Raw genomic sequence first — 288,358 nt, forward strand, 5'->3', positions numbered from 1 at the left:
TGACGGTCTATACTTAGCAATGGGAAAACGTTTCCATGAAACATAGTTCAGATAAAAAGCCAGTTGCCAAGAAGCACAAGGTCTAATTTTGTGATCGGTCTATATCCCTGTCTAGATATTTCATTGTACATAGGAAACAGCCAAAAAGAACATAAAAAAGTGAAATGTTCACAGGGTTGTATGTGGGTTTCAGGGCGTGGGGATATCTTTACTTTCTTTTTCATAACTTTCTCTATTTTTTGAACACACAATAAACCTACATTAGTTTTATACACAGAAACAGCAGGTCTTTTAAATGGAAATAAGTGTTTAAATATTATTAGAAAGTGTGGGAGCAAGAAGATACCCTCAGATGGCATTTTATCCGGAAACAGAGCAGTGAACATTCTGGAAGCACCATTTCTTATAAGCCGTGCTGTATTTTCCTTCAGCCCAAGTATTGAAGTTGTTTTCCATAAAGCTCTCTGTCACACAGAGGGATGTTTTCTCTAAGTACATCTGCCACTTTTCAGCACCTGTCAGCTCCGATATAGGAATCAACACCAACCTTTTCTGGTCCACGGAAGTCTCATTAGCACTGCTTTTACAGCTGACTAATCCAGGAATGGCATCTCCCCCTTGCCTATGGACGTAGTGGCATTGGAAGCCAGAAAGAGTAGAATCCTTATAGCTCTTTGGAGCAAAATTCCTTTCTCAGAGAATGGCTGGGGTGTCTGCCTACTGTCTTCCCCGCTCATTTACGATGCCAAGCCGAAGGCACAGCAGGTGGCTGGTGTGAGCTCCATGCATCTGTCTCTCTTCGTGAGAAGTCAGCTCAGATTCAGCAAGCTACTTGGGAATCAGTAATATCTGTTTCAGAGAAAGAGAGAGAGAGGGAGAGAGAGAGAGAGAGAGACTCTATCTTTCTGTGGCAACTGAAGCAGCAGCTTAAATCAGAGGGGAGCAGATTCTGAAGCAAGAAATCTATTACCTAAATTAAGCCCTTTTACACCATTTTTAATGGTGATAAATTGAGAAAGCTGCTAAATGAGACTGAGACCATAACTCATGTTTGGTGATATGAAGAAGAATTTAACTGTATCCTCTTAGAAAAATCCCAGGAAAAAATATCACAAATGGAAAACAGTGGTTTCTTGAGAGAATGTTTTTCAGAATCGGAGAATTAACTGCCTCGAGACAATGGTGAGTGCTTAAGCTCCCCCTGAAGTCGCAGCAATAAATCATGTAAAGGCAAAGGGAAATTTTCTCCAGTGGGTATACTTAACGACCGACAAACTTAAAATTCTCTATCCTGGGCTGTGCAGGAAGCTTGACGATGTTTATTTATTAAGGAGGATTGAACTGGCTTAATTCTACTTGAATTTATGTAATGTTGAATTTTTAAACTTTTCATCAGTTTACTTTTCCAACACCTCTAGATCAAATGTAAGCCTCACTTAATAGACTGGAAGATTAGAGACACTTAGTGCTGGCGTAAAACCACATGGCTGGACTCCGTCAAGTGTCTATCAGAGAATTGTCCACACATACACCACTGCCTGGGAGTCTGGTCATAGGAGGGATAAAGGGAGGTTTTTCTCTCTGTACTTGCACACTTCACGTCTGGGCACACCAGATGCATGGGGCTTTTCCGTTACCAACAACCAATTCTCTGACACCGGCTGGGAGTCCTATGGTTCACTTCAACCCTGGCACTGACGAGAGCTCGTGCAGATCTTGCAGAGAAAAGGCTCAGTCCCACAAGACAGCCCCAGCTTCAGTCACCAACCAGCTGTCACCAGGACCCCCACAGCCCCCTGCTCAGGCTTGATGACTTGCTGGTCTGGTTCACAGAACTCAGGAGGACTCTTAGTTTATCTGTTTGTTGTAGAATAAAGGATGTGGCAAAGGCCTCAGAGGAATGTCCAGATGAAGAGGTATGTGGGGTGGGGTCCAGAGGGGTCCCTGCAGACTTGGGGTGCACAACCCTCCTTGCACAGGGGTGTGTTCGCCAACCTGAAAGCTCTCTGACCCTATAGTGCAGGGATTTTTATGGCGGTTTCATCACATAAGCATGTTCCATTATCCACTGGCTCGCTGGCCCCTCCCCTTCCCAGAGGATGGGGGATGGGGCTGACAGTTCCAGGCTTCTAATCATGGCTTGGTCTTTCTAGTGACCAGACCCCACCCAGAAGCCCACTAAGAATCTCCTTGTTAGAACAAGAGGCACTCCTGTCACCCAGGACAGTCCAAGGGATTAGGCACTCGGTGTCAGGAACTGAAGGCAAAGACCAAATATTAGAGCAAAAGAAGCACCTAGCGTCCTTGTCACTTGGGAGGGTACAAGGGTTTTAGGAGCTTTGTGCGAGGAACCAGAGATAAAGAACCAAAGTATCCATATCTTACCATAAGTCACAATGCCGCCTCCCCTGGGAGGTCCTTCTGTGCACTGAAGCTCGGGGAGATGGACTGGTGGATGCAAGGGTCTCCCCTCCTTCTCCCACAGCAGGGGTTCTTGTACTTTTCCTGCAAAGGATTAATTAATAAAAATTTTAGGCTTCAATGTCCACGTAGTCCCTTTTGCAGTTACTGAACTCTGCTGTGTTAGTGTGAAGGTAGAGAAATATGCAAACTAATGGGTATGGATGTGAGATAATTACATTTTATTCACAAAGAGAGAAAGTGGGCCAGTTGGGCCTGTGGGCCATAGTTTGCCAACCTTTGCTCTGTAGGCAGACTCCGTGAACTTGAGCCTTGTATCATCATCATCATCACCGTTATCTTCATCACCATCATTATCTTCATCACCACCATCACCATCATCATCATCACCACCACCATCACCACCATCATCACCATCACCATCATCAATCACCATCATCACCACCACCACCACCACTACCACCATCACTACCATCATCATCACCACCATCATCACCATCACCATCACTACCTTCATCACCACCATCATCACCATCATCATCACCACCATCATCACCATCACCATCACTACCTTCATCATCATCACCATCACCACCATCATCATCATCACCATCACCATCACCACCACCACCACCATCAATCTTCATCATCATCACCATCACCACCACCATCATTATCACCATCACCATCACTACCTTCATCATCACCGCCATCATCACTATCACCACCATAATCATCACCACCACTACCACCATCATTATCACTACCTTCATCATCATCACCATCACCACCGTCATCACCATCACCACCATCAGCATCATCACCATCACTACCATGATCATCACCACCACCATCACTACCTTCATCATCATCACCATCACCACCATCATCATCATCACCATCACGATTATCATCACTGTGCTCAGTGACGGTCACAATGGCAGGTAGAGTTAGCATGTTCTCAGAGCCCAATGCTACTCTTCTCACTTGGGAAACTCCTTCAGCTCTTTTGGAATGTTGTTCCTTCTTTTTTATAGTATTTGATAGTTGGGCCTTCCTTACTAATCCTACTTAGCTGCTATGGGCAGTTGAGAATATCCTTTTCAAGACTGTGAAATTTAATTTCTAGGTCTGACACAAAAATTGTAAGGAAATTGTATTCACGCCATTATGTGGTGAATTCTCTAGGACTAGATGACGAAGTCCTTCTAACTATGTGGTTTGGAGGGGCTTCCTGAGTCTGGGCATCCTGGCCCCCATTTATAAACTCTCACCGGAGTCCCAATCCCATGCCAGAAGTAGCTTTTGAATAAACAAGTGAAAGTTTAACTCAGCAGTCTACTAATTTTTGAAGTAGCACATTTAGTACTTCCACAGAGCTGAGCTACCCACGTCCCCATCTCAGAAGCCACGTGTGAAGTATTTTCACGTCACCTGCCAGCAAGTGGCCAGGAAGAAACATCCCTCAGCCCAGATGATGCACAATCCATGTTGGAGCTTTTCAGAGGGTTTCCCTCCCAGGCACAACCTTTGAGGGCTAGAAGGCTTTGGTATCTCCAGCTGGAAAATGGAAATCTCAAAGCATCACTGAAGATGTCACGAGCATTAAATGGGGCCTCCTTCATGACGATGACAATACAATGACAACCCAGCACTGAACTTTGGACTGCCCTTCAGTATTGTGGCTGTTCCAACAGAATTATTACCTTCCCCAAATGTGCTCTTTTACATACTCACCAGGCAAACTTTTCCATGTTGTAGTCATTTCCATGATTTTCCTGTGAGTTCTGCTTAACTGTTCTCTTGCAATTATCACTTGCTCACAGCAATTTGAGAACCACTCTGCAGGTGTAGCCTGACCCTTCAGCTCAATGCTGCTCCCACGGGTATTGCTCCAACAAAGTGCACCTGCTTAATTTTTCATATTCACCAAAGTTTGCTGGTGCATCTCTGGAGGGGGCCGTGAGACTCTAGATTGCCATGGCAACTGGATGAGAATCAATGATCAAGGGACCATGGGGTCTGTGTTCCCATGAGATTTCACACACGATTTTGGGAATAAGAGCTAGTCAGACATTTTTTAATGGATCCGGTCCCTTAACGTTAAATAAAAATGTAAATTAAATTAAATAGATTATCTGGAAGCTCAGCAGGGAAAAGAAAGGGATGCTTCTGGACTAGACACCGTGCCTGAAATTTTATAGATCTTTTCGCCTATGATGTCATGAAATGCACACTACAGTTCTGTGCAGAGGATGTTATTATTATTATTATTATTGTTCCTCCTAATTTGTGCAGGCTGATAGGGGTTAGGACGTCACACAGCCAGTCGGGTGGATCCGGGGGTCTCCTGTGCTTCCTTCTCCTGGAGCCCCAGCCCCCAGAACCCCAGCCTGCCCTTTCCTCACCACATCTGGGGCGGGGGGATCCCAGATCATAGGAAGGGCTGGACCAGTAAGCTCTAGAACCCTACTGAGTGTATACTCTTGCAGTATCCTGAGAAATCTATAGTATTGTTTAAGCCGTTATTGAGTCCTTCTCTCTAATCCAACTCTTGGCCAGCCAAGAAAGGTGACAATTGATAAGAATAGAAGGGAGAAACAACTGACAGGTGTGGCACATCCCCTACCATCCCCTCTCCCATGTCCTTAACAGATGCTCCTAGAGTGTTCTCGCCTCATTGGTTCCCAAGGCTCCGTATTGGCCCTTTGACCCAGGTGAGGCACACTCTGGAGATGGAGGGACAGGCCTCGGGGACACCCCTGGATGCAGCCTCCCCCGACTGAGTACAGGGTCTCCCAAACCCTGCGCTGGGGACCGCCAGGACCTATCGCAGCTGTGCAGCACCAGGGGAGTGGGAGAGGTGAAGGGTCTGGAGAGAGGCTGACTTAGATCTGAGTCCAGATTCTGCCCCTTGCTATGCAACCCCGAGCAAGTGATCCACTCCTCTCCAGCCTCAGTTTCCTTGACTGTGAAGGGGTGGTAGTGGTGATGATGCTGAGAGGGCTCAGGGCCAGGTGCAGAAGTGGGTAGGGAAGGGTTCAGCATGGAGTCAGGGCTCACAACACACAGTGGTATTGGTGCATTTATTGATTGAATTATCATGAGTTTTGATCTTTTGGGGGAGGTGGGTGGAGGATATGTATGAGTTTTCTGCTGCTGTAACAAATGAGCACAAACTAGGTGGCTTTAAGCAACAGAAATTTATTCTCTCGTGGCTCTAGAGGCCAGGAGTCTGCAATCACAGTGTGGGCAGGACCACGCTCCCTCCAGAGGCTCCGGGGAGGATCCCTCCTGCCTCTCCCATCATCTGGTGGCTCCAGGTGTTCCCTGGCTTGTGTCTGCATCACTGCAAGCCCCGCCTCCATCTGCACATTGTCCCCTCTTCTGTGTGTCTGTCTTACAGGGACGCGCATGATTCTACTAGGGGCCCACCCATATGATTCCTCTAACACCCCTCACCTAGTCACATATTTTGCTATACGTAGTAATTCTCACAAGTTTTAGGGATTAGGGTGTGGACATATCTTTTTGAGGGCCATCATCCAATCCACTGCAGATGGTAGTGAAAAACAGAGGGAGGCCGCTGTGAGGCTATAGCTCTATGCTCTGCAAAAGATTTAAGATAATCTGAAATGAAGAGCTGCATGTCTTTGACCACATAAATGCTGAGTAGGGCTGACTCTGGGCCTGCCCTGATTCTGTGGAGATAGGTTGGGAGGGGCTGGAAAGCAAGGAATCCCTAAAGTCCTGGTCTCAGGGGCCACATTTAGAGCAAGTCCACCACGAAGGGGAACACACGAGTCATTTCCTGCAAGCCTCTATCCTGCATTACTCTGCTCAGCTTCTCATTTTCTCCCTGAGTCTCTCTGCATCCCAGCATCTGGGTGAGTGTAAATTGCATAGTTCTCTTCTGGGGGTTGGACTGGAAAATGAGGAATATGATAGATCTTCCGAAGTTGGGTTGATTTTTGCTTATGGAAGCACATTTCCCACCTGAGGCTTACTAAGGGTCCCTGGAGGGCTATCAGTTTCTTCTTAAGCTCGGAGACATATTTACAGTTGGTGCAAATGGTCCCACCTCATCAGAGGATCTTCCCTGCTGCCTCCCTGGATGCTCATTAGTTTGGTATATCAGAAACTCTCCCACCCTTTGCAGAAACGAACAGTTCAGCAGAAACCAAACTAATTTAATTCAAATTTAATTAAAGTTGGAGCAATGTTTCTTACTCTTCGGTCCTAATTATAATAATGTTGCCGCATACAATAACACAGAAAACATGTGGTTAGTTTTAGAGGAAGGAATTTATGGGATGGCATTGGCTGATACAGATGGACTGTACAGACCGATTTCTAAGTTTCAAGAAGTCCTGGTGATCCAGGGTTTTCTAATAAGGCATCCATCTAAAATGGAAACCGCTCTTTAGGCAAACAGATCCCACAGAATGAAGTTAAGAAAAGTGCATGTGTAAAAAAAATAAAAATAAAGAGCTACAAACAGTACAAAGAAGCATGGAAGAGTGACAGTTCTAGTCAGGATAGACTGTGTTCCATAGTATACACCAATGCTCAGTATCTTAATCCAAAAAGGTGATTTCTTCCCATGCAGGCATTTGGAAGGTAAAATTCCACATGGTGACTCAGGCGTCCAGTATCCTTCCAGCTTAGGGCTCCACCTCCTATAGGGGAGGAATTGGAAACCATGACCTGCTGGCCAAATCTGGCCCATAGTTTGCTTTTTGTAAATAAAGTTTTATCGGCCCACAGCCATGCACATTCATTCATGTATTGCCTATGGCTGCTTCCGTGCTACAGCAGGAGAGTTGAATAGTTGCAACAGAGGCTGAATGCCTGCAAAGCCTAAAATGTTCACTATTTGGCCCTTTACAGAAATAAATGACAAACACAAAAACACAGAAAAACGCTGACCCCTGCTGTGGGGCCTCAGATTCTTCAGTGGGAAAGGAGAAAAAACCGTCTCCTACTGCAGGTTGTTTGGGGTCAGGTTTGGAAGAGTTTGCTATCGATCCTGCCTACACTCTGAGGCCAGGTGCCGAGGGAGGTCGAGGAGGAAGGGAAGGAGGGGAGATGGAGGGCAGGGAGAGGGCAGGGAGGGAAAGACGGATGATAGGAAAGTTGACGTGACTTGCTTGAGACCTCACAGAGCAAAGCACTCAGCACAGAAAGCAAACTAGTCCTTATCCCCAGCAACGCACTCGACTGCCACCAAGATGAGAAGCACCAGGCTTTTCCCTGAAGGACATGTCCGTCCCCAGTTCACCCGAAGGGCTCGGGGACTCAGAGTTTCTTTGTGCTAACTTGCACAGGGTACAGGCCCTTCGGAACAGCCGAGTTCGAGCTTTTGGGATACAGATGTGAAAAAGAAGGTTCTTGTCCTTTTTTCGATCACCCAGTTGGCCCCGGGCACTTGCTGGCCTCCCCGCTCCACTCCCGATCTTTTGTTCACACTCAGGCGCCAGATGCCTTTGAGAGCAGAGCCCTGGAGTTAAGCACGTGGCTTAGGAATCAGGAACATTTGGACTCACACCCAGGCTCCAGCCTTCACTAATGCATGACCTTGGGCCATTTGCTTACCTTGCCTGGCTTTTCTTCCTCTTTTTCAGGGTGCTGAGAGTGAGGATTGATTCAGACATGCATGGCGAGGGCGTGACGTCTGGTCTGTAGTTACCGCTCTGTAAGCATTAGTTGCTTTTATTATTCTCAGCAAACCCCAGTGCTGGAAGAAGTCAGGAGAGATACGAGACCCTTTTAGTATGGAGAAGACCAGGACACTGGGCGAGAAGACTGCCCCAGTTACATAGGCTGCCCTGACAGCTTGTGCCTTCTAACGTGGTGGCGATCACCCTGATGGATACTGTACAATGCATTTCTTCATTCATTCATTCAGCGTGCACAAAGTGCCTTGTTTGTGCCAAGTCCTGTGTTAGGAATTACAGATCCAGCCCTAAAGACAAAGGCATCTTCTGCCCCTGTGGAGCTCAAAATCTTTGCAAAAAAATGGCAGTTGTGAGAAAGACATATGACATGCCATGGGAGTGTGAGGTAGGGCCATGTGCTTGGGCTTGGAACACGGGGGGACTCTGGAATGGGCTGCGGCTGTGGCTGCATGGAGACAGCCTGTGCTCCGTATATCTCAGCCACTTGGGACTTCTTGCTTCTTGAACTTTCCAAGCTGGTTCCCACCTCAGGGCCTTTGCACTTGCTGTCTGCTCTGCCTGAATCCACTTTCCCCATGTTTGTGTGTGTCTGGATTTTCATCATCTTTCAACTCCCAGTTCAAACAGCCCTTGCTGAGGATGGCCTGCCTGCCTGCAAATCACAAATATCTTCCCGTCATCCATCCTTCTCCTCTCCCCAGCTGCCGCTGCTGGCCATGTGGCGTTCTTTACTCTGTCCATGGCATGTATTACTAAGGCCGACTATCTCGTTCATTAATTTGTTTGTTTCTGTCTTGTCTCTCCTCCAGTAGAAGGTAGATTCTGTGAGAGCGGAGCCCTGGGTGGCTTCTTTGTTAGCTGAGAGCTGGCTCCACTCAGAGCAGGAACTCAGCACATCTTTGTTCAAGGACTTGGTCAGTCATGACTCTGAGCTGGCAAGGGGGGTGAGGCAGGCAGAAGGAAGGGCACTTGGGTTCAAGGTCAGAGGCTGAACAGAGGCAGGTTGTGGAGCCATTGGGCACATGGGGCAAGAATGCAGGACTTGGTGGCCATTACCCTGTTCTTGGTCAGAGGAGAGAACTGTGGGCTGCGCAGTGCTGGCCAGGATCTCTGCATTTTCTTCTTCAAATTGATTCAGCATATGTGTTCATGGGGCCCCTCCTCAGGTGCCCTGAGTTGTTTAGAGCAGAAATGTTCTCATTCCCTGTCAGAGCTGCATAAAGAGTGAATTATTGGGCAATTTCAGAGAGGACATTTAGGGAGAAGACATCACATTTAAGAGGTTGCAATGAATGTTCAGAGGTCAAAAGAATTGGGGAAATGACTTCATGATTTTTCTTGTATGAAGGCAACACAGACAATGAAATAACAAATGTGTGAGGCCCAGGCCCTTCTTCTCCTCTGCGTATTTTATGCAGCATAAAAACATGTCTTTGGAGCGTTCTTTGAGTGATTTAAAAACCAGATGGAAGCCAGCAAACAGACTGCATCTGTCCCAGTAAAGCTGTCATTTATTTCCTGGGTAAGTGAGTAGAAATGGTGGCCGTGTGCTTCTTGCCGAATGCTGAGTGCAGAGCATTTGGCCTCCAGCTAAGGAACAAATAATTTCTATGCATGATGAATCTTTCCAATAACAAAGTCCTGCAAAGGCAGGACCAAATCACAGCCATTAGTTCCTGGTCCTCTTTCCAAATGGGTGTCTCAGAGTCTTTGCAGCAAGCACCCAGACATAAGCTGGGGAAGCTACTTGCAATTTAATCTGCCATCTATTATGCCTTTTGGTTCCTTTGGAAACAGAGGAGGTTAAGTCCAAACTCCAAATGTGATCTTTGAGAAAAGCAGAACAATGTTAATTGAGTAGCATTAATCCCCAGAAACATGCAGTGGATTGGGTCCCCCCAAAGCACTGGGTTTTAGCAGCTCGAGGCCAGGAAGGATGCAACATATTTATATCAAATATTTATCTCCTTCCCCTTGATCCTAGGTGTGCAGAGCTAGAGTGAGTATAGTCTTCACTTTAGAGCACAATATTGCCATCTATTCTATTTATTTTTATTTCTTTATTTCCCACCTTCAATTTCAGCTTTCCTCCCAAGAGGCTCCCCCTCTTATGTGTTTAAATACCATAAAAATGTATCTTGTCATGTATTTCATTCTGTTTCTCCTATTTTCATTTAAAGTGTCCTTGAGATACATTGTATCAAGTCATACTTCTTACTCATGCCTTTTAACGGATACAGAGTGTCCAATAATTTGTGTATTCCACACTTATCCTGTCCTTTCTTAATGCTCAGTTAGATTATTTCTAACTCTATTATCAAACTAACACTGTGATCAACATCCTCGTGTCTATTTATTTGTGTTTGTATCTTTGACAGTTTCTTTTTCTGTGAAAGCAAACATGAAACTGAAATTCTAGGTTCTTCGTGTCACCAGATGTTCCCCAGTTGCTCTCTTCTGGACTTTGGCCTAGGCAAAGAATTTATGACTAAGATCCCAAAAGCAGATATACAAAAACAAAAATTAAAAAATGGGACTTCATTAAACTAAAAAGTTTCTGCACAACAAAAGAAATAATCAGCAGAGTAAATAGACAACCTACAGAATGAGAGAAAATATTCGTAAACTGTATATCTGACAAAGGACTACTATCCTTTGAATCTATAAGGAACTCAAACATATCAGCAAGTAAAAAACAAATAACCCCATTAAAAAGTAGGCAAAAGACATGAGCAGATTTTTATTGAAAGAAGGTATACAAGTAGCCAATAAATGTATAAAAAAATACTCAGCATCACCAATCATCAGGGAAATACAAATTAAATCCACAATAATTTTCATTCCCATCAGGAGTGGAAAAGTTTCTTCCACAGCCCTTATCATAACATGACTTTTAAATTTCTGCCAATTGTGTATTAAATTTTACCTCATGCTTTTTCAATATTTATTTCTGTAGTAGTGAGTCTGCAGCTCTTCAATTCTTATTAGCCAGGACTTATTCTTCATTACAATGTCTATTCCTAACTTTTATCCATTTCTTTATTGGCTGCTTTTCCTTTTTCTTGCTGATTTGCTAAATATTCTAGCTATTAATACGTTGTAATTTATTTACATTATAAATTTCAAGGTCAGGTATTTATTTATAGGGGTTCCTCCACTTCCAATGGAGATGCATCCCAATAAACCCATTGTAAGTTCTAAGTATCGTAAGTAGAACCATAGTGAGTCAGGAACTATATATATTCATCAAGTGGTCAAATAAAAGTCACTTAGAGGCAAGACCCGAAGGCCAGGTAGTCTTAGGTTTCATCGTCTGAGTGTGCAATGCAGAACACACACTCCATACACCTTTCCTTCAGTGAACAAACCCAGTGAAGTACTGTAATCAGTGGAGAAGCAGAGTAGATTCATAGTGAAAGAGGGTTTGGAAGGCAAATGAGCCGTTTTATTTTTCAATCAACTTGAGCTCAGCCACTGCCCAGTGGTGGGACTCAGGGCAGGGCACCCAGCTTTCACATCCATCCCCCAGGGTGCGTGCGGGAGGTGGGTCAGTAAATAACTGATCCGACAGGCGGGTGGGAGCTCTGAACAGGAGGCAGGAACTCTCTCCTTTACCTCTAGCCCTTGCTAGAAGAGAATTGATATTTAAAATAAAAATCCTGGAGCCTGTAAGAATTTAAATAGATGGAGCAAAGGGGCTACTGCCTAATCACTCATTCATTTATTTATTTTGTTTTTCCCTCATAGAAATGGAATTAAATATGGCCATTAAACAAAATCAACACTTAATGGCATTTTAATAAGATGGAGATAGTGTAGGGCTTATGACTCCACTTTGTATAGTACATCCATGCGGGGGTGGGGGGTTGCCCGCGTCCACATCTGTGGATGTGTTTGCATCTGTGCATTAGCTCTTCTACGTACACTGAATGAATGCATGCATGAACGAACGACAATAGTGCTTATTTTAAGTGTTGAGATCGTAACTCAATTTTATTTTTCCTTTCACTTAACATTTTTTCCTACTTTCCCTAGAGTTAATATGCAATTATAGGCATAATAATGAAAAAATAGAATGTATTAAAATACTACTTATGGAGCATAACAATTTGCAATATGTTAATGGAAGTAACCTGTTGCAAAGCTATCTATCTGCTCTGATTGCAGCTGTGGTTAAGCCAAACCAAACACGCATCCATAAACAGAAATAGCCTGGAAGGGGAATGCCCGCTCACAGGTCACTCTTAGGGCTGCGTGCCGCTAGCCGCAAACTTCTCCTTTCATTGTCTTTCTTCATCTTTCATTCTTCCTTCTCGTCTCCTTCATTCTTCTCTTCTTCATTTTCTTTTTCCCTTCTGAAATGTGTTTATTAACCTGAGGGTCCCCGAGATTCCATTTTCCTAGAGACACCCGAGTAGAGAAACCTGGAAGTCGGTGGAAATACAGCTGTTATCATTTGTACTTTATTTTTTGTTTCTGTTTAAAAGAAATGAGATTGACTCACCATTTGCCCTTTGCATGTTTATGTTTTTGTTCCATTTGGAGAAGGATTTCCTGATGCTCAAGCTGTTTAACGACGGTGAGGGCCTTGAGGGGGGCTGAGGGTCTCACCCCACCTGAAAGGAGGGGCGCTCTGGCATGCACGGTCACAGCCACTCGTCCCCATGTCCTTGTTGGACGTCCCCCTGCAGTTGGACAGATGTGGTCCTCCTGGCCCGGGGCTCCTGGGCCTGAACTCTGCAGGTCCTCAACAGCCACCTTTGTTAGCGAAGCTACTTTCCCTAAAGCAGGGATGTGGCTGCTTTTTACGGCATCACAGACACCTCCCTGCCTTTCACTATGAGTTGGGTCCCTGGAATTTCACTGCTCCATGTAAGAGTCCCACTGCTTCACATCCACACAGCCTCTGGAAGCCACGCCGTTGCGTGGGCTTGTGCTCTTCAGTGGAGGAACGTGTGTGGGTTTCCCAAGTCCCGTGGGCACAGCCTTCCCTCTAACCTGTGTGCACGTAGGACAGGAAGGCTCATCCTCTGAGCTGGGCAGGGCAGGGGGCCACCGAGTCCAAGATGGGTGGGTTAACTTCTGGGTAACCTGAACTATGTCATGGTTATAGGCTACATTTGCTCTAACCATACAAAGTGTTGAAGATACAAAGATACAGGTAGCAAAGATTGCCCAAGGAAGGAGGGGAAGCAACCCGAATTATTCCCTGTGGTTAGAGACGCCATAGGCGGGGTCAGTCGCAACAGCCTGGGAACAGTATTTCATATTCCTCCTCTGTAGGGTGGTGCCTTCCCCCACAACCTGCTCATTGCTCGAGAAAAGTCCCAAGTGATTGGACAAGACACCCTGAGGTGCTCACAGGGGACAAAGCACGGCTGGTGCTTTGTCATCAAAGACATCTCGGCTGGTTCTATGTCAGTCTCCAGGAGAACTCAGTGGGCCCAGTGCGGGCGTTCTGGTTTTGCCATAATTCCTTCCAAGATCTTAAACATCCAGCTCTGTCTCTCTATGTTGTCATCTACATTAGGAAACCTTGCAGTGGTGTTTACGAGTCAGGCCTCAAAACATTTCTCCAGTTCCAAATGCGTGTCTCTTTTCCTTCTTTTCCATTAGCTCAATCGATTAATAACATTTCTGCTCCTGTGTAAATGCTGCGCTTCACTGTATACACCAGGCATCCTGATGAAAGGGGGAGAAGCAAGAGGTGGGGCCACGAAGGCCTCGGTCAGCTCACCCAGCTCTGGACACAGAGTCGCTGCAATGGTGGCAGCTTTGCCCCGCCTGTGTCCCTTAGGAGACCTTTGGTTGCCTTCACACCATCCAATTTAAAATGATTCCCTTTGACACCCGAGCTCAGAGAGCGTTCACTGCCACTGAAATAAGAAATTAAATATTTTAAATCATAAAAGTTCATTGAAAACATTTGAATCTAAGTCAATCAAGTGGTTCTTTGGAGGCATCCCTGAGTGACAGCCTCGTTTTGGGTAAGATGCCGTCCTTGGTTAGGGGGTCTGGTCCTGCCCCGACCTCCCGGTGGGCTGTTCTGCGGTACACGGGCTACCGTGTTGGAAACTTGGACGGCGAGGCTGAAATAGCTTGTAAACATCATTTATCTTAATGGCTACAGGACCCATCGCAGCTGTTGGATCTGCCAGGAAAGATCTGCCTCTGCTTCCCTGTGTCCACAGAGTCGGCTCTGCAAACCAGACCCCCTCTCACCCGGGCGGGAGGCCAGGAGGGGAAGGGAGCGTGAGCTTTTTATCTCGGGCTCTGAACTTGTGCTCGGAGGTTCAGATTTAACTCAGATTCTCACATGTCGAGGAATCAATCATTTGAAAAGAGCGTTTGTCAGCATCAGTGCAACTCCCAGAAAAAGGAGACTCAGCACCTTCGGCTGCTTGGCAGCGGCCCCTCCGAGGTGAAGCACCTGCACCTGTTTCCCGGGGAGACTCGGGCTGAAAGAAGACCCGCTTTGATTTCTATCTCTAATACGTTGTGTCAATTTCCCAGGGGGGATGTCTTCACTTCTCTGCAGCCCTAGTATTTTCAGATACCTCAGGCCAAGGGCTTGTCAAAAACATGCCAGTCTGTGTGTGTCCTGAATATGAATTTTACTCGCAGTCAGAAAACTTTGTAAAACGTGGGTGTGCAAAAGTGTCACTTCGTTACGTTTACCCTAACTCGATTCATGCCTGTCAAAAGCCCGCATTTTCCTCTAATAACAGAAAATTAGTGAAGTCACTTTTAAGTGGTTCTATCCAGTACTGTGATGTCTCAGTTAATTCAGGTTGAAAATTTAGTCACTGTCAAGGTTATTATCACCCTCCTCCTTTAAGCTGTTCTCTCTCCCTCCCCTCTGGGGTTAATTTATTTTCCTGGGGAGTGTAGAATGCCCCCCCCCCCAGTGGACTCCACATGGCTTCTTGGGCTTGTTCTGTGTTTGCTCCTTCCAAATGTGGCCCATCCTGTGATAGTCCTTAGCTTCTGGCCTCGGTCCCTTCCGCTGCATTGCACCTGGCTCTGCAGCAGGCCCAGCGGTGACTGTGCGGCCTCCTCGTGGAAACCGCCAGCCAGCAGCGGCTCTGTCAGCACTCCTACCCACCCCCCGCACCGGGACTCTCTGTGACCTTCTCATGGGCAGTGGGAACTTGAGCCTTCCTGAACCCCAAGGAGAACACGGGCTGTGTTAGTTCATTTACTGCAATGGGGACAACAAATAGTCCCCATCAATGGCTATGTGATTTCCCTAAGTACACGTGGGGGATGGTGGTTTGGCCGTGGCTCGCAGCTGCACGCTTTCTCATTCTGAGACCAGGCTGACGTCGTGGCTCCCACGGGGTCACTGAGCTGGCCAGCACGGGGCACAGAAGGGGAATTAAGGCATTGCTGTTGAGCTCGGGGCACAGAAGGGGGATTAGGGCATTGCTGTTGACATCCAGGTGCATGCGCTGTGACGTGGACACGAGCTATTGATCCACACGTGTGCACACTTACCCGCTGTAGCACAGCGAGATGCGATGCGTGTCGTTGCCACACTCACAGCCTGCTACCCAGACGGTGAGGGGGAACGGCGGGTTGGGAAGGCCTGGCACGGCGGTCAGGGTTCTAACCACGGGACGCCCGGCACGCTGCCTAGCCTCACCCACGTGATGGTCCGCCAGGAAGAACAAAGCCCGCAGAGCCTGCCACAGCCCCGGCAAGCGAGCGGCGTCGGGAGCGCAGGCGCGTGCTGGGCGGGGAGGCTGCAGGGGCTGCTGGCACTCCACGCGAGGGGGATTATGTCTCCCACAGCTCGGTACCGCGGGGATTAGCGCGGCCGCGCGGCCGTGGGAAGGGAAGACGCGTCCGCGAGCGCCGTCCTTCTGCTGTGCGAAGCCGACACGTCGTAACAGAATCAGGCTTGAGAAGGGGCGAAAGCGGCTGGTATAAATAGACTGAATCGTGGAGGCGAGGAGAAGGTGGGAAGGGGGTGTGGGGAGGCTGGGGCCGGTGGGGCCTCCCCTCTCCTGATCCTCAGAGCGAGGCAGGTCTGAGAAGCAGCAGCAGCTGCTGCCGCATCCCGGCGCTGGTGCAGGCGCAGAGGCCGGGCTCGCCCGACACCCCGGAGCAGACTCTGCGTGAGAGAGAGCCCTCACGTGACTCTCTCGGCCGTTAAAATCGAGGCAGCGCGGCCCTTCTCCGTCAGTGCTGCGCCCACCCTGCTCTGCGCCGAAGCAGCCACCTGGGAGCTTATTAGAAATAAACATCCTCAGGCCGGCGTTAGACCCACCAGTGCGGAGTTTCTGAGCTTGAGGCCCAAGAATCTGTTTTTTAATGAGCTTTGCAGGTGATTCTCATGCACAGGAAGGCACAGGCCTACCCAGAGATGCCGGGGCCGGAGGTGGCTTCCAGTGAATGGAGAGGGAGACGTTGGCAGGAGCTGCAGAGGGCGTGTACGATGCCCCTGAGCTGGGGTTGGCAGCGTGATCATAGCAGGACAGCACCTGGCTCTGTTACGTCAGGTTCTCCCATGGCAGCAGAGCACCCAGGGCCAGGGTCAGGGGAGGAAGAGGTGGGCTTTACCTAGCCTGCAGAGGGCTGGCTGCGGGGGGTGCAGGTCGGGGGGGACAAAGGCAGGGGGTGTGGTGGCACAGGGAGGGAGCGTGCAGCTGGCCCAGGCCCGGCTGTGAGGGGGACACGTGGACTGAGAGCTGGCAGGCACAGGACAGGGGAGGTCACTGCTGACCGGCTGAGAAAGAGGTGGCAGGTGCAGGGCCCCGGTCTACCAAGGAGTCGTTTTCTTCCTCGCAGAATGAGGGTCAGCAGGCAGGTCACAGGACAGGCCCATCCCACCCTATTTAGTTTCATTGTTAAAATATTTCAACTGGCTTTTTAAATATATGTCTTCGATTTGGAGACTCGTTTTCAGAAACAGTGAAAAGTGTTCACATGGTGAAACTGGAGAACACTCTCAGTCTTAGAAAAGTCATTGTGAAGATTAGAAGCAGTCACGTCTTGTTGTGCACAGATCCTGCTTCTAAAAATCAGCCAGGGAGGGTATAAATGGATCTACCAGCTCCCGGGAGGGCTTGCTGGCATCACACCCCCAAGCCCTGCCTCGTAGCAAGTCCTCAGACTGGAGTCAGGGCCACAATGCTCATCCATGCCGGTGGCCCCCACCCCCGCGGCCCCCGCCCCTCAGGCCTGACTGCTACGACTTCGAACTGAAGCAGCTGGACACAATTGCACGTCAGAATTCCTACTGCCAAAGCATCATTTAAAATTAATATTTTAATGGAGTTATGCAAGTGATACTGGTTAGTTAGAATTTGTATTGAGTCAGCAATATTTTTAACAATGTTTCATTGTGGGACTCTTAGAAATCTAAGGTCTGTTAAAATTTTTTGAATGTCTATCTTGAAAAATTGAAAATCATCCTCACTCTTTTTCACACTCTCAGAATTAAACAGCTGAATTTTTTATGGAATCTTCAGGGCTTGGGGATATTGACAAACTCCATTTTAATGACTTAAATGCAAATTCTCTAGTGACACAAAATATGGTCTTTATTTAATCCTTACGAAGCTGTAACAACGCATTCTCATAAAGAAAAGAAAGTTTAAAAAAGAACAAGCGCCCGGAACTGTTTTATTATTGTTTTCTCCATCCACAATGAACTAAACAATAATTCCAACTAGAAACACTGAACAATATGCTTAAGTATAAAAGCAATAAAATACCCAAAACAATCATGGGAAGTGAACACAAAAGAAGCTCCTTAAGTCACAATAAGTGTTATAAAAATATTTTAAAAAGAGAGAGAGAGACATTTAGTGAGATCAGGAGTGAAAATTATTGCAAGTGCTTACAGAGCAGCAGCCATGTCAAGTGAATTTATTTCCATGGCAACTAGCATGATCTCTGGCTCTAGAATTTATTTAATAAATGTTTGTTTAGTGACTAAGTGGCTGGCTGGCCTGCTGAAGCGTGCACAGGTGTGCTCAGCACCTTCCCCAAACAGTGCGGAGGCTCTGCCTACAGTGCCGGGGTTGCAGAGCACAGAGCTGGGGAGGGTTGCGTGGCAGTTCCACAGTGCCAGAGAGTGGCGGGGCTCCACCGGCCGCCGTCTACTTCTGGGGCAGAGGCCGCGTGTGGGAAGCTGCTGACCGCGCACCAGGCAGGTTTGTAAGGATGAGGTCTTGCCGAGGTTACTGAGCAGAGGGCTCCCTTGTGCAAATGTCCCTTCTTGCCCTCTTCTGTCCCTGTCCTTCCGCCCCCTCCCTGTCTGCCCCATGGACACGTCTGTGTTCCCCCCTGCCAGTCGCTGCAGAACGTCAGGGTGTCTGCCGTGGCCTCCCGCGGCCTCGCTGGGCTTCCCACGATGGCTTCACCGGGACAGGACTTCGCTTCGTGTGTTCTAGAACCTTTGAACTGTGCCCTCAGACTGTGCACTCACAACACGGAGGTTGCACAGAGGTTCCCAGCTCTCAAGGGAAGGGCTGGGGGACTTACAGTCCTAGCCGCGCGGCAGCCCCTGGTCACACGTTGCCGAGTTCAGCGTCACACCGTGATAGTGCGCGAGCAGCCGTGGGCCTAGTCCAGGCGTGTAAATTGGAAATTCGAGTCTACACACACGGACGGACTTCACACGAAGAAGCCAGGCTGTGCCACCCGTGCTCCTGGGGCCTGGCGTGGCGGGGTCCTCGCGCAAAGCCTGCGGGAGGCTGCAGGCCCTGTCCGGGGCTCTCCCGACTTCTGGGCCCAGTGGTTACCATGCAGAACACGAGGATTTTTCTTAGCTTGCAGCACCAGGAGCTCCAAGGTCACATAAGTTCTGACGATAAACACGCAGAAGGCGAAACACACGCCAGAGCCTCCGTGCCACACACAGAGACCGCACGATGCCCTGTGGGAGGCAGGGGGATGGACCCGGGCATCCCTGTCCTGACTCCTGCGGCTGTGAGTGTGTGACCTTGCATAGCCAAAGGGACTTTGCAGAGGTCATTGAGTTAAGGTCCTTGAGATGGAGACGTGACCCAGGGTCACTCAGGGGCCCCCTGCAATTGCAGGGTCCTGATAAGCAGTGGAGGGGCAGAGTGAGTCAGTGTCTACACTCCAGAGTGGTGGGCAATGGATTGGTGTTCAGTTTGCTACAGCAGCCACAGGACAGGAACGCACACCCTAAGAAAGAAGGGGTGCCGGGTGTCTGTGGTCTCGTGGGTGTGTGGAGGACAGTACTGTGGTGGGCTCCAAGAGAAGGGCAGGGACCACCTCAAGGATGTTTGGGGTCTCCTCTAAAGGCACCCCGATGACACTTGAGAACCTGGCCTTGTCAGCCTCCCTAAGACATTTAATTGACCTTATTAACCAATAGGGATTAGTAAGGGGCCCGTCGACAGGCCACTTGTTATTTATAGGAACGTCTTCGAGCCTCAGGGGAACAGAGCTATCCCGATGGAGACGCCGGCGCAGGGGCTGCGATTTCTGAAGAGTCTGTGGACCTCAGGTTATGCTGGGCCGTTCTGCTCCCTGCTGTGGGCGCTCGGCTTCTTAGATTAAGGAATGCCTCGTCTAGGAAACAATTTTTATGTTCATCATATTTTTCAGACCAAGCGTGAGAACACCTGGCCCTGCGATGGCAGGGCATATTTCAGCCCAGAGCTGCCCTTACAATCTGTAGCTCGCAGTGGCTTTGCATAAATTTGAGGCTGATAAAATTTATCTTCAGTGCTCCCCACTGACTGTGCCCTGCTTACTTTCAGGGCCATCCTGGCACCACGATGTCCCCAGGCTTTGGTGTCAAGGGCACCTGGCTCAAACTCCTTGGCCCAGAACCTGAATCTCTCTGAGCCTCCACGTCCTTATCTAGCAATAGCAGATAGTATCAGGGCCAGCTGTGGGCGTGCGCCTGCCCGCGGGCGTGCAGATTAGGGGAGCTACAGAATGCCCAGCGCCAGCGCAGCGCTGCTGAGCAGCGAGAGGGGCTCGCACGGATGGCGGTAGCTCTCCTGGTGTTCCGGGGGCTCGGTGATCCTGACGCGGGGCTGCAGATTAGCCGCCCTGCATGGACCTGACGACTGTCTTCTACAGCTGCTCCCGACAAGCTTTCCTTCCGCAGGGCCTGGCTTTCTGTGACTGTGACAATAAACTCGGGATGTTTGCCGGGAACTATGTGTGGTTCTCACCAGGAGTCATCAGGCTCCCTAACAGGCCCCCGGGGAGAAGGTTTGTGCAGGTGGAGCTGGCGGGAGGTCCTGTCTCCTCTTCCTTCGTCGGCCTCGCCCTCCCTCTGTGTCTCTAGAAGCTGCTATTCCCGAGGAAACCAACCTGGGCTTCTACCCACGGGCTAGTCTACGAATACAAGAGCCCAGTTGAGGAGGAAAAATAAAGTGACTGTCCATGCTGTGAAAATCCTTTGGAGTGACTCTTTCCTGAGGTTTCTATAGCGACCTCTCTAGAGCAAATGAGCTCCTGCCCGGCGCACAAAGCGAGGATTGGCATGGGGGCGTCCAGGTTAAACACACAGGTTCTGGTGTTCGTATGCAGAGATGTTAGGAGGGAAAAATGGAATGTATATCTTTTAAAAGGCCCAGCGACAGTAGCCTGCCAGCCTGCCCATCAGAGCCTTCCCTCAGCCGTCGGCCGCTGGCATCGGTGTTTAGGAATGTAACGTGCACGGGAAAACATAAAGCTGCCACCAGGCCCCTCCCGGGCACTGGGCTCTGTCTCTCCTGCTTGCCCGCACACGAGGGAGACAAAAGCTGGTCCTGGAGACTGTGGGCGTCATGCAAGCGTCCTGCGTCTGTTTCCACCTCCCGTCTCCTTCGCAGAAGGAGAGAAGCTTTATATGAGAGAAGCTTCCAGATAGGGGTCTGCATCACAGCTTCAGAATCTTCACCAGGACAGATTTCACACCTGCTCTCCAAACTTGGGCCTTTGCCAATCCCAGGAGACATCTCCATCAGGGACAGTGACAGAGGAGTGTCTCTAGTCTCCAGCAGAGGAGAACACTGATGTTATTGGAGATCAGGTTGAGGCCCGCATGGGGTACGTCTGTTCTCCAGGAAGATACTGTCTTCGTTGAAAATGTCTTCACGTGTTGGGGCAAGGCTGGTGGGGCACAGGTGAGAGGCACATTCCACCCACCTGTCCGGGAAGGGCTCGGCCCCGCCTGCCACTCAAGGGGTCTCAGAGCATGTCGGCTGAATCGGAATGGAAGTTCGCCTGTCGACAGACACCGGCCTCGGTGCAGCCTGTTCCTGCAGATCCGGGCTCTGTCAGATGGCTGTCACTCAGCCTGCGGTGGTGGCCTCAGGCCAGGGATGCGGGACAAATGCAATGAGTCCCCGCGAGGCACAGACTCTTTCAGAGGCCAAGAGAAGAGAGTGAATAATTTACCTCCAATTTTGTTGCCTTGTGTTCTATGTGACCAAAGGGGAGGCTCCCAGGGAACGTGGCATGCATGTTGCCAACTTCCTCGTCAGCACGAGCAGAAGTTCAGAATGGCTGGCGCGGAAGTCCTGGCCTGGGGTGATCCTTCAGGCGCTTCCTCTCCCCTGCCGCAGGGGTGTGGAGTCGCCTGTGCATCCAGACGCAGGGCTGCACTTGGGCTGCACGTCACCAAGGTGATGGGGCCAAACAGAGCAGGACGGCCACTGCAGGACCAGGTGGTGCAGGTTGGCCCGTAGCCGGGGAGAGATTCAGGAAGAAATGTCCGGGGAGGCCGTAGCTGTGCCGGGGCCAGGCCAGACCTCCAGGACAGTGCTGGTTCAAAGTTCAAAGACTTCAGGATGACTTTTCTCCCATGCATCGCCCACAGTCGGGGGCCACACCGCTCACTTCGCCACCACCTCTCGGCTGCTGAAACTTGCCTTCTCCTCCATCCTATGCCAGTCACAAGAGAACACGATTAGCCGTCCTTGCCCCAAGCCCTGAGGCTGGTGGTCCAGCCCGGTTTCCCGGCAGGTGTCCAGGAGGTGGTGGCGGCTGCTGTCTCCGGGCTGCCCTGGACTTGTCCCCCAAGGCCCCTCCCATGGCCTTTCCCCTCTGACCTGGCTCTGAGGTCCCCAGCTCTCCTGCAGCACCGACACGCGCTCTCGCGTGGGCATCCTGGCATCACGCCGAGGCTCTAACTTCTTTCTCCTCCGTGTTACAAACTGTCCCCTGGCGCTATGCCTAGTGTACTTTAATTAACAGATTAATTAAATCGAGCTCATTCTTCTGTCTACTGACTTGACCCGTGGTGTAGGCGTCAATAGCGTCTGCTGGCCTGGGCAGTTCTCTGACCCTGCGGTTCAGCCCGGTCACTTCTCTGCCCAGCATTCTCCTGACAGGCAGAAGGAGACAACTGGACCTGCGTTTTCCTCTGAGGAAGGACACAGTTGATAACCTGCCCTTCACGCGCCCCTGGCAGGTGCTGAGCACTGGGTTGGGTTCCAGTGGTTCTAAAACTCAGGTGAACAAATCCGCTCCCAGCCCAGAGCAGCCCGAAAATCGGACTGGCCAGGTGTACGGCGTATGTCAGGTTTGCCAAGAAGGCAGCAGGTGTGCACGGCGCTTCAGAGGCAGCTTTGTGGGTTTAGGTAAATGGCTGGAAGCTGGTGTTTGTTCTCTCAGAATTATGTTCTCCTCATTTGCGGCGTGTATCAGAGTCGGAGTTTCGTTTTCTGTGGTTTTCTGATGCTGTTTATGTTCCAGTAGTCCGCACGGCCCTCCAGGGTGTGCCTACCCGACAGCGGCATTCCTGCTGCCAGGGAGCGCCGGGCACAGAATAGGTGGCGAGTAACGCTCCCTGGAGGAATGTCTGTTGTGAACGTCTCCATCAGCAGAAGCTTCTGAGCACCGCGAACGTTCCCGCCGCCGCTGTCCAGCCGCACATTTGGGGCCTCCGCCGCGGGACAGCGGTGAGGAGCATCGCCCTGTTTGTGAGGCTGGGCGAGGTTTATTTCTGACACTCACTTCTTCAAAAGGACGTTGAGATGGCTGCATTTTTCCTTCAGGTTATGAAGACATTTTACTTCGCAAGGTGAAGCTCACGACTCAGAATAATTTTAACACTCATTTTTGCCCTAATCTAGTCTCTTTAAAAGTATTTTTGCCTGATTATAGATGCAATGTTATTTTAGAAATTTGGGGGGGAAAAGCAAGATTATTTAAATGAAAACGATATTATCTATAAGTCTACAACTCAAAAATAACCACAGTTGAAATTTTGTCATTTTCCCAGTGCGTGTGTGTGTGTGTGCGCATCTGTGTCTGTCTGTGTGTATCTGTGTGTGTGTCTGTGTGCCAGTGTGTCCATGTGTCTCCATGTGTGTCTGTGTGTATCTGTGTGTGTGTCAGTGTTTGTCCGTGTGTATCCATGTGTCTGTGTATCTGTGTGTGTGTGTGCGTCAGTGTGTGTCTGTGTATCTGTGTGTCTTTGTGTGTCTGTGTGTGTATCTGTGTGTGTGTCAGTGTTTGTCCGTGTGTATCCATGTGTCTGTGTATCTGTGTGTGTCTGCGTGTGTCAGTGTGTGTCTGTGTATCTGTGTGTCTTTGTGTGTCTGTGTGTGTATCTGTGTGTGTCAGTGTTTGTCCGTGTGTATCCATGTGTCTGTGTATCTGTGTGTCTTTGTGTGTCTGTGTGTGTATCTGTGTGTGTGTCCGTGTGTATTTTGTATACTGATTTTGTACTTTCCAGTTCCACGATATTGCGGGAATTTGCCAATATGGCTAAATCTTCTTTAATAATAATGTTTTTTAAAAGAAGCACAACATTCCACCAAATATGTATACCACAATTTATTGAATAATCAAGTTTTGAGACATTTCAGTTGCTTCCAATTTTGAAATTCAGGTTGACGTTGAAATAATTATCTATCTAAAGCCTGTGAGAACCTTTTCCCGTGTCCCGATGAGGGTTACGCGGTTTCCCCCTTTTCCTCTGTGCATTGAGGTGTGTGCCTAATACATACACAAACCGATCAATACTCACCTGCAATTTTTGTTGGTGAAACTTTCAACCGAAGTGCACAAACTTTACATTTGCAGTTTGATGGATGTGTGCAAATGAACACAGCTGTGCCAGCACTCAGACCAGAGCGTGAGCTGCTGCTGTCACCCCGGAGGCCTGTCTCGTGTCCCTGGAGGCAGCCCCTCGGCCGGCCGCCGCCACAGACCGCGTGGCTGCTCACGTCACATAAGTGGAGTCGTGCGTGCACTCTCTCGCTCCGACGTCTGTCCCTGGAGCGTGCCTGTGCCGCTCATCGGGCTGCCGTGCGTAACAGCAGCTGTTCTTTTTCGTTCTTAGGCAGCCGGGTTTGGCAAAACTGGGGGGCAAAGGTGGCCCACCACTGTCTCTGTGCAGCCTCACGAGCTAACTGGTGGTTTTTACACTGTTAAATGGTTACATTGGACCCTATGTAATTTCCTTGGTTTTGCCCCTGTATTTACAAAACTTAAAATATTGACGCTCTGGTCATTATAGAAGCAGTTTGTTGGCCCTGCCCCATAGCATTCTGAGTGTGACTAGACTACACTGTATTGCATGATGGTCATTTCGAAGGTTTCCATATTTGACTATCATGCATAGTGCTAACTTGAGCATCCTTACTTGTAGCTGCTGTTGTATGAACACTTATCGTGCTGGTTGGGCACCCAGACTGATTTGCCTACGTTCAGCCTTGGTGGACACGGCCAGTTTTCAAGGTGGCTGTACCAGTTCGTGCTCATTCCTTACTGTACCACTAGAACCCTCAGTACAGTGTGAATAATAATGCTATTAGTGGATGTATTTATCTTGTTCATGATTTTGGTATGTCATCACCAAATATAAATTTTCTGTGCTTTTAAAGAAGATACCTTTGATCAGGTTAAGGAATTCACCCCTCTTCCTAGTTTACTGAAAGTTTCATTATAAATGGGTAATGAATTTTTTTGAACAATGTAGTTCTCCCACCCGGCCCGCCCATATTCTACTAGTGCAGGTAATGATTTTTGTATGATAAACTGATCTTTTCATTTCTGAAATAAACCCTGGATTCAATTGCTAATGATTTGTTAATGATTTGTTTAGTGTTGCCTTTATGTTCATAAAATTAACTAGTCTTGTCATTTTTCTTTGTGGTAACCCCTACAGATTTGCAGTTACCTTCTCAAGTAAGATTTGTAGGTATTGTAGTGTCTATTCATGTGCTGTCTGCATACTATACGATTCGCCTTGTGTGAGTATCAACTGCTGCGATCACCGTAGGTTTGTAATGTATAATCCAATCGCATCTGTTATTTCAGACATCTATTAATACGAAGTGCTAGGCTTCTCATGGATAGTATTTCCAATTTTCACATGGAGTTCATATTATTTTTTTAAAAAAACAAATTAGAAAAGCACGACTCAGGGAGGCTACATAACTCGCCCAGGTCACCTGGCAGGGAAGTCACAGCAGGTGCAGGAGCAGCTGCGACAGGTGTGAGCTCAAGACCCTACCCATTAAATCCTAATTATGAAATAGATCCTAACCATTATGTCCCAACCATTATGTCTGCTCTTTCCTCTTCATCGTCATTAACCAGAATTGGGGCACTTTAGGTCTAAAGCGTGTCTTATCAGTGCAGCTTTAACTTTCCTAAACGGGCCAGTGCTGCCACTCACAGCTGGTCCCAGTGGCTCAGTGGAAATAGTGACTGAGGCCCAGGCAAGCTGAGACACCTGACCCTAGGGATGCGTCATCAGGCAGAAGAAGCTTGTATTTAAGATGTTGACTCAGTTCTCAAACCCTGACTTGATCATTGCATGATCTATGCATGCAACACAGTATTACATGTGCCCCATAAATATGTGCAGCTATGAATCAATAAAAAATTAATGTGTATAGTAATCGCCCAGTGAGCTTCTTTCTTAACAGTGAGCATCCCTGAATATCTCCCCTAGAGACCCCGCCTAGGAAGTCAGGTGGAGCCCAGGAACCTGCATGTCCACCAGCAGCCCAGGTGATGCCCACTGAGGCGGCCACAGGACTGTGTGGGCAGCACACCTGTTCCTGTGTCCTGTGCGAGCCCCGAAGACTGTGGTTCGAATACGGGTCATAAAGACATACTGGTTTGCTAGCACTGCTATATCAGAACACTATGTGGCACTGTCTATGGGGGCTTAAGCCACAGACATTTATGTTCTCACAGTTTAGAGGCCAGAAGTCCAAGACCAGGGTGTTGTCAGGGCCAGTTTCTCCTGCGTCCTCTCTCGTCGGCATGCAGGGCCCCTGTGTCTGGGTCCTCACGTGGTGTTTCCTTTGCGCCCACAGCCCTGGCGTCTCTGTGTGTGTCCTAACGTCTTCTTACGAGGATGCCAGTCGTGGAGGGAGGATCAGGGCCTGCCATAAGGGCTCATCTTACCTTGTTCACCCCTTGCAAGGCACCGTCTCCAAACACAATCACATTTTGAGGTGCTGGCCATCAGGACTTCACCCCATGAATTAGGGGTGGGATGCAGTTCAGCCCACAGCAAAGGGTTAGGGCTGAGGCAACAAATGACAAGATGGTATTTTGTAGTTCAGAATCTCTTGCTGCCCAGAGCAGAGCTTGGTGCTGCGGTAGCTGTGGAGGTGGACAGATGCACCAGGTAACCTGGAGTGAGGGAGGAACACGGGACGCCCCAAGGCCGGCTAACAGTGAGCCCAGGGGAGGGGTCACAGGGGGCTTTGGGATCTGTGGTCTCAACCTGCTAATGCTTGTGGTAAGCACAGGTGCAGTTGAGGCTGTGATTCACTTACTTTGTTTCCCAGGTGACCATGACTCTCCATTCTCTCTGTCAACATGCGATGGGGACCCCCATACCCTGAATCCCGCTGCCTGCAGCCCACACACCAGCTTCCCAGGCAGTTCTGATGCCTCCAGCGAGCGCGCCTGCCTAAAGAGATTCGGTTGTGTTTGTTCCCAAATCAATTTATGCAATCGTACATCTTATCATAATTATGCAATTTGACTAAATACCAATGAAATGTATAAACCAATGAAACGGGAGTGCAAAAAGAGGGTTCCTTTTATGGAAGCTAAGCGAAATGTCTTGGAAGGTGAGTTGCCAAAAAGAAGGTGCTGTCAGATCAGGCATGGGAGCAAAAACTGCCAAAGATCGGGGGTGCACGTCCCCGAAGAGGATTGTGCGCTCTGGCTGGTTTGCATATGGTTTCAGGTCGTGGTTCTGGTATAAAGTAGAGACCGGAACTGGGACACGTTAGCAAGGCATGGCCATGGTGGCCAGAGGTTTATGAAAGAAACACACGCAGAACTATAACCAGGGGTGCCATACTTACAGAAAGGGCTTGGGTACAATTCTAAAATATTGGCTAGTAAATGCATTCGCATGTTTCAGATTTTTAGATTGTATGTGTAACTCTTAATGATTTCCCATTGTAAGTGACTTTTTCAATTAACCTACTGGCAGCTGTTCCTTACGGAGCCCGGTAAGAGGACTGGAGCGGGGTAATGCCCCTGTCTCTGCGCTGTAGGGACCATTAAATAAGATAATGTAGAGAAGCACTTAGCCCAGCGCCCGGCAGACAGCGAGCACTTAAGGGTCTGCGATGTCGCTGTTATCCACAGACGCCTGTGTGTTTACGGCAGGCTCCTTCACGGCCTTTCTGAAAGCGACGGGGCTTCCTTGGAAGGGAGCTCGGGCCGTGGGGTTGCTGCTTCCTTGGTAACTGAGAGCAGCCTCTGAGTCTGAATTCAGACCTGTCACCCACGATCAATTTCTCCCTAATAGTGTTGCAATTGGGGTTCACACACATGCTGCTCATAATACAGACCATGCACCTAATAAGCCAAAAGCTTAACACCAGATAAAAAGTAAAACCTAAGTAGGAAAAGGCACACGACCACAGGAATGAAGTGATAAATCGTGCGGCGTGCACTGTGAGCTTTCAAAGATGAACTTGGAAATTTTTTTCCCCCGTAAGATTTTGTTTGTATGTACTTTCTTCTTAGAAGCAAAACCTGGGGACATTTATATCATGAGCACTCTGAGTTTCTTGCTGGAGCAGTTGCACCCACTCCCACAGCTCTAGGGGAGATGGATGGGGGTGGGGGGGTGTCCCCGGACATAGAAGGTTCCAGTCAGTACTTCTGTGTCTCGCAAACTCACACAAAGCACCTGCCCCTGCAAGGCCATCCTGATGTCAGTTGACTGGACCCTGCAATTCTCTGTTGGAAAGGGGTGCAGGTCAGTCTTTCTTCCTCTTGTTTCCATGGAATTGAGGTGAGATTTTAAGATTTCAACTTCACAGGAGAATAAAGGAAGTGTCATCCTTCAATGCTAGATCTGTCATCTGCAGACAGCAGGACGCTCCTTTTGCAGAAATGCTCCTCTTTCCTGCATTCCTGGCCTCGGCTTCAAAGTGACCGCCTGGCTGGCAGCCTTGACTTTGCAAATGAGACTGTGCATCTCTGAATCACACCGATATGTGCTGATATTCTTTAAAACATCATAATGCTCTTTGCAATATTTCACTTTCAATCTTTCCCAGAATTAATTTGAAAAAAAAAATCACCCAATCTCTCATAACAATATTGCAGAAAATCCAAAGTGTTTCATTTCATGGTTAATTTATTTTGTAATTATAGATCTGTTGGTAAACAGTACAATAATTTTTTCTTCATTTTGCTTATTTATGGCATTGCTGCTCTGAATGTTTCACTATGGTGTGATAGCTGTTCTCGAAAGAAGCTCCCTAACTACATTAATTCAAATAAAATTATCTCCTCCTCACATGTACACACATACTAATACAATGCTTGTGCACAATCTGAACCCCTAGGAAGACTTTCCTTTTAAGAGGGAAGAAAATGCATATAATCTATTTTTTTAAATTTTTAATTAAAAATGCAAGTTAAAAAAGCAATATTAAATCCCTATTCCCAATTTGAAAAAAATTACATTAGCACAAATATTTTCATTTCCAATCTTGGTATTTATGTGCATGCATATTCAAAATTATAAATAGGAATCAAAATTTTATCATGGCAGCTTATTTTAGATAATATTTTTTTAAATTATGGGCTTGATTCAGAGATAATTGAACACAGAAAATAACAGACACACACAACACACACACACATGAAAAAAAGGAAAGTATCCAACAAGATGTTAACAATTCTTGTCTCTGGGACTTTGGAGCACCAGTGTGTGTGTGTGTGTGTGTGTGTGTGTGTGTTTCATTGGTGCTATGTCACGAAGCAATTGCCCTGCAAATCAGTACTGTTACGTGGTTCTCACAGGTGGCCTGGTTGCCCATCCAGTGGGTGGAACTTCATTCTCTGAACCGGGCCTCTGTTGTTGGACACTTTGCTTCCGATTCCAACTCTGTTGCACACCGTGAATGCAGGCTTTTCGCACTGTAGTTTTCATGGGCATGTCATCTTGCATTTTTACCTTTTTCTTGGAGCTTTTATAACCATCATGTTAATGAGTAGATAACATTCTTTCATTTTGATGTACATAATTTCCAAAGGTATTTCCCTAATCATTCCAGATATTTATAATGTTTACTTTTAAGGACAATGCTGCAGTCAACAATTTTGTGTAGGTTATCTTTTTCCGTTGCTCTGTCGAACTGTTTATGGAGCTTGATCGTCAAGGAGTGGAGCTTCTGCGTCTCAGGTTCTGATAATCCCGACGACGGTCCTTGGTTTGGAGCATCCGTCTCTCTCCGAAGGGCTCTTCTTATGTCTGCAGTGATGGGCTAAACTGCTTTCCATGAAACCTGTGTAGGATTGGGTGGTATCGCTTTATTTTTTACATGTAATCTATTTTAAAAACTAATGGCTTTAAATTCCATCGTTTAGAATTAAAATGACTTCAATGCAGAATGGGATGGAAAGCTTCACGCGTGACCGTGAGTCGTGGGAACCCACCCGGGACTCAGCTCCCTGGAATGTAAGCGGAGGTTGTTTGCGACGAGCTCTACGTTTCTGCACAGCCTGGAGGGGCTGTCGACAAATGTTGCTTTAAAGATAGTTTTAGTTTAAGGGAGGCACTTACTCCGTGTAGAGTTACCCGGAAAGAGTGGGAGTTGCCTGTGCTGGGCTGGCATTTCAGGCAGGAAGTCAAGAAATCCTGCTGTCTTCCCCCGGGGATGCCCCCCGGGCCATGCTGCAGCCGTGGGAGCTGTGGACCACGGCGGCAGGCAGAGTTCACGCGCCGCCTCTGCTCGGCCGGGGCTCCCAGCTCAGGGCTGTCCGAAGAAGGACGCTGGGGTCCGGAGGCCTGGGAGTGATGCGGTCAAGAGAAAAACAACACCATAGCAGTTCAGGATGTGCTGGTGTCAGAAACAGGCCCTACTGTAAACAAAGTCATCTGAAGAAGTGGTAAAAGTACAAGGTGAGGTGTCGTTTGTTCTGTAGGAACTCAAGTCTCTGACTTTTCCTTTTCATCCCGGAGACACTAAAAACAAAGTCGAACTCCTGTCCTGTCGAACTCTGGCTCTTGTCAGCTGAACTGTCTCCCTAAGTCTAGGAAAAGGATTGTCAGTGGTCTCTTTTTGCTTGTTTTTATGGGGAATTTTTTTTTGCGGGAGAGTGTGAGATGTGACAAAACAACTTTTTAATGAAGAATCATGTATCAATTATAATGTGTATTACAAAAAGTTACTTATTATTACTCAATTGGTGATTTAATGTGTGTTATTAAACAAGACAAAGCTATATTTTCAAAAAATAGTCAATGTGAGATTGACTTGAAGACATAGTATCAGTAGGCAAGCATGCGTCTGGCATGGGCATGGGCACTGTGACGTGGGTGTGCACAGCTGGGAAGACTGTCTGGCAGAGATGTCATGCCATCCGGGCCCTCCACCTGCCCTCTCTACTGTTAGAGGTCAGCATTTGCAGATAAACTCTAAGCCATCGATTAGGTCTCATGAAACAGACTGTGCTGTGAAGCGCCAGGTTACAGGGTTCTGAATGACCTTTGAACTCTGACCCACTCAGTGACCCAGCCTCCACTTGCACTTTGCACTCCCCGGACATCTTTCTTCTGCTCCCTCGGGCTGTCCCCCTTCCGTCCCATCAGGGGCTTTGGTCAGGAGCTCTATGTGATGGCTTCAGTACCTGGCTTCCTCGTGGCCTCCCTGCCTCCTGAGCTCCCTGCTTCCCGCCCCTCCTGCCTGCTCAGCGCCTCCTCTCTGAGCCCAAGAGCTCTCCGTGGCTTCTCATGAGCTGAGGATTAATCTGCACTTGCTAACTAGGAGAGAGACAAGGAAGTGAAACGGCTGTTGGCTTCAGACTCAACTCTGCCCCCTTCCTGTCCAGTCCCGGACAGGCAAGTCCCCGTCCCATTTGTGAGCTGGGACCCTCCATCTCTGCATGCCCCTCCCAGAGGGTTGGAGTGAAATTGTGCCGGAGTTGATCTTTGCCGGTGCACACAGATGCTTCTGAAAGTTGGGTCCACTCTGCAGGGGAGGGGGCTGCTTTCTCTGCAGCCCACCTGTGATGGGCTCCGGGATGCAGAAGTCCACAGGAAAGTGACCAGCCCCAGAAGAACTTGTAGCCTTGGGGCTGCCCTCATGCCTCCTCCACCAGCTGCAAGGTGCTTTTCCAACCTGGCTCTTCTCAGTTGGCCTCGTTCCCTCCCTGCCTGTGCCCGTCTACGAGCTCCGTCGCAAGTGCCCTTCTTACTCCTCTCCATGAATTTCAGATGAATTCTCCCCCTTCCGATTCTCAGGTGCTTTAGGTTCTCTGGCCTTCACCACCCTCCCCTGCCTTAACCTCCGTGCGAACGTCACCGGCATCTTGCCCTCGGCACCTGTTCATAACCTCCTCATGCCATCGCCGTGTTTTGTTACGCTGTCTTCTGCCAAAAATGTTTTTTTCATGTTTTCAGAAGTGGGAGGCGGTGCCACACGTCTCTGTGATTTCCTTGTGCTGATTTTAGGTCTGGCACCTGGCAACAAATCAGGTGGCACGTGCATGAAGGAACAGAAGAGCCGTAATAACAACAGTGACAGAACGATGCGGTGTTGTTATCGGGAAGTTGCTAGGAGATGGGCTTCACACGGCTCCACTCTAGAGGCTAAGGCCAGAGGTCACATGCGCACCTGGGCGGCGGTCAGGATTAGAATTCTGGTGCACGTGACTGCAAAGGGTCAGACTTCACCTCGGCAACGGACGATCCTCTGGAAAATTGTGGTCTTAAATGAAGACTTTGCTGAAACTTCCCTTTTTGCCCTTGGGCAACATTCCCGATCTTATTTGTTGGCAAATAACTTGCAAGAATCATAGTGGCGAGGGTGTCCCGTTCCCAGCTCCGCGTCCTGTGCGGTTTGCATGCCTCTTTTTTTCTTCCATCCCAGCCCAGGGTCACCACGTCTCAGGGGGACCCCCAGAAGTGCACCCCCCTCCCGCCCAGGTACGCCTCCCCGGGTGGGTGTGAAGTCAGAGGGAACAGCGCCATCTACTGGGACTCCGCCTGCATACTGGTCCCCGTTTGCCCTCTAGCCTGGGAACACGTGCTGCCTCATCCTGGGTAGCTCCCTTAGGGGACAGGTGACACCGCCAGGTGACAACAGAATGTGGCACATGGTGGAGCACAAAGCCACAGCACCTCCTGGAGCAGCCACCACCAACCTCCCTGCCTCAGAAGACCCAGTCCTCAAATGCGAGCCAAAGAACGGAAGACACCTGTTTGCTTTTAAAGGGATACACTTTCTTCTTTAAATGAACAGCTAAGTGCCGCTCCCCTAGCTGACGGAAACCTCTTTCGAAAGAAAGAATGAAAGATGTGAGATACTTTGAGAGCACCAGTTTAAGTGAAGATAGGGATTTGCCTCTTGTCTTACAAGCAAACTGTATTCCTTATGAGCCGTAAGCTCGTTACATGTTTTATTAATGGTTGCACACTCACACGGCCTACGTAAACAAGACAGAGTCGGCATGAAGGACTGAGATGTGTATTCAAGCCTTCTATTAAAATAGCAAACAACCTTTTACCAACGTTCATCTCCTCTCATATTGTCCAAGTAAAACATGAAACAACAGCCACATTGTAATTACTAACTCGGTGGCTTCTGAACAGGTACTTCAGCTTCTTAGTCTTAATGATGAATCGGTTTTATAGAAAAAGAGGCACTGAACTTTCTGACCCAGACATGGCCTCTGATCTTGTCTGTGCAGAGAATGGAAGACAGCTAAAGCTCTTTCACCCGATCTGGTGTCTCGGCAAGGCTAAGTGAGCTCGGAAAACACGCTATCTACAGCAGGCTAAGTGGGGTTTCTGAATTGAAAGGTGCCGACATCTGACAACAAGAGTCCCCACCCGTAGGGCGCCGGTGACCTGGGAGGGGCTTCAGTCACCAGCCTCATGCACAGAGAAGGCAGGACTGCTCCCATCAGTGGGAAAGACCAGTTAGGGTTATTTGCGCAAATAAAACTCCAAACTTGCATGTTTTATTAATAGGTCATTTGGGTTGTTTTGTTTTGCTCTGCTTATTTTTGAGATCTGGAATGTCTTTTTTTTTTGTATTAAATCATGAATATCCACATTGGAAATGATATGCAGAACCTTCCGAGATGCACGCCAGCGAGTCGCCCTTGTGCAGGCTGGTCACCGAGGTCACTCAGCCCACCCTCCTTTCCTCGTGTCGGGGCGGATTTGGGCCACAGGAATGGGGTGGCTTGAGTTCCAAAGAGCCCCTGCAGTTGGAAAGCCCCTGCATCCTGAGAAAGCTCATTCCCCGCTGGCGTTTCCTACCACGTTAGGGAGTGATAACTTCCTGCCCTGACGCTGCCTTCCCACTCAGATGGCTGCACTTTGCCAAGCATGTCTTTAAAATCCTTGATTCGGGCAATGATAACGACCACTGTCAATTATTGGACACCCACTGTGTGCTAGGCATTGTGGGCAACGTTTTATTTCTAAACCTCTAAGCTGCCCTACAAAGTAGGTGTTTTCTTTAGGGTAACTGGCTGCTAAGTTGTGTTCTGTGTGAGTTGTTGGACCAACTTTCTCTTGGTTGATGGCTGAGACGGCATCTCATGGTGACTGAGAGTGTGGCCCACTGCAGAATTTTAGCTGAAACTTAAGGATTCTTCTGAGGGTGTTTTAGCAGAGCTGGAACAGGCAGAGGTCCGTGGGAAATGAATGTGTTCATTATATTTGACTGAAGGTGCCCTGAACATATGTCATGTGCCACGCTTGCTGCTAGTGTAGACAACATAGCTTGGAATAAGAGGCCTGCACCTGACCCCCTGGGGTTTCCAACCTAAATGGGAGAATAACTACTGACCAAGTAAATAGACAGGCAGGTCTTGGTGCCATAGTAAAAATGAAAAACTTTTGGAGAAACCATTAGGGGATTTTTAGGGCAATTTTTTTTATCAGATGGATGATTATAAAAGATGGTTCTAGTTAGAAGAGAAAGAATGGGTTGGAAAACCCCAAATGGTGCACAGAACCCAGTCAGGCTCCGCTGCAGAGCTGCCAGTGGGTCAGGTTGGAGATGAGGGAGGCAGCAGTGGGCAAGGCTGGTGGCCTGGCATGCAGGGGCCTCGGTGCAGAAAAAGTGGACTGTTCCAAGAGGCATTCTCAGGAGGGAGGGAACTTGAGGTTCTCTGGCATTGATAGCTCATGGGTAGGGAGCAGGCGTGGATGATGAGAGAAAGCTATTTGTGTTTTCTGTAAATGCTGAAAACCATCAAACTACGCTGGTGTTTTTCTCTCTTGCAAACATCGCTGGGAGGAAAGCTAACTTGGAAGTTGACGTTGCGATATTGACCCAGGACTTCTACACGATACCTGTGTGCTCAAAAATACCGAACTCCTCCCCTAGTCGGGAAGGAAGGCAAGCCCCAGAGCAGCGTGTGCATGTGGTGTGTGATGTGCTGTCGGTACAGACTCGGGCCTGCAGGGTGCCTGACCGAGGGGACAGGCCACTGAGGGTGCTCGGAGGTTGCCCCAGGCATCAGGGGAGCTGGCAGGGGTCAGGGGAGTGGAGGTCACGCTGCCTTGGGTGGGATCTCAATCCTGTTACCTACGAATTGAAAACCGAGAGTGTGAGAGAAAGAGCTTGGAGAGGAAAATGGCAAACCCATCTGCATCCACACATCTCATTTTGGAGATCTGGAGGGTCTGTCTTCTGGGGATAAGTTTCCTTTGAAGTAAAGGGGGAAAACACTGATTTGGGGTTTCCCAAGAGACGTCGTGAAGCACAGTCCACAGTGGCGCCTCGACATGCGGGGAGCTGCGTTCCCTGCGGCCGGGGCTCACCCACAACACCCTCTAGCTGGGGGTCTAATGCTCCGCTTTGCACCGTAAAGGTTGATGGTAGAAGCCGCCAGACTCCTTGGATCTTTGGATTAGACACAGAAAGTGCTACTAACCGACAGTTACTGCAACTGGATAATCCTGGCAGACTTCTAAAAATAGGTTCCAAATCCCCAATAGCCAAAGAATATGCCTATTATCCATTCGAGACTCTTTAAAGAGGATGAATCTAAAGCTACAGTTTTCCCCTTCTGCGCTTTGATGAACGAAGTTTCAGACTATGCAGGTAAAAAAAACGGGGTATGGGGTATGAGCCTGCGGTTTGTAGTTCAGTATTGCTGCCACCCAACACCGACGCCCAGAGCAAACAAATTATGGCCCCTCCGGCCAGAGCCGTGAGGACACGATTGATATTTCATTACGTGGTGCTCTTCAGACGTGTGAATGGCTCACCTGTCCTATTTATGCCAGTTAAAATGAATACAACCTATCAGGGCCAAATGCATTTTTAATGTTCCCCGTTACCTGGTGGGGAAGTGCCTGAAAAGGTCTGTCTCCCTCCCGGCCAGACCCTTCATTCCGTGGCACCTGCACATACACTGTTTCCGTGGACGTGACCCTTCTTTATTGAAAACAAAACGACTGTGTGTTAAAGAACAAATGCGCAAAAGGGCCTGTGAAGATCAGGCTGGCGGGCCTGGAAGGGGTATGTTTTGTTTTGAGGTCTCGCTTAGGAATGGAAGCTGGTGTTTTCTGGCAAAGTAAATCCTCCTAAATCTTGGTGGGCTCCAGTACAGGAAAAAGTGTCAAAGGGCACTGAGAGTGACAACTAACACCCACTGAGCCCAGTGATTTACACGCATTTCTTAGCTCAGCCCCGAGGTGACCCCATCACTCCGAATGAATATGATCCTGAATTTCCCAACAAGGAAGCTGAGGTCAGCAAAGGTCACGTAATATGCTCACGTCCCTGCCAGTCGGTGCAGAGAGGGGGAATGAACACAGCCCTGTGACCGCAGTGTTTGCCTGATTCGCCAGGAATCCTTTGAAGGATGGTTATTTGCAGAGAGTTTGCAATCCCTGATTGTTTCCTGCCAGCAATGGCAGGTCCTGGGAGATACACTTCCTCGGAGAGCGTTTGTCATGTGGGAATGATCTGAAGGCTGGGAAGGATGGAACTGAGCAGGGCTCCTCCTGCACCCACCGTGGCTGTGTTACCGCCCTGCCAGGGTCATTTGTCAGCTGCCCAAAAAGGAGCCAGTATGCCGAGTCAGCAGGTTTGCCAGCAAACAAAGAGTCTTTATTCCACATAGCGCTGAGAAATTCCTCAAATCCACCTCCCGGAGAATTTGGGAGATAGGGTTCTTAAAGAAATTCTGGAGGCAATTGAGTCTGCTCATTAGCTGAGTTCAAGGAGGAACCACAGGGTTGTACAGGTTGTCTTTTCTGGGGACGGTTCTTGGTCGGGGTCCCAAGACCAGTTGAGTTTGTTTCTTGGGATGGGCCACAGGTCCAGGTGCGTCAGCCATGCCGCTGGAATGCAGGACCTGGGAGATAGCTCAGAAACTACCCCTAGGTTTCAAGAAGGTGATATTATCTATGTAGAAAGAATCTTTATGGACACCGGCTATGGGGAGAAGTCGAGGATCTTTATGGATACCCGCTGCGTGGCTCCAGTGGCAATTATAGAGAAGCAAGCAAGGGGACAGTGACTAATTATTGTCGTTATTTTTAGCTAGGCCTTTGCCATAGTTCTCACCTTGTACTTGTTATTGACGGGTGGTTTCAGCAGCAGCCCAGTGGCGGAGGGAGCAGGAAGGCGGCATCCTGGAGCCTTTCCCTCTTTGGAAAACACACTCACTCCCTGGCGGCATGAGGCCTGTTTCTGGTGCTTTCTCTCTGGCAGAGCAGGCGCCATCCCGTTACTTCTGATGCTCACGTGTCTAGGGCTGGGTGCTCTGTAAGCAAATTTGGGGGATTTCAGAACTTTGTGTGCAGATTGCAGAAACATAGTTACTTATTGATGTTTTTTCTTTATCATTAATGGAAAAGGGACTCAGAAATGCAGGTGGCAGATGGAGGGAAAGGGGATCTATCTCACATGGAAATTTCCCTACATTCCTCCGAGCTAAAAATGCACATGCAAATGGCCCTGCTGTTTTGCCTATTCATACCTGAGAGGGATTGATTCCCCACACACTGTGGGAAATTAAGGCTTTGCATTGCACGCCATTGTTCCAGGTGTGCCCTTCCTTATTCTGGAGGCTGATTGCAGTTTGTCAATACAGAGAGGTGATTTGGCAGATAAGACTTAAAATTGTTGCATATCATGCTCAAAATAAATCTTAGATTATTCACCCTTTCAGCAAACATCTGAAAGGCAGTTATTTTGACGAGTAAGGAGCAACAAAATGTTTCTTTAGCGTGTAAATAAAAGTGTGATAACAAATGTGTCACCTTTAATAGAACATTTGCCAGAGCCTTGAAATGTGCAGCACCGGATCCCAGAAGAGTCCCGGTGGCTGCAGACAAATGGCTTTTGGTTATATTTAGCAGAAGCTCTTACCCTTGAGGGCCGTGGTGTCTTTGAGCCGACACGTGCCTACCAATGAGGTCTCAAGTGACTGCGGTTTGGGCTCCGCGAAAGAGGCTGGGCTGCCGTGGTAAGATCTAGAGGAAGAACAGATCTCATCCTATCCAGGCCGTATTTAGTACCAAATGTCACTACTGTGTTGAAATACAGGGGACCTGATAGATATTTGGGTATCTGGGCATGTCTTATGTGCCATAATGAAGGACGGCAGTGTTCTGGGATAGGCTCTGTGCTGATTCTTTTAAAATTAATGAAAGGGAGTTTCATAGCTCAAGACCAGTGTGGGATGTTACTGGCTCTTAATTTCCTAAACAACATCATGCTTAATGGCATTCAATATCCCTTCCAAAGTAGGAATCTGAGCTGGCATGGCTCTCCACCGACCAGCCCCTTATGGAACTGGAGCGGTGGTTTCCCAGCCAGAAGCACGTGCCCTCCTCCGGTGGAGAGGGCAGGAGGCTGGGCATGTGGAAATCGGCACCACGTCAGTTAACAGCTGGGGAAACGGGTCGTAAAAAAAGTGACTCGCTCACACTCACACGTATTCATAGGCTTTGGAGCCAGAACGTGAACGTGGGTGTGTCTGAGCCCAAAGATCTGCCTGCTGTAACTCAGATAAAGCTACTCCCAGTTCGGCAGGGGCATTCAAGGAACCTGCAGTTTTGACATGCGTGTGTTGCCCCAGAGCGAGGACTCGGCCTTCAGGCCCCAGCCCTGCCCCATTCCCAGCAGCTCTGAAACCTGGCCAGAGCCTAGGTCGGTCGGTCAATCTTGTCCACGCGTGGGCTGCCCACTGCCTCCTGTCTCGCTCTGCCCCGTGGTGCTGGCACTGGCCCTCCATGGCATGCGAGTGTCGGCTTACTCAGGTGCGTGCAAAGAGACTTTCCATCAGGGAGGGGATATTCCTACAGGTTTTCTTTTCTCTTGGCCAAATATACAGTATTTTCACCACTGAAAATAATGACTGCAATGCTGTTGTTCCATTCCAAAAGCAATATCTCTTTAATGCTCTAATGACACAGCAATCGTATTAATAATAGCAGAGGGAGAAGGTGGACAGATTGCCAGGCCGTGTTCCTGAGACCCTAAATAAACTGCTCTCCGATTCACAAGTACCGCAGCCCCTGTTGGGAACGTCACAAAGAATAATTCCTGGCATGTTTGCCTGACTATGTCAGGAAGGAGCCATGAACAGACCCCCTCGGATTGAGCTGTTTCCTCTAATAAACCCGAACGTGGAAAATAATGGAGAGGGCATTCCTTATAGGTAAAAAATAAGAAAAAAAGGAAAGAAAAAAAGAACACATTTGAGAACACATAATTTTTGCTAAGGGGGAAGACCGTTGATTCTTTAAGAGGAAAACATTTAAAGAGGTTCCTCACCTGGCACTTTTCATGTTCAATTATTAATTTAGAAATACATATATATTAGGAAATGGATAAAACCAGGAAAATAAAATCAAGACACAAAATCAAGAAAAGGGACACCTTGGAGATGCGTTTCTCCTTTTTCCTCCTGGTTGTTCTCCCCAGTTCAAATTTCTCTTTTGCATTATTTGTTTCTTTAAACTCAGAGCCTTTGGAAGGGCCCACATGTGATGAAGCAGCAGCATACCCCAACTTTGGGAATCCCTTTTCCTGACCGTATTCTATTCCGAGTTATTTTCACTGGATATTATTAACTTTCTGTGTTATGAGTACTTAGTTGACAATGTCATTTTCAGCTCAAACTTCCAAATGGCTCAAACCTAACGTGACACTGGTAGGCCGAGTCCTGCTCACAAGCCAAAGGGGGCTCGCTGGGCGGGTTCCCGCCTGGTCGTCCGCAGGTGCACCACACGGGGAGGGCGTCGGCAGTTGCCAGCACCCAACTCGGGCAGGTGCCGTGCTGGGGTTAACAGCCGGAGGAGGAAATTCTGGGGGTAGCTGCTGGATTCAAACATCTTGTTTATCTCTAAGACCTGTTTTCTACGCGTGTCCTGTCCCTGATGTGTTATCTTCACGTCGCGTAGCCAACGTCCTTGCATTCCTTATTAAAGAACGAGAACCGGTGTGTCGCGTGCTGGAGCTGGCAAGTTCCCAGCAGTCCCGCCCTGGTCTTCACACGGCACTGGTCTGCAGCCAGGCAGGAGAGCACAGTTGGCCACAGGCACTTTGTCCCCTCGGACACCCCGTCTCCCCCATCTCGGAGGAGGGATTCATCGGGACTGGGCGCGGACGCTCTCGCTGCTGGGGACACTGAGGCCTGCTGCTTCTTCCGTTTAGTGAGCCCCCAACGCCTCCTCACTCACAGAAAGGGAGAGCATCTCCTCTTCCTCCCTTGGTGGGTTCCAGGCGTCTTCTCTGTACGAGGAGCTCGGCCGCCTCCTGGAATTGGTGTTCTGAGCACGGATGCCGGTCCCGCCCTGTTCTGGAGCAGGCCAGAGGGCCTTATTTCCTGCTTTACTTATCACCTAAGACGCTTGGCCCGAGAGGACTCTCCCGCTTGCTCGGTGGTCCTCCCATCTGCACTGTGGAGGGGCCAGGCCTGACGGGGACCCGTCCTCGGTCTGTGGGATTTGCAGACGAAGTGGCCTCTGGCTGTGCAGCTCAGAGGGGCCTCCCTGCTCCCCCGTGGAGCAGCCCCTTGCTCCTTCCACCTTGTTCACATTCACACCAAAGCCACACACAAACCAGGGGCAACCTGGAGGTCCCCTGAGCTTTCCTCCTGAAAGGGTCCGCATTAATTGCAAACAAACCCCTGTCAGAGCGGGAATGAGAGGGGGAATGAAATGCACCTGAGTCAGGCAGTGGGGACGCCAGGGGGAGACGAGGCGAGAGGCAGAGATTGCGGGAGTGCTTGCCCCACAGCTCCTGCCGGGAGACCCCCTTGCTTCTGCCCTCCTATCTCTAGCACATGGAGAATTCTTGGTCTTGACACCTTCCTCTCTCACCTCTCCCTCTGCCTGTTATCCCTGGGCCTCTGCCTTTGCTGTCTCACCTTCCTAGTGGCCAGAAATAAAGGTGAGCCCATGAGCTGCTGTTTGCTCTAAGAAGGAGGATTTCGGCTGCCCCGAACCCTTGAGGTCCAGCCCCGCCTGACTCTCTGGGCCACAGTTCACACTGCAGCATGGTACACACAGGCCACCAGGGTCTTGTTAAAATGCAGACTCTGACTCAGCTTGGCTGGGGGCTGGGGGGACTCCTGCCCCCGTCCCCCACATCTCCGCATTTCTTACTGGCACACAGGTGGTGCCAAGGCTGCGTCCTCGGAATTGTCTAATATTTTGAATCCACTAACCTCATTGTGCTGATGCCAGCTAAGAACAGCCTGGGACCCTCGCCGTGAGCACGGCCTCCTTCCTACGTTTGTTGCCGTCCTGCCACAGTGCTCTGGGAAAGAGCCACCTGCCCACCCAACGGGGTGCTCCCTGTGTGTGGGGTAGCAGGTCATGATGGCCCCCCGCCATATGCTGGGCCTAGTTCCTGATTCCAGGTGCCTGGTGCCTGTGCACGGCTCTGAGAGGGAGGCTCCATGAGCATCTCCTTAACAGGTGTGGAAACTGAGGCTCAGAGTAGGCAAGGATCTTACAGGCTCACAGCACAGCTGATCTTTGGCCTGAGTATTCCTGGCTGCACCGCCTCCCTGACTTGCTAAAGCACAGTCAGCAGGGTGGAGGACACAGGCTGATCCTCATTCCTCCTGCTAAATTCTGTAAAAACCCTGGGAGATATATAAATACACACACATGCATCATATATATCAGATAGTGTATGTATGTAGATCATATACTGTATATACACACATACATAGTTATATATTATATGTACAGTATATATATTTATATAGTATGTGTGTTATATATGATACAATAATATATACTATAGTGATTTATATCATACAGTACATCTGAGATATAGATACTATGTACACATACACATATATACACACTTATATGTAACAAGCACAAGAGGACTCTGAAAAGCAGGAAACAGAGGCAGACCACCTTGGGCTCTCAGGAACCCTAAAACAGCGAGGCCATGGAGAGTACTTTGGGTCTCGTATGGGCCTCATATATCAGATCAGGTGTGGAGAAGTCAGCAACTTGGAAAGACCAACAGGTGCAAACAGGAGCATCCCCCAAAGCCTGGTCCCTCCAGCCAGAGACTCAGGTAAGAGCAAGTCTAGCAAGACAGGAAACTTTCAGAAAATAGCTGTTCCACGGCAGGCCACAGAAAAGGCTGACTGCCCCTCTGCCTTTGCTGGGGAAGGCTGCATGGCGGTGCCCAGACTTTTGTCCTCAGTGGGCTGTGATGAGGCTGCCCGAGTCCCCCGGCAGAGCAGAGTCAGAGAAAGCCCAGCAGGGAGCTGGCATTTCTACCCCTGGGCATTAACTGCCCCCACACATGTGCAGTGCCAGTGGAGACCCATGGAGCTGCGTCCCCCACCTATCCCAGTGACAGGTTTCCCTCCTCTCAGTGCTCAGGGGTGTCAGGAGAGGTTAGTGGGGTGTCAGGGCCTTTACCACTTCCCAGTGGTGATGAAGTCCCCCCAGAGTCAGTGGGGTGATGAGGCCATGGTGCAGTGGTGGGCAGTGAGGAGGCCTGCTGGCCCTCTCAGCCAGGGAGGCACCTGGGCACACCTAGTAGGAGCTCTCCCCCCCACATTATCAGTGGAGGCCAACTAGGGAATCTGGGCTTTTATTCCAACCTGCCGGAATAAGGCAGTGCCCCATCTTCCCTGCATCAGTGGTGTCATAGAAAGCCACTTAACACAGAAGGTTTAACTGAGACTACAGTCTCATAATGTCATAGGCAGAAGGCCCAGGTTTCAACAGAAAATCTTGTCATACCAGGAATCAGGAAGATAGAAAGATCTCAAACTGCATGATAAAAGGGAATCGATAAAAGCCTTCACTGAGATGACAAAGGGTTAAGGCCATCTGACAAAGGCTTTAAAGAAGATGTGATATAATGCTTCAGTGACCAAATACAAGCATGCTTGGAACATGGAAAAAACAGAGTGCTTTGAAAAGAAATAAAATGTCTCATCAAAGAAATAGAAAATATAAATAGGGATCAATTGGAAATTTTAGAATTGAAAAATAAAATAATCCAAATAAAAACCTCAATGTATGGTCTAAAGAACAGATTGGAGGGGACAGAGGAGAAAAAAATCAGTACAAAAGAACAACGGGAGAAAATAAATTGGAAAACAAAACAAAACAAAACAAAAGAACAGCAGAGCCTCAGGCACCTGTGCAACTATTAAAAAAATAGATCTAACATTTGTGTCATTGGAGTCATCGAAGGACAGGAGAGGAGAGAGACAGCAGAGCTGAAAATGTGCTTAGGGAAATAATGACCAAAACCCCCCTAGTCTGGCAAGAGACATAAACCTATAGATTTGAGAAGCTGAGTGAGCCCTAAATAGGATAAATCTGAAGAAAATTATGTCAACACTAAACTTTTGGGAACTAAACACAAGGAGGAACATTGAAAGCAGTCAGAGGAAAAACAGCAGCTGAGCCCTCAGGGAAGGAACTATTAGAACGACAGCAGATTTTTCATCTGAACCCATGGAGGCCACGAGGAAGTGGCACAATATTTTTCAAGTGCTGAACAGGAAGGGCAGTCCATCCAAAAATCATATATCTGCAGGAAATATCTTTCAGGAATAAAGGGAGCCTAAAAGAATTTGTCACCAACAGATCAACTATAAAAGAATGATGACAAGAAGCTTTCCAAACAGAAAAGAAACAAAGAAATGAGGAATCTTGAAACATCAGAAAGACAGAAAACATTAAGTAAAAATAGACTTAGGTCTTAGTCCATAATGTGTTGCTGTAACAGAATACCACGGGCTGGGAGATTTATACACAAAAGTTTATTTGGGCTCACACTTCTGGAGGCTGAAATGTCCAAGAGCCCTGTCGTAAGGTGGCAGACATTGTCACATGGTGAGACAAGAAGTAAGAGGAGCCAAAGAAGCCAAACTTGCTGCTTAAAACAACCCAGTCTCGCTCCCACCCAGGAGACAATTATTACTACCATGTTTCCCCGAAAATAAGACAGGGTCTTATATTTATTTTTCCTCAAGAAGGCACCCTAGAGCTTATTTTCAGGGGATGTGTTATTTTTTTTTTTAAGTACGGTACAACAATCTACATTGATTCAAATATAGTTAAGTCGTCTTCTTCTGGAACATCATCCTAACTCTGCAAACCCCGAATTCCATCTTGAATTTCTTGAGACTCTATTTCCTTTAGAACCATTGGCCCCAATCTCTATGGTCGTGCCATAGAGCTCTCATGGGGCAGATGAGAAGGGCTGCTCGTCTTCTTTACCACTCTGAGATGACATGCACAGGTTGTGCAGATACACTGTGTAGCCACGCCCATCACTAGGTCTTATTTTCGGGGTAGGGCTTCTATTGCGCAAATGCTTAGAAATCCTGCTAGGGCTTATTTTATGGGTAGGTTTTATTTTCAGGGAAACCCAGTACCTCTGTGAGGGCAGAGCTCACGTGACCCAAATGCCTCCGGACGGTACCACCGCCTCTCAATACCATCACACTGGCAACCAGCTTTCAACATGAGCCTCGGTGGGGGCCAACCACATCCACATCCTAGCACTCGACTTTCCTTATCCTCTTATCTGTTCTAAATGTCTGACAATTAAAACAAAAATTATAACACTACAGGCTCGAGCGGTTTCCTTGGAGAAATCTATCAAACCTTTAAAGGAGAATTAACACCAATTCTACAAATCTCTTCCAGAAAATGGAAGAGGAGAAAACACTTTCCCATTCATTTTATGAAGATATTCATACTCTGATTCCAAAACCAGACAGACAAAAATCCCAACCAACCAAATAAACAGAAAATCTACATTTTTCATGAGATGGAAAAATCATTAATGTTAGCAAATAGCATTCAGAAACATAAAAATATTTACACATGAGCAATTAGGGTTTATTAAGGGATTCAAGGCTGGTTCAACATTTGAAAATCACTCAATGTAATCCACTGTACTGACAGGCTAAAGGAGAAAAATCATATGATAATAATTATTGATATAGAGAAAGCATTTGACAAAATCCAACACCCATTCATGATAACAACATACCTTAAAAATAGGAATAGAGGTGAACATGATAAAGATCATGTAAAGAAACAAAACCAAGAAAAAAACAAAAACCCCAGAACAAACATGATATTCGATTGTAAAGAACTGAATGCTTTTTACCTAACATTTGGAACAAGACAAACATATCTAGTCTAGCCATTCTCCTCTTCAACACATTGCTGGAGCGTATAGCCAGTGTAATAAGGCAAGAAAAAGAAATAAAATGCATGCAAATATGAAGCAAAGAAATCAAACTGCATCTAATTGCAGAAGACATGATTGTCTACTTAGAAAATCCTAAAGCAATCTATAAAAAAAATTCCTGAAACTTTAAGTGAGTTAATCAAGGTTGCAGGATACATGTCACATATATAAAAATTAATTTCATTTCTTTATATCACAGAGAATTCAATATAGGCAGTGCATATGTGGACATCAAAATTAACACATAATATCATTTGCAATTGCTAAAATAAATAGGTATAAATAAATAATACACACACAAAATTTGTATGAACATTGTAAAACACTGATGAAAGAAATCAAAGATCTGAAAAGTGGAGAGACATACCATATTCATGGACTGGAAGACTCAACATGGTAAAGAGCTAAATTCTCTCCTAATTGAGACATAGGTTTACCACAATCCCTATAACATTATAGCAAGATTTCTGTCCATATAAACAATATTCACTAAAAAGTTTATGTTGAAAGGCAAAGGAAATAGAATAACTAAACAATTTTAAAAACATAGTGGAAGGAATCAGTCTACCCAGTTTAAGCAAAATGATGCAGTATCCATGGAAAAACAGATACACAGGTCACACTAGAGACCCCAGAAATAGACCCTCACGAATATACTCAATGGATTTTTTGATTTAGGTACAAAAGCAATTTGAAGGAGAAAAGACAGTTTTCAGAGCAACTGAACACCTATAGGTAAAAAAACCAAGTCTCAACATGAGTCTGACACCTTTTAAATTTAACCATTTTAAATTGAAACTATTTAAAAACTAATTTTAAATCTGATACAATTTAACTAAAAATGGGCCAAGAACTTAAAGGTATAGCACAAAACTATAAAACTTTCATAAAAACATCACAGGAGAAAATCTTCAAATTTAGGGGTAAGCATAAATTTCTTAGACTTGACGCCACAAGTATGTTTCATAAAAGGAAAAATATGTTAAACTGGACTTCTTCTAAGTAAAATGTTTTGCTGGGAAGAAGTTTGCCTGTAAAGGAAATGAAAAGACACGTTACAGAGCGAGAGAAAGTGTTTGCAAATCACCTATCTGATGAAAGACTACATAAATATATAAAAACCTCTCAAAACTCAACCGTAAAAAACAAAGAAATAAAAAATCAAAATGCAATAGAAAATGGACAAGACATGAAGAGAGATGTTTAGACAAAGAGAACTTACAGAAGTCAAAGAAACACATGAAAAGATGTTCAACATCCTTGGCTATTAGGAAAATGCAAAATATTAAATGAAACCACAATGAGATTTCATCACACACCTATTAGAAGAGTTGAATTAAAAAACAGCAGCAGCACCAGTTCCAGCGAGGGTACGGGGAAACTGGATCACTCCTACACTGCCAGTGGGAAAATAAAATGACCCACACAGGTTGGAAAACCGTTGGCAGTTTCTGACAGCACTGTATGTGCAAGTGCTGCATGACTCAGCAATTGCACTCTTAAGCATTTATCCCAGAGAAATGGAAACTTATGTTCATGCACAAACCCGTGTATGATCATTCATAAGAGCGTTATTCATGATAATGAAAAACTGAATAAAAAAACATGTAATAGGTGAACGGTTAAACAAACTATAGTGCATCCATAGCATGGAACACTATTTAACAATAAAAATGAACTTTGATCCACTTAGTAACAGGTGAATCTCCAGAGAATTATGCTGAGTCAAAGAAACTTAGCCCTAAAGTTTGCATATCAAATGATTCTATTTATAACCGGTTCTTGTATTGTCAGGTTCTCCAGAGAGCAGAACAGAGGCGGGGCAGGGGATGGGCGGAGAGGATATTACAAGGAGTTGGCTGTGCAGTTACGGAGGCTGGGGCGTCCCACGCGCTGCCTGTGCAAGCAAGCTGGAGGTCGAGGAGGCTCACGGTGCAATGGCAGCCTGAGATCTGAGGCAGGTGCACCAGGAAAAAGGAGGGTGTAAGTTGTTGTCCCAGTTTAAAGGCCTGAGACCCGGGAGAGCCAAAGGGTGGGTTCCAGGCTGAGTGTGGAGGCCTGAGAACCAGTAGAGCCCAAATCCAAGGCCTGGGGCCCGGGAGAAATGACTCCAAACCCCAGCCCAAGGCAGGGAGGACCACGTTCCAGCTCATGGAGTCAGGAAAAGAGTGTATTGTCCCTTCCTTTTCATTTTTGTTCTATTCGGTCTGTCCTGGGGCTGGATGAGGCCACCATACTGCGGTGCAATCTGCTTTGCTCCGTCTGCAATTCAGATGCTGTTTTCACTTGAAACTCTCACAGACACACCGAGAAGTGACGTTTAACCAATTACCAGGGCACTTAGTGGCCCAGCTGGGTGGACACATAAAGTTCACCTTCATAGTTCTTGAAATAACAAATAACTCTAGAAATGGAGAATTGACTAGTGGTTGTAAGGGGTCAAGGCGGGATTGGGGGGAGGAAGATGGTCTGTCCATAAAGGGCAACACGAGGGATCCTTGCCGTGATGGGGACAATCCTAGTTTTGACTGTACCAACGTCAGTATCCTGCTTACGGTATTGTATATTGTATTTTTGGAAGACATTTCTATCGGCAGGAACCAAGAGTCCAGAGGACCTCTCTGTGTTATTTTTTTTTTTTTACAATTGCATGTGAATTTATAATTGTGTCAAAATAAAACACTTAATTTTTAAGAACATTCACTGAGAATGGGTATTTATATAGCAGATATTAAGAACATTTTTGAACTCCAACCCCATTCGGATTGAGTGTAGGCAGAGCTTTTTCAGTAACAGAACCCAAGAAGGAATCAAATTTGTTTTTTTCATGTGACCAATCAACATCTGAAATTTGCACTACTTGCTAGACTAAAATAAATATATCTTCAGTGAACTGGAGAATGCAAATTCTGCCTTTGCACTGGCTCTGGGGCTTACAAAGAGAAGAAAAAAAAAGTAAAAGGAAATGCAAGAAAGTGGAAAGGGTTGTCTACCAAATGAGAATAAAAATGAAAGTAAAAATATCTTATGGAAAGAGCCCTGCAGGGATGTGTTGACTCAGATGCATTTGAACGAGATGAATAAACCCAATTTGTCTTGCTCGTGTCAAGGAAGTTTGACTTAAAACATTCTTCTTCAAATCACCCGGACCAGGCTCTCTCATTGGTTGTGAAAATGGTGCTGAGGATTCTGAGACAAAGCTCTTCTGTTAACTAAGGCATTATGGTGTTTACGTATTTTGGGGGGGGGGGATGAATTTTCTCTAATCAATCAACGAGGAGGTTTTTGTAATAACCATATCAGAGTATTTACTCTACACCCAAGGGCTTTTCCTAAATCCGTGCATTCCGCAAGTACGTGTGACGTGACGTTGTCTGCCCTCCTGGGGCTCCCAGGCTATCCGGGGCAGCTTACATCATCTAATTTTTGTAACAAAGAGCTCCTCTGATTATCTGTATGTTACAGTCCAGTGGTTCTCAACCCGAGGAGATGTGGCCAAGTCCATGGATGGTTCCGATTGCCCGGCTGCAATGTGCTACTGGGATCTGCAGGGACAAGGCCAGGAATGTGGCCACACGGCCCACCACGCACAGGACAGCCCCGAAGCCGGGGATTGTCCAGCTCACAATGCCAACAGTGCCAAGGCTGAGAAACCTGTTACAGGAGAAAAATCAGCTGTTGGGCAATCAGGTTATTATTTTTCTAGAGGATGCATCATAATTTATTTTATTTTGGCCAATGTATGCATTGCAAAATCAAGCTATTTGCTAGAGGTGAGGTAGCTAGTCTGTGGCGTGGCAGAGACGTGAACCCAGGTCTGTCCGACCTCACGGTCTCACTCTGTCCTACTAAGTGGGACCCAGAGCAACAGCAGCGACTTTAGTACCTTGCACGACAACCTTCAGCAGTTAGCTACCTCGATGGCACCTGTTGGCCACTCGCAGAGCCCCTGAGTATCAGGGGGGCGGGGCCAGTTGCTGTTACTGTGAGCATCAGCATCCCAGGGCTTCCAGTAGACTACAGGAGGACGCTCTTGTGCAATCTCACATTATTTATGCTTTTCTAGGCTTTTCCCAGCTCCTGACGCTGTTGTCATTGACTTGCTGGCCACTGACTCTTCCATGTGACCCTTCGGACAGGCGTGGGCTCTTCCCTGGGAGACCTTGGGGACAGAAGTGAGGGTTGACTTCATTCTGGTGCCGAGGAAGGGCGCGGCGCGGCCACAGCCCATGTCATTTCCCCTCCTCTTTCGACCTGACGCCATCACCCCACATTTTCTTCCTGCAGAGGAGCAAAAAGGCAAGACCAAGAGTATGAACTTAAAACTAATCTAATCACAAAAAACAAAGGTCACCACACCTCCTCTCAGAGCAGACAGCACTTTATTGCTTTTGTCTGTGTCTGTTATTGAACCTTAAATTAGTTCAAAGGAGGCAGAGGACGCGTCCCTACTTCTTTCCCTCTTGCTTAAACAAATAGTAGCATTCTCAGAAGAGAACCTGGATACAGGGAGTGACGCTATTTCCAATAAATTCCAACAGTGCTGCTATAGTAACTGTCTTAACCATGATTAATGTAGGAAACACTAGGAAAGCATGTTATTATTATTCTAAATTAGGTTTTGCTCGAATTAATTTTTATGCATGGTTACTAAGATGTAAAAGAGTTTCTGAATTGCTAATTGTAACACTCCTTCTGTGGAGATAAGATGAGATTGGGAATACAAGGGCGCCCTGCTGAAGGAGTTTTAGTTTGAATATTTGCCTAGGGGCCAACATATTATCTAGTCGGGAGGCTGCTTGACACCCTCAGAGTCTTTAGTCAGAGACGTTCTCTCAGCTTCACCCACCTGAACCCACTTTGTGAATATCCTGCAGTCGTCTTGGGGCGTGGGCGAGGAGGAAGGAGGCAGCCCCTGCAGAGCCAATGGCAGTCTTTTCTTCTCGTTTCCTGGATCTTCTTTTTGCCAGGGATGACGGGAATAACGACAATGACAATATTAGGAAACACCGAGTGAACGCACGCCACGAGCTGGGCATCGCACAGAGGTGACTGAGGGTCCACCCCGTGCCAGGCATGGCAGGTGCGGCTGTTGCATTAGGGAGTGGGAGGAGCTCACGGTGCTCACCTGTAGGGAGGCAGAGGACGGGGGCTAGGATGAAGGGGAAGTGGGTGGAGGTGCGTCAGAGGTAGGGGAGCGGGGGGCGAGGTCAGACGGTGTGGCGGGCCCGTGGGACCGTGAAGGGCACCCGGCTTTCCCTCCGTGGACACTTGGAGAGCCTGGAGGTTCAGGCAAAGGTAGGGTTGGCCTGAGTGTTGTCCTAACAGGACCGCTCTGCTGTGGGATGGGCGGGGTGGACGCAGGTGGCCTGTCCATGGACATGTGCTGTCCGCGGTGAGTGTGTTGTGGAGATGCAGACCCTGGCGGCAGCAGACAGGCGGAGAGACCCGTGGGACTCTGGACTCGTAGGGAGGCGGCTGACATTGCTGACGGCTGCAGAAAGGAAGGTGCGGGACACCTGGTTCTCGGCCTGGGCTCTGGAAGAAGGGATTTCCGTTTCCTGAGGTGGGAGAGAGGACAAGGGCCACAGGTAAGGGGCAAGTCGGGAATCCGATCTGGGGCATGGTGGGCTCTACATGCTGATCAGCCTTCAAGGGAAGAGAGGAAGTCGATTCTCAGATGTCAGACCACGGAGTCGGGGAGCAGGCCCCGCCGGTAATGAAAGTCTGGGGTCATCGTGGTACTGGTGGTATTTAAGGCCACTTGACGGGATGTTCACTGGGCAGTCGGTGTAGACGGAGAGGAGAGCCGATCCCTGCCATGCCTAGGTGAGAGGTGTGGACACTGGGGGAGAAGGACGGGGAGGTACAAGGATAGCCAAGTCAGCCACATCCTGGGGCAGCACGTGAGAGCTCACGCGGCGGGGCCCACGAGCCCGCGCGGCTGAGAGTGCCCGGCAGCCCAGGGCCGCCTTGGTCCCGTGCTGACTTGGCGCGGTGTGCAGAGGCAGGTGTTCTTAGAATCCATAACAGACGTGTCAGGCCTCTCACAGGCGTGGGCTCCTTGCAAGGCCCTGGGAGGGCCCTACTGCCATGCTCACACGTTTTGTTCTATTTGCAAAAGGGAGATATTTTAAGCACAATTAGTGAAGACTTCAGCTTCTTCCCGTTTGACTCTGTTGGGGGTATTTGAGCAGGGCCAGGAGGCTACAGGGAGGGAGACTTGGGAACACACTTAGCTGCAGCTGAGTGGAATATAGTCGCGTGATCAAGTCACTCTGTGTGCAGTCAGGTTCTTGCTGGGGCTCCCGGGCAGCTGTGTTATTCCAGAATGTTCTCCCACCGTGCCCGCTTACTTGGTGTCTTGTCCAAGGGGCTGGACAAGAAGTCATCTCATGGCACAAACATCTCCTATGGTGCCCACACAGAGGCACGTGGGTAGTGGAGGAGGAAAAGGATTTATCTATGGACAAGTCTTCCAAATCTCAGAGTATATATATGATATGAGCTTGTTACAGGCTTTCCCAAATGTGATAATCATCCTAAAAATTTACATGATCTTACCCACAAAATGTTGTGAACTGAAAAGACACTTCTCTAGACTCTTAATAATTAAAAGTAGATTTTGATTAGTCAAGATAGATGAAAGACTGAATTTCCTTCCTATTCTCTCCGAAGAAAATTCTATTAAAATACCCATGTCCTGTGAAGTGGTAATCCAAGATCACGCAATGAAAAGATGCAGCGATAAAAGCATTACAGGGTGTCTGGCCAGTAAATAATAAAACTGAATGTTATTTTTCTGGATTTTGTGACGATTATGGTATTTGCCAGCATTTCAATATTTGTAAGTTATGAATTATTTTCTTATTTAAAATATTTACTTTGACACCTAATTTTAATTTTATATTTATAATTTTTATATTGTTGATTTAAGAAAGCACTTCTCCCCAAACCATAAAAGCTTCAAGTCCCACAAAACCTGGATTAGCTCCCGGTGATGGGGGCGTTTGGGGTGGGAAGAGGGGAGCCGGGGACGGCGTTCACTGTCCCGGCTGTTACCTAAAGAGAAACAAGGACGGGAGGTCCCCAGGAGGGACAGGGGATGGAAGGAATGTCTTTAATCTCAAAAATAATGGGAATAATTTCACAGAGAAGGAAACTGTCACAGGAAGGGCCGATGCTGGAATCGTGGCCTTGGGTGGGCCGAAAAGTACGAGGCTGGTGCTTTGTCTCGAGACTGGCCTTGGACGGGGGTGTTGGTGGTGGCACCTGCAGCGGGGGCAGAGTGCCAGGACCAGGTGGCCAATTAGGTCGCTGGGGAGACGTGGTGGACAAGGCGAAAACGTTCTTCTGATTCCTTGCAACAGCCTGGGAATTCCTCATCCCCTTTGCGCAGGCCACGAAGCAGGAGGTCAGAAAGGTAATCGTGCCTACGAAGGTCCTCAGGTGGGGTGTGGCCACTGTCTCTCATGTCTGTAGGACCCAGACTAGTGCCTGGAAAATAGAAGCTACTCAATATTTAAAAAAAAAAAAAAATAATTAATACAAATGAATGAAAAAGTAAATATGTTCCTGTGCATTTGTTCTCAAAGTTCCAAGTGGTCCCCTAAGCGTTTTCAGCCTTTGGCCCTACTGTGCGTGCCAGCCAAGAGCAATATTCTACGATTTTTCGTAGAATATTTACCCCTCTTCTTCCCCCCCCACCCCCCCGCTGGAGCAGGTGCCATCCACTCTACCCTTTGGTTGTTGACTTAAAAATCTTCAAGGAACACAAGACTTCCCTGCCCCCTGAACTGGGTTGAGTCCCCTCCTCAGTAGCATCCATTCCCACAATGCATTCCTTTCATGGCTATGTCTTTCTTCCATAATCATATAATTATCGTGTAATTATTTTTAAATATCTGTCTCTCCTCTCTTAGATCTATCGGCACGCCAGAGATTCTTTGTGCTGTTATCGAATCCCTTGTACTAAACCCCTAGAAGGTTCTTTATGTGTTTTTACTGCTGGGACAATGAGCTGTTTGAATAAAGAAAAAAACAATGAGAATTTGATCATTTTTCTTCTTCTGAGCAGCTTAAGTAAAAGGCTTTAAAAGGTCAGAGAGTCGAAGCCGGGAGAGCTAACCTGACTCTCCACGGATGCCAATCCTCAAGCCAGTCCCTGAACCTCATCAGCACATTCGAAGGGAAGCTTATTAGCTGGTCCCTCTGCGTCACCACTGACGAGCACTCCCCCCACCCCTCCGATTTTCCAAAATCTAGGTGAGGAGGGGCAGTAGATCTCACCCTTAGCTATCAGAATCTATTTTCTTAAAACTTATCTGATATTATTGGCCATACGCTTTACTTAAAATAGAACATTTTGATAAATACAGGTTTAAAATCTCAGAAAGAATAAGATGAGATTTGTTTTACGAACTGGCAACTTACTTTTAATATTTGCTATGAAATGCTGACTTCTACTGTGTGTGGTGTGTGTGCTGTATTTGCATTTTTCTGGTGTCCCAAGAAAATATTTAAATGCCCTAGTTGTTTGCCCTCCAGAGCACAGCCATTTCTGGGGCTTTCCTTGGGGCTGTGGGATCCACCCCTAGGGTTCAGGGAGAATTCGCAGGGCAGCAGAGGCGGAAATGGTCTGGTTTAAACTTTGCTGAGGTCTGCTCCATTCGTCGGTCCCATCTGGCCAGTCTTAGCTTTGCAGTGTCTCCAGTCTGGGGCAGAGGAGGCAGGATCCTCCGTGCACTGCTGGCTTATTTGTCTCTGTTGGTTAATTGCTTTTTATTATCTGCTGAATGGTATAATTGGGTGCACAATCCACCATATTCTGTTTTTTATTAACAATTTGTTTAGAAATGTTCTGCATTGAATGGATTTTACGTGTGTGTGTGTGTGTGTGTGTGTGTGTGTGTATGTGTATGCTTTGTATCCAGCAGTAATTGACCCACTGGAAACAATGAAGCATTTGTAAATCTGGGCTTTGAAGCATATATTTTTCCAGTTCCAAACCCAACAGCCTTCAGTATACTTCCAGATTTATTATGTTTTCTTATAACATTACCTTTACATGTCTTCGGGGCAATTTTGTCACTTTAAAAAGACATTTTAAATTGAGTGATATATTGGCAGCATATAAACTATGTCTTACATATTAATTATGCATCTTCCGTTTAATGCATATTTTACTGAGAACGAGGTGGAATCTCTGGTGACCTAGAGTTCATCCCTGAAGACAAATTTGGGGATGGATGTTTTCTCTGCATTTATAACTGACATGATCTTGTTAGCATTCCTCCAAAAGACAGAGCCAGCTAATGGCTCTTTAACACTTCTCAATAAAAAAAAAAATACAGTTCTCACCCAATTGTATTTATTGAGTTTCTTTATCACTTCTAACCCTGGAAGCAGATAGCTAACATATTAATGGTTTAGGTCTTGGGTGTTAAAATAACTCTGTGTTACAGTTTAAAAGACCTGAGTTAGGGAAGGGAGAGTTTCCCAGTGTAAGCATGTTGCAACCACCCTCCCAGGCATTAAATTTAAAACTCAGTAAGAAGTTCACATAGCTACCACCCAAGGATCTAAGCATAACTAGTAGCAGACTGACTCTTCTTTTAAGGGGAGGGAAGGCAAACTGTGAAAAACCACCATGCTGCTCACCATTCCTGTTTTACCTCCCAGTGTTGGCTCCAGGGTGGCCCCTGGTGCCCAGCCACACAACAGAGGAGGCGCCAAACTCTCCAAGTGAAACCCCATAGTGCTGGCCAAGCAAAGATATGAGAAGGTCTTTCTCCTGCTCTGCTGCCTCCTCCTCTTTCTCTTCCTCCTCCTCTTCTTCCTCTTCCTTTTCCTCCTTCCTCTGTCTTTCTCTCCTCCTCCTCCTATTTCTCTCCTCCTCCTCTTCCTCCTCCTCTTCCTCCTGCTCTTCCTCCTCTATCTCCCCAGCTCTGCTTCAAGGATCGCCACGGTCATGGAATTGTGTGTTAGAAGCACAGAAAGTTAAAACATTGAACGCTGACCACCAGCACTGACACCACTGTTTTTAGCAGAGAACCGGGAAAAGGATCTATTGGAGGCTGGCGAGTAGAGGAGGAATCCTGGAGAGAAAAGGACTGGAGAAGATTTGTGAATCTGAAATTAACCAACACATGTCCCTGGCTGATTCTCAAGAAGCACATACGCAGCCAACATCCAAAGCCACATAGCAAAGAACTTATCTCTGCTATAAACGAGTGGCATAGATTGTACGCTAGACTAGCCCCAAAGTGGAGTACACGGGATACACACACACACACACACACACACACACACGCACACGCACACGCACACACACACACACACACACACAGTAAGATAACATTTGGTTTAATCCTATGGATGCAAAGCTAGTTCAATCTTTAAGAACTAAGGACTTCAGAAGCTTCCCGTTTCAGCAGGAAAGCAGAGTTCATCACATGATTACAAAATACTTTCCATTTTCTGCCACCATCAAGGCTGCATGTAAGAGAATTGAAGCTGAAAGAGATGCAAGGTGCAGATTCTCTCTAAGCACCAGTACAGAGGGAAGACTGAGTCACCAGCAGAGACAAAAACAAGGGGATTTGAAGAATGTGACACCTCTGGCATCTACAGCTATAGAAACAACTGAAAACTCAAAGACATTATTAAAAAGGAAATTCTAGGAATCAAAGTCACTATAAGAGAAGTAAAGAATGTTTTTGAAGGGCTCATCAGTATCCTGGGCAAGGCCAAGGTAAGAATCAAAGAGTCTGAAATCAATCAATAAATCAATACAAACTTTTTTTTAATATATATTTTTTAAATTTGAGACAGAGTATTACTCTGTTGCCCTGGGGAGAGTGCGGTGGCATCAGCCTAGCTCACAACATTCTCAAACTCCTGGGCTCATGAGATTCTCCTGCCTCAGCCTCCCATGTAGCTGGGACTACAGGTGTGCACCACCACACCTGGCTAATTTTTCTGTCTTTTGCAGAAGTGGGGTCTTGCTCTTGCTCAGGCTGGTCTCAAACTCCTGAGCTCTAGTGATCCTCCTGCCTCAGCCTCCCAGAGTGCTAGGATTGCAGGTGTGAGCCACCACGACTGGTCCCAAACTCAGATTTATATAAAGAAAGGAAGAGTATCAGGGAAGAAAGAAATACAATTAAAATATTTATTTTTCTTCTTAATTGATCTAAAAGATATGTGTTTGTTTAAAGTAGTAATAGCATTCATGTCCTTAGCAATTAAATTACAGCACATGGGTAACTGACATGAGGGGTGAGGGTTTCCTAAGGGAAGGAGGCAGGCATTGGAGTGTGCTGTTGTGCTCCCTGTGCTCCCTGTGCAGCATTGTAGTTTTATTTGAAGGAGAACTTAGGTTACATAAATATATGTATCTCAGACTTAGGGTAACTACTAGAATATTTTAAGCATATATGTATATATATAATTGATATGTTAAAAGAATATCTAAAATTGACAGCTTGAAGCTCTTACTTGAGGGGGGAGGGGGGCTTGGGAAATATAAGTAACCTTAACACTTGTACCCCCATAATATGCTAAAATAAAAGAAAAAGAAGGCACATGTCAAAAAAAAAAGTTCTCAGTTAAAACCAGAAAAGGGAGAAAAAATGGGGAAAAATAAACAAATAAAATAACAAATTCAGTGAATAAAAACCAATTATAAACTTTTTAGATATTAATTCAACTATATCCATAATCACTTTAAATATGCATGGTATAAATGCACCAATTAAAAGACAAAGATTTTCTGAGTTGATAAAAAAATAGGACACAACTCTATGTTGTCTGTGAAGTAGGTTAAAATTAAAGGGGTGGAGAAAGATACACCATGCTAACGTTAAGAAAAAAGAAGGAGGGTACCTGTATTATTTTCAGACAAATCAGACTTAAGAGCAAGGAAGGCAATCAGGTAAAAAGAGGGCCATTGCATCAATATAAAGGAATTAATCCTCCAAGAAGATATAATGACCCTAAACATGTATGCACCAATGGCAGAGCATAAAAATGCCAGAGACAAAGATTGATGGACTAAAAAAGAAATAGACAACCCCATTGTTACCACTGGAGACTTTAACACCTTCTTGTAGAAACGGATAGATCAAGCAGGTGGAAAATCAGCAAGGATGTGGTTGCTTTGACCAGGAACACCAATCCACTTGATCTAGCTGGCAGTGAAGGGGTGTTTTCTCTGCCTATCCAACATCAGGATACCCATTCTTCTCAAGCTCAAGTCTAAGATTCACCAAGATATATCACATTCGAGGCCTTAATAAAACAAACCTTAATCAATTTAAATGAATAGAAATCACACAAAATACATCCTCAGGTCATAATAGATTAAACTGGAAATTATTAACATAAAGAGTGGGAAAGTCCCCCAATATTTGGAGGTTAAACAATACATGTCTAAATAACACACGGGGCAAAGAAATCTCAGGAGAAATTGAAAATTACTAAATAAAAATGAAAATGTGGTGAGTAAAAACACTGGGAAGCAGTGTTTAGAGCTAAAATTTTAGCATTAAATGCACACATCAAGAAAGAGATCTACAATCAACAACCTAAGATTTACCTAAGGAAAGTAGAGAAAGAAGAGCAGTTTGAGCCTCTGGCAGGTGTAAGAAAAGAAATAAAAATTGGGGCAGAAATTGATGACATTTAAACAGGAAAACAACAGAGAAAATCAACAAATCCAAAAGCCAGTTCTTTGGAAATATCAAAAAATTGATAAACTTTTGGCCACACTAACCAAGAAAAAAAGAGAGAAGACACAAATTGCCAATATCCGAGTGGAAGGGGGTGACTGCTAGTGATCACAGGAACATTAATTGGATAGTGAATCAGTTGGTAACTTAGACAAAAGTGAAAACTCCTTGGGAGACACACTGACCAGATTCACACAAGGAGAAAGACAGAATTTCAATTAACATCACCTAAAAAGAAATCACATCGATAACTAATAACTTTCCAAAAAGGAAATCTCTATGCTCACATCTTTCAGTGTTAAATTTCACCCAACTTTTTGAAAACACGTTGCCAATTTTCCACAATCTCTTCCAGAAAATAGAATTGGAGGAAATGCTACAAGGCCTGTGCACATTACAAGAAAGGAAAGCTACAGAGCAATACTTCTGACAAATGTAGATGCAGAAATCCTCCACAAACTGTTCGCACTTCGAATCCAACAAGGTATAAAAAGGTTAACCACCACACCGCGTGGGATTTGTTCCTGGTATGCAGGATTGGTTCACCATTTGAAAGTTAATCGATGTAATCCACCACGTAGCTAGAGAAGGAAAACCATATGATCACATAAACTGATGTCGAAAAAGCATATGACAAAATCCAAGACACAATGCTGATAAGAACTGGGAATAGAGGAACATGTCTTCAAATTGGTAAAGACCACGTGCAAACAACCTATAGCTGACGTCGTACTTAACAATAAGAAACTGGAAGCTTTCTCTACAAGATTATGAACAGGAAAAGGATGTCCACTCTCACCACTTCTGTTCAACATCACACTGAAAATCCTATCCAGTGTGATAAGGGAAGAAAAGGAAATAAAATATGCAGAGAATGAAAAAGAAGAAGCAAAACTTTTTTTTCACAGATGCCACAATTTTCTATGTGGAAAATCCTTTAAAATGAACAAAAACACAAAACGAAGCAACAACCCTGCAACTTGTAAGGGAGTACAGAAAGGTCACAGAGTGTACGGTTAAAGCACAAAAAGCAAATTTATTTCCTATGTACCAGCAAGAAACACTGGTATTTAAATTACTAGTATTTGAAATGTAAAAAGCAACACTATTCACTATAGCGACAAAATGAAGTACTTCAGCATAAATGTCACAAAATATGAACAGAATCTATATGTGGGATATAACAAAGTTCTAATGAAATGAATCAAAGATCTAAATAAATGGAGAGATGGTCTCTATTCTTGGATTGGAAGATTCAATATTATTAAGATGTCAATTCTTCCCAACTTGATCTATTGATTTGGTGCATTCCTTATCAAAATCTTGTCCAGCTATTTTGTAGATACTGAAAAATTGATTTAAAAGTTTATATGAAAAGGTCAAAGAACTAAAATAGCCAACATAACTCAAGAAGAAGAAGAAGATTGGAAGAGTCACTGAACCCAATTTCAAAATTTATTATAAATCTGCAGTAATCAGGACAGCCTGGCATTGGAGATAGGACAGACACACAGATCAGTGGAACAGAACAGAAGCCCAGCAGTAACCCAAATAAATATAATCCACTGCTTTATGGAAAAACAATAGTCTTCTCAAGGAAAAATGCTGGAACAATTGGGCATTCATAGGCAAAACAGTGAATCTAGATATAGCCTTCACACCTTTCATAAAAATGAACTGAAAATGGATCATAGAATTAAATGTACAACACAAAACTGTAAAACGTCTCTTCTGGAGGAAAGCATAAGAGAAAATTTAAATTATCTTGTAATTGGTGATGAGTCTTTAGCTATAAGACCAAAAGTACCATCCTTGAGAGAAAACTAGGCCTTATTAAACCTAAAAGCTTCTGCTCTGAGAGAGATACTGTTAAAAGCCACAGACCGGGAGAAAATATTTTCAAAATGTATATGTAATAAGGGACTCATTGGCAGAATATAAAAAAAAAATTCTTAAAACTCAATAATAAGAAAATAACCAACCCAATTAAAACATAGGCCAAAAATCTGAATAGCTACTTCACAAAAGAATGTATACAGGTGGCAAACAAGCATATGGAAAGATGCTCAGCATCATTAGGAAACAGAGACACACAAAGTAATATCACAAGGGGGGCACCATGGCATACTTATCGGAGTAGTCAAAATGAAGAAAAAGAAGAAGAAGAAAAAACAATCCAGCAATACCAAATGCTGTGAGATGAAGTGCAGAGATGCTTGTGGTATTAATAATATAAAATGGCACAGCCTCTGTGGAAACAGGTTGGCAGTTCTGTATAACGTTAAACCTACACTTGCCATACCACCCAGCAGCCTTCCAGGTGTTTGCCTGAGTGAATTGGAAATGTATATTCACTCACAAGTCTTCACACAAGTATGTATAGTGTATTCATTAATAATTACTCCAAACTGGAAACAGCCAAGATTTCCTTTAACAGCAGAATGGATAAACAGACAGTGGCATAGGTGCAAACTATTAATTTGCACAGCATGGATGAAACGCAAATGCCTTTTGCAAAATGAAAGAAGCAAGCCCCAAAGGCTCCATGCTGTATTTACGTGATTGTATAGAAAAGGGAAAGCCATAGGGGCAAAGAGCAAATTAGTGGTTGCCAGGGGTTGGGGCAAGTGTGAGTGGTTGATGCCAAAAGATCACTTTAAAGGAATGTTGAGAATAGTGGGAGTACTCAGTATGGAATAGTGATGATGGACACACGACCTTAAGCTCTTGCCAAAATCAGTAGACTTGTACATCACAGAGAGTGATCAATACTCAATGAAAATATAAAGTATTTTTTAATAACTTAAAAAAATATTCACCCAGGATGTTGGAATTCCCAGGATGTGGTGTTGATTGTGCCAACAAACATAACCATATTACAAAAGTATGGCAAATCCTCACTGCGGAGGGTAGAGAAAAAAGGAGCTGACCTAAATAATTTTGGAAAATATATTTTTTCCCCCAGGTGCTGTAAGACTAAAGGCAAAATGTGCATATATACACTGCGCTCTAGATGGTGAACTTTTTCCTCATGGGGATAACAATTCTGAAACTACTTCATAAGTATGTTAGAGTTGAACAGATAAGTAAATAAATTCTAGATAATGAGAGTCAGGTGTTTAACTGCCAGTGGAAGAAGTTACATATGAGTAAGGGGCAGTCTAAACTGGACCCTCAATTGTAGGATTACAGTTGGGAATGTCAGCATGAAGCTATGTTTATTTTACTCTATATACGGAGTATATAGACAGACACCAAAAATATACACGTTTGTGTATGAGTGGCTTTGGTGGCTATAGATATAGATGTATAGACATAAATACAGATATCTTTCCTCTCTCCTTCAGCAGAGTGGTTGCAACCCAGAAGTGATGGGTACACCTAGCACCTGTGTCTTGGGTTCTGAGCTTCATTCTACAATAAAAAGAACCAGGGCTTCTTGAAAAAATGGCTGATTCGAAGGATTGGGTCAGGGAAAATATTAATATAAGATGAGCCTGGAGCATCTCATAGTGCCAGAAAATTAAGACAGTTTTGGAAAAGGAGAAGAAGGGGCATGTCACAAGGTCACAGGAGAACCTGATCCAGCTCCCATTGGCCCAAGCTGGACTAATTGGAGCCACAAAATGAATCAAGACACCATGAAATTATAACCCAAAGAATAAAATTTATATTCATCATTCCACACTGGTGTAAATAGCGGATCGAATAAATAAACACATGGGGAAGATGAGACAAATCCAGAATGCAGCTGGCGTGAGGGAAATAGACGATGACCACTGATGAATGCCAAAGTCAGCGGCAGCAGAAACTTTGAGGGGAACCAGGTATTTACATAGCTGCAAAGTTTTCCCCTGAAACTATTATTATTATTATTTGCCTTGGTGGCTTTAACAAATTCTTTGTTACTCCTCCTTCCAGGAGATGGAGGGTAGCGCCCCATCCCCGCGTGCAGGTGGGACTTGATGACTCTCTCTGCAGGAATGGAGCACGGGTTGGCAAAGTTTGTTCTCTTGGACCAAAGCCAACCGCTTTCTACTGCCTGCAACCTAAGATTTTGTTTTTCAACATTTTCAAATGGTTACATTTTATCTGGTATATAAATGCCTGCGTATTAGTCTCAATGTTGCCTCTTGGTCCACAAAGTCTGGTGTGTCTACTATCCCCCACTTTGAGAAAATGTTTGCAGAGCCCTAGAATAGAGTTTGGAGAAGGAATGCTAGGAACTTGACGGAAGGAACTGCATGAACATCACCCAATCAGGTGGTGAGCTTAGTGACTTCAGGGACACCATGGACCCCTGATATGAGGTAATGAGAAAGAAGGATGCTTCATCTCTGGGCTCTTCTCCCCCCAAATCCATTACTCCATTGCCATCATGGGAAAACATCAGATAAGCCCAATTTTGGGTACATAAAAAATAAGAAATGTCTGAGAAAGTATCACAGACCAGGGCTGACTAAGGAGACACAATGACTAAATATGACACAAGGACACAAGCATATCTTGAATGGAATTCTGGTACAGGAAGAGAGAATTAACGGGAAAACTGGTGAGACTGAATGGCCTGTGGTTTAGTTAATAGCATGGTGCTGTTCGGTGTTAATTCTTAGTTGGGATAAACCCACCACGGTTGTCAGAAGTCTCCATTAATGGAAGCTGATTATGCATGTTTGGTAAAGGGTGCACTCTGTAATGTCTTTGCAACTGTTGTGTAAATCTAAAATGATTCAAACTAAAAAGTTAACAACAATAGAAACTCAGCCTTTTTCGGAGGCTGGCCTAAGGAATGATGGATGGGGCGTGGGATTGCTGATCTCATGATTCTTATCATTTATTCTTAGTTACTCTGAGTAAATTAATAATAGTAATAGTCTTTGATATGTAAATGATATTTTTTAATCTTATGTAGAATGCAAATAGAAGCATCTTTAGCCACACTGCTATCCTAACAAATGTGCAGCTCAGATCTTGCAAAGTAAATAATACGTTTCCTCTGTGGTGGCCACTTTCAGGCAAACCCTCCTCCTCACTCCTTCCCTCCATTCCTCCAGATCCTCACCCCAAATTATTGCATAGAAATCCCAGAGCCATTTGCAAGAGCTTTGCTGTTTTATTTTATTTAAGTCTCACAACTGCATGAGGTAGATATTATTATTCCCATCAAGGCCACTTTTTAAGGCAGCCAAGGCCACTAAATAAGGCAGCCAAGGCTACTTTTTAAGGTTCCAGTTATCTAAGGACTTGGGAGGCTATACAATTTGGGAAGAGTCACATGGGATTGGCGTGCTCTGGGTGGGCGAGGTGGGAACAGACAAAGCACCCATCCCCACTGCCTGCACTGGCCACCGAGAAGTTCCCCCAAAAGAAGGTCAGTGCTTGATGCAGGAGTCAATCTGTTCAGCCCAGAGTAGCGGCAGCCCCGGATTTGGGGCAAGAGAAGGAGGACAGGCATGCACAATTTCCGTCTGACCGATCAGACTCTCGGCCATCCGTGGAGATAAAAACCAGATAGAGCCTGATTCTCAACCCTCCCAAGCGGTCCATGAATTAAAAAAAAAATGAAAACCTTGGCATCCTAAGCAATCAGAAGTCGGTTTGCTCATTTTTATCACACCCAGGGGAGAGATTAAATTTGGCGATGTCCTTGGCATGTGGTGCTTTTATAAACGGACCTCCAAGGCAAATATGTCTGGGTGTTTAATCTTCTCTTTTCCCCACTGCGGGCCAAGGAGCCACGTTGGGCCCAGGAAAGGGAAAAATAAAAGAGGTTTCTATCCAAGAAGAGCCCCAAGCACGGGGCGACGGCTCTGTCTGGATGCACGCAACACCCTCAGCAAACATCCTCGACGTTTAGCGCCCGCAGAGCCTCCTCGACAGCAGCAAGGGCTGAGGCGATCTCAGGAGGAACAAGCACATTTTCATCAAACAGAGAAGCCTGAGGAAGGAAAGGGAAAGGAAAGGAAATGCTTTGGGATGATATTTCTGTTCAAAGATCTTGGGTGGTTTTAGCTCCGTTTCCTTAAATTACCTGGTGCACATTAGTAATTGCTATTTCAAAGGAAGCCTTACTGGAACAAAGTGCTGCATCACTTGAGCTAGCTTAGCTTTTACCCTTTGCAGACAGGGGCTTTTATCTGGAGGATGCTGATGGAAACAGCACATACCTGCAGGAGAAGGCGGGCGCGGGATGGGCTGGGCATCTGGGCTGTGCAGATCGAAGCTCGCTGAGAAGTTCAGCCCAAATCTCTGTGTGGCCAATGCCTGTTAAGCCGTAATTGCTGCTAAAGGTTCAGGGTGGCATTTTGCTGATATGCCTAAAATAGTCTTCTTGGGGCTGTTGGATACAATTTGACAGCAGTTAAGGTACAAGGGCCAATGATCCAGCCGGAATCTTGTCCAAGTCATTTTGATAAGTGAACTGCCTTGCAAGAGCTCTTTAATTGCTCTCACATTCTTCAATTTCCCCATGTAGCAGGGTCCTTTAAAAGGTCATTAATCAATCACTAAAGATGTGACGGTTTTACATTTTGCTTGCTTAACAAAACACAGCCTTAACAGAATATCTCCCACTTAATTTCAGATTAGCTGATACCAGGGTGCCTTCTACTAATAGCCAATCTCTTTAATTGTACTTGGGCACATGCGTCTGCTTGGCTCTGCATCAGTGGGCAGGGCACCTGGAGTTTAGGGGCGAGGGAGGGGAGAGGGCTTTTGTAAGGACACTGCAAGAGTTGTAAGTTGCACATCGAAACTAAACTTTAAAGTGTGAGGGTACAAATAGCCGATTTGCTCGTTTGACCTTGAGTTTGAGAGGGAAAGATGTTATGCAAAACAGGAAAGACCAAGCAGGTCCAGTCAATTTTAAGTTACAGCATAGAGGTGTATTTGCAGCTCGGTTCAGTTCTGTTGTGTTGTGATCGCCACCCCAAAATGCACAAGCAAGATGCTTATCTGGTTTAGATGTAGGTCTGAAGCACAGTTTCTAGACCTCAGCACTACTGGTGTGTGGGCTGGATAATTCTTTGCTGTGTGGGGCCTGCTCCAGGCTTTGCAGGATGTTTGGCAGCACCTTGGTGTCTGTTCCCTATGTGCCCCCGAACTCCAGCCCACCCTACTCCTAGTAATGACAACTGAAAATGTCTAGAGTCGTTGACAAATGTCCCCTGGGACAAAGTTCCCTTCCACTGAGAACCACGGGTCTGAGGTCACAGAATTATGCTTTGTCTGGATGCTACTGCAGCAAATAGTTAATTTATAAAGATAAACACATAAAACATAGTGAAACGATTGCGTCTGCCACACTCTTACGTTGTAAATGCAGTCTTATGTGCAGCAGTGGGGTTTCCCCCTCTTTAGAGCTTCGCACCCACATTTAAGGGTGTGCACGTTTACGTCTGTGGATTCACAACAGTCTGTCTCATGGTAGGCAATTTCATGGTTGTTTTTATACAGGCATCTTCAAACTACGGCCCGAAGGCCACATGCAGCCCCCTGAGGACATTTATCCAGCCCACCGGGTGTTTTTGCTGCTGCTGTCTGTCCTGCTTAGCAGCCAACTTGTCCCGGGCCCGCAGTGCGCAAGTGTGGAATGTGCACCGCGCTCTCCAACAGCCCTCCAATGGGCTGAGGGACAGTGAACTGGCCCCCTGTTTAAAAAGTTTGAGGACCCCTGATTTAGAAAAAGGTAAAAGGGCAACGTGGCTAATTGAGATGAAATTGTAAATCAAGAAGGGTTGAAAGTCCTTGTTTCCTCATGTTTCCCCCAGAGCAGTGTGGGTCGCAGGCAGGCCAGTCCAGGGTCAAGTCTGGGCTCTAAAATTAGGCGGATCAGGTTTCAAGATTGGGCTCTCCTGCCTGGTCCTTTGGGTGAATTTGGGGAAGCCTCTTCATTTGGGAAAGTCCCTGCCCCTGTCTCTGAGCGTCCTCCTGGGGTTGCTGTGGATCCAGGTGAATTAATACAGGTGAAGCTCCTCCAGTCAAGCCGGGCATGCAGGAAGTGCTCAGTGCGCAATGGCGGCTGTTGTTATGGTGACCATCATTCCTACAAGGGGCTCTACGTTTCGATTCCTGCCTACCCATCTGTGCGTCTCTGGAGAGCAAGGCCCGTGTTTCATGTCCCCTTGCGTGTCCAGGGCCCAGCTCCATCCCTGGCACGGGGGAGACGCTAACAGATGCTTATGGAATAAATGCCAAGTGACTAGAACCAGGAGCGGGAACAGGGGAGGGAATGAAATCACAGTTCGGGCGGCAGACAGGGTCTAGGTGACCCGAAGATGCCTGCAAACCTCTCTGGGCATCTGAACCCAGGTGGCAGGACTCACATTCCCGACAAGGGACAGTTTGGGTCATCCGGTACAGCTGCGAAGCCCTCCCTCTCTTCCTGGTCACACATTTCCTGGACTAGAATCCCCTCTGCAAATGCGAAAAATTTAATTAGCCACCAAGGGTGACCACCTGCTTGTACTGCAGACCTTCCCTTAGGGAGTGCTGACGATTCCTGGAAACATATGGGAAACTTTCACAAGTTTGCTCTAAAAATAATAAATAGTAGGTTGATATTCTAGGGGGATATTGGAAGAGAAAAGTGACTTCCTTTTGGATTAACAAGCACATAGGGAGAGCGGTGAATGTTTTCTGTAAATGTATCTTTAAAAGACAGAGATAGATTTGAGTAAGATGTTGTATTTTGTTTTCTTTTGTTCCTCTCACAAGTGGAAATTATATAATAGTTATGGGGATTTTGCATGCACTGTTTTGTATCCTGTAACATTGCAAAGAGCATGAGGAATGCCAGTGAGATACCACGCATGTCCTCTGTTCTCCTGGAATCAAACACTAAACAGAATTTTTGATGTTGAGGCTCAGCCAGGAGGGGGGCGGGAGGCAGGAGGGAAGGGAAGTGCGGCCTCCGGTAGACGCTGGGAAAAGAGGCTCCTCTGTAGCTCTGATCCAAGCAGGTAGCTCTACGCCACAGTTCTCCCCTCCAAAGCGGCCCGACTGCTTTCTTGCTCTGAGGGGAAGGTGGGTCACGTCCCAGGGTCTTCAAGAGTCTTGAGGTTATCTCTGACAACATAAATATTCTAGCAAGTTCGTGCCTCTTCCTCTCTCCTGCTTTCATCCCAGCTCACTGCCGCGGAGAGGAGACACCCGTGCTGTGCATTGGGTCTCTTGCAACTCTTGAAAACAAGCAACCGTTTGGGAGAGGGACTCCCTCACCTGATGTTTGATCATGAATAAATGAAAAGTCTCAGGATCACAGAGGAAGAAGGCAGTGGCTTCTGCCTGGAAACAGGAGGAGATCTGGATCCTTTATCTGCCCTTTGGAGTGTAGGTGTGTGGCAAAGACTGCACGTTAGTGGTGTGTTGCCTTCTCTGCTTTCAGTTTAAGACCTGTTACCGTCCACAATCAGGTCTGGGTTTAGGGGTAGTTAACTTGAAGTGAATGATCGCTACTGGCAGCATGAGACTATTTCTAAAGCCTAACGGGGGATCAGACAGTCTCATTTTCCAAACAGACCTAGGCACCATGCATCAAAGACATGCAGAATTAAAGCGGGTGGCGTGCTTAACTTAGGCAAGGCCAGTTCTTAGGCCACAGGCCACAGGCAGCCTCCAACATGCTGGTAAGGCTCACCATCAGTTTTCAGGAATAAATATTAGAAATCTTTTGTGCTGTGAAGCAATGTTAACTAGATATTAACCTTTTAGGATCCGGAGAGAAGTACTGATTTTCTTATCATTATTTTTAATGTTTCAAGTAGTTACTCTGAGAATGTAATAAAACAGTTTTTCATGTGACTCAATAAACACATTTTCATTCTACGTTAAACAGTAGCAAGTCTATTTTGGTCCATGTGTTAAAAACAATAAGTTGTTCTGTACTTATTTAACAAAAATTCAAACAGTTAAGTGACTTGCTTAAGGCCAAACAGCTATTTAGAAATAGAACCAGGCTTAGAATTCAGGTCTCCTGAGACAGTGTCTAATTAATTTTCTCATGATGAAGAGGAGAATTTTATATTCATGATGACAACAGGAAAATGAAAACTACTCTGTTTTTGTTTTTTTCATTTCTATATTACCTCCCAGGTAGTAATAACTTTACATATAAATTAAACCTTTGCACATTGAAACTACACATACACGTATATGTTTAAAATAAACATACATTTTCTTGTAAAAAAAAATCTCCATGTTTTCCCCAGCTGCAGTGAATTTCTTTGTTTTCCTGAGTGTTGCTTCTGAGTCGTGTATTCCCGGGAGCGACATGACCCGACGCAGAGAAGAAGAGCATTTTCATACGGCTGAGGACCACGAGACCAGATAATTTGATCTTCGGAGGCCACTGTTTTTCTTCCCAGCAAACTTTAAGGAAGAATGACATGAATGAGCCAGAATTTGATTTTGTTAATCATTCCCTGAAGGTTTCACCTGATGCATGGGTTCTTTATTGCACAGCCCGAGGTAGACTAATAATGAGTTTATCTTGCTCCTGTTTGAGCTATGATGCATGGACAGAAGAATACCAAAGTCTCTCTCCAACCTCTGTTTGTTGATTCTCCTGCATTGGAAGCAGCGACAGTCTGCTGGGAGACGCAATGAATCATTCAAGAAGACCTAGGAAAAACAGCGGCTGGTCAGGCGCGGTGTTGGAAGATCCCAGCGAACACGGGGAGAGTTTGGGTTTCTACCCAGAAATGCAGTGCAGCAGCCTAGCGCCTCATGTGATGCTGAGCACAGCCGGAATCAGCAATTAATTCATGAGGATTGATGGACTTCCTTGAACCTGGTTATTTTCCCCTCTTGGTCGTGCATTCTGCTCTAGAAAGAAAAACCAGAACGGTCACAAGCGTTAGCTTTCCCTGCAGCCACACAGTCCAAACGCACCTGCGGTGCACCTGCAGCAGGGGCGGGTTCGCCGTGACTCATTTCCCCGCAGACTTAGCGTGTCCACACCCAGCTGTGCTCCGGGCCTGGCGTGTGCTAAGGCCTGAAGCAGGCTGTTGTCAGGGGTGGAGATGTTCCCCAAGTGACCAGACCCACGTCTAAAATCCAACCTACATGGGTGCCGAGAGGGGAGGGCGTGGCCCTGTGTAAACTTGCCGTGTCGGGATTGCAGCCCGCCCCGTCATCCAGGCACGGCTTCCCCAGTGCAGTGGAAGTTCAAGCCCTGGGGAGTATTTCTAGGTGAGGGGGGAAGGGAGGCCCTCTGGGGCACAGAAAATGCAAACACTGTTGGAGCAGGGGTCATGGATTTTACCACATGTCAATAGCTTCAAAGACCATGTTTTTATTAATTCGTGCATTTGCTGGGTCAGAGAATTCGACCACAGGAAGTAGCACGGCCGGGACACTTGACTCGGTTGCAGGGCAGATCTGGGCTTTCCCAGGTCTGTGCCGGAGCGGCTGCTCTGCCTTCCCAGGAAGACTGGTCAAGCCATGAAAGCCTCCTCCATTCCAGTGTTTGCGAGTGTCTCAGAGGAACACGAGCGAATCCGCCAGGACCCTGGCCCTCGTGGCGGTTTACGGACAGGAAGGCGAGCGTCGTCGTTGACAAGGTGCCCACAAAGGCACCGTAATACAGACCACGGTGGCACGTCCTGCGAGGCAGACGTCCCTGGTGTGCTGAGAGAGGGTTACAGGAGGTCGTGTCCAGAGGCAGCGAGGCTAGAGCGGAGGGGAGGACGAGCAGGGGGTCCCTGGTCTGGGGGTGCAGAGCCCTCCAAACGGGGAACACGATCCAGGAGAGTCCGACAAGGTGAGGGTACAGCAGCTCCGCTGGAGCAGAAAGGTGGTCGGGCAGAAGGCTGGGCTGGCCTGACTTGTAAAACTGGGGTGACGAGAAAGTGCCCCTCTGCCTTACCTGCTCACAGGCCACCTGGGCTAATGAAAGGGGAAACGGTCAGGAAATGAGGAGCCCCCCAACCCGGATGCTCCCCACAGGTGCTGTGTCATAAAAACCAGGAGGAGGAGAGTTTGCTGTGTCCTTCGTACATGCAGCCTCTGGTGTGCACTGTCCGGCTCACTCTCGGCGGCAACGCGAACGGCAGCTGTTATATAAGGGGCTCGTTGTGCTTTTATTCCACAGGTGAGAAAACCAAGGTCCTGGTGCAGGTCTGACCCGGGAGTGGGGCAGTCACATGCCACAGAGGCTGAGACATGGGGAGACCACCTGGCCCCTCGGACTAGGGCTGGGCTGAGCCGGCCGGGAGGGCTGACATCCTGGGACGGAGGTGGCGGTGGGACAGAGACCAGAGTGCAGGGCAGGACGGGGTGCTCACAGAGCTTGGAGGCTCGGGGGCTGGGAGGTGGGGGCGGGCACCAGCGTGACCTGGGCTTGCTGGTTTGCTCGTCACCCGGGGGTCCCCAGCGTGTGAGCAGGAACGGCTTCTTCTTTATTCCACTGTCCCTTTTAAACCTGGTGGGTGCCCCTGGGAGGAGGGCCCAACACTTGCTTCTGATGTTCTCCGATAACAGGACTCCCTAGTGTCACTTTCAGTCTGGTTCACACTCTCAGTCCCGTCCACTTAAAAAACCAGAGCCTCAAGCGTAAAACGGTGCAGCCACAGCCTGGCAGTTCCTCAACAAATTAAAAATAGAATTGCCGTGTGATCCAGCAATCCCACTTCTGGGTGTACATCCAAAGGAATCGAAAGCAGGGACGTGAGAAGATGTTGGCAGGCTCATGTGCACAGCAGCGATATTCACAGGTGGAAACAGCCCAAGTGTGCACTGATGGAGGGATGGATCCACACAGGTGGCATAAATACACAAGGGAATACTATTCCGCCGTAAAAAGGAAGGAAACTCTGACACATGCTACAACATGGGTGAACCTCGAGGATGCTATACTATTAGTAAGTGAAATAAGCCAGACGCAAAAAAGATGAATACTATGTGATTCCACCTGTTAGGGTAGCTGGGGTAGTTAATTCCGTAGAGAAAGAGAGTAGAATGGTGGTTGCCAGGGGCTGGGGCAGCGGGAATGGATGCAGAGTTTCAGTTTGGGAAGATAACATATTCTGGATATTAGTTGGGCAACAATGTGAGCATACTTAACACTACTGAAGGGTACACTTAGAAATAATTAAGATGATAAATTTTATATTATATGTATTTTATTGCACGTGAAAAAAACCTTTCAGCAATGTCTTATAAATTCATTATACAAGTCTTTCATGTCTTTGGTTAATTCATAAGTATTTTATTATTTTTGCTGCTATTGTAAGTGGAATTGGTTTTGTCATTTCTTTTCATGTTGTTCACTGTTAGTATATAGCAGTGCAACTGATTTTTGTGTGTTGACTTTGCATTCTGATACTCTTTTGAATTTATTTCTTAGCTCTAATGGATTTCTGGTGTGTGGGCTCTTTAGGGCTTTCCGCATACGGTAGGATCGTATCACCTGTGAACACAGACCATTTTACTTCTTCCTTTCCAGTGTAGGCACTCTTTCTTTACTTTTATTTTTTTGCCTAATTGTTCTGGCTAGTACTTCAAGGTGGTGGAGTAGCCATCCTTGTCTTGTTCTAGGTCTCGGAGGAAAAGCTTTTCCACCTTTGGGTACGATGCTTGCTGTGGCTTTTTCCTGTACAGCTTTGTTGTGTTGAGGCAGTTGACCGCTGTTCCTAGTTTGAGTGTATTTTTTTCTTTATCGTGCATGAGTGTCAAATTCTGCCAAATGCTTACTGAATCCACTGAGATGATTGTGTGTTTTTCTCCTTCATTCTGTGAATGTGATGGGCTGCCCTGATGCATTTTTGTATGTGGAACCATCTTGCGCCCATTATTTGGTTTGCTGTGTGTTTGTTATCGATTGCCCCCATAAAGACCATCATGGTTTCAGGGTTTCACAAAGCATGGGTGGTGTTTGTGCTGATGCGGGGACAGGGAACTGGCCAGCACTATCTAACTGGAGGACAGAGGGGCCTCTTGGCCACATGTCTGCTGCAGAGTTAGGGAGAAAGAAAGCCTCACGGCAACCCTCACCTGCCGTTAGCGACGCTCTGGTCTCACTGAGCTCCCGAAAGAACCAGCGGAGGGCCGCAGGCTTGGGTCTCCAAAAGGCTTCAGTACCAAGCGAGACTGTAGGAACATTTCTTTGTCTTCCCTGTTTTTATTCATATGGTAACCTTATTATGAGTGGTATTGGTTTTTCACTTACAGGAGATATAAAGGCTTCTTTTGAAGCAAATTTTATAAGTGATGAAGGCAACTGTAACAATTGGAAAGAGTTAATTAAATAATATGTTTTGTGGCTATGATGGGCAAATATCTAATGTAGACGCCACTGTTCCATCATTTCCAGTTTTGTTTCGGTCCTTATTCCAGGCTCGGCACTGGAGACAGGTGTCCCAACTCAGGCTTTGAGGGAATGATTCCAGGTGTCTGTGTGGCTCCATCCACAGGGGAACGGCAGCTTTGGCCCAGGGCTGGTCGCCTGAGGCCAAGGTGGGCAGGGCGCTGCAAGGTGAGGGCGACACAGCCCACAGAGGACCACGCGGCGGTGGGGGAGCAGTGCCGCCTCCCCTCAAAAACAAAGCAGGCGGAGACCTGAATGCGGGTGGCCAAGGAGAGGCCAGGAGGCTGCAGGGGACTGTTCACTGAGAACCACCTGTCCCAGGTGCAGGCAGCCCCTGCTTCCTAGTGGCAGTCTCCAAACTGAAAGTCAAGCCCTTGCAATACCTCATTAGTAATATAAATATCAGCTTTCTCTTATTTTGAATGACAGATATCGAACTATCAAACACAGCATTATTATCTAAACTGAAAATTTGCACACAGCTCTCTCTCGGGGGTAGAAAGGGAGGGAGGGGAAACAGGGAGACACACATACACACACACACACACACACACACACACACAGAGGGGTATGTCCAAGGGAGAGGGGTGAGCCAGAGAGACTGAGACACAGAGGACGTGAAGACCGGATGGGAAGGGACCCTGGGCAGGGAGCACAGGCTCACGTGGGCTGTGTGTTTCTCCCGGTGCAAAACCTTCATGGCTTTTCACTTCCACGGTTCAGATAGTTTCTAAAAAGGCAGAGCCGCTCTCCTCCTGTACACGACTGGGGACGGGCACACCGGCACAAGCTCCGATTCCAGCTGGACGGTTTTTGTCATCATGTATCAACAGCTTTAAAACATTCCAGCCATGCAACATTTTCATTTCTAGGAATTTTACTCTTGGGAAATAGTCAAGTCAACATACGAAAGCATATGTAGGAAGATGTTACAGCGTTTTTATACCAGAAATAAATGAAGGAAATTATCAATGAGTGTGTTAGGAGAGAAATAAATGGTTAAATGAATCAGGTCTCAGAATTCTAAGCTTTTATCATTTGAGGTGCCATCTTTATCATTTTTGTCAAATATAAGAACTTCTCGAATTGTTATTTACTTAGGAGTTTTTTTTTTCCTTCTTTTTTTAAAACTTAAATAGTACTTAGGCCTAATCCTTAAAAAAAATCTGGATTTATATGCTATGTATGTAATTTTTTAAGGGCAAAGTAAAATACATTATGACTAAGGTAAAGACATTTTTATCCATGTACTACCCTCAGATTCTCAGTAGCACGATGTCACGATTTGGGAAGTATTGAATTATGACATCCAGTGTGCCACTGCACCATCACCGACAGGATGCTGCCATTCCAAGTCCATTAACACAGGCAGGTTGTTCTATAGACACCACCGAGGACCTGCTCCATGGCAATGTCATGCTTTTCCCTGGAAGTGCAACAACAGGTAAGACACAGTCTTTATTCAGAAAAGTTCCTGTCAAATAAGAAAAATAAGAGGTTACAAAACGCTGTACAGGTTATTACCCCATTATTCTAAAAATATGTCCTCTCTCTCTCTCTCTCTCTCTCTCTGTCTACACACACACACACACACACACACACAAACACAAGCAAGAGAAAGGTTTTGAAGGGAGAGATTGCAAGTGCTTGCCTGAATATCTCCACACAGTAGGATTGCAAGTGATTTTTATTTTCTTTTTTGCATAAATGTTCTCCTTTATCTAAAATAAAGATGGATGACCTCTACTATCATAACAAAAATTAAAAAAAAAATAAGCACAGTAAAACAGAACAGTGCATCTCTTCTTCTTGGCTATTTTCAAAGGGAAAAGGGAAGCAGCTGGCAGGGTTCCTGCCTTGGGGTTTCCGTTTGTGATTGTGCAGTGGGTTGCATGGGACCCACCATGGTGGGAGCCAGTGTCTGCCACGGATTAGTGGCAGGACTAGTTGAGGCTACTGGTGTCGGCGGTCGCCAGAATTCTCCCACATGTGGAGTGTCGTAAGAGAAACACTTTAATTGAGGATTAACTCAATGAGTTATTGAGTTATTGGCTGCCACAGTTTCAGCCTAAACGCTCTCACTCTGTTATCAGGAGAGAGGTCTGGGTACAGAAGTCGCCTCCCTTCTCTGATCAACCGGATTGTAAGTGGTCTCTTCATTCCACCGTCTGATAACAGCACGAAACTGCCCGGGCCCCTTAAATGGCTTTCCTTGCTTAAGAGCACAAAGAGGGAAAACAGAACCTCAGCAAGGCCTCCTTTTAGACTCCCACCAGGACGTCTGAAAACTGTCAAGAGACTCTAATATGCATTCTGTGTTCAAAAAGGGGGGGGAAATTACAAAGCAAAGTCTAGAAGCCAAAGCACCTGGAGAGAATGTGACTTAATGAATTTCCTTCTTGTTCCTGGAGAGCCGTCCTCCCTGCCCGAGTGTGCTCTCAGCCCATTAACAACTCGGACGGCTGCATGGTGAAGAACGGAGCCCCGTAGCGGCCCCATTTGTAAAACTCCACGCGCGAATCACTGCGGTCCTCCTCCTTAGGTAATAGCGGCGCTATTTGTGCTTTCTCTCAAGAAATGAATATTTATGCTTTTAGCAGCAGCCTTAGAAGCTGGTCTTGCGTCGGGAGCTGTTGCGGCAGACCTCCACGATGGTGGCTGTGATTCCTAGCCCTGGCGGACACGCCCTGGGTGGTGCCTTGTGTTGCGTGAGGGTGGGGCCTGTGAATGTGCTGAGATGTCGCTCCTGGGGTGAAGTTGTTTTAAGCAGCAAAGGTGAAGGGATTTTTCAGATGATGGAGTAAAAGCTGCTAATCAAGGAATGTGGAGCTAATCAAAGACAGCTTATCCCAGAAAGGCCTGATCGCATCAGAGGGACCTGTTAAAAAGGTGCAGAGACCAGAGACGGACAAAAATCAAAGAGCTTCACCCGTCAGAGGTTTTTCCTCCTGCTGCTCTCGAAGAAGCAAACAGCCGTGACTCCCACAGCCGCGAGGAGATGACCCTCCTGACAAGGCCCGAGCCTGGAGCTGGGTCCTGAGCCCCAGGTGAGACAGCCCAGCCCACATAGAGATTCCTGCCTCATGTGACCCTAAGCAGGAGACCCAGGTAAGCTGCGCTTGAAACTGTGACCCACAGGAGCTGCGGGGGATTGCATAGGTGTTGTTTTAAGCCACGGACTTTGTGGCCACTTGTCCTGCAGTGTGGAGAGCCGACACGGTGGTGCCGCTGTTCTCTGTTGGAAAGTGCGAGCAGGGTGAGGGCCATCTCATCTCTGCTGCTCAGAACTTTATTCCTGTCTTGCTGGGCTCTAGGTTCGAGTCTCCTGTAGGAAACCTGCATCCCTGGCTTTGCTGCAAAGGACTCAGCTTTCGGGTTGTCTAGACTAGGGGCCTGTAAGCTCTCCCCCTGAGAAACCTACATCATAGGAACTGAATATAAAAAGGAATAAGTGTTTAGTTAAGGCTTTTCCATCCAAGCTGATCAGCTATCAGTTCCGCCACCTTGCCCCATCACGTCTGGAAGGACTAGCACAGAAATCCATCGTTATTTACCACGTATGGGTGGCTTGTTTCTGTGTTGATCTTCCAAGTGTGGAGGTTTTGCAATCCTGGTTGAGGCTACACACCTCACAGCTCATGCAATTGCCGTATCTATTCCAGTGAAGAACACCTGACGTTCCTGCTTGGTGTGTTTTATCTCTGTCTTCTCCATTTTTGTTGTATCTTCTTCCTCTTTGTCTATTTCCCTTTCTCAATTCTAAATTTTTCCTTCAAAATGCGCAAACCACAGAAAAACAACGATGAACTATCTTCCATTGTCTTAAAAATAATCCCCAAAGGTGTATGTGCCGCCAGGGAAGCTATTTGTACAAACGGAGTGTGTGCTCCCTTCCCTCGGCAAGTCCAGGGCCCCTTTGCTCTTTTATTTCAACAGAGGCAGCGAAGAAAGAAATAGCTCCATTTCGTGAGAAATGAGATACTCCAAGGCACGAGTTAGCCGTTTTCCCCACAACACGTCATTAGGCACCTTCTCCCTCAGCCTGTGGTTGACGGCGTGGTTCAGGGGAACATCCTGCCCCCTCGTGGTGTAAGTTGATGACAAAGCACCTGTGCAGAGCGGTCTGTGAGTAAGAGACCCAGCCACCCAGGTGAGGAGCCCTACCTGCGTGGAGCATGCAGTCCTCATGTCCAAGCAAGGAGTCCAGGAAAGTCGGAGCCTCTGTACGAGCACGAGGGCTGTCCGGAAGGTCCCCAGCTGTTACTAATACATCGTTGGTGTTGCGTGGCTGGATACTTTCTGGACAGCCCTCCTAGTAGGACTTCAGGGATGTTTTGAAACTCTTAGTGTTTTTTTTTTTTGTTTGTTTGAGTTGAAACAGCTAAGCTCACACAAAGGTGTTGTTAGAATATCTTCCAAGTGAAAGATTAAGACCAGCCTCTTCTCTCAGGAGGAGATGGACCTATTTTTAAACCACCACGTCTCACCTTTCTCTTGAACAACACCTCTGAGTTCAGAACGTAGGTGGTTTGGGGTGTGAATTGAATTATCCTTCAGGGCCTCATTTAGGGCTAATGTAAATGACTCTGATCCAGCCTCTCTGAATATAAAGTACCAACCCCCTGTTGGCAGTTGAGTTCATTTAACTGAACATGGGGGGAAAAAAGAGTAGAAATCAAGTGAGGGCTTCTTCTGCAGGGTCCATTGTCCCAGCAGCCAGGAAGGTCTGCAGGGAGAAAGGTAGAATGACCGCACAGTAAGTGATGGTGACAGCTCTTACTGTGATGTAGTGTCTTCAAAGAGCATACCCATCGTAGGCTAAGTGGCGTGCCCAAGTATGCGTAAGATCATGGTAACCAGGTTAACCAGCGCTGGGTGTTGATCACTGACCTTCACCACCACCTGCAAACTGCAGCGACCAGCGGCACCCGTGGTCACACCAGCACGGTGGAGGCTCTGATGCGTGTCCCCATACTGTGCTGAGGTCCCCATCCCAGCAGACTGCAAGTGCAGCCGTGAGTGGAAGCCACAGAGCGGACATCTAGATTGTCGGGGGCAGAGATCAAACCACTGTACACATTCCGTCTGTCGCCTGGGTGTAGCGAGAGTGCCGACTTCCTAAACTTCAGTGAGAATCAGCCCAAATACTGTATGGTCCAGAGGCTGGAGAGCGGGAGGTTTTTCCCAGAATAAAGCACAACTTGGATTCTAATATCATTCTCCAAACACTTCTACTGCTATTCTCTGGGGGTGCTTGGAGAAATGTCTGATTCTGGGACTGGGGCAAGGAATAAACAAGATGAGCCTGCCTGGAGCACCTTGCAGGGTTTGCAAGTTAAAATACACTCAAAACAGTGAAATAACAACCACAAGACCTTCCATTTCAATGATGGGGTCATGGCAAAGGTCACAGGAGCCAACTGAAAGATTGCCCAACGGCTGAATAATTGCAACAACAAAATAAGTGAAATGGTCTTGGATTATAACCCCGAATATAAAATGGATATCCACCTGTCCATACCGATGTAAATAAATACTGGGTCAACAAATGAGTGTGGAGGTAGGTAAATCTCTTGTGCATAAGAATTCCAAGGGATTTATTTATATAACCCACTCTCAAAGAGGTGCAGCGCAGCTTGCAGCTCTAACTGCGGGCAAAGTGTAAGGTACGGAAAAGGGAAAAAGCGCGTATGCTCCGTGGAGAGCTCGGTGAGCATCCCCTTACGGCGGTGGGCAAGGCCAACGTAGACAGCGCTAAGTCAGACTGACGCCGCGTGCGCTGGATATGGTGTGATGGGAAGACGCCTCGCCTCTGTGGTTCCCCTCGCCTAAACCAATAACTCAGCCAAACCATGACAAAAACACAAGACAAATCCCACTTGGGGGACAGTCCACGAAATACCTGACCAGTATTTCTCAAAACTGTCAAAGTCATCAGAATCAAGGAAAGTCTGAGAAATTTCCCACAGCCAAGAAGAGCCTAAGGAAACATGACAACTAATGTTTAGTAACCTGGCTGGAACCCTGGAAAAGACAAGATAAATTAGGTAACACTAAGGAAATTTGAATAAAGTATGGGCTTCAGTTAGTAACAATGTATCAATATTGGTTTATTGGTCGGTTTATTGACTGATGCACCATCCTAATGTAAAGATGTCAATGATAGAGGTAACAGGGTGTATGGTTTATGGGGATTCTTTGTATTTCACTATCTTCACAATGTCTAAACCTAAAACCATTCTAAAATAGCTCATTAAAAAAACACAACATAGTAAGTTTTGAGCAATGTTATTAGATTATCCTAAGAGAAATGCATTTATGTTAGATGACTGAATTTTATTTTGAGATCATGCCCATTCCGAGGCGAGGGGAGCTGGGAAGATGACTTTCGTGGGCACTCATGGCTAGGTCTTCCTAGCCATTCTTCTTGGAATTTTTTTTATTCTCCTGCTCTCCTCAGGACAGAGGTCAGAGCCGGGGCTCGCAGAGGTAAGGTGACCTGCTCAAAGCCACCTGTGCTAGCTGAGAAAGCTGGGGCCGGTTCCACTCCCACTGTTGGCTCCAAGATCATAGAAATAGTCATCTCTGCCGAAGGAGGCGGAGAGGCATCCTACATCCTACACGGGCAAGGAGCACGCCTCTCCTCGTCACGTGTGTTCCCGTGTGTGCCAGGCGGCATGTCTCAGCCCCTTCAGCCGCAGCGGGCGAGATTGGAAATCACGCTATGCCGTGTGGCAACGAGCCAATTAGCAAGCATGGTGGGGCCGATCGCATGATTGCGGGAATTGGACATTGTTCTTTATGTCCGTGTCTTTCTTACTGAGCTATTAAAAAAACAGATTCAACATCTGGGGATGACAGTGTGGGACGATGACGTAGATTACCTGTGCACCGTAGCTGTGTGCACGAGGGAAGGCCGTTTGGAGGGGCGCATCTGAGCACGCCCTGCGTGCATGCTAGCAGACGCCCGTCCTTGCTGCAGGTGTTGCCTGGGGCTGCGGCGAGGAAGAGGCGGGACGACCCCTGCCACGTCTTCAGCCAGCACCAGCTCGGACCCGGCGGCACGTCTCGCTGTCTGTTTCAGCCCAGAGCCGTCTCCTGCTGTCTGCATCTTCGCTCGCTGAGAAATGAACCGGCAGAGTTGATATTATCCGACTTTCTGCAAAGCAAATTTGCAGTTCCGAGTGCCGTGGGGAATTTCAATGTCCAATGATGTATGGTGGGAGATGCCACCTGGGATAAGTTTCGGGATGTTCACCCAGGTCTCCCCCAGCGACGGTTTATTAATACATGCTCTGGTCTCTGGGATCACAATTATAAATCAGATTCTATTTAGCTCTGTTCAAATTGTGCTCCTGCGTCTGCTCCTATCTTTGCACGGTTTCTGAATCCGCTAAGAAACTTGTTGAAAAATATATAGAAAATGGAGTTTCCATGGCAATGTGATTTGTTTTACCCCCAGAAAACTACAAAAGAAATAGAAGCCGTCCTTAGACCATCCTCCTCCTCTATGCGTTTTCCCTCCCGGTGTGGCGCGTCTGCTCGGCTCAGCGGCGGGGCGGGAGGGAGGCAGAGCCGCAGTCCAGGGAGGGGTGCAGGCGGCTCTCGGTAGTGGGCACAGGCGCGTCTCTTAGCTTTCAAAATGAATGACCACTCGTCTCGGAGCCATACAGAGCTCCAAGCTTCAATTGTTTAAATCCGTCCATCTTTAACACTCCACCCCCAAAAGGCACCACGCGGCGTTTCCTGATGCCGGAGAGGTGTCCCCGTTGTCCGCGGGTCTGTCCCCCAAACCCCAACCCCCGTCTGCGCACAGCCCTCTCCCCGCCCGCTCCCCGGGGCGCTGAGTCCGGCACACCGTGGCCCCGTTCCTCAGCGCCCACTTCTGAATCCGGAGCCCACGTTGTCCTCACGCGGGGGGCGGGGCGCAGAGGGCTGAGCGGGCGCCCGGCAACGGGGTCTATCGATCTTGTCCTGTTCAAGGTTCTGGGGCGGCCTCTGCCACGGGCAGTTGACCGGGGCGCGGCAGTGGACCAGGACGTGCAAGCGCAAAACCAGCTTTCGGGCCCAGGGGTGCGGCGACAAATCCCGGCAGATGGGCCGTCTGTTCCCGTTAGGCAGAGGGGAGGCCCGGCCTGGAGTTTCGCGCCTCCGCTGTCTCTCCTCCAGCTATCACGCAAATTAGCCAGCGGCCGTGCGCCTTCCCAGGAATAGTTTGTCCTCGGCGTTTGTCCTGACTTGGGATGGGGTGAGTTTATCTCTGCCGGGCGACTCCCCGCTGCTGCTGGGAAGGGAAGTCCCGGCGAGTCCACCGGAAGCCCAGATGAAGCCCGGGGACAGGAGGACTTGACCATCCCGCAGCACAGCCGGGGGGTCCCTCCTGCACCCTCTGTCGATGGAAAAGCCGTATTTTGGGAAGTTGCCGCTTAACAGAAATGACCCTCTTTCTTCCTGACCCCCGCATGGGCCTCCGGGGGCCAGGGAGGACGGGGTGGGTGAAGACACCAAAACACAGCTGGACGACTGAGTCGCAGTCCCACCTTCGGGAATTGTTAGCGTGGAGCGAGAGGCAACGGGATCCTCTCGGAGCCCGAGAAGAAATAAGCGCCTGTGAGCAGGAACTCGTGTTGGGGGCGGAAAGAAGCTGCTCCGTGGAGAACAGCGAGAGGAGAAACGTCCCCGCGGGCCAGCCACCCGCCCAGAGTCCCGGCTGTGCTGTCTCCGGGCACTTGGGTCTCGAGAAGCTCGCTAAATCCTCACAGCAAATCCTTTAGGCGGCCGCCCACGGGCTCCGCTCCCCAGGAGCCCTCTCAGAGCAGCTTCTCCGTTTGGGGGTTCCGCCGGCAACCACGTAGCGCAGCTTGCGGGTAAGGGCGGCGTCTCCCGCAGCGGCAGGGCTGGTGGGCGAAGGCGAGGTTGGCCCGTGGTGGGCCCGGAGGGGTTGGGAACCTGCGAGAGTCCCCTGTGGCCCTTTCACCCTGAGGCCTGTCCCACCAGCTCTGCCTGGGCCGGGTTCAGGGTGTGGGACGCCGAGACGCTGGGACGCTAGGAGGCCGGCGCTGTTCCAAACCGGCAAAAGGACGAAGTAGGGAGCGGCGTGCCTGCCTGCCTTCCACGCCTCCCTCGGTGCCGCCACCGCCACTGCCACCATCCGTGACCAGCGCCACACGCGCTGTGGAGTCTGCGCCTGACTCAGTGAACGTCCTCTTGTTCCGCAAAGAGCCCTGAGGGCCCCAGGGTGCAGGCCCCGCACCCTCACCCCTGCGCTGGTGACAACGATCGTCACCAGCAGTTCCCGCGCACTTCCTGGGAGCCAACCTCTGCTCTCAGTCTTTGTGTTGTTAACTCATTTAATCCTCAAGCAACCGGAAGCGGTGGTCGCCGTGACTGCCCTAATTTTACATGCCGGACAACTGAGACTCGAAGCGATTGGTCCCAGGCCTGGCAGAAAACAAGCGGCAGCACAAGTTAAGCACAGATTCACCAACAGGAAGGGCTGGTTTTAAAAGCGATACTTTGGCCCTCACATGGAAGCTGTCATGACAAATAACTAGGTCTTACACGGGACACGGCCTCACCCAGCCCTGAGTCCTCCCCACGCCAGGCTCCAGGGTCCCTGAGCACTGTGGATCCCGAACAGAAAATAATCTCTGAGCATCACACAAACGCCTGGGCTCAGCGTAACCCACAGTGTGGTCACCCGGCGGTGTCTTCTGCCACACGGAAGAGATGGTGGGGCCTTTCCCCTGCAGCCTGGGCTGGACACTGCCCCTGGAGTTTTAACAGCTGTTCAAAAAAAATATATAGAAATGAAGAATGTCTTCATGCTCTTTGTAGTTATTCTGGTCGGTGATGGCAGACAGAGGACCAGAGAGGTTATCAGGCCAATGAAAATAATTGATCTGCTCCCAAAATAATCTCTCCTTTGTTCATCTACTCCTCCATCTGTCAGGCATTTATTGGGTTTCTATGGTGTATACTAGGCAGTGTTCCGGATTTTTTTCGGGAACGCAAAGGTGACTCGGGATAGCACTGAAACCCTGTTCTCAAGAAGATCACAGCCCAGCGGGGAAGAAGAAAGCATCGACCTGAACACACGCAAGACAGAGGATGGCTAACGGCGCTGTGAGAAAGGAGGCGGCGGACTCTTCCGGAATGGAGCAGGGCCTCATGCCAGAGGAGTGAGGTTGGGGCAGGCGGCTAGTGGGTGAGAAGGAATGGGGCAGCTTGGAGAGACAGAAGTATTTCTCTTTCCGTTTTGGTGGGATCACACACGGTACGGAAGGAGGAGGAGTCACCAGATCCCGAGATATTTTACTCAGTAGCTGTAATCCTCATCGGACTTTGTTTTTTGTGAAAATAACCTGAGTGTTTCTGCAGGTTAATTAGTTATATAAATATTTAGGAGCTTAATAGAGTGAAACGGGCCAGGAGCGTGTCAGCGAGCTGAAGTCCATGCTGCAGACCGGGAGGGCCCTGGGTCTCTGACCCGGGCCTGCCTGTAGTAGACACAACACGCATCTTTCCTGAACGTCAGGAGGGCGCAGGAGCTCTGCAATGAAGGACAGAGGAGCAATGCAAAAGAAATAGATCATGTGGTCTAGAAAATTCCAATCTGAGATTCTAATATTGGAACAAGTACATGAGGCATAAAGGACTTAGAAAAAAAATGAAGAAGCTTGAGGTAACATTGTGGTATGACAACTAGGGTCACAGCGTTCAAGGCCCCAGCAAGGAGCTGTGCACTCCCAGGACCTCTGTGTCACCGTGGCACCACCAAGGTGAACATGGAGGCCTCGAAGAAATTTCTACCGGGAAACAATCCACACCAAAAACATATCGGGGGTCAGAGTTCTGTGATCCTGCTACGAGAGCTCGTAGATCTCTGGAGAAGAGAGCTGTCAAATCACTGGCTCAGTCTCACCGAAGAAGCAAGTATCTACTGTGATCCTAGCACTGTGGGAGGCCTAGGTGAGAGGATCACTTGAGGCCAGAAGTTCAAGACCAGCCTGGGCAACACAGCAAGATCCTATCTCTGCAAAAAAATATAAAAATTAGCCCAGCATGTGGTGGTGCACAAGTGGTGCCTGCCAATAGTCCCAGCTACTTGGGGGGCTGAGGCAGGAGGACCACTTGAGCCCAGGAGTCCAGGTTACAGTGAGCTATGGTTGCACCACTGCCCTCCAGTGTGGGGGATACAGCAAGACCCTGCCTCAAAAAAAAAAAAATGTCTAGATGTACTAAATGGTGGAAGGACTTATTACTTTCAGTGGAGTTATCCATGTCTTTTTAAGCTGTATTTAAACCCCCTGGCAAAATCAGATTTTTTATATATATCTTTTATTATAGCCTAGAATCTATATTTTAATAAACTTTCTATTTTACGACAGTTTTAGATTTGTAAAACTGTATTATACAAACTCTTTGTATTATGAAGATAATACAAAGAGTTCCCTCATCCTCCAAGCTGTGTCCCCAATTATTAACATCCTGTATTAAATAAGGTTTATTTGTCATAATCAATAATCAATATAGACAAATTATTTTAACTAAAGTCCATGCTTTTTCAGATTTTTTAAGTTCTTATATAACGTTCTTTTTTCTGTCTCTGATTCTTGCCCAGGATGACACGTCACATGCAGATACTGCCTTAGTCATCTCAGGCTGCCGTGACAGAATAGCACGAATTGCGTGGCTTGGACAACAAAAGTTCAATTTCTCCTGGTTCTGGAGGCTCGAAGGCCCAAATCAGGTCTGGCACGGTCTGTTTCTGGTGAGGGCTCTCTTCCCGGCTTGGAGGTGACACCTTCTTTCTGTGTCCTCACGTGGCAAGCCCTCTGTGTCTTCCGTAAGGATGTCGATCCTCTCTGAGCAGGGCCCTAGCCTCCTGCCCACGTTTGGCTGCAAGTGCTTCTGCACGCACCTGTCACTAAATAGTCACGCTGGGGATTAGGCTCCAGCGTGTGCATCTTGGGGAGGACACGTTTCAAGTCACAGCCAATGTCAGGACTCCTTAGGCCCCTTCTGGCCATGGCAGTGTCTGGGACTTTCCTTGTTCTTGGTGACTTTGACAGTTTCGGGAAGACAGTCTTGGTGGCCTAGAATGTCCCTCAACTGGGATTTGTCTCTTTTTCTGTTTGTTTTGTTTCATTTCGTTTTGTTTTTTGTGATTAGACTGTGGTCCTGGGTTTGGGGGAGGCGGATCACAGAGGTAGAGTGCCATTTTCGTCACATCTTATCAAGAATGCTCACTCCCAACCTGACTTGTCCCTGTTGGTGCTGACCTGCATCTCGTGGCTGCGGCGGTGTTTGCTAGTTCTCTGCACTGCAGTGTTTTTCTTTTTCCTCCCTCTTGATGACCTGTACCCTTTGTTGGGCAGCCCGTACTTAAGGAGTAGGAAGTTATGTCCCACAGTCTTAAGGATGGAGTATCCACGTGAATTATTTGGAATTTTTCCACATAGGCAATTTGTGTATTCTCCTCTGTTTATTATCTAATCCTTTTTGGGGGAATGATATTAGAAATCAAGGTCCAGGTCCCAAGTGTGCTCATTCTACTGGAGTATTGTGCTTCCAGGCCCTCTTGACTGACAGTCGGGAAACGTGTGTGTACGCTAACCCCGTGTATACACATATATACAGATCTTTTTATAAATAACCATCTTTATTTATATTAACCTCAACATGAGTTCATAGTGATGTCTGCAACTCTAATTCATTACCATGTGGATCATTCTAGCCTCCTTCACTTGCTTTCCTATAATTTTTCAATGCAACAATGAGAAATTATTAAATAAGAAGTTATTCAACTCCGGTGTACAGGTTCGGCAGTGTCAGAATTGTCAACCCACACCCCAGAGAGAAAGGACCTTAACAACGGAGGTACAGTGCTATGTGCAATCCCTGTCACCTCCAATATGCCACACTATACACGTTTCCAAGTCACTTAGGTCTCATTTCCCTGCATCTTCAGTGTGGTTGTGTCACACATTTGTAGTGTAGTCACATTCTTTTGTCACATTCTGCATTCTATCCCGATATCCTTCAATCTCCTATATTATTTTAAATTTGTATACAGTAAGGTGCACTTCGGTTCTGTAAAGTAATGTGGGTTTTGACAGATGCATGGTGTCGTTATCATATGGTTGGTTTCACTGTTCTAAAATAATTTCCCCAGGTTTACCAATTTCACCATTCCCACCTCAACCCCTGGCAATCACAGATCTGTTCCTCACCTCTGTACTTTCGCCTTTTCCAGAATGTCATGTAATTGGAATAATATGGTTTATAGCCGTTGGTAATTTTTCCACTTAGCAACATGCGTTCAAAATCCATCCAAGTGTTTGTGTGGCCCGATTTCTCGTTCTTTATCACAGTGTAGTGTTCCATTTAGTGGATGTGCCACACTTTGTCTACCCGTTCACGTATTGGTGGACGTTTTGGCTGCTTCCAGACGGTGGCATGAATAAAGTTGCTATAAGCACTGACCTGCAGGTTTTTATGTGGACATAAGTTTCACATCAGTTGTGCAGATACCTAAGAGCATGGTTGCTGGATCTGATGGCAAGGCCACATTACCTTTGTGGGGAATTGTCAAATGCTCTTTCAATGTGGCTGGACCATTTTGCGTCCCCACCAGCAAGGAATGAGTGTTCCTGTTGTTCCACATCCTCACCAACAATTGATATTGTGTTTTTTATTTTTTATGGTAGTCATTCAAAGAGGTGGGTAAAGCAAATCTATTTTAAAATGAGTTCCTTTGGTATATTCATTGCAGATCTAGTTCTATTTACTTTGATTAAGAGTAACTATGTATTTAGTTTAGCATTTGGTCCTCAAAATCCTTCTATAATCCAGCGTTATTACGAATATACTTTAAAGTCTCGAGGACCCATGGAAGTACATGTCTTCCTCCGATGGGGGGTACACAAGCTAAGCGGAGAGAAGAGATAGGGATTAAGATAATGAACACATAGCTACGTGAGCTCTGGATATTTCTTTAAGATGTGACTAGGTTTTCAATTTAATCATAGGCTTAATTGCAATAACTAGAGGGAAACGTGATCTAAGATTATGATTCCAGAATCCTTTTGATGATTCAAACCACGATATTTTATTATGGGTGGGCAAGGGGTTTCCTTCTGTCGCTCCAAGTGCCCCTGAAACTTTTATGGTTGACATCAAAAATAATTTGCTGTTGGGAAGCACCGGGCCAGCCATGCTCTGGGTTAGGGAAGCTCCCTAGAAAGGGAGGAACCCCACAGCCGAAGGGGACCCGCAGAGCACGGCTGGGGGTCGAGGCTGGACTCCCACAGTAACTGGGAGTGAGAAGGAGGAGTCCACAGCCCATCTGGCCCCCAACCCTTCCTCTCTGGCCTGTGTGGCATGGGTCCTGTGGGCAATCCCTGAATTCCCATGTCATGCAGTTGTCCCCTTGTGAAATCCAACTTCCGGAACTTTCTCAGGGACTGACCCACTGTCTCTGATCCTGTCTTGATCAGATCCCACGCTGATACGTTTCACTCCCTTTGCTGCTTTCGGTCCCCATGACATCCCTGCCCACTGTTGGCTAATTATCATTCTCCCTTCAGTTGCCCTTGGCAAATGCTCCTCTGGTTCCGATCTGGGCCAGACTCTGAACATGGGCACTGGGGTCTGAGGACAACCTTCCCGCCAAGTCCCTCCTCTCCCTGGGCAGCTCCGGGCACTGGGTCTACTCCACGGGAGCCACTTGTTTGGAGAAGAAGGTCACAGTGAGGAATTGCTGTCCTGAAGTCCAGGGGCACACTCTGATGTGCAACCTATAATGGCGCGTTACCTGGAAGACCTGGCCGGAGGGTCTCGTCTCAGACCCTGTGGTGGAACAGTGCCCCTGGGAGCCATCAGCGAGGTGATGCGTAGATCAGCCAGGAACGGAAGTTGCCAGGGGTCAGCCCTGGGGGACAGGGATAAAGAAGGTGGGATGCCAGAACCCGATCCAAGAAATGAGCTTGGGGACAGAGCCAGGGATGAAAGCCTGAGCATGGGGAAGTGGGGACTGCGGACAAGGGCTGGATCTGAGGGCAGAGCATGCGAAGTCGCCAGCTGAGGTCTAGATTCACGCCGGGGGCCGGCGTGGTGGGCTGTCCTTTCAGGGCCCACGCTTTTCCTGCAGGAGACTGATGCCCACTCTCATAAAGGCACACGCTGAGAACTCGGTACAACCATATGAAGATCTGGAGGAGTCCTCAGAAACTCAGACTCTCTTAGCTGTCACCTGTGCTGGCCAACAGAGCCCGAGCGCTGGAGAGGAAGAGTTGGCACTGTGGAGAATGGAAGACAGCGTGTGTGTCCTGGGGCTGCCCTGACAATGTGCCATCACTTGGTGGGGGGGTCAACCCACAGAGCTAAATTATCTCACAGTTCCGGAGGCCAGAGGTCGGAGATGAAGGTGTCACAGGTCTGCACTCCCTCTGAGAGTGTGAGGGAAGGACCCGTCCCCACCCCGCCCAGCCTCTCCCAGGGTGCTGGCCATCTTCAGCATGCTCCGCTCCCCGACATGCTGCCCTGCTCTGCGCCTTCACCTGCACAAGGCGTCTCCCTGCGCGTGCACCTGTGTCCGCCTTTCCTGTTTTTGTAAGGACCCCAGCCATTGGATTAGAGGCCCGTTTCAAGTCTGCGTGAGTAACTACACCTGCAAGGACCCTATCTCCAAATAAGGTCGCATTCTGAGGCACTGAGGGTATGAATTTGGGTGGGACACGCTCAGCCCAGAATAGGAAACAGGCTTGGAGTCTACCAGTGACAGCCGTGTTGACCTTGACCTTGCTGGGGGTCAGACTTGACATGCAGCTGGGCAGACGAGCTACATGATTCATGGCCCCCTGCAGAGTGGCATGTGAAGTCCTTTGCCTAAGAATTAGTAAACATTGCAAGCTGGTGACAGGAAAGCACCTGACCTAGTGTAGACCCTCTGGGTTTGGGGCCTGTGACCGCCCAGGTCACTCACCTGAGAGGAGGAAAGGGAGTGAGCAATGTGCTTGAGCTCGCCACCATCAAGAAGAACCCAGTGCAAGGAGGGAAACTGAGGATGGATTGCAAAGTCCCCATCTACTTGCTCCCACATAGCTTCTAGGGCAAACACACAGATGAGGGGCTCTCCAGGTGTGCTTCGGGGTTTCATGTTACGCCGGGTGCCGGGCATGGACATTCACCACGTCGATCTTCCTGCTCTTACTGTGCCTGGACTGTCTCATGCTGTGTTTGCAGCTGACACGCTGGCACACGCAGCCCTGAGTCGCTCTTTTCCACGCCTTATCTCTTCGCGCAACTTCCCAGTCCTCGAGCCGAGCCCCGCTCGGTGGACACACATATGGCTCTGTTGTTGTTGCTGTCGTCTCACTGTTTTCCACCCTTGGCCCTGGGGGTTTCTGTCTCTGACGTGCGTGTGGTCTCGCCTCTCTTCCCCCTCAGCGGATGCTCCCTCGCTGTCTTCTAATAAATGAATCACGCTCGCCTCCCTCTCCGAGCACAGCGGTCCTCCCACCCGGAGCAGCTGCTCCAGGGCTCTGGTGAGCTACGAGGCCCTATCGTTTTGTGGGGGGCAATTTTCAACGCCCCCGTGGATATTTCCTCCCTCGGGAATTTGGATACGTAGCAGAGTGAGAAGGGCGTTCTCTGAGCCTGACTATGGCGCCATGTAGCAAGCAAAACCGCGGTTACTAGGAGACTGACCCAGCAGAGCAGAGACAGCCCTGGCATGTCCCACGTCCTTGGGGTGTGGGGTGCACGTCCCTTCCCCGTCAGCACCCTCGGGAGAAGGCCAGGACGCTGGAGTAGCCTTCTGGGTGGCCGTGGCGTTTGCGTGGACCCCATCACACAGCGAGCTGTGCACACGGCCTCTTCTCTAACTGATAATCACACACCAACCAGCTCGCTCCTGAGGGCATGCTCAAATGCTAGCAGCGTTCCTTCCTGTCTCTAGAGGACCAAACTCTCGGCAGAATTGCCGAACCTCGTCCTGGTCTCTCCTGGAACTCTCTGGCAGCTGTTCTACGAAGGATGAACGGGGCGCCCGTTTCCTCAGCAGCCCCGATGCCAGCTGAGTGTTGGTGACTCAGGAGCCCGTCCCTGCTGCCCGGAGCTCCCCTGAGTCACCACGGGGATGCCCGGCTATTCTGGGATTTCCATCGCCCGCTTCACTCACCACGTCCCAAGCTGAACTCTCCGTCTTCCCAAACACACCCCTGCTGCTTTCTCTAAGCTGGCGGATGACCCAGCCCTGTGAAGGTCACTGCAGCCGGAAGCATCTTGCCCCAGCCCGCTTGCAACCAGCCCCCGGCCCTGCCAACCTAACCCTCTGGCCCCCCTCCCCTGCCTCCGCCTGCCTCTCACTGCCCTTCCCTTTGTCGTCAGATCTATGGCATTTTCCCAGAGGTGAGTTACGATCTCATGACTGCATGTCACTCCATGCTCTCTCCTCACCAGGTCTGTCTCCACCCTGCGGCCAGGACCTTCTGAAATATCCCTGCGCACCCCTGCCTAAGAGCCTCTGGGCAGTGTAACCTTCTCGCGCAGGGAAACATACGTGTAGCACACGACTCAGCCTCCTTGGGGCCAGCAGAAACAGAAGGCGCATGCGTGTCCGTGCACAGACCGGTGTACAAACATCCACCACCCTCGCTCGTTGCAGCCCCAGACAGAAGCAACCTGCATGAGCACGGATGGGTGGTGGATCGATATCCGTGGCACATCTACAGGGCAGTGAAACTCGGCAGATGCCACAGTGACAGGGCTGAGTCTGACTACAAGGTGGAGGGAACCCAGCCTGTCACAAGGCGTGCGCGCTGTGTTCCCTGCCTTTGAAGTTCTAGAAATGCCAGATCCGATCTCTGGGGACAGGAGCAGACCAGTGGTTGGACCTGGGGGGTGGGCGGCATGGGAAGGGGAGCCCAGGGACTTTTGGGGGCGGTGGACACGTCTGTGGTTAGGGTTGTGCTGGTGGTCACACAAGTGTGTGCGTTTGACAAAATTTAGTGAAATGCACAATTCCAATACATGCATTTTTACTGCATGTGAGAAAAACAGAGCTCTGGGCTCCCCTTCCCCTTAGAATAGGAGAGCAGATCCTTCCCCTCGTCCGCACGGCTCCCGCACTGCCCCGCCCCGACATCCAGGCGTTTCTCCTGCATCTCCCAGCTCCTCCTAAACAGACAGCTCCCAGGACAACCCAGCTCAGTCCCCCTTTTGGCTGTTGAAAGGGTGTTTTGCCTCCGCCTGGAACAGTCTTATGTCTTCTCCTTGTCTGGCTGTCCCAGAGTCGGCCTCGGGTTTCTGCCCCGACACCCCCTCCTCTGGGAAGCCGACCGTCACCCGAGCCCACACCTGGGCCAGGTGGTTCTGCTGCACTGCGCCCTGGGGCGTGAGCCACATCGCCTGCCGGAGCCTTGACAGAAGGGGGGCTGTGTGTGTCCTCCTCGCTCTTGCGCCCCTGGAGCGCGGCCCAGCGCACGACCCGAAGCCAGGGTCCCCGGCTATCTGCTCCGTGAGCGAGTGCAATGACAGGAAGGCTGTGAACCCTCCAGCGGAAGGGTAAGCTGCGTGCACACAACTGTGAGGCTGTCACCGCCGTGACCCGGGTGCTGCCACTCTCGGGGCCCGCCTCGCTCCCCTTTCCAGGGCGCCCTGACTTTGAGGCACCAGCCGGCCGTGCCCGCGGTCTCCGCCAGCGCATCTCAAAGACCGTCCTGCTAAAGCCCCGCTGGATTGCTGTCAGTGCAGCCTGTTCATGTGGAACCAACACCGTGACTGGCCTTGAGCCTGACACGGGCCGCCTGGCTCCCAGGTGAGGGCTCCGGCCAGCCTTCCGTCTGCAGAGTGTGACCGAGCCGGCCCTGGACGTGGGGGTTGTGGCAGCACAGAGGAGGGGGAGGAGCGCCCTCCTGGAGGTAGAATCAGAACCCCCAGCCCAGCAAGGCCGGTTAGGGCAGCACACAGAGCAGCCCCTCGCCTGTCCCGGGCGGGGCCGGTGGTGGAGCGAGCACGCGCGCGCCGTGGCCCTCCCAGCAGGACGGCGTGGGGCAGCGCGCCTGCAGGCAGACGCTGTGGCGCAGAGAGCAACAGGACAAGGCTGGGCTCTCGAGGCTGGACAGGGCTGGTCCTTGATCTTCTGAATTTCTTTAATGTGACCCCCTAATACAAAGTTTTTAAATTTTTCATGAAGAAAAGCATAAAAAATTTAAATTCGAACCATTAAGGAGTGACCTTCTGATAAACAAACGCCTGGCCCCGGGAGCCCCCATGCGGGGGACGAGCGTGCCTGACCCCTGACGCACCCCGCTTGGCTGGCCGGAGCTCGGCTGGCTCCAATTAGGGCCGAGGCAATTGCGGGGGTGGACGCGGGCAGCGGTGGGCCGGCTCGAGAGGCAGGTGTCGGGGCCTGCTGGTGCCCGGGATGCTTGCTCCCTTCGGGTTGTATTAGCTTGAATTTTTTATGTTTGCCCTCATGAAAAATTAACTCGGAACGTTCTTACCCTTTAGCGACGCTCTTTATCATGGGGATTGATGGAGAAACTGAGTTCCAAGGAGTCGGGAGGCACTTACAGTGTGCGCGGACGTGTCGGGCGCTGGAGGCAGGAGGAAGCTGGCTCCCTCTCTGCGCTGGCCGGAGCGAGGGACTGACGTCGGGGCAGGCGCTGGCGCCACACGCCGGAGGTGTCACTGGTGCGTGGAGTCCACGAGGATGGCTCAGCCGTGGTCCTCTGCATGCCTCGAGCCGGGAAGGTCCGGGTTCTTTCCCAACACGAGCTTCCTGCGCTGCAGCCTCATTGCGTCTGCGTGCCGGCTCCAAATCAGCGTGGGGCCATTCTCTACTCCAACACAAGAGGACGGCTGTTGTCCTTGAGTGGACGACAGACTGGTGGCCCTCTGTGGTAGGAGGAATAACGGTCCCCAAGGATATGACACTCTAATCCCCAGAACCGGTGAATACGTCACCTTCCGTGGCAAAAGGGCCTTTGCAGATGAGATTAAAGCAGGTATCTTGAGACGAGGAGCGTCGCGGAGGCTATCCAAGCGGGTCCCCGGCTGTCCCGGGGTCCCCGGGAGAGGGCGGCAGGAGGGCCAGCGTCAGGGACGCTGCGTGAGCGAGGCCCACCTGCTGCTGCAGCTCTGAGGGGGAAGGGGCCGTGAGCCCAGGGACGTGGCGGCTTCGGGAAGCTGGACAAGGACAGGGAAGGGATTCTGTCCCCGTGCTTGCAGGAGGAGTGTAGCCCTGCCGACGCCGAGACTTTTAGCCCAGTAAGACCCACTTTGGACTTCTGACCTCTAGAACTACGAGATAACGAATTTGTGTTGTCTGAAGCCACTAAGTTTGGGGCCATTTGTTTCACACTCTCGGTGACGTTCCATGCTCTTGGTCTCACCTTCTGGCTCTCAGCAACCTCCTTCTGCACTTCCGGTGCCGCCCTTTCTGTGCGCTCAGAAACAGCCTTGCACGCTTGCAGTACCACCTGCCCGTCAGCTCAGCAGCACCGCTGCTATGGGGTCACCCCGTCCCTCACTCTCCGTCTACATCGGCCGGTGAAGTTTAACCCACGCCCAGCTCGGAACAGGGACCCTGGCTCGGGCCTGCCTTACCGGGCCACCGTCCTCTTGGCCCTAGGGTCGGCCAAGCCTGGCCGGCGCGAGCCTCACCTGGAACCTCTGCTGGAACAGTTGGTTGAGCCGCTTGTTCCAGGGGCGTGTGGAGGTCTTGGGGTTCACCTTGGCGCTGTTGGCACCCACCCTGTGACAACACCCGAAAGCGAAGCCGACCCTGAGGGCCGCAGAGCTCGAACATGAGTAGAGACGGATTCCGACCTGCATCCTTCAGACACCTGGGTTCTGCCAGGGATGGGAGCAGCACTCGGTTTCCTCCACAAGCCGGGAGAGCTGGTTTCCGTGGCTCGCAGCACGGAGGTCTAGCGGGAGCAAGGCACTGTCACTCGGGGTGCCGTCTGCAGGCCGTCCTCCCCCAGGCCCTGCAGAGCTCAGCTCCCCGCGTCATCTCCCCAAAGGGGCTTCAGTGAAGTTGCCACTCGGGGAAAACCACCCAGGGCTCCTCAGCGCTCACAGCAGTGGGCTTGATTCCTTCCCGGGGAGTCAGGTCCCCCTCGCTGGCCAGAGACAGATGTTCCGGTTTTAGCTTCCACCACCCCTTGCACCTAGACCAATGGGCCCATGGCAGGATTCTATATTCCATGCATACTGTTATAATGAATTATAACGTCTGTTCATCACATCAAAAATAAATGGACGGAAGAGAGTAATCGCAACAGTGTTGGTGTAGCCGTGCAGGGCGGGAGAGCTGACTCGGAATCCTGGAGAACGCACCCCCCAGGGGGCTGGGCCTGTGCCCCGGGAATATGTGGGCTCCCCCAAGGCACCCAGATGATGATGTGAAGATGAGGCGTTGGCACATGAAGAGCTGGAGGCATTAGGTTCCTCTGATGGTGTCTGTCGTGAAACGCTCAGACGTGTTGTCACTCACACAGCTCAGGTGGATACGAGGCTCCTTCTTTTCCCAGAGGGACTGGAGTCTCCAGGGCTTTGAAAGACGAGGTAACAGTGAGGCATACCGACGTGTCACGAATAGTGGTTTTTTTTTTTTTTTTTTTTTAATGTGGAGGAAAGAAGAAACCAAAAGGAAGGAAAAACCAGCGAATGGAGAAGAGTCAGTTAATTCTGATTCCAGTCACCTGAAATCCGTGCAGGATCAGGCGCAGGTCAGTGGGAAGGTTTCTTTTTTCTTGTTAGAGATTGTTGAGCAGATGAACTGTGAGTCCGAGACGGCTGCAGAAAACCTGTGTTGACTTCTGGAGGAGAGCGGATTGCTTTAAGGTCGCCGTGTTCACGCACGGACAAGTTGCAGCAGACGGGTACGGCTGCTGTTTCAGCTCCGTTCCTTAGTCGCCGTGTAAGTCTGACATACTCAAAAAAAAAAAAAATAGCATGCATCTAAAAAGCCTCTTATTATCTGGAGTTTTTGCCAATTAACACTGATGGTCTCCTAATTTCATGAAGTTTTATCACATGGACACTTTTCTTCAAACAATTCTGTAATTTTAGACTTGCGGTGGCGGCATGATTCTGGAAAAAGCCCAGACAGTTGTCACGAGCATGACTCATGTGCAGATGAACTTTGAGCTCTCAGAAGGTTTTAGGGAGGAAGAGGAGGAGAAGGGAGGAAGAACACAGTGAGGATTGCCAGTAGGTTCTGCCAGACGTGGGTGAGGATCTCAGCCCCACCGCTGGCGCTTGAGCTTGGTCCCGTCTCCTAAGCACTGTCACCGGTTGAGCTTGGAGGAGGAGATGCTGATGAGTTTGGCGCATGGTGGGGTGGTGATTAGGGTGTGCTCTTGGGATCCGCACCTGCACACGAGGAGGAGGAGGAGGAGGAAGAGGAGTCCTGCTGTCACGCTGCACTGGAGGCCTGACCAGCAGCTCCCGCTGCTAGCAGGTGCTCTAAAGCCAAAGCAGCCCATTAGAGTCCCCCGCAGGGCTGAGAGGGTGGGGCCTTCACACCTCTGCATGCACCTGCCGCTAGTTTGGGCTGCCCAGGAAGGCGTGAGGCCCAGGAAGCTGTCTCTGTCTGCGGCAGTCCTTGCAGGGCTGACGGCCCACCCGCCACAGTGCCCACAGCTCTCGGAAAGGTGAGCCGGCAGCTGCTCTGCTCGTGCCCACCCAGCCCCCCACAGCTCCCGACCTTTACCCTGCAAGCCCAAGATGGCATTTCAGTCTCTCAGGGGCCACGTGGGATTGAACGAGAGATTCCAGATAAAGCACTTCGCACAATGCCGGGCACACACGGTAAACGTTGGTGGCTGTGAATAAAAGTGATAACTATTATTGTTTATTATTATTACTAGTTATAAGTACTCTCATTATTATGGAATGCTTTGCAAATGTGTAAGCATGCACATCTCATGAACCACTGGGGCCGGAGAATTAGCTGTGTGTCCAGTTTGCAGGTGAGAGTCAGAGACTCATTGAGGTTGAGCACATGTGGCCACAGTCCGGGATGACGCTGGAAGCCAAGAGTTGGGATCACAAGTCTGTTTTGGAAATTTCGCCGTGGTCCTGTCTTACTGGCATTGTTTGAGATGGTTTTGAGTGGTCTCCTGATTTTCCCTGGTCCTGCCGGCAGGACATCTGCTGGGTAGGGCAGATGATGCCAGAGACCCCTCCTTCATCTTGAGGACACACTGGGTGTCGCGGAGCGCCCTCCCTGTGGGGGGCGCTGGCCCCACCAGCTGCAGTATGACCCGAGACTGCTTATGCATGGGGTGTACACAACCATTCGTGATCGTGCGGAAATTCAAATGTTTCCAGGTTCAGCGTAGGACAAACCGCGTTTCAGTGGTTGCTTTTCATGCTCCCAGTGCCAGTGTTAGAAACCCATACATAATTTAAAAACTATATATTTTCAATTATTGTGAGCTTCCCAAATAAGAGACTTCTTTTTTTTTGGTGAATGTTAAATGTAACCAGGTGATCATTAAAATCTTTTTTGTGTTGACATTTCCTTCAGCTCTGAAACTAAGTTAAATTTTCTTAGTAGTAAATGAGATCTCTTGGGGAAAAGTGTTTCCAAAAAAAAAAAAAAAAAACTGAAAAAAAAATAATAAGATTTAAGCAGATTTTCCAGCAAAGAAAAAATAAAGAATATAAGGTGGGGAGGGAAGAGAAATAGGTTTCAATTTTACTACTTGTTTTGGAATCAAAGTCCTGGCCAATATCCCACTGAGATGAAAATTATTCCAAGCTGGAGGATCAGGACGGAGAATGTGTGTTTCTGTGAAATGTAGCCATATTATGGTCTCACTAATGCGTGCTAATATCTAGCCCCAATACATAACCACAAGCACTGGGCAGTGTTATCTAAGGTATCAGACGTATATTCTGATATGATCTCATTATTACAAAATTAATTCAGATCCTTGTAGACTGTTTTGAAATGCCTTCCAGAAATAACAAAACTGACAGCCTGATAAATCATATTTCAGTAGCACCTCAGTGAAAAGTCAGAAGAAATCAGTTTGATCTTTGTAGATGAATAGTTCAACGTTCAAACTGCTTCCAGCCTTTAGATTGGATGTCTGTAAAAACATCACATAACAATCGGGGATGCCGAGACGTGTCAGGACTCACAGTTCCCTGGTTAGAATCATTGATTTCTCATTAAACTCCTGTAGGGACGATTTTTGTTTCTTTCAAGTCAAATTTCAACCCCTGCACCTGACTTTCCAAAACTCTTCTTAAAATGTCTATAAAACTGAGAAAGTTTAATTCACGTTCAACCTAGAAAACTAACAACCACCTTAAACATTACGAATGATATCTAAGGGCACGTCCTAACTGTCCCCAGGGTGACTGGCCTTGGCAAGTTGGTCCAGATGAGAAGGGGGGGCTCATGGATCTCTCCCTGTGGGAGCTGCATCCCCACAGCACCTGGCCGCCACGCACACCTGCACCAAATGCAGGTGTCGGGATGGACATCAATGCGCGTCCAGGTGGCAGGCCTTCACCCCTTTTGTCCCCTTTTTATCCAGGTGTTTTGGTGATCAAAATAGCTGCCTAGCTTTATCCAGACAACTTTTCCACTCTCAATATAACTGTGTTTTCATCTATGCCATGCTAGAAATCTCTGACACATTCTGTCGTATAATGGCCGAGGAGCCAGCCTGCCTCCGTTTGAATTTCCTCATCTGTCAAGTGCAGTTATGAATGGAATCCACCTCTCTGGGCTACGAAGGAGATGAAATGAATGCATGCCTACAAATGGCCTAGACCTGTGCCTGGCCCACCGTAGGTGTTTAATATGAAAAGGCTCTTTGTTGTTGTTTTTGTAATCATTAGAGTATGCAGTTCATTTTTTTAAAAGTATTATGGGTACATAATAGTTGAATATCTTTATAGGCCACATGTGATGTTTTGATACAGGCATACAATGTGAATTAATCAAATCAGGGTAACTGGAATATCCATTACCTCGGGCATTTATCATTGCTTTGTGTTAGGATCATTCCAATTCCACTTTTCTACTTACTGTAAAGTCTACCCTAATTTATTGTTGATTATAGTCACTTTGTTGTGCTGTCAAATATTGTTCATTTTCTCTAATTATCCAACTATTTTTGCACCCATTGGCCATCCCCAGCTCATCCCCCAGACCCTACTACCCCTCCCAGCCTTTGGAAACTGTCATTCTACTCTCTGTCCCCATGAGATCAATTGTTTCAATATTTAGCTTCCACATATGAATGAGGACATGTGAGATTTGTCTTTCTGTGCTTGGCTTATTTCACTTAATGGAATGTTCTCCAGTTCCATCCATGTTGTTGCAAATGGCAGGACTTCATGTTTTGTGGCTATATATACTCCACTGTTTATATGTACCACAATTTCTTTACCCGTTCATCCATGGATAGACACTTACGTTGATTCCACTGTGAATAGTGCTGCAATAAACATGTGCATGCAGATAACTTTTCAATATACTGATTTCCCCTCCTTTGGATATATACATAGCAGTAGGATTGCTGGGTCATATGGTAGCTCTATTTTCAGTTTTATGAGGAACCTCCATCCTGTTCTCCATGGTGGCTGCACTAATTTATGTTCCCACCAACAGTGTACTAGCATTCCCCTTTCTCCACATCCTCATCAGCATTCATTACTGCCTGTCCTTTTGATAAAAACCATTTTAACTGGGGTGAGATGACATCTCATTGTAGTTTTGATTTGCATCAGATGACTAAGGATGTTGAGCACTTTATCATATACTTGTTGGCCATTTGTATGTCTTCCTTTGAGAAATGTCCATTCAGATCATTTGCCCTTTTTTAAATTGGATTATTTGATTTTTTCGTATTGAGTTGTTGGAGCTCCTTATATATTCTAGTTATTAATCCCTCGTCAGGTGGGTAATTTGCAAATATTTTCTCCCTTTCTGTGGGTTGTCTCTTCACTTTGTTGATAGTTTCTTTGTTGTGCTGAAGCTTGTTAGCTTGATGTGATCCCATGTGACTAATTCTGCTTTGGTTTCTTATGCTTTGGGGGCTATTACTCAAAAAATTATTGCCTAGACCAATGTCCTAAAGCATTTCCTCAATGTTTTCTTTTAGTTTCATAATTTCAGGTCTCAGATTCATGTCTTAGATTTATTTTTATTTTATTTTTGCATATGGCAGAGATAAGGGGCTAGTTTCATTCTTCTGCACATGGATATTTGGTTTTTCCAGCACCATTTATTATTGGAGATACTGTTGTTTCCCCACTGTATATTTGTGGCTCCTTTGTCAAAGATAAATTCACCATAGATCTATGGATTTATTTCTGAATACTCTAATCTGTTCTATTGGTCTGTGTGTCTGTTTTCATGCCTGTACCATGTTGTTTTGATTACTACAGCTCTGTAGTATAGTTTTATAATTTGGAATCAGGTAATGTGATTCCTCCAGTTTTTTCTTTTTGCTAAGAATGGCTTTGGCTATTCTGGGTATTTTGTGATTCCATATAAATTTTAGGATTGTTTTTTCTATTTCTGTGAAGAATGTCATTGGTATTTTGATGGGGATTGCATTGAATCTGTAGATTGCTTTGGGTAGTATGGACATTTAAACAATATTGATTATTCTAATCCATGAGCATTGAATATCTTTCCATTTTTTTGTGTCCTCTTCAATTTCTTTCATCAATGTTTTATAGTTTTCATTATAGAGATCTTTCACTTCTTTGGTTAAGTTTATTCTTATTTATTTTATTTTATTTGTAGCTATTGTAAATGAGATTACTTTTTTCATTTCTTTTTCAGATTGTTTACTGTTGGCATATAGAAATGCTAGTGATTTTTGTATGTTGATTTTGTATCCTACAACTTTTACAGAATTTGTCCATTCTAATAGTTGTTGTGTTTTTTTTTTTTTTTTTTTTGTGGAGTGTTTAGGGTTCTCTAGATATAAGATCATATTGTCTGTAAACAAGGATAATTTGACTTCTTCCTTTCCAATCTGGATGCCTTTTATTTCTTTCTGTTGTCTGATTTCTGTAGTTAGAATTTCCAGTAGAATTTGGAACAACAATGGTGAAAGTGGACATCCTTGTCTTGTTCCAGATATTAGGGGAAAGGTTTCAGTTTTTCCCCATTCAGTATGATAGTGGCTGTGGGCCGGTCATAAATGGCTTTTATTGTGTTGAGGTAAATTCCTGTATAGTCAGTTTCTTGAGAGTTTTTATCATGAAGGGATGTTGAATTGTATTAATTGAAATGATCATATGGTTTTTATCCTTCATTCTGTTGATAGATATGATGTAACACATTAATTTGTGTATGTTGGACAATCCTTGCATCCCTGGGATGAATCTCACTTGATCATGATGAATAATCTTTTCAATGTATTGTTGAATTTGATTTGACAGTATTTTATTGAGAATTTTTGCATCTATGTTCATCAGAGATATTGACGTATAGTTTTCCTTTTTTTGTTGTATCTTTGTCTGGTTTTAGTATCAGGGTGACACAGGAGTCATAGGATGAGTTTCAGAGTATTTCCTCCTCCTTTTTTTTTTGGTATAATTTAGTTAGGATTGGTATTAGATCTTATTCGAATGCTTGGTAGAATTCAGCAGTGAAGTCATCGGGTCCTGGGTTTTTCTTTGGTGGGAAATTTTTTATTACTGCCTCAATCTCGTTACTTTTTATTGGTTTACTCAGGTTTTCAGTGTCTTCCTGGTTTAATCTTGGTAGGTTGTACTTATCAGTTCTAATAGTTTTATTAATTAGAAATTCATCTGTTTCTTCTAGGTTTTCCAATTTATTGGCATACAGTTGCTCATGGTAGTCTGGAATGATCCTTGGTTTTCTGCACTATCAGTTGTGATGTCTCCTTTCTCATACCTGATTTTATTTATTTGGATCTTCTCTCTTTTTTCCTTAGTCAGTCTAGCTAAATGTGTGTCAATTTTGTTTATCTTTTAAAAACAACCAACCTTTTGTTTCATTGATTTTTTTTGTTTCAATTTTATTTTTTTCTGCTCTGATCTTTGTTATTTCTTTTCTCCTACTAATTTTGGGATTGGTTTGCTCTTGTTTTACTAGTTCTGTGAGATGCATCATTAGGTTGTTTATTTGAAACTTTTCTACTTTTCAGATGTAGGCACTTATTACTATACATTTTCCTCTTATTAGTGCTTTTGCTGTATCCTGTAGATTTAGATATGTTGTGTTTTCATTTTCATCTGTTTTGAGAAATTTTAAAATTTCCTTCTTAATCTCTTCATTGACCCACTGGTCATTCGGGAGCATATTGTTTAAATTTTCATGTGTTTGTATAGTTTCCAATTTTCCTCTTGTTTTTGATTTCTAGTTTTATTCCATCATGGTAAGAGAAAATACTTGGTATGATTTCAATTTTTTGAATTTTCAAAAACTTATTTTGTGGCTTAACATATGGTCTATCCTTGAGAATAATCCATGAACTGAGCAGAAGAACATGAATTCTGCAGCTGCTGGATGAAATGTTCTATAAATATCTATTATGTCCATTTGGTCTATAGTGCAGGTTAAGTCCAATGTCTCTTTGTTGATTTTCTGTCTGGATGATCTGTCTACTGCTGCAAGTGGAGTGTTGCGGTGTCCAGTGACTATTGGGATCTATCTCTCTTTACCTCTGATAACATTTGCTTTTTATATCTGGGCTCTCTAGTGTTGGGTGCATATGTATTTAGAATCACTATCTCCTCTTGCTGAATTGACCCCTTTGTCATTATATAATGACCTTCTTTGTCTTTTATTACAGTTTTTGTCTTGAAATCTATTTTATCTGATAGAAGTATAGCTACTCCTGCTCCTTTTTGGTTTTCATTTGAATAGAATATCTTTTTCCATCCCTTTATTTTCAGTTTGTGTGTGACCTTATAGGTGAAGTGGGTTTCCTGCAGAGAACACATAGTTGGCTCTTGTTTTTTATCCATTCAGCACACTGTATCTTTTGATTGGAGAGTTTAGTCCATTCACATGCAATGTTGTTATTGATAGGTAAAGACTTGCTACTGCTATGTTGTTATTTGATTTCTGGTTGTTTTGTGGTCCTCCCTTCCTTCTATCTTCCTTTGTTAAATGTGATTTTCTCTGGTATTATGTTTTAATTTCTTGGTTCTTATTTTTTGTCTATATGGTTGTAGGGTTTTTGATTTGAGGTTACCATGAGGCTTGCAAAAACATTTTATAACCAATTATTTTAAGCAAATGACAGCTCTGCTTACAAATAGCCAAATAAACAAGGAAAGAGAAATCTAGCATTCTATACTTTTTCATCTCCCCCTTGCTGCCTTTTTGACTTTGCTCTTTCCATCTATATCTTTCAATCTCTCAAAAACTTATTGTAGTTATTTTTGATATGTTTTCCTTTTAGTGTACCTACTCAAGATATAAGTGGTTTATATACCAGAATTATAGCATTAGAGTATTCTGTATTTGTGTCCTTAGTGTTACCACCAAGTTATACAACTTCAGATGATTTCTTACTGTTCATTAATGTCCTTTTCTTCCAGATTGAAGAACTCCTTTCAGCATTTCTTGTAGCACAAGTCTGGTGTTGATGAAATCCCTCAGCTTTTGTTTGTCTGGGGAAGTCTTTATTTCTCCTTCATGATTGAAGGATATTTTTTCTTGGTATAGTATTCTAAGTTTAAGTTTTTTTCCCTCCTGCACTTTGAATGTGTCATGCTACTCTCTACTGCCCTGTAAGGTTTCCACTGAGAAGTCTGCTGCCCCACATATTGGAGCTCCTTTATATGCTGTTTTTTTTTTTTCTTTTTTCTTGCTTCTTTTAGGACATATTCTTTATCCGCGACATTTGGGAGCTTGATTATTAAATGCTTGGAGGTAGACTTGTTTGGGTTAAATCTGCTTGGCGTTCTGTGATCTTCTTCTACCTGAATATTGATATTCTTCTCTAGGTTTGGAAAGTTCTGTGCTATTATTTCTTTGGATAAACTGTCTACCCCAATCTCTCTCTCTACTTTTCCTCTTTAAAGACAATTCTTAGATTTGCCCTTTTGAGGCCATTTGCTAGATCTTATAGGTGTTATTTATTCTTTTTTCCTCTCTTGCCCATGTGTTTTCAAATAGTCTATCGTCAAGCTAACTAATTCTTTCTGCTGCTTGGTCAATTCTGCTGTTGAGAGACTCTGATGCATTTCTCAGTTTGTCAACTGAAATCTTGATCTCTAGAATTTCTGCTTGATTTGTTTTTATTATTTCAATCTCTTTGTTAAATTTCTCTGACAGGCTTCTAGATTCATTCTCTGTGTTGCCTTGAAGTTCACTGAGCTTTTTCAGGACAGCTATTTTGAATTCTTTGTCTGAAGGACCACAATTCTCCATCACTCCAGCATTGGTCACTGAGGCTTTATTTAGTTCATTTGGTGGTCATGTTTTCCTGAATGTTCTTTATGCTTGTGGTTATTTGTCAGTGTCTGGGCATTGAAGAGCTAGGTATTTATTTTAATCATCACAGTCTGGGCTTGTTTGAACTTATCCTTCTTAAAGAGGCTTTCCAGATATTCAAAGGAAATTGAGTATTGTGATCTAAGTCTTTGGTCACTGCAGCCTCCTGGTGGTGTACTGCATTAGTGAACTTGGGTAAGATATGGGAGAATTTCTTGGAATACCAGGCAAAGTCCCTCTCTCTCTCTGCTGGGATGGAGTTGGGTGAGGACTGATGTGGGCACTCCCTCCTGCCACAGCGCCAGGTCACATCCAAAGCCAGCCTAGTCTTACCCAAAGCTCATGGTGCCTGTTGCCTGACTACCTCTGATGTTTATTCAAAACCCAAGGTTTCTTGAGTCAGAAGATGGGGAATTATGCCAGGATTGGGTTCTTTCCTTCAGAGCATCATGTTTTCTTCTGGCCCAGGGTGGGTCCAGAAATGCCATCCAGAAACTAAGGCCTGGACTCAGCTTTCATCTGCTAGCTGTATGCCTGAGCTCCATGGGATTTAATCAGCATTGAGGACAAGCTCATGACCAGCAAGGGGGGTATCTCACTGCCAAGTGGATTTGCTAATCCAGAGCCTCCCAGAGACTTCAGGCGAGGCACAGTGTTTGCTCTCACTGTTTCTTGTAGATATTGCTGTTAATTTCATTATTTTATCCTGTTGTTAATATGATCTTTTCCCATTGTGTTATCTGATTGGTTAATACTGGAGTGAGGAATGATTGCTGACAGGTGCACACAAAATGCATGCCGACCTTCCTGAATACTCAGTTAATGATTGTACTAGTTTTAGGATTCATTTTCTAATAAAGCAAACTTCTCTACACATCTCTGGTATTTATACCTTTGGAATTTTTCTTGTTTAATGTGTCAACTAGCATCACCAGGAACGGGTGATGTCATAGCGTGGCCAGAGGGATCCCTGTGTTCTTCCCGGCATTACCCAACCTGACAGTTCCTAAGCGGTAGGTGCGATTCTAGACTGTATGTTGAGAGAGCTATTTTTAACAAATTAAAGAAATCTATTTCTGTTGCTGTTTTACTGAATGCTCTCATCAGAAATGGATACCTGATTTTGTCAAGCCTTTTTTTGTATTTATCACAATTCCAGTTCTGCTCTCCTCTGGCCTTGAACAATTTATATCAGTACGATTCTCGTAGATATCTTGTAGACATGATTCCATATCTGAAAGTGATCAATGTGTATTTTACACATTTTAATACTTAATGGAACTAATGGATATTTTCTAATTGTATTTTACATTTTTACTCATAAGTGAGATTCCACAAAATTTCCCTTTTCTTGCTCTATCGTTATCCTGTTTGAGTTTCAGGGTTGTTCTAACCTTGTAAAATTAATTGGAAATGTGTTTGTATATTTTGCATTTTCATGAACAAAGAAATTATATGCTTCTCAGAGGTTTGATAGCACTCACTTGTAATTCCCTGTGATATTTTTAGAATTGAGAAATGGATAAAATTATGGTTATGTAGGGTGAGATACAGCAGTGGGTTTGGGGGCCTTTCCATGTTCCCTCATTATTTGCAGATGGTCTCTAGTTCTGTCTGTGCACAGGGGCAGGTGGTCCTGAAGCCACCACCAGGTAGCGGGGTACTTGTACTTAGCACCTGTCTAGCAGAGTCACCAGAGGGCACCATGATAATGAGACATGGCGGGAAGCCAACGGTCTATTGGGAAATCAAGTTCCAGGGAAGAGAAAGCAGGAAAACCAGAGCAAGGAAAGGAGGCTTCACCCAGCTGGAGCCAGCTGTAGACCTGGGGCTGCCGCTCCTGAGGGTGGTGGCCAAAAGGAGAGGGGAACGGGGCGCCTTGGGAGAGGCTTTGCTTCCTCGGCAATGCTGATTGCTAGTTTTTCTGGGACGGAGTGTCAGTGTCCTGTTGTTCCTGTTCATATGTTGGGCTCTTCCCTCACACTGCAATTGCCTCCTCTCAGCCTGGACAGATTCCCCTGAGGACAGGGACAGGCCTTTGCTAAATTACACTGAGGTTTGGCTGTAGAATTGGTTGCTATGGACTCGGATTCATTAAATATTAGGACTCTAGGAGGGTCCCCTAGAGGCACTGAGTGGCCAGCTCTTCATTTAGAAAGGCAAGTCCAGAGAGACAAGACGGCCTCACCTGGCCAACCGAGTTAGAGGCAGATCCTGGCCTCAAACCCTGTGTTGGAATTTATGGTGATAGATTAAAATGATGCTTATTTCTTTTGATGGTTTTTTTTTTTTTCCATTTTGTTTTGCTTTTGTTTTGCATTGAAGGATCTTTTTAACTTGGGCTCTAAACAAACACATTTAGAAAATCTCAGGATATTTTTCCCAACATCATTTCCTAGCCTGCTTTCCTTATTTAAATATTTACTGATATTTTAACTCCCCAACCTCTCAGCTGGTTTCCTTGGCATGTGGGCAATAATTGATGTACCATCTTCAACTTGGATGATTTTTCTCCCTTCCGTCTCAGGGAGCTGACGTGCACATTCTAACTTTGCCTGTTCCTGCTGCTGTAACCTTTAGCAACCATTTGTGGCATTGCTGAGGACGGCTTTGGCGGGAAGAGCAGTGCAGGCTTGGGCTACTCTAATTGCACAATTGAACCTGTAGACACCTTCATCATAACTGGCTAAACATTGCAGGGCTGTGCTGAGCAAGAGGCGGAATGTTCCCTTTAGTGTCTCCCACCCCTTCCTGGGGCATTCTTTACCCTTGGAGAGTTAGTGTGCTTCGTAGAGTTTATCCATGAATTCGTATACATGTGGGCATGCACACACACATACTTTTCTGTTTTTCTTTTTTTGTATACTAGTAGGCATTAAGGTGATGTCTTTCTTTGGTTCTTTAATAACGTGGTGGTACTAAAGGTCAGCGAGTCTCCCCTGGGAGCAATTTTGCCACCACCCAGGGAATACTTGGGAATGTTCGGGGACAATTTTGATTGTCACAGTTGGGGGTGCCACTGGATCAGGTAGGTGGAGGCCAGGGATGCTGCTAAACGTCCCGCAGTGCACAAGACGGTCCCCACCAAAGAGGCTGATCCAGCAGTGCTGAGAGTGGGAACCCCTGGGGTGGCTCCGTCTTCTCTCCCTGGGGACAGTGGTGCCCGTGGGGCGGGTCCTAGGTAGAAAGGTTCCATGAGCATTCAGGTGGCACCTCGGCGCCAGGGCTGCACGTCCTGCCACAGTGGGCATCCAGGAGCGTCCTTCTTTGTGACGTCAGAGGCAGAGTGTGCGGAGAGGTCAGGCTCCTTGCTGGACTCGGACACAGACCCACACGTTGTCACAGGCTCCACACAGAGGCACATTCTGTTCCTTGGGATCTCATTCCCATTCTCGTGCCAGACCATTCCTTCTCTTCTTTCAAGCCTTTCCTCAAGAACTTGTTCTCTCTGAACGGCACGCATGAGGGAAGGACCCAGGTCGGTCCCGCCCACGGTATTACGCCCAGTGTTTAGCACACAGCCTGGCACAGCTGCAGCACGCAGAAAGCATCTGTTCTCTGAGTGAGTGAAGGAACGTGTGTCGGCATTCATCTCACCAAAGCAGTTATTTAAATATGCCCATGTCTTCCTCATCAGACTGTGACTTCATCATGGACGGGGGCTGTTATTCGTTTTTATACCCCAGGGTCTCACACAATACCTGGAATATCACAGCATGGAAAACAAAAGAGTGTGGCTGATTGTCTAAATGCATGCATGAATGAAGTATAGCCAAGTGCACAAATGAATGAAGGATAGCTAAGTGCACGAATGAATGAAGGTTAGCTAAGTGCACAAATGAATGAAGTATAGATAAGTGCATGAATGAATGAAGTGTAGCTAAGTGCATGCATGAATGAAGTATAGCCAAGTGCATGAATGAATGAAGTATAGGTAAGTACAGGAATGAATGAAGTATAGATAAGTACAGGAATGAATGAAGTATAGATAAGTGCATGTATGAATAAAGTGTAGCTAAGTGCAAGCATGAATGAAGCGTAGCCAAGTGCATGAATGAATGAAAGTTAGCTAAGTGCACGAATGAGGGAAGGTTAGCTAAGTGCACGAATGAATGAAGGTTAGCTAAGTGCACAAATGAATGAAGGTTAGCTAAGTGCACGAATGAATGAAGTATAGATAAGGACATGCATACATGAAGAGTAGCCAAGTGCACGAATGACTGAAGGTTAGTTAAGTGCACGAATGAATGAAGTATAGATAAGTACATGCATGAATGAAGTGTAGCTAAGTGTGCGAACGAATGAAGTGCCTCTAAGTGCATGCAGGAATAAAGTGTAGCACTCTATCTGACCCTATCTGATCTATGCCCAGCCAAGATAATTTACCTCTTTAACAAACATTCTGGTTTTCAAAGCGTGGTACAGCCCCACAGTGGGTATGTTGGGTATCTATTGCTGAGTATCTAATTATCCCCAGAACGCAGGGGCTGAACACAAGCAGCATTTCCCATAATATCTTGCGGTTTCTGTGGGCTAGGAAAACAGGTAGGGCTGAGCCGGGTGCTTCTAGCTCAGGGTTTCTCTTGAGGCTACATCCAGGTGTATCGCTGGGCCTGAGTCATCTCAAGGCTGGCTGTGATCCAGTCTGCAAGCTCACACCCCTGGCTGTGGCCAGGAGAAAGTCACAGTCTCTTCATTACCCAACCTCGGAAATAGTGTCCTTCCCTTTGTGCGTAGTCTGTTCACTAGATCGGCCGGGAGACTCAGGAAGAGGTTGCTGCAGGGTGTGACTCCCAGGGGCTCAGGGGCTGGATCACTGGGACTGTCCTACAGCCTGCCGCCCACCACTGTGGGTAGCTAATTGGCATGTGTTTATTTGGGTCAAGTGATTACTGGGTCATCTTATCACTTCAACAAGTTCAACAGCCTGTTTTAAAGGGCGCTGGGAAAGCACAAGCCACAGGTAAAAACTGGGGGAGCTGACACTTGACACAGCCAGTGCAGGTCTTCTCCCAGTGAACCTGTCAACATCGCCGGCCTTCACTGGGGAAGCATCGCTGGACAGACTGGGGGGGGTCATGATTCCAGACCTGAAATTAATCAGAGACGACCACTGGCGCCTCGGGCGGGAGGAGCTGATTTCTCACTCTTGGGCGTCAGAGTCCCTGCCCAGGTGCGCAGAGGGAATGGGGCTGCGTTAGCGTCCTGGGGCTGCCACGGCAAGTTACGACAAACTGGGGGTTAAACCAGAGAAATTCATTCTTTACGGTTCGGGAGGCCGGAAGTGTGAAGTCAGGCGTCCGCGGGGGTGGTTCCTTCCGGGGCCTTTGAGGAAGAATCGGTCCCATGCCTCTTTCCCGCCTTGTTGTAGACACGTCCCTGCATGCTCCTCCTCTGGTGTCAGCTGGCACTCTCCTCTGTGTCTGAGCCCAGCTCTTTCCCAAAGGACATCAGGCACTGGGTTTGGGGCCTGCCCTCCACCAGCATGATGACATCTAGATTTGATGACATCTACAAAGAGCTTGTTCCCAAGTAAGGTCACATTGACAGAAACTGAGGGCTAGAACTTGAGCATAGTATTTGGGGGCATAAAACTCAACCCACGCTAGAGTGTTATGCCCAGGAAATGGTATTTGTGCCTGGGGCATTCTGCAAATAGGTTTTCACACCTCCTCTCTGTTTTCCGAGCTCAAGACAGGCCCCTGCCTTTTCCATGAGCCTCTGTCCCACCTCCCGTAGCCCCATCCTTTGCTGCACGGCGGGTTTGCAGCTCCCGTGGGCTCAGGCTGTGTCCAGCGTTGCTCCCCCTGCCCACATCCAACTTCGGAATCATGCAGACACTTGGCGCTTCCCCACTCTGAGTTATGGCTACTGTGTAAGGATCGCACGGTGTATCACCGTGTGCTGTGTACACGCCTCATGCCCACCTCCCTGCCTTCGCATGTGCTGTCCCTCTGTCTGGAGGACTTTCCCTCTGCTACTTTGCATGTCTGGCCCCAGCTCCAATGCCCCTCCACAGCTCGACCCTTCCCCACTCGTCTGTGTAGGATGGCCTCCCCACCCCTCATCCCTGCGTGCTGTCTCCTGTGACGTTTCATCACCTGCATGGAGAGTGTTCCTCACCTGTCTTACCAATTAGATGCAACTCCAAAAACAGAGGGCCCCTCTGGTCTTTGTTTCTGCCTCTTCACTTTGAGAACACCACCTGGCACTTGCCAGGTGCTCATGAATATGGAATGAACGGATGTGTCCTTGCAGTGCTATGGGGCATCTGGGTCTAGGATACCTGTCTGATTCGCCTTGTCTCTGAGTCACTCAGAAGACCCAGGAAAGTCTGTATGTGTAAGGCTCTCAGTGCATATCTATGACAGTGGGGTCTATTCATCATGATTCATAATAGTTGCTCAATGCAGAAAAAGTAGGGTCTGAAAAGCATTCTATTTGATATTCAATAGTATAGTTTCAGTGTTTCCCTAAATTCAATTATGTGTCACTCACTTTCATGATTTTCCATACCTGCACACAGCTAGCATAACCGTTTATATAATATATTTTTTAAAACAACTCATTTTTAAAACATAAATCAGTTTATTCAGTAATAAAACATTTCTCATTATTGTAAATGGAAACCCAGTATCATCTGTTATAAATAGGACGTAACCCTTGAATCTAAATATAATAAAACACTTATGCAGTGCTGGCTGCAGACAGAAGGCTCTGGGCTTGGGGAGGACTCTCTTTTTGTTATAAAAGAAGATTAGCTTGTAATTTTGCATGATAGTTTTGCAAAATGTTGTCATTGGGAGTAACTGGGTGAAGGCTTCATGGAACCTTTTGTATTATTTCTCAGAGCTGTGTGTGAATGGAAGAGTACTTCAAAATAAAAAGTATGATTTTAAAGAGGAGATTAACCGGTGGTGCAGAGAGGTTAAGGAGCAGAGCATCTCCTTGATTGCGTTGGGAGCATTAAAAAAAAAAAAGAAAGAAAACAGCTCAGAAGGGAATAAGTTCCTTGCAGAGTGAGTCCGTGTACTTCCTGCCATTTCTGTGCAGCAAATTAGATCATAGTTGGACAGGACAGTAGTGCATGGCCACGCTTTGGGGCACGCTGGGAGAACAGCAGCCACAGCCGTGATGGAGCAGGGCAAACAGAAAGTCCCTGGCGTCGTCTTGGACCCCGTGCCCGTGACGGTGACTCTGTCCGACAGCCTCTGGCACAGCGTGCGACACCCAGCACCGGGCATACCCGGCAGCACCCGAAACCCTCGCACGTCGAGGGCGGGGTCGAAGGTGGTGACAAGACTGGGGAAAGCCGGCCGACAAGTTCTTAAGTTAAACGCATCCTGTTCTTGGCCTCGGCAGTTCCAGTCCTAGATGTTTCCCCAGGTAGCATAAACGTGTCTAACCACACAAAGACTTGTGCACAAATAGCCACAGCTTTATTTATAACAGTCTAAAACTGAAGAAAACAAATTCCCAGCACCAGGCATAAAGTCGTGGTGCATTCATTCAGTGAAAGTCTCCCCGTCTGTGGAAAGAACGAACTATGGATCCGTGCGCGAACCCGGATGGATGCCCAAAGCATCGTGCTGAGTGGAGGAAGCCAGACTCATAACGGTGCGAGCTGTAGGGGTCTGTTCATACAAAGCTCCAGCACAGGTAGAGTTGGTCCGTGGAGGGAAAAGCAGATCGACGGTTGCCCAGGTCCAACGGGTCAGGTGTTGACTGCCAAGGGGTGAGAGGGAACATTCCGGAGCGAGGGGCATCGCTGTGCCTTAACTGGAGTGGTGGTTACACTACACGTATGCTTGTCAAATCTCATGAAACTGTACTCTTGAGGTCCGCGCATTGCATTTTATGCGAAGATACCTCAATAAAGTTGGTTTTAAGTAGCTAGATCCACGCCACACCCCAGCCTCCCATTCTGAAATGGCTCCTTTTCATGTTTGAAAGTCCACCCAGCCCCACAGGCCCTCGGAAGTGACCCCTCCAAGCTCTGTGTGGAGAAGTTTTTATCTCCCTGTCCTCCCCAGCGTACCAGCCACTCTGACCTTCTGGAATTTGGGGGTCTGTGCAGAAGGCAGTCCTTCCCTCGCCACCCAAGCTAATGTGACCCCAACTGGCAACTTACGTGATCTGGCTCATGGGTTCCCTGGGTCTTTATCTGCATGTCCGTGAGTGTAGCCCCAAGTCTATGTCATCGTCACGGTCCCGCCTGTCCCCAACACCTGGCACCTACATGGCGGCCCCTCCATGCACCATATTGAATGGATCAATGAGGGGACTCGGGACACAATGTAGGATATGTTGATAGCGAGAACAAGGCTTTCCTCCCTCCAAACAATCAAGGGGCCTAGATCCAGGATGGGGGGACAGAGGAGAGGAAGCCAGGAGAGAGGAGATTGAGTTTCCCAAGGCGGGAAGTCGTGGACCCAGCCCTGGGTTGAGAATTACGGAAATCACAGAGTAGTTCTATCAGTGACATGCCAGGGACCCTGCACCAACTCTAGGTGGAACTTAGGAAATGAGCGTGGCCACGGCACATTCCCCATTCACCTTGTGGCCCAGACAGGGCTTGGACACGGTGGAGGCCGGTGGGCTACATGTAACCCTGAGATTCCAAGGTGCCCTCTGTGTATGGACTTATGAGGATGTCAGACCCACTGGCCTCCAGGCCTGGGTGCCAAGCATCATGGTGGGACACCACTGGAGGTGAAAAGGGAGCCAAGAGTCAGGACGGGAGGGTGGCGGGCTGACAGCCAAGAGCAAGTTCTACCCCGTCCTTTCAGGCTGTGGCTCTGTGCAAAGCCCCCAGAGCGGACGTGGGTCTGGGGAGAATGAAGGACCCTGAACCAACAGAGATTTAGCTTCCACCGCCTGCAAAAATGGGGTCTAGACATAGAAATTGGGATAATTAAGAACAAGGCAAGGTGCCTACACCTGAGCTGTGTGGACTGGGATTCAACTTGCAACTTTCTCATTTGATTAAGCCTGAGATGAAGAAAGAGAGACCAGGAAGTCCACCCGGGAAAACTCTGGAGAAATGGAAGGGAGGCCCGTCAGCGCCGTCCACTAATCCACTTGGTCGTCCCGTGTTTGCTCACTTACCTATCAAACGCTGACTGAGTTCCCAGCATTTCCCAGACACCGGGACACTTCCCGGAAGTGCAAAGATGAGTAGAAACCTCGCCAGGCTGCAGTCGGGAAGACCTGGCCGCTCCTGGGCTTCACTCTCCCGGCTGAACTCCAGGCGACAGCACTTCCCACTTCCCATGCCCGAGAGTCTGCAATTAATAAACGCAAGGCTCTTTTCCAAACAGCGCTTAAAGTGAGTCAGCTCTGCTTCAACTTGTTCTTTGCAGATACAGACTATTTCTGCGAGAGTGGGTAAGTTCTGGAGGAAACGTCTGGGCAAACCTCAGGCGGAGTGTGTGAGCGGGGCAGCTCCGTTTGTCTGGGGTGAAGGGGCACGTTGGACCCGCAGGAGACAAGGTGGGAGAAAAGCACCCCCATCACGGCCTCCATGGCTGTGCCAGGACCCCCTGTGTGCCCTCTGACTGCCAGGCCCCGGGCGAGGGGCTGTGCGGGGCACCAGGAGGCAGGAAGTAAGGTCCCTGCTTGCAAATTATTTATGGAGCAAGCATCCGACTGCTGACCTGCTGGCCAACTGCGGCCCATGGAGCACCGCACAGTCTTGATTTTGCTTTTTTCTTTGTTAGTAGTTGAGACAAACACTGGATGTTGTCTCACTCAAGCCAGCTTTAGCCTCTTTCGAACCTGCTTTCCAGCGCTGTGGAGCCTGGAAGGTGAACACGTGTTTCCCGGACTCTGTGTGGTTGTTGCTGCAGGTGACCTCAGTGCCAGCGAGACAGTCTCCGAGTCCTGGAGGCAGGAGGGACTAAGGACAGAGCAAGGCGGGGACACTCTGAGTGTTGCCCCTGTGTCCCCGGGGCTGTGAGGTGCCAGGGCAGCACGGGGCTGGCACAGCCCTGTTGTGTCCAGTAGTTCCCACGGTGGTGGCATTGCCCTGGCCGGCTGCGAGGCATCCCAGCGTGGTTCCTTGGCCTTCTTGGAAATGCCATGCACTCCCTAAGGTTCCATAATAAATTCATTTCTGCCTAAACTAGCTCCACCGGATTTCGTTACCTGCGACTAAGAACTCTGATAGACTTGCCAAAATCAGATGTTTGGCTTCTCTTAAAAAACTCTGAAAATCTTTAAAAGCCAGGAGGGATTTTCACAAAGCAACAACCACAAGCCACACAGAGCTGGACCCCTCGAGAGGGGGTAAGTGCTGGCAATTAGCCACCGAACCCACCTGGCCTGGTGCGTTCGCTCCGTGACCTGCCTGGTTGGCACTGGCCCTTGAGTTGGGGTCTGATTTAAAATCACTCCCACGTGCAGGACCCTCAGCGTGACAGTCGCCAGAACGTCCAGACAGCAAGTCCTCTCTCCCTGCTTTCTTTATTTTTTTCTTCCTGAACCAAGCATCCTCTCTGAATGATGTGACTATTTTTGACAAAACTGAGTTTTTAGTTTTCTCCTTATGTTCTAGACACATAGAACCAAGCCAGAACATTAAACAGATGTGTAGAGTAAAGAAAGATTGATTTGGAGTTTTGAAATAGAGAGAAATGTATCTTTCTTCCCGATGGGGAATGCCATGCTCCGGCTGTGGGCTATTAATATGCCACTCGTATCCTGGAAGAATATCGTGTGAGCAGAGATTAATCTATCAGCTTTCTTCGTGGTGACCAACACTGTCAGCTTAATCACCTCCCCAAAGCCGGTGATGTGGAACAAGACTAAGCCGCAGCGTAAACAGAGAGGTGCACGGCGATCCGGCAGACGCCTGAGTAGATTAACCCGCTTATTGATTAGCTGGCTTGTAAATTAATGAGTTATCGCCATTAATTATGTGTGTGTCTTCATAAAAGTCCTCATTGGATTTCCTAGTGATAAAGTGAGCTAAGTAAATAATGAAATGCGGATGATGCAACATGTAGAATCTCGGAATCTATGTAGCAATTTCTCAGGTGTCTCCTCCGGGGTCACGCGATTGCTTTTCTGCCCTCCGCCTCGCTCGGAGCCGGGCGGGAATGTCGCGCAGCCCACAGCTCCACTTCCTCTGCAGCTGACCCTGAGCCTGGTGAACACCTACATCACCCCGACGTCTTTATCCAGAGGGCTGTCCAGAGAAAAGCCGCCTCCCACACACACACAGTGAAATGCAACGGGGGTTCCTCCCTGCATGTTCCCGAGCTGCCTGGCCGCACCGACCACTGCACCACAGTGCCCAGGTTTCTCCATCTCCTCAACCAGCCTGCGAGCTTCGAACGGGAGCCTGTGGCTGGCCATGCCCAGATAGGGCTGGGAGCAGGGTGGGGCCTCGCCGAGTGCTGGCCAGGCTGAGGAAGGATGTTTCTGTTGTCAAAACCCTTACTTTGGGACAGGCGTAAGATCGTCCTCTGTGAGCCCGAGCCCCGGGGGAATGCGTCCTGCAGATGTGACACCCCTGGCCCCCAGAAAGCGACTGTTTTGTCTGCCAGCTACAGCGTGGAGAGGCTGGGGCCCGGCCAGCCCTGGAACCCTCCTGCCCTTGGTGCTTCCTCTCGCCAGCACCCAGCCTTCCAGGCCACCTGCCCCAGCTACGCGCTGCTGTCCCGACCCGGCACTGCGTGTGGCCCCGTCTCTCGTTTCCCATCAGGAGTTTCTGTCTCTTTTGGTGATTGACCCAGTTGATCTGGTTTTTCTTGCTCTAGAGCTACATACATTTCTTAACATTTCAGATAAGCGGGTTGCACCCTTCTCTGATATAGATATTTCTCTGTTTAAAAGTATGTGTATATTTTCATTAAAAGTTGATTTATGAAGGAAGATAAAAGTGCATGATGAATTCTTCATCTTGAAACTGGAATTTTGGCCATTATGCACTCTGTGAACTCAACTGCCCTGGATGGCGTATCAGACCCTAAGAGTGCCTCCTCGTCGTACATACTTTGCAGTGTCCCAGCTCACATGTTAAGTTCTCTGGCTGGATCAAACAGCTTTTATTTGCATTTTCACCACATTGATTAGAGCTGGGAGGTATGGGTAGGAATGGCATGAGTTGCCTCACGGGTGGCACGAACGTTGTCCTCCACGTTTGGATGACAGTGGGGGAGAGGGGTGAACAGGCCACCTTGGCTATGTCCCACGTTGCCACTGGTCACGCTGTGACGGCAGCACGTCCTCCTCCCTCGCTGGGACTCCGCTGCGTCTCCCTGCAGGGTGGAGAGTGTGGTTGCGGTGCTCACCGCGGGCCCTGTGGCTCTGGAATGCTGCGACCCTGTGTGACCAGGGGCAGTGGGTGAGAACATCCAGACATCTGCTGGAATATCAGAGCATGAGGGAATGCCGCGCTCTCCTTTGAAAGCGTCAGACTCCGGGAAAGTAGTCAGTGAAAATAGGTGCTTGGAGCAGACCTCGCCTTGTCTGTTCAGAGGGAAGAGTTGCGTGCTGAAGCGGTAGCCTCCCTGTCCCCTGGGGGGCTGCCGCTTGATTTGTAAGGGCCATTTACCTTTTGCCTGGCCCCCGTGTGCAGGTGGTGAGATCCAGACAAGGCAGGGTCATTTGTTGGGTTAAAATCAGAAGGCATCACCATATAAAACAGGAGAATGGGTTCTTGACCTTTTTCTTTTTTTCTTTTGACTATATATATATATATATATTTGAAAAGTTCCAGTTCGGCTTGAAATTGAACTAGTTTTGTTTTCTGCTATGAATGTGAAGTCTTCAGACAGAGAAAGCCAACAGATTAATAATGCAAGTATTCGGAGGTGAGGCGAGTTCTCTGAAAACAAAATAAGGGAGCAGATTAGGACACAGAGCAGGGACTCAGTGATAGCCCGAGAAGTGACAGAACGGACAATTGTGCACAGGAAGAACGAATGAATCCCTGGTTTTCCAGTTGTTTGATCCAGCAGTCAGGGGATGACCTGGCATGTCTAAGCTGCAATGAGAAGGCATTTTTTTCCTGCAGTGCTGGCTCTTGTTCCCAGATAGCCTGGCAGGGAGTCAGTAGTCCAGGGAACCACAGAGACTTCCCCGACCTTTGCTTGTCACCACGGTCCCTGATGTGCTTGTAAAACATGATTCCTAAAGCCTGCCCCGCAGATGTGGCTGGAGTGGGTCTGCTGGGATGCTCATCTCTCAGGCCCTCAAACGTGGCCACGTGTCGGTTCCCCTTGGCAGCCTAAACAACTACTGATCCCTAAGCCCCACCATCAGAGATTCTAATTAAATTGGTTTGGGCCACCGCCTGGCCAGGGGAGTACAAACAGTGCTCTGGGTGACTGTAATGTGCAGAGGAGTTTGAGAGCCACTGCGGCGAGAACAGTAGGTGTCCCAGGTGGCTTTTATAATTGCTTAAGAAGACGGCAGCCCAGAGCACTACCTGTCACGGCACGGAGTGTGCAAAAGAGTTTGCGAAGAGATTTTTGATTTGGAATATCTGATAGCAGACACATCCTCATGCTCTTATACTACCAAGTCAAGAAAGGATACATTAAATATAGCAAATGTGCTGTGCTTTCAAATGTAAAGTTGATTTTGCAAGAAAAGAAAAAGTCCCCAGGTGCAATAAAAACAGAACTCGAAAGCAGGTTGCATACCTACACTGTGTGATGTCTGGGTGTAAGAAAGGGGGGAGGGTGACAATCTCAATAATGTAGGGCAGAGGTTCTTAATTCTACCTACAAATAGGACTCATCTGCGGAGACATTAAGCCACGTTCATGCCCAGTCTCACTCCAGACCTATTAATTACCTGTGTGAATGGGGCTCAGTCACCAGCATTTTTCTGTAAGTTCCCCAAAGTGATTCTAATATGCAGCCAGTTTTATTTGGAATATTGGATATTAATTCCTGTATTAAAGTCAGAAGCAAACCAAGGATGCTGATAATCACATTATTCAGCATTATTTGGATGCCATAATCAATACTACAAGACAAGGAAAATGAATAAAATGGATTGGAAAGGAAGAAGTCTATAATCATTAACTGCAGATGGTATGATTGTCTGCACAGCAAAGAATCAACAGAGAGACTGTGGGAAGTAACACAAAAGTTAAACAAGGTAGACAGATATGAGAACCATTAACAAAAATTAGTTGTATTCCTAAACAGCAGAAAATACAATTATACCACGACACATTTCAAAATGGTATTCACAACACCAAAAACCCTAAAGGTAGTTAAGGAAAAAAATTAATAAAAGATAAAGAAGTCTTTTATGGAGAAAATAATAAAAGTTGTATAAGGAAATAAAAGATCTCAGTGTATGATGAGGTGTGCCATGTTCATGGACAAAAGACAATATTGTAATGAATTTAACACATGCACATTTGGCAACCTTCGGGAGTCAGGTGGTTTCTGAGAACAAATCTCCTACTTAACGTAGCTTGTAGCCTTATGCATAGCGCAGGAGATGCTGATAAATTCTATGGAGAAAAAGATGCAGGAAAGTGAGGGCGCTTGGCAGTGCAGGGGTGTGGGAGGGTCCTGTTTTATGCAGGGCACCAGGGAGAGCGAATCCTGGGATGTGGACTGTGAGTGGGAATTGAGGGCAAGGGCCAGCAGGGTGTCGGAGGGGAATTGTTCCAAGCAGAGGACAAAGTGGTATCAGTGTCCCCCACGGAGACGCATGTTAGGAGTGCTGCAGAGCATCAAACGGGTCCCAGGTATGCTGGGGTGGGGGGAGAGCGGTGGAACTCACGGCAGAAGTGGCAGGTGCAGCTCGGGCAGTGCCCCACTGGCTACTGCAGGGAGCTTGGATTTCATCGTTATCACTACTCTCTGAGAACAGATTCTCCATTCTCAGCATACTACCTGACCCCAGAAAGTTGCTAAATATACATTTGCTGAATTCATTAACATAGTGAATCTTTTGTCCATGGAACACTGTCATCACATATTTGGGTCTTTTATTTCCTTACTCAAATTTTATTATTTTTTTTTCTATGAAATACTCCTTTATCTTTTGTTAGATTTATTCTTAACTACCTTTGGGGTTTTTGGTGTTTGTGAATATCATTCTGAAATGTGTCGTGGTGTAATTGTATTTTCTACTGTTTAGGGATACAACTAATTTGTGTTAATTGTCCTTGTATCTGTCTACCTTGTTTAACTTTTGTATTGGTTTCCAAAGTTTCTCTGTTGAGCCTTTTGATTTGCTGTGTAGCTAATCAGACCCATCTGCACTGGATAACTTTTAAGCGAAGGAGTGGCATTATCTAACTTAGATTTTAAGTGGGTCTCCCAGTATCTGTGTGTCCAGAAATCAAAAGGAAGCCATGGGGGAAAGTGGGATACAAATTTGAGGCTGTTGCTATAACCCAAGTGAGGAGCACCCATGGCAGTCCTGGAGTAGTGGTGGGAACTCCCCAAATTCTGGATGCATTTTGGCAGCAGAGCCAGTAGGATTTTCTGATCAATTGTATATGGAGCATGAGAGAAAGGTTATAGTCAAGGGAAACTTCAGGTTTTGGCCAGAACCACCGAAAGGGGAGTGTTTCCATCCACTGAGATGGAGAAGACCATGGAACATGCTGGTGTAGGAAGTAGGGTACGAAGAGTTTGTTTTGGAATCTACAAAGTCTCAGGTGGTCGTTAGAGTTATTACGTTGTTCGTTGCATGTGAAATTTTGGAGTTCGGAGGGAGCTGGGTAAAGTTTAGGTTGAATGTAAAAATTTATCCATCTATGGATGGTATTTTATTATAAAAAGTGACTCCATGAGATATAGGGCAGCTCTTCTCAAAGGGTGGTCCTAGGACTAGAAGCACCGATTTTGGGCTCCAAATGCAAATTACCGGGCCCAACCTCAGACCTGAGTTAGACACTTCAGGGGTGGGGACTGTGACCTATGTTTGACCAAGAGCACAGGTGTCATAGAACATGCCGGAGTCTGCAACCTGCGGCTCCAGTGATTCTGTGTGGGTGGAGAAGATGGTTGTTCCGAGCATGGAGCCCTGGCACCTGCTGCGGCTCAGAGGGCAGGGCGTGGAGAAAAGAAAGAACCGGGCAAAGAGTCTGAAAAGGGGAGCGAGGAAGTTACGCTAGGAGGATGAGAATTGTCCCCAGATAAATGCAGATTTGATGCAATCCCAAACAAACTCTCAGAAGTTAACAGAGCTTGACAGCGGATTCTAAAAATCATGTAATGGAGCGAAGAGCCAGGGATGGATAACACAACGTGAGAAAGCAAGCCGGGTTACCCTCCGCAGAAATCACATCAGCGGTGGGAGATTTGTGTGAGGGAGAAGTGGCATCTTAAATCAATGGGGAAGGATGGACTTGCTAATAAGCGGTGCAGAGACAATTGGCTAGACATATGGAAAGAGATATATTTAGATCCCTACATAACACCACACGCAAGAATATATTCCAGATGGATTAAAGGCCTACATGTGAAAGGCAACTGTTTAAAAAGAAAATATAGGATAATATCTTCATCTCACTGGGATAGTAAAGAATTTCCCAAGCAAAAAAAAAAAAAAAAAAAAAAGTGATACATTTGAGCACAACAAAATTTCAAATATTTGAGTGATGAATGTCAACTTCACAGATCAGGAGAAAGTATTTGTAATATGCACCAGGGATAAAGTTTGCTATCTGGAATAGTCAGAATAAAAAAATAATTTTGGAAATGATAAGGGGGATAAAACCAGCAAAAATATTTTAACAAGAAATCTGCAGGGGAAGAAACCTAAATGTGCAATGAACATCTGATAGGAAAAGGCCTGGCCTGGTGAGTCAGCAGGGGGACGGACGCCACACAAAACATCAGCGCAGCACGTCCCACCAGACGGGCGAAGGGAGTAAGGACGCTGCCAGCCGCGCTAGTTCCCTGTCGTTGCGGTAACAGGTTGCCATACTTTCGCAGCTTAAAACAGAGCACATTTATTCCCTTACAGTTCTGGAGCCCAGGAGTCGGAAATCAGTTCCGCTGGGCTGAAGTTAAGGTGTTGCAGAGCTGGTTCATTCCTTCCCGGGGCTGGAAGGCAGATTTCTGGTTCTTGCTGTTGCTGGCAACTCGAGCTGCCTTTCTTACACTGCTTGGCTCCAGGCCCTTCCCGCACCTTCCAAGCCAGCAGTGAGGCGTCTCCACCTCTCTCTTAGCTCCCATGGCTGTGTCGCCTCTTGTGCGTCTGATCTCCTGCCTCTCTCCTCCAAGGACCCCTGAGATTCCATCAGACCCCTCTGGATAACCCAGATACTCCCTCCAACTCAGGATCCGTAACTGCCACATCTGTAAGGTCCCTTTGCCATAGAAGCTGGGGTTCGGAAGTTCCAGGGCTTAGGAATCGGATGTCTTGCCAGGCATTGTCCCACCAACCACACAAGCTCTGCCGACAACGTGGGAGGCAATGCAGTCTCTGCTGAGAATCGTTTGTCAGCACCCCATGGCACTGCCAGCGTGCAGCCCCTGTCACCCACAATGCCAATTCTAGCTGTCTGCCTTAGAGATGCTCTCACGTCGACACACACAGGGATATTTCTGGAGGGACCATTTGAAGAAGCAAAAAAGGGAAAGAAAGAAATTGGCTTTCAGGAAAGGCATGTATGAACAAACAGTGGGTTTATTTACAGTAGGATGCTGAGCGGGAATGAAAATACATGGTATCAACAAGTATCAATAATATGTATCAGACATTGAGCACAAAACAGCGTCTTGCAAAAAAAAATATGATTGTATCTAGGTAATAATACAAAAATATGATTGTATCTAGGTAATAATAATACAAACCAGCTGCTGTTAACGTGTGCGTCTGTGTGTATGTGTGCTGTCAGCCTGTTAACCCAGGAATGACGAGCGAGGCCATCAGAAGAGTGGTTATTCCCACAGGCAGAGCCGGGGAAAGGAGTCAGACACTGGCTCTCTATCCTGGTTTTTTTTTTTTTTTTTTTTTTGGTTTTTTTTGAAATGGTAAAATAACAGCATTTATCTCTTTTAATCTTGGTGACATAGATCTCTATCATACTGCTTTCTGAACTTTTTTCAAATGGCTCATAAATTTAAAAAATACAAAAATAAAACAAGAGTGACGGCAGATGCCTTATTGAAAAGTATCTCTCCATCCCACTGCATCAACTAAAGGTTCATCTGCGTTAACAATTGATGCTTTTCAGACACACCGGGGTGGTCTCCTGGGACGCGGCCTGGCACCCACTCCCTTTCCTCTAATTACAGCACCAACTTCCCCTCTGGAAAATGAGTCCCTCCTTGCCTGTCCTGGCCTAGTTCTGGGTCCCGCAACCCAGGCGGTGGCTGCCAGAAAGGTGAATCTAGCTCTGCATGACCCAGCATAAGGACTGGTTAATGCAGGCCTATCCTTTAAGATGCTCCAGGAGTCTGGCCAGAGCTTCCCACCTCTCGGTGGCCAGAGCAGCTCTGGTCCCAACCAAGCCCCAGTCCTCACCATTCCCTTCTTTCTCTCAGTGTTCCATCACCCTTGGGTGATTCTGTTTTTTGCTTAGTTTGGCCACAGTCTGACTCTGTTACTTGCAAGCAAAGAGCCCTAATCCCTAGGCACTTGCCCACATCCACCACTGTGTGGGAGGGCTCCGAGTCCTGTTCCTCGTTCCTGCATCACTCCTGTGTTCAGAGCCCTGACCCACAGCCCCTTTGCTGCACGCTCCCTGTGCTGGACGCGGCTCTTTACCTCTGCTTGTCTCCTCGGCACCACACCTTGCTCCAGCCCTGCTGTGAGAACAGCGCTCTCTGGCTCTGAGCAGTTTCCTGCAGGTGCAACCTGAACATCCTCAGCTGGGTGCCCCTCCCTGCTTCGGCTTCATATCTGGACCTCTTGCTTCTTGCCTCAGGGGCTTCAGAACTGTGGGACACCCGCACACACCTGGGGACTCACACAGGTGTGAACTAGAAATGTGTGTGTGTGGGGGGGGGGGTCAACATCCATGGGCCCACCCTTGGCTGATACGGGTTGGGAGCTGAAGAATAAATGTTTCTCCTGAGCATGCCGTTGTGAGATGCATTTGATTAAGCTCCAAACACGACTCCCTAAGAGCTAGGAGGGAGCCCCAGGCATGGAAGATGACACATACCCTTGGGGTCCCTTCCTTTGTCCTTTAGCATGGCTCTCACAGCCGTGCTCCTCCCACACAAGCCATTGTCTCAGCTTCTGCTTTGGGGGGAACTGAGGCTATGGCACTCACTTTCATTTTATTTATTTCTTTGTTTTAGTTTCAGAATATTATGGGGTACAAATGTTTTGGTTACATGGATTGCTTTTGTACTACCTGAGTCAAAGTTATAAGTGTGCCCATCACCCAGACAGTGTACACTGTACCTGTTAGGTATAATTTCACCCATCCCCCTGCCCCCTCCCATCTGTATGATTTTCGTTGAGTTTTACGTCCATCTGTGCATGAGTGCTGATCGGTTAGTTCCACTTTAATGGTGAGGACTTGTGACATTTGTTTTTATATTCTTGTGATACTTCACTTAGGAGGACAGTATCCAGTTCCATTCAGATTATTGCAAAAAGTATTAATTCATTTTTTATGGCTGAGTAGTACTCCATGGTGTACATATACCACATAGCTACAAAATCAATGCGCACAAATCAGTAACATGCCTATACATCAACAACATGTGGCCCACTGAGGACATTTATCCGGCCCGCCGGGTGTTTTTGCTGCCACCGCCTGTCCTGCTTAGCAGCCGGCTCGTCCCGGGCCCACAGTGCGCATGTGTGGAATGTGCACCGCGCTGGCCAACAGCCCTCCAATGGTCTGAGGGATGGTGAACTGGCCCCCTGCTTAAGAAGTTTGAGGATCCCTGATGTAAACAAATGGAAAAGCATATCATGCTCATGGATCAGTAAAATCAACATTGTTAAATGTCTATTCTACCCAAAGTGATTTCCAGATTTCATGCAATCCCCATCAAAATACCCACGTCCTTTTTTGCATATTTAGAAAAAACAACTCTACACTTTGTTTGGAACCAGAAAAGAGTTGGAACAGCCAAAGCAACCTTAAGCAAAAGGAACAAATCTGGAGGCATCACTCTATCAGACTTCAAGCTATGTGCAAGGCTACAGTAACCAGAATAGCATGGTGCTGGCACAAAAATAGAGTCATGGACCAATGGATCAGAATGGAGAACCCAGATATAAAGTCATCCACACATTGCCATCTGATCTTTGACAAAGTAGACAGCAATATGCACTGGGGAAAAGAATCCCTATTCAGTGAATGGTGCAGGATGTGAATTAGGGGTGTGAAAGTGGGCACGTGTGTCCATGTCCGTGTTCGTGAGAGAGCAGCGGTGTGTGCATGTGTGTGTGTGCCAGGGCGGGGGTGACGTCTGAGGCTCTGGGTCTCGGGACAGGAGGAGGAGTGCAGCAGCTGACGAGGTCTTGGGAAGGAGGGTGGTTGGCCACAGGGCATGACCAGGGCTGGGTGCTCCTAGCTGTGGCCTTCCTCCTGTGGTCCCCACGCAATGCCCTGGGCAGCCCTGCATGTCTGCCTGGGGCTGTCAGAGGGGAGAGCTGGACCCAGAAAGGAGACGAGTCTGAGAACAACCTAACCCCCTCCCCCACCCAGGGCTCCTCTGGGCCTTCCAGAGCCCACCACATCCACCTATCCCCAGGGACCCCGTGCAAGCCTCAGTCCCTGGACCATCAGAGTGGGAGAGGGACAAGAAGAAGACAAGGAGGAGATGGGCGTGTGCCTGCTCCCTGGACCTCAGCCCCTCTCCTCTGGGCGGGCAGAGCACCGTTAGCAGGACTCCCCGTCTCAGAGGCCCCTGCCATGTCCCTCCCAACTGTCCACGTCTGTGGTTCATCCAAATACCTTCCCCTGTAGGCTGTCAGGCGGTCCTGTGAAATACCAACGTGCATACACCATTATGGCTGTGATTTGCTTCTGAGCATGTGGATGTGCACACACGCATCCTCAGAAGTCGCCTCTTCATTAATTGCAGTTGGTAGTTCGTTATTTAGAATAAATTGGCTTCCAGTGTATCGGCATGTTTTGGCAGGGGATTTGAAATAGCCGGGGTTGTTTCTGCTGCATGGCATGCACTCGTTAGTCAGAACTCCTTTTAATGGGTTCTTCAGAAGGGTCTGCGCCATGGACCCGGCTGTAAATACACACGGGCTTCAAGGGAAGCAGGGCTGCCCTGTCCTGAGCATCGGCGGCGGCTGCGGCGTGGAGGAGAAAGGGTGTGACCGGGGCCGGGTGGCCCCCTGGCTCTTCTCACCCGAGGCTCGTGGAGCACAGGACTTTGCACTAAAGGAAGGGAGCCGCACAGGGCAGTGAGATGATAAGATGAGGATCCTTTTCTAAGAGAGTAGCAGGCAGCGCAAACCAACCCCACAAACGTGAATGAGCGTCTCCTTAGTGTCGGCCCCTGGAAGACAGTGGTTCTCCAGGCTCGCCCTGAGATGCAGACAGGAGTCCGGGATTAACAGAGTCCACTGAGTCCAAGTCTTTCATCCCTCACATGCCGAGTGTCTATTGTGTCCTGGAGGCTGTGGCGGGTACGGGTGCTCTCGGAAACATCTGGTCACCGAGGCGCGGCAGGTGTGAGGGTGGGGACAACGTGAGACGTTCTGCTCTCGGGCCCTGGACTCCAGCCCCACTGGACTCCAAGTCCTAGGGAATTATCCCGCTGTCTCCTCCATCCCCACCTGCTATCCCTGGGGCGGGGCGGGGGCTCTCTTTCCACACCATCCTACGGGGCCTACCGGGCCTTAGGTCTCCGCTTACACCTCTCTTCCTTTGAGAAAATCTAACGTGACTCAACCACCTGAGTTTGCCCAGCCTCCCCCAAATGGTCAGCCTCGCCCGTGCGTCTCCTCTGCAGCACCCGTCACCTTGGCAACAGCCGTCCAGCGTCTCCGTGTGGACGGCCACCTGTGAGCAGGAGGAACTGTGTCCCACTTGCATGTCAGAGTGCCCCACGGCCCCGCCGCCCTGCAGGTGCCTGAAATGCAGGAGGCCCCAACAGGTATTGCAACAGGAATGAAGGAAGGAAGGAAGGAAGGTGAGCCTGAACGAACGAATAAAAGCAGGAAGGGTGGTATTGCTCCCTTAAGGTTCCAATGTCAGTTGCCATTTTTGCTTTGCAAAATATAAAAAATAAAAAGTAGGGCAATGTAAATTAATTATTGAGTTGGCCAGTGCAGCAGAAAATGCCGGCTGGCTGATTGAGCAGTCTTTCCCACTCCTTCTCTTCCTTGATGCCGTCCGCTGTAAAAACTTGAAGATGAAATATTTATTCTCTCTCCCGCCTACGTCAAGAGCTGGCCGTGTGCTGGCAAGTGAGAAGTCAGCGTAACTCTGCCACAGGGATTCCAGGGGAGTTTCACCTTTTGTACAAGGCGTAGGTGCCTTGTTGGCGTTGCCCTCGCTCTGAGTATGATGGGCAGAGTTGTGGCAGCCCCCTTGTGACAACATTCAGCAAATGTGACAGAGTCAGCCCGCAAGGAAGGGTTGGCAGCGCAGTAAGATCTAATAAACCCAGGTGTTTGATGGCAGCTGTGAGGCAGTGCATTTAAACTAGCGGTCAACCACCTCTTGACAACTTAGGTGAGACGACAAACCCACCGGTGTTGTTTTCAGCCACTATTCCTTGGGATCTCTGTTACCTGCCGCTGAACATGTTTCCCGCCGATGCGATGTTGATAACTGGGGGAGGTCCTTGCTTTCCACGCTTTAATTCTGAACCACGTCACGGGTTAATTCCATGCCCGGGCACTGGGCAGAGATGGATGACCGTGATGAAACGGAGGAGAACCTAAGCCCGCTAATCCTTTTGCGCCCTCCTGCAGGCAGAGTGTGTCCCCCACCCGCCCTGGGAAGGTTACGGATGCCGCCGTAATTGCAGTAATTGATGACTCGTCCTCGGGCTCTGCCGCCGCTCCCGTTAATAACCCTCCTTGGGAAAGATTACAGCTTTTATTAAGCTGTAGCAAAACTCGGACGACCTTGATGAAGCTCCCCTAGCCAGGGTCCGGGCATCGCGCATGCCCGTGCGTGGGGTGGGGGGCAGCCCCAGCCCGAGAGAGCCACTCCCCCTTTACTGCCAGTGGGCAGCTCCCCAGGGCCACGTGGAGCACCCCCCCACCCCAGGGCCACATGGAGCACCCCCACACACACACCCCAGGGTCCCCAGCCCCGAGTTCTGCACAACCCCAGCTCCCGTGGGAGGACTCCCGGGTCCCCACGCTCACCGCGGAGCTGCTCAGGGCCCCGTCTGCACAGACGCCAGGCTCTGCCCACTCGTGCAAAGAGATTTGGGTTGAAAACGCATCCCGTAATTCTCAAGTAAGAATGTTATGCTGGCTCCACGCAAAGCCATGGAACCCACAGTCCTGTTTATTAACCTCCAGTCAGCAAATATTTGGTGAGCCCGGGGGCACAGACATTGTGCCGGACGCCCTGCACACCGTGGGGAGGAGACCACAGCTCTCGCCCCCACAGAACCACGAGGGGAGACGGACACAATCACTTATCCGCACGCATCCATGTAGAATCACAACAGAAACAAATGCCACCAGGGAGAGACGTTTGAGCGCCGACAGAAAGGGTATATGTTGGTCAGAAAGGTGGGTGGCAGTTTGTCTGCGGAAGGGATATTGGAGCTGGGGTCTAAATTGAGGTTTCCAGCTGTGATCGTTCTCTGTGCGGGTGAGCGCGGGCAGGGCAGAGTGTTCTGTATGCAGTAGGCGTCAAGCAGCATCTCCGTCCCCCACCCACCAGATGCCAGCAGTAGCCGCTTAGCTTTCACAACTGGAACTGTCTCCAGATGTTGCCAGGTATCCCCTAGGTGCAAACTCTTGGTGAGAACCTTGGGTCTACAGGCTGCCGAGTTGCTGACCAGGGAAGTGGGTGCGCAGGTGGGCAGAGGTCCCAGGTAAAGAGAAGAGCAGGTGCAGACACCCCCAGAGGAGGACCCTGCGAGCTGCTCGGCCACAGCCAGGGACCTCACAAGCGAGGGAGGGCTTTGGTTTCATCCAGAGGTGATGGGAGGACGTTGGTGAGTCGCGAGCAGCATCCTACGGGATGTTCCAGCCTCGCCTCCCGAGGCCCACGGCTGTGCTCCTGTGCACACAGCCCAAGAGCGCGATGCCTTCTAACCCCACCCGAGTAAGCATCTCAGCTCCTCCAAGACTCTACCAGGCCCACGGGCCCCAAATCTCCCAGAGTTCCCCTTTCTGAACACGTGGCCCATCTCACACCCCACTTTCCTGCTTGCCATCAGACACAGCCTCAGAATCAATCCGGGTTGCTCAGACCGACCCACCCGCCACCTGCAGCAGAGGCTTCCGTCCTGCCGTCCTGGCCACACGCTCCAGCCCTGAGGTCCTCCCTGGGCCGAAGCCTTGTTTGTGGGTCACGGGCCTCTTTCCTGGCAAACAGCTTGTGGACGACAGCCGAGAACGAAACTGGATCAGGGAGGGAAGTCGTGGTTCTCCGATGAGATGGATTGTCACGCCCCGGTCAGTGGCCAGCAAAGCTCCGGGTATTATTATCTGCGAGAGGGGTGACGTCTTTCACAACGACATCCATGGATTGGCCGTGACAACACTGGCGTCACAGTAGTGGCCGCTGAGCCCAGCGCTACATGGGAACAACGTGAGCACCTTCCCCGTGCGGGGGTGAGGGCGGGGTTAAGGGAAGAAGTGTGGGCATTGCAGGCCATGTTTCAGGGTTGCTGCCTGTGCTTTCTAGTGTTGCTGCCTGCGAAGTCCTGTCTTTGCAAACACCTGCTGCTCTCAGCTGCTCTGATGGGATGGAGGAGAGGCTTGCTTTGCCTAAGATCTTCCCAGCAACAGAAAACAAATCACGTCTCTCCCTATCAGGGTCAGCAGTGAGGCTACAAGGACAAAAGTAAAGCCCTGAAGGAGAAGCAGAGGTGTAGGCTCTTCTCTGCTTGTGCGTGGGGTGTGAATGTGGGTGGGTGGGGGTATCAGTTTTTTTTTCAGTGTAAATAGCTGCTGCCTCACCGTCACCATGAGTATTGTGAAGCACCTGTGGTTTCTACCCTCCAAACGCCCCCAGGGACACCTCATTTCTGGCCTTCACAGCCTGTATAATCTCCTTCCTTCGGCACCAGGGCTGGTCTGTGTGACCACCGGGATGCAGAAGTGTGTTGTGTCACTCCTGAGACCAGGATGCAAAAGACACTGTGGTTTCCAGCTTGGTCTTTCTTCCTTACTCCTGGGTCACTCCTTCTGGGATGCATGTCCCCAGCAGCCCCGTGGGCAGGAACTGGGTTGGGTGAGGAACCGAAGCCTCCAGCCGACAGCCTGAGCCCGAGCCTGGAAGCGAACCTCTGTCCCGGCCCCGTCTCCACCCGGCTGCAGCCCTGGCCTGAGTCCGATCTCAGCCTTGTGCCACCCCTGCACCCGAAACACTGAGGGGCTTTGTGATTCCTGATCCATGAGAACTGCGAGATGACAGACGCTGTCTGAAGCCATTAAATGTTAGGATCATTTGTTAGACGGCACCCCAACAGATCCCAACGTTCAGAGAGGGTGGATGAGCCTCCATCCACCCGGCGAGATTTTGACTTTCTTCTGCTTCTAGAAACAGCGCCCCCCCCCTTTTTTGGTGGGTTTTACTGTGTTTGGGGTAATTCTTCAAGTACACCGTTGGTGGGAATGTAAAGTGGTGCAGTCATTAAGAAAAACAGTGTGGCGGGTCCTCAAAAAATTAAAGACAGAACTTCCGTCTAATCCAACAACCCCTCTTCTGCACATAGACCCAAAGGAAATGAGGTGAGCACCTTCTAGAGACGGCTGTGCTGGTGTTCACCGCGGCATTATTGACGGGGGGCGGGAAACAGGAACAAGCTGAGTGTCTGTCAATGGAGGAAGGGATGAAGAAATTGCGGCGTGTACACACACACACACACACACACAGAAATATTATTATTCAGGCTTAGACAAGGAGATTCTGCCATTTGTGACAACATGGGTGAACACGTGGAACATTTTTCTAAGTGAAGTAAGCCAAGCACAGAATGACAAATACTGCATGGCTTTACTTATGTGTGGAATCTAAAAATAGTCAAACACATAGAAACAGAAAGAAAAGTGGTGGTTACTGGGGTGGGGGGGGGATGAGGCGATGTAGGTCCAAGGGTACACAGTTGCAATTATGTAGGACGAATAAGTCTAGATAGATAATGCACAGCATGAGGGCTGTAGTTGATAATATTGTGTTGCATTCTGAAAATTTGCTAAGAAAAGAGATTTTAGGTGCTCTTACCTGCCCCCCTGACACACAAAGGTAACTATATGACATGATAGGCTTGTTAATTTGCTTGGCCGTGGTAATCATTTCACTATATAAATAAGTAAATAGTGAAATATATGTATGCACACGTATACTTACATATACACATATCTCAAAACTTCATCTTCTATATATTAAATTTATCTTATTTAAAAAAAACTCCAACGTCTACCACAGAAAACATTTTGTATGGAGCATTCACACACTGAAAAGTAGTTGAAATTAAAACAAAACTTTAAAACAATTTTTCTTGTGCTCCTCATTTCAGTGAACTACCAAAGAGCAGATGTATTAAGTGCAAAGATCTTGTCCTTTTGTGTAACCTTTCTCCGTTCCCATGGTCTTTAGACCTTTGTGACGAGGAATCTGAGATGGGAATTGATGGGAATTGATTAAAATTCTTACAAGTTGGACCAGCTTTGTATTTTTATTCCAAAGAGTTAAATAAAGGTCAACTAGATTCCTTCTTTCTTAGAGAAAAATTTGTTCCATTGATTACATGAAAGATTAACATAAAGAAAAGTATGGAGAATAACATCTATAATTCCACGGACCTAAAATCGCAATTTAGCGATTTTAGGTAATGGAAAATATTTAATGGAAAATATTACATTTTCCATTTTGCTTTGGATATTTTTCAGAAAATACCATGGTAGAGAGAAAAATTCTTTTTGGAAATCATCTCAGATCTGTGCCCTTCCTACTTTCCATCTCTCAAATCTGATGGTATCCTTTGATGCATATGTTCATATTTTTGCTACATATATATGTGACCAGTAACAATGTATAGTATTATCTTGTGTGTAAAAAAATTATAATTTGTATCATTCTCTATATGGCCTCCCAAAACGTGTTTCTTTCACTCACCACTACACCACTGTGTGTTTGAGATTTTTTTAAATTTACGAGTATATAGTTCTATTTATATTATTTCATCAGTAAATGCAATACTGTGTATGTGTGTGCATACATATGCTTAAAGAAGACTAAAATATTTCTAGTTTTTCTCTATCCCCAAAATGGTGTACCGTCATGGTAATGTGTAAATCCTTATACGCGTTTGTTATTTCCCTAGAGAGGAAGGTCCCTGTCTTCGTAGCAGCACTCAGATGGCTGGGTGTCCGTCATCATTCAGTTAGGTTCATTTCCAGGACTGCCACTAAAACCACTGATGTTTCTTCATCTCACGATGTGCAGCAGGCAAAGCAGGGGGCCAGTCAGAAATAGGGGCTCCTGATAGCTGATACCTCAGAGTTTCCATTTTTTAGGAGCTGCTTCATTGACTACTTGAAGAATTACCCAGAACACAATAAAACTCACCAGAAAGATGGGCGCTGTTTCTAGAAGCAGAAGAAAGTCAAAATCTCGCCAGGTGGGTTGAAGCTCATCCACCCTCTCTAAACATTGGGATCTTTTGGGGTGTCTCACTCTGGCTTCTCACTCCCCTCCTCGCCACCCTCCCCCTCCCACGTAACATTTGAGGAGAAAAATGATAATAAGGTAAGAAGTGGCTGGAAAGAAGTTTCTGGATCCGAGTCCTGCAGTCACCAGCCACAATTCATTTCCTTAATTACGCCGCAAATCGTTTTCCGGGCATGTTCACAGGCTTCCGAATGGCGGGGTGTGCAGAGAGCCGGTGGGGGTGGATGGATTATGTAGCATGCGTTTTCTTTCACCAGAATTAGTGCTGTTGACCAGTTTCCTAAACAGAAAATATTATGTTTAGAATTTGGGGGAAAAAATAGCTGACGAAACTATCTTTATCTTTGGGAATGACTTCTCACTTTTGTCAAGATATTGAAAATTGTTATAAAGATGATGCACCGTCTCTTAGTAAGTGATTTTCTGACTTGCCCGCTCCAAAGTCTGACTGTTGCGGTGTGCTAGCATCAGGGACTTGATGGCTCTGACACGGAGCCAAGGAGAGGGGACAATGGACGGCCACAGGCTCTGCAGCCCTTTGGGCTGGAGCTGCCAACTCCACAGGAGGACGCGGGAGAGAGAGGCCACCTGGGGCGGGGTGAGGTTCCAGCCACATACTCACAGGGGGGATGCCCAACTCGGGTGATGGGAAAAGCCAAGCATGCAGTGTAGACTGCTGACCCACTAGGAATCGTGACATGAAAAAGGGAACAAAATGTAATCTTCGATCAAATCCACACACACTGAAAAATTTTCCATAGTAAAACTTCATTTCTAAAGATTTCTCTTTTTTTCAACCAAACTTGTTAGACTCTGGGGCAGCCAGCAGGAGGTTAGGATTTTGGCCCCAATGTCGGGAGTCTTGCTGTCCTCCTGGGGCCAGCAAGGTTTCAAGGTGTGACACACGCTAGAAAAAAGCTCTATGAGACCACCGCCTTCACCTGCCCTCGCTGGAGAGCTTCTGTACACCCCCCCCGGCCGGAACATGCGTGCAATTTAGCTACATGTATCAACACGGATGACTTTCACGACTATAATGTTGAGCAAGAAAAGCTGTAATTTTCGAACATACATGGCATGTATGTGAAGCATGAGGCAGGCAGGGTGATACCATGTGGTCCTTGGGAACACATGGCTATGTAAGCACACAGAGCGCACGGAACCGCAGGTGTCGTGTCAGGGGAGGGACACGCATGTGGGGGGAGAGGCTTTCCGGAGCCTGGCTCTGTTCCTTACGACGGGTGAGGGCCTGGGTGGTGTTCCTCGTATGATCCTTCATACTTTTTAAAATATGGTTTTAACATTTCATAATATTTTCTAATAAAATTGTAGGCCTTTTGGCCCGGATATTTCTGGAATGTCAGTAAGAAAGCATCCCAGAGAGGGGCTGCTGGGCTGGTGCTCAGTCTCCATCAACTCTGCAAACCCAGCCCTGAGATAGTTCCAGGTCGTTTTCCCAGCATCCCCTTCCCAGCCCTTCCCCCTCCTCTGCAGACGAGCCCCTCCCCCAGCAGGGACACAGGGCAGGTCTCTTTCTGGGTTGACATGGCCCTATTGCCCCATCTTGCTGCCCAGCGGATGGGAGATGGACGGACTCCTAATTCTGGCCAGGAGGGGACGCTGTCTCGGGCCACCCCCCAGCGTCTGCGAGGAAGGGGACCGGGGGCAGCGGGGTCCCTGCGCGTGGCCAGCAGCCCGGGCCTCCTTCACGAGCTCACGGTTTCTTGCAACAGGATGTGGCATTTCAGGGACAGAATGGTCCAAGGCCAGCAGTAAGTGGGCACTGAAGCACATCCGCGTCCCCTCTAGGGGGATGGGGAAACTGAGGCAGAGGATGCCGGTAGTGAACTCAGCACTGCCGTGGAACGGACGTCCCAGCCAGCAGAGGTGTGGGTGACGGGGACTGACAATGCAACGCTGACCGCTGCTGCCGGCGAGGTCTGCATGGCCATGCTGGGGACGTGAGTGGCAAGTGCTGCGCCTAGTTGATCAAGAGGCTTCATGGGACAGGGGTTTACTTGTCTCACTAAGGCGTCTGGGGGAGCAGCTGCCGGGGAGGGTCCCGGGACTGGGCGGTGTCTGGCTGGACGCCCAGCCGTTCTGGCGGCCTTTCCGTCAAGGTGGGAGCCGCCGTCACGCGGCACGGCGTCTGCACCTCAGACGGGAGGCGGGGAGGCGGGATGGTGCCAGACCTGGCGCCTCTGAGTCAGGAGAGGGACAGGATGCCCTGGACGTGTCTCCCCTTGGGCATGTCGTGCCGGAACCAGGTCACCTAGGCCTGTGGCTCCCTGAGGGCCCAGGCAAGCCCGAATCGGCTTTTCCCGTGTGAAGGCGGAGCCAGTCCCGCCGGGCGGGCAGGGAGCTGTTGGAGGAGGAGGAGGAGGAGGAGGAGGAGGAGGAGGAGGAGGAGGAAGGAAAGCCCACACCAGCCAGTGTGACCGGCTCCTACGCGCAGCCCGCCGTGGGAACAGGTGCGGGAAGAACACACGCTGTGCACACTCGTGTTCCCTGCCGTACCCGATGCCACGCCTCTCGTTTGTCCTCACGGCGCATGCTGCGGAGTAGCCGGGCGTTGCCGGGGCGAGCTGCAGTCATGGCCGGTGAACTGCTGTTTCCAACTCGGTACCCAACGTTACAGGGCCCGCGAGATGACCCGGAAGGTGCGTTATGTCTCATTTCCTTCTAGCACTCAGTCAGCCTTTTCTTCTGATAATGCTCGAGTCAATACCCTCCCATTAGCGCAGAGACCGCGTATGGAGCTTGGCGGTTTGCAAAGTACTTGGTTTTCATTCTCAGTATCGCCAGGCTGTTTGGTCCGGGGCCACCCAGTCCAGGCTGGTGAGACTTTGAATAATGTGCATGCGACGGGCTTCAGTTGCTCCTTCGTCCTCATTAAATGGGGGCGTACGCTCGTCGGGAGCGCTCGGGGAACCCCACAGAACCTCCAAACCGCCGCCGGCGGTGGCTGGATCTGCAGGTGGAGGCTGGTCTTGCCCGCGTGTGTTCACATTCAGAACACGAATGTGTTTTGTGGGACTGCTGCTTTCATAACTGGTGAGAGCAACAGGCAGTCCTGAAAGCCCAGCCCCTGGAAAATGAGACCTTCACGTGCTGCTCCAGCGGGACCCTCCAGCCCTGGCCTGTTGTCATTCGCACGGGGCGTCGGGGTTGAGAGACCTGCAGGTCGGCCCCTGACACGAGCTCCAAGAAGACACTTCGCCTCTCTGAGCCTTAGTTGCTTCAGGCGTGACATGAAGGGATTCGGGTGGGGCTGGAGACCTTTCCAGCAATAAAAACCCGAGATTCGGGGTCAGCTCCCAGGGCGGGTCTGGGAGGCAGACGGCAGCCCAGAAAGGCCTTCGGTGCACACGGAGGAGCTGTGAAATAGCAAATAAATCACACTTGAGAAAGAACTGTGATTACCTCCGAGGGAAGTTCCAGTCTGGTGTCTGTGTGGTTGCAAAGCTCTTTAGCACTCGATAATTCCTGCTCTCCACTGGCGGCCCCGGGGCTCTGGGCTCAGAGGCTCCTTGAAGTCGCCTCCTCGAGCCGGACTTGAATCACGGAAACGCTCACGTCCCTGGGATTTAGCTGCGGGTTCACTTTCGCCTCGTGGCAAACGGACAGGGGTCTGCCGCGTTTGACGATGGCATGTAGTCTCTTTCTGACAGCATGTTTTTAGAATGGGAAGGTTATTCATTTAAAGAAAAAAAAATAATTGGCTGAATTTGGGGAAACACTATGTGGAAGTTGCCTGTCTTCTCTAGAGTCTGGAAAGGTGAACAGAAGGCAGAACATATGGGAAGGCGCTACCTGTTCATCATGGAAACAACTCGTTTGGAAATTCAGACATTTCCTTCCGCCCGGAGCCCGGAGTGGCCAAGGACCCGCAGCAGCGGGCGGGCGGGTTCCGAGCGCGGGAAAGGAGGTGCCCACACGCACCGAGAGGAGTCGATGGCGTCTCGCGTGAGGAATTCAGCCGCTGAAGAATCAGGCTCGGCACATCCGAGAGAATAAGAACCCACAGAAAGCAAATGGTCCAAAGCATGAACGACGGAAAACTTGGAAATGAAAGTGGAAGGGCAGGGGGGGACCCGCGCGTGAGGCAGGAGGCCCGGGCGGAGGACGCGGAGGAGGGCGTGCTCACACTTCTGAAGACCTGCCCGGTTCTCCTGCCTCCGAGTTTGGCGACACACAGCCCACCCCACACTCGTAAGGCGCGAGAGTGGGGGGCGGCATTTGCACTACGGGAGGGTGAGCTGCGTTGTGGCAGGAAGGTGGTTTGACTGTGGTGCGGCCTCCTTCTTCCCTTCTGTTAGATATTATTTTAAACATACTCTGTTTCACATGCACTAGGCAGCCATCTGCTCACACCACCACCACCAGCCTTGAGAAAGGATCACCCCCAGCCCTGGGCGGGAGGGTGGCCGGGCACGGAGGAGGCACAGGTGGCAGCCATGGGAGCGGGGTCCTCCCCCACGCCCCCAGCGTCTAAAGATGCTGTCATCAGCACCCTGCAGACTCAGAACGCTCAGGCTTCTGGCCAGGTTGTCTGTTTTCTTTCTCTTTGTCTCCTGTGGTTTGGGGACGGAAGAAGGAAAGTGCCAGAGCGCTTGCAGACGGAACTGGCTGGAGTGCATCTGCCGCCGCTGTAATTTTCCCTGCGGGGAAATCTCTCTGGCACAGATGCCGGATAAACAACTGCACAGGAGAAAGCACACGGCCAAGAACTGAACCAAGGGCTTGCTGTGTTCATACTGGTCACATTGCATCCTTTAGTTCCTGTAGTGCCACCAGAGACCTTTCCGGTGGAGTTTCTGTCCTGCCCGCACCCTCCTGACCACAAGGAATCCCCATTCCTGCAGAGGCTGCCCTGAAGTCGTGGTTGAAGTCTCCGTCCCTCCCGCTGGTGATTACAGACTGCGCCAGGTAGATGACCGGCGCTCAAGGGTCCGGCCAGGTTGGAATCAGTCACTGCAGAGCGCTTAACCTGGAGGAGGTTTAACCTTTCAGGCCTGGGGCTGCTGTGTTGGCTCAGCCACCTGCTGGCAGGTGGAAGGAGGAGAGGGCAGGGGAAGGAGACAGAGGTGACACCGAGGCAGAGAGGCTGAGAGAACAGAGACGTGCAGGGATATGGACCCTGCAAACCCAAACCACAGAGACACGGAGACAAGCACAGAGACACACACCGAGGGACAGAAAGAGAGAGACAGTGATAGAGACAGACGCATGGGGCAGGAGACCCTGGGGCCCTCTTGGCAGCTGAATGCAGCGCCCTGCCGTGCCCTGGCCCTGTCACTGCACAGCTGCCCTTGGCCTCTGTAGCGTCTCCTGTGTCTTTCCAGTTGACATGTTGTTCGGTGCCTTCAACTACTTGCACCAGGTTTCTTTCGCTTCTGTCCAAACCATCGCTGGGTCTGCCAATAGGCCCCCGACCGGGCCGCAGACCTGCCTCTGAAGGAAGCTAGCCCTGCCCTGTCCTCTCAAAGAGGCCTGGACTCGTCCCTGGTCCCCGGGTCCCGGCTTCTGTGCTGAGAGCAGGTTCAACCTCACCAGTTCCGAGGGCGCCTTCCGAGTTTGGTCGTTTTCTATCTTCCAGTTTACCTGTTTGTTATAGTCTTGTGTCACTTAGTGACAGGAATGTGTTCTGAGACATGCATCATTAGGCAATTTTGTCATTGTACAAAATGCCATAGAGTAAGTGCACTCACACGTCCCTGAGTGGTGCACCTGCCACACACGTGACCTGCAGGCAGAGCTTACCCTGGGCTGCAAACCCATAGAGCTTGTAACTGCCGGATACCACAGGTAATCGTGACACAGTGGTAAGTGTCTGCATATCTGAACTCACCTGAACATAGGGAAGGCACAGCAAAAATTCAGCATGAAAGATTATAACACGGCACACCTGTGCAGGGCCCGCACCACGGGTGGAGCTGGCAGGACTGGGGGTTGCGCCGGTGAGTCGGCAGGTGAGCGGCGAGTGCGCGCGAAGGCCTCGGACATCACGCTACTACTGTACGCTTTGTAAACAGCGTATGCCTAGGTTGAACTAAATGCATACCTTTTTTTTCTTTTCTCAATAACAAATTAACCTTAGCTTACTGTGACTTTGTAACTTTATAAACGCTCAATTTTTTTTTTAACTTTTTGACTCTTTTGTATCAACACTTAGCTTAAAACATAAATACATGTATAGCTGTACAAAAATATTTTCTTTTTATATCTTTATAAGCTTTTTCTATTTAATTTGGTTTTTTTTTTTTTTTTTTTTTTTTACTTTTTAAACATTTTTGTTGCAAACTGAGACACAAACGCACACAGTGGCCTCGGCCTACACACAGTCAGGATCATCAAAATCACTGTTGTCACCTCCACGCCTTGTCCCACTGGAAGGTCCTCAAGGGTAGTAGCACACATGGCACTGTCACCTCCCATGACCACGAAGCCTTCTCTGTGCACCTCCTGAGGGACCTGCCTGAGGATGCTTTGCAATTAACTCTTTTTTAATAAATAGGAGTGCATTCTAAAATAATGATAATGATAGAGGATAGCAAATGCATAAACCAGTGACACAGTTGCTACTAATTATCATTACCAAGTGTCATGTACCGAACACAACTGCATGTGCTGTACTTATATAGGACTTGCAGTGCAGTGGGTCTGTTCACACCAGCTTCCCGCAGACACGTGAGTAGCGTGTTGTGCTATGATTTTGACAGCTGCAATGTCTCTGAGCAATAGGAATCTTGCAGCTCCGTTATAAAGTATGGGAGCAACGTCATATATATTATCTGTTGGTGACCGAAATGTTATGAAGCACATGACTATATTTCCTTTAACTTCTCAGTTCTGCTGTTGAGTTCATCCATGGAGTTATTGATTTTGTTCGTTGCATTTTTCAGATCTAAAATTCCCTTTGGTTCTTCTTTATATCTTCCATTTTTTGCCAAGACCCTCTATTTTTTCCACTTATTTTAAATTTATTTGGAATTGCTCACTGAAGCATTTTTACCATGATTACTTTAAAATTTTGTCAGATAATTCTAATATCTCTTCTGTCCTGATGTGGGCATCTATTCATTGTCTTTTTTCATCTAGTTTTTTTCTTTTTTTATTTCAGACTATTATGGGGGTACAAACATTACATAAATTGCCTTTGCACCACCTGACTCAGAGCTATAAGCATGCCCATCCCCCCGACAGCATGCATCACACCCATTAGGTGTGAGTTTACCTAACCCCTCCTCTACCTTCCCATCTGCCTGACACCCGATGAATATTTCTTCCATTTGTGTGAATTAGTTTTGATGGACTAGTACGAATTTAATGGTGAGTACATGTAATATTTGTTTTCCATTCTTGTCGTACTTCACTTAGAAGAATCAGCACCAGTTCCATCCGGGATAATACAAGAGGTGCTAGTTCGCCATTTTTTATGGCTGAGTAGTACTCCATGGTATGCATAAACCACATTTCATTAATCATGTATTGATGGGCACTTGAGTTGTTTCTACATCTTTGCAATTGTGAATTGTGTTGCTATAGACATTCTAGTGCAGATGTATGTTTTACAGAATGTCTTTTTTTCCTTTGGGTAAATACCTAGTAATGGGATTTCTGGATTGAATGGTAGTTCTACTTTTAGTTCTTTGAGGTATCTCCGAATTGCTTTCCACAGAGGTTGTACTAGTTTGCAGTCCCACCAGCAGTGTAGGAGTGTTCCTATATCTCTGCATCCATGCTGACATTTGTTGTTTTGTGGCTTTTTGATGAAAGACATTCTCACTGGAGTTAAGTGATATCTCATTGTGGTTTTGATTTGCATTTCCCTGATGATTAGAGATGTTGAGCATTTTTTCATATGCTTCTTAGCCATTAGTCTATCTTCTTTTGAAAAGTTTCTGTTCATATCCTTTGCCCACTTTTTAATGGGGTTGTTTGACTTTTTTCTTGCTGATTTTCCTGTGTTCTATGTAAATTCTAGTTATCAGCCCTTTATCAGATGTGTAGCATGCAAATATTTTCTCCCATTCTGTAGTTGTCTATTCACTCTAATGATTGCTTCCTCAGCTGTGCAGAAGCTTTTAAAATATTTCTGGGTTTTGGTATAATGAGTGATTTTCTGTTGAAAACTGGTCATTATGGGTATTATGTTAAAAGACTCTGGATCTTATTTAAACTTTTTATTTGTCTTTCTCTGTCACTGCTCTTTAATGGTGGAGGGAGGATATCGTCTTGTCACTACCAAGCGCTGGTAGGACTCCAGGTTCTCCATGTGGCCACTGTGGATGCAGGGAGGGTGGAGCGGTAGTTGCTGCTGTGCCCTCTGCAAGTTCTGGCTACCCACTCGCCCTCCTCGGGTGCGTGCTGGTGTGAGTGGTCGGAGTACCTTGTTGCTGCCCCCCACAGCTGTCACTGAGACCACAGGTTCCTTTATACCAAATGCACCGAATGGACATCTGTAGAACACTCCACCTGACAGCAGTAGGGCACTTAGTCAACTCAAGTACACGTGAGAAATGTTTCAGGGCAGGCCATATGCTAGGTAATAAAGTAAGCCCCAATCCATTTAAAAAGACGGAAATTATACAAAGAATATCTCTGACAACAATGGGATTGAATTAGACATCAACAATAGAATACAATTTGAAAAAAACCACAAGTATGTGAAAATTAAACTGCATATTCCAAATAATCATGAGGGTCAAGTAAATAAGAAGGAGAATTTGAAAATACTTGGAGATGAATGAAAGCAGAAAAACAGCATACGGAAACATATGGGACGCAGCTAAAGCGGGGCTTAGAGGAAAATGTGTACCTGGAAATGCCAATGTTTAAAAAGAAAGATCTTAAATCAATAGCTTGAATTTGCACTGTAAGAAAATAGAAAAAGAAGAGGAAAATAAACCCAATGTAAGAATAAAGAATAAAATGATTTAAAATTATAGTGAATAAATTAAATATAGAATAGCAAAATGTAAATGAGCCCAGCATGGATTATTTGAAAATGTCAATAATATGGATAAATATTTAGCTACACTGACACAGAAAAAGAGAGAGTAGATTCAAGTTTCTAAAATCAGGAATGAAAGAGGGGGGATATTACTACTAATCCTAAAGAAATACAAAGGATAATAAACATTATGAGCAACTGTATATCAAAAAAATTAGATGACTTAGGTAAAATGGACAATTTCTGGAAAGATACAAACTACAGATGATGATTTAAGGAGGAACATTTAGTCTGAGTAGGCCTGAAATAAGCCAAGAGACTGAATGAATAATTAAAAATATGATGTGGAGCATAATTACCATGGTTAATAATATTGTACTATCTACTAGAAATTAGTCAAGACAATAGATTTCAGGTGTTCTTACCACAAAAGTGACAATAACTATATGAGAAGATGGATATGTTAACTCACCTGACATAGTAATCATTACACTGTATGTTTATCAAAGCATCATGTTGTATGAATTCAACATATATAAAAAAATTAATTTAAAAATTTTCCAACAATATATGTAACCTTAACATTTGTACCTCCACAATATGCTGGAAAAAACAATCTTCCAACAAAGAGAAAGCCAGGCCCAGATGGCTCAGTGGTAAATTCTACCAAACATTTAAAAAAGAATGAAGTGTTCACAAATTATTCCAAAAAATAGATGAGTAATAAACACTTTCCGACTCATTCCATGAGGTGAGTGTCACTCTGATGACAAAAACATCCCAAGAAAATTTCAGACCAATATTGCTTATGAATTTATACAGAAGTAGCCTCAACAAAACCTAGCAACATGAATCCAACAACATGAAAAAAGGATTATATATACCATGACCAAGGGGGATTTATCCCGGGAATGCAAGATCGGTGTAATATTTGGAAATCAATGTGGTACACCATAGTAAGAGAACAAAGGACAAGACTCACATTATCACTTTCATAGCTACAGAGAAAGCTTTTGGCAAAATTCAACAATCCTTCATGGTGAAAGCACTCGACAAACTAAGAGTAGAAGGAAACTTCCCCAACTTGATAAAAGTCATCTAGAAAAAACAAAATCAAACAAAAACAAAGCTAAAATCATATTTAAAGGAGAAAGAACAGATAATAACAAGTATTGGCAAGGATGGGGAAAAACCCAAATCCCTATATATTGCTGGAAGGAATGTCAAATGTTAGAGTCACTTTGGAAAACAGGTTGGCTAAACATGCAGTTAACATATATCCCAGCAATTCTGCTCCTTGGTACACACCTGAAAAAATAAGAGCGTTTCCACACCAAAACTTGTGAGAAATGTACATAGCAGTGCTATTCATAATAGCCAAAAGGGGAAACAACCCAAATGTCTAAGAACTGATGAATGGATTCAGTCATAAGCAGAATAATGTACTAACATAGGCTGCAAAATGGATGAATCTTGCAAACAATATATTAAATAAAAGAAGTAACATGAATGTGAATAAACTAAAAAGTCACTGAACTGCATACTTTAAACTGGTGGATTGTATGGTATGTGAAATTATGTAAAATATATATATATATTAATAAAAGTTTTTAAAGAGACATTGTAGTATTGACATAAGGACAGACATACATATCAACAAGTAGAAATAGAGTCCGTAAATAGAAACATAAATACAGTCCATAAGTAGAGTCCATATATGGTCAATTGACTTTCAACAAAAATATCAATAATTCAATGGAGAAAAAATAGGTATTTCAATGAACAAATGATGCTTAAACACTTGGACATCAATATTCAGAAAATGAAGCTTGAGCCTTACCTTGTAGCTTATATAAAAAATTACCTTAAAATGGAACTTTGGCATAAATGTAAAACCAACAAGTATAAAAGTTCTCAATCAAAATATAAGGTGAAATCTTTTTGAAATCTGGCTCTGTAGATTTCTTTTTTTTTTTTTTTTTTTTTGAGACAGAGTCTCGCTTTGTTGTCCAGGCTAGAGTGAGTGCCGTGGCGTCAGCCTAGCTCACAGCAACCTCAAACTCCTGGGCTCGAGTGATCCTTCTGCCTCAGCCTCCCGAGTAGCTGGGACTACAGGCATGCACCACCATGCCCGGCTAATTTTTTTTTTATATATATATCAGTTGGCCAATTAATTTCTTTCGATTTATAGTAGAGATGGGGTCTCACTCTTGCTCAGGCTGGTTTTGAACTCCTGACCTTGAGCAATCCGCCCGCCTCGGCCTCCCAAGAACTAGGATTACAGGCATGAGCCACAGCGCCCGGCCTGTAGATTTCTAAGTACTCAAAAAGCACAAACCACACACAAAAACATCAGTGAACTAGACTTCATCAAACTTACAAACTTCTACTCTTCATAACACACTGTTAAGAAGTAGAAAGTGAAAGTTTTCTACCATAGACTGGTAGAAAATATTTGCAATGTGTGTCTAATGAAAGATATTCATCCAGAATATATAAACCCTCACAGCTTAAAAAAAAAAAAGCAAATGGAAAAATGTGCAAAATATTTGAACAGACACTGTACCAGATAAAAGATACGGATCTTAATGTCATCAGTGATTAGACAAAATGTAAATTAATAGCACAGTCCACCTGGCACAGTGACAAAACCAAAAATGGCAACACCAAGGGATGCCCAGAGTGCAGAGTAATGGAACTTTAATACACTGTAGTTGAGAAATCACATGGTACAGACATTTTGGAAAATAATTTGGCAGTTTTTCTTTTTCAAATAAAGTTAAACATACACTTACCATAACCCCCCCACAATCTCTCTTGTAGGTATTTGTTCCAGAAAGATTAAAACTTATATCCACACTAAGATTGGTTTATGATCAATTTATAGGAACTTTATTTATACTCTCCCCAAGCTGGAAACAACCCGCATTCCTGTGGCTCACAAATGGATACGGCGAGCTCAGGAACCCATGCAACGGAACACTGCTCACAATACAAAGAAATGAATTTCAAAAGTACTCTGCTAAGTGGAAAAATTCTAGACTCAAAATGCTACATCCTGTATGATTCTCTGTGAATTATTAATGCATCTGGAAAGAAATCAGGTGAGGCTTCCTGGGCGCCAGATGTGGCTGCAGGGAATCGGTTAACACGGTACACAAGGAAGCTTTCTGGGTGATGGAAATATTCTAAATCTCGCAATTTGTTTATAATTATACATCTGCATGCATCTGCCAAAGTCCATCAGACTGTATACCTAAAAGAGATAAATTTTACTGCATTTATATATAATATATATCATTCCTTAATAAATTTGGCTTTAGGAAGCTCAATCTTGACAACCCATCTCACATATGCAAAAGGTCAAACCCACCTTGACTATAAGTACGGATGTAGAAATAAAAACAGGCGTGCAAAAGACAACACGAGAGCATTTCACAGCCTTCGGGGAGCCACGGGATTTTAAACAGGACACACACACACACACACATCCCTAAGTATAAAAATATTAAAAGATAAACTTGACTTCATTAGGATTAAGAACGTCTGCTTATCAAAAAATACCATTAAGAGAGTGATAAGCTACAGAGTAGAAGGAGATATCTGAAATGTTGACAGCTGATAATATATACGAGCATATAAAGAGCAACAATTCCGTAAAAAAACACAGAAGAAATAAATTTAGAGGAGCAAAACACCAGAACGGGTACTTAACTAGACAGTCTATTCACTTTGACAACCAACATATGAAAAGACATTCAGTATCATTAATCAACAGGAAAAGGTACATTCAAATCACATTAATTTAACATTCACATTCACCGTAATGGCTAAGATTAAAAAGATTGTCACCACCTAGAGTTGGCTAGGATGTGGAACCTCTGAAACTCTCACATGTTTGGGTGAGATAACTCACAGTATGTAAGTTATCGTAACTGCTTTGGAAAATGGCTATAGCTACCAAAATTGACCCAACAATTCCATGCCTAGGTCTGCATTGGAAAGACATGCATGTGTAAAGAAATGCATACATATGCATATCAAAAGGCAGGCACAAAATGTGCATATCAGCTTTACTTTGAATGCAGCTAAGGGGAAGACAACCCATCAGCAGTAGAATGATTGAATAAATAACATCACATGCACAGGAGAAAATGTTATGCATTCTCGACAACAAACAAGCCACAGCAAACAACCACATGGCGAAGCTTACACACACACACACACACACACACACACACACACACACACACACACACACACACACACACACACACACACACACACACACACACACACACACACACACACACACACACACACACACACACACACACACACACACACACACACACACACACGGAATGAAAGTGGCCAAACAGGAAAGGTAGGAACCTATGGATCTGTTGATACCGCGGTCAGAAACAGCTGGTGCTAATCTGTGACTCTGAAATCTGGATAAGGCTTTCTTCGAGGGGCTGAGGTGGGCAGGCGTGGCTCTCTAGCCTGTGGGTGACACCCTGCCATGGACAAAACTACCAGAAACACAGGTGTGCTCACCTGGTGACTTACCTGCGCCCCTGTGTGCAATTTCCTTTGTGTACGCTGCTCTCTCGAAAGTTTATTTTAACAATTCTCTTTGGAATTTCACAATTGTCCTGAACGTGAGCACTCACGTCTCGCTCCTGCACAGCATGGACAAGCTGAGGGGCACCTGCGCCGCTCCCAGCCACCGTCACACGCGTGGCTAGCAGCAGCGATGAGCCCTGAGCCTGTCAGACCAGCTTCTCCCAGGAATTTTGCTTCTGCTTGGATCCACCTGTCGACCAAGGACAGCAAGGAGAGTTCTCCAGACACACCGGGCTCTGTGTGTCCCCAGATCACTTTTTGTTCAGTCCAGAGGAACCCGCTTGGGGGCCAGTTACACGGTAGGAGCCGCATTAGTGACCGGGGAGGCCGTGTCACCGAAGTTGCCTAGGAGTGGTTGAGAAACACAACCGGGGAGGGCTGAAGGCACCCCATTTCTGTGGCCAAACCCCACGTCATCTAACTGACCCGCAGGGAAAAGCCGGTTCCTTCCAGCCCTGAGACAAATGCTCTAGGAGGTGCTTTCCAGACCTGTAGCCGACTCACCTGGGCATGCTGGTTCACTCCCTGGCCACTCTACTGTTCCTCCGTCCTCTCCTCCCGATTCCGCACGCGCTTGGGTTTCTGCAGAGCTACGTGCAGCAGCTACTTGGGGATAAACCCTCCGCTTCTTTTTCTGAAGGCCTGAAATTTCCAGGTGTCCTCCAGGATGTGGAGAGCCCAGTCCTGCAGAGTGACTTCCAGGAAAGAGGAAGAGGAGGTAGAGACAGAACGAGAGCAGGGGAGAGGGGGAGCGCTTGCCCACATCTGGGAAGTGAGGAGAGACAGGTGGCTCTTGGGGGGACCCAGGTCATGTTGCAGAGGGGCAGTGGCGAGCAACGGGGTGGTCGTGGGAAGCAGCCGGGGAGACCCAGGCAAGGCCCTCCCAGCTCTGGCAAGAGCCACTGTGATACGCTCCCGGTAGATCAGAGAGGCCGCTAGCCTTCTCACCTCCACACAGCCGGGGCAAGGGGCGGCTCCGTGACAACCCAAACTGTGTGGACCAAGATTGCAGCATCTTCTCCATGAGTTGGACTTTTGCACAACTCTGTACTAGGTGGCAGGGAGGGGGGCAGAGCCCACTGATAGCGCCACTGATATCCCTTCCGACCTGGGGCGTTAGGAGGTTGGTGTTGGGGTTAATTGGGAGAAGATAAAGCAAAGTGACATGTCTGCCACACCCCGTAGTGGGTGAGTAGGAGCTACTCTGCCCGGATGACTGTGGACTCGGTACTTATACTCCACACCCTGGACAAGGGCAGGGTTTCGTAGGAGTTTCCCGTTGGTGTGGTGAACTGGGAAGACTCCTAGCCATGGAAATCCTGCCTAGGGGCTGGGTGTTGATAAACTCCGTGGAGGGGATACAGGTCCACCATATTCCGGTGGAGAACACCTCGGCAGCAGTCATAGGCACATAACAGGGTGTCCCCTCTGACAGTGGGCAGTTGTGACGTTCCCTACCTGTCTGTCTTATTTTCTCTGTCCTCCGAGGATGTTGCTTATTATTATTTTTATAAATACATTCCCGTGAAGAGAAATTAAATATGCATGTGTTTTAAAATTAAGTGTGCATAACAGAGTTCTAAAAAAAAAATGCTTTAGTGGAATCAGTCAGTCAATCTTTCATGAATATTTTAATTTTTAGGTGGCCCAGTTCAGGTAACTTACATAATAGTACTGTGTCCTTAAAGTGAAGCGAAAAAAGGTTAAGGTCTGGGGTGGAGATTGGGAGTTCATGTCTCAACCTATCTATGTGCACACGCACGCACACACATGTGTGGGGCCCAGGGAGGGGGCCAAGGCATTCGAAAGCTCAGCCCCCTCTCGTTGCCGTTGATGCTAAGTTTTGCTGTCAAAAATCAGCTTCTGTGTTGATACGGGGGAAGCTGTCCCCTGCCCCCAGTCTGCACTACATCGTTCTCCTGGGAGACAAAGGGCCTTGCTCTCAGTGCCACCCACAGCGAGTGCGTCCTGACCCTCACTGCACAAATGAAATCCCACGGAGACCTTGGTGCAACCTGGGATGGTGTGTTTCTCTCCATGGGCAGGTGATGCTGGCGCTGTTGGTCCACGGACCACACTTTGAGTAGCCAGGGCCATGGAGCGCATCCTCGGTGATTTGTGTTCAGGGAGTCCTGTGTTAAGAAAGTTCTCTAGCCCCAAACCTGCAGCACTCCAGCACAATTGATCTCCCCTTCTCCAAACCGTCGTCGTGCCAGGGCCAGTCCTAGCTAGCAAACTTTGCAGACAGACAAGGCATTCAACAAATTTCCCTCAAATATTTTTGGGTTGCACAAACTTTTATTTCCACCAAACTAAGTAACGATAATTGTGTTTAATACATAACTGCTGTTTTAACAAGATATGTGCTCTTTAATATTTTCTTTTTCATAAATACATATTTCTTTTACTTATTTTAAACATGCGTATGAAAAATGAGTGTGACTTTTGGAGGTCTCAGAGCAAATTAAAGCATTCCACACTAAAATAAATGACACTAGCCCTTTCACTCAATACTTCCTTTGGCTGGAGCAAATTGAGCTAGAGATGGGCACAGGTGCACAAATGATGTTTTGCCCAACAATGAAGTTGCTTGAAGACGGGGGTGGTGGATTACAATCGATCCTCGTTATTCACTGATTTTGTATTTGTGAGTTTGCCTACTCCCTGAAATTTATTGGTAGCCTCCAAATCAATGTCCCCAGGGTTCCAGTGGTTGCTCACAGACACGTAGAGATTGTTGAATGCTCTGAGGAGCCCACCGTGAATGCTCCCAGCTGAGGATCAAGGTGATGCTCTCACAGGGAGATGACCAGAGGATGGAGGTGGGCAGGGACATTGCAGAACAGCACAAGAGGCTCCAGCTCCAGGGCCAGGTGTCTTCGAGTCTCAACCCCTCAACCCTGAAGTGGAGTGGAGAATATTTTCTCTTCTGTAAAATGAAGAAAATAGAATCTACCCGGATAAGTTGCTTTTAAGATGTAAGATGACTTTGTATATACATGTATTTATATTTACACAGACAGAATAGTCTACCTATATATAATCCCCTGGTAGCAATTTCTTAGCACTCACTAATTCAAGGAGACTTTATAGAAGGTAATGACCTTGAGCAATAAGGATCCACTGTATATTCTTTTGCTTTTCAGCATTTCCTGAAGTGCTGAAATCTACTCTAGTCCTACCAGGTACTTCACAACAAACACACAAACAGCAGTCTGACAGTGAAATGCCGTGGCCAATTCTGAATCACTCACCCCCTCCCAGAAGGTTCACAGCTCACACCAGCGTATTAAAGGCTGTGAGAAGTTCTGAGTGAGGAGACCCATTTAATATTTTTTTAAATTTGATCTTGTTCAATTATATTTGAACACGTAACATATTTCACTTATAAGGAACCTCCATTAATATCCCAAAGAACTGGTGGTCCGAACAACACGTTGGGAGAGTGATTGCAAACCTCGCTCATGGAGCAACGGGGGCTTCAGGAGATAGTGGGTTTCCAATAGTCGCAGGTGTCGGGTAAGGTGAGATGCCCCTTCTCAGGAACACAGCAGAGAGTGTGCAGGTTACGGGATGCTTCGTCACATGGTGGTGAAAGAAAAGGGTTTACACCCGATGGTCCTGGCCTCAATCCCAGCTCTGCCTGTCACCGACTGGCAGAGTCGGGCATATTGTTTGGCCTTCCAAAGGTGCCCTTTGCTGGTCTTCAGATTGACTGTAAAAATAATAATAATAATACTCACTCTATCCGGCTGCAGTAAAGGTCGTAAGAGGAAAACAATGTGGAGTGCCATGACCGGTCCCCACACGATGCACGGCAGCCACGATTATTGAGGGGTTGTCCTTGCACTGCAGGAAGCCGAGGCAGAGTGTGCTCTGTGGTCCCAGGAGTTTCGAGTAGAACATGCCAGAGCTGTTGATGGCGGATACAATCGCCGTAAAATGATAGGAAACGCTGTAGCCCCTGAACTTTGAGAAGGTGAGCTATTCTGTGTTGTTTCTCTTGTCATTTACCGCGTGGAGGGAGGGACTGAGTGCTTTGTGCAGCTCTGGGCGTCTAAGCCTGATTTATGTGCTTCCATGATTAATACCAGGCACAGCACAATGATGAACAGTCGAAGCTCTAGAGGATCTGACCGAGAGGAAGCTGAATTGCAGTGTCTCTGGGAGCAGGAAGATTCCACCCCAGCAAGAATGGATTTAGACAACCCTGCTAAGCAGAAGAATAAAATGGCGAGATGCTTATTATGGAATAGCGCGGGGAGGTGCAATACGGGCGTGAACACAGCCCTCAGTGAAAACGGATAAAGGCCTTAACACATGTCCCAACCACAAGCGGGGCATGAGCCAAGGCACCAGGGATTAAATCGGGAGACTCAGGAGTTGAGGATTTATTTTATTCTAGGAAGCAAATTAGACTTTCAGCTGCAATATTTGAAGTAGACTCTTCCCTTAGCAGTCAATGAGCATAAGCATATAAAATGCCAATATGGTACCAGTAAAATAAGACAAATCTAAGCTCTTCCACGCTGCTAATCTTATGTGGGCAGACAAAGCTACGTTAACCTTCCGTGAGCTGTCGCCAAGCTGAGCAGGACATTCTCTGTCCCCGGAGACAAAGGGACATTCTCTTTCTTCAAATGCAAAACAAGCAACAAGAAAAAACAACTGAGGACTCTTCCCCCAGTCCCTGTCCTGTTCCACTGGATCCTACTCTACAAGAAAACATCTCTTTTATAGTATATTTGATCCATTCTTCATGGATGTGAAGGAGTGAAAGTCCCTTCAACTAGACACGAAACTTCTTGAGGACAAGGACTTAGATTTAATGCCTTCATACTTTATTTAAAATATCAGGGATCAGCTTCCAGAAATCAACATCAGGAAACATGTTCTTGTGAGTGTAAGTCTACTCACATGGGCAACGAGATGAGACAGAATGCTTGAAATAGGAGCTATTTTAGGAAATAGCAAGAGCAACACAGGGCCATATGTAATAAATATTTATTAGATGGCTTTAAAATGGTATGAACTCATCCCTCAAACCACATCCGTTTGAAAATGTTTTTATTCTTCTAGTTAATATGCCTTTTCAAATCCTGCTTCCAATTTAGGACAGGAAGATAAAGAGGCATGTTTTCAGAGCTGTTTAGGGACCAATTCCAACACAGCAGAAAGCTCATAATCCCGTGGATCTAATTCAGAAGCGGCGAGAATGGCTTCCAGGGTTCTCAGATATACACTCGTATTTTGTTGAGCACTTTTGTGCTCGGCACAGCCATTCGTCAACCTGCCTTCTGCGTAGAGTCCGAAAGCAGGTTAAGGTGTTGCCGCTCCTTCAGTCTCGGGGCAAGCATTCGTGAAGACCGGCTGGCTGGAAGAACGGGATAAAACCCCAGCAGGCCTATGCACAAGGCAGAAATTGATTTCTCAAGAACTCCAGCCAGAGGAAAGCCATTCTCTCTCCCCAGATGTTCCGTCTTCTCCTATGCAGCATAAATGGCGTGATCTTGGTCTTGGTCTTGGAGGAGGAAAGTAAGTCGTGAGTTCTTGCCTTGCCACCTACCCTGGTCCAGCCTCTGTTCTCCCTGACCAGATGAGAGGACCAGACTAAGGTTCTTTCCCTGCCCAGCATTTGTTCAGTAAATCACACCTGTCAAGAGTTGAGAGGCTCTTCTCCAGGCCTACTTCCAACCTCCAGACATGGAAACTTGGGTTGTCATTAATTACTCAGCCTCCCGCCAGCTGAAGGATGGATGGTCCTGCGTTTGCAATTCTAGTGCCTTCGAACATGATGTATTCAACCAGGGATGGAACAATGCCACCGTGGACTGGAACAGCAAAGGTATTGTTTGTACATGTAAGATGTCTTGTCCCAGCTGTCTCTCAAGACACGCCTGGCTTTGTAGAAAACAATGGGGAACATGATTACAGGCATAAATAAAGGGTCCCAAGATCGGTGCAGGGAGCTGAAGCACCTAGGAGGGTAGCGGCCGGGTTGCTGCTAATTGGACAGGTGTCTCTTCCTGACAGCTGTCCCCTTTCAACAAGCATCTTTTTTTTTTTAATGGGGGATATTTCTCTGCAATTAAAGTCATGGCCCAAACAGAATACTAAGTCCTCACACAGGGAAGGGAAACTAAAGGAGTTTATATCCACCCCCAAGCATCATCAGAGTGTTCTCTGGAATATCTTCAGTGGGTGGTCACTTGGAATTTCCTTGAATACTGGCAGCCGTAACTTAATCATGCACCCAATCAATGCTCAAATATGAACAGCTCTGTGATAAATTCAAAACGAATGTGATGAATGATGATGGTGCCTATGATAGCTTCTACCCATTGGGTGCATTTTTAATCTGGCACTTTCATGGAACAAATGCACACGTGATGCCATTCAGAAATTTGATGGCCGTTCTCACATTGATCTACACACCTTCTTTTAGAGAGAGAGAGAAAAAAGCTATTGTTGCAATCTCTTGTCTACATGGGTTGATGAGATTTTCCATTATCACTAAACCAACTGGACAATTCAGTAACTGTTTAGCTCAACCTCAGAGTTGGTTCGGTTGATGTGTTCTATGTAATTACCTTTTGTATAAAAACAAGAAGCTCTCCTTGGATAGACTCCCCTCAGACCGGGGTCCTCGCAGAGTGCCTTTCCTTTCTATGAGTGGACTTTGCCTGGGGTCCAAGAAGCAGGAAGAGTGGACAAGCACTAGCTCTAGGGTTGGCAACTCCAGAGAGGCGTCTGTTCTGAATGACAGAGAACTGTGCCATTTATGTCAATGCATAAAGATCCACTTCAGTAAAATTCAGTGGGGACTCATTCAGCACGTGTGGAGGAACCAGCTTGGTGCCAGCCAGTATGGGAGACAGAAATGTAAAGAACCAACCATGATCTCACTTGGTCCACTCTAAGTGTCATAACTAACTGCAGTGCCACGCTGAGACTGGTTCCTTCACTGTCAAACAGGAACAGTGATGCTCACACAGGATGCTGTTGGGAGTGGTCCCCAGTGAGGTCAGGGGTGCAAACTGCACCACACCGTGCCTGGCATGCAGTAAGGACTCACTAAGCTGCATTTACATAATGAGATGAAGGTTTGTTTTCATCTGATAACCTATCATGCAAGTATAGCTAAACCACTTTTCACAGCATTTCAGATGTATATTTGGAACAGTCTAAATTTCAATATAAACCACACGGGGGATATAGGTAAAAATTCAGGCCTGAGATTAGCACCTAAAGGAAGGAGGTGTTAATCTTATAGAGCAGGGATCTGCAAACTACAGCCTGGGGACCAAACATGGCTTAACGCCTGTCTTTGTAAATAAAGTTTTATTGAAACACAGCCATGCTCATTCATTTGCTCATTGTCCATGGCTAAGATTTTGTGCTACTTTGCAGAGTTGAGTAGCTATGACATCATGGTCATGTGGCCCTCAAAGACAAAAATATTTGCTCTCTAGCTGTTTACAGGCAGTGTGCTGGCCTCTGCTATGGCGAAGCTGAGAGTGAGGTGGAGTGAGAGGCTGGCCCCTGCCGACAGGGGAAATAAGCCCCACAAGCTGACCCACTGTGGACGGCAGGTAAAGGTGGGTTTGTACAGTGAGAGCCCCAGACATTCCTTATGGTCCACTGTGACTTGCACTTGAGCTGCCTCTCAGCTGGGCGGCTCCACATGGAGCAGCGGAGGGATTTACTCAACGGTGGTTAATGCAGATTTTCATTGATCGAATTGTTCCTGATGTATCGAGCACCTGAGAAGTGCTAGGTACTGGGGCAGCACAGCAAGGAGAGGAACTAAGGTCATCGTTCCAGAGAACTCACATTTCATTAGGATGAAAGTCACAAACACATGCTTCAAGTGCTAGAGGCACATGTGAGCCTATATCAGTGTGAGGAAGAAGAATAAATCCCAGAGCGTGTGTTAGGTCACGGGGGTTCTATTTAAGAGAGGGCCTCACTGCATAGGTGACATGGAAGGGAGAAGAGAAGACACAAGCCTTCAAACGCAGGGTGTGCAGGTTGTTCCAGACAGAAGGAGCAGCATGAGATAGGAGACCATGAGATAGGAAACAGTTTGTTACATTTGAGGAATACGGTCAGTGTCATTACAGCACATCGCACAAGGCGGAGAGAGTGGAGACTCAGACACGCAGGCCAAGTGGTTAAACAATGAGGTTTGTGTCTTATTTTAAGAGCCACGGGAGCCTTTGGAGTGTTGTGTTTTAAAAAGGCTCACTCTGGCTGAGTTTGGAAAATAGACTATATGAATCAATATAACCCACTGGTGGCATAATATTACATTTCTGAATCATGAGTTGAATTCACAGATTTTCCCAGAGCATTGATGACATGCCAAGCACACTTCTTGCCACAGCTTGATAGACTCTACAGCTCTTCCAGCAGGAAGCTGGGAAGAGGTTGCTCACATGCAACTCACGAGAAGTGAAAGCCTAACAGTGTACACAGTCATGACTTTGCTTGAACCCACCAGAGAACTGAGGCTGCAGGGCGGTCACGGAGCCTTAAGTCCAAGAGACCATGGGGCAGAAACACTGGCTGCCCTGTGGCAGAGCACAGGGATGAGATGGGGCTGCCGTACAGATAGATGAGCAGAACTGAGCCTACACTGTTTGGTGAATTTCTAACAGTTCAGTGTGGAATATCGTGAGGGCACGGGACCCCTGTGGGCTGCAAACACCATGGTCTGTCCCCGCTTGCAGACTCCCTTCCATTGTTCTCCACCAGGAGCTCAGGAGAAAGACTAAGTGGCAGCACTGGAGTGGAATGGCCACCTGCAGGTCCTGCCTGAACCCTCCTCCTCTGAACAGCAGAGGCCTTAAAATGATGGAGGAGGGGCAGCAAACCCCATTGCCTCTTGGGTGTAGGTGGAGACACATTGTGGTTGGGAGCAAGGGAAAATAAGAAGATTTTTACCCCTGGGAAAGTGGCAGGAATCCATCCTAGGCACAGACTATAACAGGTCTCCCAGTAGTATGGGTTGGGTAGGCTCTCTGAGAAAGTCCCACTCCCCAAACTCAAGGATACAGAACCTTTCTGAGACTGAAGGTGGGCCAGGACAGCAGAGCATTCTCTTGCCCCAGGCTAGGAAGCACAGAGAAATAAGTAACAGAAATCTACCTTAGGGGAGGAGTAAGAGGATGGAGAAGACACTTCTGAGGTATAGGCACCCAGGGAAGTCCTAAAGCTGAGAGTGGAATAGCATCGTTAAGAAAAGTATTCCCCTAAACCAGCACCCACCCAAATCACAGGAAATACCAGTGCTGTTTGAAGTCAGTAACTATAGCAACAATAAGACTTAAACCTAGCTCAACTCCTGGCTAGATTGGCTCAATCCCCTCCCCCACAATGGCATTGCAGCAGGCGCATGCCCTGCTCCAGACATAAATACCACTTACATCAGCCTCTGCGGCCTCCTCGTGGCACTGATGGGAAAACAACATTCAGGTATAAAACAAATTGAGTCGCCCAAGAAACACTGCCAAGAAACAAAACAGTCAATTGAAACAGTCTCAGAAATGACTCAAACATTGGAAATATCATACAAATATCATACAAGAGATTTAACATTACCATGATTAATAGGTCAGAGGCTTTGTTGGAAAAGGGAGACAACATGCAGCAATATATGGTGGATTTCAGTAGGGATACTAGAAATATAAATCTTGGTAACTGAGATAACTCCTGGGGTGAACTTACCAGTAGACTCAATACTTGTCACAGGAAAAATATCAGTGAATTTGGATATATAGGTCAACAGAATCTGACTAAACCAAAACACAAAGATAAAAACCAATAGGATAAAACACTCCAGAGATGTGAGGCAGCATCAAATGGTCTAACATGGATAAACTGAATTCCAGAAGGAAAAGAGGGACTGTGTCACAAGATATACTTGAAGAAATAATGAATTATAATCTTCTGAACATAATTAAAAACATAAGACTACAGATTCAAGAAACTCAGAGAACCCCAACCATGTTAAATACCAGAAAAGAAAAAAAATATATAGAAAGGAAATACTTAGGCATATTATACTCAAACCACTGAAAACCAAAGATAAACAGAAAATATTCAAAGAATCCAAAGAAATAAAGGTACTTAGAGGGAAAATGATAAGAGTGACAGAAGACTTTTCACTGGAAACTATCTAAGTCGGAAGACAATGGAGTAAAATCTTTAAAAAGCTGGGAAAAAATTGTCAACCAGAATTCTATATCTAGGATAGTTTTATAACTATACTGCTTTACATGTGAAGCAGTATAACATTATTAGAAGGTAGGCTGTGATTAATTAAAGGTGCACATTGTAAGTCCTAGGGCAACTATTAACACTTACAAAAAAAAAAAGTATCATAAAAGAGAGCCTATGTGATCTAGCCCTGGACTTATGTCCCTCTCTCCTTGCTGTTCATGGCCCAGTTGCACTTGTCTTCTTTTCTGTGGACACCACCAGTGTGCTCCTAACTCAGGTCTTAGCCAACCCTGTTCCCTTTATCTGGAACAAGCTTTATTGGCTGCTCGCATGCCTACTTCCTTCTACTAATTCAGATATGTTATCACATGCCATCTCATTAGAAATGACTTTCCACACTATCTAAATAGATCCTACCTGGTCATTTCCTATCCCGTTACCCTGTTTTACATTTGGTATTTCTTTATAATACCAATGCTCTGAAATGATTTCATTTATCCATTTACTTCTGTTCGTCTGTCTCCCTCCACTGGAATGTGAGATCCACAGGGTCCAACTCAAGCCTGTCTTGTTTACGTCCTATTCCCAGTGCCTGGAACAGTGTCCGGTGTGGCAGGCATGACCAGTCAGTCCTCACCGACTTGTTGAAAGCACCAATGAACACCGTATGAAGCAATGATAAATGAAAGTGACTCAGTAGAGTAGGTCCTGCTTAGGATCATAACAGACAAATAACATGGCTAATTTTGCAGGCAGGGGGGAAAACCAAGTATAAGCTTTGTGTTAGACCTTATACAAGTTTGCTGCGACTGAAAGGAAAAAGGCGTCTATTTCAGGCCAATTGGGGGTGCAGTAATAAAGACATGGAGATGTGAAAATCAGTGGTGTGTAGCAGGTTTATTAAGGATCCCTGGTCGCTACAAGGGAGGAATTGGTGTTGGTCTGGACTGGGGCAGGTACTGAGGGGCCAGGCTCTCTCGTTTGGAAATGCTGACCTTGTCCTGCAGGCACTGGGGAACCATAAAGGTCTTTGACCTTGCATGTAACGTGACATGATCACTGTCAAAAAGATAAATGACTATGGCAGAGAAAAGAGTAACAGGTGATGGGAACGGGACCTTTTAGGAGGCTCTTGCAACAACGAGGGTGAAGGATGCTGAGTCAGGGAGTAGCGCGGCGGTGGGGAGAAGTGGAATTGAGAGACGGAGGAGGTGTCATCAGCAAGCTTGTTGACTCATGCCGTGTGGGCGAGAAGAAGTGAAATGTCAAGGATGTCTCTGATGACTCAAGCTGGAGAAATTGGTGATGCTGCAGTATCAGCTGGGAAATTGGCAGAGGGGCTTGCTAGAGGACAGCGGGCGGATGGGTGAGGAGTTCGGGTTTCCACGGATGCTTTGGAGCTTCCTGTGGGAGGTCCAGACCCAGGTGGTCAGTGGTCAGTTAAATGTAAGTGTTAGGAGTTTAAAAGACAGATATTCCTTAAGATATAACTATGGGAATCAGTGAGCCTTCTGTGATGAACCAGGGAGAGATGGATAGAAAAAGAGTAAAGAATAGTATTTGCACTTTTGTATTTTCCCCTAAAGTATAAATAGCTGAATTTCTTAGTTTCCCTCTAGCCTGAGATACCTTAAGACATCTTTCTTTGCTTTTTAAGCAAGCATGTCACAAAGCAAATGTGCAAATATGTCCATATGTAATTAAATATTTCCCAAAGAAAGTTAGATTACTTTTTAAAAAATCAATTATTCTTTTTCTGCAGGTTTCTATAGTTGCCTTTTTCTTTTAAATATTGTTCATGCTGTATCTAGGGAAATGTTTTTTTCCTCAGTGGGTGCTCAATAAATGTTAGATGATGATAATTATATGCATCACCGGAACAGCATGGCATGGAAAACCAGCAGCTATTGAATTCCATAATGTCAAAGTTTTAGAATTAAAAAAAAAAACCTTGATCTTCCTTTATATTATAGCATTGGATCAGAATCACAGGTCTCAAATGGAATAATGAAAGCGATTTTCTATGATGAAGGTAAGAGGGAAAACAGCATTTATTGAACACTCCCCATATACCTGGCATTGTGTTAATATAGATAGGTGAATATCTTGACATAGCTATAGAGATACAAGGTATCTATCACAGTGTGGAGGGGTTGCTTCTAAAGGTGGGACTGTAGGTGTTTATCTCTTGCATTTGATAAGCTGTGTTTCCTTTTTTTAAAGTTTCTGATGAACATGCATTGTTCTCAAAATGCGTTTAATCTCTTTCTCCCTCCCCTCCTTTCCCCGCCACAGTACATTACAAGGGGCTCTGAACAGATTCTCCGCGAGCAGCAATTCCAGCATATGCCACATCCTGAATCTGCTCTGGGCACATGATGGGAACTACTGTATTCGTGCTCTTCTCTGCCATCTCGTGATACACACTTCACGTCTTCCTTGGTCTCGTCTAAGACTGTTTCTTGATGGAGGTATTTACCTGAAAAGATAACCAGCGCAAACCCCGAGTTGCTTTTTCTTTTTCTTTTCCGTTTTTCGTTTTATAACATTTCTGCTATTGCGAATATGACACAGAAAAGGGTAAAACTTTTAAATGTGCCTCTCAGCGACTGGTCGCAAAATGAGCAGCCAGGACTCCACCCTCCAGATGGAGAAGTCGGATATTTCTGACCCCAGAGGTCCCCCTCCTGCCCGCCAGCTAACTTTCCCTTCACTCCGGGGGGGATCTGCTCTCCATGTTTTATAATAATCCCTTTCTTGGAAGTTGGAGCACACAAATACGCAACTGTAAATGTTACAGTCTAGGTTTTTAAACCCTAGATAAAAATAATAGGGTAGCTTGGCTTCTTTTGCTCCATGTTCATGGGTGAAATTCATCCATCCTTGTGTGGCACACGGCTATAGGCCGTTCATTTTTATTTTATATATAAATGATATATAACGAGAAAGAGTGAAATAGCACGGTCATGACGTTGGTGCAGCTTCAAACCCCACACACTTTCACATGCAGGCTGTTTTGACGCCCCTTCCCGCCAGAGTGCGGGACCGTCCACCCAACGCCGCACCCCGGACGACACCTGGGACTGCTCGTCTTTTTAGTTTTAGCCATTCCGGTGAGTTCAACAGATGCCTCATTTTGGTTTTGTTTTGCATTTTCTCGATTACCAATACAGTTGAGACATTTTTTTATAAATGTATTAGCTCTTTGACGATCTCCTTTTGGGGGAGTCCATTCAAGGCTGTTGTCTGCCCTTCTGCTAGGTCGTCTGTTTACTTAGGAAGGGCTCTCTTCTGACACGGGAGCCCTTCACAGGCCAGATTTATTGTGGACATACCTTCTACCTTGCAGCTTTACTTATTCGTGTGTGTCTTTTGAGGCAATGAAGTTCTTAATTTTAATACAATGAAATTTAGAAACCTTTTCCTTTACGACTAGTGCTTTTAAATATTCTGGGTGTTTTGAAAAAGCTTTTCCCTGACTTCTGAGGTCATGAAGATATTCTCCTTCATACTTTCCAGACGTTTCATTGTTCTACCCTTCATATTGAGGTCTATAATCCACTTGGGCTGATTTTTAGCATGGGATGATACAGAAATCACGTCTCCATTTGTCTCACATAGACATACAATTTAGCCTCCTTTCCTGATTCGAGAAGACTCAGGTCTGTCATGCTGCCTTTACTGTAAATCAGTGTTCTTATATATGGGGTGCTTTCTGGACTCTAGGTTGTATCCAGTGGCTTATTTATCCTTACAGAAGTTTTGTTTTTTCCATATTGACCATTTCTCTCCTCAGTATATTTTTCTTACCTCCTTGACCATATGGAACATGTTTATAATAGTTTTATTTCCTCCTCATATGCAATTCCTTTCATCACTGTCATTTTGGGGTCTGTTTCTATTGACTGACTTTTCTCCTGGTTATGGGCCACCTTGTCTGCTCCTTTAGATGTCCAATAATTATCAGTGTTCAGTACTTTAGATTATTGAAGTTTAAAATATAGACAAACTACATATGAATCAGGAGAGATAAATAGTGATAATGAGTTATGAGGTTTTACATTACCTGGGAGGAGGACATAAGTATGATAGTAAAAGTATTTTATTTATTATTTTATTTAAATAATTTTTATTTAAATAAAAATATTTTATTTAAGTGAATGAAGGATAGTACATATGACTTCTGAGTTAACAGATAGAAAAATGGATATTGTACAACAGCCAGGGTGGGAAAATGAGCCCAAGAGAAGAAATATTGGCAAGATGAGCCCTACGATTGCCCAGGTTCTCTGCCTAGAAACAAAGTCCAGACTACAGAACAGGGGTGAGGGGGAAGGGGCTCAACCCAGCCTGGCGATTTTCCTGAGCTGCAGAGACAGAGCTCATGAGACCTCACTGGCTAGAATTTGAGGGCAGAGGACCTAGGAGAAGGGAGCTACACAGAAGAGCTCCAGAAATCTGCACAGGGGTCCTCTTGAATATTTGGCTGAGACCAAAAATATGTATGTGTGGGGTGAAAGGCCATAGGATTGAACAAGGAACAACTCCTTGGGTAAGAAATAGTATTTAAAGAGATTTTATGAATATTACAGTGATGCATATAGTCTGCATTGCCTAGGCTTGCCTTCCTCTTCACCATAGTCTTCCTCCTCATCACTTTCTCTGCCTTTCCATGCAAAATAGGATTCTTCTGCTTGATGAGCAACCTTGTATTTCATTTAGTGCTGGCATGGTGATGCTGAAATCACTCCATGTATATTTATCTGAAAATGTATTTACTTCCTCTACCTTACTAAAGATTATTATTGAGCTGGACAGAATTTTAAGCTTGGAAGGTATTTTCTTTTAGTCCTTTAACACTTATTTTATTTTATTTTATCTGTTTTCACTGTCTTTGGGCTTGTCTATTTCTTCTATTGAGATGAGAGTTGTCAATTTCAGTTCACATTGCTCTTTTGAAGAATCCGGCCTCTTTCCTCTGGCAATGTTGGAGAAAGTTTAAAATTCTCTTTGCCTTTGGTTTTCAGAAGTTTTACTATAATGCACCTTCATGTGCCTGTGTGTGTGTCTGTGTTTGTTTGCTATGTTTGGGTTTATAAAGCTTCTTAGATTTGTACTTTTGTCTTTTATTAGTTTTGAAAAGTTATCTGCCAATATAATGTTGTTTCTCTTCAATTTTCTCTCCCCCCTGCCCTGCAATTCCGATGACACGCGTGCTGGTCCTTTTCTTGGTGTCTCTTGTGCTCTATCCTGTACTTTCCGTGATTTGTCACTCTATGATTTATTCTTGACATTGACATCTGACCTACTTTCCGCTTTGCTGATTCTTTCTGCATCCAATGTATGTTAAATCCATCAACTGAGTTTTAATATTTGTTCATATATTGTTCTGTTCTAGGATTTTCAATCGATGATTCTTTTTTTTTTCGGTTCAACAACTGTATTTTTTGGATCTCCTTTGACTCTATTCCTGTTACCTGTATTTTCTACTGTTTTTTGTATAGTTGTCTTGCCATCTCATGGGCCTGTCTATATTATATAGCGTGTTTTTGAAATTGTTCGTAGGAATGACTCAGGGCTCAGCTGATGTATTGTTTGCCAAAGCGATCTGGGTTCTTCTCAACCCAGTTTCCATGGCTGAGACAGTTAGAAGCCAAGCCGCGCACCCTGCAATGGCACCCTGCAATTCCTTCTGGTTCCCTCCAGCGACTGCAGAAGAGAAGCAGCCCTTGAAGTCACTCCCTTCCCTGCATCGTGCCCAGGCATTCGCTGTCTCGTTTGCTTTCTGTTGCTTTCTTGCAGAATTGCTGCTGTGTTGTGTGATTTTTCCTGCTGTCCTCACTTTGACAGTTAGTCTCATCTACTTGGTATGGTGTATTTAAAAAGATTACTTATTCATATTTTTTCACTAAATAAATATTTGTCGAGGCTTCCTGTGTGCCAGGCACTGTGGTACAATACTCGCTGGAGCCCCAACGGTGAGTCAGAGAGGGACAGAGCAGTTCTGCGGCATTAATAGTCTCGTGTCCCCAGCTCTAGTCACTCGACCTCCAGTCCTACAGCACCTTGCAAGAGCACACGAAAATGAGCCCAGAGCACACCTTCTCGGCACACGGAACCCCCCGACGAGGCACCGTGAGAAGAGTCCCGCAGGTGTTGAGGGATCTCGTGGCCAGTAGAGAAAAGTCCAGTTTCCACGACACAAGGGTGCGGCAGGGGAAGTCAGGCGTGTCTCCGCCTCCCCGCGGCAGGGTACCTGTGCCTGCACAGCGGGGCTGGCCGCGCTCACGGTCTAACCGCAGCGAGAGAAAAGAAAGGGAGAAGTTGAAAGAACCTCTTTAAGAGCCATTTAAAATTTAAGCACTGTTCATAGTCATAAAAGCCTCGTGGTGTTCTGAAGCAACATTAGTTCCCCAGAACACTATTCCCACATGTTTACACTATCTCTTCAAAGGCCCATTAGATCTAAACTCTTTGATGTATGACCAACTGCTTCAGTGTTGACTTTTTGTTAACTCGAATCTAAATCCAGTGGGGAAAAGGACAAATTGGCCCTTTTATCAAACACTTTCAGCATCAACTCACAATAGAAAGGGACATTTCCCCCACTTAAAAGCTACGGCGGTGAGCTTACGAGCAGGAGGAAGCGAATAAATATTCAATCCCGGAGCTTGATTAGAAAACAAAGCCAGATCTATGCAAGCCAAGGCTGTGAACACAACTCTCTTCAGAGTGAGTTTTTCTAACCGGGTCTGTCTTGGGGGAGGCGGGGTGCAGCCCGGCCTGGGGATGAGACATCTGACACTGAGGCTTCTCTGCTGCCCGGCGCCCAGGAAGGTGTGCGGGGTGTCCGTGGTTCCAGGGTGCTGCCGCTGTGCACTACAACAACGTTGAACACAGGCTAAACATGAATCAACAGGTCTGCACCCATGGTCTACTTCACCACTGTTAAAAAATGAGGCAGCTCTCTGTGTACTGATAAGAAACAATCTCCAATCTATATTATTTAGGAAAAGCAAAGGATAAGTCAAACTTTATGAAGTTATTTTTGTTACAAAATGAATGCCCAATGTATGTTTGAATGTTTCTGAGAACATGCACTGAAATCCACTGATCCCGGAAGACTGTAGGGGAAAGAACTGGGAGATGGGACAGAGAAAAAGCCATGTGCCCTGCCCACCTTGTGTTTAACCCACACGGAGGCTTTAACAAAGAACTCTGAAGCAAATGGCAAAATGCTAATATCTGTTCAGAGGTGGGTACGTGGATAATTTGTTCTATTGTATTCTGTGCTTCTACGCTTATTCGAAATGTTTCATAATTAAAATTTAAAAATAAAAATTCACATGTCATTTTTCCCACTACATTTTTAAAAATGATTCTCCCCACACACACACCTAAATTTGTCCACGTTTTTGACTGTCATATCTACTATACTCAGCGCTTTCTCAGTTGCAAGGGAAAGAAATACAAACTGACTTGAGCCAAATAGGGAGCTTGCTGGCTCAGATTGCTGGAAAGTCCTGGGCACCACCTTCAGGAATGGTTGGATCTAGGGGCCTGAACGATGTTGTCGTCCTCCCTCTCGGGGCTTCGTTTGCATCTGCATTTGCTCCGGCCCCGTCAGGTCCCCTACCTTGTTGTGGTGTAGATGGGCTCCAGGCTGACAGCCTGCTCACTCACTAACCTTTCTAGACAGGTCAGACTTTTCCCTGTAGTTCAGGAGAAGTCATGTGACTGCCCCTGTCCAGTCCCCCAGTCCGAGCGGCCACGTGCCAGCAACTCCGTTCTCGTGGGTGGCTTCCGGCCACCAAGCGCAGGGATGCTGAATGGCACATGAGTGATTCAGCAAGTGAGAACTGAGAATCCCGTTGCCCCAGGAAGGGGAAACGGTTGCAGTGGGGCAGCCACCCACGTAGCCAGCGTCACTGGGAAATCTCTACTCCCAGCCCCCTCCAGGGCATAAGCAGCCATCCTCACTGTCTTTTTTTTTAAGATAATGATTTTTCAGAGACTCATCAAATATCTAGTAGAGTGTCCCACATTGTGGAAGATTTGATGGCATCTGGGCAATGACATCTAATCCTTTATCCTTAGATCCCCTTTAAACCAACAGTAGGGTCCAAAGTGGTGATGAATGAATGTTAGGTGAAGCATTTTTCAACAAGAACACTTCATAAGCAATGCCGCTCCTTGCTGATTTTCACCAGGAAACACCTACTAGCGGACGGCCCCACAAATGGTTGGGCTAAGTTTTGCCCCTTGGTTAACTCGTGACCCCAAGATTCATACACGTGGATGGGCGTCTCTCCTTCTGCACATAGCAAGTGGAGTGTGGGCATGGACTTTGGAACACGCAGCATCCTTTTCCCCTTGATAATCTTTGCCTGCCTGGATCCATTATTTCTTTGGAGATTGCAAGGGGGTAATTTGCTAATTTTATCATTCCTTCCTCATTTATTACTTGGCACTTTTCTGTAAAGAACAGCTTTTCTTATTAACAGAGGAAGAACCGGTTCTGGGTAAGTGCTGAATGCTTTCCCATCAGTGGCCAATTTTCAGGGTAAGAAGTGGTTGTAATTGTCACTTTCAAAAGTGGCAAATGAGTTTTCTTTTCCCTTTTCCTTGTCACAGTTTGTGTTCCCCACCATCTAATGCCAGCGGAGTTTGGGGTGCGGGATGATGTTGGAGTCCTCGTCTGTGCAGGAAGAGGGTGGGATTGGCAGAGAGGGTGGAGGAAGCCACAGCCAGGCTGGAGGGGAGCCTGGCGCAGCTCCGCCCTGCAGGATCAGGCATTTGTTCAGAATCGCCTAGTGTTGGATTGACTTGGCCAGATCTTTGTCCCCCTGCTCAATGGACCCTCCTGCCCCCGAGGGGAGCATGGGCCTGAGCCAGGGGGCTCCCTGGGCTGCAGGCAGAGCCCGAGGGTGGAGCTGACCTCCGGCGCCTTCTGCAGGCACTCTCCCTGCAGCTGTGTGGCTCTGGAGGGACTGGGGGGATGCACCTCCTCTCTCACTCTCTCTGTGCTGGGCTCTCTATTTTGTGTTTGCTTCATTTTGTCTTGTATTTTAATATTGCACGGGCTCGTGCATTTACAATGAAAAGCTTTGTGGGCGTTTTTCTGGGGGAGGATGCTTGAATCATCCCAGATTTTGCCAGTGGAGTCGCCTTTGACACTGTTGTGTTTGAGCCTTGCAACGGGGAGTGGTATTTAGAAACCAAGATCTGAGCTCAGGTGCCATTGCCTGTGAGGTGTGACTGCTTTTAAACCCTCTCCCTAGATAGAGCTGGGGTGTGTGTGTGTGTGTTAGTGTGTGTGTGTGTGTGTGTGCGTGCGTGTGTGTGTGTGTGTGTGCTCGCTCGTGCGCATTTAATCATGGCTTTTTATTACTATTTCCTAGACCAATTTATCAAAGCAAAGTTTATTTTCTTATCTTTTTTGGTTTTATATGTGTGTATATTTGCACCAATGACATTAACAGTTATTTATTCTAAAAGACACATTAAATGGTGTCAAAGTTATGATCCCCAAATTACTACAAACAATAAATGGAGTGAATTTTAAGATTTCTTTGTGTTTCTTTTTATCCTTCAAGTCTAACCACCAAGGATTTAGAGTCAGGTTGCTGTTTTCAAAGATTACCAGGAATAATTTTTCTCTGTTATTATGTTACCACTTTGATATAAATTAGATCCATTTGTTTCAGCTTGTTTTCACTTTGGGGATTTGATTTTTTTGATGTTGTTGTTTACTTATTTTTGAATATGTAAAGCATCTGTAACATTCAAATCATTCAGAATTGTAACATTGGCATTTTTTTCCCCTGGGTTTGTTTGTTTGTTTTTTTCCCCTTTCTCAGTTTGAGAGCTTCTAAAATTGGCACGTTTACAAATTTCTTATCTGGGTACATTGGCATTTCTTATTCACACAGGGAAGAGAAATGCATTTCCCTAAATGTAGCTTACAAAACATCACATTCATGAGATATGCCCTGAAAAACAAATTGAGCAAACTCTGTAGACACCTTCCTCACATGCAAGCACACAGATTAAACTGACATAGCAGCACGGCAAAGGTGCTAAGTGCTTTCACTAAGGAAATAGGTTTCACTTTCTTAAACACAAAGCACCACAGGTTATTTGATCTCTGACGCACTTTGCATTGTACACATTAACATCCTGTGGAATCAGTGCTCCACGGTGTGTATGTTGTAAATTTTTGATTTATTTAATAAATGCAACTTATGCTAATCAAAGATTGGAATTGTCAAGCCTTCTCATGAAACATTTTTATTATGACTCATAGGCCTTAAAATACAGTAACAGCACAGCTAGTCTTGCAGAAAAGGGCTCCCTCAAGAATCCAGTGGCAAACAACCTAGAATATAAGCCCCATCAGAGCAAGAGACTTTTTCTCCTCAGTTGTAAGTGCTCTAACAGATTTGTGTAGATGAGTGGTTGTCTAGGGCTGAGGGGTTTGAGAGCAAGAGGCGTGACTGGTATTTGGTACCAAGTTTCTTTTTGGGGTAATGAAAATGTTCTAAAATTAGTCACAATGATGGTTGCACAACTCCGAACACACTAAAAACCACTGAATTGCATGTTCCATATAGGTGAGTTTTATGGTCCATAAATTACATTTCAATAAAGTGGTTAAAAATAATAGAGGATACTGGGTGTAAGATATATCGTAGCTGTACCACCTTCACACTTCTTCTTGTAGTTCTGAAACTCTTAGAGTAAAAAGTTTGTTTCTAAAAAGGCACACCAGCTCTGAACTTCCCAGAGCTCTCTTTTGCTGTCCAACTAAAAGGCAGTGATTCTAAGGAACATCCATGTCCCTCAACTAGAGGAGATGACCGCCTGCCTCCTACTTTTCCTTGAAATGTAGCCTCTCAGCATTAACTACTCTGCATTCCGATGGCGGAAATGTCACTGGATGTCACACTGCATTGGGTCTCTGAGACGGAATAGCTGCCCGAGGGCAGGCTCCAGAAGTTGGTGGTTAAGTGAACACATCTCTCCATTAATTATGCATCAGCACAAGGTTGAAGGAGAGCAAACTGTGCAAAAATACATCATTTGAAGAAATGTTTTATTTGCTCCTAATTTTCCAATTATGCATGTGCATGGATTCACATACCATTTGCTAGTTGCAAATTGTTCCCCTTGCTAATAGCAGAGTGCATCAGTGAAACTGTACCCAGACATAATTCTATTGTATTTAAGCTAGAAAAATCAAAATTAACTACTAATGTGTACTTTTTTTCCAGCTGGAGATTTTAATTTAACTGACTCCTTCAAACTGAGCAAATGATGCCTGAATGTGTGTCTAGATTGAATGTTCAAATTCTCCAATAAAAAGGGAGGGTGAGGGGGAAGGCAGTTCCCAAAGAGTCCGAGATCAGAAGCTAAGAATTACAGAGTCTGTCTAATATTACTGTGGATGTTCTTCCACTTTATTTATGTGAAGTTGCTAAACCTCCTATAACGATAGAATGATTAAGCCAGCCTAAGCAACCACAGCACAGCGCTGGAAACACCGGTGCTGAGGCCCAGATACAGCCGTCAGCAGTTTCGGGTCCCGGAATGCTACACTCGCTGTCTTTGGCAAACTCTAATCAATGATCCAGCCAGAGAGGGATGAAGGCAACGGTGAAGAAATGCCACCTCGTGAAGTAATTGGCTTCATGGATCTGCCCAAATGAGTCATAAAACTATTCATCAATATCCTGGGTTGTGCGGCCGTGATTTGTTATGTGGTTAGCTCAAGAAATACTCTGATCAGAAAAGCTTACCGTAGGATTCCTTTGGCAACCCATTCATCATCTTCACCCTAGCCTGGAAGAGGGTAGGGGAAGAAAAAATGCCGTTGTCACCGCAAAGCCATGGCTAACAAGGCACTCACTTCTCTGCTAATACAGACGCACAATCTGAATGGACTCACAGCACCTGCCTGGCGAGGAGGCAGGTGCTACTGTTTTCTGTTTTGCAGTTTGCATTTCCGTTAGCCTCCAGGTATTGTTTGCCATAAAAATCCACGTGCATATTGAAAACGTCATCACATGTGTTCTTTTGTTGTGTCCACGCTGCTTTTGTATAAGGTAAAGTCATTCATGAAAGAAATTCCACTTGCACAGATGCCTGAGCTGTAAAACCTTGCTCAGGTACATCCTGAATGAAGGAAGGACCTGCGAGTGTCAGAGCAAATGCTGCTCCTCTGACATGCAAGGCTCTCAACCAGAGGTGACCCTCTCGCCACCTACAGCCAGAGACTCTGCATTAGTGAACAGGCAGACACCGTATTCCGGGATTTTGAGGTGAGAGCCAGGAAGCAACACATCTTGATTCAGAGGAAGATGGCTTGAACTGGCACGCCTTTGATGTTTTAGCACACGTGGAAATTCCACAGTCTGAAACTGATATCAACACCTTAAATCTAACTTTGGAGTTAAAACGTAGAGTGAGGGAGTCACCCCCATCACATAAGCATTTCACTCCTTCATTCATTCTTCACCACCCATTCATTTAGTCATGCCCTGGGGGACAAGAGAATGGAAAACTAATGGTTCCTGGTGCAGGCTGAAGGGGACATTTGGGGAAATTCTGTGGAAGACTCGCATTTGGTTTGGGCCTAGAAGGGTGTCTAAAACTCCAGTGATCGGAGCTGGAGAGAGGAGCACCCAGGCGCACCCACATTTAGGGCGGACCACGTGGGGTGTGATCGGGAATGGAAACGGCACCTTATCCATGGCGGAGAGCCAGGGTGGGGCCCAAGCGTGGGGCCCCGCAGCCCCGGCCGGGGATCTGCACGGTCACTGGCCAGCAGGGAGGCCTCTGCACGGAGCAGGGCAGTCAAGTGGCCAGGTCAGCCCCGTGGTGTCCACGTGGCCTTAAATACCCTCAGCTTGGCTCAATTCTGGCTGGGCTTCTTCCTGACCTCTCTTGGCTTAGGGCATTTAATTTAGAAAAGCTTGAAACTGTACAGTCTTTCTTTTCCCATTTGAGATGTAAATCTTCTCACTGACTCTTGCCAAGCTTTACAACCAGATGTGTCTTTCTCGAGGACCCGGGAGCGTCCCTGTGAACTGTGACCACCTAGAAGACAGGCCCTGTCTTCTGGTCTCTGCAGGAGGGGAGGACCCAGACATTGGTAAGCACCAATTAGGAAGTCCATGGCCGACCTCTGCCCTGACACCTTCAGGACGTCCCCACCTGGTCACACCGTCACTTGCAAACTCTCCTCCATTCGTGTCAGAGGAGTTGAGTTCAGTCTCTCTCCCCTGTCACAGTGGCCTTGGGAAAAGTCCTCCCTGCCCATGTGCACCTGGTGCAATTGTTCTTTGGTGGCAGTTTAAGGAAATGAATCCAGCACCACACGGAACAGCAGGAAAATGAAAGATCCTGAAGGGGGAACTGGGAAGGAGGATTTATTCACAATCCAGCCAGACTTCACCGAAACCTGAACAATGCAGTGAGTCTCCCGGGATGGGAGCGAGATGGCTGAGGACAGAGGTGGCCGGGAGACATGGGCAGCCAGGGAGAGAGGTGGCCACCTGCCACACCCAAAGCCACGAGGACACAGCCGCGGGTGAGCTGCTTGGCGGGACTGTGATCAGGTAACCGTCTTGGATGTGCACCTCTGGGGGTGGATCTGTCCAGAGACCAGACAGACATTTGTTTCTGTAGGAAGTTCTGAGGCAGGATCGGGGCTGAATTTTCCCATTTAGGAATTATATTCAGAGTGATGATAACTGAAACTCTGAAACTGGATGGGGCTCCTAAAAATATGACAGGAGAAAGCCTAGTTTGTAGATTTAAAGAACTATATTTAGAGGTCAGGAACAAGAAGTGAAATAGAATCTGGAGACGGGACAAGGGCAAGACCGGGTGGGCCCGGGGTGCCTGGTGAATTTCAAGGGGGGTCGAGAGCTCCGAGAAGGATGGAGGGGCCACCAAGTGCCGCAGGGAGGGCAGGCAGCCGGGAGAGTGAGGGAGGACCCCGAGTGAGGGTGTCGCGATGCGGGAGGTTCTCGGTGACGTCATGGGGATGGTTTTAAGTGGCACCTTCTGGGAGCTCACCCAGCTGCCAGGGAGTGACCAGGAGTGACCAGAGAGTCAGTGGCAACGAAGGGTAAGGAGTGAGGGTGGAGCTCATACCTGGGGTGGGATTTAAGGGAACAAGAGAGATGTTGTGACCCAAACCTTCCCCTCCGTGGCAGCTGAGCAGGTGACCAGCGATGTCGTCATTTCCCGGCTGGGGCAGGTAAGACCAGGAGTCCCTCCTCTCCCTCCTCTTCCTCTTGTCCTAAAGCAGTGATCTCACTGGACACTTGTTTCTCGCAGCTTAACTACAAAATGCAAAAGAGTGGTCCGTCTCCAAATGGATTTTACAGGAGTAAAGAATAAATCTTAATTTTGTTAAGAGGCTGGGATTTCTGGTGTGAATTGCTCTCATGCAGATGATATGTCTTTTAGAAAATGTTGTCACAGACAACCAAAATGACTGGGTCTGACCTGGGGAAAATGGACCTCGGAAGAAATGGAAGGAGGCGCTGGAGGCAGAGGGGCACCAGGGACCGGAGCACCGGGAGGGCTGGGGAGTCTCTCGAGAGTGGCAGCGGGTGAGTCAGCCTCGCGCTTTGCTCTCTGTCCTGCATCCCTCAGCCCAAAGCGGGTGTCCTGGAAGAAGCATCTGACTGGCCGCCTCTGTGCCCCGGGACCCTGCAGGAGGAGCACCGATGACAACCAGGCTGCAGACGCGCGGTGCTCCTAAGGGAATCCAGGATGCCCCTGTCTGAGCCGAGCACTGGCCACGACACAGCCTGCCAGCGACGGGAGGTGGGAGGTGGTGGAGGGAAGTCCGAGAAGGGTGGGGGTATTTGCAGGGAGCCAAGTCCAAGTCCAAGGGTAGTCGGGCGTAAAGCGGGAGGTGGGAGGACGTCGCGACCAGCAACCCCACTGTTAATAAACGGGTGCAGATGCTTCTGTCGGGGGAGGTGAGCCTGCAGGCGAGTGGGCGCTTGGGAAGAAAGGGGGCAGGAGGCCGGAGAGATGTCCACGCCACGTGGGCACCCCCTCGTCTCCTCAGCTCTGCTGTAGCTGTGTCTGGGCTCCCCCAGGACTAACGTGTCAGCTCAGTAGGGTTTCCTGGAGACAGCCTGATGTCGGTTTGTGGGGAGAGTGTTCTCAGGAGAAGGAGAGAGACGGGGGAGGGCAGGGAAACAGGTCCAAACTAGAGCCTGGGCTTCCCGAGCAGCTCTGGGCGTGACTGTAGCACAGCTCTCGCTTTGGGGCGAGAGGCACCACTGGTCCCTGGGTCTGGTGAGGAGGGAGGAGGCTGCGCCAGCTTAGCGCCCAGGAGCAAAGGCTCCCAGCCCGCTGGGGCAGTGACGCCAACCAGCTCGCTGAGGGGGCAGCCCGCGGTCACTCATCAGCTGTTGGGGGGGCTGGGGGGGGTGCATCCGTGGAAGGGGCGGGGTCTGGGCGGGGCCCACTGCCTCTTCCCCTGGGGAGCAGCTGATCCCAGACTTGAGTGAGCATCAGCATCACCCGGGGGCTTCTTAAAACACAGTGCTGGCCACACCCCCGGGAATTCTCACCCAGTAGCTACACGGGGCGGGGCCAGGAACCTGCTCTTCAAACACGTTTCGGGGGGGATGCTGAGGCGGCTGTCGTAGAGACCACTGTGATCCACTGGGGACTGGGACACACCTGGATCTTGTCTGAGACCCAGATTACTCTCTGTGCCCGTGACTCCCCCGACCTGCTCCACCAACTGGTAACTTGTCATTTAGGCACCAGCACAAGCATCCCTTTACTGAGGGGAGGCTGTCCACACTTACTACAACAAGCCCTTCTGCGATATGTCTTGCGACACCTTGAGCCTCACATTTTATACGGTTAATTGCAACTGTAATTGTGTGCTTACTTGTGCGTGACTTTATTACTTATTTGATTAAAGACTCTCTCCCCCGAGGCTTCAGTGCCGTGAGGACGGGATGTCCATCACCACAGCCCTGGGAGTGTGGACTCACGGCGACGAGCCCGGAAACCGGCTGCAGCCACCAACCCTCCCCACCGCAGGACCGGAGCAAATCGTTTCACTTTCTTTTTCAACTTTATTTCATTGTTTCAAATACATTCAAATTATTTCTAATTACATATTTTATTATTTCAAGGTTTCAATTTTCTCACCTGCAAAATAAGAGCCCACTTCACAGTGTTGCCAGGGCAGGAAGCGAGCTGAAGCCCTAAGGCGCTCAGAGAGTGTCGGCACGCGGCGGGGCCGCCGGCGTGGCCATGATTACTGTCTCCCACGGCCGCTGGGACGCAGGGAGCATTATTAAATATTTGTTCTTAAACAAATGGATAATATTCCTACTGAAGTTACAGTCTATGTGAAATACTTGTTTAAACGATAAAAAAAGAACCCTAAACCATGTCAATTACACAAATATCCCCCTTGGAGCTTTAGGTCCATTCGCGGGACGTTCCTAGTCTCTGGGGCATAGCCAGTGTCAGCCTCTTACTGAAAGGACAACCACACATGGAAAACTAACGTTAAACCACAGGGAAGCTTCCGGGTAACGAAGTCAGCGTTCCAGGCTGCTATTGATGAAAATGAAGAGATGGAGTTTCTGCCCCAAGAGACTCACAGGAGTTTGAAACTTCATGGGCTACTTCCTCCTCCCTGTTCCTTCTTTATTACAGAAATTTAAGCTTTCCTTCCTCCTTTCTAAAATGTATTCAGATTCTGGGTTACCCTGGCAGCCTCCCTAAAAGTGGTTTCCTGCCCTCTCCTTCAGTGCCGGCAGTGGGAAGAGTCGTCCCCCTGCACCAGGTGTCCCGCACGAGGCCAGGTCCGGCTCACCTTGACCTGAAACCCCATCACTCGCTGGTGGCAGAACCTCCCTCTGGCAGCTCTCAGGTGAGACTAACACATCTGTAGCTTCTGGATTTCTGAAGGAATTTCTCATACTCCGCTAGTGTCTTATTTTGGCAGGATTTGAGTCGATTTTCCAACCTGCACACTGTTCTTCCCACCTCCACCGTGTCCTTCTGCAGTGTGGCTGTGAGGACTGAGCAGGGAACTCCTCAAGGCCAGGGCTTGCAGGTGTCCCCAGTTCTGGGGACTCCACGGGTATTAAAGTCCCTCAGTGGTGCACAAGCCTTTGCAGTGGCCCCTTGGAAGTTCGTGTTACTTTTGCTTCAGAGTTACTCCCAAGAGGTTTTCACCTGTGCTCAGGTGGTTTCTTCGCATCAGCTTTGGGCTGTCTTTAATAAGACAGACTTTAATAAGCCTCCTAGTTAAGGTCATCCCAGCAATTTAGGGTGTGGGTGTCTTGTTTTATATTGTTTCTGACCATGACCTATCAACAAAGTCATCGCGGCTGTGCATGGGTGACAGTGAGGAACAAGGTGTGAGTTTCCTGGGGCTGCCACAGCAAACCGCCCCCGTCCGGTGGCTTCACACAGCAGAGATTTGCTTGCTCTCTGCTCTGCAGGGCAGGAGTTTGACATCAAGGCCAGGGTGGGGCTGTGCTCCTGCTGACGCCTCAGGGGAAGGGTCCTTCCCTGCCACCCCCAGCTCCTAATGACTCCAGATGTTTTGGGGTTGTGGCTTCATCACTCCAACCCCTTTCTGCCCCTATCATCACGGGCCTTCTCCTCTTCTCCTCTCTCAGCCCGACTCCTCTCTGCTCGGGTCTTTTATAAGGAAACTTGTCATTGCATTTAGAGCCCACTCAGATGACCCCTGTGATCTCACTTTGAGACTCTTGACTTGATTGCATCCCTTTTCCCAAAATAAGGCAACACTTACAGGTTCCAAGGGTTACGAGGTGGACATATCTTTTGGGGACCATCATTCAACCGAATCCCAGACCAGACTGGCAACCTTATCTTACCACGGAACAGGCTGCTATAGTTAGGGACTGTATCAAAGATTTCAGTGAGACTTAATTTCTTCTGGAAATGTTCTAATTCTCTTTTGAGCACGTTCCCAACTGGCTTGTACTCATAGGCTATAATTATAAAAAAATGGAATCAAATGTTTTTTTTTAAAAAAGATCCTGCCAAAATGCACATACGAATGAGTGATGTTGGAATGTTTTCCAACTATTCCGAATCACTTTTGGAATTATCCTTAGAACTATTTATAAATCATATATTAGACAAGTCAGAAGTATTAGTTTAGAGCCATACCTTTTATTCAAATTATGGACTCAGCTTCCTTCTGCCTACCTAACTTCACTGTGTCTCTTTGTGTGTATCCTAGAATTAGAATTTAAATAAAGTTAATGCACTGTTTGCAAAATATTGTCAGGATAAGCCTCCTTTTACCATATGATCAAGGCTAAGAAACCGCTAAGAGCTTTTACAATCTCTGCGAGGCTATCCAATGTTGAGACAAGACTTGCTGAGACCATCTTTTCTTTTAGATCTCTTGGCTAAATTTTAACTGTGTTTTCTAAGAATATTTGAATAGGTTTTGTCAGTGATTTTTTATTTTTTCCTTTGCAGTGTTTAAAAATCCTGCCCGAAGGTCCGAGTCTGCAATGTGTTCACATCTGTTTGGCTGGGACTGTGCAAATGGAATTTTGAGCTTCATGAAGGACAACTGCCTCACGTCAAGCTCCCGGTCAGCTCTGGGGTCTGATGCACATATGATGAAATGCATGAGAACATTTTTAGTAGAATTGGGACCGGGGACAGACTGGCTTCTGCTTAAAGGTGAGGCTTGTGCACTGGGGGTGTGGTGGGTGCCAACTCGGGTGACACACCCCAGCCCGGCAGCAAACTGAGTGCTAGTTGTACCTGGTGAATAAAACCAACAACAGGATTGAGAGGCTAGAGCTAAGCCCCAGTAAAACCTCACCATATTTCTACATAGATAGCATAACCATTTTGAAAAGACAGATATTCTCAGACTGGATAACCACCCATCAAAAAAAAAAATACACTTCATAATACAAAAGGATTAAAAGCAAATAGTGGAATTATTTGTTAGCACTGACCAGAGATGCATGCTCTTAGTGTTGACCATAGACACAGACCCTCAATTAGACATCAGCAAGCTGCATGTGCGCACGGCAGGCCCACGATCGAATCACACAAGCGTCGTTCGCTTACCATTTGTTATTTTGGCACCGAGAGGTCTACGGCTGTGATTCAACACCCTAATATATTAAAGAATAGTCATATCAATAGACACACAAAATTATGTAATTAATTCAACATCCAAAGATAATAATTAAAAATAAAAACCCTCTTAGCAAATTAGGAATAAAAGGGAACTTTCTTAACACGATAAAACCTCTAAGCAGATATCACATACTGTTTTGAAATGGTTACAGTCAACATCAAGACAAAACACGCTGATTATTATTCATTAGATAAAAATAAAAACCCATGGGGAATTAGATCAGGGATAAACAAACAGGTTACTGGAATAAAATAAGAATCCCAGAAAGAGCCCGCACACATGGGGCCCCGAAGTGTGACACAAGTGGCCTGTACGCACGAGGAGAAGTGATGGAACATTCTAGAAATGGTGCCAGTACACCTGCCCACACACTGGAAATATGCACCTTATGCCTCTGCTTTTCTCTAAACAAAACAGTAAACTCAAAGTTGACAACAAACTTGATTATAAGTGATGATTGGATGATTATGAATAGAGAAAGGTGTCTTGAATGAGACTTAAAAGGTACAAACCACAAAAGAAACAACTATTTAAATGTACTCCATTTAGGTTGAAGAAATCTGTGAAATACAAGATGCCTTAAAGCCAAAAAGACAGCCACATACTGGGATCGCACGTTGACAGTGCACGCAACTGACCACAGATGCGTTACCAACCGACCGACAGTGTATAGAGCAAGGTCCCACCACATCGCAAGAAGGACAAACACAAGGTATGAACCAGCAAGTTACAGAAGGAAAACTCAGATGAGCGCTGAAGAGAACAAGGTGCTCAGACTCCTCGGCAATTAAGAAAGTACAAATCAAAGCCACAAAAGATATGCCTTCTCACTCATCCATGGGGATGGCAAAAACATGTAAATGCAAAGGATGGCAGGAGATGTGGAAAAAACGAACTTGTACACTCTGCTGGTGGGACTGCAGTTGGAGGCAGAGAGCAGTTTGGCAAAACCTGGTAAAAGATGCCAGCGTGTTGAGACGTCTCGTTCCGTAAACTCAACTCCTAGGCAGATACTCAGATAACAGCGTTGGTTGCTCAACCCGAGAAGATGCAGGCACCTTCTGGCACTGCTCGTGGTGATACAATGGAAACAATTTAATAATCCATGACTAGGGAGATACATAAAAGAGGATTGACTCACACAATAAGAAAGAACATAGCAGTTAATATAAATGAACTGGAGCTACACACGGTTACCAAGATAGATACATCTCAAAAAGTTAATGCCAAGTGGAAAAAAAGAAAGTCGCTGGATCAGATATACAATATGATACCATGTGTGTAATATTTTAGAGTTATATAAAATGTATTGCTATATATTGCTATGAACACTTCTGTGCATAGAAAATATATTTAAAAACCATGCACAGGCATGATACTCTATAATAGCCGTGGCCTCCAAGGGAAAAGGGAGGAAAGGAGGAGGGGAGAGAGAGAGAGAGGGAGGGAGGGAGGGAGGGAGGGAGGGGAAGACGGGGAGGATGGAAGAAAATCTCTAAATAGGAAAATGAGACACTAAAGCCAAGATCTGGTGTATAGTGCAGGCACGGGTGATCTAGTGGTGTCTTCTGCAGCAGTTCAAGGTGCTGATGTGGCCTCACCGGAAGGAAGATTTGAGGCTGAGTCCCAGCTTCCTCCTCCTGAGTGGGTGGATGTCAGAAAGTGAGCCCACCACCTGGGCCCCCGGGCTGTTAGCTCACCTGGTGTTGTTTGCACTCTCGGCCACACAAGCCAGTGGGGCAGGCACTGATGGCTGCGAACCCAGCCCCCTCCCAGTTGCCTCTCCTTTTGTGCCTCCCACCATGGAAATAAAGAGACAAAGTGCTTTTCCCAGTTTCCCTTGCAGCCAGGGGTGGCTTGAGGACTCAGAACTGGCCAAGGAGGACGATGGCTGGTACGCGGAAGACAGGCAGGAGAGCGGGAGAGAAAGGAGGCAGGGAAGAAACAGCTCTGTCCCTGCCCTGGCTGGACAGACAGCTGCGGAAGCTCCCAGTCCCTGTGCAGGTGAGCTCGTGTGACGTTTAAGAGAAAGGAAGAGGTGGCAGGGAGTGCACAGAGCTCCTCCACAGATCCTAGGTCCTTCCTTCCACACGTCATAAGGAGGAGAAATAAGCCTCTCTGGTGGGTGTTTCTCTTGTGCAAAAGCATCGTAATGAATACGCTTCACTTTAGGACAAAAAGGCAATTTACCAGGAAGTTACTGAGCCACCCACAGACCCTAGGAAACGTTGAGTAACGGGAGACCTCCAAAGTGTCCTCGGACCCCGTCTCCTGGGCTCCGCTCCTCAACACAAATTCTAGGGACAGAGGACCTGCCCCAGCGTGGGTCGCGACCCCAGCACCGACCTCCAGCAGGGGACCAGTCTGGGCCACGAGATGCAATCCCGGCTGCTGGGGCTTGAGCCGTGGAGGTCGGTTCTGGAGAAGACAGTTGGGTGGATGCTCAAAGGAATGTCCGCTGCTGACCAGACTTGGAGATTTTTATTTTGAATAATAACTTACAGGGCTTCACGCATTCCCTGCTCCCTTTCCCTCCCCCAAGCCTCCCTGGGGACTGCTTTATTGTGCTCAGCAGGACATTCAAATTGGGCTCCACCAGCCTGGACCTGTTGAGCTGATTGTTGTTAATTATGAATAAAACAATTATAAAAATATTAGCAGCATACAAGGTTATATTTTGCACTGACATAGTAAAAGCCTCCTCCTAGAATCCTCTTTAAGCAGCAATATTTTTGCTTCCCTTTCATTGCTAAATACTTTTTTCCCCCTTATCTTTAACCTCGACATTATTAAAACTGCACCAAGAATTTATTTTAAAAATCTCACTGTGACATTTCAGCAGAAAAATGACCTTACTGTTTTATAGGTGCTGCAATCACTTGCTAGGAGACAACAATTTTTTTTTTCCCTCCTCCAGTAAATCAACATCCTGGAAAATGCTTGTTTAGAGCCCTTCATCCGAATGTCATTTGTAAGGGGCTGGCACTTCCAATCCCGCAAACGGTGTCCGCGTCCGCGCTTCCTGCAGACGGTCTTTCTCCTGGGCGGACTCCACGCTCGTCTCGGAGGCGAGCTGGGGTCCGCATGGGGCGCAGGGCTGAGTCCGGAGGAGCCCGGCCGATCTCATGAGCTAATGAACACGGCGTAAAAGTTGGCTGCGTGTGACTGCGGCGTGAATCTAACTTGTGTCCACGTGATTTTTTTTTTTTTTTTTTTTTTTTTTTGGTACTTGTCTTTTTCTCACCCTGCCTCTCCAATAATAGAAACAGAGCTCCTTGGGCCTTGTGTGCCTGCGTTGGAAACCACGCCCGAGGCCCTGCAGCCACAGTTAGAGCTGCCTGGCGGGAGGGAGGGGTGACGGTGACGCCGTGGCCGAGCCGCTGTTGCCGGGGCCCAGGGTGATGACAACGGCGGGGAGACGGTGTGTATAGCAGTAGTGGCAGCTAAGCCCTTGGTGGATGACCTCATTCATGGCAGAAATGGTCTTCTCTTCACATATGGTGTGACGGGCAGTGGTAAAACCCACACAATGACCGGTTCTCCAGGGGAAGGAGGGCTGCTTCCTCGTTGTTTGGACACGATCTTTAACAGTATAGGGTCATTTCAAGCTAAGCGATATGTTTTTAAATCTAATGATAGGAACAGTATGGATATCCAGTGTGAGGCTGATGCCTTACTAGAACGTCAGAAAAGAGAAGCCTTAGGGCAGCCTTAGGGCTGCGTTGTTGTCTACGCACCGTGCGGGTCTCTTGGCTCAAGCAGCTTCCTCGTCCTCACGACAGCCACGTGAGGCTGTATCATGATGACCGCGATGCTTGTTGTTGTTGTTGTTATTACTCCCCCCAGTTGTACAGGCGAGAAAAGTCGGCTGAGGAACCGGACACACACAGGGATGTTCTCCCTCGCAAGGTATGGAAGTCACTAATGCTCTTCTACAGCTGGAGTGTTCAGCAAAATCCTCACTTGTCAGCCCTCTGATCAGAAAGTGGGGACGGCCGAGTGGGGTCAGTGACCTTGAGAAAATACTGGGGAGGAGGCAGGGCGTGCCAGGTGGCAGCGTGCACGTGCACAGTCGGCCACAAAGCACACTTCCGATTTCTCACGAAAACGCACAAGTATACACGGCGTACAGTCATTGCCTTTCTCTCCCATTCGACGTGAAGGTGACATTTAGCACCTAGTCATGGAGCCCCTGCTTCGCTCTGGACGCCCCAGAGGGCTGGGGGCTCAGCTGTGCACCAGGCACGGTGGAACGTGCCAGGGGAAAAGGCAGGTCAGCAACCGCAGGACGCTGGAGCTGTGCACGCCGGAGCCCGCCCCGCCTGCGTCTGCCGCTGCTCGGCCGGAGGCAGAGCCCAGACCCAGCCTGGGCCGCCCAGGGGTCAAGGGCTGTCTCCTGGGCTGGGGCGTTGGGAACTCGCCATCAGGGAGGCTTGGAGAGGCCAGATGGTCACGGCCTACGACAGCCAGTGTCCCCCTCGAGCCAGGCGTCATGGGGGAGGGGACACTCGCTGCTAAGAGCGGGACCTGGGACCCTGGAGCCACGAGCTGGTGAGTCACACCACCGTTTACGCAGTCCTGGTGCCTGTGACCAGGGACAAGTCTCCAAATGAGCTTCCGGGGGCCGCACGGGCCAGCAAGCTTAAGGGACTTGCTCATGAGCTAGTGGCATGTGGCTTCCCAGGGCTGCTCGGCAGAAACAGGGTTGGAATCCAGGTACGTTTAATTCCAAGACGTGACTTTGCAGCTTTTCCTTCTCCACCTGGGGAGGGAAGATGTTGACTCCATCTCACAGGTACTCACGATTTCCAAGGGCTTAAGTCGCCTCTGTGTCCCCTCCCCTCTCTGTGAGGAGGCCACCGGCTTCCCGTTGTCCCCGACCCGAGGACGTGTCTGGAGGGTCTCCCCGTCTGCCCCACCAGCCCGTCCTGGGAGGGGCACACTCTGTGCTCCCCGATTGCCGATGTGCGCCGAGCTGCACGCGCCGCTTTGTTTTTAATTTCCTGTGGGAAACAGATTTAATTGAGGAATCATTTCATATTTGTAATCTTCTAAAACGGGCTGAATTCTGTGTTGAGATTTGATTGACGCTTCTGCAACGCGGCTCCCCAGACACGCCCTGCAAAACCCCGGTGTTCGCCGGATCGGATCTCTGCGTATATTGGGTTTCTTGGAATCACAGCAGCAAGAAGCTCCAAAGACCCTAAAGATACAAGAAATGTTATTAGGATCTTTCCCCCCTTATGCTAGATAGTGAGGTTACTGTTTTCTCTTTTAAAAAGCACACACACACACACAAAATCTTATTTCAAGTAGTCTTTGAAAATGTAATTTCTGAGAAAGGCTTTGTTTGGGTGTGGGTTTCGCCCGGGGAGCCGGGAGGTTGCTACGACAGTTCTGGCCGTGGCGGGTGCTCCCGTGCACTGGGAAGTGAGCCGAGGGGCCCCCCAACCCCCGCCCCGTTGTCCTTGCCGAGGTCACCGTCCTTCCCCCTGCTGACCTTCCCTGCCAACAGGTGCAGGAGCCCTGCAGTGCCCCACCCCCAGGACACCAGTCTAAGGAATTTCTCAGGCCCGAATGGTTCCCTACTCCTACTCCTCCCACCCAATTACCTTCCTATTGGTTAAGGTTTTCGCACCGAGTATTCCAGGCTTATTTTTCTCCCCAGAGAGCGTGTGTGCACAGTGGTGTGACCATATGTGCAAAACAAACAGGCGTATCACAAGTGTCGTTGCCTGAGAAACACAGGCCAGTGTGGTTTTCCACTCTATTATACTTCCCCATAAATATAATTTTAACTTCAATAGAAAATAACCATCTAACTTGCCCTATGCCTTTCCATAGAGTCAAGACAATAGACCGCGCAAAACATTTTAATTTTTTGGTTTTCCATGTTCTGAGCTGTCCCAGGAGGAGAGATTCCTAAAGGGGAATCACTAGGTGAAAGGGAATGAAGCTCTAAATATTCCATAAAATACTCAGACACACTCATATATTGCACGTGGGAATAGGAAATGGTACTGCAATTCTGGAAATCCCCAATTCTGGCAATTTCCTGTAAAACGGAACATGCAACTACCACACAGCACAGCAATGGCACTCAGGCATCAATCCAGGAAAAGTGAAAATGTAAGTTCACATAAAATCCTGTATGTGAGTGTTCATAACTGCTTTATTTGCAGTAGCCAAAAAGTAGAAACAACTGGATTTCCTGCAATGGATGAAAGTCTGAACAAACTGTGGGATGTCCACATCAGGGAATATTACTCAGCAATGAAAAGGACCAAGCCGCTGCTGCACACAATGGTTTAGATGGATCTAGAGGGAATCGTGTTGTGTGAAGAAACCACTCCCCATATACTTCCATTTGTAAACTATTCTTACAACAAACTGGAGAGCAGACTCGCGGTTGCCGGGGACGAGGAGAGAGACGAGGAGACGTGGCCATAGAAGGCCAGTGTGACGGGTCCTTGTGCCAAGAAAGGACCTTGTGTTCTCTCCCTGGACGGTATTGGTGGCAATGATCCGATTTCGATTTTGTACTGTAGCTGTCCGAGATGCTATCACGGGAAACCTGGTTAAAGAGTGTTGGGATCCCTCCGTATCATTTCTTACAGCTGTATGCGAACCCACGATTATCTCAAAATAAAAGTGTTATCAAAAATGCATTGACAACTTGTTTTCTGAAAGGAGCCAGCACAGGCGACAATACAGGGGCCACACTGTGAGACTAACGCGGACAGCTTGATCTTGCAGGAGTCGCCCGCACCTCCCTCTGCAGTCCCGCCGCCTCTCACACACGGACTTAGCAGAGATAACCGGCTTTAACCAGAGACATTAAATTATTCCGTGAAGGTCCCACTGCTCGGCTCTGCTCTGGGCCGAGGAACTGCTAAAGGTAATTCAAATTAGGTGCTAATGTTTGATCTGGAAGAGACGCCTCGTCTCTCCCAGGTACCATTTGCATTTCACCGTGAAGTTTAAAGTCAACCCGAAGGAGCGTTTCAGTGGCGCCGCGGGGACGTGGAAAGGTCACGTCTTAATTTAATGTCCCTCGAAGCCCCCGGAGACGGCGGCCTGAACCGCAGACCCCACCTGCGTGTCCAGCTGGCCCCGCGGGGCCCCTCCGGATTCCAGGAGACGGTCCCCTCGCCGAGGCCCTCGCTGAGACATGGGGGGGTTGCCCTCTCCGTGACTTGCATTTATGTAACATGTCCCTGTCCCCAGCGCGTGCGCTCGGGGTGCGGGATGCTGAGCACCAGGTCGGGAGTCGATGCTCTGATTGTCTTTGATGTTTTCAAAGGCGAGAAAGGCTGTCATCTTCTCAAGTGGCACTCCGCTCTCGGTAAAGAATGTTTCTGATTTCTGGAGTGTCTATCAGAGGCAATTACATCCTGATTGACCTGTTTGGCATTAAAATGTCTCCTAACACTTGCTGCCCCGGTGGGGAAGGAAGGTCTTGTTTCTATTCTTCTGCTCGAGTCTGTTTCGAGAGTTCACCGGAGCGCTGAACTTCGGGGATGGAAAGCGCCAGATGATCGGAATGCTTCCTCCCCGCCCCTGCGCCCCTGACGTTTTAAAATTCAATCCGTTTAGCCCAACCCGGAGAATATAGAGCCTTGCATTCATCCCCACACAGGTATGACAGATAGCCGGTTTGTCCTAGCTACAGGGGCGCATGCTGGGGATGCAGTGTAGACGAAGACACTGGTCTTGCCTTCGAAGGGCTTACGATCCGCTCCCGTGGGCTGGGAGTCGCGCTGGGAGACCAGGGACACAGACGCATCACACGAGGTCAATACAAGACGGACACAGAGTACGAAGGGGTCACATTACCACACCCTCGACATTAAGAGGTGCTGTCTTAAAATATAATTCACCTGTGGACTTATACCCTTTTTAAAATTAATTGTGTGTGGCCACTGTTCAGAGCATACTCCCCTCCCACACTTGTTTAGCTTTGCTCACCGTCTCAGCCTGTTTTCCTACTGGGGCAATTCCTTTTCTATTACTGTTTTATTTTATAATATTTTAATTCTAAATTATAGAATAGCTCAAATATTTAAAAAAAAGGCATAGAGAGTTTTAACAAATGCTAACACTTAAGATTTGGGGATTAATGTTGAGGATTAATTTGTCAATTAATGTTGACAAATATGTCACTACTATTCCCTCCCTGCCCATCCCCTTCCCTGCACTCTATGGAGGGAGGCAGGGCTTTGGGGTCTGCACATCCTTTCCTCTGTAGGGCCCTTTCCTTCCTCTTCTTTTACATGTGTGTGCATCCATGACATTATTTTGTGTGTTCCATATTCATTAAAACATAGTGTCTTATATTGCACGTGTCCTTTTGAATCTTGCCTTCCTTCCACACCACATTATAATTTGTGTATTTTTCAGATCTGTTTGCACTGATACATTTCAAGTGCTCTACAGCAGGGGTTGGCAAAGTTCCCCTTAAAAGACCAGAGAGTAAACATTGGTGTCTGCTGATCCCTGCTATATAGTATTTCACTGTATGCTAGAATTTGTATCCATTTTCTAGTTGCATTTTTAAAATTGCTTTCATTGTTTGATATTATAAAAAAAATGCAACAACAAACATACCTGTACTCTGTCTCCTTGTGTATATGGCTGGTGCTGGCCAGGGCATACATACAGAAGTTACTCACGTGAGCAATAACACATTTGAGTTCCTCTTCTGTGAGTGCCAGAGAGGTTGCCCAGCCTGCAGCAGACGTTTATGTGGGCCGGAAAGTGGATCCCGTCCGCTCTGTTCCAGACGGAGCAATCAAGCCGTGAAGAGAAACCTTTGTTTTTTTAAGGCATTGAGATTTCAGATTTAATTTGTAACCACAGTAATACACAGATTTTATGGAAAAACCTAATCCCTCATTCTTTCCATGATAATCTGCAAATGTAAAAACTCTTGGTTTCTCGGCATCTGAAAGGTACTTTATTCATCCCACTCTCGATGAATAGTCCATCTGGGTATAGACTGACAGAAGTTTGTTGTTAATCTCAAATTTCACTCTTTTCTTCTAGCTTTTCTTGTGCTTGATTTAAAAAAAAAATCTCTTACAATTAATTGTTATTTCTTTTTAAATAACCTATTTATTTCCTATGATGGCCTTGGTATCTTTGATATCCTGCTGTTTCAGCACAAGATTAATTAGAATTTATATTATTTATGCTGTTCAGGGCTCATTGTGCTTCTTGTCCTTCATTTCCGGAAATTTCTGGAGCATTCTCTCTCTCCAGTTATCGCTTCTCCTTCATTCTTTTAATTGTCATGCCTAAAATCCCGCCATATGTACTTTTTAACCTTCTCATTTTACCGTTCTGGCCTCATAACTTGTGCTCCGTGTTTCTCATCTCTACGAATCCCTGCGGTGCGTCCGGGAGCGCTGATGCGGGTGGCTTAGGAAGGAGGAGAAACCAAACCCTGGACAACATGAACAGGGGAGATTTGAGAGGGGAGGGTCAGAGTTGGAGAGTTCTAAGGTCTACATGTTCTTTGAAAGGAGAATGTAAACATTTATTAATTTTAGACTTTGAAAGTTAAATATTTACTGTTAAATTTTTAAGGGGTTCCAATGGAGGAATAGAGATAGGAGACAGAACTTCCAAATCTGATCTGAGGTTGAAAAAAAACAAGAAGAAAATGATGAAAGAAATAAAGGCTACTCAACCTAATTTAAAATGCCGTGGGAAGGAGAAAAATCATTAAGACGTTAAGATTGTGCAAACAAATCCAAACACTTTACAAATCACAATAAGTGAAAATAGATTGAATTGTTCAGTGAGAAATTTTCAGATTGGATTTCAAAAAAATCCAGCAATATGTTGTTTACAAAGGATAAATTTAAAGCATAAGTTCCCAAATGATTGAAAGTAAAAGGATTTAAATAGATATGCCACACAAACACTAACCAAAAGGAAACTAAGGCATTTACTTGAATGACACACAATAGACTTCGGGGTAACAGGTACTTTTAAAGATGAGGAGGGTCTTACATCACAGGATAGAGACAATTCACCAGGAATATAAAAAGTTCTGAACGTGTACGCACCAAATGGCACAGCCTCATGATAGATAAAACAAATATTGATGGAAAAGAGACAGTGACAAGTCTACAGTAATACCGATAAAAGTGACACACATTTCAGCAAACGATCACTAACGCAATGAAAACACACAGGAAGGGTGTGGAAACGTGCCAATCACAAGCTAGTGGAAACTGCATGTTGCTGAGAGTAACAAGTGGAGAATACATACTCTTTGCAAGCACACTGAAAATATTTTTAAAAAAACAGAGCATATTCTGAGTCAGAAAGCAAGTTTTAACAAATTGCAAATAATCAATGATGTCCTGACCCAGAGAAGTCAAATAAATTGAGTAAGTTTGCACAGCTATCTAGAAGTGCAAGTTAATTAAAGAAGATAAATAAGATATTTAGCACAGTGCCTGGTATGTGGTTAATATTAAATGGTTATTGTGTCGTAAATGTTATTTGTAAATAAATCTATCTTACTGATCTTCCTGGTTTCCCTTATGTTTTTAGCTGACTTTCTTGGCTTTTCAGAATAGGCAAACCAATCGAGCTATCAGTCAATCAATCATTGCATAAACTGGAGTTTTCCTAACAATATTAAGGGAGGATTTTTTAGTATTTATTTTTATATTTATACATCGTTAAGTAAGAGGGGTTCTCTTTTGATTTAGGATATTTTCCTCCGAACTATGTTGATAGCTGAATTTCTTCACATTGTTTCAATATCATCCTGAATCCCATTGGGGCTCTGCTTCCTGGGCTCAGACCAGAGTGACCCAAAAGGCTGATAGGACGCACAATAAGGAGGTTCCTGAGTGTGATCACTTCCCTGCATTTACCGAAGATGCTCTTCTAGGGGCAGCTGCTGCTGCTCCACTCTCTGGCTGGAGGGTCTTCATTCCTGGCCCATGGACAGCTGCCACCTCCTCCTTGGAGCCGCAGCCCCTACAGTCAGGTGATGATGCTGCTCTTCTTCCAGCCAGTTCCGCTGGAACATACATCCCTCCAGAACACCCCTCTCCAGGTGAGGGGCACCTCTCCTCTTTCCACCCCTCCCAGAGCCTCCCTCTCCAGGTGAGGGGCACCTCTCCTCTTTCCACCCCTCCCAGAACACCCCTCTCCAGGTGAGGAGCACCTCTCCTCTTTCCACCCCTCCCAGAGCCTCCCTCTCCCAGGTGAGGAGCACCTCTCCTCTTTCCACCCCTCCCGGAGCCTCCCTCTCCAGGTGAGGGGCACCTCTCCTCTTTCCACCCCTCCCAGAACACCCCTCTCCAGGTGAGGAGCACCTCTCCTCTTTCCACCCCTCCCAGAGCCTCCCTCTCCCAGGTGAGGAGCACCTCTCCTCTTTCCAGCCCTCCCAGAGCCTCCCTCTCCAGGTGAGGGGCACCTCTCCTCTTTCCACCCCTCCCAGAGCCTCCCTCTCCAGGTGAGGAGCACCTCTCCTCTTTCCACCCCTCCCAGAGCCTCCCTCTCCCAGGTGAGGAGCACCTCTCCTCTTTCCAGCCCTCCCAGAGCCTCCCTCTCCAGGTGAGGGGCACCTCTCCTCTTTCCAGCCCTCCCAGAGCCTCCCTCTCCCAGGTGAGGAGCACCTCTCCTCTTTCCAGCCCTCCCAGAGCCTCCCTCTCCAGGTGAGGGGCACCTCTCCTCTTTCCACCCCTCCCAGAGCCTCCCTCTCCCAGGTGAGGAGCACCTCTCCTCTTTCCACCCCTCCCGGAGCCTCCCTCTCCAGGTGAGGGGCACCTCTCCTCTTTCCACCCCTCCCAGAGCGTCCCTCTCCCAGGTGAGGAGCACCTCTCCTCTTTCCACCCCTCCCAGAGTGTCCCTCACCCAGGTGAGGAGCACCTCTCCTCTTTCCACCCCTCCCAGAGTGTCCCTCACCCAGGTGAGGGGCACCTCTCCTCTTTCCACCCCTCCCGGAGCCTCCCTCTCCAGGTGAGGGGCACCTCTCCTCTTTCCAGCCCTCCCAGAACACCCCTCTCCAGGTGAGGAGCACCTCTCCTCTTTCCACCCCTCCCAGAGCCTCCCTCTCCCAGGTGAGGAGCACCTCTCCTCTTTCCACCCCTCCCAGAGCGTCCCTCTCCCAGGTGAGGAGCACCTCTCCTCTTTCCACCCCTCCCAGAGTGTCCCTCACCCAGGTGAGGGGCACCTCTCCTCTTTCCACCCCTCCCGGAGCCTCCCTCTCCCAGGTGAGGAGCACCTCTCCTCTTTCCACCCCTCCCGGAGCCTCCCTCTCCCAGGTGAGGGGCACCTCTCCTCTTTCCACCCCTCCCAGAGCCTCCCTCTCCCAGGTGAGGGGCACCTCTCCTCTTTCCACCCCTCCCAGAGCCTCCCTCACCCAGGTGAGGAGCACCTCTCCTCTTTCCAGCCCTCCCAGAGCCTCCCTCTCCCAGGTGAGGGGCACCTCTCCTCTTTCCACCTTGGCTTGTGCTGCCTTCTCTAGTTACTGAGCTGTGACCTGGCCCCTCAGTGTCTTCCTCTACATTGGTCTCACGCGCATAGCACCCAGCAGAAGATCCTTCTTTTTGTGCCATGGAGAGATACTTTTCCTTTTTATTATTGCAGTTTTATATTTCTTTGCTCCTTTCAGTAGAAGTTTGGCCGGGGGGAGAAGATACCTGTGATCAGTTCTCCATTTCTTCCTGGCGCCCCTCCTTTGATCTGATTATGCATGGGACTGGATTTCTAGGCTGGACAAGGGAGCAGATCCAAGATGATCCACACGCCCATCATTTTGGTACTTTTGGTTTCAATAGTGTAAACATTATGTAGCTAAAAAGTAATCAGCAAAGGTCTCTGAATGCCATGGAGATTGTTTCTGGCAGCAGAAAATACATTAGTTTTCCATTTCTACAAACTGAATGCTCATTTAGAAGAAAAATGAACTGTTTACTCTGAAACTACATATCATTAGGCAGATATTTTTGAACATTTGAATCTGAAGTATATTTGTAAAAATTCTGTACCCAGACGTACACCCATATGGCATAATGGTTATTTGTTTTGGTCTGCCAGGTTTGCAAAAGTTTTGTATTCTGTCTTCCCTTGAAACCAGAGTGAAGACTTGGAGATTGCAGGAAAGTTCTCAATTTTTCCATAAACAATAAATAATTAAACAGTAAAGAATTATGATGTGTAATTATAAGTTGTATTCTGCATAGGGATAAGGCAATGGTTGTCAGCTAAGGAAATCCTGTAACACAGGGGACATGCGGCAATGTTTGAAGGTATTTTCGGGGTGTCCCGGGGTGGGGAAGAGGAACGGCATCTGGTGGGTAGAGACCAGGGATGTTGCTGAACACCACACAATGCACAGAACAGCTCCTCACCGCAAGGGATCATCCAGCCCGACATCAGCCAGTCATTAGCGCCACGGCGTTGGGGTTGTGGAGCCCCCGGAATAAGGAGCCACAGACCAAAGGGACAAGCCTTTATCACACACGTCCCTGCCACACAGGCCCCAGATATCAGGCACACCCTAAAATCCTGGGGAGTGAGGATGACTGGTGGGCATTTGGAAAGGAGCTGTGGGTCTTAGAGAGGTCACAGGATTTGCGTGGAAACGTCTGGGTTGTTCCAGCCAGCCTGTCACCTGGCTGAGTGTCAGAACTGCCATCTATGAAGGAGTCAATGACACTGGACAGACTGGATCACTTAGAAGGACAATAAGATGGCATGCAGGGGAGCGTCACCCGCCCTCACGCTGGGCATGGTGCTCACATCCCGCGGATTGTCTGTAGCTTTTGTATTTCATACATACAGCTTTTGTATTTCACACTTTCTATTTAACATTAGGACACGGAGCCTTCAACCCCATTTTTTAAAGTGCAGCACTTTTTTCCCATCTAATGGTGTATCGAGACAAAAGGGCGCAATACGAATGACCTGTATTCTCTCTTGGGTGCTTATGTTCTACCTTTATTTACCCATATTTGTTTTTTCTTATTCTTTGCCCCCAGTTCACCTATGGCTGCTTCGAAGCAACTGAAACCAGAGACGGGAAGAACTCCTTGCCGCCCTGCCCACCGCGGTCCTCAGACTGCGCTCGGCCCGTCGTCCACACACAAGCGGGGAGGCGCACGGCGCGAGGCGCAGGGTGAGAGGAGGAGTTGCTATTTAATCACGGAAATGACGCTGCCTGCTCTTGCCTCTCGGTGAGCAAAACAGGAATCAGTGCTTTCAATGGTAAACAGAACAAGTGAAAGGATCGCATGAGGGTGAGCAGGGGCGTTTCCCATCTGAGGGTCAGGATTCCTCCTTGAAGCCTCCCCCAGAAATGGGAATCGGACGCTGGGAGCGCCAGCCGCCGAGCTGAGGTATCGGGGTTCCATCCTACGGTGCCTCTGCCTCGCTTCACTGTCCCCAGACAGCACAGAGACACTCGTCCTGCTGGCAGAGAGGGATCGGGACGTTTGTGCAGCAAGCAGGTGCGGAGGCAATTGGGAGGCGTTCATTCCTGCAGGTCTGACCCTCGTGCTGCAGGTCACACCCATCGCCCCACCTGTGGGTGAGGAGACCGTGCTGGTGCGCCCTGCTCGGGTCCCACGGCTGCGAGTGGCTGCCGTGGGGCCAGGACCGGTGCCTGTCCAACTTTGTGATGCCTGACACTCCAACTCCTTGCAGTGTTACTTTTCCCTGGGAGCAGAGAATGCACGCGCATAACACTTCTAACCGTAGAAATAATGTGTCCCCTTGCTTTTCAGCTCAGAGTGCCTTTGTGTTTATTGTTATTCCACCACAATCAGGCACGATGCAATACCACAGACCTCGGTTTTGTAATACTGAGAATTTGTAAAGTCTGAAAAATTCTCTAAAAAGCGTCGCATTTTTGAACTACTTCACTTGCACTTTGTTTTTTATCAGCAGTTGTAGCGTTGGGCTATTTCCTTAAAGAAGGCTGTTACAAAGAAAGTCTTCCAGGCAGTTTTGATTGTAACAACACACGCTACAATCACAGGTGCTCGCCATGGGCAGGGCGCCCGACAAGCAGCGTCGCGCTCGACCTTCAGAACAAACTCAGAGAGACGCCCTTCCCCGCTCCGTCTCTGCGGTGCGGGAGCTGCGGCCAAGATTGGTGAAGTCAATGGCTCTCAGCCAGGAGTCAGACCTGGGTGGCCCGGCCCTGGGTCTACACTGTCACCAGTTTCCCTGCATGTCCTCTGACTCCTAGAGAGCTGTTCGTCCAGGATGCCAAATGGGGAGCCCCAAGCTGTGCGGGGAGCGGCTGCCAAGCGCCGTCGTCTCCTCTGGCGTGTTTAGTTCCACGCCCTGCCTCAGCTAAAGTGCAGACTCCTGCATGCCAGGACCTCATCAGATCCACAACTAGAAAGAGCTCCTGGTGCAGGAACTTCTGTGGTCTTTAGTCCCACCACCCCAGCGGGTAAAGAGAGTAGACAAAGTGAAGGAAGGAGACGTAGGAAAGAGCTAGCAGCTTCCCAGTCAGCTTACTAGGACCTCAGTAATGCTAACTGAGGTTAGCATTACTAGCTGCCCACTGGATCATTACTGAATTGTTTTCTGGATTATTTAGATAAGACCCTGTACACTAGTTAATTAGAATGGTTACAAAAAAAAATAGGCCGCTTTGGGCCTGGCTGCCTTCACGTAAGACGGGAACCCGCCGCTCACGGGGAAGAGGGGATGTGCTCCTCCCGCGGCAGCCAGACGGCTCGCCTGAGCTTCACAGCGGTGGCCGCGCTGACAGGTGAAGAACCGTACTTCAAGTGTGAAATAGGGGCTGTGCTGTTTAACACCGTCCGTGGGGAAACTACACGCGTGCATTAGGCAGGCGATTTGGGGCGTGTTCGTACGGTCTCACCGAGGTGGGCAGGGTTTGCGGAGGAGCGGGGCGGCAGAGGTGTGCTGGATCGGCAGGACGTGGCCGGACCGCGAGGCTGTGTTAAGTCCACGCATGGTGGCGTCGAACACCAGACTGGGGTTTCGTCCTCTGCACGCTGAGTGTTGGGATGGCGAATGTCGGGGAGCCCGGGCTGGTAAGCATGAGGACGGGGGCTTGACCTGCCACCACCTTTGTGCACCTGCTGCGTGCTTGGCTTCTGGCCTGGGCACTGTGTGCACATCCAATACCAGGTGTGATCCTCCCGTGTTATTGTTATCTTCAATTGACCGTCCTTCCCACACCACCTCGCCTAGTAAGGGTTGGGGTGTCGGACTTTCAATCCGGAGCACTTGTGCCAGGCGGCAGTGACCCACGGCTGAGGCTCTGCGCTCAGACAGTCTGGGACAAACTCTGGACTCTCCACCGAAGAGTCCAATGACCATGGTCAGTCACTTAACCTCTCTGTGCCGGAACTTTCTGGCCTGTACGGGGGATGACAGGCCTGACCCCAGGGACTGCGAGGGCTGCTGTCTTCGCTAACCCCAGCTTCCCTGTTCCCTCCCCGCCCTCCCCACCTCCCTGCATGTCTCGGGATTTACCTTCCTGGCCCCTGAAGATAGGAGGAAGAAACGATGATTTGAAAAGGGCAGGACGCAGGGGCTCACACAAGCTGGGGCCGCAGCCTCACAGCCGGGCGGGCGAGGCCCCTGAGAGTGGCTGTGGCCTGACCGCCGGCTGGAGACCCTCCCTGCGTCCTTCCTCTCTGGCCTCACTCACGCGGCTGCAGCAGCCCGGGCGCCACCGCAGAAAGTCATCAGGGCTTTGGAATTATCCTAAAATCCAGGAGGAGGCGAGGTGGGCCCCTGTCCCTGAACACAGCAGATCTGCAGCCTTTTCCTTGTGGGTTTTGGGGTCTCGTGGCTGGAAAAGGAACTTGATGGGCCTCACACGGGCACTCAAGTAACACGGACACGCGTGGCCTGGAAGCACCTGGCGCCGTGGACACGTCATGGGAGATGGAGGCCGCGGCTGGTTCTGCTCCTGCTCCGCTCTGGGCTTCTGGGGGCAGCGGAGAAGGTGGTGCGGACGCCACTCGAGGGCTGGAGCATTTTCCCCGCAAAGGACACGAGAGGCAGGAAGCACGGCTTCCAGTTCAGCTTTCCCAGGAACCAGCTGGCCGAACTTAACTTCCTGGCGCCAGGTCTCCGGACCCCAGGAATAAGCAACTTCCTTCGCAGAGCCCTTCGCCACCTGTGCCGTCTGCCTGCGCTGCACACGGCCGGACACTCGCGGCACCGAGCTCCTCACGCATCCCACCACTCGCTGCCACGACTGCTCCGGGGCTGGAATCCCCATTTTGCAGAAGGTAATAACTGCTCGATAGACATCTACTACTGATAGTTGTGATAGTGGTGACTGCATGCATGACACAGCAGTGAAGTTTTAGGGCTGCTTTGTTGCTTAGAGAAAATTTCTTAGTAGTTTTAGTCAGGTGGGTGTGGAGTCAAGAGCACGCGGATTGTCACTGCATGAAGACAGTCCTCCTCAGCTCACGCCCGCACTGCGAGTGAGCCTAGAGCGTCGTGACGGGTTCTCACCTGGGCACTATGACATTTTGGGTGGGATAATTCCTTGTTGGGGGCTGCCCCATGCACGGTGAGATACCAGGCAGCACCCCGGCATCTACCCACAGGGGCCAGCAGCACCCCTCCCACATAATGACAACCAAAAATGTCTCCTAACGTTACTAAATGTCCCTGGGGGTAAATGGACCACAGATGAGAAGCACAGGTTGTATCAGTTGTCACCAACTTAGAATGAGTCAAGTCTGAACGCTATGATAGATATTTATTTATTTTAGTTTTTAATTACTTTTTTAAAAAAATCCCAACAAAGAGATGTCATCCACATGTCTAAAAATGATTTCTCGAGAGGTTCGCTGCCGTCCATTCCCTTAGTTTCCACCGAGTGGGGTTCTCTGGCGCTCACGGGCACTGGGGCTGGGTGGTGAGCGACTGAGGCTCCTAGACCCTTCCCGAGCCGGAGAGGACACCTTGGCTTGGAGGTGGCACTAAGCAAGTTTGTCTCGTCCTGGGCAGACAGACGCTGCCCCTGATGACATTTGAAGAAGAAAGAAAACACATAATTTGATTATCCGCGCCAAGTGGGAATAGCATGCATAATCTTATTTTTCTCCAACGGAAGAATTGCTGCAATAAGTAAAAAGAAGAATAAATGTTTCGCTGAAGGCAGTGCGGTGTGATGGAAATTAATGACACTGCCCGAGTAGATGTCTGGTCACATCTTTCACCAGCTGTAATGTTTTCAGAGGGAGGCACTTGCGGGGGCCTGCATGACCGCATCACCTGCGGCCGGTGTCTCTGCCCGGCTGAAGCAGGTGTAGCACAACCAACGAGATGAGCGTGTGGATGCTTTCTTCCTGTGCTGGATACCCGCCACGGAGCACTTACCTGTGCCCAGAACGCTCCTGAACAAGGTTGCAGAAGGAACAATAAAACCCCAGGTCTGTTGTTCGTGTGTTTCTGTCGCATAAAACCCAGGAGCTGCCAAGATCCTGACGTCCGAGAAAGCTGGGCGAGTGGGGAGCATCAGAGCTCGACAGAATGCCGCCGGTATCTCTGGCTGCTTTTCTCCCACTGAGCTCGTTGGTGTGACATGTTCTCTGCAGATGCATCCAGAGCCCGTGAAAAACAATTACAGTCTCTGTTCGCTTGTAGGAGACAGGCTGGAAAGGGCTCAGTGTTGGCAGGAACAAGTCAGCTCCACACGGACACGTGAGCCCCAGCTTCTCCCCATGTGTGAGCAAAATGCTGCAGGAAGTTTTCATCTTCACGATAATATCAGTAGTAACAGCAAATGCATACAGCATTTATCATGGGCTAAGTACCAGTCTAAGGGCTTTCATACATTAACACATTTAATCCAGCGCCAGCTCCATGCACTAAGCACTATTTATTATCCCATTTTGAAGATGAGGAAACTGAGGCTTGAAGCCGGTCAGTCACTTGACTCAGGTCACAGAGCAAGTAAGTGGAAAGGCCTAGATTCGAACCCTGGACTTTGTCTCTGGAGGCCACGCTCTTAAATGCTGTACTGTATTTTCCCTATATTAAAAACGATATGGTCTGAAAATCTGCATTATTTAAATGAGTCTGGGTCTCCAGATAGATGTGTTTCTCTGAATCCTGAGCTTCCTTGGGTGCTGGTTTGTCACAGTCAGCCGGCGAGTCTCCCAAGGACAGGAAATAGAGCACGGAAAAGTCCAGCACTCATCCAACACCCACTGAAAACCCGTTTGGGAAAACAAACTCTGAGTCAAAGAGGAAGCCAGAGCTGGATTTAGTATGATTAAGTTTGCGATTCATTTGCAAATCCCTGTATCAAATGACAAGTGCCTTTTCCACAGAGGCCACCTCCCGGCTTCAGAAACACTGTCTGGATCACACAAAACGCCGGGTTCAAGGATAAAAACCGGCTTCTTCAGGGCGCGCCGCGTGGCCTGTGGCTCGGCAGGGACGGTTGCTATAGAAATGCCCAGGCGAGGCATCCCTGTGCACACCGCGGGTGATACACGAGGCATCGTCTTCATGACAAGTTTAGGACTTTAGTCAAGATCGAGTCTCCATAAAAAGAAAACCAGCCATCTCCATAAACATTAATCCACAATTAAGGGGGGGAAAAAGTCAGTAAATTTATAATTATCTGAGAATTAGGAATGGAAAACACAGATCTTATTTAGCTCTTCCTACTTAAATAATGCAGCGATGGGAGGGATTTTTATGCGAATGTATAATTTGATTGAGGAAGGGAATCAGGACGTTTCGTCCTCTCTGCTCTGTAATGACCCGAGGACGAGGAGCCGTAGCCAGGCTGAGGTTCCCGGAGAGCTGGGTGGGAAACAGAGGCAGGAGATCATCTGGGGACACAGGGCACAAACAGGGATGTTTCGTGAATTCGAGTCAGAGGGCTGTGGCCGAACAGCACACGCACGAACGGGCTCATGCATGCTCAGCGCACAAATGTCAGCGGATCAGACAGAAAGTAGCAAAGACGCCTCCCCGCCAGCCGGCTTTCCCCGGAGAGGCCCCGCGCGGCGGGCTTAGTCCCTGACGCTTCTCTCAACCCACTTTCTGCACAAGCCAGGGACGACGGGCAGGCTATTCATTCGCCACATTTAAATTAAGGAAAGGCAAGGAACAAAGCCTGGCTTTTCATGTCCGGATTGTGCAGTGAAAGACCGTTCATTTTCCAGCGCAGAGGATCGTCCTTCCACCCCCCAGATCCTCTCCCGCCCCCCGCTGCATTAGCGTCCCGTCGCTGCCTAGCAAGTCCTGCAAACGCAGCCACTGGGGCAGCACGCACGTATCCCCAGGCGGTCCCCCTGCCTCCTCGGGCCGGGCTGTCCCCAGGCTACTACGGTCCAGGCGCCACCTGGGCCGCAGTCTCCGGGGAGCGGCAGTGCTGTGCCAAGCGCGCGCAGGCTGCGGGCAGAGCCCAGCCCCGCTGGCCGCAGAGCTGAAGCCCGCAGCTCCCGGAGCCCAGCGCCGTCCAGGGCAGGTCACCGCGGGGCCTTCTCTTCTTCAGGGCCAGCGGGAGCGCGGCGTCCCCTCGGGCAAGGACGAGGGCCCCTTCTCCAGAGCTCTCCGCCGCCCGCCCACCGGGACGAGCGCTTGCTGACCGATTTAGAGTCAACTAAATGGGAAGCTGAGTCGCACCTGTAAAGTCCTTTGGCTTTCGCCACATGCCTCTGGTTAGCAGCAAGTCACGGTTTCTGGGGGCAGGGCGTGACTCATGGGGAGTCACCTTCTGGTGACTTCCATGTCCTCAGGCCTGCCCCCGACCCATCCTTCCGCAGAAAGGCAGGGCGCGCGGGAGGGCGGAGGGGTTCGCCTGGAGCCCCAGTGCGCTGGTCAGCTCCAGATGCTCCTTCAGGGCGCCCCTGTTCCGTGTCCCCGTTGCGCTGATCGGAGGGAGCGGGGGCACACGCAGGACGCTCCTCCCCTCCAAAGGGAGCCTGGGCGCCCCCCACACGCTCGCTGTCCGTGCCTGCCGGGGCGGGTGGGGCTCAGGGCGCCTGCGCCAGGGAGCGTGTCCCCCGTGCCTGGTGTGGGGAGCGTGTCCCCCGTGCCTGGTGTGGGGGGCGGGTCCCGGTGCGCGGTGTGGGGGGCGGGTGGGGCTCAGGGCGCCTGCGCCAGGGAGCGTGTCCCCCGTGCCTGGTGTGGGGGGCGGGTCCCCCAGTGCGCGGTGTGGGGGGCGGGTCCCCGGGGGGTCCCGCCCCACCCTCACCAGACGTCCTTGAGTTTCGGTGGGCGTGGCCCGTCTGGAGTTAGCGCCAGGAAAGGGCAATTTATTCATTGGCAGCTGTTCCTGGTCTTCATAGCTCAGGATTGAAGGAACGAGCCGTCTTAGGCGGGGCTGGGCTACGTACAGCTCCTGTATTCAACAAATAATCCATAAATAAAGCTCCTCCTGTTACTGTGCCGGCGTCCGACTGGCAGGCGAGCCTGTTGGGCTCCAGAATGTTCCGGAACGCCCCAGGAAGCCAGGGGTGGCCCTTTAACTACCCGGCGTCTTCTCCGAGCCCTCACTCTCCCGTCCACAGGGCCACGGCCCCACGCCACTGGTCACGCGTCTTGCACTAGTAGGCGCTCACGGAACCTTTGCGGGATAACTCGCTTCTGCCTGGGAGTTGCTAACACGGCGGATTCTTTCCCTGCTTTGTAGGAAACCTGACGGTTTCCAGCCACAGTCTGGCTACCTGCCTCTCCCTAATCCACGCTAGAGACAGGGCCGTGTGAAGATCCGTGTGCCTCTCCCTGCAGCCCCACCTCTCTGAGGGCCCAGGGCCTAAGCGGGGGGAAATGCTGGATTCTACGTTCCCGTTGTGCGCACGACAAAACTCCGCCGTGTAAACTCTGGGGACATCTGCTCTTTCTAGCCAATGGGAAAACTCGGGAGAGGCAGCCGGGCTGGCAGCCAGGCACCTGGGCCTCGTGTCAGCACCTTTGGGCAAATGAGTGGAGACAACACAATGAGGAAATGTCATCGCCACCTTCCCTCTTGCCAGGCGCTGCAAGGTCTCTGTGCCCAGGGGAGGTGGTCCTTAGCAAAGAGCAGGTCTTGTCGGTGGGAGCAGTTTGGCAGATGCATGGGATGGGGGCTCTGCCTTCTATAAATCAGGTCGAGGAAGGATGTTCTTTGGGCAGAGACTTGAATCAGAAAGGAGAGAGGGCTCATCTCCTTCCCTGGCACCAAAGGGTGCGCTCCACGGGCAGACCCCCACCCCCGCAGTAGGCAGACAGGCTCGCCCAGGCCCTCCTGGAGAATCAGACTTGGGGGGGGAGGGGGGAAAGGGCATTTATTGAAACCTTAAAACCTTTACCCCCATAATATTCCGAAATAAAAAAAAATAAAAATGAAAAAAAAATAAAATAAAATGCCAGCAGCAGAGTCTTCTGACAGCTTCTCCGAATAAACAGGGTGGTGGTTTGCATCTGAGATGTGCAGACGGCTAGAGCCGGCTCTCGATTTGGTGGAAGCAGAGTTAAAGGGGCTCCGCCGAACACTGAGGGACTTATTACAGGAGGCAGCGAGCACTGCAGAGCGAGCGTCTGGAGTCCAGACAGAGGGCAGACTTCACGGCTGATGGAATATTTCATGCCCTGCACCCCCGAGAGGACACGGGGAGGAAGGGTGGGATGGTGCCGTCTGGCCGTCGGTATCTTAGACTTCTGCTCCCGTCTTAAAAATTCAGCTGAAATGCAGCCTTGCACTTTTCAATTGTTTTGAATTTGGACGAAGTTTTCGTGTGCTCTTTCTCATTCCCAGTTTCTGCACGCGAGGGCTGTCTCTCTTCTCCAGACGAGGCTTCCTCAAACCGTGCTCGCCGCTGCAGCACTTCCGTGGGGCAAGCGTTCTCTACTCAAGAGCTGTCTTGTTCTGAGAAGTCCAAGAACAGCGGGTTGAAAGGAACAAGGCAAGGGTCTCACCGCCGGACTTCACTGTCCCTGCTCACCGGGAACCCGAGAAGGGAGGAGCAGCTGGGATCCAGGCTTTCCAAGGCCATGTTCAAGTGCACAACTCTTTTCCACAAAATCTCTCAGCAGAGTGGGCAGAATATTGTTTTAGACATTTCATTTTAGACGTTTTAGATGTTTCTTGCTGTTCAGGCAAGCATTTGAGAAGCGCAGGTCAGACAATCACAGCAGCTCATGCTACCCGACGGCTCTAGGCACCGTTCTGCTGGCGTCCTTCACCCTGTCTTTGGGAGAATTTCGGAACAGGTTCCACTGCTGTCCCTGTTTTACAGATGGGGAAACCGAGGCTCACAGAGCATGGCTTTCCCGGTGTCGTGGAGCAGCAGCCGTCCAGCCCTGAGTCTGTGTGCTCAGGATCCTCCTGTAGCGCCTTCCACTTTGGAGTGACGCTTCTGCAGAGAGAACCTGGGGTCTGCTCTAATTCCCCTTTCTTTCGCAAATCTCCATCCAATCGTGATTGGCAGCAGCGAGGCACGTGAGGCCGGCTGACAGCTGACCCTGCAGAGCAGCCTCCGGTCCCCAGGGTGGAGAACGTTCCTCTCCCCCTGGACGGCTCCGTGCCGCTCCCTCCTCGCCACGCCACCCCTTCCCCCTGGAGGGACCCAGGCAAGCGCCTCCAGGGCTCTGCATGGAGAACAGGAGCGAGGCAGACACCTGTAAGGTGACGAGCAGGGACTCACCTGGGGCTTGGAGGGGTCAGAGGCAGGAAGCCACCCTGCGAAGGGGACACCTGCGTGCTTCCAATTGGGGACGGGCGCCCGGTGAGGCTGGATCTTACCATTTCCCCAGAAAACCTGGAAATGTTAGTGTTTATGTAAAATACCTTCTTATTAAAAATGTTAATAAAAAGTTAAAAGCAAGTACTGGTCTGGCACAGCGTGGGCCAGAAAAATCAGACCCGTGGGCTTCGTCCGGCCCAGGGCTGCTCTCACCTCCTTGTAGCAACGCCAGCAGGAGGCCTCGGCCGGGGGAAGGGGCGGAACGTTCCAGGAGAGAGCTGCGGCCTGGACTCCGAGCAGACGGCCGGCGCGGGCCGAGCCTTTCCAGGCTGTTCTCAGCTGTTTCTCAGCCACTGAGAACGGCCGTGCGGATGCAGATGGCAGAGAAATGTGCTCCGCAGGCTGAAGGGAAATCAGCCCGGCTGCCTGGCGGGTCTGGGCAGGCTGGAGTCTGGGGCAGGTCACGGGAGACACATATTTTATTCAGGCTGGTGCGCCCATTCATAATGCAACATTTACGGGTTTCTCCTGCCCGATAGGACGGAAGGGAATCCGGCCGCAGCTTCCTCCCCGCAGACCCTACTCGGGCTGCTGGCTGGCCAGTAGCCTCCCATCGCATGCTCCTCCTCCTCCTCCTCCTCCTCCTCCTCCTCCTTCTTCCTCTTCCTCTTCCTATTCCTCTTCTTCTTCCTCTTCTTCTTCTTCTTTTTCTTCTTCATTATTTTCTTCCTCCACAGTCCCTTTTTTCTTAGTGGTCCCGTTTCTCTCCTCTGTAATGGAAAAGCAATAGTGGCAGTAGGTTGTGTGTAAGACGAGCTTGTTTTGTTTTCAGCCTTTTTATTATTTAACCTGCGCCCACAGGGAGGTAAGCGGATCCTCGCTCGCAGAAGAGAGGACGGACCCGCCGAGCTGGGTCGGGGATTGTGCGGGAATTCCAGGTCGGGATTTGCTGGGGGCTGGAGGATTTAATTTGCCAGACTGCTCGGCCTGTCAGAAGTTTCTGCAGTAACCACTTGGGGCTTCATAAAACCGAAGCAGCAGAGGAGGAAAATGAAATCTTGGATCAATTTCTCTGTTTGGAGACCTTAACTTATGTTCTGTTGGAAAAAGAGAGAAAGAAAGAATCCAACCAAGCAACTGTAATTGTCACGGCCAATTAGCCGAAGAGGCCGAGGCACGGGTTGGTGACATTTGTAAGGAATCGGGGGTGGGGGGTGGGGGCTTGTAACTGGCAACGGGTCTGTGGAAAGGGCCCCATCATCACGCTCTTACCTGCCAGCGCCTCACCTGTACACACACCTCTTCCCGCAGGGCAGGGCGAGGCTGGCCACGGAGCAGGCTGGGAGGATGCTCTCTGGGCAGGGAGCCGCGGGGGCCGGGAAGCCCGAGGCGTGTGCCGGGAGCAGGTGCGCACCTCAGACCGGTAAGAGACGGCTCACGGGGACAAGACGACCAGGTACAGTGAGGAGCCCTGGAATAGATCCTGGGCCAGAAAAAGAACATTTGTGGGAAACTTGAGGAAATTCAAAATAAGTTCCATATTCTAGTTAATAGTCTGATGGCAAAAATAACCTCTTAGTTTTGACAAATGTTCGATGGCTATTTATTAATAAGATGGTAATATAAAGGGAACCTGGTGAAGGGTATTTGGATACTCTGTTTTCCTTTTGTAACTTTTCTGTAGCTCTAAATTCTCTCCCTCAAAAGAAAAAAAAAATAACAATTAACCATTAGAGAAAAATAGCACTGCTCTGAGGCTTGTCCCCTGCATGGCATCCAAGCCTGTATAATAACGCACACCCACAGAGACTCCCGACATTTCTCTTTGCTTCCTTATTCATATTTTAATCACGCATATTGAAGTCATCAGTGTGCTCCAAGGACATAACACTGGGCACAGCTAAAATCTCATAAATAAATTGCCAAATATATACTATGGGAGGACCATTCCATTTTCCCGTGGGTCAGGGATCTCTGCGTCTTATTCACTGCAAATGCCATATGTTGTCCTTGGTGAAGGAGGAGTCTGCATGGCTGTGCAGGGGCGACCGTCCATGCAGGCCACTGCACGGTTCCCGGTGGATGTGGGAGGTAAACACTCACCGACCGGGGGAGGGCAGTTTTGATCTGCTTGCAAAGAGCAGAAGTCTGCTCAAGTGTGCTCAGCAGCCTGTTGCACTGATACAAAAGGCAATCTTAAAGACAAGGCTCCTTGCTCTGCAAAGGGAGTGTATCAGTCAGCGATTACCACGCTGATGCTGCGTAACAAACCACCCCATCACTAAACGGCAAGCCTTGATTTCTCACTCGTGTGTCCGTAGGTCAGAGGCAGTTTAGCTGATCCAGACTGGGTTCAGCTCTGGGCTGTGCATTCAGTCCACGATTGACACGTGTGTAGATCATCCTGTGGGAACACTGGTCAATATAGGCCAGGAGTGACAGTCTAGATGCCCTGTGATAGCTCTTCTCTTTAGCTATTCAGTTTGCTTTGCTGCCTGTGTTTTCCATGGTAACTGCCCCTTAGCTATCGTCTGAGGAAATTAACCCACACTCTAGCTATTATAGAGGGAGAAAAAGTGGCCTCCTCAGTAATGCATTTTTTTTAAAGTTATTTTTATTTTATTTACGTATTATGAATTAATTTATATGCTGCAGAATTCACCCATTTAAAGTGGACAATTAAGCAGGACTAAGTCGATTCACAGAGTTGTGCAACCATCACCACAGCTCAAGTCAAGACCGTTCTATTCTAGCACTGCACCACTGACTTGTCATACCCCTCAGGTGGGACACCTGGCCGCGTGTGTCAGTTTTCACACTTGCAACACTGCTTCTCTCCCCAGTGTGCTCCTTTTGCTCGCGTCAAAGACCACAAACCTGGGCTCGACCTGCTAAGTGTGCAGAATCGATAGTGCTGGTGAAATCCCTCCTCTGGCCGGATTGCATCATCCAGAGATTCCTAGTATATGCCAATCTGGGAAAGAAAAAATATTAAAACGTTGAACGTTTATTTGAGAGGGAGAAGAAATTTCACGTTGGGGTTAAAATTTCTCTGTGGGAATCTGATCATGCTGTTTGGAACTTCTTCATTGCATTATTTGGGCTTATCATATAACCCCTAATAAGCTATGCTGGAGAACTTGGCCAGAATAATTTGAAACCAATTTTAAATTTCTGGTAGAGTTTTGGGCTAGGATATGGTATGGCCTTAGAGCCCACATGATTAATTAGAAAACGGATATAGACCTGTGGTCAATTTTAAATGCCCTTATGTGGGTGAACACATGGCAGGCCACCCTCACGTCACGGCGATGGCCAGAGGGGCAGCTAGAATCCTACTCGGAACCGAAGACCCTCTTTCTGTTGGTCGAGGGCTGGGATGTCTGCATCTGTGGGCTTTGCTCTGTCTCCTTTATGTTTTGACTGGCTTCCTCTGCTTAGACACAAGCACACATGGAGTCATCACATGAATGAAAGCCCAACGCCCCCGCCGTGGAATGCTGCGTGCATGTATCTCTGGGTGTCAGTTCTGCAGAAGAGCTGGGTGGTGCTGGTCTGCACCCCAGGTCCAGGCCAGGAGTGGATAGTGTGGCTGGTCCTTTGGCAGGACCATGTTGGTCCTTGCTCCTTGGAGTAATCTATTCCAGACAGAGCAGGTTAGTGAGACCTGCTCCTTTGGCAGGATTGTGGCTGGGGCAGTTAAATGAATACTTCACTGCCGTCACGCTGCCAAGAAGACAGACCGCTGCGGTGTAGCTACGGTCCAAATCAAAGACGGTAGAAAGAAAATTAAAAACATGGAAGAACATCTGCTAACCTGGAAATAATTTAAGTCAGAGATCTCCTAACTTCGCAAAGTTGTACAACTTTTTTGTGATAGGCTAATTCTAGAAATTTCTTCCCACTCACTCCCTAAAGATTTAAAATTAGAGTTAGATTTCTTTTGTGAGTCTCGGAAGATTTCCCAAAATGCACAGTATTTCTAGTAACATCCAAGGTGTACCTCCCCATCCTCAAACCCTGTGTGGAGGAACATTAAAATCTGTGTTGTTTTTGGCAGCAACAAAGCCCCTCTCCCAGCATTTGCAGAGCCTGGTGGCCGAGAGTCTGAGATCCCACGAGGGTGGCCTCAGCCAGCTGGCTGGCAGGAGCTTGTTGTTGAATATTCAGGAATCTAGCAAGTCAGCTGTTACACCATTGGTAGCTTTAAATCGGCCTCAGCAGGTTATTTACAACATGGAAATTGACAAATCCTAAACATTTTCACCCCTTCTCACCCCTTTTCTTTGTCCCAGAGAGTTGGTTTGCCAGCATGCCTGTAGCTCAAATCCAGCTCCCGTGCCGACTAGCTGTCTGCCTGTGGGTTAGTCACACAACCTCATCCGCACAATGGGGACAACCATGGTATCCACCTCCTGGAACAGCCGTCCCCAAACTTTTTGGCACCAGGCCCTGGTTTGATGGAAGACAAGTTTTCCAGGGACTGGGGAAGGAGGGGGTGTCGTGGGTTGGGGGGTGGTGCAGTGGTGGGCCACAGCCCAGGGGTTGGGGACCGCAGTCCCAGAGGGTTGCTGTGCCACCTGCGTGAGGCAGGGCACACACAGCTCTGGGAGCGTGCTCAGACACGCAGCTTACTACGTAACTAAGAGAATAGCAGTGTCCGTTTTCCGGAGGAAAGCTCTCAGAGCACGCTCAGTCCGCACCGGCCGCTCTGTACCCGAAAGCCAGCCGAGACGAAGGACCCCGCGCCGCCCACTGAGAAGGACAGCCCCGACAGCGCCCCTGCAGAGACGCGACGGCAGCAATGCACACACACACCTCATCGGGACGGGCGAGTGATTGATTGGGTTGGCATCAGGGCCGCAAAAAACAACAGCCTAATCTAAAAGGAAAGACTTCCAAGAAAGTGTATTTTCCAGGTCCTTGCCTCCCGAAAGCTCTCCCCAAAGGCACAGAGGAGTTTATAATTGCAGTAACAGGGCATGTGTGGGGCAGAGACTGAGTCCTTTTCATTAAGGACTGCTGTGTCCCAGGGTGGCAAGTCCTTTTTGTAACTCACAGTGGTCTTAGAAGATAGCCTGCCACGCTGGCGGCCTGCGTGTCCAGAAGGGCGGTTCCCAGCTCGGCCCCCTCAGTCATCCCAGGGAGACGATCTGGGTCTCAGGCTGGGGAGGGGCCCAGAATACGGCACGGTCCAGTCCTCGTCCTCTTCCGTCTGGGAGGATGCTGCATCCAGGTGTCCAGGCTCAGGGGACGCTCGTAGCACTGGGGAGCCGAGGAGATGAAGGTGAAGTCTGAGGTTTCCTCACAGGGAGCCACGTGCTGGTCCCATCCCACGCCCCAGGCCTGGGAGCCTCCCTGCCTCCCTCTGCGAGGCCAGGGCCCACGCTGGCACTCAGCGTGGACGAAGCACAGTGCTGGAATCCTGCCTTGACCGCTTGGAGCTGCTTAATGCCTTTGAGCCTCCACTCTGAGTTGCCAGTCGTGACGCCTGCCTTCCAGACCACGGCACTACTAGACCAGGTGTGGCACCTGCCCAGTGCTCTAAAAATTCAAGCTATTTCCCCTCATCATTTCTCTCTTCTTTTCTGGCTTCCCTCCCTGCCCAGCCCTGTGAGAGCACAACCAAGCCCACGGGAAATGCACACCCCGGCTTCCCTCCCTTCACTTCCCAACCTCCAGTGACCCAGTGACCGGCACCTGTTAGTGGTGCCAGGAGGTTGGTGCCTTTGTCATGGCTGAGGATTCGATGGAGAGCCACTGATGAGACCCGGACTCCTCCAGCTGATGGGCCGTGTGTGTTCCCATCCACGGGGGGGGGGTGGCGAGGAGGACCCTAATAGAGAAATTACAGATGGTGATAAGTGCTGTGAAGACAGCAAACGGGATGCGGAGACTCTCACTGCTCCTCAGCACGGAGGTGGGGCGGGGCTGGTGCTTCCATAGACACCGGACAAGGACGACCATCCGAGCAGGTGACATTTCTGCTGAGACTTGACAGATGACGGCAAGGCAGCTCTGAGAGAGCAAAGACCCGGGAGAAACACACACATGCACACACACACACATGCACACACACACACACGCACACACACACACCCCAGGCCAAGAGCCCAGCGGGAGTCAAGACCTCACGGAATCCTAATCAAAAGAAAACACAAATGGACGTCACCCAGTTCTTGATGACAAGGGCACATTTGTTCTGCCATCACCAGGTCTCCTCTTTACTTCTGAAAGTTTTCATAAATAAAACAACGCAACGAAGACAAAGGACTTGGAAAGGCTTCAACTATTTGAGGACCAGCAATGCCCACGAGGCGTGAGATGTGAAAAAGGACCCCGACCTGGGCAAGGGCTGTCCCAGGCGGGGCTCAAAGGCCACTTTGAGGAGTTTGGATCTTATTCCAGGAGGTTTCTTCGCATCTGTCTTTGGCAGAGTGACTTCTTTCCTCTCCACCCATCCCCATCATAAATATCCGCATTCGGTCCCGGGCATAAGGGACGTTAAGGTGCACATATTAATGGAATTAAGGTTGCTAATCAGGTGGCCTTAAAACGGGGGGAGTATCTGGGCTTATCCAGATGGGGCAATGTCACTACAGGTCCTGCAAAGTGGGACCGGGAGGCAGGAGAGGAGGTCAGAGTGATGCCACGTGAGAAAGGTCATGGCCCATTGATGGTGACTCTGAATGTGGAGGAAGGGGCCATGGGCGTGGGGGTGAGGGCCACCTCTAGACACCGGAAAAGGCCAGGACACAGACTGTCCCCTGGAGACCCCAGAAGGAACCACCCCTGCAGACACGCAGGTGTTAGCCCAGCCAGACCCACTGTGGACTTTCAACCTCTAGAACCGCAAGGTAATAATATTGAATCGTTCAGGCCACTAAGTTTGTGGTATTTGCTCCCGTGGCCACAGGAAGCTACTACAGCCCACCGGGGTCTCGGCGGGAACGGGTTCATTCCGTAGACTTCCCCGCTAGCGTGGGCAGGAGGGAAAGTTCAGCCCAGCATGGCGGCTCTCAACCAGGGATGGTTGCGTACCTTGCTGCACAAGGTACGTTTGGCGATGTCTAGAGATTTCTCTGTCTGTGACGTGGGGAGGGGGGCTACTGGCATCTGGTGGGTGGAGAGCAGGGAGGCTGCTAACCATCGTATGGTAACTGGGCAGCCCCCCACAAAGAATTATCTGCCTCCCCACCCTCCAAAAAATGCTAACAGGCTGAGGTCGAGAAACTTTGCACAGAAAATGGAATTATTTAGCCCAACTAAATGCACCTGTTTTCAAAGGCTATTTGAAAGGTGAAAGCGAGCTATGCTGCGATCGGTTTCTTTTTTCCTGCTGCCCTGAAGGTCCTGCAATTTAATGCTCCTGGTGGTCCTATTCCCCTGTGCACGGCACACGGACACTTCCCAGGTCCTCCACCACGCCAGCAGGTGAGCCTGGCGCACGGCGGGCGCAGGGAAGGAGCGAACCCTCGAGGTCCTGTGGGTGCCCGGGGACCCCACTCTCCTCGCCTGGCTTTGCCTGGACCCGCCTGTCCTCCACTCACCGCGACGGGCAGCTCTTCAACACTGGCCCAGGGGGAAGGTGAACTCTGACCCACGTGAATTTGGGTCCTTGGCACGAATGAAGGGAAGACTCCGCGAGGGCCACGGTGGTGAGCTTGGAGCTGAAGGACGCGGCTCTCTGTCACCGAGCCCAGGCAGGAAGCCACTGAGCTGAGCAGTGCACCTGAGGGCCCTTTGTAATCGGCAAGCTCTAACTCCGCTCTGAACTTGCCGGGGGAAGAGTCTACCTTCTTCTAAGGCTGGGCTGCACGTTCACCGATGAGCTGCATGCACCTGTGAGCGGCCGCGGTGACCACCGCCCCACCTCCGCAGGGGCCGCCTAAGCTCGTGTGATTCAAAGTGGGCTCCAGGTGCCGGGGCCCAAGAATTGTGTGAGCGGACTGCACGGGTCTCAGAGTGGGGAAGTCAGCGTCAGGTGAGAAAAGAGAGAAGTTTCCTATGAGTTTGACAGAAGCTTCAGTTAGTGCCTCGGTGCTGAGGATGCCCAGGCAGACACACACACTCATGGCCATTCGCATGCAAACAGCCGTGTAGTCGTTGAACACAGTACAGCCATGCGGTCAACACACTCGCATTAGGCGAATCCACAATTTCCGACGCTGTTTATTGACTAACTACTAACCACATTTTATATTCCACTCTTCTACACAAGGGTCCTGTAAGCTAGAGATGACATTTTCCCCTTTTCAGATACGTAAACAGACTCTGCCCACACCGGGACTTAACCTGTGCGTGGCCCAGCAGAGGTTCAAACACAAGTGTCTCCTCTCTCCATTAGGCCGTGTTTTGGAGAATCCAGAAGTCTTAAAAAATAATGAAAAAACTATACACAAAATCTGAGTGTTCCGGTTGCATCCGAGGATTGCTGGGTATCTCATCTTGGTTCTGTGGAGTCTTAAGTTCTTTGCCTTCACTTGGCTATCATCGGACCGAACTTGGCTGTCTTCTGGTCATGGCACCTTCCCTCCCTTGCAGCTGTGATTGCGTAATCTGCAGTGTACCCTCAGCCTCTAGGACACTCCAGAATGGGTCCACAATTCTAGAACCTGGGTGATGGCCAAAGATAGAATATTTGATCAGTTCTTCCCAAAATATGTTCCATAGAACACGGAATGGTAAAATGGTAAAAAATGGGGTTGTTTGGGAATGCTTTCTTGCTAGTGAAATAAATTTGCATGCCCACTCTGAATGCAGAGTCCCTCGTGCCAACAAGTGCTGGAGCTCGTGAGACGACTGTGTAGAAGTGTGCACATCCAGGCATTGTGTTACAGAGGAAGAATGGTCTTCATGTATCTCCAGGATTCTGTGAGAAGCTGCAGCACGGAGTGGCCTGCTAACTGCACGACTGTGTTTCCTGGCCCCTCCCCAGTGTGGACCGGGCACGTGGGGGGCACGGCAGTGTTCCGAGACGCTTCCACCCCCTCAGCTGTTTGATATTTTTGGTTGCTACTGCAGGTCTGTCTGAAACCCCTCTGTCTGCAGAGCTCGTTAGGAGGGAGAGACTTCTTCTAAATTAGCAAGTGACAAATTTTCTTCAAGGACACAGGTGCCGGAGGAGCAGGCCATTACTGGTTGCTCCTGCTTAATCGCAGTAAGCGCTGCTCCTGCGTTGACCCGTCACTTAACAACAGCTAAACTAGGTGTTATTTAATCATGTAACCCGGAGCACCGGCCACCCTCTCTGCCCACAGAGACATGACGATCCGGTTCTTTGAGAAATATCTGAAGATTTCAGCTGCCAACAGATATCGATCAATTTCCGAGCTCCTTCCCCAAATCAATAGCAGCATGCAGGCAAGACTGCAGCCTTGGGACAGAGGGAGTGGATGGTCTGAACCTCCTTTTAACAGGCAGGTTGCGGGGGGGGGGCGGTGTCCAGGCTGAAGGATAAGCCCCCCCCCCCACCTGTCCTCACAGCTTATCTTCCAAGGTGCTGTCTGAGTGAGGGAGTCCTTCTCCCGGGGGACAGATATTTATGGACAAAAGAAAAACTTCTATTGGGCCCCAAACTATGTCTTCATCTCTCTTATCACCTAAGCGACTTTAAGTTGATGGTGTTTAATGAGATCTGCGTCGTTCAGATAGACTTCAAGCTGGGGCCCAGCAAGACGATACCAATTTAGCCTTACTCAACACACCTCCCGATTTTTTTTAAAGTACTTCATGCCACATAAATTAGGCTGCCATTGAGATAATTGGATCCTTGTGGCTCTTAATTTTTCACAGATACACTATTTTGAAAATAAATCATGAACCATCATCTTGGAATGTTAAAGGCAATTTACATTGAATATGCTTTTCTACTCCAAAGCATTTGCGTCTGTGTGGGTCTTTAACAGATAATTGACAGAGGAGGGGCTCCCTTGCCCGCTGCCAGAACCACAAATCTAGAACAGCCCCGTCAATCCGAAGTAGACGGAATCCTCTTGACTTTGTGTCCATCACCTTTTCTGAAATGGGTATGTCCAAGTATTCGTCTAAAATAATTGTTCCGGGAAGCATTATTTTTTTTTTCCCCTGGGCATCAAAAGAGTCCATTCCGCGTCTGCACGAAGCAGTACGTTTTCAATAGACGGAATATCTCAATGACCCTTCAATACATATGAATAGGCTTCTCTGATGTATAAAGAACTCGATTACATGTTTCAATAAAGAATGTAAGTGTGTTTTCTCTTTCAAAAAGATCTCTGCTTTTTGCCTGCAGGTAGCATAAACATAAGCACGAAGCAAACAGCTGCACCACGCTTCTTCCTGTACAGCATTTGATTTTACAGTGCTAATGTGCGCGCACTCACAACGTGGCCACGCCGGCCGGCTGACCCAGCGCAAGTCTTGACAGTAAAATGAAACAACGTATCGTATGTCAAGTAGAACCACATCGCCCCAAATCCATTTCCTCCACTTCTGGCAATTGCGCCACCTCCATTGCTTTCGCCCGGCAGATGGTATGGAAGGAGAGACGTCCGGTAAATAAAGTGTAAGGGCATTCTGCAATTACGAAACATTACATAAGACGCTACTTGCTGGGAGGCGAAGGCGGGAGGGAGGGGCCTGGGGCGGAGCAGCGGCGGGAGGAAGCTGCAGGAGTGGGCGTCCTCCCAGATCCCCCCGACATCCTCCCCGTGGAAATGACACTGTCTGGGAGGGGCTCTTTGTGGGGCATTTTAATGCCGGGAGTGGAAAATAAACACATGCTAAAGTGAGCCCCCAAATGACCCGTTGGAGGCAGCGCTTTACCTGTTTGCCTCGATGACCGCTGGCCTCTGTGGGCCTCTGACTCGCTGGCTCGCAGGGCGCCCGGCGGGGTGTCTCGCTGCCGCGGCGGTCATTGGATTAGGAGTGACGCGGCGTGGGCCAGATGCCACGTGAGGTGCATACGGCTACTATCAACTCGCACTGCAGCGGAGCTTCTCAAACTCTAAGGCGCTCACGAACCAGCCAGGGGTCTTAATAAAATGCAGATGATACTCAGCAGGCTGGAGGTGGGTGGCCTGAGAATCTGCATTCCTACAGAGCTCCCTTGGGCTGCGGGCACTGCTGGCCCTGGGCCCACACTTCTAGCAGTGAAGCTCAACGGTTTGAAATATTTCTTTTTTTCTTTTTTCTTTTCTTTTCTTTTCTTTTTTTTTTTTTTGAGACAGTCTCACTTTGTTGCCCAAGTTAGAGTGAGTGCCGTGGTGTCAGCCTAGCTCACAGCAACCTCCAACTTCTGGGCTCAAGCAGTCCTCCTGCCTCAGTCTCCCGAGTAGCTAGGGCTACAGACATGCGCCACCATGCCCGGCTAATTTTTTCTATATATATTATTTGGCCAATTAATTTCTTTCTATTTATAGTAGAGACGGGGTCTCACTCTTGCTCAGGCTGGTTTTGAACTCCTGACCTTGACCAATCCACCCGCCTCGGCCTCCCAGAGTGCTAGGACTACAGGCGTGAGCCACTGCGCCCAGCCTGAAATATTTCTGAGTCTATAGAAAAATGAGGGACCGTGGAGATGAGTCTTCTCTTGGAGCCCAAGTTTTCACCTGTGGGGTTGTCATGTACTTCCTGAGGCCTATAGTAACAAGCTGGCACCACTAATGAAGAAGCAAAATTGCAAATGTCATTTTCAAGGATACGAATGGAAGGGGAGTCAGGGCCCACCCCCTGCATTTGGTTCCTGATGCAAAAGAAGAAGGTGGATTTATAGCCGACGTCCCAAGAACGTGCCTCTCTCGGACGGCGTGCTCCCTTGTGGCAGTGGCTCACCACGCAGTGTGATTGTCCTCACTCGGGATCACCCGGGGCTCTGTCCACAGCTGCCCGTCCTCAGGGGAGCCCTCTGTCCACAGGCACGCAGGGGCCCTGCGGGAAGGACTGGGAGTTGCTCCCTGGCCTGTTGCTGTTTTTTCTCCTCCCTCTCACTAATCTCATTATTTTGCAGCATTTCTTCCTCTTCTTCCCTCGAGACTGAGTTCGCAACACGAACCCACCAATTATAAACGGTGCCAGGAGCGGACGGCAAGGTTCAACTCGGCACCACTGGGGGTCTGCGTGGAACCCGCCAGCTTTGCTTCCTCCTCCTGCGGGAGCCGGACCCGCAGCGCAGCCGGGCTGGAATCGACCGGATCCCCCGTAGGCTGTCATCGAGCCCCACTTACCTTTTCTGGGTTCCCTGTCACAAACCTGGTCGAGCCATCGTGGAGCCGCAGCGTGGGTGCCTGACCCAGGTGCCCCCGGCCCGCGAGGGGAGGACGCCCCCGTTGCTCCCGCGCGTGGGATTTCACGTCAGAACTCGGATCGCTATTCTTCTTCTTTCTTCCCCCGAAGCTATCCCTTCTGCAAGGCCTCTCCGCGCCGACCTCCCCTAGACCTTTCGTTAAAAGAAAGCAGCTAGTGTTCCTGCCGGGGCCTGGCCGGCACTCTCCCCCTACCAGGGATCAAATTCGCTTTTCAGACACCATCGCTGATGGCCTTGATGTGTTTCCCGTTGCCGGGAACTCGGTGAGGGATGGCTCCGCCGGGGATCCTGTCTTTGGACTCTCTGTGATGTTTTCAAAGGTGGGAACAAACCCCGCACGTTTGTGGCCCGCGGCAGCGGCGGGTTAAACTGTGGTCGCGGGGAAGATGAGAGGCGGGAAGCCCGGACGCCCTGGTGCGCTCACTTCCCAGAGACCGCAGCAGACGCTCCGCGGCCCAGAAGTGGGGCTCGGGCCGGCCCTCATTTGGGCCCCGGGCTTGGGTGACGATGTGTTGGTGGAGTTGGTTCCATCACGAGATAGGCAGGGCTCCCACGGGCCCTCGGCGGCGAGCCCCTGTGCGCCGTGGCAGGACACTTGACGAGTCTGCCTGGCGACCTTGTCCAAGTCCTGACCCCCAGCCCCTGCCAGCTAAAACCGGGTGTCACAGGAGCCCCGGCCACGGGACACGGGACCTCAGAGCGCCGTGTGGCGTCTCAGAAGGGTGCGGGAAGCCCCGTGCTGAGGAAGGTGGAGAAGACTAGAGGGAAGGCGGGGCGGGAGGCGAGCCCTGCGCAGCCAGGACCACAGGCTGCGTTGGGAGCTTTCGCCTCTGCTCTCCTGGGAGAGCAAAACCGCCACAGGTGGAGGCTGCGGGCGGCACTGGAGCCAGAATGAGGTCCCAGTGGGCCGAGAGCCCCACCCCTGCGGCGTGCGTGGACCGTCGGTGCTGCGTGGCCGGAAGGAAGGAGCCGGCAGCGGGGAAGGGGCTGCCAGGCGGGCTGTGGACCCAGCACAGGGGACCTTCCCACCTGCCCCGGTGCTCCAGTCCGCTGCTGCGGCAGCTGCTGCCGGTTGGGTCCTTACTGTGTCCTTGCAGCCCCGGGAGGCAGACGCAGCCCCTTTGTCGGGATTGTCTTTATATCCCAGATGGCCGCAAAGGTCTCGCTGAAGGCAGCCGTGGGCCGGCACATCGGTAAGCAGAGGGCAGCGCGGTTTGTGGCGCGTGCAGTCGTTGCAAAGGGGACAGGGAGACCTGGTGTGAGTTTTCCGCTATGAGCCGCATGCCTGCAGCAGGTGCTTCTCACCTTCTCTCCTCTGCCTTTCCCCACGGTGGCCCGGGATGGACAGCTGCCGTCGCCCTGGGCTCTTCAGGACCCCACTCATCTACTGCGCGCTCCTGACAGGCACCGCCCTCCCTGAGCACTTTACAATGGGCGTGCTCGCGGTTCCCGCGTGGCAGGTGGGGACAGGAGGGCACGGGATCTCTGGCAGCTTCACAGCCAAGACCGCAGAGCCAGGGAGGCGTCCGGGACCCCCACGGCCCCGCACTCCGAGCCCCTAGCCATTCGCTGCAGCTGCCTCGGTTCTTCTTTTAGGCTGCCAGGTGGAAGGCTGACCCCAGCGGAGGGGGCCCCCGTGGGACACAACACAGTTCTCACCGCTTCGGAGATGGAGAGAAACGGAAGATCCTCACGTAGTGCTTAAATCTAGGTACAGTGAGCTATTGACCAGGTAATCAGAGTAAACGCTCTACCTGGAGGAGAGACTGCAGTTAGGTCTCGAATCTGGCCACACCCTGAGCAGAGGGAGTGATGCGAACACAGACAGCAACGCGGCAGGATGGGGCCTGGTCTCTGCTGGCCGTCTCCAGGTGGGGCCCGAAGGAGCCTGCAGTCTCCACCCTCCCTCGGGCCACCGGCTCCCTGCTTTTCTTTACAGAGCTAGGCTGAGCCCTCGGCCGACATAAGGAAGACGCTGGAAGCAGCAAATGAGTATCCAGTCCCGTGGCTGCCGAGTGGCACGCTGCATAATTTGGTGCACGCAGGAAGGCACGCCTGAAGTAGTCGCAGACCACTGGGAACCGGGCACTCGGCGGCCACACGGGCAGAGCACTGGGCTGCATTAGAAATCTATTAGCAAACATTCTGTGGGATCAATACGACACCACTTGTTCCTTCTCTTACTTGGAGGTTTCCGACATCACCTCGTAATTGCCACCATCTCTTAGAGCGGAGAGAGCCGGGAGCACACAGTGGGCGCTCAATACATGTTTGCCAAATGGATTGTGCCTATTACACCGTTCAGAGAGACGCCTTATCGACTCAAGAAGAAAGCAGGGCGGGCAGCTTGTCAAGGGCAGCGCAGTGTCTGCAGAATGCCCGTCTCCCTGCAGACCCGCTTTCAAAGTCTCTGCTGCAAGGAACGCGGCTCTTTAAACCAAGAGCGAGCGCGACCACTGGCTTTTCCCAGGCCGGTGGCCGCCGACATCGTTCCTGCAGGCCGCGTGGATTCTCAGGTTGCTGTCGGGTCCTGTTCATGTTTCTAAATTAGATCCTGAGCAAGTAGCATCAAGAAGGGAGAATTCTGAGCCTCTTAACGTTTCCCCCCGAGTTTCCCATTCGCAATCCTTCTCTGGGCCCCACTGCCCGTGGGACTGTCCAGTGACTTTGTGTCTGCTCCACTCAAGGGCCCGCATGCCCGTGTGGGCTGCTCTCCTAGCTCGTCCAGGGGTCTGTGACGGGCTAGACCCCATCCCCTGTCTGATTTCACGTGACCTGTGAACTAAGAATGGTTTTTTACATTTTTTTAGACCTTACGTTTATAATACTTTTAGATTTACAGAATAATTGAGTAGGTCACACATAGAGTTCCATGTACCTGTCCCTGCTACCCACGGGGCCTGGCACACACTTCCCTATTACATCGGACATTAGTGCGGCACATTTTCTAAAACCAGCGAACTAGTATCGATATATTATTATCAGCCAAAGTCCGTAGTTGATTTGACGGTTTGCTGTGGGTGTAGCTCGTCCTGTAGGTTTGGCGAACGTACAATGACACGTACCCACCGTCACAGTGTCACACAGAGTAGTCTCACCACTCCCAAATCCCAGGTTTCACTTGTTCGAGAAACCAAAAGACCAAATATGTCACCATGTATGAGAATTATAGGAATTTAAATGACAGTGCCCACAAGTAGTTTCACGGGAAGCAGCCACCTCTGTCTGCTTATATCAGGCGTCCTCGAACTACGGCCCAGGGGCCACATGCGGCCCACCGAGGACATTTATCCGGCAGGCCGGGTGTTTTTGCCGCCGTTGCCTGTCCTGCTTAGCAGCCGGCTCGTCCCGGGCCCGCAGTGCGCATGTGTGGAATGTGCGCCGCGCTCTCCAACGGCCCTCCAACGGTCTGAGGGACAGTGGACTGGACCCCTGTTTAAAAAGTTTGAGGACCCCTGGCTTACATGGTGTCAGCTATACCGGCTTTGAGAAGCTGCAACGCAGTTTGTGGCCCTTTCCGGGAAAAGCCCGCTGACCCCTCCAGCTCTAGACAGTCCAAGTCGTCACCTCTTGGCATTCATTTACTGAGATTTGTTACAGTCGAGTTCCACTATCCCCGGCTGATTTCAGATATGGACACGCCCTCAGAAACGCCAGCAATGGTCTCCGTTGACGGCTTTCTCCTCCGGCCCTAGAATCGCTTCCGCCACTTTTCTGACGGGTCTTTATCACCGGTGTCCTGTTTTTGTCAAACAGTGAACCTCTGACAAGAAGTGTACCTGGGGACGGACCTCGCCCAAAGCCCCGCCCACCTTCCAGAAGGTCAGCGCGGAGCCCTTGGCACATCCTGCGTGATACGAGTGTCCTTGTTACCCTGGCGCCTCGGGCCACCCAGCGTCAGCTCAGCCCAGGGAGGGACAACCAGTTGACCGTGACCGACCCCAGCGAGCGCCCGAACCCGGGGCTCCTGCGAGCTTCCCCGGCTGCGACACTCCCTGCGTGTTGTCACGCGTCCTTGCGGGGGCAGTAAACGATGTCCCTGTGACTCCAACACGGAGGACAGCTGGAGGCTCGTGCCTGGTGTCCTCCGGACGCTGCCTGGGCCGTGCACATCTTCCCTCGGCTGGCTTAACCTCGTCCTTTCATGGTGACAAACCACAACCGTGAGCGTAACAGCGTTTCTGAGTCCTGCGGGTTCTTCTAGGGAATTCCCAGACCTGAGGCTGGTTTTGGGGACCTCCCGATGCAGGAGGTTGTTGGTTTGATGGTTTTATTGACATGTGCGGTTAATCGGACACGCATGGCCATACTTAGTGGCAAAACTATTCCAAAATGATCTCTACCCCGGTGCCCAGGTGAAGGGCGATTCCCCAGTCTCCTGCCTCCACCTGTTTCTACTGTCTGTACCGGCAGGAGGGGAGACTCTGCCTTTGCCTTAGATGATTTTATTTCTGTCTCTGCTGTTTTGAAGTAGATACTATCTCTCCATTTTAAAGACGAGCAAACTGAAGCTAAGGGAAGTGGAGCAGCCTCCCCCGAATTTCAGGGCCATCGAGTGGCAGACGAAGAGCCCAGAGCTGAACAGGCGGAAAAGAGCTTTGTTTGTCTGACTTTTCAATTACAGATTCGCTTTCAAAGTTTCCAGGAGTCTCTTGAACAAGAAGTAACGTACAATCTTTTTATTAAAAGTTTATTTTGACCAAGTGGGACCCAGAAGAAGAGTTTCAAAAAAAGATTTGGAAGTTCACATTTGAAAGCGTTTGTAAGAGCAAGACAGAAGAAATACAGGGCTTTCTGCCCTAATTAGAACTGGATGCTAGAATGGGTTGGCATCGGGTCACTGTGACCCATAAAACTTGGCTCTTCTCTTTATAGGAAGCTTTTATTGCTGTTTTTAGTGAAAAGAACGTCTTTCAAAAGTCTGGAAAATGCCAAAGACAAGGAAGGGAGAAGGGGACCGCTCCCCCAGTCCCTACCGGGCAGATGGAGTCGACGTCACATCACGGTGCATTTTCCCCACTCTGTAGGCAACAGAAAATCATGTATGACACGGTTATTTCACTTAATAGTCGTTCAGTGGCTGTTAGAGCTGTTCTCGGGCCTGGCTGCAGACCAGAGTCAGGATCTCCAGGCACGGGCACTGGTGTTGGCATCGAGAACCATCCTTCTGCATTCAGAGGTGAGGCGCATGGGGTCGGGTGTGGGGTGCTTATCCAACATGTTTCCTAAAGACGCCAATGATATCTGGAATTAATCAGTTTATCTCTTTTTGAGGCCGAGGCAGACGTTTTTGTGACGCTTCGCACATCTGGCTGGTGTGGCCACGAGCACGTGGGTTTTGCGCTCTCCGCGCTCCGCGCTGGCCGTGAGGTCCGGGGACGCTGCCCCCTCGCCAGCATCTCGGCGGCCCCGGGCCCGGTCACTGCGCAGGATGTGGCGGGGGAGCAGGCCGAGACCGCGCCGCGCTGCGCTCGCTTTGCTGTGGCCACATTCTTCTCTTTCTAAAAATGGCCTGGTGTCTTGCATTTATCTCTATTTCATTATGTTAAATACTTGCCAAAATGTGCCTAAATCTGGCTCATTTCTACTGATTCTGCTTGGAATTTGGCGACTCCTTTCTGCCTGTATTCTCTGGTCTTTATTAGGGTCCCAGCAATTTTTCTGTAATTACGTCATTAACGATTCATTCTATTTTCGGTAGCTCTGATATTTTCCTGGGAAATATCTGTAATTCTCAGCAAGGGTTTTCTTATCTACAATTCTCCATTTATAATATCATATGTTCAACTTTTTCATTAGTATTATGGGAAAGCTTCTCAAATTTTCAATTTTTCTCTGTGCCTTCGTAAATGTCTTAGTGCAGACTTGGGGGAGACTGATTTAGGGAAGGATGCTGGCCAGCCCCGTCTTCAACTCCCTCACTTGGCTTCATTGCGGGAAGTCCAGAGAGCCCTGAAGAACCTCAGATTGATTTACACATTTCAAAATTTTATTCTCCAAATAGCTATAAGAACCCAGGTTTACTACTATAATAAAAAGAGTATTGTTCTTATGCCAAACAAATACAGTATACTAATCACACCATTCATTCCATAAATATCACCTTCTACATATCAGGAAATTTTCTACTTATTGGGATGCAGAACAAAAGACACAATTTCTGATCTCATGGGGAAGAGAGATGGTAAAAGAAAGAAGTAAGTTCCACAGTGTATGAAAAGGTGACCAATCTTTAGGAACACAATAGAGAAGAAGAAAGGTCTGAGGAGCAGAGAGGGGACAGGTGCGTCAGCAGGTGGGTGCCAGCAGATCTGTGAGGTACAGGCTTGTGTTCTTCTTTGTTCGATTTTGAGTCATGACCCTCAGGAGCCAACACCGACTAGCTGTTGGGTTGTGTTTTGTGCACACTCACGCATTGCACTTGTCACTCCAGAAGTGACTGTTTGAGACCCTGTCACACCTTGTCCCTTCATGGCAAAGTGAATGACATTCTGAGCAATTTCTCCTTCCCTGGATTAAAGCACGCCCTTTAATCTCATCCCTCCCAACTTCCATTGCCATCTCAGCGAGCTTCCCTGGGAGTCTGCCTTTGTGTGGTCTAAATGATGCCACCAACGACCAGAGCACAACCCTCTGCACCACCATGAACTCCACACTGGTGGCAGGAAGGACTCCTGCCTTGGGGCACTCCCGCCCCGTCTGCCCAGGTGCCCCTTTTCCCATTTTAGTGTCACCTGACAGCAGGTTGGCAGGTGCAATGAACAGTGGACACCAAGTATTTTAAGGCCTCCCAGAAAGATCGTCTTTTCTTAAAGTCCAAGACACGGGCAACATTTCACAGCTTTTCTCCGTGGCGAGTGTGGTTGGCAGAACAATGCCAGTCCCCCATGCCCACATCCTAACCCTGGGAAACTGCAAATGTCAACTTGCAGGGCAAAAAGGCCTTTGCACACACGATTCAGTTAAGGATCCTGAGCCGCGGTGATCCCCCTGGGCCGTCTGGGTGAACGGGGCAGCCGCAGGTGCCGTCACAAGGAGAAGATGGGAGGAGGCAGAGGCAGGAGAGCTGTGACCAGAGCCTTTGGAGACAGAGGAAGGGGCCGTGATCCAGGGTGAGCAGGCGGCCTCCAGAGCCTGGAAAAGACAAGGAAGCAGAGTTCCCCCGGAGCCTCCAGACTTCTGACCCCCAGAACCGTAAGATGTTAAACTGCTTTCTTTTCAACCACCGAGATGCAATTTGTCACGGCAGCCACGGGAGGCTGAGGCTGTGTCGGTTCCCCTCCAGCTGTGCCAGGGCAGGCATGGAGATTCTCGGTGGTTCTGGAAAGTTCTCACCAGCACAGACGCCGTTCCCTGGTCCCCCGAGTCCTAGATGAAGACTGCACGCCACGCTCCAAGGGACAGGGTCTGGGTCTGCCTCGTTCCCTGCTGCGTCCGCCAGGGTCCTCTGTGACGTGGGGACACATCCCCACATTCGTGCAGTGACTGGGATAAATGTGCTGGGACAGAAGCCCCATGTTAAGGAGAAGGTATTGGGTAAGAGCCTGGTTTCACACCTGGCTCGGTGCCTGGTCTGGCCTCTCAGGGGCCAGTTCTGGAATTTCCCACACTGCCTGGAAGGGGACTGAGCCCAAGATGAGTCCTGAAGTTTCAGCTGCTTTAGTGTCACGGGAGAGCCCCTCTGTCTGGGAAGCTGAGTTCTAACGAGCTGCTCCGCACCCTGGGAGACCCGGGTGCAGTGGGAGGCGTGGGGACCGCCATCCTGAGCGTCTCTGCGACCCGGGGCTTACCTGCCCCAGGTGCGCGGAAAGGTAACTTCCATCTGTCCTAAGTGAGCTGGGACTTCACATCTTCCCCTTTGATTCTGTTCTTTCTGAGCACCTGGGAGGAGCAAAACGGGCCTAGGTGTGTCTTAGAATCGAACCAGGGATTAGCCGTGAGCAACTGGACCCTCCGGCTGATGAGGTCAGAGCGAGGCAGAGCCCGTGGCGGAGCCGCCCCGGCCAGACGGAGCTGTGTGCGGGCCGCAGGGCCGTTCTGTTCCCGTGAGAACACGTTTTATTCCCTGCATATGCGCTGTTCCCCGGGCATTCCTCACTGGCATCTTAAAACACGGCAGTGGTGGGTACTAACTGCGAGTGAAAACCGGACAGGTGGGGAACACAGTGCGCGGAACCCGGCCCCTCCCGGGGCAACCGTTGCAGAATCTAGACGCCGCTGCGCTGGCCTGTCCGCCTCTGCGTTCCCGCCACAGAGCGGACGGTGACATCTCAGAGGGTCACAGCATCCGCCAGGTCCCCACGCCTAGAGTCGATGTCCTTTCTCTTAAAGAGATAAACTTTTGTGACAGGAGAGCAACACACCGTCGTATCGTAAGGATTAAATCTTTGTGCTAGAAGAATGATTTATGCTCCAATAAAGCCAAACAAAATCTAATTGGGTATGGTGAGGCCACCAAAAATTATGTTCACAATGAAAAACAGAACAAGAACTAATTACCCCGGTCCAGTGTCCCATTTAGCTATAATTCTACACTCAATTAGTATTCAGTTTAATTATACAATTAATGAACATATAAATTAAATTCATAGTTTATTTCTACCACTAAATTACTTATTTGGATTGCCTCTTTGGAAAAAAAAAGTAAGCAACTTAACGCGCACATTATTAAAATGAGCTGGTAATGTGCATTCCGGGCACGCCTTAATTGTAAAACAATTACTCCACCATTACGGCTGGGATGCTGCTTGTGTTATTGGGAGCTGAATAATTTAATTTTCTCTTATCAAATGAACAGGTAATAGTTTCCCCGACTCGCACACAATTCTCCTGGCAGATTTCAAGACGTCTATGGGCAGACCCTACGCCACCCAGTGCTGGAAAGACAGCACGAGAGAGGCGGAGATTTGGATGAAACCCCTGGGAGATGCAGCCAGAGCATTGACGTGGGTGCCGCCCGCTCTTGGGGAAGGTGGGGGGTGAGCAAGCTGATGGAGAGATGCCCGGGCCTCGCCCGCCCCACTGGCTGGTGAGTACGGAAGGAGAGACAGTAACCACAGCAGACCAGTAACCTTCAGCTCCCTGGAAAGCCCTTCTGGAAGAATCCCCTGCAGTCCACAGATGGCTGGGTGCTCATCTGTGCTCACACGTAAGAGTCCTCCACCAGGCATTGCTGCCGTGCCAGCATGGTCGCCAGCGAGCCTCTGCTGGGCAGTCAAGGGCATTCAAGGTTAAGTGGTGCCCTGTTGTTAGAAGGGGATGGCATGGTCCCCTTGGTGTTGCACAGTGGAGGGTCCAGAAGTCCTGCAGAGTACAGCGAGGTGGCTGGTTCAAAAGTCCTGCCCTAAACCATCCCTTCTCCACCCTAGCCCCTCCCTCCACTTCCTCTTCTGCCAGGCTGGGTCTCCTTCCAGCAGAAGTCCCCTCTGGTCCCTCAGGAAACTGTTTCAATCTGGCCGCCCGGCCAGTTCTCTAGATATGCTTTCTGTATTATGTTCACCTTGGGAATTGTAATTTATAAAATTAAAGCCTTGCTACATTCCGCCGTGAAATGGGGCAGACGGCTTAGATTAGAATCCCAGCTCTGGCACCATCCATGCATGGGACCTTGGGCAAGACGCTCCGCTTATGCCTCAGTTTCCTTATTGACGGAATGGAGACACTAGCGTTTTCTCTGGCCAGGGGAAGGACTGATGGGGAAGGAGGGTTTCCTGTAAGAACAAAGGAACAAGTGCAGGAAGGAGCTCAGGAGACTGCAAAGGTGTCCCTGCTGTCACAACGCCATCAGACCCTGCTGGTATTACGCCTAAACAGTGTTGGACAGCAAAAGTCCCATAGAACCAAACGGCTAATGGGACCAATGCAGACCAGGTATTAGGGAGGGTGGAATCAGACTTGCGTGGAGAAGAACATGGCCTCGGAACTGAACTTCCACCAAACCGGTTTTTTTTTTTTTTTTTTTTTTTTGAGATTGGCTGGGCCTGCTTAGCTAATGGGTTTGGTCTGGTTTCCATGTTTGATCACAGCCACCTGCTGCGGACGGAAACAGCCGCCTCGGGTTAACTGGCTCGCACACACGTGCTGTGCCCTCAGGACGGCTGAGTGGAGACTCGGGGTCCTTGGCTTAGTCCAGGTCGGTGCAGGATGTCTCCAGACACGTGGCAAAGTAGAAACTGCACAGGACAAAGTGAAACAAAAGGCTGGGAAGACTTTGCTTAAGATGATTGCAACAGGGGACGGAGACTGCACAACTCCACAGAAACAGAGGCGGGAGGGTGTACGTGCCTGAGTGAGCCAGTGGGAAAGACGGGAGGATGAGAGGGGAGGAGGCTGCGTGGGTTGTGACCAGAGAAGCGGCCCCTGAGCTTGCAAACGGTCTTCTCCGTGACTAGGCCCCTGTGCTTGCCCACGAGCGCCCGTGGCAGGGGGCTCCTATTCTCCTGCAGGTGCCGGGGGGTCAGAGCGTGAGCTCCTCTGTGCTCCACTTCTCCCAGGGATGGCCCTGGGTCCTTGAGAAGGACATTCCGTGGCTTGTAAAATGGGCAACAGCCTGGGAGAAGATTTGTGGCTCAAAGGGGTCAGAAAAGGAATTTATAACCACAGGTCTTCTAAAGTAAATGCCCTGAGAAAAGGGGTGTCTGGGGCTGATAGGAAGAAAGCTGTCCAGAGTTTCAGCAAGCGGGGGCCACGTCAGGCTGCCTGGTCACAGGTGAATGGGCTGCAGGCTGGTGGCTGGGGGACACCACTGGTTGCTAATCCTCCCCTGGTCTGCTCCAAGGATGAAATTTATCTTCCAGGCAATCAGTGCCCCAGTCTTAAATGCCTGAGCCCTAAATTCTCAGCAATAATCTACAGCGTGTGCTGGTTCAGTCCCTGTTATTGGCTGTCTCTTAATAACCTTCAGGTCAGGGGCGTTATTGATGCTCCCAGCTTAATTCAAATTATAATGGGATAAATTATCTGCCATCTACAATCCTTGTTTATTGAATTTTGTATGATCCATTTAATTTAGGCCCTCCCATCTCTGAAGGTTGAAGCCTATTGAAAATCCATCTCTTTATCCTCTCATGACCTAATTTATGTTTTCCCCTTTAACTTCTCCACCTACCTTATTGCTGCCACAGCCTCGCAGGCTCCAGAAGGCAGAGGCGGGTCTGAGAAGATTAACATTTTTATTGCCATGTTTGGTTCCCTATCAAAGCCAGGCAGATGCAGACAGGAGACTCTAGATCCTTGGTGGCCCCCTCCCCGGGGCTTCTTATTCTGCCCAGCAATGCAGTCTCGTTGACCCAATAAACACTTCCCGAATATCTACTCTGTATTTTAAAAAGCGTTTTCAAAATAGCACGTGCTGTAACACAAAGCGTGGGGACCACAGGCACAGACCGGGCGCGGGTGTTTGCCTTTGGGGAGCAGGTCACTCAGCTGGAGTCAGAAGGCCCCGGGCGGGGTCTGTCGGGCGCAGGCCAGGGGTGCCACGAGCAGAGAGAGCGACCCCGGGAGGTGGGGCAGGAAGGGGGAGCATGAGGGAGGGGTCCCCTGGAAGGGCTTGACTCAGGCCCACACCCCCAAGCTTGGGTTACATTTGGAAGAAAGGAGCTCAGTGGAGATGAGAGAGGTGATGGTGGCGATGGAGTTTCTTGGGAAAGAGTAGAATGGAAGGAAAGGAAAAAAAAAATTCTCGAGGCTTCAGAGGGAAACACCCCCAGCGGACAGCAAGCAGGCAGCTGGAGGACCGTGGGCCGCCGAGCGCAGGGCAGGGAAGAAATCCCGGACACGGGGAACTGTTGCCATCAGCAGGCATCCAGTCACTCACAGCCGGTCGCAAGAGGTTTGCTTGTTGATGACTGCGATCCACAGCCTGCGCCCCACACGGCAACATGGAAATCAGATACAGGCCATTGGGAAGTGCCTTCCGGCCCAGGGCGTGATGACGATAAAGCGCTTGCAGTTAGGAGAAAGCAGGTGATGCGGGCAGGTGTTGATGGCAGTGGTCGGGGGACGGACATCAGGCGTCACTTGCCCGTCACCGGTGGGGCTCGCGGCGCCCGGGTCCGAGCTCACGGTCGATGGAGCCAGGCCCAACACGGGGCCACTGCCCGGCTCCGCGGGCTCACGCCACCGCATCACAGGCAATTAGAGTGACTGACAGCCCTAATTAAGCTCTTACCTGGGCAGGCCCCTTCCTGCCGCGTCCTGGCGGGAGCAGCGGCCCTCCCTCCCGTCGCTTTGATTAGGAGCCTTCTCGTCTCGGCGGTTTCAGGTCTCCTCTAAATTTCCTCACCACCTTTAACGAACATTCTCATCCCGTCTCTACTAATGATTTTAAGACGCGGGTGCAAAGCATCTTCTAAGAAAAAAAGAAAAAGTCGCTATCTTGCCAGTCAAGTGGGCTCGTCGTGCAGAGAGAGGCCTTGCCTCAGAGGCGGGGGACACTTGGGACAGCCGCCCTTTCATCCATTTCCTCGTCTCTGACAGTACCGGTGTTTGGCCGCAGAAGCTGCCGAGACCAATCCTGCCCCTTCTGCAGTTTTTAAAAGAGAGGCATAATTTTTTGAGCCCTTGACAGCAGACTTTTTGGAAGGGATTAATGGAAGAAAATTGAGGGGGAAAAAATGACTTAGCATTTTTAAATTTCTGAGGTCTTCCGGCGTCTGTGATGGAACGTGTTTAAACACTAGTGGAAACTCAAATCTTATGTGCTCCGCTTCCGTTGTGTTTCCCTTCCGGCGAGACGCTGAGACCCATGGCCGCCGTCAACCCGCCCCCTCCTGCCGCCCACTGCCTTCCGGTGGCGTCCGTGCCGCTGCCACTTGGCCTCTCAGGCAGTCTGGCCTCCCTGCCCCAGCCCGGTTGACCTTCCAGCGCCACGGGACGTCCCTCTCTGTCCTTCAAGGCCTGCAGAAAGCTCTCGGGGACCTAGAGCCCCCGGGGGGCCCCTGCTTCTAGCTTCAAGCAGCTGCAGCAGAGTGACGCCCGGGTGCCTGAGCCCTCCCGAGCCAGCCCTGCGCTGCTGTGGCTGATCCACGGAACCCGGCCACACCCTGCGCGATGAGACTGCAGGCGCTTCACGGAGGCTCAGCAAGCCGCAGGTCACGCAGCCACCGGCTCTCGAGGGCGCATCCGCGGGCCGGGACATCCCGCCTCCTGCTGCGGCATCGCTCCCGGCCGTGCCGGGTGGGGTGAGCCGGCTCCGCTCCTGCTCAGCTGAGCTGTCGCGTAACGATGGCTCCACCTGAGCGTGATCCGAGCCACTCTTTGGGGCCAGAAAAATCCAGAAGGCCAGGGAAGCAGTCTGTGTTTCCTCCTTGCTTCAGTGAGGGCTTTACAGACGCCGAAAGGGCGGATTTGTAGCTGCAGAAAGAATCCGTTAACGTGTGAGTCGTGTGGAAATCAGCCAGCCGCGTACACCGCTGTCTCCCCAGCTGCCTGGGCTCCAAATGGACAAGAAAAAAATGACAATATTTGAGCTATATTCTGCAAACTTGACCTGTCTAGTTTGTTTTCTGGAACGTGGCCCCCATCGCGAATGCACTGGAATCACGCGTGGGAGATGAAGGGCGGAGGGGCGGCGGCGCTGTGGATCCCCGTGACGATGGCACCTGGTCCCCGAGCCACCTCTGCAGGACGCCTTTCCGCCGCGCTCCTGCTGTGGACACCCTCGAGGTCCACAGCGGCTTTTGCCGACGGGTCCAAGCCAGAGCGTGCTCTCCGCCTGTCCGCCTCCCGAAGAGTTTTGTTGGGTTTAATGGATACGTTGGGGAAGGGCTTGGTATCTGCACCTTCTTTTCTATAGAGGAGAAAATTAAGGATGCTCAAGGGTGTTTATGCCCCAGCTGGGCGTTACCTGGGGCACTGTGCAGCCACGGGGGAGGCTGAACCCCGACTTCCCCCTCTGAGCCTGTGGCGGGAAGACGCTCCACCGTGCAGGCGCGGAGGAGGCAAAGCCACGTTCGCAGGCACGGGGAAGGGCCCCGATGGCGGGTTTTCCGAAGTTTTCAGAAGGGAACAAGTCAGAGATCCAGCCAGGACACCCGTGCTTTAGTGGAAAAGCTCACCACCATCCTGCAAACTGCATCTGCAAAACACAGAACTCACTGCACGTTTGTTGAGCACTCACTATGTGCCAGGTACTCTGCCAAGGGCTGTTATCGTCACAACAACCTCAGGAGGAAAATTCTAGCCCCACGAGTTCAGTAACCTACCTGCAGCTGTTGGCTGCTAAGCGGCAAAGCAATATTTTGAACCAAGGTCTTGCGGACTCCAGGCCTGTGTTTGCAAAAACGGTGCTGCCTGGCCTCGCCTTCTGCAGCCTGGCTTTGGCGCCTCGTGCCAGGAGGCTGTTAAGTTGCTCGTCGGTAAACTTCCTGCAATTAGGACGTGCTCGTCCGAGCGGCGCTGCGAGCTGTGCCCAAGTCCTGCGCAGGCTGCGCCTGGAATGAGAATAACAACAGGCTTTGCCTTCCCTGCTTTTGAAAATGAAAATTGCTTTTTTTTTTTTTTTACGTGCGTTCGTTTTAAACACACTCATTTCCAAATACATATTCTAAAAAGACATGAAATACATGCATTCTGTAAAATCCCGCCCTCAATTGGCAAGAGCTTTTAGCATTTCGGTAAAGGGGACTCGGTTGCATTTCCCACCGTCCCCAATGACTGCTGCGCACAAGCACGTGTGCGTCTTCACACACGCATGCGCCCGCTCAGCGCGAGTGGCGGGGGCGGCGAGACGAGCACGCAGGTTGGAGGCGCCGTCCGGGTTGACGGTCGCAGTGCTGCACAGCACTGTGGGTGGCACGGAGCTTCACGTAAACATCTGCACCGTGACTCGTGTCTCTCGCCTCTCATTCCTAAACATCTAAGTTGTTTCTAGTTCTTTCCTATTGCAAGGAGTTTTGATGATGGACTTTCAACCTGTATCTTTAGCATTTGTCCACTTATCTTAAGATAAGTTCCCTGGTGCTGACATTTCTGGACCAAAGACATACTTTGGGAAGAGCTGGCATAAGTGTCACTTGGTTTTTGCAAGAAGAAAAGCTGGATACACGGCAAGCGCATACTTGTCTTGAACCCACTGGAGAACTGAGGTCGAAAAGCAAGTAGCCCGACATCTGGGAGACACAGGGGCCTGCAGGGAGCACCCGGACCTGAGCAGGTGCTTACCTGGGCAGATGCCATGTTCGTAAGTTGGTGGAAGAGTTTCCCTGGCTTTTTCTCTAGAGCCCCCCCAGGTGGCCACAGAGCAGGGAGAGAACCCAGAGTCCAGAGGACAAACAGTCGAGTGGGATCCTGAACCTCATCCTGAAACAGGAAATGACATTATTGGAAAAACTGGTGAAATCTGACAAGACCTGGAGTTTAGTGAATAGTAATATGCAACGTCAATTTCTTAGTTTTCGCCAATGTCCCATGGTCGTGTACGATGTTAACACTGAGGGTGTAGGCATGCAGGAACCCTCTGTGCTGTTTTGCAATCTTTAGGTAAATCTAAAATTATTCTAAAATAAGAAGTTTGGTTTAAAAAATAAGAGGTCTTTTTTGGGGATAAAAAACCTTATTACAAACTCATCAATTTGCAAAAGAAAGAAAAAAAAAACCACCTGGAGATACTTTGGTACCTTTGTTTGCCACATGTGCTCATTGAACTTTATTATCAACTTCAAAGTTCTTGATAGGAAAGTTCTCGTAGGAAAACCTACAGGTTTCCCATCTTTCAGTTCCCTTTGTCACTCACCCTGTCAGTCGTTGTTTAGAGTCCCAGACTCAAGGCTGGGTCCTGGGCTCTGGCTCTCCAACTCCTTCCCTCATCTGCCAGGGACTTCACCTGTCTCGGGGCCTCATTCCTTGTATTTGAAGGAGTCCAAGGGGGAGGTGGCACTTTGTTCCAGCAGCTGTCCCGTCCTGCTTCACAGGACAGGCTGGTGGCTACGATCGCAGATGTTGTACCTCCAATTTGAGTTGTGACGATGGCTCTGGCCCTCACTGCCTGGTCACTTGGCAAGGGAACCTCTCCGTGCCCTCCTCTCCTCATTTCTAAAATGTAACATGAATAATAACAGAGCTATTGTGAGGACTGAGTGAATGAATACAAGAAACACTTGGAAACAATGCCTGGTTTCAACAGAAATTAATTTTGTCGTTCTATTAGGGTTGCTACGATGACAAATGAAATCCCAGTGGCCACCAGTGACAGGCTTAGCCTGGCCCACGTCACCCCTGGGCATCTGCAGCTCTGTTCCGTGTGTCTTCCCTCCCTGGCCAGGGGTGGGAGGGAAAGTGCAGTGAGACCCGAGCCCGGCGTAGGATGGGGGCATCCTATGGGGCTCCATGCCCCAGTCAGGAGGACAGAATCCACCAGCCCCACTTGTAGGGGACAGACATATATTTTCCTAGTTTAAGAATTAAAGTTAGTGAGTAATGTACGTGTTCTGCCTTTGAAAGTAATCTCTTCGGACAGGCTCCCTGTGATAAACAAAGGTGTTGCCTAGAGGCATAACAAAGGACCTGAGCCGCAACTAGCAAGAGCGGCCCCACCCCATGGCATTGAGGGTCTGGAGGCCACACGGTAAACATATTGTTCCTGTGATTGCTGCGTACACCCCATAAGATGGCTGGTTAGTCAATGACGGGTAAGACTCCTCAAGGTAGGGGCGACCTAAGCCAGCCACAGCCACCGGGGTTCAGCCGAAAATCTTAGGGGATCACCCTAAGAGAAGCTGGGGATGAGAAATGCCCCCTGTGGCTCACCTTGCCCATCCTTGCTAATCTCAGTCCTTTATCTATGCCTAGTGCCTAGAGCAACCACCTTGAGATTCTGAGTCAGGAGACGTCTGCTTCCCTAAGGCTATTCCGGAATTTACAGCTATCGCTGCCATGCCTGGGTGGTTACATACAAGGAACTAACTTTAATCTTTTAGAGTATAAAAATAAAACGGACCTGGTGTATTATTACTGGAGTCAACCGTTTGTACGTGTGTCTGTGTTTTTCTTTGTGTTCTGCGTGTTTGTGTTTTATGTTCTGTGTTCATCCTCCGTCCTACAAACGGGCCACGACACCCACTCACACCTCATCACACAAAGCAAGCCCGGTGGACAGGCCTGGTGCCAACGGGGGCAGGAAAGGGTAGTCCTCTTACAGGGAGAAAAGTGAATAATTGGAAGCTATAAATCAATTGGCCACAACTCTCACGATTAAATATTATCATTCGTGTGCTTATAAGTGCAAATCCCCACAGCCAGTTCCTTGCAATAAAAGAATATGGTAATTCTTTTTTTTACTTCCCTTTGAAAGGGGACTCCCCTTCCCTTCAGTCTTATTAGCAGGGTTTGCAGTTTGCACAAAATAATTTTCCTCCTGTGCATGAACGTCTCTATTCCATCACTAGAGAAGAGACACAACAGTCCATCAAGGAAGCTTCTCAGAACAGACTTTTGAAGGAACAGGCATCACCAAGACAAAACGTTAGAAAAGATCGTTGTAAAATGGTTTCGCGACAAGGTGTGACTGCATTTGACTCAGAGAGAAGGAGGTTGGCGTGGAGCCCGGTGTGCCCTTGTCCTCAGCAACTGTCCTCCTGGGACCTCCTCGTCTTGTCCAGTCAAAGACAAACCGACCCGCATAGTTCTGAAGCACCGTGGGGTTCCCAGTCGCTTTTCACACAGGGAGAACATCGAGTCCTCCCAAATCCCAACTCTTGCCACACCCCACGGCCAGAGACCTGCTACGCCGCACTCGGGCCTTACGGGGAGGAGACAGAGGGAGGTGGAGGGAGTTCGTGGGTATTTAAAATTGAACATTCCAGATCCAAGACCAAATGCCACTAAGGTGACTTCAGAAGAAATAATTTAGGTGTAAGTTTAAGGGAACAGATAATCAAGAGTTAGCTCTCTGATGTATAAATTATGCCCTCAGAAGGTTTTATGTCTTAATTCGCCGACAATAAGCATAATGATCACCTAGGATTCTCAAGTTAGCCATTAGGAGCATTTGAAGTGCCGGTTTTTCTGCAAGCAGGATAAGGAAGAGCTGTTTGGGGGTTACAGGACTCCATGAGGCATCGATGTTCATTCTTAGTGGCTACCAAGCTGACATCCGCTGAGTAGCCCAGATTTATGGGAGATTCATTAAGGAGCCAGGCGGTGACGCTGGCACCTGGCACCGCACCTATCTGACAGTTAATGGCGTCTCACCAGGAGAGAGCCAAAGGTGCAAGATGAACTTACCAGAGACTGCATGTTTGGGGTAGACTTTCATACCCATTTCTCATCTAAAACCTAGAGAGATGTCTTTCACAGTTTACAAGGTAGACACAATTTATTGGAGATATGCCTCTAATAAATATAAAATGCATACATACCTGTAGACAAAAGGTGTACACACACCGGTATACACGCGCACAGTTCACCGTGTATGCGTGTATCTCCCGGAAGTTCCTCTCCTCTCTTCCGCGGCCGCCGGCTCCCTGAGCAGGAGCAGGCGGAGAGCCGCAGCCCTTCCTACACGCTTCCCACCTGGCGATGCCGCTGAGCGAGCTCGTCCAGATGCAAGGGCACAAGCCCCAGAGTGACGTCAGGGAGCGTAACCTCGTAACCTAACTGTGTGCGGATCCGCCGCCTTCCAAGCACTCGGCCACGCACTTCCGAAAACATTAACTTTCAGATCACTTCAGTCCCTTGAAGTGGCATCATCATTTGCCATTCATCAGTAGCAGAAATCAAACCCAGACAGGTAAATTTGAGGTTATATATGATTCTCCCATAACGTGTGTGCCATGGAAAACTATATAATAGCCACATGCACATCTATATACGCATATAAATGTATGATCTTTGCACGGGTGATGAAGTCTGAGAAAACTCCCATAGAACCCAGCAATTCCCAGGGATTCTCACTGGCTGGTGCTGGTATGACTTCTTGTACCTGCTACAAAATAGTGCTGCTCAGTGTCTAAGTCAATGCACGGTTACTACCCGGCCCTTCCTGATAAAGTTCTTATGAATGGCGAGCTGTTTGCATTTCGTTGTTAAAGAAAGATTCCTAGAGGGTCTGTCCCTTCTGAATGTACTCGCTGGCCAGGTCCTGATGGGTCGGACTCGACTCTTTCTTCCTTGTGCACATCCACCGCTGCAGGTAGCTGGAGGAAAACACAACCAGGCGACCCAGATGTGACTGGAACCCATGAGTTCACCTCCAGGGAGCCCTGGTGCACCTGGCAGGTTTCCGTAGCACCATAGCTTGGGTCACAAGGGGCAGTCCCCTGGCCACAGCACTTGCTGCAGAGAAGCCTTCAGTGCACCCCGGCAACGACAGCGTGCCCGTGATGCTGAGGGGCGCTCACGCTCGGCCTCGCCGCAAACGCTCTGGCACTTGCTCCCCGGCCCTCCCAGGTGGCCGTGCCACGGCTGCCCTCCTGTCCTCAAAGTAGACGCACCTTGCTCCATCCTCCCGCACAGAAGAAGGCCGCACTACCTTTCTCCTGAGAATGCAGCTGCAGGCAGAAGGGGACTTCCGTGTCCTGCCCTCCCTGGCGCTGCTCTGGGTCCCCTGCTCATGCTCTCGCCAATGGCCATCCCTCCACCCTGAGCCTGGGCTTCTCGCCTTCGGAAGGCCCCAGGACAACCCGGCTCTAGCAACTCATCACTGTCCTCATCCTTCAGATCCTTATAACGGCGCATCTACTGGTAGCATAACTCCTGTCTAAGCCTAAAGAAACAGACACAATCGTTACAGCCCCTTCCTCCCCGCTTTTCTTTGTTCCCCTTTCTACTCCCTTTCACGCTCCCTTCCAGCGCGGCCAGAACGTTCTTTTCAAAACAAAGTCAGTTCTTGTTCGTCTCTGCCCAAACCCTCAGCGGATTCTGGTCTCCCCAAGTCTGGGACCCAGATCACCACTTTCTTTGGGGGACCTTTCCTTCGTCACGTCTATTGGCATCTCGTGCCACTGTTAATCAGAGATCATCGAAACAGACGGTGGAATTGTTCCCAGCTAGCAAAAATTTTACCTGTTTTTTACAAGTCAAGAAAACATTTTTAGGTATCTCTAGATCAGCATTTTCTAAACTTTTGTGACCACGAAACATTTTAAAATGATAATATATTGATGGAACACCAAGAAGAGTTCATGAAATATAAATGCAGGCCTAGATTAAAGTAGACAGCACCAAAACATTTCTCAAAGGTGAATTAATTACTTAAATGATAAAATGTGCTGCCCAGGCACTCTGCTTTATTACAGAACAAAACACAAATTAGATGAATCTGCTTATCCTGAAGTTAATGAGAATAAAACGTATCAGTGGAGAGTCAGGTTTCTTTTACATTTTGCAGTTTGTTCCCCAAAATACGTCATTGAACAGTGCATTTGGGGTCTGTTCTGAAGCACACAGCTGCCTAACACGAAGAACGACGTTGCTGAGTTTCGTTCCCAGGTGAGGTACAGGCCAAATCTATTTCCCCGTTTTGTTTTAATTAGAGAGGGATGGGGACATTCTGCTTCTCCATGCCTGCTCCACAAACAGGCAAAAACATCACAATATTCGGGAGCCGTCGATTTATTTACGTTGCTCCAAAATACCCTTCGCCTTGGCTGTTGTTTATTCATTGATCTGCTCTTGATATTTTAGAAACCAAACCTGCACCTTTCTCCTCACTGGGAAGTCTTCACCACAGAAGTTCCGGGCACATTTGGAGGACCCCAAGAATCTTCGTTGCTGCGATTGCCGTTGTTTTGATGAAACTGCCTCCCTCCAGCCCCAGGCCTGTGGGGAACCAATTTGCGCAGCATAAATATTTAAGGCACCATAAATGTTGAATAATGCCACGAATATATGTTGAAATATTCAGACAAAACACACAGCACGGAGCGGTGGGCCATCGGGAGGCAGCATGCCCTGGCGGGGCAGTCGGCAAATGCTGTCTGGACTCCGGCAGGTTCGTGCCCACCCGCCGGCTGGGGAGACAGCGGGGTGGTCGTGGGCCGGAGTGCCGGGGTCCAGTCCTGGTTCTGCCACTCGCTGTCTCTGGGCCGGGGCAGATGCTTTACCATCCCCGTAAATAAATAACAGCGACAGTGTCAGTCCGGAGGGTTAAGTACATGAAGCGTTAGGATAGTACCTGAGCACAGAGAGCCTTCTGCCAGCATTAGATTATTCCTCTAAAATAGATTATCGTGCAGTAATATGAACAACTCTGTTTGGTGCCTTTTGACAAATATTTGTAAAACACATTTTAAAAAGTGCAGGCTGGGAGTATAATCCTCCCACTGTCCCAAGGAAATAGTCGTGAATTTGTTCCACGGATGGCATATAAGGAGACGTTTTCCAAAAGCAGCCGATGCAGTCGGACGTTTTCCTTGCATCTGGCCCCACAGCGAGCCGTCCACGGGACACTCACCTGGAAACAGGGATTATCATAATGGCGTTATTTACAGACCGCATTGGGTGCAAACACCAGGCCAGTGCTCTGCCGCTGACTCCCAAAACAGCAGCATCACACCTCGATTTTCCGGGCGAGGAGAATACGCAGCGGAGAGATTCATTGACAGCCGACACCGGGGCTGGTGAGTGGGGGCCGGGCGCAGGCCCAGGCTGCCCTGTCCTCAGCCCTGCCCCTTCCCCTGCGTCCTGCCGTCCCTGGAATTGAGGGGTCTGTACACGACAAGGCATACGACAGGCTGAGCAGAGCGAGGGGAAGGGCGGGTGGCCGTGAGGCTGACGGAAGAGGCTTCTGCAGTGAGGGCAAAGGAAAGGGCTTGTTGGGAGGCAGAGCAGCTCTGGGGCTCCCGTCCGAGGCTTTCTGTGGCTGACACCGAGGCCAGGACCCTCCCTGCTCCTGGCGAGGGGACATAGCCGCCAGTGGACCAGGCTGGGGCTCTGCTGGGCTGGAGGGAGCTGGCGGGGGTCTCAGAGGGGAACCCCGGTATCTGGGCCCACCCGGGACTTGGTCAACCCTTTGAGAGACCTTCTTCTCCACCTGTTACCCTGACCCCATTGTCTTTATTTCCTGCTGCCCCTGACATCGGAGAACACGCGTGTTGGCTTTCTACCCCCACCCCTAGCCCGCAACTGAACATGGTTACGTCAAACTTCAAGTCTGCCTGCAGCTCCGGCACACAAGCGGCCCCCACGGACACGCCGGGAAGGGAGGAGGAGGCCCGCCCCGGTGGCCCGGACGTTTCCCATCTGCTCTCGGGTTCTGTCCCTATCTGTCCCTACGCAGCCGCTCAGCCCCGGGGATCCTGACGCAGGTGTGACCAGACCACTCGGGGAGAAGTTTGAGGAGTGAGAAGGTGGATTTGTGCTTCCAAGTTTGTTTTCAAATTCTGTATTTTTCTCCTCAATACAAATATGTGGCCATACAGAGGCCCCCAACAGTGAAATAAAAGCCATCCATAAGCCCGTTCCCTGTAGACCACTACGGATTACTAATAGATTACACCATCAATAGAGCTCCATGGCTCTTTTATTAAAAACAAAATACCACGTGCCTTTTTCAATGAAATGAACATTTCTTACTTCGTAAATAACTCTCCTGTTATTTATAATGACTTGTAATATAATATTTAATTATAGTATATATTTCATTGTATTATGATACCATAATCTATTTTACCAGCTAAAGAACATTCAGGTGGTTTTAATCTGTTCCTATTATAAATAACAATGTGGTGAACATCTTCCAACGTAAATCTTTGTTCATGTTATATTCTATTATTATTTCTTAGTCTCTAATCTTATAAGGCAAATTTCTGGTCCAAAAGGTATGAGCAATTTTAAAGATTTTAATTTGTATTTCTAAGTGGCCAAACAGGAATATTTCATCAATTTAAATTTTCACAAACAATTGTTAAACAGGCCCTTTCCAGCCACATGTGCCTCAAATTTATATTTATAAATTATAAGCGTATTTAATTATATTTACATTCTATATTAACTTATAGGAATATAAACATATTTTGATCTTTGATCAATAATAGTTTAAAAATACATATCAATTTATATTTTTAAACTAGTAGTGTTGAAGATTTTTTTTTGATGTTTAAGGAAGAATTTGCATTTCTTCTTCTCTGAATTATTTTTAATAGTAATAGTCCATTGGCCAGTTTTCTATGAATTTATTTATTTTTAAATCTGCACAATAATACCTTAATGCTCAGCATGGAAAATCCCGGCAATATGAAATAGAGTGATAGAGTGAATAAAATATATTCTTTCTTTATTGTCCGCTCTTATCCGTCTTTCTTTTCTAGTGAATACTCGCTATGGAAAACCCAAAGCATCTTCCTCTGGAGGCTTCCCCAGCGGCTGCCTGGCTGTGTTGGAACTTACTGCATATGCTCAAATCTGAAATATCCATGATTTGTCCTCCAAACACGGGCACCGGTTTGCCTTCTCGTGAAGGGCACTGGGCACTGCCCCTTCCTCAACCTCCAGACTGTCCGGCCCTCCAAGCTTGGATCTGTGCTGTCTGCGGCAGAACCACAGTTGCTGTCTCCCTCTGAGGCCATCGACGCCTCCCGACCGGAATCGACCGCCGTTCCCAGGTGCTGGCTGTTCCCTGCCCACACCTGTGCCCACAGGGCCAGAAATACTGGGGACGGGAGACAAGTGGGCGGGAATTATTCTAATGAAAAAATTGCTAGCGGTAGGTAACAGAAACAGACCGCAGTGTGTATGTGTGCATGCATGTATGTACAGTCCTTACATCCATCCCATTAAATCATGTATAATTCCATGCAATACTATAAATATTAACATAATACTGATACATGCAATTTAATGGGATGTAAGGAGTGTAAACAACCAATGTGTGCGTATAGCCACATACATATTTCATTTTCTTACATTCTAATCTGAACGTGCATGTTTATATAGTATTATAATAGCGTATGTCATGTATATTTAATGAAGTGGGATATACTGGGAATGTACGGGAACACAGATGGATATGACTCGCCTGACAGTGCGCATCTACTCTGCACACACAGTTTAATTGACACAGGCAGCAGAGCAGGGCCAGGGCCGGCCTTGATGAGGAGCCATGCTTAGCCCGGAGAAGCGTCTTGGAGACGCAGGAGCTGCAGGCGAGCTCCGGCCGTCGGGGTTGGGGTCCTCATTAGCTCCGACCGAATGTGCACACAGCCACTAATCACAGCCGCAGAGAGTGGCCCGGGCCCTGACAGCAGCCTAACTAGGCAGGATCAAAGAGAAACAGGCCCCCGTGAGGTCTCTGTGATGGGCAGAGGCGGCGGCATCACACGACTCAGAGCAAATAACTCCAATTTACCAGACATCGGCTCCGCGCAGAAGTTCCCTGTGAAGCTCCTGTCTGGGCGGCGATCTCGGGTCTGACTGCCTCGCCCCGCGCGCCCCCCGTGCCCCGCGGAACGCTGGCCTTCCCACGAAACCCGCGTCTCTCAAGGCGACATCAAGGCACCACGACTTTCCGGAACTTCCGCGGCGGTTCCAACGTGCGGTCGAGTCTGGGAATCACCGCTCTTGGCCACGGTGTTTCCAGACGCCCACAGAAAAACATGTGACCTCCTGGGATTTTAATTTTCAAAATACACATTCTCACATCCCCATTCTAAACCTACTGAAACACGCTTCAAGGTTGGGTTCAGACATTTTTTTTTTTTTTCTGTTTTCAAAAACCTCCCCAGGCGACACTGAGTCAGCCGACCCACTGGAGCTTGGGAACTTGGAGCTTGGGGGGCCCGGGACGCGAGTAGATGAAAGGAGGAGCCCTGAGGGGGGACAGACATCACAGGCCAGACGACTCGCGCCTGGGAAGGACGCCTTTCCACCCCACACACAACCCCGAGGAGGGGGGATTTGGCAGAATCCATCAAAACGGGACATGTGTTTTTCCTATTGACACAGCTGTCCTGCTTCTGGGAATTTACCCCGGAAAGATGCCTCCACCAATATAAAACCATACGTGCCCAAGTATTTACGGCATTATTTTATCATTTTGTATTTAAAAATAACCTAAATACTCACCCATAGGAAACAGGCTGAAAAAATTATGATATATCCACTACTACACAGTATAGGCAAATTAACATGATAAGAATGCTTAAGAAATTAAAATAAAGAAGAAAAAATGTATACAATATAAGAAAGATCTCTATGAACTGAATTTCCAGGGTATGTTGTTAAGTAAAAGCAAGATGGAAAATAGCATATAGAGTGTTATAGCTTCTTCTGCATAGTAAGTAGAGAAAGAAAGAAGTTATGTGTGTTTGTGTGTGCATGTGTGTAGCAGGCATACCTGTGTAAGTATGAAAAGAAAACCCAGGAAAACAGAATAACAAGTTAATCAAAATGGTGAGTGGTAGAGGCAGAATATACATAAAACAGCTTTGGATACACATCTCTATTTTGTTTTAGCTTTTGAATTCAGTAGAGATTTTACATATTTAAAAAAACCATTAGTGTTTAAATATTCTAAGTATGTGTGTGTGTTTATGTAGCAAATAAATCTAACTATAACTCCATTTGATAATGTAATACACACAGAAAATAATTAATGCAAGTATCTCTTGCACATTGTAGCTTTCTAACTAGATACCTTAATGGAAAATATTTTAAGGATAAAAAGAATGACGCAGACATTCCACGCTTTCCTTGGCAGGTTGAATGGTGGTAGCGGTGTGATAGTATAATTCTACAATTATTTTCAATGAATGATAACATCCAGAAAATGGGTAAAAATATTGATGTCATTTGGAAACAGGGTTTGTGCTATGAGAAAAGGGAAGTAAAAATATAAATTGGGGGAAATTGTGGAAGAACTTGTGGTGTTTAAATTGGAGGTATCAGAATAAATTCATGACCAAAAAGAAAAAAAAAAACCATCCTGAACTTTGTCAACCCAGGGGGCCTGGAGGTGGTGGTGCCCCAGCGGGACGAGCATGCGCCGTGCTGGCTCTTGCATTCTAAGACCGCTTCCATCCAGAGAGCGAATCCTCAGAGCTCCCGCGAGGCGCAGCGAGCAACGCCATCCGGTGTGAACACTCCGCGGGCGTGGCCTCGATCCGTGCGCACTGCAGCTGCAGCCCTGCGAGAGATCTCCGGCTAAGTGCGCAGCACGAGGCTGACCCCGTGTCGGAGCCAGGCAGTGAGGAAGGGGGCGGCACCCGAGTGGCCGGGGGGTGCCTCCATGGCCCCCTTTCCTCTGAGCGGGAACAGAGAAAACCCCAACAGCTGAGCAGAGACTCGCTGGCTCGGGCTGCTTTGACACACCTGTGCTTTGTTGGACTCGGGGACGGCCGGTGCGGAGCCCAATGTCCGGGACGCTAGCAGGGCAGGGTCCAAGGACATGGAACCAGACCGGGGGGTCTCAAGTGGGGCCGATTCTCCCCCCAGGGGCAGCTGGCAATGTCTGGAGACAGTTTTGGTCATCCGTCTGGAGGGCAGGTGCCGCCGGCCTCCCGTGAGGGGCGCTGCTTAGTGTCTCACAGCGTGCAGGACGCCCCCACGACACAGATAGCTGACCCAAATGCCAGCGGAGTCACGGCTGAGAAACCTCGCCCGGGCTAAGGCAGCCTGTCATCCTGTGGGCGTGGCTGTCAGTTGTCAGCTCTCGGACACCGCGGGAAAGCCTCGCACACGACACTTCCGGAAGGACGCAGAGACACCGTCTGGGTGTCTCGCTCAGACTCCTCTCACCACTGTCTTTGTTCGCCACGCCGGGCACCTCGGTCCACGCAGGTGATGAAGAACAGTGCCGCTCATCTCGCCCTACTGCTCCTCAAAATATTTACAACTGCAAATAGGACGGCAACTGAATTTCTATATGCATTCAGCTCAGCCTGAACTGATGGCATTATGATTCCGAGATGATGTCTTAGACCTTTAATCAACAAGAAGTGCAATAACCCCGAGACGTAGGACGAACTCCTCACGTGACAGTAAACAACGCCAGCAAATCTGTAAATCATCTGCACTTGCGATCCATGTTCAAGGTCTGGCCGCCGCTGCGTAAGGCAACGCCAATGCCACCAGCAGAACAGTTCGTGTTTACTAAGGGGTCCTTAATATTGATTTTGGTGCTGTATATATTTTCTTCTTTTTTGTTTCTTTCTCTCTCTCTCTCTCCCTTTTTTTTTTTTTGCCTACGCTGTGATGAATTAACACTTGGTCTTCGGATTGAGTAGAGTCATTTTGTTTCAAGGAAGTGCACACATTTGTTTAATGTAAAATGCCAACAGATCTCATTTCTGCAAAGATACAGTTACTCAAACCTTAAAAGCCTTCGTTAGACTTGAACAAATGATGTGTATGAAAATCCTAGTGGATGAGGGGAAACAGGCTGAGTGAGCTGAATACGAAAACCCAAAGCATCCATTTATTCCTTTGTTCATTCAATACGTATATTTATTAAGCTCTTTCCATGTGTGTTTATGAACCTGCACTTTTTATATTATAAGGTGAGCATTTTTATAGCAGTTGGATGCATCACTTTCCAAAATTGTCACTGTGGGTATTATTTTAAAATAATTTCCTTGCCATAGTATATACCTCATTTTAAATACCTTTTAGCTATGGATTCAATTTATAAGCATCTCTAAGGCTTTGGTGACAGAGCCATGGGATAAAAAGGAACATTCAAAAGGTTTAGGGGTAGCAAGTTGAGTCTGACCAGCCATGTGCAACAATTAGAACTCAATTGACTGAGAGAAGAAACAGGTAGGTAGCAAGAGTCTTAGCCCAGGAACTTGGATGTGCAAGAGAGAGCAGCTACGTGTTTTAGTTTTTACTCCAATTTCAACCACACTCCAAGCCGACCCCTCGCTCCCATCAGGTGGCACATTAACTAGGTCACTGCAGGCGTCTCTGCTGCCCCCCGACCCGAGAGCCCCAAAGCATAGGTGGCTTTCCCTCATCCTGACAGTCCGCCCCGGTCAGCACCTAAGGGCTCATTGTCCATGGACACAGAGTCTTTGGATGCAGAATAGCAGCGTTGGTTAAAACACTATTTTGTTTTTTTATTTGTTTGTTTGTTTTTAATTAAATGTCAGGGTTCAAACCCCACCTTGGCCAGTTACTAGTTGTGTAATCTAAAAAATCAAGATAAGAAATAGCATGTTTCCCTGAAAATAAAACAGGGTCTTATATTTATTTTTCCCCAAGAAGACACCCTAGGGGTTATTTTCAGGGGATGTGTTATTTTCCCCTCAAAGCCTCAGCTTGCAGCACGCACAGGATGGCCGAGGCCTGACAGGGGAGCCGACCTTGTTGGTGGGGCTGCCCACACCTTTCCGGTCACCTCTGGGATAGCAGCTGTCACGATGGGGCAGATGAGAAGGGCTGCTCATCTTCTTTACCACTCCGAGACGAAATGCACGGGCTGTGCAGATGCGCTACGCAGCCACGCCTGTCACTAGGTCTGATTTTCGGGGTAGGGCTACTATTATGCAAATGCTTAGAAATCCTGCTGGGGCTTATTTTATGGGTAGGTCTTATTTGCGGGAAAACATGGTAATAACTTCTTTTGAAAACCCTCATCAGAATTAAATCAAGTTCTGCATGGAAATGGTGTTGCCGAATCGTTAGGGCTCAACATTGCACAGCTAGTGTGGGTTTGTGGGCCACAGTCTGAAGCAAGGAACCATGCACACAACCTCTGCGATTTGTCTTTGGCCAGGAGGGGGATGGTCTTGGGGTCTGGAGACTGTCCTTCAGCAAGGGGTGGTGCAAGGGGCTGCAGAGGGGATGGCGGTGGTGTCGGGGCGGAGTCAGGCAGTGTCCCTGCACCGTGCCCAGCCTCACCAGAGCCTCGGAGCAGAGCCGTGCTCACCACTACTTGCACGGGGAAGGAGGAGTGAGGCAGAAACAACTAGCCAGTTGTAGGTGGGACACCTGGATTTTGATCCATTCTCCATGACATCTCATAGATGCCACCTATTACCGAGCCCTAGTGGCCCGGGCACTCGGCGTCCACCTGCCCTGAGCATCATGCTGAGCCAGGCTGCTACCACTCACAACCAAAAAGTCGTAATTAACACAGAACATTTTCCACAGCTAGTAATCGTTCAAGCAGTCCCCGTCCATGGCATTTGTTCATAACGCCAACTCCTACAAGTGCCAGCTCTGTAGGTGCGCACAAGTGCACGCCTGAACAGACCAGAGCGGCACCTGCAACCCAGGGACAGAGAAGCAGTGATCTGCACGTCTGTAGCCCAGCTCTGGGAAACCGAGTCGATGCATCCCCTTGTTCATTCACTCATTCACTGAAAGCATTCTTGCCCGCTGGTTCCTGTCGGCAAAACACTCACTATGACTGTGGAGAACACGGAAATGGACCGAGGCAAGCTACAGACAGGAGTAAGCACGGGCGTGTACCAGGAACGCTGGACAAACGTCACACGGGAGGTAGGGGAGGCCCCCTGGGAGTTTGGAGGAAGTGGGTCTCACTCCCCACTCACTCACAGGGATGCCGGCACGCCCGCGGAGACCTCCTGGGCGGGATCTCATTTAGTCTGACCCAGGGGTAGATAAGACAGGGACTGGGGGCCACGGACCCCGGACAGGGCAGGGGCGCCGTGAGCGTTCTCTTCCCACCCGAGTCCTAAACCAACCAGGGGCTGCACGGGAGCTGGGCAGCTGCAGACGGGAAAGGCTGCCTTCCTGCAGAGGCTGGCGGGCTGTCCCCACCACTCCTCAGTCGGGCAGCCCGCCCGGCCACCGTGCCAGAGGCAGACACTTGCAGTGTGTGACAGCCGTGACGGGGACTGTAGCGTTGCCACCCCAAACGGGCCGCATGGAGAGCAGAAGAGGCGCTAACAGTGATTACTCTGGAACGTGATGGAAAATTGGGACTGCTTGGAACAAAGGGGGAGTGGACCAGAACCTTCTCACGAGAGGAGGCCAATTCCTGGGGCACGGGCGGCGGGGACGTTAGCTGAGCTGAGCGTGCCAGATGCAAACTCACTGGCCAGACCCTGCCCCCCCACCCCCGCCCCCACTCCTCCCCAGGACAAGCGGGGGAGGGGACGCCGCAGCGTGGAGGGCAGCTTCTAAGCATAAAGATGATAAACCCACGTTCTCTCTCTTAAACCAAATGGAAAACAGGAGAAGGGGATGGGATGGTTAAGGTCAGACACAGCGAAAAGAAGTTACGGTAGGATTAGAACTACCCCTGGGGAAGTACCTGACTTGCAGAAATAAGTGATGGATACCGTGGATTTGTAACTGGCCCCATAAGCAAGGACACATTCTTTTATAGTTCTGGGTTGTTGTTGTCTTCTGTTTCAAGTTCCAGTCCAGCACGCTGTGCTGAGCAGCGCCGTGTGACTCTCTGTCGCACAGACGCATTCATCCCCGTTGGAGTTTCTTCCCCAGGAGTGACGGGGCCTCCTGCAGCCCGGATAACCGCCAAGCCTCGCACCACCTGTCCGCAGGAGACCGGATGAGCCCCTCCCCGCCAGCCTGTGCCCACCGACCCACTGAGCCTGCGCACAGGGCTGCAGAGCGACCAACGTTAACCCCCAGCTCCTTAGGCTACTAAAGTCCCCGCCCCGGGAGGGACGCACCCGCCGTGGGACATGTGCGCCCGCACGATTCCTCACTGCACACGTGCCCCGCGCCCGCCCCGAACACACGGTGACGCTCACGCCCCTCGTGCTTCATTCGTTTCACCTCCAGAAAATCCCCCGCCCTGGGGATGGGGGAGGCGGATTTGAGGCCGTTCGTCCTTCCCCTCCCAGTCGGGGCACCCAGCGAAATAAACGCTTTCCCCCTGGGAACCCTCCTACCCTCGCGTCTCACCCACCCTCTCGCTTCTGCGCGGGAGCAACCCTGGCCCGCCTTGTGGGCTCGTTGATGGATTGCGCACCTGCCCCGTGGCGTCCCTGCATGACGCCGGACGCCTTGCGCAAGCTCACCAGCTCACTGAGTCCTGTGCACCGCCGCGCTGAACCGGGTGCCACTGTCACCAACACTTGGCAGACAGGGAGCCGAGGCTCAGAGGTGCTGGGACTTGCCCAGGGTGACAAAGCCACTAAAAGGCAGAGGTGGGGTTCGGGTTGAAGACTTCAGCTTACGCATTCAACGTGCTTTTTCTTCCGCCCCTTCGACGGAAATGGCCGCCCGGAAGATGCTCTTTCCGGGCATGGGGAGAACGCGCGTGAGGGCGAGAGGAGCCAGCGCTCCTACCCGGAGCCTTTGAGGAGGGGCCGCGGCGTCCCGCGCCATCCGGAGTGCGCCCGGCTTGTCCCGGCTGCAGAGGAGCCAGAGCGGAGCGCGGAGTCCACGCGCCCGCCGTGGCTGGTCACAGGGAGTCAGCGTGGACTCGGAGGAGCAGCCCATGCTTGGCCGATCGGATAGAGTTTTCCGGGAACGGGAAGGAGTGTCTACGGGAGGAGACCGGGCTTTGATTTTCTGGGACTTGGAGGGAGTTGTGATACAGCAGCACGCAGAAGACCAATATTCCAGGTCGGCGAGGTGCGGCGAGGTGGCGGCTGCAGCGGGGAAGCAGCTCGTCGAGGCCGGCGAGACAGAGGCGGCGAGGGTTGGAGCGCACGGCCCGGAGCGGGCCACACGGCGGCCGGGGTTCTGCCCCGACACCAGCGCCCGGCCCTGTGCGTCTCCTGACTGTTCCTGGCGATGTTTGTGTTCTGGAGAGGCCCGTCCGCTTTTCCGAGGGTCGGGAGACGACGTCCGAATTCTTCAGGCGGAGAGGTGGCGGGGTGCGGCGGGGCAAGAGGCTGGTGCAGCGCGGGGCCGAGGCCGCGGCTCCTGGGCTGCTCCGGGGAGCTGGGCCTCCTCTGGGACTTGGCGTGGTCCGCGCGTCTGGGCTGCGGTGTCACTCTCGCCATCTCCCCGTCCTCCTGGGAACATTCCCAAAGTCCCCGTGAGCAGCCGCGGCCCACGGCCCATCACACGGCCCACGTGACGCATGACCCTCGCCCCCAAATGTGGGGTGCTGTTTGGGGGCGAGGGTCACGCCATCTCCCCGTCCTCCTGGGAACCATTCCCAAAGTCCCTGTGAGCAGCCGCGGCCCACGGCCCGTCACACGGCCCACGTGACGCGTGACCCTCGCCCCCAAATGTGGGGTGCTGTTTGGGGGCGAGGGTCACGCCATCTCCCCGTCCTCCTGGGAACCATTCCCAAAGTCCCTGTGAGCAGCCGCGGCCCACAGCCCGTCACACGGCCCACGTGACGCGTGACCCTCGCCCCCAAACGTGGGGTGCCGGCCGGACTGTGCGAGCAGGGGCCGTACTCCGGCACCGGGAGGACGTGGGACTCGGGCTATCCCGGTCCCTGCCCCAGACTGTCTCCTCCACAGACGCCCCCTCCCCGTGGGACACGGGCACGTGCGGGTCAGTGGGCTCTGCGGCCTCCCCGGGGAGGGGGCGCAGGGGGAGACACAGGGCGGCGGCGCTGGGAGAAGGCAGAGCACAGACAGCCCTGGAGACATGGACCTGAGCCGGCACGAGTCAAGTAAGCCAATATTGTCCTGTTTGGGTTGGGCTTTCTTTTGTTTGCAGCACAGAGGATCCTGACTGAAACAAACAGCCCGCGGTCCCACAGGCGTGTCGCTCCCAGCTGTGCAGACACAGAGCCCTTCGCTCCCCAGGTTAACACAGAAACGGGACACGGGAGCTGCCCTGAGTCCAGCAGGGCTGATGGCCTGAAACATGGCCCCCAGCCAGGGCGCCAACCACGGTCCTAACCACAGCTTCAGCCACGGTCCCCAACCATGACCTCCAACCACAGCCCCAACCATACCCCCAACCACGGCCCCAAACCACTGCCCCAAACCACGGCCCCAACCACGGCCCCAAACCACGGCCCCAACCACGGCCCCAACCACACCCCCAACCACAGCCCCAAACCACTGCCCCAACCACGGCCCCAAACCATGACCTCCAACCACGGCCCCAACCACACCCCCAACCACGGCCCCAAACCACTGCCCCAACCATGGCCCCAAACCACGACCTCCAACCACGGCCCCAAACCACTGCCCCAACCATGGCCCCAAACCACGACCTCCAACCACGGCCCCAACCACACCCCGAACCACGGCCCCGAACCACGGCCTCCAACCACTGCATGGGGTTCAGAGCAAAGAGCGGGAAGTAGACCTCAGCCCAGGGAGGGCTGTGTCCACAGCAGGGCAGTGGGGACAGGGCGGTGCCAGCGAGCTAGAAGGCCTTGCCCACGGTCGGCCGGCCAGGAGGTGGCAGAGACTGACCTCACCCTCCGCTTGGCCTCACACCGGCACGCCCCGCCCTCACTGTGTTAGCTGGTGTTTGCTTAGATAGCCTTGTGACTTTGAGTACAATAGTTCCCTCGAATTTAATGTGCAGGAGCTTTCTGGTAATATCGGCTGTTTCCTGGGGGTCTTGGACCCCCGAGTTTAACACAAGCATTAATGTAGCTCCATGGGTTGGTGGGAGAACTCAGACTCTATGGTGTCCTTACAAATCCAGATATCCTGGCCTCAGTGAAGAGGACGTGACACCATAGGTTGGCAGATGAGCCAACAGAAGCTACTGTCTATAAAATCTCCCCGTTTTGTATGTCTTTTGGTCAGGTTTGGGAACAAGAGAGTTAAGGCGTTGTTGACAACATGAGGCATTGGAGGTGGGTCCGTGGGTAGCAATGGCTACCCAGATAAAATAATCAATGGTCTCTGTGGGGGTCCGGGGCTGCAGGTGTCTGCAGAGATCGATTGGTCACGGAGCCCGGGCCGGTTGTAAACTAGCCGTTGTCGACTTCGGCTGCACAATAGAATCGCCTGGGGAGTCCCGCCGGCTGTGCTCGGGACCAGTCGAATTTAAGTCTCTGGCTGAGGGATGCCCTATTTTTTAACAGCTTTGCCGAGATGATTTACATGCCATAAACCTCACCTGTGTTAAGTATATAATTCGATGGTTTTCACTGTGCTTATAGAGTTGTGCAACCATCATTGCACTTTCTTCACCCCACAAAGCTTCCTGGGTGCTTCCAGCGTGTAGCCAGGGCTGCTGAGGTATGCAGTAGAGAAAAATAACCATTTCTGAAGCTGTGCCTTCACCACACATGTGTGGCCACGGTCAGTAGGTGAGGTCTACAGGTGGCGTATGCCTGTGTTCTGAAACCCTTGGTAGTTGAAAAAAACTAATAAAAGCACATGAACTACTGAGACCAAAGAGTCTGTTTCAAAGTGCCTATCTTAGTACATCTATTCACTTATTTATTCACTAAAATTATATTTGATCAATATATCGGTCTCCCATTAAGGGCCAACCACTGTGGCAAGTCCAGGGATTCAATAAGGAAGGAGCAGAAACAGATATAATTCCAGACCCCTTGGAGTTTTCAGGAACAGGAGTTGTGAAGCCCAATACCAAGTGTCTTCTGATAGAACACAACAATTGTACAGACAATCGAAACATACAGGACAATATAAATGTAGCTTAAAAGTTATGCTAGGATGTTTGATTCGTTAGTTATAGTTGGTGAAGATATTGCCCAGATTCATCAGATGTTTTGCTCATCATAGCAATGAGAGACATACACTAACAGACACATGAAAACGTATATAAGAGCTTAATATGTTTGGGTCCTAATCCCAAAAGAAACAACCTAAACGCCATAATCCTAACTGTTGAAATCCTGAAAGACCGAAATCCCTAAAGACTAAAATCCTGAAAATCACAATCCCTAAAAATCAAAATCCTAAAATTATGATTCTGGAAAAAAAAAAAACATTAAATATTCTTTAAGGGGTACTTATTTACATTTTTTAAAAGGAGAATTATTTGAGGATCCCTGAGACCACATTAAATAATAAAATAGACAATAAGGACATACATATTTGCATGCACAAACACTCAGCTATGCTAATGACATTTACACAGGTATAGCAGTCATGAATAGGTAAAGTGTATTTGTAAAGAAATAGGTCAAAAAAATGCATGTATAAACACATGCCATTGTGCTGGCAATCATGTGCGCCCAGCTTTCTATGAATAACTGCAGTCGTCTGAAATGCCACGACACACAACCGAGTCTTCTGATGAAATTGATCAGCACCCACAGTGGGTCCCCACCGCACGTGCAGTCTCCCGAGGAGCTGGGATCTTGAGAAAATATTTCCTTCCTCAAGTGCAGGTACACAAAAAGGAGATCTCTTCATGTGTTGAGAAAGTTTCGTGTTTTCACACACACGCACGATGCTTACACACACAGTCAACGTTGTGGTAATGCCCTTTTGTGGTGTCAAATTTGCAAAACAATGCATAAAATGCATGCGAGCTCTCTAAAAGTCTTTACGCGATGTAGGTACCCCCAGCATTGGAGATAATGCAAAGGCGCAACACACAGCCCAGCAATGTGGTGCTAGAGAGAAGGGGCAGAGGCCACAGACAATTAGACAATCTGGCTGGGAAGGTTTCTTGTGATGTCAGTTGTGTCTTCACTTCTACACTCTTCGGGACACTGGCCGCCCTGTATATGAGGAGTGGCTGTGGTCTGAACTTTGCTAAGCGCGCACCGCCCATCCGAAAGTCTGGCAGTCGGCTGTTGCGGTTAAGAGGTTTACTGCTTTCACGGCACCAGTAAGAATCAGCTTTTAAAACTCTATCTTTCACTATTAAGTAGCCATGCACTTAACTTACCACGGTGTGTTTGCGAGGAGGGAACTCCACAGATAGCTTTCGGTGTGCTGTAAGGAGTGCAGTAAGAAGGAACAGCTGGCCTCGCCAGTCCCAAATCTGTATGAGTCGGGGTTCCCCAGAGAGACAGGCCCAAGGGGATAAGTGGACAGGTGTGCGAGAGGGAACTTGCTAGAGCAATCGGCTCACACGCCTATGCTGGCTGAGAAGTCCCATGACACGGTGTCTGCAAGCTGGAGCCCCTCGATGCTGGTAGCTCTGTGGCTCAGTCCAATTCGTAAGGCCTCCGAGTCAGGGGAGTCCCTGGTGTAAGTCTCAGTCCAAGGCCAAAGGCCTCGGGTCTAAGTCCCAGGGTCCAAAGGCCGGTGAGCCCGGAGTTGTGATGTCCAGGCAGTAGGAGTCTTCCCCGGAACTCAGAGTCTGGTTTGCTTCTGCGATTGTTCTCTCCGGGTCCCCAGCCGGTTGGATGGTGCCACCAACACTGAGGGTGGCTCTGCCCCCCGGAGTCCCTCAGACGGACACACTGATCTCCGGAGACACCCTCACAGGGACGCCCCGATGATGAATGCTTTACCAAGTTCCTAGCTGCGCCTTCATCCTGTCACGTTGGCACCTAACATTAAGCCCCAAAGTCCACCCCTTGCCTACCTGGCGCTCACAACCTTCTCCCCGAACCACACTCAACGTACAAACAAAGACGACCAGCCATGGTTCCGCCTCACAAGACGCGACTGCCCTGCTGTGCACGGCCCAACACGCAGGGCCCCTCCCCGGACGCTGGCTGCAGAGGTTCAGCATCTGAGAGGTTAATCTTTAGGGCTTGTGGTTTTGGGGATTCTAGACATTAGGAATTTTGGACTTTAGGGATTTTGACCTTCAGAGATTTCAATTTTAAGGGATTTCCACATTTGGGATCTTGGCATCCGGGGCTGTGTCTTTCAGGACTTTGATGAGCACGGCGATCCCTGCACGGGTTGGAAACTATGGGAACTATGGGACCTACGGACACGACCTGCCGCAGAATCCGGAGGCGGGAACACGTGTGCACAGTTCAGCACGTGGCTGAGCCCTGGGTCGCACCTGAGGCTGGAACAAACCATGGCGCTGCACAGCCTGCGATTTCCCCCGCGAGTTTCAGTGGTTGATGACGAAAACAGGCGTGCACGCCCGGGTCGCGGCGAGACGACGGAACGGGGTGTGCGCCCGCCCTGTGTCTCCCGCGGGGACTGGAGGGCTGGAGGGACTTGATGTGAGAACGGGAATTCAAACGCATTTTCTTTTCTAGTTGCCATCACATGTCGGGCGCACGTCATGAGACACGGGTAGAGGCCCTGCCTTGCTCAGGCGATCTGCCCGGCCCTGCGACCCGGCCGCACGCCAGTCTGATCCGCGGGCTGCGTCTGGCGCGCGGGCTCCTGCGCTGCCGGCTGGGCCCGATGCCCGAGGACCTGGTTTAGAGCCTAGGAAGACAGAGGGAGACTTGAGCCAAGTCTATGATTTGGATACCTTGAATCGGCCCCTCGGTAATAAAAGGCTCGGTTCTGTGCTCAAGACAGAAAGTCTCACGGAATGACAGGCCTGCTCCCGTTAGAGTCCTATAATCTGGGTGAGAACATTGTCATCAAGAAGACCGAGTCGGCCCCTGCAGCCCCCAGACGGCTCCCCGCTGCTCCCTCCCCGCCCCACAGTGCCGGCTGCCTTCACAGGGCCCAGCGGGGAGGCCGGGGCTGGAGGAGGAGAACGGCAGGCGCGTCTCACCTCCCCTGGTTGTCATCGGGAAGGAGTGACCAGCAGCCGGGCAGCGTGTGCGGCTGGAACTCCCAAAGTGACTCACGTGCTGGTATGTTAATTAGAACAATGGTTTTTCAGCACAACGACCCAGCAAACATGACAACTAAATAAATCCGCGTGCTGCAGCGCCGGCGTTTGATCTGAAGAGGCGCAGCTCCACGCACGAGCCTCCAGGCGGGGGAGCAGACTCTGGTTTCGGGGAAGGAGCACATTCCTGCCGCTGCCTGGCCTGGGGTGGGGTGGGGACCGAGAGGGGAGAGGCAGTTTCTGGGGGGTTCTTACTCTCTGGACTGAGCTGCTGGAGTCAGTTGGGGTAATAACAGCAATAACAGCAACGGTACCATTCATAACAATACACATATCCGAGAATACATCAATATATTTCCCATTTCCTATGTGCCAGACTCTGAGACTAAAGATGGTACACGCATTATCTCAAGAAAAACTTGCAGCGATACATATAAGCAATAACGGAATTATTACTGTCATCATCACCAGAAGAGGTGTTGAAGCTCGGAGAAGTTGCGTGACTTCCCGAGACTCCAAGGATTATGGGAAGCAGAGCTGCACTGTCCTGAACACAGACCCGTCAGGCACCAAATCCATGCTCCGAGCCACTGAGAAGGGTCGCAGACGGGCGGCAGGAGCCCTAGCCAAGCTGAGATTCTTCCACCCACAGAGCACCGTCTGACTGCTGAACCTTCACTTGTGAGAAGCCAGGAGCAGGCTGAGTTGCTCCACGTGTTGAGAACGTCTGTTCTCCTGGCAGGGAAGTTCCTACGCCGTGCCGCAGGGATGTGCCGGCTGGAGCAGAGGCCAAGGTTCCTGGGGATCCGGGCTGCAGCTTCGAGAAGTTGCTGAGGACCGCAGGCGAGAGGGAGGGAGTGCCACGGCTGACCCATAGGGACGGATGAACGAGAGATGCAGGAGCGAGGACCTGGAGTGCAGCAGAAACAAGAGCAGGTGGGACACGTGGGAGATCCTGGGCCGTCACAGACGCTGCACCTGTGGATGTGACCTGGTCACCCGTAGGGCAGCAGGACCCACATGGGTGAACCACATCCTCTGCTCTTGGGGAGGAGGCGCACACTTGCCTCCAAGAACAGGCGCTTCTTTCCAAGCCCGGCATTTTCACCAGGTGTCCTTCCAACTCTAGTCTTGAGTGGTGCACCCCCACAAAGCTTTCGTATTAAAAAAAAAAGTGTGAGAAATGCTGCATATTCTATTCTTTCCTTGAGGAATCCAGATGCAATTGTTATGCTAAAGACTCTGAGCAATCCTGCTACAAAAAATAATTGATTTAACTTCACACATAATTTACCAAATGTATGTGTTCATATTTTTAAAGATAAACCACAGACACCAATCCAGAGGCTCCACTCTGGGAAAAGCTGGGCCATAGGAGTTGGGTCAGTCAGTAGCGTTGGAGCTTCACCAGCCTGTGGGGCGGGGGCGTGGGAAGGTCCCCAGTGGAGTGGGAGGGAAGGCGCCGGCGCCTGGCCCAAGGGGGAAGCTGAAAGTAATAATACCGTGTTTCCCCGAAAATAAGACCTACCCATAAAATAAGCCCCAACAGCATTTCTAAGCATTTGCACAACATAAGCCCTACCCCGAAAATAAGACCTAGTGATGGGCGTGGCTATGCAGCACATCTGCACAGCCCATGCATGTCGTCGCAGAGCGAGAAAGAAGACGAGCAGCCCTTCTCATCTGCCCTGTGAGAGCTCTATTGCCCGACATGAGAGATCAGGGCCAGTGGTTCTAAAGGAAATAGAGTCGCAAGACATTCAGGATGGAATTCGGGGTTTGGAGAGTTAGGATGATGTTCCAGAAGAAGATGATTTAACTATATTTGAATAAATGTAGATGGTTGTACTGTACTTAAAAAAAAAATAACACATCCCCTGAAAATAAGCCCTAGGGTGTCTTCTTGAGGAAAAATAAATATAAGACCCTGTCTCATTTTGGGGGAAACACGGCATTTCTCTGCTTTGATTCATCAGATTAGAGACCATTACAATTCTTTAACACCTTGAAATGCCTTATAGCTGAAACAAACACAGTTACCTTAGGCCGTAGAGCATATTTGCCTCTGCGGTTTCTTTGACGTGCAGAATGAGCATGATGTCGAAACCTGCTTTGTTCCTGACCAAAATACCTGGGAGGCCGTGAGCGCTGTCCTTGGTGCTGAGTCCGGCGAGCCGTTCTCTGGATAGCTCCGTCGGCCTTTGAAACAGCTCTGATGCTCTCGCGAGGGTACGGTGGGCCGAGAAAGCACAGAACAAAAGATTTCCACCCAAAACTAGGGGGTGACAGCTCCCACAGCCCTCTGGGTCTCGTCTTTTCCATGCGGGAAGAGCGCTGCCTTTCAGCTCTGAGCTCTCGGTGGGCCTGGCTGTGCCAAGAGCAGCCTCGATCTGAACTTCGGGGCAGAGGCTAGAGTGTGAATTCCTGCAGCCAGATTCCTTTCTCAGTCCCTCTGAATACGGTGAGCACCTGCCATATATACCCAGTGCCTCGAGCATCAATAATTCCCTTGGGGGAGGAGCTGGTTTTGGCCTCTGTCTCAGTGGGGAGGTTTAGACAAGCCCGTGTGCAGGACTGGGAGGTGGTCTGTGTGCCAAGGAAGTGGCAGTCCTGAGGCAGATATGACCCTGAGGATGTCAGGCCCCCAGGCCTTTGTAGAAATTCTAGGAGGAACCGAACTTCCGAGGTCCAGAGTGAACTCTAAGAGTCCAAGTCTGTACCTTTTAAGAGCAGGGCTGGCCGAGCGGGGCAGACGCTGGATCAGACCTGGGACTCGATCTCAAGCATTTCCCTCTGCTATTTTGACCCGTGATGCTCATGGTAGGAAACGCACTGTGAGGAAGATGGGAAGGAAGGGATTGTCACAATGATGCCGTCCGTGGAAAAGCTTCGAAAAATGTATTCTTCTTATGAGGGTATCTCAAATGGTTGCGTGGCCCAGCCTGTAGCTAGTGGAGTCTCCTAAGGCAGAGGAACCAGTGGAATGTCGCATCATCCTGCTGCCTCCACCAAAGGGAGTCCCTTCTATTGCCGTTCTCATCGCTCAATAAAGACACGTGCCATTCTCGGCTTTATTGTGAAGCAATAAAGACCAGGGAGGGGCTGGCCCCTCTGCGTTAGGGATGCGCTAATGGCCCTTGGTACATAAAATCCAAACTGAAAGAATCCAACAGAGTGACAGTGAAAGCTCCAATAATGTCACCAAACAAGGAGAACGGGCTGAATTTGAGGAAAAGGCAGCGTTACAAAGCCCACTGCTACCCCTAGCCACCAGCAGTGTACTTGGATGCAACTGGAACTTCAAAAGGCAGAAAACCTGCTCTAAGCTCTTGTAGCTCACGGTGGCTCTGGCTACTTTCCTTCCCGGAGAGCTGCTACACAGAGACCTCAAAGTGAAGTTACTCAAAAATACTTAATACTTTGAATCCCTACTTTGTTATACACAAAAACTGCACTGTGTAGATAACTTCGGTTGGATCCAAATTCCAATTTGAAAACCCAACATAAAATGCAATCCCAAGAATACCTAATTAGACAATGTTTATTACAGCAGCCGGGGTGCTGAGAGTGTTGAATACGGGTTAATCTTGGATAGATTTAAAACACCACCTGCTCACTTCTGTTAAAAAATACACTGTAATTGTAATTTCTGTTTCACCGAAGTACTTAATCCTCACATATTTAGTTTCATCTTTTGAATATGCAGTTGGTGCCAGAACGCCCCCCATCAGCCAGAGAGCGCGGGCGGCCCCATTATTGGAGGCGCATGGGTGTCTCTGAGAAGCGAGTTCCAGAACAGGCCCGGGTTCGCAGACGGCCTCCCTGCCTGGGAAGGGAAGGGGCTGCCCCGAGGTGGGTGGGCGTGGAGGGCTGGATTTGCCAAGGCCGGAGGTGACGGCCTTGAACACACTGTGCATTGTGTGCACCCCCCAAAGCACACTCCGTGTTCCATGAGCACGTGCGGTTACCACATGCCAGCCTCAGGTAGAGGGAGGAAACGGCGTGCCTGGTTCTCCAGGACAGAGAAGCTCTGCGGAAGCTGCGCCTTTAACGCTCTCAGCTCGGTGTTCCCGGGGGTGCAGGCGGGCGGGGCCAGGAACCGAAACAAGGGAGCAGATGCCCGTGCCTAACTTCGTGCTCACCCGTCTCCCCTATGAGGTGTGGGCTTCTTCCACAAAGGCAGTGAGGGCTCAAGGGGGGGTCGAGCCTCTGTCACTAAGACCGGAGTCACAGGGCCATGCCCAGGGTGACGTGGGTGGCTCCACGGCTGGGAGCCCACACTGTGGAGGTAGGGCACCCCAAGGGCTCTCAGCTGGGGACCATTCTGCTCCCCAGAGAACATTTGTCAATGTCTAGAGATTCATTTATCACAACCAGGGATGCTACTGTCACCTGTAGACTGGGTGGAGACCGGGGACAGCCCACGGCACAAAGAATGATCCGTCCTCGACCATCACTGATGCCAGGACTGGGAAACCCCATGCTTGCCATATAACTAGGCGTAACTTCTTAACTTCTTTCAAGTTCTGATTTGGGGTAGGTAGGAGGGAATAGCAATGATGCCACCTCCTCCTCCAGAGGGCTGGCGGAATTAAATGAGAGAGCAAATGGGACGTCTCGTGAATCGCCCTCGAGCCTCTGCCCTGCCACCTGCCCCACGTAAACAGCCTCACTGCAAACCCCTCCCGGTTGCTGTCTCTCTGGCTTTGCTGTCGCCCACCAGAATTCAGGCCCTCATTGGGCCACATTCGGTCTGGGGCAACTGTCCAAAGAAGAAGTCTCAGGGTCTTTCTCCCAGAGTAGTCCCCAGGAGGTTCGGGAAGATGACCGATTTTGCTCTGGCGTCAACTCTGGCCCCGCGCCCTGCTGGGGAGGCTGGCCGGTCTCGCCCGGTCTCGCCCCTGTTCATATCTTTGTGTCTTTGTATGGCCGGCTTCCCTGCGTGGTCTTCTATGAGCTCATCTTGTAGAGTGCTCAGAGCTGTGCATGACACAAGATTAGCACCATTTATGAGTCAAAATAATGCCCGCCAACGTGCCAGAGATGATGAGGGAGAGAACGTGGCCAAAGTGTGAGGCCAGCAAGATCAGAAGCCACTCAGAGGCAGCTGGAAGGAGGGGCGGTAAAGGCAGATCAGACAGGTGTGCCCTGGGTGGGCTGCGTGTCACCACGGAGACTGGATGCCAGCCCAGGTCCCGGTGCACCCCAGGGGGCTCCAGGAAGGGCGGCTGGTGGAAAAGCACGGACAGGTCACTGCTGGCCTGCTTGGCCGTTTAAAAATCTAATTGACTTTTATTTGCCCCTGGAGACTGCAAGTGCTGGGTTGCAGAAAAGGGAATCAGAATTAAACAGAAACGGAAGAAGTTTGAGGTGGATTTAGGATACTATCTTTAGAGGTCAGCCGGGTAGCAACAGGATTAAAGAGAATTTTGTGGGAAAGCAAAAACCATAATTTTAGGTTCCTCAAATGGACCCATTTATCTATAAATGGAAAAAAACCTCTTAATGTGGAATATGCTATAATAACATAGTTAAATATTTCTAAAGGTAGTCATTTTGCATGGGATTTATCTTGGCTGTGTGTTACGCATGTATCTCAAGGTTAACTCGTACATCTCGGGAGGTGGACCGTGGGTCAGACCGTGGGAAGAGGACGGGGAGTGCAGGGCCAGGTTTTCCGCCAGACGCAGGCCGGAGCGGCGGCCGTGGGAGGGAGAATGGCATTTTCAGAGCCGTGAGAACCATTTGGAAATGATTAGTCTTAGTTCCAGATCTGCCTACCATAGCAAGAGGGAAAAAATGTCCCCTTTTGTAAAAAAGGTCTGAGGATAGTGCCAGAATTCCGTTGTATGACCTAAAATATAAAACTCGATTTGATTCGCATGCAGCGTCTTAGCGTGACCAAATGGCTTTCAGTGTTGGGTAGGAGTTTACTGACCAAAAGGTTGGTGGTGACATTTTTGAGGTGGCTGAGGGGTGGCGGACGCAGAAGTGGATTATTCCTAACCAAACGCTCAAGTTCTCGTTGCAAAAATGTTTGTGACACATTCAAACAGTCCAAAGAACGGAACATCGATAAAGTTGGATATTCTAGCAAATTCCCCAGGGGCTCGGATTGGTGTAAAGGTATTAGCTGAGCACCTGCTTGGGGGACAAGCACCCTCCTGGTGGTTTTGGGGCTCGGCGAAGAGCAAAGCACATGCCCTCACGGAGCTCACCTGCCTGGAGGGGTGGGTGACCCCTAAATAATAATACAGTGGGAGGAAACTCATTAAGGACACCCATGTCAGAAAGCGAGGGGCCAGGACAAGACACAGCGAGGTGAGAGAAAACAGCAGGTCGGGGCCAGGCGAGGGGAGGAGGCTGTCACCATTTCTAATAGTGCCGAAGGTGAAAATCTGTGCAAATATTTGGAGAAAGGTTGGAAGTAGGTTACGTGGTTGTGTGTGGGGGAAGAATGTTCCCAGCAGCGGGGAGTAGCTAGTGATCTTGGAAACGAAGGGAGATTAAAAAAAAAAAGAAAGGAGAAAGACAGCTTCCAAAATGTTTCTGCTATTCGGATTGAGTGGTGAGTTCTCAATAATTAATATTTTCGGATACTTTTAGGGCAGCCAAGTTGGGGCCACTCTTAAGAAGCAAAGCGGCCCTGTGTCCCCTGTGGAGATAGATTTGCATACAGTGCTTCATTTCAGGGAATTAAAATCTAACGACTATCAAAAATAAAAGTTAAATAACTAGACATTTAAGTACACTGTTCTTCAATTATTTGGGTTGTTAATTTAGTTAATCAGTATTTTAAATTTGAAGCTCTGGGAATGGGTGAAATATTTATAAAGGAGTGAAGAAACGCCACACAGAGATAGGGCTGAATAATAAATCTTTTAAATAAGAAAGTGGAAATGTCATTTAGCATTTCTGTTATTTGCTTTCAGTTGAGCATGTCAAATACCACAGGCCGGCAGGACGGCAGACTTAATTATGGGCATGCAAAAGGGAGAGGAGAAAAAAAAAAAAAAAAAAAAGGAAAGGAGAGGTTTTTACCGGAGCTGCGTAAATGCGAAAATGTGCACAAATAATGATGTGAGCTCCTGCATTCTGTTTCACGTTTGGTTTCTAAACAGTCTTAAGGTATATTAAGAAGCGTATATTTGATATAAAGTCTTTGCTGTGAAGTTTCCACGTTTCTACCCCTGTTAGTCAAACAGACCCTGAAACATAACGGAGGACTCGTCGGATGCCTGGTAACTCCCGGTGGAAATTGTGATAAGAAGTCATCAGTCACCTGCATGAGGACTGTGTGATATTTTTTCACTAAAACCTGATGATTCATACCTGTTTCCCAGCAGAGAGAATATTTATATTCTAAAAGCAATCACAGATTTGGGATATTTAAACCACATTTTGTATTTTACTGAGGCAAATAAATTCACAGGAAATGTAATTATTTATAACCTGGTCACAGACCACAGTAAATATCAGAATTGAATAAGACAGAGATGCTGTCAATTGTCCAAATAAATTTCTGTGGCATATGAATTTTTTTAAAGTCACCAAGTTTGCTGCACTTATAAAACTGAGTAAATTTATGGCCATTTATGGATGATTATAAAGTACTTCAGAAGCCACGTGGGCTTGTTTTCTCATAGATGATCCAAATCCCCTGATCCAAATGCTGCACCGAGCAAAGCTTAATTACATTCATGCACCCAACTGCCAATGAGTCACCGATGCCCACGCTCCTCCTCGATGGTCCGTTCCGAGGGATCCCACTGTGTCCTCCCTGTGGAATGGTTTTCCGAAAGCAAAGAATCATGTCTTGTCCAGACTCCCTAAATCCTACAGAGAGAGGAACACAGGCTCTGAAAGCCTGGGGTGCCACGTAAAGATCCACGTGCCCGTACACCCATCACATGGCACGCGAGGCTCTCAGGTACACGGAACGGCTCGCGTTGCTGAGTTTTCGGATAGCACAGAAGCTCTGGCCACAGTGCATTCCCCGAGAAAACCCCACAGTCGTAGAGATGATGTCCTTGCTGGGTCTCCAGGGCCACACCCAGCTGGCGTGTGGCAGGCTCACGTGTGCACACGGAAAGCTCCTGTCCGCCAGTCGGTGGCTCAGCAAAATGCCAACGACACATGTTTTCAGTACAGAGACGGCTATCTTCATGTTGATAGGTCAAAGTTCTTATCTTCGACTGTGTATTTTGGCTTCATGCAGGGAAGGTTGGGGCGATGACCCGAACGCCCATTTGCCCACAGACGTGCAGCTCGGCCTGGGTATAGGATGTGCCACGCCCGTGGTCTCCTGCCGCCGCCATTCAGTTTCCCAGGGGACGTGTCTGACCCTGGCTTCTCGGCTTGGCCGGCGCACGCTTCTCTGTCGTCATAGTTGAAGAAGCGTCTCGTGTCTGCCTCAATGCCATTCCGTGAGACCCTTTTACACGCGGCCTTGTCTCACTGCGTTGCAAGTCTTGTCTGTGGAGCTGGCGACGTCCCTCCTCCCGTGCGGCGTGAAACCGTGTCAGATGCAGGGACACTAATCACTGATAACTATCCTCCTCGATGTTACTCGGCGATTTTCCTGCTGTGCTGCCGAAAATTCAATTTCTCATCTAAAATTCATCTAAAATGCTTGCCCATAAATTAACAATTCTAAATGCTAACAGAGATGCTGGATTTTATTAACTTTTAGCTACAAGTTCTGGGAAACGTAATTGGAGCTAACAAGGTCTGCATCGACTTCTCCCTACGCCCCATTTTCTCATCTATGCTCTGTAGAGATGCCTGCACACACACGCACACACACATGCATGTGTGTACCTGTGTAAGTGTATAGGTGTGTATGTGTATACATGTGTATGTGTATATGTGTATACATGTGTGTATACGTGTGTATATGTGTATGTGTATATGTGTGTATACATGTGTATACGTGTGTATATGTGTGTATGTGTATACATGTGTATGTGTATATGTGTATGTGTATACATGTGTATATGTGTATACATGTGTACATGTGTGTACGTGTGTATGTGTATACGTGTGTATGTGTATACGTGTGTGTGAGCACATTGATGGGAACTAAAACCATCCAAAAGGGAATATTTGGAACAAAACTGCCTTCACAGCACTTCTAATCTAGGGAGGTGGAGAGACAACAGACCAGCAAACATGCACGTGACCATATAATTACAAAGTGTGTTAAGTTCCATCAAGGAAGATAAAACGTAGCCTATAATGCATAAAATAAAGCATGACCCATAAGGTAACAGACCGTGGGTGCTTTGTGGATAGGTTGGGCTGAGAGGTTTCGTTTGCCCGAGACTACAGGATGAAGAGAGAGACGGCATCCCAAATGCAGGTGATTACACGGATGAAGAGCGTGATGATGGAAAAAGACCTAAAGCCAAGCCAGTGTTAGGTATTTAGGGAAAGCCCTTGGAAGAGGCACCTAGGAGGGAGGAATGGAGTCTACCTGGGTGGGCTGAAAGCCACAGACGCTGGCTTCTACCGACAAAGGATCATTTATTTGGCTTTGCTATAATAATTGCATGCCCTGCCATAAATTATGCCCTCTAATGTTTTCAGCCATTTCAAAATACTACTGTTTGGGGTCACTGGCTAGCTTGGGGGAGAGCCAGGTGCCTCTGTTGCAGCAACCCTACAGGCCCGTGCCCCTTTGGCGGTGGCTGCTGGCGGCATGGCGCACGGGCAGTGCGCACAGCCTGAGCCGCGGCCAGGGCGTCCCGGGGAAGCAGACCTGCGCACCACAGCGCACCTGGTGCAGCGGGGCCGCCCGGGTCTGGAGTGTGAGATGCATACAGCGGTTCTCACACAGCCACAGGCTCATCCAAATTCCCCCTTCAAGAGACGAGCCTGACTTTCCTCCCCCTCAGCCTGAGCGGGACTTGCCGACCCACTTCTGATGGGCAGAACAAGCCCGACGGGACGGTGCGGCCTCGGGGACCAGACCACAGACCGCTGCCCCTGCCTTGCTCTGTCTCTCGGGTCGCTGTCTGGGACGAGCCAGCTGCCACCCTCTGGGGCACCAGGGCACCTGTGGAGAGGCCCACGGGGAGAAACTGAGGCCTGCTGTCCTTACCCAGGAGAGTGAGAACGCTGCAAGTGGATCCTCCAGTGAGACCCTCAGGTGAGGGCAGCTTGGCTGACGTCTGGATGCCACCTCTCCAGGTCCCCAGTGTAGTCAATGGCGGGAGACCAGTATGGTCAATACAGAATGCCAATTTGAATATATATATATATATATATATATATTTGAATATATGTGTATATTTAATATGAATACATAAATGCATTGAGCGCATTATTTCAAACTTAATTTGAAATAATGAGTCAAACTACAAATTGAAATTGAGAGATTTCTCTACCCAGGGCGGGTAACACAATTTCTCTGACCTATCTTTTCCCCTAGCTATAAAATTGGTCTAAATCAGACCAGTCTTGAGGCATTATAATTTGCTTATCACCATGTCTGGCACACGGCAAATAATCGTGGGTTTGCTAGTGGCAGTGCGGCATCTTAGAAGTCTCTAGAACCGTACTGGCTCAGCAGCGAGATGTGTACTTTTCCAAGTACTATCCCATCTGCTGCAATAAACTCAGCATCATATTATTATTATTGTTATACTGGTGGCCAGTAGTTTTTGAGGCCTAACATGGCATCCACCGTTCTAAGTGCTGCAAGAGTATTAACACACGAGGCAGAAGTTACCTATTTTCATCATTCTCAATTTGCAGGGCAGGAAACTGAGGCCTTAGAAACGTAAGCGCTTCGGCCAAGTTCTCAGAGATCATACGTGGCCCAGACTCCAACACAGGCAGTTAGAAACCTGGAGCCACGGTCTTTACCAGCAAGCCAGGCTGCCTGGGTGCAGGGAAGTAACTCCCACGGGACATTCTGCAAGAACACCACTTCGCAAGTGCCCTTGCCCCAGCAAGTCATGGAGTGCGAGGGGAGGCGGAGGAGGGTTTCCGTCTGTCCCAGGAGAGGTGGCAGCGCTTTGGAAGTGAAGTTGTGGCAGAGAGACGCAACGAGAACCACCGGGCCAAAGACTGAGCGTGAGCGAGCCGGGCCCAAAGGGGCCATGGGAGCTGCAGTGGATCCAGGGACGGATCCCAGGATCCTAGCGGGCTGAGAGAAACAGGCCCCGAATTCCTTGGCTGTGCCGTCAGCAGTCACAGAGGCCGGCGGGGACGGAACAGTGACCCGGCCACGCACAGGAGACGGCCCTTCCCCAATCGGCCAAGGCCCGGGAGCCACGGCCACCCAGCGGCACCCTCTCCCCGCCGCCGCCAGCTGCCCAGCCACCCGGCGCCGGACCGTGCCTCCGGGAGAGGAAGAGGGAAGGAAGATGCCACCGATGTTTGGAAAAGGAGCATCGTTTGCGGGATGGAAGGGCAGCTCATTAAACTGCAAAGTGCAAAGCAAGCGCCGCCCGGAGAGCCCATTTCCCGCCAGGCGGGGTGGGCACGCTCACACGCCGCGTGCAAGCGTGGAAGCTGCGCCTCCGTGCGTCTCCGCCTGGGTGGAGCGCGCTGTCACCCCGCAGTGCGAGCTCTGCCTCGGTGTTGGTGACAGACACCTTGAAAGGGGGAGGGGCAAAGAGCTAAAGGACGGAAAATCCAGCCCTGCGGGGGGCGGGGCAGTCCACGCTCCCCCACTCGGTGGGTTCAGCCACGAAGGGTGGGGTCGAGCAGGTCCTCCTCTGGGACGGCGCGGTGGCGACTCCTCCGACCCCCACTTGGGACCCGGGGACACCCGGCATCCCACGCCCCGCCCGTCCGTCCCTCCTGCGTCCTTTCCCTCTGTCTGGGGGCTAAAGCCCGTCTCTCCGGCCCTGGCACTGAGGCACCACCTTGAAGAGTATTTGTTTCTCTCACCCCGTTGTGATGCCATATAAGCCTCGCTTTGGCAATGGCGAAACTTCAATTTCTCGGTGGATTGTCAATCCCCAGGATTGTGCCTCCTGAAGGAAAAGTTCTTCATTAAAAGAAAGACTTGTCACCTTACTTGAAAATTGTGATTGCAACGCAATTCAGGAAAATTTCGGGAAACGTGGCTTTTGAGAAAAAGCAATTGAAAATGCTCCTTGTGCAACCTAAGCTCCATTTATGCTTCATATATGATTTGAAGTACATTATGCTGATTAAAAAAGTTTTCCTGGGCAGGACACAGTGGCTCATGCCTGTAATCTTAGCACTTTGGGAGGCCGAGGGGAGAGGATCACTTGAGGCCAGGAGTTTAAGACTAGCCTGGGCAACAGAGCAAGACCCTGTCTCTACAAAACATTAAAAAATGAGAAGGGTATGGTGGCGTGTGCCTATAGTCCCAGCTACTGGGGAGGCTGAGGCAGGAGGATCGCTTGAGCCCGGGAGTTGGAGGCTGCAGTGATTGTGCTATGATCAGGCCACTGCACTCCAGACTGGGTGACAAAGAGAGACCTTGTCTCTATTTAAAAAAAATTTTTTTTTTCTAATTATAAGCAAACGATATAACTTATGCACTGTTTTAATTTAGACAGCAGGGTGAATATGGACCAAAGGAAACGGTACATCTTTTTGTCCCTGAATCGAATTAGTAAAAGTAGATGAGTTTTATGAAGTGCTAATGCAAGACATTTCCATCTGCATAGCGGGGATTGCATTAGCGCGGCTCTGTCTGATAGCAGCATGATCTCCCCCGGCGTGGCGAGCTTCCGCGCCGTGACAAGGAAGGTGCACGTCTCAGAGAACGCCGTCTTACCGAGTGGAAATTAAAATGAGGCTGTGCCAGGTACAGTGTCACCCCACTTTATTTGAATCCAGAAATTAATATGTGCCTGACTTTGTCTTTTTTTCTCCAGTTAATCTCTCGGAGAAAATAACACATTTGGCAAAGCGAAGTGCACGCCGCCGGTGTACAGTTGGCAGCCGCTGTGAGGTCTGCAGCGGGGAGGCCGGGCAGCTCTGCCCGAGTGTCCACCAGGAACCAGCCGCCAACGTTAGCTTCGCCTGCAGCTGGGAGGGCAGCTTCTTCCTGGGGAAACGTGGGTTCCCCTATGAGCAAAACTTAGAGGGTTGTATCCTTTTCTTCTATCAATCTGCCTTCATTACCCAGTGGATGATAAGCAGAACTGTCTTTTCCCCCTTGTTTAATTTGGGGTTTCTACAAGTGCTAAGTGAACATTCTCATGGAAATTGTTGATATTCTTCTTTACCATACCGTCTTGAGTATGAAAAGCGACACGCTCCTTTGATTTTATTTGGTGCGTTTCCGCAGGCCCTGTGTGGCTACAGACGCCGGGTTTCTGTGTTGGGCGCCCGGCTGCCGTGTTGCTGGGATGACTTCAGTGCAGTTTTATTGTTTAAGTGGAAAGCTGTTTGCAAGCCTGGCTTTCAAGTCAATGTTTTCATTTGGGAACAGAAGGTGTAAAAGTGAAAATATGTCTCACGCTTTCCTTCAAATGGGACCTAAAAATGTTTTCTAAGAATGCACCGTGCATGTTTGCATGTGATTTCTCTCGGATGATCTGAGGAGGTGTGCAGCAAAAAAAGCAAAAGGATATCTTAGAAAACACTCAAGCGCCTGGTCACGGTGGGTCAGTATCGATAAGCTCTCACTGCTCGTAGGGAAGAAAAGGTTATGTTTGCAAAGCTTCTCTATTTGTGTCTTCTCCCCCCAGAGAAATAAACATGAGACTCTATTGCTAAATTAGAAGCAAAAGCAGCGATCGATTTAGGAAGCGTAGGGTCAGAAAAAGCGAAAATAACTCAGCACCGTGCCTCAAGAATTCTAAACGCTATTTTCTTTCTTATTTCAATTTATTTGAGCGATATACATCCTAGTTCAACATCTAAAGATGCAATAAAACCTGTTTCTGTGCAAATAGCTTCCTGTTCAACTTAGGATCTCCATTCGACATGGTGCCCGGCTGGGGCGCAGGTGGAATTTGATCCGCTGCTGCATTTCTGCGGGTGCAGGCAACTGACCCGGCAGCTGCAGCTTGACACGTCACGAGAAGAAGAAGAAGATGACAGCTGCTTCTCCTGTCTTGGGAGGCCAATGTCAATGCGCACAGATTTGTGCCTAGATTTCTAGAATTCTCCAATGCACAATAATTAGGAAATTTCCAGCAATCCTCAGGGGATCTTTAATCTGACGTCTTGGGAAGTTTGACATTTTGGGAGGTTTTATCTATCTAAGTTGTCCAGTTGAGTAAGGAAAGTGGTGATTGATACATCAGCTCTGCATTTCCCATTCTCCCTGGACGTGGTCACCCCAGGAGCCAGGATCTCTGGAATCCTGGGAGACGGCACTTCTGTGCGATGCCCCCACTGTGCCGGCACGTTGAATTCACTTCTTTCTGTCCTGGGATGTGGGATGAAGCTTCAGTGGAATTAGCTTGACTTCCTCCACAGTTGCTCATAAAGAGTTTGCTACAAAGTAGAGCCAAGTATTCGTTCACTAGGGCTGCCGTGATAAAGAACCGCGGACTGGGTGGCTTAAATGACAGAAATGTATTTTCTCACCTTTCTGGAGGCCGGGAGTCCAAGACGGGGGTGTCAGCAGGGTGGGCTTCTCGTGAGCCCACTGCCCGCATCACGGCCGTCCCTCTGGGTGAGCGTCTGCCCTAATCCCCTCTTATAAGGACACCAGTCGCTGGATTAGGGCCCACTCCAATGACCTCATTTAACCTCCGTCACCCCGTGAGAGGCCCTCTGTCCAGACGCAGCGGCACTCTGAGGACCTGAGCACGCCCATCCGGGAAGTGGGGGACACGGGTCAGCCCACAACAGTCTCCCCATCCTGATTCACTGGCGAACTGAAGTGAACAGAGACCGTGGTCAATTAGCTGGTTCGTAAATAATCGCCGGGCATCTTCAAAGGCCCGAGAGCCGTGCGGGTCGGGCTCGGGCCGCCGTAAGAGCCGGCCCCCGGAGCTCGCCGCTGAGCAGGCAGCAGGTGCCTGCGATGAAATTGGGAGACGGGATTTGAGTCGAGACCGCATTTGAATAAAGGTTTCCATTTTCGTGAAGCTTTTTCCCTTGGGCATGTTCCTTGTGCCTATTAAAAAACAGGGCGGGGTATTCTTTGTCCTCCTTTCAGAGGCGACAGCCAGGAGAAACGAGAGCAGAACCCGACCCGGGCTCAGGCCAGCTGGCCTGGCGCGCCCGGGTCTGCGGCGCTGGCTCTGGCTGAGACATTCGCGGTGGGTGGAAACGCAGAGCGCGGGCTGCGGGCGGCACCCCGACACGGCCCACTCCGCCGTCCCTCCGTGTGAGCGGGACCGGGTCTCCAACTGCACAGGGAGCGATTTTCCGCTAAAGCCCGGGCTTTGTTATTTCTTCTTCCCCAGTGTTTGGCTTTCTACCATATAATGGGAAATTAGTGGAAACACATTGGAAACATCATTGTGAGCAGGTGCATAATTCAAGCAGCCGGTGTCTGAATGACAGCTGAAGCATGAAAGCAAACACGAGCGGATAAATGTGTGTGTAATTTTAGAGTTAATAATTATGTTGCATCATTTTCTTTGGAAGAAGAGTTTATAATAACATTTTTTAAAAGTGCCAAGCGAAGTAATTACACACTTGGCAAGCCATAAAAGCTAAACAATTTGGCAAATGGCTCATTAACCAAGTTCTGAGGTCAATGCAAGGTTTTATTTTATTTAAAGCAGTAGATTAATTTTTTTTAAATGGGGCTTGCTTTTTTATTCTATGGTCCCATCATTTTTCTTGTAATTATAATTTTACTTACTAATATGATGTTTTAAAATGTGATTCTTAAAAGTCAACATAGTAAAAGTGAGATGGGCACCTCACTTGTGGGCACCAAATGGAATTGATTCTACCAAGTAAAACAAACCACTACCTCAGTCCTTGCACCCAGAGAACTGGAGTCATTATTTCCATCTCCGTGGAGGCAGGCCCTCAGCGTTTTGGTACAATAACTTCTCGGCAGCCATTTAGCCCCCAGCCACAGAGATCATTTTGAGGACAAGGACATAATTTTGTGAGTACGTTCATATTTTTGAAAAGTCAGTTCTGTTTATCAGAGTTATAAGTTCTATCACTGGAAGCTCCTGAAAATGTTGAAGTTTAAGGAAAGGATATCTCATATAAATTATATGAATCTTCCAATCTCCTTTTGGGAGCTTCCATTTATGCTAGTTCACTTGCCCATCCATTCCAGCCTTAGCCGATTACGTAGCAGGCCTGGACACTCAGCCCCGATGAGCAAGGGGGCAGTCACGTGGATTTGGTTACCCTCCATGTATCGATTTGACTGGTTACTTACCATGAAATTCTCACACATTTAAAACTATTTTAAAATAAAGTTGGTGCACTTATTTTAAATTTCTCACAAAGGCAAAATAATTAAAGTCACATATAATGCCGGCACTTAAAATACGTAAAATAAGGAGTAACAACCATATCCATTCAATCCCATCCCCCAAGAGGTATCTACTTATGTTTTTCTATAACTTAGTTTATGTTTGATCCATAACTTACTTTCCAGATTTCTTCTTCTTAGGTTTTATGCAATCTAGTCTATTAAAGAAAAAAATTCTATACAAACATGCTATATAGGTTGGATTGCAACTTGCTTTTGTCACTTAAGACTATATCTTAGAAAATTTTACATGTCAATGCGTAAAAACTCATCTTCTTGGAGGCTACAAAGGATTGCTTTCATGGATGGGTGTGCCATGACTTGTCTGGCTGTATTCTATTCATAGACATTATTGTGCTTCCTGTTATGCACATAAATAATACTGAAAACAATCCTTTGTGTGTGCATCTTTGCTTAATCGTTATGTCTGTAACATACCATGTTTCCCCAAAAATAAGCCCTACCCATAAAATAAGCCCTAGCAGGATTTCTAAGCATTTGCGCAATATAAGCCTTACCCTGAAGATAAGACCTAGTGATGGGCGTGGCTACGCAGCGCATCTGCACAACCCATGCATTTTGTCACGGAGCGGGAAAGAAGACGAGCAGCCCTTCTCATCTGCCCCATGAGAGCTCTATGGCTCAACACGAGAGATTTGGGCCAATGGTTCTAAAGGAGATATAGAGTTGCAAGAAATTCAGGATGGAGTTCGGGGTTTGGAGAGTTATGATGATGTTCCAGAAGACGACGGCTTCACTATATTTGAATAAATGTAGACTGTCAAACTGTACTTAAAAAAAATAACACATCCCCTGATAATAAGCCCTAGGGTGTCTTCTTGAGGAAAAATAAATATAAGACCCTGTCTTATTTTTGGGGAAACACTGTAGACACCAAAAGTAGAATTCCCCAGGCATAGAGTTGTGTACATTTTTAATTTTCACATATTTGGCCAAATTGTCCTTAGAAAGGTTGAGCCCGTCTACACTGCTGCCAACGGTGCAGGAAACTGCCCCCGTCTCCACCGCCTCCCCACCTCCGAAATGTACTGATTTTCTGTTTTGCTATCCTATGGGCAATAAAGGTATTCATTTGATGTTTTATTTTGCATTTATTTAATTATAAGCAATACATAGCATCTTCCCATGGGTTTCTTGAGTTTGGCTCTGTTTCCTGGCCAAAATAAGGAGAATCAATAGACTTTCCTGAGACTTAAGTGATCATTATTAATACTAGATTGAGTGGGATGGTTTATAACAGCAATAACACTTGCTAACAGTTAGTGAGCACTTCTACATTTTATTATTGAATTCTGATGACAACACTTGTTTACGTACTCATTCCCTAAATATTTATTGAGCATCTACTCTGCACCAGGCTCTGGAGTAAAGACGAAACAGCCCGAGATGAAAACAGGGCCACGGCCCCATGGAAGCAGCTGCCGCGTTGCCCCCGAGTTAAAACTCGACAAACGCCAGCTCAGAGGTGTGCAGTGACTTACTCGGCGGTGCCCGGCTAGGGAGTCGGAACGCCGGATGTCAGAACCGGTGTTTTGAGCACACACCCTCTAAAGTAGACACGAACCTCCGTTCGTTCTCCACTGCAAAAGCCTGTTTCAGTCACCGTGTGTGGTACCCCAGCCAGAATTAACGTGGAGCTAAGGAAGCCCCAAATTCATGCGAAAGAGGAAGTGGCCTCCCGCTAAGCCAGTGTTTGCTGTTGTATTTCAGTGTGCTCCGTCACCACTCTGCCCGTCTTTGGGCCGCTGCCCGTGCAATGTGAATTACAGCAACTTCCTATTATCATCTCAAGAAAAAAAAAAAAACACCAACAGGTGACCTCTGAAAATCATGTTTGAAAACAGATAAGTGCATTTAAGTATAATTGATTGCACAAGTAATAACGCCCAAAGTGATTACACAGTCTAGTACTTACAGAAGTAATTACACTTCAGAAAATCAAAATTAATTTGTACACTTCTGATGCACTCTTAAGGCTGTTGACATTTCATTGTAGTGCTTCTAATGAAATGAAAATTATTAATAATTGTTCCTACTTGAGGGTGACAAATGTCATTTGGCTGGGAAGGCAGAAGCACCACTGAGCACTGCCAAATTATAATGTTGTTGAGAGTTTGGGGTGGATATTAATATTCAAGATGGGACGAGGCATCTGTGTCACTTTAGCCACCGGCAGCGGAGGGGCCATCTATCCTGAGAGGAATGTGCCGGATGGCGACACAGTTCTCCCACCCTCTTTAATGACCAGGCAATTAGGCGGGCAGAGACCCCCAGGGTGAGCGCAAACCACAGCGGCGCCCTGCAGCGCGGCGAGGTCAGGAAGCCAGAGCGATGGGTGGTCCTATCGGCTCTTGCGCAAGGGATCTCAGGGGGACGGTCGCCACAGTCACGGCCACCTGGTGGCGCGTGCAGACTTGCCAGCATTCATCGTGCACACGCAAAATATGAAATTAGTCATTTTCAAAGGAAAATGAGCCTGAGGTTCACAGGTGGGTTTTTAATGTAAAAATAAAATAATGAAACTAAAAATTAAATTACGCAGCAACCCAGTCTAGAGGGATGCGGAATGGCCTTGGATACTCAGAGTTGCGCTGGACCTTGGGCCAGACCCATGTTTTGTTGTTGCTATTTTTCATGGCGGTAAAATACACACAATATAAAATTTCCATCAGCGACGTCGAGCACATTCCCTCCGTAGCGCAATCATCACCTCTGTCCATGTCCAGAACACATTTTCATCACCCCGAGATGAAACCCTGCACCCATGAGCAGTCACTCCCTAACCCTCCGAGCACCTGAGCCTAGGCAGCTGCTGATCTCTTCTCTGTCCCTGCAGATTCGCCTGTTCTGGACGTTTACTACGGTCCGAATCACGCAATGGTGACTGTCAGTCGCCCTGGCTCACTGCGCGCAGCAGAACAAGGTTGTCCACAGCGCACACCTATCCGCACCTCCTTCCTTCCGGCCTGAGCAGCCTGCTGTCGCCCAGCTGCACCGCCCTGCGTCCCTTCTCCGGTTGGTGGACACTGGAGTTGTTCCGCGTCTTGGCGACTGCAAATAGGGCTGCCGTGACCACCCACGTGCCAGTTTGTATTTGTCAATCCCAACATTCTCTAAAGAAAAGGCCCCCTGGTCGGGCGAGTGGCTCACGCCTGTAATCCTAGCACTCTGGGAGGCCGAGGGGGGCCGATTGCTCAAGGTCAGGAGTTCAAAACCAGCCTTAGCAAGAGCAAGACCCTGTCTCTACTAAAAATACAAAGAAATTAATTGGCCAACTAATATGTATAGAAAAAATTAGCCAGGCATGGTGGCACATGCCTGTAGTCAGAAGAGTCTTACAAAAGAGATGACCTTTGACCCAAGTTTGGAAAGAGGGGTGCGACGTGCTCACTAGACTGGGGAGGAAGGTGTTGCCCAGCCAGGGGGCTGGAGACATCCGTTGGTTGGTCCGAGGGGTGAAGGTGGAAGTTGAGTGTCTGCACACAGCCATTCAATGGCCCGCTCTGCCGTGCCACGTGCCACGTGCAGACTCTGGACGGGCTGAAGAGCCTCAGCCGGTGGCTGGAACTGACGCACAGGGCCACGGCTGTCCTGTGGGGCACGCGTTCCACTTGGTTGGCCTCTGTCTTCACGGAGACTCACGTTGGGTTCCACGAAGACCCACAGATTCACCTCGCAGGGAAAGAACACGAGCCCCCCCCTCTCTCCCCCGTGCAGAATTCAAAATTAAAGAAATCAAAACCGTAATATAGAGCAAATTTGACTTTCTCATAAGTAGGACCTTATGCTTTTGTGAAGCAGGAACAGCTTTAGAAGCTCCCCCCGTTTCCCCACCTGGCTGGCAGCCTGAGCAGGTGCAGCCTCGGCTGGGGGTTGGGGGGCGCAGGTGGGCGCCGCTCGTGCTCTGCAGATTGTCTCAACCTCTCACGCGTGTCGTTGCTCATGTTAAAATGTGGCTTCTCAGGGCCTCTGGCTTGTCTCTAGTTGTTCACAGGGAGGCCTTCCTGTTGTGTGACAGTAGGAGTGGCCACGGTCACCTGCAGGCTGCCCAGCGTCACACGCCATCACGTGAGGTACAAGGAGCGTGGCGTGCAGCTCCGTGTGTCCATCCTGTCATCGGGGGCCCCCAGGCCGAACGGCAAGTCTGCACCCGGCCCTGCGCACTCTGGACAACCCACGTCTCTCACCTTCCCCGTCCTGGTCCATACAACGTGGCTACGACAGAGTGAGCACGAGGGGTGCCGAACAAACTGGGGTGCCTTTGTTTGGGAGTAGAAAGGGGTGCACGTGATTATGCCGTAGCAACAGGTGGGAACTGACCACAGGCAGACTGGGTCCCGTGGCCACCTGCCTCCTCCTTCAGAGGGTCCCTGCCAGTGCCCACTGCAGTGGGTACAGAGTGTGTGACCCCAATAGTTACCCTTAACATAAAGCCATCGCTAGTGGTGGCGCCATGTTGTTAAACATCAAATAGGCGTTGGGTAGTTGTTGTTCTAATCTTACTCTTACAGCAAACTGGGGAGGAAGCCGAGGGGATGGGGGTGTGATGTGGGACGGGCAGGTGTTGCAGCTCCACCAGCACAGAGCCCGAGCCTGACCCAGCACAGAGCCGGAGCCTGACCCAGCACAGAGCCCGAGCCTGACCCAGCACAGAGCCCGAGCCTGACCCAGCACAGAGCCCGAGCCTGACCCAGCACAGAGCCGGAGCCTGACCCATGGGGGCGGGACAGGAAAAGACAGGAGCATGTTAGGAGCCAGGCCTCACCTGCTTCCTCCACACCTGTCTCCTAATCTGGGAGTCTCCATCCTTGGTGACCTCTGCTCTTGGGGTGATGTGACAGGCAGTGAGTGTCCTGGGCCTGGGCCGTCTGACAGAGCCGGGCCGTGGTCCTCACGCTGGAGGGAGGAGCAGGTGGGGTGCAAGAGTCGCAGACCCCCCCACACACCTGGCTTCCCACCTGCCGGCCAACCCCACTGGGAAAAGCCACGGGACGAGGCGGCCTGGCCTCTCCCACTCAGGCTCTGCTGAGACATTTAACTTCTGTAGAAAGAGAAATTCTGCAGGCTTGCTTGCAGAACTTCCAGCTTTTTTTCAGGGACTTGTTCTTCAAAGAGCTTATTTCCAAAATAAACCTGTTCCTATGTTTGTTGCTTTATTTTGTGTAAAAAAAAAAAAAAAAATACACAACTGGCCAGATTTTGTGCCCCATCAGGATTGGAGAGCATCTCTGTGGCTCTTGTGCCAACGAGGATTCAGTTTTGGGCCCAGGGATGTTCTCTGCGGTCAGGAGATGGCATGCTGCTGCCAATGGCTTCGGTCCGGGACTTCCCAGGTTAAAACTCCAGCGTCGCCCTGGCGGGCACGGACAGCTGCCAGCGCAGTGCGAGGCCCCTCGCCCGCCCGCTTGCCCAAACCTCCAATTTGGTCTGGGACGGCAACACACGAAGGCGCGGTGACAAGAAAGGAAAAGATGGGCACAGAGAGCTGACCAGGATGCCAGTGAGCGGCTGACCCCAGAGAAGCGATTGCCTGGGACGTGCCAGCTGTGGACACGGTTCTTCCAAGTCATCGTCATCGGTGCACGGGAGGCCAGGGGGCCCTTGGCCAAAACCAGCGGCGATTACAATGTACCCAGTCACTTTGGGCCCAGCCAAGTCAGGTTTTCTGAGATTGTCTTTATAATCTCTGGGCCTTCCTTTCTTCCTTTGCAATTTAGGCACCATAATACCTGTTGGATGAAGTGTTCGTGATCATAGGATGCTATATGTAAAAGCACTTTGGGACCGCAAATAGTGTTGCCATTGCCTGTTACTGCACAGAGTCAACCCAAATCTACAGATGAAGGGAAGGGTAGAATGTGGTTTTGCCAACTAGAGAGGGAAGGGGCTGAGTTTCAAATCAATTAAACATATTCTTTCTCTCTCTCTCTCTCTGGTTCTCCCTGCCTTCTCCTGTCTTCCCCTGAGCTCTGAACAAAAAAGCAAACGCTGAGCTTCTTTCCCCAGGGGGAGTCCATGACCGGGTGCAGCTTGTCTGTCTCACACCGGTAGCGAAGCCCCCACACCCAGCTCGGCTCTGCTCCTGGCATCTGGGGGTGGGCTGATTAAATCAGGAAGGGGGCAGGTCACAATCAGACAACCACAAACACTATCACCCATATCTAATTTTGCCGCTGGTTTTAGATAGTCATTCCTTTTTATGCACAGGATTTGAGAGGTTAATAATTTTGGCTTTCTACCATTTGATCCAGTAATTCCACTACTGGGCATCTACCCAAAAGATCAAAAGTCACTTTATGAAAAAGACACCTGCACTCGAATGTTTCTAGCAGCACAATTCACAATTGCAAAGCTATGGAAACAGCCCAAGTGCCCATCAATTCATGAGTGGATTAATAAAATGTGGTATATGTATACCATGGAATACTATTCAGCTTTAAGAAACAATGGTGATATAGCACCACTTGTATATTCCTGGATACAGCTGGAACCCATTCTACTAAGTGAAGTATCTCAAGAATGGAAAAACAAGCACCACATGTACTCACCAGCAAGTTGGTATTAACGGATCAACACCTAAGTGGACATATAGGAGTAACATTTATCGGGTGTCAGGAGGGTGGGAGGGGGGAGGAGGGGATGGGTGTATACAACCACAACGAGTAAGATGTGCAACGTTTGGGGGATGGACACGCTTGAAGCTCTTACTCGAGGGGGAAGGGGGCATGGGCAATATATGTAACCTTAACACTTGTACCCCCATAATACACTAACAAAAAAAAATAAAAAAAAATTTTAAAAAATGCCTTATTAGACAACAAAAGAGAGGTCGGGCTCTCTACAGTAACTCGGTCTGAATCTGTTTCTCCCTGAGTCGGGAACAGGAGTGGCGTGCTTTCTGGAAGCTCAAAAATGCCATCTTGTTAGTGTTGCCATCGAGTCTCATTCTGGTTGCAAGATTAACAAAACAGACACTTCCTGTTATCTAATTAACTTTGTCACTTATTGAATTTTAGAGTTCCTTAGTCAAAACGAAAGACCTTTCTCTAGTTATATTAAATCATGATGCTAATCTCCATTTCGACACAATTAAATTCTACTCAAATAGTTTAATTTTTTAAAAAGTAAAAAAAAAAAAAAAAAGTCAGGAGCGACTAGCCTTTGAAGCAGATGACTGTTTTCAATATGAAGGTGTCGGCTGTCGCGCTGTGAAGTACAATCTGTATTATTTCCACGTTAACCTTTCCTTCCAAAGGAGAGCTCTTGTTGAACTGAGAGTGAAGCATCTGCCCAGAAGAGTCTCTGATTATGAGAAGGGTCGCACGCAAAACTGCTTCCTGAATTAGTTCCTGAAAGCTGAAGCACCCCCAAAATACAAGGCCACAACAGATTGCCAACGACGCACGAGCCTCCGATAAGGAGATACGAAGCAGATGGTCTCTTTGGAGACGGACGGATATGGCGCTCTTCTCGGTTCTGTGTCTCTAGACCAGCGCCCCGGCCCTTGTCGTTTCCAGCGCGACCAAGTTCCGCTGGAGAGCAGCACGCCAACGTGTTTCCGTGCTGCCTGGGGTAGCGGGCCCCAGTCCACAAAGCCGCGGCGGAGCGAAACAGAAACTCATCACATCATCGGTTCCAGTTCCAAAGCCCACATTCAAATTCATGTACTATTCTCAGACCTTAAAAAAAAACAATAGATTTGCCCCAAAGCAAATACACACAAGCCGGCGCACACCCTCCCGCACACACGCACCTTGAAGGCCGAGATTTAGAGTGCCGTTTAGTAATGGAAGTGCCAGGCCTTGGATTTTCTCTCCTAGGTCATTTTTCTCTGTGACAACACGAACATACACGGTACCACTTGTGGCTCAGTGTATATGATGTCAACGCGCATTTCTGTTTATTGACTCGTTTTATCATACAACACTGACACGGGCTTCTTATTAATCTGTCTCCGAAGGATCAAAACGCTTTAATAAATACGTTTAGTTTCTCCAGGTGTGGGAGGAAATGGAACTGCGAGTTAAATGGGCTGTGACGTTGAGTGAAAGCCTCTCGCCCCATCCAACTCGGGAGCCAGCCAGATAGATCCAAGGGACCCATAGACTGGATGGCCCCGCACTTCTTAATGGCCAATTAGGGCCACCTTTCCGGGAGCAAATAAATAAAAAAAAATATTTGAAATGGAATTTGGGGGTTTCATTGGTTGGTTAAATTCTCTGCGGGGTTGTGTCACTTGTCTCTGAGTCACGGCAAAAACCCACGGCTGGAGGCAGACACACCAGGGGGAGCCGGGGCAGGAGAACAGAGCCAGCCCGTTTCCCTGGGGACAGGGGAGGCCGCCCCCCCAAGGGAGAGGGGAGGCCTGTGCAGGGGAGGGGGGAGGCCCCCATAGGGGAGAGGGGAGAGGGGAGGCCCCCCGCAGGGGAGAGGCCTTGCGCCGACGGTTCTCCCACAGGGCACCAGCTCGTCTGGGGGCTCATTAACGGTGCATCCTCTGGGCGGACCCCGGGGAGCACAGAGCAGGGGGACGCTGCCCCCACGTTGTTCCTTGGCCGCCGCACCCCCTCTTGAGCACCCAGGGCGGTGGCCTGCTCCACAGACACCCCGCCGGTCCCTCTTACTAATCCCCGTGGCAACAGGCGGCATGATCTCGGCCGCAATCGGAAGCGGCCCTTCCTCCCAGCTGGAGAGCCCGAACCCCCAGCCTTCCAGGGGACACTCAGGGTCTCCCCAAAAGCCGACAGCAGCACCTTCCGCTGGGAAAGCCACAGTCACGTGGCTCTGCCACCTGCGCCCCTGGCTGCCTAGGGGACAAAGGTGGTGGTGTGCACCTGCTCTGTTGGGAGCCGTGGTCATCTCCGAGCGTGAATATTTATTTCACCTGCACACCCGGGGCTCTCCCCAACACCTGGGTCCTCTGCGTGGTCTCCTGGCCCTTGTCACTGACTGGTGCTCAGCTGGCCTGTCACTGCGCCCCCCCCCTCTCCTCCGTTATCGAAAATAATGTCCCTGTGGGTAGTCCTTGGGCTGTCCCTGCCACTGTGACCGCCGGGGCTCCCGCCGGGGTGGGGCTTTCATTCCCCCTGGGCACATCGGGTCTCCTGGGAGCTTCCCTGGATCACCCACAGGACAACGGAGATGCCCAGACCCAAATCTCTGCTGGGATTGCACTGTGCTTGCTGCTTGGTCATACTGTTTTGGGGGGACGAGGGCCGTCCCTACTATAAAATGAACAAGGGGTTCCTGGGAGCAAGGTAGCAGAGAAACAGAATAGATCTGCAGGCAGCAGCATGGTTAGGCAGCGTTAGGATGTTATGTCGGTTGGAAAATATCAGGAACAGGATGCGATGGAGAGCCCAGCAATGCCATGGGACCGATAAGGACACACGCATCCTTCATGGGTGCGTCACACACCTTGAGCAGGTGCTGAGAGGCTCGGGGTCTGGGAGGACTGCACACATAAAGGTTTTTAAAAAAGGGCTTTCACAAATGGATAAGGATGATGCGTTGTGAAGGGAGGAGTCTGATAAACCTGACTCTGCTTCTAAGGAAAAAGTTGAAGACAGGAAGGAAGAAGGAAGGAAGAGGAGGAGGATGGATGGATGAAGAAAGGAGATGAAAAGAAGAGTAAAGAGAAAGGCCACTTGCTTCAACACCTGCTTCCTTGATCCCAGGCCAGGAGGATTTGCTGTCCTGTGCCAGGACTAAGGGGACACACCTCCCTGATGAAAAGGCACATCCCACCTGGGACCTGGCACCTGGACAGCCACCCCGTACTCCGCTCCCAGCCACTGTTCCTCCAAACACACGCACCTGCAGCATCTCCCCTGGAACCGTGAGTCCCCGAGTGAGACGACATCCCCTTATTTGCTCCGGGGGCCTTGGTTGCCTTATTCTTCCCGCATAAGCGCTCAGCAAACATTTGCTAAGCAGAACATAATCAACAACACCGGCGCCTGAATAAACACGCGTGAGTTGGCTGAGAGCAGAAAGGGTATTCTGTGCAAGGTTTTAAGAAAAAAGAGACTCGAACACTTGCAGGTCGAGTGAGAAAATCAGAGGTGCTGTTCCGGAGTGGGCAGAGACCCCTATGGGTGTCTGGACAGAGTCCTGGCGATCGACTCTCTCTGAGACCCTGAGGACAGGACATGGGGAGGCCACCAGCCCGGGCGTGCATGTGAGGACTGTGCAGCCCGCACCTTGCAGGGACAGGGCCTCCCCACCCCCAGGGCTTACAGGGTGGGACTCTGTGAATAAATGTCTCCAAATGTCCCCACCCCGGCCGCTCCTGTCATCTGCACATCTCCAGGGACAGAGGACAAGTTCACGGCACCCCTGGGTCATAGGCAGCTGTTCCTGCACTAAAGCGAGTGGGCAGGGTGCCCAGGGCCCCAGACGCCGCAGCTGCAGCTGCAATGGTTTTCAACTTACCAGTTCTCAGTGCCTGCCTGCCTGCCCACCTGCCCGCCTGCCCACCTGCCCTCCTGTCCACCTGCCCACCTGCCCACTTACCTACCAGCTCACCTGCCCACCTGCCCGCCTGCCCTCCTGTCCACTTGCCCACCTGCCCACTTGTCTACCAGCTTGCCTGCCCACCTGCCCGCCTGCCCACCTGCCCTCCTGTCCACCTGCCCACCTGCCCACTTACCTACCAGCTCACCTGCCCACCTGCCCACTTACCTACCAGCTCACCTGCCCACCTGCCCGCCTGCCCTCCTGTCCACTTGCCCACCTGCCCACTTGCCTACCAGCTCACCTGCCCAACTGGCCACCTGCCATCCTGTCCACCTGCCCACTTGCCTACCAGCTCACCTGCCCACCTGCCCACCTGGCCACCTGCCATCCTGTCCACCTGCCCACCTGCCCACCTGGCCATCTGCCATCCTGTCCACCTGCCCACCTGCCCACCTGGCCACCTGCCCACCTGCCCACTTGCCCACCTGGCCACCTGCCCACCTGGCCACCTGCCCACCTGCCCACTTGCCCACCTGGCCACCTGCCCACCTGCCCACCTGCCCACCTGGCCACCTGCCCACTTGCCTACCAGCTTGCCTGCCCTCCTGCTCACCTGCCCACCTGCCTACCTGCCCACTAGCTCAGCTGCCCACCCACCCACCTGCTGGGCTCCCGCTTGGCTATTTATTCCTAATTGGCATCAAAGGTTCCCAATCACACCCCGGGGAGATGATTTAGAAATCTGTGGGGGCATTTTTGAATTCCAGTGCTCTCACACTGAGCATTTAAATATTGAATATCTATTATTTTATTAACATCGTGTTCCTTTTATTTCTCCCTTACATCAAGGTTAAGGCTTTCTATTGATTTTTTTGGAATTATATGTAATAGCTAGTGTGCATTACCTACGGATTTCATTTCAGGATGGAGAGGAGCACTGCAGAACGCTTTGTGATATATATGAAAACTTACTGTCTCACAAACTCCAGCACGAGCAAAGCCTGTCGGGGAGGAGCTGGGGGCATCTCGCTGCTGGAGGCAGAAAACTAGGAGGACTCTGGACGCCTCCTCTTTCCTCCCATCGCACCCCGTGAGGCCCAGGCCCTTTCGGTTCTGCAGCTGAGACGTGTCTTCGGTACAGAGCCACCACTCAGGCCCTCGATCCCAGTGAAACCCCTGCCATGGTTCAAACCCTCCGGCGACTTCCCGCCACTCACAGAGTCAACTCTGCATGCCTCACCTTGGGGACTCCCTGGTCCAGACCTTGCCCCCCAGTTTATTTGCCAAGACCCTGCCACGGCCCCCCCCAGGCTCCTTCCCTGTACCTGGAGTCCGCTTGCTTTGTCTGAGACCTTCGTTCTCTGCATTCAGGTGCCAGCCCAAAGGCTCCTTCTCCCCTGGCACTGTCTGGCAGGCCACCTCCCGGTCACTCCCCGGCAGACTGCCCGGCCCACCTCACCCCTGCACGGCACCTGCTAGGAGCTGAACTCCTGCCACGGACTCACTTGCCTTCTTCTTGATTATCGCCCTCGCAGTCTAGAATGAAAACCACACAAGGGCGAAGGCCCTTTGGTCTGGTTCATCCATGAACCCCCAGACCCCAAATGGGAATAAAAATAGCCCTTACTTCCCGGGGCTGTTACGGGATTGTGTGAGATGATGGAAGTGGTTGTTGTGTTATACACTTGCCCTCTCCAGGCGTTTGCGGGCATTGTGTCATTTATTCCACCACAGTAGCCCCGTGAAGCATGCAGACTTGCTACGCCCATTTTGCGGATGAGGGCATTGATGCACAGAGAGGGTAAGCAGGCTGCCTGAGGTGGCACAGCCTGCGTGTGATGAAGGCAGGGTTCTAACCAGGAGTTGGACTCTTGAGCCCAGGCACCTTGAGACGCACTGGAGTATCTGATGCAGAGTTGGCAGCTGCAAGGACAAGGATGACAGAGACGATGTTGAAGGTAATGACAATGACAGTGATGGCGCCTGGCTCGGCCGTGGCCAGCAGCTCACCCATACCATGCTCTGGCCTCAGCCGTCTCATCTCAGCAGGGGGGCGCCAGGCAACCTTCCGCCCCATCTTACTGGGAATGAACTAGCACCTGCTGTCCACAGCGTCAGGGAACCTCCAGCAACCTTGGCCCCCAGCGCCCCTCTGGGAAGACCAAGGACCACGCCTCTCCCTCTGCAAGGAGCGGCTTCCCGGGAAGGCGGCGGGCTGCTGGCACTCTCTGCTGCCGTCCTGGTTTGCACTGAGATGAACTTAGGGCGTGAAAACAGTTGCCCCAGCGGAGGGCGTCCGCGTTTTCCTGGCAGGGAACCCACGCTGCCCCCCGCACAGCGGCACGTCTGTGCTCTCGGGCTCGGGGGCCAGGAGGAGAGAACTCGGCCCCTGCAGAACCTGTCCGAGCCCAGCACGGGCTGCCGGACGCCACGCGGGTTTTCCAGTAAGACGCCTGCCCCGCACACGGGTTTAGGGGCAGGGCGGGGGTCATCTTGTATAAGGAAGAAGTCCACCAACGCTTTAATCCCCACCCACCATCTGCAGGCAGTTTGAAGTGGGTTTGAATCTCGAGTGTAGGAAAGGCTTCACGTTATTTGCTTTAAATAAAATTAAACCTAATCTGAGATGCTGCCCACGGGCGCACCTGTGTTGTCGTACCTGCACAGCAAAGCCGCGTGGCAGGGCTGTGCGAGTTTACGGCTTAAACCGCGAGGCCCGAGCTCTCAGGGAGTTTGCCCTCGCCCGCCCGGCCACCACCTGGGAAGTGCGACGATTCCGTTCCAGGGGAAGGCAGGGGCTGGTCTCTAAGAAACTTTGTCGTACGCCCTGCAAGACACACGTCGCCCGTCGGTCCTCACTGAACCGTGAGGGCACTGCTGTCCCATCATGCTGACGGGACCCTAGGTTTGACTACGTCATGGCACATGTCCGAAGCCTCACACTGCGAACTGACCCGGATCTGTCTAACCCCGGCGGCCTCCTTCTGAGCAACCTTCATCCAAATTTGCTCTTCCCTGCCCAGGACCGGCTCTTCCAGCAGGGACATCCAACAGGTCTGTCCCCTTCGCCAATGACTCTCCTTGGGGATCCCAGCAAGCCAGGGCTGCGCCCGACAGAGCGGCCCGGCTCCAGAATCCCGCGCCGTCTCACGTGCTGGGAGGCCGCGGCATCCCCCGCAGCCTCAAACCGCCGGGCTCCTGGCGGGCCTGGAGCCCCGCGAGGGCGGGAGGGCTGAGACACCCATCTGTGTGCGTTCTCCATGTGATTCCAGTCCTCGGAGGTGGCCCTGGGCTCTCAGGGGAGTCAGAAGCAAAGCTGCCCCTGCACCCTCTGTCCCTCTGTCGTCTGTGAAGTCCAGCAGTGTTCATAGCCCCAATGCCTTCACCTCACGTGAAGATCATCAGCTCTTTTCTGAAGGGCTGCCTCTGCTTTTAAGGCGGCAGTGACGAATTATTGATCATATCTAGTGTGTGTTACTTTTACTGGTTGAAGGCTCATGTTCTTTCCCTCATCCCTTCATCAAACACGCATCGGACGCCAGCTCCCAGCCAGGCGCCGCTCCGGCCGCCGCCCGGGAGCAGGGCAAAGGGCCGCGAAATCCAACAACATTTCTATGCCCCGAGCTCTGTGCGAGACGTCCATGCAGCACGGCACCCAGACCTCGCTTAAGGCTGTGGGTGACTTTTGATGTGTAAAAATTGCAAACATGCATATAGCCAAACAGAATAAATATTTTTGGAACGGGAGAAATAAATTTATAGAATATTAAAAGTTATTATCTTCGAACATTGGGATGATAATCTTTGAATGTTTGCCTGTTCATTTTTTTTTTGCACTACAAATATTCTTCAATAAAAAAGCTTGTCTTCACCATGGAAAGAACTATGTATTTTAGAAATACGGTGAAAACAACATTGTGGTGTTGATCGGGTTTTGTAATCAGCACAGCTCAGTTTGACAGCACTGGAATCATAAAGCATAAGGACGCGCATGCTGATGCATCCACTCACTGGCCCTTTGTATTTCCAAAGCAACCGTATCTGATGAGACTTGGGCAAATATTGGATATGTGTTAATTTACTTAGCGCATCCTTTGAGTACATAGTTCTCCGCAAAACTGAAAAAAAAAATGCCATAAAGAAGCCAGACTATTCAAATAAGAAACTGGTTGTACATAAAATATTATACATTTGATAATTATCAGAAATATGAAGATAAGGCAGAATGACTCTTAGGAGGCATAAAACTTCTTGACATTCTCTACAAGAAGAAGAAACAGAGAAAAAAAAAATAGAGGATGCAAAAAAAAATCTTAAAAAATGCCTACAGCATGCTGTCACAGACAAAACATCAACACTGCGATAAATACCAAGTTCAGCCCACACATCAGCATATTGGCCTTAGGGAGTCAGACTCCTGGGTCTTGACTCTCCAGGAAGCTCTGGGGCTTCACACCCACACTCAGCCCCACCTACCCCCAACCCCAGCCCCCACCGACCCCTGTAGCCCCGGCTCCCACCACCCAGGCTCTGCAAGGCAAAGTGCGGGTTCTGGGAGCCGCAGTCTTGGTGCACACGCTGACCACTGGGAGCCGCAGTCTTGGTGCACACGCTGACCACTGAGAGCTGGAGTCTTTGGTGCACACGCTGACCACTGGGAGCCACAGTCTTGGTGCACAGGCTGATCACTGGGAGCCGCAGGCTTGGTGCACAGGCTGAACACTGGGAGCCGCAGGCTTTGGTGCACACGCTGACCACTGGGAGCCCCAGTCTTTGGTGCACATGCTGACCACTGGGAGCCGCAGGCTTGGTGCACAGGCTGACCACTGGGAGCCGCAGGCTTTGGTGCACAGGCTGACCACTGGGAGCCGCAGTCTTGGTGCACACGCTGACCACTGGGAGCCGCAGGCTTTGGTGCACAGGCTGACCACTGGGAGCCACAGGCTTTGGTTTACAGGCTGACCACTGGGAGCTGTGGTATTTGGTGCACACGCTGACCACTGGGAGCTGCAGGCTTTGGTGCACAGGCTGACCACCGGGAGCCGCAGGCTTTGGTGCACAGGCTGACCACTGGGAGCCACAGGCTTTGGTGCACAGGCTGACCACTGGGAGTCGCAGGCTTTGGTGCACAGGCTGACCACTGGGAGCCCCAGTCTTTGGTGCACACGCTGACCACTGGGAGCCGCAGGCTTTGGTGCACATGCTGACCACTGGGAGCCGCGGTCTTTGGTGCACACGCTGACCACTGGGAGCCCTGGTATTTGGTGCACACGCTGACCACTGAGAGCCGCCGTCTTGGTGCACAGGCTGATCACTGGGAGCCCTGGTATTTGGTGCACAGGCTGACCACTGGGAGCTGCAGGCTTTGGTGCACACGCTGACCACTGGGAGCCCCAGTCTTTGGTGCACAGGCTGACCACTGGGAGCCCCAGTCTTTGCTGCACATGCTGACCACTGGGAGCCGCGGTCTTTGGTGCACACGCTGACCACTGGGAGCCCTGGTATTTGGTGCACATGCTGACCACTGAGAGCCGCCGTCTTGGTGCACAGGCTGATCACTGGGAGCCCTGGTATTTGGTGCACAGGCTGACCACTGGGAGCCGCAGGCTTTGGTGCACAGGCTGACCACTGGGAGCCGCAGGCTTTGGTGCACAGGCTGACCACTGGGAGTCGCAGGCTTTGGTGCACAGGCTGACCACTGGGAGCCCCAGTCTTTGGTGCACACGCTGACCACTGGGAGCTGCAGGCTTTGGTGCACAGGCTGACCACTGGGAGCCGCAGGCTTTGGTGCACACGCTGACCACTGGGAGCCCCAGTCTTGGTGCACACACTGACCACTGGGTGCTGCAGGCTTTGGTGCACAGGCTGACAACTGGGAGCTGTAGGCTTTGGTGCACAGGCTGACCACTGGGAGCCGCAGGCTTTGGTGCACACGCTGACCACTGGGAGCCCCAGTCTTTGGTGCACAGGCTGACCACTGGGAGCCCCAGTCTTTGCTGCACATGCTGACCACTGGGAGCCGCGGTCTTTGGTGCACACGCTGACCACTGGGAGCCCTGGTATTTGGTGCACACGCTGACCACTGAGAGCCGCCGTCTTGGTGCACAGGCTGATCACTGGGAGCCCTGGTATTTGGTGCACAGGCTGACCACTGGGAGCCGCCGTCTTGGTGCACAGGCTGACCACTGGGAGCTGCAGGCTTTGGTGCACAGGCTGACCACTGGGAGCTGCAGGCTTTGGTGCACAGGCTGACCACTGGGAGCCCCAGTCTTTGGTGCACACGCTGACCGGCTGCTGCACTCAGCGTGCTGGCCCCGCTCTACCCCGCCCTCCACTCCCTGGGACTCCAGCCGTTCCTCCTTCCCCCACACTTGTCCTGTGACAGTCTCCACTCAGCACGACTATCTGCCTTTGCTCTTGTTTATTTATTTTCCAGATTATATTTTTTAAAAATGAGATAATGCCTGTGCTGTGGAAAATACTGAAGAAAATATAAAGAGAAAATTTGCACTTGCCTCACATTCCACCGAAAAGGAAAAAAAAAAGATGCTGTCACCAGGTCACTGCACTTTCGGTCAGTGCAATAGACCTGACCCCATTACACAGTCTGATGATGCTGGTGTCAACTAATGTTTTAATGACAACCTACTATGTGTCAGGCACATAGTGTGTTATTCTTTAGCTGTGAGAGCCATAGGATACACATAAAATTATCCTCCCCTTTTAACAAAAGAGGAAACTGAGTCACAGAGGGTTGGGGGACTGCCGCGCTCCCACTGCTGGGGCGCCGGACAGGACTGGAACTCGGGGTCTCACTTCAGAGCTCACACTCGCACAAGCTGGGATCTGAACTTCTCCCGTAAATCTCGACGTCTTTCCTCTGCTGCGACGTATTCCTGGAAGGCAATACTTTCAGCGACCACGAAGTTTCCATCTCATGGCTGCACATTCATTTAATTTAATGCGACCTTTATTATGTGATATTTAGATTATTCCCCATTTCCAGTTATTCAAAATTCAGGCCTCAGTTGATTTGTCCCATATTGAAAACAGTAGGATGAAAATATCAAACATGAAAGGAAAACACACGGCTGCCCATTGTCACCACTGTCCCCTTTCAGCATTTAGAAAACCTAGCCCATGCAATAAAATACGAAAAATCAATACAGTGTAATTATCAGAAACAGAATATTAAATTATTTTTGCAAATGACATTACCTATCTTGAAAGGCCAATAAAACCAAACTATAAAAATAATGAGTATCACTAATATATTGAGTTACAAAAGTGATAAAAATTCAATCGTTCTACTATATAGTAGCCAAATGAGTTAGAATATCCGACTGATGAAAGATCCCATTTACAACAGGCACGGAAATATAAAATGCCTAAAATACAATAAATAAGAAATTTGCAAGAACCGAGTAACAGTAAATAAATGGTGTTACATCTTCTATCACTGGGAAGGAATTCATAATACCCTGAAAGTGCTAAGTTTACACTGATTAATTTATAGATTTAATGAATTTGTAATAAAAAGCAAACGGGACTTTTTCTTTTGCAATTAGACAAAAGTATTTTAAACTTCATGTTGAAGAATGAATAGGTAATATGCTAAGAAAAATTTGAAAATTAAGACTTCAAGACAAATGTTGAGCTTTAAAACCTAAAGAAGCCAAGTGGTAAATTAGCAAATAACCAAGGTGGTGGTTCAGTTCAGAGGAGAAAGTGGGGATTTGTCCAAACCATTGTAACTGGGCTGTTGTTTACTATTTTGGAATATTAAGTAATGTTCTGACCTGTAAGTTTACATAGATTGAATAAAGCAAAGCAAAATAAAACTGCTACTAAGATAAAACATCAACATCTAACTTGATAGCAGTTAATGTTAAAAATGAAACTAAAAAGAATTATGCACATCTGCATATATTCCACAGTTAAAAAAATACATATTTCTTGATGTTTTCCAAGTACAAAAGCAAGGAAAAATACTCATAACAATTAACCTTGTATTAATTATAGAAAAGGAAATACTTCATATAAATTATACTATAAAAATTGAAAGGTATACCGTATACTTTGCAAAAAAAAAAAAGCCTTACAAGACAGAAAATGTTAATCCCATTATATGTAAAGTTAATTTACTAATCCACACATAATTGAGATAAGTAAGAATACAGAAAAAAATAACAAGAGAAGAAACACAAATATCTAATAAATATACGACAGTGTTCAATTTCAGTAATGATCAAAGAGACATAATTTTAAGCAGCCACTGAATGTAATTTCTTAAACTGCCACATTGAAAAGTAGGTACCTTTAAAAAACTATTTCCCAGAGTTGGTGAAAGTACAGCTAAAAGAGTATTTGGAGGCATTACCGGTGAATGTTCGCATTAGCAAAATGTTCCTGAAAGACAACCTGGCAATAGATCTATGGAAAGTCTTAAAATCCTGCATGCCTTTTGACCCAGCGATCAATCACAGGTTTACCTATTTGCTCATTTGTTTGTTTTGGTGAATATTTATTGCATTTGCTCCGTTCTGAATTCTTTTCTGGGGGTTATCTCACCTAACCCTCATGATCACCACCTAACAAACGTGGAAGGTAACACCGAAGAGAATGACGGCCAAGCCAAGGCCTCCCCAACCCCCCCCACGCCCCACCCCGCGCACAGAGTCCGAACCTGAAAGGTGCGCTGCTTCCTTATTTATAAAGCAAAAGGAAAAAGAGCGGCAAGCAAGCCAGGGAGCTCAAGTGTACACGATGTGGACAGCGACTGAAGGTTCGGAACTGTTGAATTAGGTATTTTCAAGTGAAACAAATAGAATATTTGGGGGGACAGAAAGACAGTGCAGTAAAGCAGGAAGGAAAGCCACCGACTATCAACCATGGTGAGCTCTGCGTGGGTAGCCTGGGTAACTTTTATGTGTGCTTTTTATTTTTATTTTTGGCCCAAATTTTCTCAAATGAACATGTAATGTTTTTGAGATTGTGCACAACATACACAGGTATCTATGAAAACACACACACAGGTCACCAAAAGCTAAGATCTTTCTTTAATATTAACATGTTATATAATGTAGACACTCAGCTTCTGGCCTTAGCAATGGATCTCAACCCAGAAATTTCAAAGCTTCTATTAACAAATAATAGACAAAAGGAAAGGAAAGACATGTAACACAACCAACATTGTGCACATTCATCTTGCCTTCGCTTGTTTAATTCTCTTATTTTCCAAATTAATACACACGCACACACACAGGTATTTTTCAATGTAAGAATCCACCATGCTTTTCCTACTATTCAGAAAGAAGAAGAAAAAAAAAAGCATCCAATATTCCACCTGCGATCTACTTGGAAACAAACGCAGTATGTACTCAGCAATATGATATTATTCAAATAACATTATTCTTCCTGTGGACTGTAGACTCTATTAACGGCTGCTCTATAAACAATAAAACCTACCCACCCATGAAATTCATTTATGTGAGCGTGTTCATTATGGACACCTCAAAACAAAGGCAACGTGTGCTGGACTTTGAGTGATGTAACGCCGCGTATTACAAGGAACTATTCCTTGTCAAAAGAACAAATATTAGCAGGAAATAAAGCCCAATTTGAATGCAAAGCGGAGATAGGCGCTAAGAGTATAAGCTGAACTTCGTTTTCCCCGGGTCTGTTCATTTCCCAGTGATGGAAGCAAATATGTGACTTCGGACTTGCTTCCTCCAGGCTGTTCCTGTTCTGCCAGCTCCCGTTAATCTGTTTCAGGGGCAGCTTACAGCGTTTGGGGGCCCCGGGGACAGACTCAACCTTTCCACGCGGCCTCGTGATGCGGGGATAACCCGTGGAGACGCGGCTTCCCCCGTGTTGAATGCTGCAAACGGGTTACCTTCCCGTCGCCATCCACGGAAAGGAAAGCGAGGCTGCCGACAACTCTCTCATTTCACACATTCCATTTTATTTCTAGCCTGAATCAAAGTTCGCTCTGCTCCCCTGAAGGCCCAGCTTGCAGAGCCCTCAGCTTTAGAAACAAAACTCCCCTGGCATTTCCGCAGCATACAAAATGAACAGCTCTAAGTCCCCCGATACGCCCAGCTTCCGCCGGGGATAAGCAGCTCAAAAGTTAGCCAGCTTCCTTTTTAAAAAGAGGAGAGAACGGGGGTAGGGTGCACCATTCCCCCCGCGCAATGCTGTTTGAGCAATGCACCTGCTCATAGAGTTAAACACCTGGCCGTCCCCAACACCAAGCAAAGCAGCCACACCCTCACCGTTCCCACCCTCTTAAAGAATTAAGAACTAAATGTACCGAGGAAGGCGTGGAACCCAACACAGGAAAGAACTTGCAAACATGTACAAATAATTTCTTATCCTTTGCTACATAAAATGAACTCACTTGGGGAACCTGAGTTTAACCTCATATACTATGACTACGGCAGTCTCAGAGGAAACAAGAAAGAAGAGGTTCTTTAAAAGTGAACTATGAGGTTTATAAAATGCCATAAGAACGTTTATAAAATGTGTATGGACGGATGAAAAATATTAATAAAATAGACCCCTGAGTACCCACCACCCAGCTATGAAACGGCATCTTCCCCCTTCTACACTGAGACCATCGCTGTCCTAAATTTTACATTGATCATCCACATGTCTCTAAACACGCCCTCCTGTTGCAGGGGCTGTTCTTTCCACACGCTCCTTCTCCACGGCTTTACAGTAAGTCCTGCAGCTGAGGAGTGTCAGTATCTCGTGAGCTATTCTGACTCTTTTTCCTCTTTGCGTAAATTACAGGCGATGCTTGTGGATAATCACAGAATGGCACAGTAGAATTTTGATTTGGATTTTTTTCTGGCCTATAGATCCAGTTGAGAAAAATGAACATTTTACTGATATTGAGTCTTCTAGTACATGAATATGGAATAGCTGTTTATTTAGGTCTTCTTTGATGTCTTTCATGAGAGTTTACTAATTTTCTTTTTTTTTTTTTAATTTCAAAATATTAAGGGGGTACAAGTGTTTTTGTTACATGGATACCTTGTGTAATGCTTGAGTCAGGGTTTTTGGTGTGCCTGTCACCGGAATAGTGTTCATTATACCTGATAGGTAGGTTTTTACCCATCACCTCCTCACCATCTCCCTTCTTGGGTTCCAATGACCTTTACTTCTTCCTGTGCCTGTGTGTACTCGTCATTTAATTCCCAATTATTAGAGAGTACATGTGGTGTTTGTTTTTCCATTCCTGAGACACTTCACTTAGGATAATGGTCTCCAGTTCCATCCAAATTGCTGCAAAGGACATTATTTTATTCTTTTTTATGGCTGAGTAGTACTCCATGGTCTATATATATCACATTTTCTTTATTCACTCCTGAATTAATGGCCACTTAGGTTGATTCCACATCGTTGCAATTATGAATTGTGCTGCGATAAACATTCGTGTGCAGGTGTCTCTTTGATAAAATGACTTATTTTCCTTTGGATAGATACCCAACAGTGGGATTGCTGGATCGAAAGGCAAGCTGAGGCTGTCCTGAGACACAAACCTACACACTTTGTTTCTCATTATGTTGCCTAAGTCAAATGAAATTCCCTACATGTCTGGGATTAGGGTCTCAGCCTCTGTTACCTCAAAATTATTACCCATTTGGTCTGATTTTTTTAAAACCATTCATTAAGAAAAAGTATGTTGAATAACTAAAGTCTTCAAATAAAACTGCACAAAATCTGTCCAGCCCAATATAAATTGTCTATTTTAGAATGCACACATATTATTACATTTATCCACATTGTACTGCAAATTCATACCCCCAATCCCCACACACACACATACACACACACACACTTTTCAAAGCAGTCCTCCTTGTTGAGTGGAAGTTCAACCTGATCTGTTAATGAAAGAGTGATAAGAAGACATTTGTTTGTCTATATTCTGTTATTTGGACATTTCACACTATATGTATAGCATAGCTCTACTGTGTTTGATTTTATTTTCTATGAAACTTTTTTTATAGTAACCCAAGAGACAGCTTCTGCTTTGGAGTGGGGCTATGTGGGCCACCAAAAGGTCCCAGCATCCTAAGTGTCTTTGAGACGTGAGAACACAGCCTGCAGTTCAGCATGAGCGATTTGCCAGGTCTGCTCTACAGAAAACACTTGGAGAAATGTATCTGTGGGGTCCACCCCCTCCCCGGCCTTTCCTCGAGCCGTGAGAAAGCTGTGTTCAGTTAATTCCCCTGGAGATGCGTGATCAGTGTGAGTCCAAGCAAAAGAATCAGAAATCTGGAGTCGACATCTCTTGTCTTTTCTTTAAAAAGAGAAAGCCCCAAGTACTTCATTCTATTACCCGATGCACAGCCAAAGTGACATTTTCAAATGAGAACATACCGTCAGCTGCTTTGTCTTGTTCATTCATTTCAGTTTTGTTAGATTCTTTGTTTCTTTGATGCTCAGAATATTGCACCATTTGGCTCTAAAATCTACATTAGAAGAGCATTAATTAAAAACAGACACAGTGCAATGGAGACAGTGTTAAAATTATGCTTGAAGGTACAATGTAATTAATTTTGTACAAGAGAAACATAAAAGAGGGAGAATGAAACTGGAGGAAATAGCATCACGACCCACAAAAAGATAATGAGAAATACAATTGCAGATTAGACAAACTATGAAAAGACATATGGAGCAATTTGACTTGGAGGGGGGGCAGAATCAAAACCTTTAACGGGTCACCTGCTAAGTGGTCATAAAAATTAAGCAGAGAACACATAACTTCCTGCTCACGATGTGTGTTTTCTTGTGGACGGGATGACTTGCATTAAGTATCTGCCAGGTGGAAGAAGATGATGATTATGATGAAAAATTGCTGAGAGCTTGGACCATGGAGGTAGGAGGATGATTTCACCTTGAAGTAATCCTATTTAATGAAAGTGCAAGAAACAGACAAGGAACTCTGATAAAGTTCTTCCTTCCAAGACGGGCCCAGAGCTTCTACATGCAGTGAGGCTTATTATTCCCAGAAAAGTCAACATGGCAAAGGAGGATTATTAGGGAAAACGGGATTTATAGTGTCTAGTGATAGTTCATATTTGAATTTACTATGTCAGTATTTCAGTAACACCTCAGGGTGTTATGATTAAAAGTTACAGAAACCTCATGAAATTAGATCTAGGAGAGAATAAGATGAATTTATACAAAATATTCTTCATGTGAGAATCGATCCAGTGACTCTAAACCACTGTGATAATGACAATAACCAATTGATAATGAAGGTAACCAACACTGACCAAGTACTCACTGTGTACCAGGCACTTCCTAAGAGTTTAAATGATTAACACCAGCTGCTTACAATAATCCCAGGAAGTGTTTCCAGCACTTTCTCTTTTCCAGGTGAGAAACTTGAGCTTCAAGGAGGGCAAGTAACTTGGCCAAGGTTATATATTTAGCAAACAGCAGGGTGAGGAGTTGAGCTCACGTATTCTGGCTCTAGCTTCTGCACTTCCAGCCACTTGGCTAGCCAGTTCCCTGCCCCCTAACACACAAATGGCATGTACAGAAATATATGGAGAAGGAATTTATGTTACTGCCATGGTAAAAAAAAAAAAATGCTGGGCTCTAATGCACATCCTTTTAGGTTGAGTGAAAAGCTGCGGTTCCTCTTACAACAGAGCGTGCAGGTGTTAAAGACAATGGGCTCTAGCCCCAGGAGTGAGGACGGGGGGCAGGAGGCACAGCCAGGAACTGAGTCCGTCTGGGAGACCCCAGCGCTCCCCTGCCTAACTTCAGGAGAACCTGTGGGCCTTTTCTGTGGCTGCGGCAAGAGACGATCACGATGGTAAGGGCTTCCAGCAGGACCTGTGTGTTACCCCCACTGTTCCTGTGGGGCCACGGTCCAGGCACGGGGGCTCAGTGTGTTCTCAGCTCAGAGTCTCCCAGGATGGAAATCAAGGTGACAGCTGGGCTGGGACCCCCCTCCCCCAGCTCTGGAGAAGAGCCCCCCCCCACGCGCTGTCAGGTTGCTGCAGAGCCTGGTGCCTTCCCCTGCCCTCCGCATGGCCGGGGCCCTGCACCCTCACGCTGGTGAACATGTGCACAGCCATCTGCCTCCGGCCTCTCCGACATCCCCTCCGGCCCCCCTCCTCCCGTTTCCAATACTGGGGTCCTCGCTTACCTCCCCCACCTCACCAGCTCCTCTGGCGCCCCTGTTGCTATTAGGTCATTAAATATGAAATGTCCTATTTCAAATCAGAAGTTTATTGTATCTCAAACAGGAAGCGGTACAGTTAATCAAGGGTGGGGGAGGGGCCCAGAGAGCGTGGCGGGTCCCCAGTGCTCTGACAAAGAGCTGGGACTTGACTCTGAGGGTGACGGGCAGCCACTGCGTATCAGAATGACCTGAGCGGTGCGGAGACCTGAACGAAACCTACTGGTGCCCTTCTCTCTCCCCTTTGGCCAAAGTTCCCATTCCCTCTGGGGCTGTGGTGGCCCCTCTGGCTCCCCCTAGCCAAAGCCCCAGCCCGTGAAAGACAGGCTCCTGCTCACAGGCGGAGGTGGGCGCAGGAGCTCACGGGCTCTGTCATCCTGGAGACACACGGCTGCAAAGCCCAGCAGCAGCGTAGCTCTGCCTCGGTCA

This window comes from Microcebus murinus, chromosome 16 (assembly GCF_040939455.1).
Source record: "Microcebus murinus isolate Inina chromosome 16, M.murinus_Inina_mat1.0, whole genome shotgun sequence".
NCBI classification, from domain to species: Eukaryota; Metazoa; Chordata; class Mammalia; order Primates; family Cheirogaleidae; genus Microcebus; species Microcebus murinus.